General features: G+C 45.2%; 5 protein-coding genes across 13 annotated transcripts in view; 2 read left to right on the top strand and 3 right to left on the bottom strand.

Moving 5' to 3' along the window:
* Positions 1-376, bottom strand: part of LOC133099355 (olfactory receptor 5P4-like) — a 939-nt gene extending 563 nt beyond the window's left edge. Inside the window, exon 1 of the mRNA XM_061202947.1 lies at positions 1-376. This exon is cut by the window's left edge and continues 563 nt beyond it. Within this exon, the coding sequence (XP_061058930.1) occupies positions 1-376 (376 nt within the window).
* A 25,625-nt stretch (positions 377-26,001) lies between these two features.
* Positions 26,002-43,335, top strand: OVCH2 (ovochymase 2). Of its 2 annotated transcripts, XM_061202945.1 has the most exons (16): positions 26,002-26,089; positions 28,219-28,328; positions 29,978-30,069; positions 31,537-31,709; positions 32,062-32,157; positions 32,384-32,535; positions 33,175-33,364; positions 34,492-34,515; positions 36,223-36,313; positions 36,440-36,564; positions 37,332-37,472; positions 37,850-37,980; positions 40,884-40,977; positions 41,509-41,640; positions 42,817-42,897; positions 43,118-43,335. In XM_061202945.1, exons 1-16 carry the CDS (start codon positions 26,002-26,004, stop codon positions 43,168-43,170), a joined length of 1,773 nt encoding a protein of 590 aa, XP_061058928.1. In that variant the 3' UTR covers positions 43,171-43,335. The 2 variants fall into 2 exon arrangements, with proteins under 2 accessions (XP_061058928.1, XP_061058929.1); XM_061202946.1 differs by lacking the exon at positions 34,492-34,515.
* Positions 43,336-69,915: 26,580 nt separating this feature from the next.
* Positions 69,916-94,486, top strand: LOC133099883 (NADH-cytochrome b5 reductase 2). The gene is given in 10 exon segments (XM_061203732.1): positions 69,916-70,038; positions 86,915-87,058; positions 87,311-87,383; positions 89,905-90,011; positions 90,286-90,587; positions 90,797-90,804; positions 91,009-91,110; positions 91,829-91,914; positions 93,014-93,113; positions 94,045-94,486. Coding segments are annotated over 10 exon segments (1,116 nt in total). The 5' UTR covers positions 69,916-70,017; the 3' UTR covers positions 94,218-94,486.
* A 12,353-nt stretch (positions 94,487-106,839) lies between these two features.
* PPFIBP2 (PPFIA binding protein 2) lies at positions 106,840-258,739 on the bottom strand. 8 transcript variants are annotated; one of them, XM_061201396.1, is made up of 26 exons: positions 258,592-258,739; positions 225,421-225,520; positions 207,458-207,672; positions 170,847-170,939; positions 166,742-166,855; positions 155,404-155,535; positions 143,229-143,321; positions 138,163-138,274; positions 135,664-135,725; positions 134,494-134,569; positions 133,326-133,429; positions 131,362-131,429; positions 129,746-129,803; positions 128,772-128,813; positions 124,680-124,818; positions 122,891-123,032; positions 122,058-122,186; positions 115,067-115,217; positions 114,670-114,781; positions 114,367-114,455; positions 113,931-114,053; positions 112,595-112,720; positions 111,740-111,928; positions 110,579-110,755; positions 108,333-108,398; positions 106,840-107,164 (listed from the first exon to the last, which is right to left on the bottom strand). In XM_061201396.1, exons 2-26 carry the CDS (start codon positions 225,482-225,484, stop codon positions 107,096-107,098), a joined length of 2,745 nt encoding a protein of 914 aa, XP_061057379.1. In that variant the 5' UTR covers positions 225,485-225,520; positions 258,592-258,739; the 3' UTR covers positions 106,840-107,095. The 8 variants fall into 8 exon arrangements, with proteins under 8 accessions (XP_061057379.1, XP_061057380.1, XP_061057382.1 ...); XM_061201397.1 differs by lacking the exon at positions 258,592-258,739 and adding an exon at positions 248,788-248,820; XM_061201399.1 differs by lacking the exon at positions 170,847-170,939.
* Positions 258,740-260,501: 1,762 nt separating this feature from the next.
* On the bottom strand, positions 260,502-287,815 carry OLFML1 (olfactomedin like 1). Its single transcript, XM_061202943.1, has 3 exons — positions 287,217-287,815; positions 284,714-285,002; positions 260,502-263,569 (listed from the first exon to the last, which is right to left on the bottom strand). Exons 1-3 carry the CDS (start codon positions 287,340-287,342, stop codon positions 262,779-262,781), a joined length of 1,206 nt encoding a protein of 401 aa, XP_061058926.1. The 5' UTR covers positions 287,343-287,815; the 3' UTR covers positions 260,502-262,778.
* Positions 287,816-288,358: the final 543 nt, after the last annotated feature.

Raw genomic sequence — 288,358 nt, 5'->3', positions numbered from 1 at the left:
TGGCCACATAACGATCATAGGCCATGGCAGCCAACAGGAAGCACTCAGCTGTTCCAAAGATAACATCAGAGCCAAGCTGAGCTATGCAGCCAGTGACAGGGATAGTAGTTCTTTCTTTTAGGAAACTCACAATCATAATAGGTGCGACTGATGAGGAGTACCCAAGGTCTACAGAGACCAAATGGCTGAGGAAAAGATACATTGGGGTGTGAAGCTGAGGGCTTCTTTGGATTAACATGATTATGCTGATATTGCCCAACATGGTAGCAACATAGATTCCTAGAAAAACCACAAAGAAGATGGAACAAAGTATAGGATTCTCTGTTAACCCCAAAATAATGAATTCTGTCACCATTGTGTGGTTTCCAAGCTCCATCTTATTTGGAATGATGCCTGTTGAAATAAAAACCAGTGGATATTAAAATGAATTGAATGATCTCATAATTAATATATTTACTTTACCAGCCAACCTATCAGAAAATCAAAACATCGACCTCACTTTTGTCTAATGCTTTCACTTTACAAAATGTTTCCAAATGTATTTACATTATGCTTGATTTGAGAATATTAATGTCCATTACCTTAAGGCCAAAGATACTCACAAAGGGACCAATGACTCAGATCAGAACACAGCACTCACGTTTGTATCATTTGATCAATTCAGGTTGTTGAATGAACACTTACAGCAATTGTATTATTAATTGTACTTTAGGTACTGTATAGACCTAACAAAAGAATACATTTCATAGTCATCCATGAGTAAGGTATATATTAGAATATGTTGACAAAATGCCTACATGTGTATATTATACCAGCCACATCAGAGCAAAAGAGTAATACACAAATGTAAAAAATATCAAGAAGTCTTTTCACCTAACAAAAAATTAATGAGTAGGTTTAATCATAAAAATACAAAAATTAAAATTAAATCAGATTTTCATTTTAAGCCATACTGTGTACATGAAATATCTGAAAATGTTTTCAACAGAATACTTGGGTAAACTGTTAAATAAAATTTTTAAATGTTCAGAATACAAAAGTGAGCTTTCATGTGATAAAGGAAATCTCCACTAATGAAAAATGATGTGAGAGTTGATAATCAGCAAAATAAGCTGAACCAGAAATGCAGCTGTCTAGACACATTTGCCAATTTCCACAAGTAAGGACCTGGTGCTTTAATAGCTGTGCAGGCATTGGAAATAAGGGTTTGGTGGGACTGTGCAAGTTGGAGAGTTTAAACTGAGACCTTCATGCCCTTCCCCACATTTCTACTCATAATTCAAGAGTCCTTTCCTTCAGCCTCAGTGTTATGATAGTCTTTGAAATATCCTCTTACTAGTCAAGGGAGATGAGGAGAATTTTCTGTCTCTGCTTAGTCCCTTGGAGAAATAAAACTACAACAACAACAATCTTGTATCTTCAGAAGTAATTGTAATTGGTTTATCCTGATACAGGTTTGGGATTTGACTTTACATTCTTTGTTTAGTGTAAAACCCCAAACTGAATTATCATAAAGTAGTCATACATGGGCAGTAATGTACAACAGATTACTGTAATTCATTAAAGATGTGTTATATCAAAGGTGTATCTGTGGTAGATAAAAGATGAATGCAAATTTTGTTCTACTACTCCCATTGAGGAAGGAGTCTAATTCTCTATCAATTAAATTTAATCAGGAATTAGTAACTTGTTTGACAGGTTGAAGTTCTGGGACTTCTGAAGCTAGGTCACAAGAAGCCTCGCAGTTTCCTTTTAGGATTCTTGGAATGTTCATCCTTGGAACCATCCCTCGGGGAACCCAGCTGCCATGTTGTGAGAAGCCTAAGTCACCCACGTGGAGTAACAATGTGTAGTTGTTCCAGTTGACAGTTACAGCTGCCCTTCCAGCAGATGGCTAACATCAACAACTAGCCAGTCCAGTCCAGGCATGTGAATGAAGACCCCATCTGGGAATTGGATCTTGTAGCCTCAGCTGTCCCAAGTGATGCCACATGAATCATAGCTAAACCACCTAGATGAACCCTTCCCAATACCTGACCCATAAAATGGTGAGGAAAAATAAAATGGTTCCTGTAAACCATCTTTTGGTGTAGTTTATCAGCAATAGATAACCAAACATTGCCTAAAAGAGCAAAATGCCAATACTATCTGAAGAGACATATCTTCATCCAAGTCCCAAAGGATCCCACACTGATAAAGCTGCACCAGAGATAAATGAATAATTCAAAATTACCCCACACAAGAAGAAATGAGCCACCATGAATAAGAGTTAGCACAAATAAATAAAAAATTATACCCTAAGATTTCAGATAATAGAATTATCTAAAACAGAATACAAAATAATGACCTTAAATGTTTAAAGAAATAAAATACATTATTAAAAATCAGAGAAAGATTCAAGATACTATATGAGAAAGCAAATTTTATAAAAGAATAAAAAAGAACTACTAGAAATGAAAAATATTGTCATTTAATTAAAACTCAGTAAATAGTTTAAATAGATTAGACACAGCTTAAAAGAAGATATGTAACCTAGAAATAGATGTTAAGGTATTGTTGAGAAACAGAGAGACCAAAAATAAAATTGAATAAATAAAAGAGAAATTACTTGAGAAGATAGAATGAGAGGGCTCATTTTTACATTCAGTGGGAGTTCCAGAAGAAAAACTTTGAAGGAATAAGAGAGAGGTAGTTTTTTATATAGACAATGACTGAAAATCATTTTTGATGATGATGAAAAATACGAATTCTCATATTTAGCAAGCACAACTACTGACAAGTAGAATAAATAAAAAGAAATGCTCACATAGTAAAACTAAAAAATAACAATGAAAAAATATTTAAATTAGCCAATGATAATAGATAGTAACCTATGAAATCATGAACATTGAGACTAACAGCAGACTCTTCATCAGTAACAATAGAAACCAGAAGACATTGACGTAATAACTTCAAAAGCATGAGAGAAAATAATGACCAGAACGATTAGCTAAAGCAGAACTACAATTGTCTGCAGACATTTTTTTTCCATCTGAAATTCAGTAACTAGAGGTAGCATGAAGAGAATAAATAGAAAGAAAAAATTGCAATATTTATCACAAACAGAACATCAATAAAAGAATTTTTGGGCTTCCCTGGTGGCGCAGTGGTTAAGAATCCGCCTGCCAATGCAGGGGACACGGGTTCGAGCCCTGGTCCCGGAAGATCCCACATGCCGCGGAGCAGCTGGGCCCGTGAGCCACAATTACTGAGCCTGCGCGTCTGGAGCCTGTGCTCCGCAACAAGACAGGCCGCGATAGTGAGAGGCCCGCGCGCTGCGATGAAGAGTGGCCCCCACTTGCCACAACTGGAGAAAGCCCTCGCACAGAAACGAAGACCCAACACAGCCATAAATAAATAAATAAATAAAATTAAAAAAAAAAAAAAAAAAAAAAGAATTTTCAAGTCAGTGAAGAAAGAAGGAAAATGAACCAGAAGGAAGGTCTTAATACACAGGAAGGAATGTGTAAATATACTGGCAAATATGTGAATAAGTATAATAAACATTGAGTACATAAAACAGTGATAATAATGATTAATTTGGATGTAATAATAATAATAAAACTAGACTTCTGGATTGCAGGACAGTATATAGGTGTTTAGAAATGATAAGTCCTTCCTAACAAGAATATAAAGCTGAATAAACTGAAAAACCAACAATTCTTCTTAATCCATAAGAGAAGTGACATCACAGGGCAAGCCACTGCCCCCAAAATTGGAGAGACAGACAGGCAGCTACAGAAGATCACAGCTTAGTGGAAAGGAATCCATGAGCAGGAATCTCCTCAGGAACCAGTACTGGGTTAGGAAACCCTCAAATGTAGTTGATTAATTGCTGGAGGCTCAACGTGGACAAGCTTGAGAAATAAAAACTCCAAGGGGGCTCAGTCATGTGGGGTACCTCACTTATGAGTTTTACCTCCAGGAGCTCTTACCATGTCCTCAGAGTGAATATCAGAGAAAAATCCCCTCAGACTTCCAACAGGGGAAAGGAGGAAAGGAACCATTTTGATATATGCCAGAGAGTTCTGTTCTTCTTAACAGGGTCTGTCCTCAGGAGAAACTATTTGACCAGAGCCTAACCTACCTGTGGTAAGGAAAATACATAACTCTAGTCTCTTCCACTAGGAGAAAGGAAATACACAGCTCCAGCCCCTTCTAGCCATTCTGTCCCATCTAAGGAGAAAAAAACTGAGAAGCATTGGTGAAATTCATGGTCCAGGGGCATAGGCTCACCAAAAACTGAGACCCAATCATAAGACTATGGAACACTTCCTCACCCCCCCACACGTTACTACAACATTACTAAAGGCCTATTTACTGAAGTTTCTTTTACCCAGTACATCATGTCTGCCATTTAAAAAAAATTCAAAGCCTGCTAAAAGGCAAAAAATACAATTTGAAGAGACTAATCAAGCCATCAGGCCCAGAGTCAGATATGGCAGGAATGTTGACATTAGCAGACCAGAAATTTAATTATCAGACTACGGACATCACTACAGATCCCATATACATCAAAAGGATAATAAAGAAATACTATGAACAATTTTATGTCCATAAATTTGATAACCCAGATGAAATGAACAAATCCCTTGAACACAATCTGCTAAAACTCACTCAAGAAAAAACAGGTGATCTGAATAGGCTTATATCTGTTAAAGATATGGAATCAATAATTAATAACCTTCCAAAACAGAAAGCACCGTATCCAGATGGGTTCACTGGTGAATTCTATCAAACACTTAAGGAAGAAATCATACCAATTCTCTACAATCTCTTCCAGAAGATAAAATCAGAGGGAATGCTTCTTAATTCATTCTATGAGGCCAGCATTACCCTAATACCAAAACTAGACAAATACAGTACAAGAAAACTATAGAACCGTATTTCTCAAGAATATAGATGCAAAAATCCTCAACAAAACAGTAAATTGAATCCCACAATATATAAGGCACAAAACTACATATTCCAGAAGTGTTTGAGCAAACATGACATGGGGAGAAAAAAAAACTCTCATAATACATAGATGATATCATAGTCTGATCTATATAGAAAATTTAAAAGAGTGTATAAATTAATTACTATGATTAAAAAGTTTGGCAATGTTTTTGGATATAAGATCACAATTTTTTAAAAAATGACAAAATTCCACTTCCAGAAAGATGGAGTAGTACATTTCCCTATTCCTACTGTTAAGAATAATTTTAAACCCTGGATATCATATATGAAATAAGCATAAGGAGACCCTAAAAGGTGGAGAATGGAATATAGACTGGCTAGGAACCCCGGGACCAAAAGAATGACATAGAAGTGAGTTGCCAGGCTTTTCTTTTTGTCTCTTATATCCCAGACTTGGGACTGACAAAGGTAGCAACTTAAAAACACCAACAAGTGAAGACCTAAAAATAGCCCCAACAAAGTTTAGCTCTTTCTAGCCAAAGAACTGGAGAGGAGGCAGCCTGGTAAGAAAACTTTTGGACAATAAGTGTTCTACTCCAGCTAAATATCACATGCACACAAAAATCCAAGTCTCACTCCCGCCAGAAAAGGATGAATGGGGAGCCTAGACTTCCATATTCACCAGGATATAATGAGGTATCTCAACCGTCTGCTAGGATGGTGTCAGAAAAGACTGAGTAGGAAGCTAAAACTTTCATCTCTGCCTGTGCCCCTCAGACCACACTGTCAGTGGAGACCACATGGGGAACCTAAACTTCTATCCCCATCTGACAATAATAAGGTAGCACCCTCACTCTCCACCTTTCCCCAGCAGAGCAGTGTTGGAGGAGGCCAGCTGCACAGAAGATTTAAAGGGGAAAAAGAAAAGAAGTTTTAAGGAATATACAGAGTCTCATAATGTAATACCCAAAAGTCAAGGGCTCAGCCGAAAATCACTCATTATAACAAGAACCAGAAGAATATCAACTTGAATGAGAAAAAACAATCAACAGTCATTAACACCAAGATGACAGAGATGTTGGAATTATCTGACAAGGATTTTAGTCACCATAAAAATGCTTCAACAAGCAATCAAAAACATAATTGAACTATTTTTTTAAATAGAAAGTCTCAGCAGAGAAATAGATATAAATAAGATGCAAATGAAAATCTTGGAACTGAAAAATATACCTCAAATTAAAAACTCAATGAATGAACTCAACAGCAGAATGGAGGGGATCTAGGAAAGAATCACTAACATAGTGGCTAGAACAAAAGAAAGAACCCATTCTAACACTGAGAGAAAATAGACTAAAAAAAATGAAGAGAGACTCAGGGAACTGTGGAACTATAAAAAAAGATCTAACATTTGTGTCATCAGAGTCTTAGAAACAGAGGAGAAAAAAGGTGGTGTTGAAAAAATATTTCAAGGAATAATGGCTTAAACTTTTTCAGATTTGGCATTCCAGAACGTTTGAGCAAACCACAAAAGTATAAACCCAAAGACATCTACACCAAGATACATCATAATCAAATTTCTGAAAACTAAGGACAAAGAAAAAATTTGGAAACTAGTGAGAGAGAAATGGCACACGTTACCTATAGCAGAAAACCAATTCAAATTATAGCCAAGTTCTTATCAGAAGCTATAGAGGTCAGAAGGAGAATTTGTAGGTGCTAATGAAAGAAACTGTCAACCACAAATTCTATATCCAGCAAAAATATCTTTCAGGAATGAAGAGAAAATTGAGACATTCTCAGATGAAGGGAAACTAAGAGAACTGATTACCAACAGACAGAAGCTAAATTAATGGCTAGAGGAAGTTCTTTAAATATAAAATAACTAATAAAAGAAAGAATATTGAAACATCAGGAAGGAAGAAAGTAAAACAGAAGTTAAAATATGGATAAACAAGATATTCTCCTTCTTCTCCTTAAGTTTTCTAAATGATGTTTGATGATCATAGCAAAAACTATAAGACTGTCTGATGTGGTTCTTAACATATGTAGAAGAAATACTTAAAACAACTGTAGTGTAATAAACAGGGGAGAGTAAAGAGACAGAGACGTAAAGGGAGAAAAGGCTTCTACTCTTCACATCCATTCATATGATTATGGCATAGATTTTGTCATTATCAATAACTTTATCAATTCCAAAATAACAATTTCAGACACTCCACTCTCTCAGTGTCAACTCTAGGTCCATTGTTCAAAATTTCTTTGATCCCACTGGAAGCACCAATCATTGATGCAACCATATTTTCAAACTCTGCCCTCTGTTATGTCTCCACATCCCTTCTTACCTAGTTAGGATTCCACAAATCATCATTGTAATCATTCCTATGGTTACATCTCAATTTCCTTGCTGCTCTTCTCTTTTATTCTCATAAAAGTGATTGAAAGCACTTTTCTGCTTACTCTACACCTATACTCTAATATCAAACTGTGTCTTGAGAAAAACACACAAATATGTTGACTGGTATCACTTTAAGTTATGACCACAATCTTCAAGTTTGCCTACATAGATGTCCAGTTATACTATATTTTCCTAGTAAATTCATTTTTTTATCCTTCCATTCCAACCTCATGTCTCATAAAGAGTGACTAAACTGTGGCCTACAGAGATTAGAAAAGTTTGTCATTATCATACGTATTATTGTTAACTAAGCTGAAAACTAGAAACTATATTCCATTCCCTAATTGATGACTACAGCTGAAGAGCACATAGCTTCCATGCAATTGTCCAAAGAAGAAAATCATATATCAGAATGCATACTGGATTCATTATATCTAGGAAAATATCTAAAAGGCACAAATTATTTTTCATTTAAAAATATTTATTGAGTGCTTTCTGTTTCTCAGACATTCATCTAGGTATTTGTGAGTTTCTGCTAAAAGAGACAAGAACACCACCCTCTTATGTTGTACGTTCTATTGTGGAGGGCAGACAATGCAAAAAGAAGGGAAAAAAAGTAAATAAGCAAGAAATTTTAGACAATGATAAGTGCTATGCAGAGAACTAAAATAAGGTGATTTGATAGTGAGTTTGTGGCTAATTTTAAATTGGTCAGGAGAAATCTCTATGTAGAGGGGGCATTTAAAATAAAGCATAGGGCTTCCCTGGTGGCGCAGTGGTTGAGAATCTGCCTGCCAATGCAGGGGACACGGGTTCGAGCCCTGGTCTGGGAAGTTCCCACATGCCGCGGAGCAACTAGGCCCGTGAGCCACAACTACTGAGCCTGCGCGTCTGGAGCCTGTGCTCCACAACAAGAGAGGCCGCGACAGTGAGAGGCCCGCGCACCGCGATGAAGAGTGGCCCCTGCTTGCCGCAACTAGAGAAAGCCCACGCACAGAAACGAAGACCCAACACAGCCAAAAATAAATAAATAAATAAATAAAAATTTTTTAAAAAGACAGAGGAGAGATTTGTCACCAGCAAAGCTCATTAACAATTCCTGGGGAACAAAAATAGAATCTGGGTAGTAAAATAAAGTCTAACCTTTAAAAAAACAATAAAATAAAATAAAGCATAAATGACACAAAACAACCACATGAAGATGAGTTTAAACATTATTCTAAGTCAATGGGAACAATGCAAAGTCTTAATCAGAATGTCGTACTCTAATTTACATAATAATAACTCCAGCAAATCTAGGGGGACTAAATTGTAGAGAAGTAAGAGAATTAACAGAAAGCCCTGCTAGAATGTTGTAGTAGTCCAGGTGCAATATGGTGCTGGCTTGGGGGCAGTAATAAGGAATGAGGGTAGTGGACATATTAGGGAAATATTTGATGTGTTAAAGAGGAATATGTAGTTGAGTCAGGGGAAATGTGAAGAGAATGCCAATACAAGATTTTTTAAAAAGAGAAGAAGCTCAACTAAACTGCAGCTACCTATAGTTTTGAGGTCATTCCAGCATCCCAGTAAGAAATAAGCCAGACCACTGAAAAAGCAAGTACAAAACAATGAAAAAAATCAGTAAGTACTATCAAATATCAAATAGTACTTCAGAAGTACTGCTATCAAATATCAAAAGCCTTGAGGGAGAAGAAATATCATTGATTTTGAAAGGAACAGAGTTGACTGTGTGTAGACTCCTGAATTGTCAATTGGAATATTTGCTACTTTTTAAAAGACCTCAACATTGAAAATTTTTTTACTAAATATACAGGTAAATGACTATCTGTACCTTATTTTTAACCCAATTCTTAGTCAACTATGAAAACCTTATACTCTATGAAGTGATGATTAAAACTAATGCATTTAATCAATTGTTCATATAAATTAACTTCATAATAATAATGTAAGAATGCTAAATCTCTGACTTCATTAATTAGTCCCAGGATTGTGTCAGAGGTTCAAAAGACACAAATCTGGAATAAATCTTATATTTTTATAAGAAAATATATACATGAAAGACTCAGATGAATTCAAAATATGTTATGAATCCCAGTATGATATGGAAAGCATGACATACAGTGCTACAATGAAAATTAAAGATTTCAGAGCCAAATGCTCTAGGGATAAAATCCAGGTCTGCCACTTACTAACTAGGTGATCTTGGAAAAGTTACAAAACCCTTTTGAGATGGAATTTCCTTATTTTAAAAATTGAGATAACAATAATATTTACCTCACAAGGTCACTGTGTTAAATGGTATATGTTAATACACCTAGCAATGGATGGCAATGAATGAATAATCCGTAAATGAGGATCACTTCAAATAAGGAAATATAAGCTTCCACTACAAGTGCAAAGACATTTATAAATCAGTAACAATGTATGAACGTTACCTGCTTAATATTATGATGGGGACAAACTCCAGGAATCACCTCTGTACAACAGGGCTTATTTTTGCAGGATTTAGGACCATTTGGAGTACAAGAAAGACCATAAGTGCCCCAGCATCAGACATGCACAGGTTTGTTAATATCCTATTGAAAATCCAATGGGAGAAAATCCAATGAGATTGAGAAAATCAGATGTGTTTATATGTTCCTACATGATTATGCTTGCTGGGATATTTATTAAGGTCTCAAGGGCTTCATTTATTCTCTTCATTATTTTTATACAGTTATTATAACTACAAAGATTTAATTAGGTTTGAAACTTGATTTGGACCAACATAATTAATGTGGGCTATGCTGTGATCATCTGTGACATTTCTGAGAAGCAACCATGACAAGGTACCTGGAACTATTTTCTTGAGCACGGTCCTGTGGTTCCTGTTTAGCTGCACCTGTGGAAACTGCAGGAAGAGCCAGATGCTTTTCTCTGTGTCAGAGTGATCCATGATTTAATTCAGCCTTGGCATTTCCCACTTATCATAGTGTTTTCCTCAAACCCTGGACTCTTGAGATAGATAGATAGCCAGTTATCAAAGATACTTCTTCCTTATAACAAAAAAGAAGCACACTCATAGATATAGAGAACAAATTAGTGGTTACTAGTGGAGAGAGGGAAGGGGGAGGGGCAGTGTAGGGATAGGGGAGTAAAAGGTACAAACGATTAGGTATAAAATAAGCTACAAGGGTATATTGTACAGTGTGGGGGATATAGCCAATATTTTATAATAACTATAAATGGAGTATAGTCTTTAAAAATTGTGAATTACTATATTGTACATCTGTAACTTATATAATATTGTACAACTGTACTTCAATTTTTAAAAAAAGATACTTCTTCCTTTCCCTGCTGCATATTTATCTCCATCCCAACCCTCCCTTTCTGATAAGCTGAGAATATCTTCCTTGTTCCTTATTTCCATGTGATTTTTCATAAGTGATGTTATTGTTTGTACTGCTCTGAAATTGGTTTTCTTTACTAAAAAATATTTTTAGACAATTTCATGTGAGTATGTATTAATTGCCTTCATTCTTTGTAATGATTCACAGTATTCCAGAGTATTTAATGAGTATTTAACTATACCCCTGTTAGTGCTTCACTGTGCTTGTATACCAGTAGTTCTCTTAGATGTACTCTAAGAAGTGGAATTACTAGGTCAAAAGGTTTGCACAGTTTAAATTCCAGCAGATACTGCCAAATCACACTTAAAGGAAACTACATTATTTTTAAATGATGTTTATATTAATAATCTATTAGATCAAACTAACTTTTTAGTTGTTTATTTGACCTACCAACTTCTGAAAGTCTTGCATTATGATTGCAGAGTTTTCAGTTTCTCATATTCCTATTAGATTTTGCTTTAAATATTTAGGCACTGTATTACTGGGTTTATAAATGTTTAACACTGCTATGACTTCCATGTAAATTATACCTTTTATTTTTATAAACCCTTTAAAAATATCTGTGTTGATTTGCTCTCTACTGGCAGTATCTGAGGGTACACATTCCCTCACTCCTTAGTTAACCATTGATATTATCAAACTTGTTCATTTGCAATGAACAATGTGATCTAATGTGAATTATCAAATTTCCTCTTTACTATGTTCTCTTTGTTGTTGTTTTGTGGTTGTTTTCCTATCATTATTTACTCTAGATTGAATCAGTTTCCTTTGAACTATTTTTTAATCTAATAATATAGAATTTATGCATCCTATTTCTATTCTTTCACAACTCTTAAAGTTTCAACACTTTGTTTACATTTTCTACCAATGTCTGGAATTAGTTTCTCTAAATTAATTTTGTTTGTTCCTTTGCTTATTCCTGCTTATTGTGTTTTATGTGTCTCCTTAGTTTCTCTCTCTCTTCATCCAGAAAAATATGTCAGGTGAGTAGTAATAATTTCTGAGTCCTTCCATTATATGAAAATGTCTTTAGATTCCCTCTTGCTTGAATCATATACTTTTAAAGTATAGAATTCTGTATACATAAGAATTCCCCACCTCCCAGCTTAGAGTTCCTTCCTTATCTTCTTGCCTCCTACCTTGCTGATGAAAAGTCTGATGTCCTTCTATAGATAGTTATTGCTATTTATAGAAACTTTTAGGGTGTTTTCTATATTTCATCACACAATTTTGAAGATAGCACTTTCTCACCATTCTTCATACTTGGTACTGAAGGAGATCTTCCTCTCTGCAGACTCTTTTCTGTTCAGCACTGAAATGTTTTCTTCAATTATGTCATTAGGTATTAATTCTCTTCTCCCACTCCTCCATTCTCACTCTGTCTTCTGTGACTCCCACTAGATACATGTTGGAACTTCTTGATCTAGCCTCCACAGCTCTTAACTTTCCTTTTCTTTACCTCTTTGATCTTTTTTGCTACGTGTTGGGCACATTCTTCAGCTTTGTTTTCCATCTCACTAATAGAGTCCTCCCTATGTCCATTTTGATGTTCAACCCATCTCTTGATGGTTTGTTTTTTTATTTCAACAATAAACTTATTTCCAGCATCTCAAGTTGATTTTTATGTATGCAATATATTCTTATTTTCCTCTGAGTATATTATGCTTATTCCAAAGTCTTTATTCTAATTACTTTATTAACTCATTTCCTTAGGCGTTGGATCTTTTGATGATTACATTTAGCATTCTCTTTCATGGTATTGGGTTGTTGTTTTTTTTTTCTCAATGATTAGCTCTTTCTTGTTGTTTGGTCAACTTTGTACTTCCAGTTGTCCATTAGCCTTTATATGAATGCCATAAACATTTACCAAAGCCACCTCAGTGCCTCTGAGACAAGATGTACTGTCAGATAGGAAGTCCCAGGGGCTGGACTTCTGGACTTGTTCATTTCTTATTCTTTCTGGATGCTGCCAGCCACCTGGAATGCTGCCTTTGTTTCTTGGACCCAAATAATCCCTTGCATCTCCCTTCCAGGGGAAAACACTGAAACAGATTCCTGCTTGAAGTAAGTTAGTGTGGAACAGATTAAAATGCCTAATTCTACTGGGATACCTCAAAAAATGGTCCTATTTATTATCCAGGAAATTTCTTCTCACCTTTGCTAGTGCCTCCAAAGTTCTATTAATCTTGAACTTTTTCAGCAGTTTTCTCCTAACAGGCATCTTTCCTTTGGTTGGATTTTATCTGCTTTTTATCTTTCTAGGAATACTAATAATTTGGGCCCATTAAATACCCTTCCCCTTTCTGGTTTTTCAGAACTGCCATTAGTTCATTTATTCAATATGCATTTCTTATCATGAATCTGGATCAGGAACAAGAAGTTACAGTATGTTCTCAGACTTCCACTTTAATCCAATCTCTAGGTGGGAGTCACTGACTCTGTCTTTATAGATGCCTTGTTTATTCCCTGTTGGACAGGAGAAAATACACTTGACACTGAAGGCAAGTGAAAGGTGGAGATTGTGAGGTGAACTATAAAATAACTAAGGGCAAGCAGAGAATGCCATGAAAACAATCAAAAACTATGAGGGTATTATTTTAAAACATCCAGTGTAAAAAGGGAGAGATGATTTGGAAATGAGAAGTGTAACAGTGGGAAATTGTAAAAAGAAAGAAGTACTCCTCTCCTCACATTATGAGTCTTAGAATATGAATGGGAGGATTCCAGAGAAGAGAAGAGGTTTAATTATGCCCAGGAATTTCAGGGATATTGGGGAAAGGAAGAGTGGGAAGAGTGTTTCCAGAAGTAGTAAACACAGGGGATAGATAGCAGAGAAACAAACTTGGGCAAAAGTGAGCAAGTCAGGAATAAGAGAAGAAAAAGGGAAATGGCATATGGATTTGCTGAGGCAAGACTTTGCAAAGGCAAAAAAATTTCATACACTGGAATGAAGAAGGTAGAGGAAAGGAAGTTGAACAGGGGTTGTGTTTGCAAGTGGAAGAGACATAACCAACGCCAAAACTTGAGACAAAAACTTTACGTGTTATACATCAAACTCTGAAGGATTTCTCCTAGAAACTAGTGTTATGAACACCAAACTTTGGTGGTACAACAGAGGAAGAGGGTCAAGAGAGTTGTAGGATTCAATTTGTTATACAGCAGAAACTAACACAGCATTGTAAAGCAATTTTACTCCAATAAAGATGTTAAAAAAAAAAAAAAAAGAAAGTTGTAGGTTAGTGAGAAAGCCGGAGAAAGAGTAGTTCAGAAAATAAAAAACCTCTCACAAACATAAAATGAAAAAGGAGGTTGTATTTTTTCCATAGAAGTCTGGTTGAGGAAAGAAATTGTGCAAATGCATCTTCCTTTTGTGCAAATTTGGAGACTAATGATTAATGAAAGTGAAAAAAAAAAGAAAAAGGAAGGAAGGGAGGGAGGGAAAGAAGAAGGGAGGGAGGAAGGAAGGAAGGAAGAACAATAGAGAGAAAGAAAGGAGATCAAATCCTCCTGGTCTGCCAGATAAAAACAGAAAAGGCACACTGGAAAACTTACAAGGACTTAGTTGACATAATAGTGTTATAGAAACAGTGTGAGGACCAGGAATCAAAAAAACGTGAAATGAAGGGCATTGAGGAGAGACCTTCAAGACGGCGGAGGAGTAAGATGTGGAGATCACCTTCCTCCCCAAAAATACATCAGAAATACATCTGCATGTGGAACAACTCCTACAGAACACCTACTGAACGCTGGCAGAAGACCTCAGACTTCCCAAAAGGCAAGAAATCCCCACGTACCTGGGTAGGGCAAAAGAAAAAAGAAAAAACAGAGACAAAAGAATAGGTATGAGACCTGCACCTCTGGGAGGGAGCTGTGAAGGAGGAAAAGTTTTGACACATTAGGAAACCCCTTCACTGGCGGAGATGGGGGGTCGCAGGGGGGAAGCTTCAGAGCCACAGAGGAGAGCGGAGCAATAGGGGTGCAGAGAGCAAAGTGGAGAGATTCCCACACAGAGGATTGGTGCCGACCAGCACTCACCAGCCTGAGAGGCTTGTCTGCTCACCTGCCGGGATGGGTGGGGGCTGGGAACTGAGGCTCGGGCTTCGGTCGGATCCCAGGGAGAGGACTGGGGTTGGCTGTGTGAACACAGCCTGAAGGGGACTAGTGCACCACAGCTAGCCGGGAGGGAGTCCGGGAGAAAGTCTGGAACTGCCTAAGAGGCAAGAGACCATTGTTTCAGGGTGTGCGAGGAGAGGGGATTCAGAGCCACCACCTAAACGAGCTCTAGAGAAGGGCGCAAGCCGCAGCTATCAGTGTGGACACCAGAGATGTCATGAAACGCTAGGGCTACTGCTGCAGCCACCAAGAAGCCTGTGTGCAAGCACAGGTCGCTATCCACACCTCCCCTCCCGGGAGCCTGTGCAGCCCGCCACTGCCAGGGTCCCGTGATACAGGGACAACTTCCCCGGGAGAACGCACAGTGCGCCTCCGGCTGGTGCAACATCACGCCGGCCTCTGCCACCGCAGGCTCACCCTGCATCCGTACCCCTCCCTCCCCCCGGCCTGAGTGAGCCAGAGCCCCCAAATCACCTGCTCCTTTAACCCCGTCCTGTCTGAGCGAAGAACAGATGCCCTCAGGCCACCTACACGCAGAGGCAGGTCCAAATCCAAAGCTGAACCCCGGGAGCTGTGCGAACAAAAAAGAGAAAGGGAAATTTCTCCCAGCAGCCTCAGGAGCAGCGGATTAAGTCTCCACAGTCAACTTGATGTACCCTGCATCTGTGGAATACCTGAATAGACAACGAATCATCCCAAATTGAGGAGGTGGAATTTGGGAGCAACGATATATATATTTTCCCCCCTTTTTGTGAGTGTGTATGTGTATGCTTCTGTGTGTGATTTTGTCTGTATAGCTTTGCTTTTAGCATTTGTCCTAAGGTTCTGTCTGTCCGGTTTTTCTTGCTTTTTTTTTTTTACTTAAAAAAACTTTTTTTTCTTAATAATTATTTTTTATTTTAACAACTTTATTTTACTTTATTTTATTTTATCTTCTTCTTTCTTTCTTTCTTTTTTTTCTCCCTTTTATTCTGAGCCATGTGGAGGACAGGCTCTTGGTCCTCCAGCCAGGCGTCAGAGCTGTGCCACTGAGGTGGGAGAGCCAAGTTCAGGACACTGGTCCACAAGAGACCTCCCAGCTCCACGTAATATCAAACGGTGAAAATCTCCCAGAGATCTCCATCTCAACACCAAGACCCAGCTCCACTCAACGACCAGCAAGCTACAGTGCAGGACACCGTATACCAAACAACTAGCAAGACAGGAACACAAACCCACCCATTAGCAGAGAGGCTGCCTAAAATCATAATAAGGTCACAGACACCCCAAAACACACCACTGGACGTGGACCTGCTCACCAGAAAGACAAGATCCAGCCTCATCCACCAGAACACAGGCACTAGTCCCCTCCACCGGGAAGCCTACACAACCCACTGAAACAACCTTAGCCACTGGGGACAGACACCAAAAACAACGGAAACTACGAACCTGCAGCCTGCAAAAAGGAGACCCCAAACACAGTAAGTTAAGCAAAATGAGAAGACAGAGAAACATACAGCACATGTAGGAGCAAGGCAAAAACCCACCAGACCTAACAAAGGAAGAGGAAATAGGCAGTCTACCTGAAAGAGAATTCAGAACAATGATAGTAAAGATGATCCAAAATCTTGGAAATAGAATAGAGAAAATACAAGAAAGGTTTAACAAGGACCTAGAAGAACTAAAGAGCAAACAAACAGAGATGAACAACACAATAAATGAAATTAAAAATTTTCTAGAAGGGATCAATAGCAGAATAACTGAGGCAGAAGATCGGATAAGTGACTGGAAGATAAAATAATGGAAATAACTACTGCAGAGCTAAATAAAGAAAAAAGAATGAAAAGAAGTGAGGACAGTCTCAGAGACCTCTGGGACAACATTAAATGCACCAATATTCAAATTATAGGGGTCCTAGAAGAAGAAGATAAAAAGAAAGGGACTGAGAAAATATTTGAAGAGATTATAGTTGAAAACTTCCCTAATATGGGAAAGGAAATAGTTAATCAAGTCCAAGAAGCACAGAGAGTCCCATACAGGATAAATCTAAGGAGAAACACGCCAAGACACATATTAATCAAACTATCAAAAATTAAATACAAAGAAAAAATATTAAAAGCAGCAAGGGAAAAACAGCAAGTAGCACATAAGGGAATCTCCATAAGGTTAACAGCTGATCTTTCAGCAGAAACTCTGCAAGCCAGAAGGGAGTGGCAGGACATATTTAAAGTGATGAAAGAGAAAAACCTACAACCAAGATTACTCTACCCAGCAAGGATCTCATTCAGATTTCACGGAGAAATTAGAAGCTTTAGAGACAGACAAAAGCTAAGAGAATTCAGCACCACCAAACCAGCTTTACAACAAATGCTAAAGGAACTTCTCTAGGAAGGAAACAGAAGAGAAAGAAAAGACCTAAAATAATAAACCCAAAACAATTAAGAAAATGGTAATAGGAACATACATATCAATAATTACCTTAAATGTAAATGGATTAAATGCTCCAACCAAAAGACATAGACTGGCTGAATGGATAGAGAAACAAGACCCGTATATATGCTGTCTACAAGAGACCCATTTCAGACCTAGGGACACATACAGACTGAAAGTGAGGGGATGGAAAAAGACATTCCATGCAAATGGAAATCAGAAGAAAGCTGGAGTAGCAATTCTCATATCAGAAAAAATAAACTTTAAAACAAAGACTATTACAAGAGACAAAGAAGGACACTACATAATGATAAAGGGATCAATCGAAGAAGAAGATATAACAATTGTAAATATTTATGCACCCAACATAGGAGCACCTCAATACATAAGGCAAATACTAACAGCCATAAAAGGGGAAATTGACAGTAACACAATCATAGTAGGGGACTTTAACACCCCACTTTCACCAACGGACAGATCATCCAAAATGAAAATATATAAGGAAAAACAAGCTTTAAATGATACATTAAACAAGATGGACTTATTTGATATTTATAGGACATTCTATCCAAAAACAACAGAATACACATTCTTCTCAAGTGCTCATGGAACATTCTCCAGGAGAGATCATATCTTGGGTCACAAATCAAGCCTTGGTAAATTTAAGAAAATTGAAATCATATCAAGTGTCTTTTCTGACCACAACGCTATGAGACTACATATCAATTACAGGAAAAAATCTGTAAGAAATACAAACACATGGAGGCTAAACAACACACTACTTAATAACCAAGAGATCATTGAAGAAATCAAAGAGGAAATCAAAAAATACCTAGAAACAAATGACGTTGAAAACACAATGACCCAAAACCTATGGGATGCAGCAAAAGCATTTCTAACACGGAAGTTTATAGCTATACAAGCCTACCTTAAGAAACAAGAAACATCTCAAATAAACAATCTAACCTTACACCTAAATCCATTAGAGAAAGAAGAACAAAAAACCCCCAAAGTTAGCAGAAGGAAAGAAATCATAAAGATCAGATCAGAAATAAATGAAAAGGAAATGAAGGAAACGATAGCAAAGATCAATAAAACTAAAAGCTGGTTCTTTGAGAAGATAAACAAAATTGGTAAACCATTAGCCAGATTTATCAAGAAAAAAAGGGAGAAGACTCAAATCAATAGAAATAGAAATGAAAAAGTGGAAGTAACAACTGACACTGCAGAAATACAAAGGATCATGAGAGATTACTACAAGCAACTCTATGCCAATATAATGGACAACCTGGAAGAAATGGACAAATTCTTAGAAATCCACAACCTTCTGAGACTGAAACAGGAAGAAATAGAAAATATGAACAGACCAATCACAAGCACTGAAATTGAAACTGTGATTAAAAATCTTCCAACAAACAAAAGCCTAGGACCAGATGGCTTCACAGGCGAATTCTATCAAACATTTAGAGAAGAGCTAACACGTATCCTTCTCAAACTCTTCCAAAATATAGCAGAGGGAGGAACACTCCCAAACACATTCTACGAGGCCACCATCACTCTGATACCAAAACCAGACAAAGATGTCACAAAGAAAGAAAACTACAGGCCAATATCACTGATGAACATAGATGCAAAATCCTCAACAAAATACTAGCAAACAGAATCCAACAGCACATTAAAAGGATCATACACCATGATCAAGTGGGGTTTATCCCAGGAATGCAAGGATTCTTCAATATATGTAAATCAATCAATGTGATACACTATATTAACAAATTGAAGGAGAAAAAACATATGATCATCTCAATAGATGCAGTAAAAGCTTTGGACAAAATTCATCACCCATTTATAATAAAAACCCTCCAGAAAGTAGGCATAGAGGGAACTTACCTCAACATAATAAATGCCATACCTGACAAACCTACAGCCGACATTGTTCTCAATGGTGAAAAACTGAAACCATTTCCTCTAAGATCAGGAACAAGTCAAGGTTGTCCACTCTCACCACTACTATTCAACATAGTTTTGGAAGTTTTAGCCACAGCAGTCAGAGAAGAAAAAGAAATAAAAGGAATCCAAATCGGAAAAGAAGAAGTAAAGCTGTCACTGTTTGCAGATGACATGATACTATACATAGAGAATCCTAAAGATGCTACCAGAAAACTACTAGAGCTAATCAATGAATTTGGTAAAGTAGCAGGATACAAAATTAATGCACAGAAATCTCTTGCATTCCTATACACTGATGATGAAAAATATTAAAGGGAAATTAAGGAAACACTCCCATTTATGATTGCAACAAAAGGAATAAAATCCCAGGAATAAACCTACCTAAGGAGACAAAAGACCTGTATGCAGAAAACTATAAGACACTGATGAAAGAAATTAAAGATGATACAAACAGATGGAGAGATATACCATGTTCTTGGATTGGAAGAATCAACATTGTGAAAATGATTCTACTACCCAAAGCAATCTACAGATTCAATGCAATCCCTTTCAAACTACCAGTGGCATTTTTCACAGAACTAGTACCAAAAAATTCACAATTTGTATGGAAACACAAAAGACCCAGAATAGCCAAACCAATCTTGAGAAAGAAAAACGGAGCTGGAGGAATCAGGCTCCCGGACTTCAGACTATATTACAAAGCTACAGTAATCAAGACAGTATGGTACTGGCACAAAAACAGAAATATAGATCAACAGAACAGGATAGAAAGCCCAGAGATAAACCCACACACATATGGTCACCTTATTTTTGAGAAAGGAGGCAAGAATATACAATGGAGAAAAGACAGCCTCTTCAATAAGTGGTGCTGGGAAAACTGGACGACTACATGTAAAAGAATGAAATTAGAACACTTCCTAACACGATACACAAAAATAAACTCAAAATACATTAAAGACCTAAATGTAAGGCCAGACACTATAAAACTCTTAGAGGAAAACATAGGAAGAACACTCTATGACATATATCACAGCAAGATCCTTTTTGACCCAACTCCTAGAGAAATGGAAACAAAAACAGAAATAAACAAATGGGACCTAATGAAACTTAGAAGCTTTTGCACAGCAAAGGAAAACAAAAACAAGATGAAAAGACAGCCCTCAGAACAGGAGAAAATATCTGCAAATGAAACAACTGACAAAGGATTAATCTCCAAAATTTACAAGCAGCTCATGCAACTCAATATCAAAAAAACAAACAACCCAATCCAAAAATGGGAGGAAGGCCTAAACAGACATTTCTCCAAAGAAGACATACATATTTCCAACAAACACATGAAAGGATGCTCAACATCACTAATCATTAGAGAAATGCAAATCAAAACTACAATGAGGTATCACCTCACACCTGTCAGAATAGCCATCATCAAAAAATCTACAAACAATAAATGCTGGAGAGGGTGTGGAGAAAAAGGTACCCTCTAGCACTGTTAGTGGGAATGTAAATTTATACAGCCACTATGGAGAACAGTATGGAGGTTCCTTAAAAAGCTAAAAATAGAACTATCATATGACCCAGCAATCCCACTACTGGGCATATACCCTGAGAAAACCATAATTCAAAAAGAGTCATGTACCACAATGTTCATTGCAGCTCTGTTTACAATAGCCAGGACATGGAAGCAACCTAAGTGTCCATCGACAGATGAATGGATAAAGAAGTTATGGCTCATATATACAATGGAATATTACTCAGCCATAAAAAGAAACGAAATTGAGTTATTTATAGTGAGGGGGATGGACATAGAGTCTGTCATACAGAGTGAAGTAAGTCAGAAAGAGAAAGACAAATACCATATGCTAATACATATATATGGAATCTAAGAAAAAAAAATATATGGTTCTAAAGAACCTAGGGGCAGGACAGAAATAAAGATGCAGACCTAGAGAATGGACTTGAGAACACGGGGCGGGGGAAGGGTAAGGTGAGACTAAGTGAGAGAGTGGCATGTACATATATACACTACCAAATGTTAAGTTGATAGCTAGTGGGAAGCAGCCACGTAGCACAGGGAGATCAGCTCGGTACTTTGTGAGCACCTAGAGGGGTGGGATAGGGAGGGAGATGCAAGAGGGAGGAGATGTGGTGGTATATTTATATGTATAGCTGATTCTCTTTGTTATAAAGCAGAAACTAACACACCATTGTAAAGCAATTATACTCCAATAAAGATGTTAAAAAAAAAAAAAAGTGAATTGAAATCAGCACTCCAGCATTTACTAGTTGTGTAGCCTCGGGAAAGTCCATGAAAGTCTATTTGAGTCTTATATTCCACAATTGAAAATATGGATAAAAGCGTATTTATCCAAACATAAACAAAGATTGGGATTTTCTTGAATATCTAGTGGAATGATATTCTATGGGATTATTTAGATTGTAATATGTACATTACTTCACAATGATGCTAGAAATATTAGTTGATCATCTTTGGAGGATGCCAGGAAATGAACTCATTATTCTTCAAAATGATTCATAGAGAAAAAAAAAACAAGAATTTGTTTTCAAATATCAAATATACTCTAAGGTACCTATATAATTGATGAAAGGAAAATCTTTATAAAATAGTTCTAGCTGATAAACACAGAAGGAATGATAAAATTACAATATCATCATTTTTTAACCACTAATGAAATAATGGATCTAGGCAATGATTTTCAAGGGCTGTTTAAAGTCATTAAATGAAAAAAATATGAAGGACTTTATACTGAATTAATCTGAACCTACTTACTAATTTTAAAATCATAGAAAAGACAGCCAGATATTATGTACCTCATGATATGATGCAATAGGAAATATACAACTCTACTACAAAATTTCTTGCCAAAAGTCTAACCTCAATCTGATTAAGACTCTATCTAGATGTACCTATCAGTTCACAGTTCACACAGAGGTCATAAAGGCAATAGTTATGCAATCTGTGAAGCACATAATGTAGAAAATTCTATAGGACTAAATAACCAATTTCTTCAACAAAAATAATTGCAAAAACAAGAGAGAAGGAAGCTATAGCTTAACAACTAGATACAACAACTGAATGAAATGGGTAGACCTTTAGATTTTAACTCACTGCAATTGTAAAAAAGAAATATTGTAAGACAATTGGAAAAATTCAAACACCAAGTATTTGATATTAAAGAATTATCATTTTTTGGATTTACTAATGCTGTTGTGGTTATGTTTTTAATGAGTCCTTATATATAAGAGATATATACTGAATTGTTTATAGATGAAATAAAATAATGCCTGGGATTTGTTTCAAAAGAAGATTGTAGATAGAAAATGCTAAAGGCACAACCAAAATACTACTATATCTCATCAATGAATTTGGTAAAGTTGCCGGACACAAAATCAATATACAGAAATCTGTTTCATTTCTATATGCTAACAATGAACTATTAGAAAGAGAAATTAAGAGAACATTCCCATTTACCATTGCATCAAAAAGAATAAAATAAAACTAGGAAGAAATCTAACTAAGGAGTTAAAAGACCTGTACTCTAAAAACTATAATACACTGACCAAGAAACTGAAGATGATACAGATGGAAGATACAACTTGTTCATGGACTGGAATAATTATTATTTTTAAAATGATCATACTACCAAGGTAATATACAGATTGAATGCAATCCCTATAAAAATGTCAGTGGCATTTTTCACAGAACTATTTAGGAAAAAATAGTTCTAAAATTTGTATGGAAATACAAAACCCCCAAATAGCCAAAACAATGTTGAGAAAGAACAACAAAGCTGGAGGTATCAATGCTCCTTGATTTCAAACTGTACTACAAAGCTACAGTCATCAAAACAGTATGGTGCTGGCACCAAAACAGACACATAGATCAATGGAACAGAATAGAGAGCCCAGAAATATGACCACTTATGGTCAATTAATCTACAACAAAGGAGGCAATACTATATGCAGGGAAGAGACAGTCTCTTCAATAAATGATGCTGGAAAAACTGGACAGTTGCATGTAAAAGAATGAAATTAGAACATTTTCTCACACTATATACAAAAATAAACTCAAATGGAATAAAGACCTAAATGTTACACTGAAAAAACATAAAACTACTAGAAGAAAACATAGGCAGAAAACTCTTTGACATATATTGTAGTAATATTTTTTGGATCTGTCTCCTAAGACAAAGGAGACAAAGCAAAAATAAACAAAGGGGGCCTAAGTAAACCAAAAAGCTTTTGAACTGCAAAGGAAACCATCGAAGATGTGGTATATATATATACAATGGAATATTACTCAGCCATAAAAAGAATGAAATATTGCCATTTGCAACAGCATGAATGGACTTGGAGGATACTATGCTTAGTGAAATAAGTCAGACAGAGAAAGACAAATACTGTGTGTTATCACCTATATGTGGAACCTAAAAAATAAGATGAATGAATATAACAAAACAGAAACAGACTCACAGATATGGAGAATAAACTAGTGGTTACGAGTGAGGAGATGGAAAAGGGTAGAGGCAGGATAAGATTAGGGGATTAAGGGGTACAAACTACTATGTATAAAATAAATGAGCTAGAAGGATATATTGTACAGCACAAAGAATATAGCCAATATTTTATAACAACTTTAAATGGAGTATAATCTATAAAAACTTTGAATCACTATGTTGTACATCTGAAACTAATGTAACATTGTAAGTTAACTATACTTCAAAAATATGTATAAGATTATAGAGTTGTGAGAAAGTTGTAAAAGAAATAAAATGGGCCAAATGTGGGTTGTTGTTGAAGCAGAGTGATAGGTACATGGAGGTTAATTATACTATTCTCTCTACTTTTATAGAGATTTTAAGTTTTCGATCACAAAAAGGTGAAAGGATAACCAACCAAGTAGAAATATGAGCAAAGGATACAAAACTGCAATACATGGAAAAATAAATACTAATTACTATTAAATACATTTGATGTCACCGATAATTAGGCAAACTAAAAATTAACAACTGTGGCTTATTTGTGCACATAATGAGAAATTTGATACAGCAGCTCCACAAAATATTAGGTACCTAGACTTCTATCTTTCCTCTCAGCCATCTTTACCTTGTGCTTCTTGCTTTGGGGCTACAGAATGGTTGCTCCAGCTTTAACCATTTTGTTCATTTTTCAGAAAGGAGAAAGGGAAAAAGTCCAGAGCAAAAATGTTTATGTCAGCTGAGTCCATCTAACCTTTTTATAGAATATTCCATGAACCCTAAATCAACAACAAGAACTGAGTAACAAGGCCTCATCATATGCAGGGGAAGCTGGAAAATGTTTTGTTTTGTTTTTAAATTGGGCACTTTGAAGAACCCAACAAAATCAGGGTTCTGTTTCCAAGAAAAAAAAGGGAGACTATACATTGGATAGACAACTAGATACCTTCACCATATAATCTCAAATTAGTCATTACTATTGTTACTTTATGCTTGATTAGATTTACATACAGTTTACGCATTTTTTCTTTATTCATCATTTCCTCATATCCCTCTCCTTCCTCCTGGACTTAATTTCTGTCTTCTGATGTACTTTCTGCATTAGTGGCTCTCTTAGCAATGGTATGCTGTTAGTAAATCCTTTCAAGTGTTTTTTTTTCCTAAAAATATCTTTATTTCACTCTTATTCTTAGATGATCACTTAGCTGGGCATAAAATTCTAAGTTCATAGTTATTTTTGCTCAGCACTTTGAAGATATTATTTTCTTACTGAATATTTGTGGATAAATCCTCAATTGGTGTTTGCGTGTCCTTCTTTTCATAAGGTTGTAGTCTTGACTGTTCCCTAAATTTGCAGTTCTCACCAAATTTTAGGTTTTAAAACTTATTTGTTTTGCATGTATATTAGTTGTATGTGTTATGTTTTTATAGATTTATTTTGTAGAAGGGCAAAATTTGCCACAAGAAAGAGATTTCTGGTTTGACAATGGCTGTTTTGGGCAGGTAATTTGTAAAAGGTGACAGAAAAAAATTCACATTCTGGTGTGCTCATACATGGCAATGGCCAATCCACAAGTGTTTCTTACACACTGACCACGTCCCCAAAACTCAGCCAAGGAAAAGGAGGATGAATATAATCAGAGCCACCTCCCCCATGCCCCATCATCTACCAGGTTTAGAAGCAAAAGTGATTTAGTTTTTGCCTTCCATAAATACCAAAAAAATGGTGAAAGACTGTAGATTCACAAATGCCTCAATGGACAGTATCCTAAATTGACTTCCCGAGTGTGCTACCAAATTATCTTTCCTCTAACACCTGGCTATAACCATCCATTTACATTTGGAAAACAAGAGAAAGATAAATGTTTTGGCATATTCTGATGGGATGTTTGCAAGCATGTAGGAAAGCCTATCCTTGCCAACAAGGACAACTTTGATATTCAATCCTCTTGTAGAAAGTGGAAACCTGTCACAAGAAGCAAGTAATGTTTGCAAATGGAAGCCTTAGGCACCAACCACTTGGCTAGCCAGATAGACTCTGGGGGAAGCAACGAATGGATGTGGGTGTAATGGGACATGTACTGTTGCTTGAGCAAGACTATGCTTCTGTGGTTGACTCCCCACATCTTGCAAAGATCTTTGCAAGAAACCACATTCAGAAACATCATATGGACATGGTTGAATGCCTCGTGTCTTGGTTAATGAGTAACTTTCTTTTAAGTTGGTATATTGCTGCTCTCACAAGGCTTTCTATTTTGGTTCTCTTTAGTCTCTCTAAAATTCCAGGGGAAAAACTCTGAGTTTCAAAATGCATATGAGCAAGAATAAGCTCATTTTACTGCTTGGAATGATCTGTTTGGAACAGAGTAAATCTGCAACTCTCTCTCTCCCCAAAGGTAAGTTCCAAATGAACTCTATAACTACCTTTATCTGAAGAAATAAACTTTGCTGGCAATGGCTGTCACAGTTCCACTCCATATTCCTTTGGGAGAACAGGAGAGACAAATATATTTTGGAGATCTAATTAGTTTTCATGTAATTAATTTGGATTTCTCTCCTGCAATCATCATATTAAACTGAATAGAACATTAATGGAATACAACTTGGACAAGTTGCACTGATCTGGAGAAAACTGGAATTGTTCACTTATTTGGACACATTCCACAATCCCATCTCCTTTCATGGAGCAAATTCTGGAAATCAGCATAAATTTGGAAGCATTTGTCATCTTTTAAAAAATTATATTGCTGGGAAATACGAAGCATGTTTCCTGTAGTCTATTATTTATATATATATAAATGGTCTTTTTTTCCTCAAGTAACATAATCTGAGAACAGTTCTTGGCAGGCTTCTTCACAGTCAGATTTGTACCAGCCTCAAGAATTATCATGTTTTCTATCTTTGCTTCAATTAGTTCAGGAAATAACTAAATTTTGTGTCTAAGGTATTTATGATTCAGTCAACAGAAACAGCTAGAAAATAAGCTTTGATTCAATATTATGCCTGTATTGGGTTCAGAATCAAAAGACAATGTTACATCCATGCTTTGTCATTAATTAGCTGTGTATCTCTTTGAGTCTTCATTTTCCCATCAGTAATGTGGGGGTAATAGTGCTTGATTCACAGGCAGAGAATGGGGCTTAAATGAGAAGTTATTTGAAAGAGTTTTGTATATTTTAACATATTAATCTAAATAGCTATGCTTTCAAGGATATATTTTCAAGAAAAATCATTTGTTCTTCCTTCCAACTTTTATAAGTGTCTACTGTATGCTAGGAATGTGCTAAACCTTGGAAATACAGAGATGAATAAAACATAGTTTTTTTTTTTTTTTCCTCAAGTACTTCATAGTACAGTGAAGGAGACAAACAATTCACTATCATAATACTGCATGGCAGAAACTATAAGAGGGGAGAGGAACTACAGGGGAGAAACACTTAACACAGTTTGAGGAAATCAAGGAAGAGTTCTCAGTTGAAGTGATCTCCAAGCTGAAGAATAGGGATTAGAGAATTCAACTATGTAAAGAAGTGGGGTGATTATGAGACAGGGCATGCTAGGCCCTCCTAGAGAACATGTAGAAAAGAACGACCTGCAGTAGGGACAGAACATGGACCATCCTTAAATTACCAGGCAGTCTTCAGCATCTTAATCGAGCCCATCTCTTAGCTGAAGAGTCAAAAACAAACAAACAAAACAAAACAAACAAAAAAAAGCAGAACAAATATTGAGAATAAATAAGTAAATGCAACTTTTTCAAGGATAAGATCTTTTCCACAAAAAGGAAAGAGTTCTTTCTCCCATTACCTAGCAACCCTTCTACCCTAACGCCATTCCGGTGTGTGAATCAGGACACTGTCTTCCCTCTACTCCACTATCATTGAACAACCTGATACTTTCCACTCTTATAGCAAATTAAATCCAATATTTGACTGTGTGCCAGGCACCACTGACCATGATCTCAGACTTAGTCTCTTGGGTCAAGCAGAGGAAAAGAGGCAAACACAATTACAATCTAAGGCAGACTATAGTATTACCCATTCAACCAATTAATTGAGCAACTTCTATGAATTGGGAACTGCACTAGATACTGTAGATACAGATATTTCAAGATTAAGTTCCTATTTCTGAGGAGCTCACAGTCTAGTGGGGTTGAAAGATAACCATAACAGCATGTGATAAATGTCACAGAAGCACAGAGTGCTGTGAGGAGCCTCTAAGGGGTCAGATGGCTCAGTATCAAAAGGGGACTGTATTCGTGCTAACCCAGTGGAGATCTACCTCTGAGGCCCTAAATCTTCATGTCAGAAAAGTAGATCTCTTCATGATATGCAGCTCCTATGTGAAAAAGTGGAACAATCCCTTGTACCGCAAATCACAGCAAATTCCACAAATAACTTAAAGCCATTTTATAGTAGTGCCACATGCTCCATGTCTAATAGTATTTCTTGCTCAGAAGAGTTTCCTGTACCCCTCAGTCCTAAGAGATATCTAATCACTAAATTATTGTCTTTTTTCCCCCTAGTTCCCACTTGTGGGCAGAGTCTGGGTAAGTCACGGCCTTTGAATTACCTTAACATTTTCAGTCGCATTGTTGGGGGAAGACAAGTGGAAAAGGGTTCCTACCCTTGGCAGGTGAGTCTCAGGGAACATTCTCCTGTGGTTGAATTATGAGCTGTCTCAGGATTAGATCTCTCAGAACCCATGCTGCTCATCAGTATGCTCTATTCTGCTTAGTTCATCACCAGAGATCTCATGAGTTAGTACAAGGATCCAAGACACTCCTGATGTCGATCAGTTGACTTCTAGAAAAGGTGTGTTCAGAATAGTTACAAGCACTATTGGCTTGCTCCAAAATTTGGAAATGCCATCCCAAACTTTCAGTCCCTAATATAAAAATCCCACTTCAAATTTATAATTTAAAAAATAATTTTCTGATTCAATAAATATATTTAAAACCTACTTATCTTGTTATAGTTAAAGATGATGAGGGAAGGTGTAGCCATAGGTCTACTTTATGTTTGGGATGTAAGATTCATACCTATCCCATAGGACCCTTCAGGGAATAATCAGGAGTACTGCCTCCTTAGTAGTTAGTGTCCTAAGAATTCTGTCTCAATCTAATTTCCTGTTCCTCCTATGCCATAGAAATGCCTTTGTGCTTCTGCCCTTAGCCTATGGCATTTATTGTCTTTGAAAGTCTCCCAATTTTCTTTACCCTGGGAGCCATGCTATATTCTTGCCTCTTCATTTTGTAGGTAGAACAATAGCTCTTTATTTTTACTTCTCTTGAGTCAGTCAGTCATATTAACTTTTAGATCAGTGGATATTTGGTAACGATTGGTTGATTGAGTCTGTGTTCAGTGAGTTGATGGAATGGCTGAATCATTGTCATTTGATTAACTGATGAATTAATTACCTGGTTTGAAGAGTTGATTGATCAAATTCTTACTTGGTCAGTTGGTTGGCTAGTCAATTCAGAAGTCCATATTCAAATCATAGTCAGGGATGACTCATTGACTTTTACTTACTTGTGCTTTATTCTGTTCTTAGCCTTTTTTCTGTATTAATTTTTTTTCAATTGCTCATTGAATAATTTTTGGTCAAAAAGGAGACAATTCTAATAAATTGCTTGTTTTCTAATTTAAACAGTGGAATTAAAAGTATTTGCTTGTACCCTATAAGTCATGTTGGAGTCAAGCCAAATATCATGAACAGGACAAGCCAAAGATAGAAAATCTATTGTAGAGATAGATTAAAAAATAAGCTTGAAGCAGTTGTAGAGGTCAAATAGTTAAAAACTGTAAGAAAGTTGTAAATCCAGACTCTTTCTCTAAGAGGCTTAGAAGAATTGGAACAGACTTTGGAAGACTCCCTTAGCCCTCACCTTGTCTTTATCCCAAACTTCTTCATCTGGTCTATTCTGAATCTTAATGCTTCTTTTTCTTTCTCTTCATTCACAGATATTATTCATATTGTTAGAGTAACAGACGATAAACATTATCATATAAATAAATAAATACCCACAATTTTTATTACCAACTTACTAAAACCTTATAGCCAATCATCTCAAGTTAACTACCTCTCCTGTGGGCCAGGGGTAGGAATATTCTGGTTCCAGCATTGCTCTTCTTTCTGGTGATTGGTTTACCACTTCACAGTCCATGATTTCTGATATTTATGAGTAAGATATCTGGGTCTCTTTTTCAGAATATGCTCAGTCTCCAGGTTTGGGGGGATCCCAGGGCATTAACTTGCTCCTATTTGAGGTCTTTGCAATTCAGGTGTCTTTGAAACGAAGGCAGAAGCATGTCTGTGGTGGGACCATCATCTCTCCAGAGTGGGTGATCACAGCTGCTCACTGTGTTGCAAACAGGTAGGGAAAGCCCAGCCCATTGATGAAGGTCAGATTACCCTTCTTCTCCCTGGGAATCAGCAGCAATAACTCTATTAAAATATGGAATGGTGTGATGTATGCTTTAGGGGAGAACATGTTAATTGTGTAATACAAATAGGGCTCAAGGTCATTGTCAGAGGGTACACAACTTGGTAGAAAACATTCATTCCTTATTTAAAATGGACTGGAAGTTAATAAAGAATAATATCCAAGTGAGAAAAAAAGCATCACAAAGATAGAGTTCTGAAAGTTCTCTCCTAGTTTTCTTAAATTTCAGTGAAAAAAAATCATCCAGTTCATTATGCATCTTAATAAATGGATAAAAGAAAACAAAGGGAGGACAGTAAAACACGAAGAAGGCTCCTGGGTCTTCTTTTCTATTGATCCTGCCTCTCTGAACTTCACTCTAACAATTTCCATCTTTTATCCATTTTCCTTTGTGCTCCAAATGTTCTATGTTGCTAGTGCTCTTGATATTCATAAAGCTGCAATCAAGATTATGTCCCCCTATTTGCCCTCTTTCTCCACAAACATCTCCTGGATATTTACTTAGTACTGGACACTAGTGGGTATCAAAGATACAAAGATGACTAAGATATGATTCCTGCCCCCAGAGAGTTGATAGTCTAAAAAAGAGTCAACTGATAATTTCACTGCAATGTGGCAGGTGGTTAGGCTAGAGAGTTGCTATGTATTAGGTTTGGTATTTAATATAGCCAAGAGCCAGGGAAATATACCAAGAGAAAATGATGTCTTTTCCAATTTTGTATAAAATCATCTCTTCTAGATCCCCAGAGATGGCAAGCCCAAAGCTCTTAATCCACCTCAATGCATCCTATCAAGTTCGTTTCAGATAACTTTGCTGCAGGTAGAAGGGGAATAGAATGGTGTTTCCCATGTCATGCTAGACCTCTAAATTACAAACATAAAGGAAGTAGGGGAAGATCCCCACTTCCCATTGCTGTAATCAGTCCCAAAGCCCTGAGTGTGCATACCCTCTGGAACATCAGAGTTACGGTGCTATAACGTCTTTCATGGTGTGCTTTATGCATTAGATCTCTGACATTAAAGCAGCATACTTCATGGGAATCACCAGAAACTCCCAAAGGATCTCACTGATATTGAGGCCAGGCCAACCATCTGGGGTAGCTGAATATAGCTTTAGACCCCTGAATTACACTGTATATACACCCTTAGGCATTTAACAAATAACATTGCAAGGTATTCAATTTATCATATTATTGGCTCCATATGAGGCCACTTTTCACTAGTCCCTCACTCACATTGGGAACCTCTACATTTGGAATCATTCTCACTTTCTCTGTTCAGCAGCTTCACACCTACATTATCTATCCATGTCATTTTGAAGAGGTCATTTTGTCAACCACTGCAATTGTACTGAGAGGTTCAATGAAATCCATCCGTTTTACTCTTTCCTCCTCATAGAAATATTGCATCAGCTTTCAACGTTACTGCTGGAGAATATGACTTGAGCTATATAGAGCCAGGAGAGCAAACCCTCACCATTGAAACCATCATCATACACCCATATTTCTCTACCAAGAAACCAATGGATTATGATATTGCTCTTTTGAAGATGGCTGGAGCTTTCCATTTTGGTAAACATTTGAAGCTCACTCTGAATTGTCTACCCCATGTGCTCCAGAACTTCTGTTCCATAGCACATTTCCTACAGTATAAGTTATGCAGCATATGCCCAAGAATTCTGGATCATGGACTTTGAGATAGGAATTTGAGCTGGAGGTTCCCCTACCTGAAACCCTCTTTGCTTGTGGCTTTAGATACAGGATTATGTGGAGTCAGTTACTTTGTTTCACAAGTAACCCCTGGAGGTGCCAAACAGAGATATCACAAGGTCTTTGGGAAACCACCTAGATGCCAATTGGTGAGTGGCTTATGGTATCCTCTCCTCCATGAATGAAACAAGCCCTGCCTTGCTCTTTTCTTCAGACCAGTCTGTGGGGCCCGTGTGTCTTCCAGAGCCAGGGGAACAATTTGAGCCTGGATTTATTTGTACAACCACAGGCTGGGGCCGCTTGAATGAAGGTAAGAACTCCTACGCTCATATCAGAACTTTCTGGTTAGTAGTCAGAAAAGAGAATTTTTAATCTATTTTAAAAAGACAGTTGTGTAGACATTTTTAAAATAGAGACTATCACATTGTACTTCGAAATTCAAATCTTTCCAAAAGACACAAGCCTGAATGGGGCATCTTCAACGCAGAAAGGGTGCAAGAGTGCCTTGCTGGGGTTCTCATTTCCGTGTTTTCTAGATGGCGTCGTCCCACAAGTCTTGCAGGAAGTGAACCTGCCCATTTTGACCCAGGATGAGTGTATTACAGCTCTGTTGACCTTACAGAAACCCATTAGTGGGCAGACCTTTCTCTGCACAGGCTTCCCAGATGGAGGAAGAGATGCATGTCAGGTAGGCAGGAATGGTTGGGCTGACAGGTCCCAGGCAGGGCTTCCCTCAGCTTTGTCATCAGATGAGGGGCTGAAAGAAGGCTGTAGGCAGGCCTGGACTCGGGAAAGAAGGATCAGGACTGAAAAGGGAGGTTAAGTCAAAATAGAGGACAGTTTAAACAACCTGTTTTTAGCAGAGACTGTGCTTTCAGAGGAAGTCTTCTGCTCTTTCCAAAAGACCAAATAACGGAGATGATGCCAACAGTGAACTAGGGTACTCTGGCACTGAAGGATAGGTGCTTCTTTCCTACTTAGAGATTTCCAGTTCGTGTATAATGGGAGCTTTCTCTTTCCCTCCATCCTTCCTGCTGACCAAACTTGAGGTTGATTTGACTACTGGACAAGACTTTTCTAAGTCTGTAGGATGAGACAGGAGAAGGAAACAATCTGATATTTGATGAAAGCTTAGGATGGGGAAGAAGGAGGTGGACTTGGTAGGCTCCAATGGTATTTGAGAATTGACTGTGAATTGTGCTTGCCTATTCTCCCAGGCCCCTGAGTCCAAAGTATAGAAGTGAAGAAATTCATTAATCCTCATCTAGCACCTTTGTGGGGCACAGACACTGACAATGACAGTAACAGAGATCTTTTCTTCCTACAGGGAGACTCAGGAGGTTCCCTCATGTGCCGGAATAAGAAAGGGACTTGGACTCTGGCTGGTGTGACTTCCTGGGGTTTGGGCTGTGGTCGAGGATGGAGAAATAATCTGCAGAAAGATGATCAAGGATCCCCTGGGATCTTCACAGATCTTACTAAAGTGCTTCCCTGGATCCACAAACACATCCAAATTGGTAATCAAGCCAGAACATAAGGTCAAGAAGCTAGGGAAAGAGAGAGCATCAGCAGAGTCTAGACAAGTCAGGACCACTGAGCAGACAACCTCTGCTTCTGTTCTTAGTGTCTCACATAAGGACTGTGGTATTTACTGAGTCTAAAACAAGGGTAAACTATGATGTGTGGTACAGTGTACAAATATTCAATGAAACGTGAATACATCCCTCCTAGACTTTGTCAAATTTACCTTTAATTGAAACTGTCTCAGCTGGTGATATGTTTCACCACTTACTTCTCAACTGTGCTAGCAAGATTCAGCAAGCTATAGCATGGATCAGTGGTTATCGACGAGGGGAAATTTTGTCCCCCAGGGGACAATGTCTGGAGACATCTTTGGTTGTCACAACAGGGGACAGGGGTGCCACTGGCATCTAGGGGGTAGGGGCTATGGATGCTGCTAAGCATCCTACAGTGCACGGGACAGCCCCCCCTCCCACAGCAAAGAATGATTTAGTCCCATATGTTAGTAATGTTGTGGTTGAGAAGGCCTGGCATAGAGCCAGGTACCATAAGTCTGAAAAGGCCAGGGTCTATATACATCCTTCTACTAGATTCACCAATGAGTTAATTGAAACTTCATTTTTGCCTCCAAATCCAACTTAATTGTTTTCTTAACTGGTGGCTTCCAGCCTAAAATAGGACTTCTATTCTTTCCCAAAGGGGTTAATTCAAATTAGTTCAGGAAGAACTTGGGTTTGTGTTCAAGTATATGGTACACTAGGAGATTTCGGAGTCCTCAGTTCAACTTGTAGCTATCCAGCAGTTGTGGGTGTGTTATTTCCATCTCCAGCGTCCCTTTTCATGAAAAATTAGAGGGGTAGACCAGATGACCTCTTCTTGCTTTGTGTAATCCCCAAGCTAAGCAGCCCACTTAATAAAGAGAGTGAAATCATCTTCTTAAAGCACAAAGGCCACTTTGCTGCTTTGTCAATTTATCCCTTCTGTTCTTTCCACAGATTATATTTTCATTAGTTGCAAATTGACTTAAAAACCTCTGCACTTTTGAGCCAGGGAAATGCTAACTTCTTGAAATATTGTTCAGGATATCACAACCTTGAATTGCATCTTTCTTTTTCTTTCCCAGGGAAGCTGAGAAAGCACTCCAGAGGTGGGTATTTCTTGTAGCCTGTTCTTCCAGGAGCATGAATTAATCTCTAGGATTTCTGAATATCGGTTCCTTTATAATCAAAAGTCTTCCTCTGCAAGGGCTCTCCATAATCACTAGGTATAAAACCATCACTAGGAGCACCCACAGCCATTCATCCCCAGCCAGGGAGGGTGAATTCATCCCTTCACCCAGCAGGAGCGCCACATTCCCTCCGAGTTCACTTCTTGTCAATCCAGAGCTCCAGTTCAATTCAGCAAACAGTTGGCAAATCCTAGATTTGGATCCAAGACACAAGGGAGGAGGTGGGGCATGGCAGATGTGGTCCAGAAGCTACACACCTTGTCCTGAAAGAATAGGGGACTCACCCCCAGGGTTACATTGCAGGTCTGAAATGAATTCACTCTGTGACTTTGGGCAGGCTCCTTCCTACCTCTGAACCTGAGTTTCCTCATCCAAAAAGGAAAGAGTTTGGACCAGGTGGTCTCAAAGGCATCTTTAGCTCAAATCTTCAGTGGTTCTGTGAGTCTGTGGAACTATCTCCAAAGAGCAAAGTGGAAAAAGAGTACCCTGAGAGCTCAGAGGAGTGAGTGGCTGCATCTAGCTGGGGAAAAAGAAAAGACAAGGGAGGCTTTGGAGCACAGACATCTTTTAAACTTAACCTTAAAGAACAAAGGATGAGTAGGATTTTGTCAGGTGGAAATGGGATATAGGTAAAAATATTCCAGCTCAAGGAATCATCCTTATCAGAAGATGGATACTAAAATATGGAGATATGAAAATTTAGGATGTAATAGAGACCCAGTAAGTCAATCAAAGCAGTTGAAGTGTAGGCTATGTGATGAGTTTTTATGAGGGAGAAGATTAAACAGGTAACCTGAGAACAAAATATGGAAACTTTGGACACCAGTCAAGAAAATTTAGACTTTATTGAGTAATAGGAAGCTGACTAATTAGATAAACAGATTACAGCTATACTTTAGTGCTATAAGAACTGCACATAGGGGATAAATTGGAGAGGAAAATATCAATAATTCAAGGTGGACTTATGAGATTATGCATTAGTTCAAGAGACAAGAATATAATGCTTGAACGAGGGCAATGGCCAGAGAATGAAAAGGCGGGCATAGAAACAGGATGAATTAGGCCAGGATAGTCACTAAGGTTAAGAGTGGTGAGGGAGGGAAGGAATGAAGGATGACACCAAAGTTCTGAGCATGGAAAGCTAAGAAAAGGGCACATAAGTTAATCAAATCAGAAGTGGAAGCAGTTTTGCAGACTGAGAGGAAGTCCTTTTGTAGCATGTTAAGTTTCAGGGGAGATATCTAGGAGGTGGTTGAAAAATCAGAAGTTCAGATAGAGATAATAGTTGAAACTGACAGTGTGAATGAAATGGATCAGAGGGCTCGTGTAGAGAGAAATGAAAACTAATAGAACCTAGGAAATACCTGCATCTATAGAGTGGAATTATGGGGTCAAAGAAAGAAGAGTAAAGAAGAAGAAATCATAGAATCTCAAGGTTAGGCAGGATCTACAAGAAACAAAAAATAAGGCATCATAGAAGCCAAGATAGGAAAAGATTTCGTGGAGAAAGGAAGCGTGTGTGAAGAAGAATCAGGAGGTCCCAGTGTCTGTACACGTTCTGGAGGGAAAGGGCTCTTGTGGCTAGCCATCACTGTTAGCGCTGATTCTCGTGGCTTTCCCTCCCAGCCTCATGCAGTGAGCAGGATCGTGTGATCAGAGCATCAGAAGGGGAGCTGCACTTCCCAGAAAGCCCCTTCCTGTATTATGACAGCAAGCAGTGAGTAGCCCCTGCTGCCTCCCCTGCCCTTGTCTCCCACCTCCAGTTTGACTCTGCCCCACTCATTGGACTGTGACAGTCGCTTTCCATCGAGAAATAATACCCTCTCAATGTATCTACCTTCAGAATGTGTGTCTGGACCCTGTTTGTACCAGAGGGAATGCACGTGCTCCTCAATTTTTCCCACTTCGATGCAGAGTCTTGTCACCACAATTACCTGTCAATATATTCTTTAGAAGACACACTTATTGGTGAGTGGATTTTCACATTGTCAAATGGACACTAGTGCTAGGAGGACATAATGGGGCCTGGTTACAATATGTCTGGCCCTGAGGCATCTATAAGTACCGCACTTCCTGTCTTCAATTTTGAGACTTAGAATTGACAGTGGAAAGGAACAAAATCTGAGTCTGTGTGAGGGCTGTAAGGGCCACAGTGCAATTCACTTACAGCATCTGCTGCCCATGGAAACAGGCTTCCTAGACTCATTTGCCAGACCTGGAGCCCATCAGGAGTAAAATGTAGACATATAGCAGTGCCTCTTGGGGCCTCCCGGGCAGAATGCTGCTCTCCTAAGCGTGAAAATGACCTTTACCTGCCTCGTCCAGTTCAGAAGGAAGATACCAACAGATAACCACAGTAGGAGATAAAGGTTACTTATATAAGAAACAAATGGAGGAGTGTTTCTATGGTTCTAAATGGCAGATGATTTTGCCCACCCCCTCCCTCCCCCAGGAGACACTTAGCAATGTCTTAGAAGCATTTTTGGTTATCACAACGAGAGGGAATGTTACTGGCATCCAGTGGGTAGAGGCCAGGATTGCTGCAAAATATCCTACAATGTGCAGAACAGCCTGAACACCAAGAACGTTCCAGTTCAAAATGTCAGTAGTGCTGAGGTTGAGAAACCCTGATTTAGACAAGCCTGCACTATCATGAAAGTTCAGTTCCCCATAAGTCTTTTAGTGGGTGCTGTTTTCTAGGCTCTGAACCAAAACTCTTCATTCTTATGTTGCAGGGAAATTCTGTGGAGACAGCCTGGCTTCATCGGTTCTTGTTGGCTCCAACGCTATAAGGCTGAGGTTCATCTCTGATGCCACAGATTATGCTGTTGGGTTTAATCTCACGTATAAAGCTCTTAAACCAAACTACCTTCCTGGTAAAACCGTTTACTCTTATCACACACTATGCATTCCTTTTGCAGAAATTGAGGACCCATAGGAATTAGATGAGGGGTAGGGAGTCCCCCACCCAAGGCCCACTGAGCTCCATAGCGGAGAGGAGCTCAAGGCAAGTGAGATGCAGGGTGCAGGGGCTCCTTCTGCAGTCCTGCTAAAGCGTGTTTGTTGCATACCCAAGTGAGCTGAGAGGGCCTGATGAGCTCTCGAGAACCAGTGCGCAGACCTCCCCCTTCTTGATGGCTCTGCCTTAAGAGTCAGTTCAAGCATCACTTATGGGAGACACAAGGGGGAAAACAAAGAAGATCCCTCTGTGTGTGGCAATGCCATTGTTTGGACATTCTCCCTTGTGTTGCAGATTCAGGCTGCAGCTCCTTAACTATCCTTTTTGAAGAAGGCCTCATACAGAGTCTTCACTATCCCGAAGACTACGGCAACATGGCCAGCTGCAACTGGGTTTTTCAAGCCCCCAAACATCACCTAGTTAAGGTACTGACCCTGGTTACCCTTACTTTGCTGAGGATCTCCAGAGAATCGTTCACATAAACACCATGAGGGCAGAGGTTTTATCTGATGTATCTGCTGCTGTATCCCTAGTACCTAGAACCTAGCACCTGGCACACAAGGTTCTTGATAAATATTGATACTTGTTGACTAACAGACTAGCCTATTCTCTACTGTAACTACCCACACTTACCACTAGGTGGCAACTGTGTGCTTTACATTTTGTTGAAATGTGGCCTTAATCTTTGTACCAGGTAACTTGTTTCATCAGTGTCTAGTGCTTTCTAGAAACAAGCATTTCTTCCTTATTAATTAAACTGCTAACAAAACAATTTGTGGGGAGTGGATAGCAAAAGTGCAGTGCAGAACAGTTTCAGGGACTGGCATAAGGTATAGCAGGAGGAGTGGTGGAAGGCGAGGCTGAGATAGATCAAAGTATGGAGGGCTTTGAATGTCAGGATACAGAGTGTATTCAGCCTTTGATTCGCGGTGTTTGTGGCCATTTGTGTGTTTGTTCAGTTAACACTAGTGGGCCATCTGCAGAAATGCCTTCAGGTAGATGACACTGCAGTCAGGGTGAGGTTGGAATTAGGCATTATTTAGAAGTCTTTCTCTTAAAATAATAATTGAAAGCAAGAGAGTATATGAAGGAGACAAAGTAAACTATAAAATAATGGGTAAGGAGTAAGGGTGAACAAGACCTCAAAGTTCTTGTATATTTAAGAGGCCAAACGAGATCTGAGACCCAGGAATAGAACCAAATTGGTGCAGTGTTATGACAGTCCAGAGAATGAAGCCTTTAATTCAAAACACAAAACAAAACAAACAAACAAAAAGGTATGGCTGATAGGTTGGATTTCCCACACCAAGTTAGAGTTTAAAGAGAAGGAGGACTCCTTCCCTCCTTCCCTCCCTCTCTCCCTCCCTCTCTCCCTCCCTCTCTTCCTCCCTTCCTCCCTTCCTTCCTTCCTTCCTTCCTTCCATTCTCTCTCTCTTTCTTGATAGATCTTGATTCCTTCCTTCTTTTCTCTCTTCCTTCCACAGAGAAACCATTGTACAGCTCTGAAACCTTTTGTTCTATTCAAATGTGCTTTTAAATGTTAACAAAGTAAAAAGACAAAACTTTTTAAAAAAATAAAATAAAGAGAAGGAGGACTAAGCACCCGTTATACAGTCCCCACCTCATCCCCCAATAAAAAGGTAGAATAGTTGGGATGGACAATTGAACAGTAGAGAGGAGGTGGGGGAGGTGTCATCTGAAAGGTCAAGTGAAGTCAGATGTTAGGAGCAGAAACAAGATCACACAGGAGAAGGAGACACGGAGTAAGTAAGACAAGTGTAGCTGTTGTCTTTCTAAAAGTTTCTGAAACCCAAACAGAGTCAAGGCAGACAGTTCAGGACGAAGCAGGATTAAGGGAAACTATGTTACTGACAGAGGAGAAAATCTTAAGTATGAGCGTACGCCTGGAAGGAGGAAGAAGACAAAATTTAGTTGAAAATCTGAACATATCAGAGCTAGAAGTGATTCAAAAACATCTATGCAATAAAATACACTGAGTGCTGTGCATCTGTGAAAAGATGCACTCACACCCGGCCAGTGACAGCAGCATCCTGCAGGACCCATCCGGGACGGTCATTTGTAAGTTGGTAGGTATGACAAGTTGTAACTATGTGCACACCATTTGACTCGAAGTGAAAAGGGTCTTTTTAAAATTATTATTATTCATAAATTTTATTGCTCTACAAGTTCTGTTTACCAACTTCAAACATTTTAAATTCTAAATTTTTTTTTTTAAAGTCCATTTGGATTTTTTTTTTTTTTTTTTTTAATTTTACTTATTTATTTATTTATCTCTGGCTGTGTTGGGTCTTCGTTTCTGTGCGAGGGCTTTCTCCAGTTGCGGCAAGTGCGGGCCACTCTGCATCGCGGTGCACGGGCCTCTCACCATCGTGGCCTCTCTTGTTGCGGAGCACAGGCTCCAGACGCACAGGCTCAGTAGTCGTGGCTCATGGGCCTAGTTGCTCCGCGGCATGTGGGATCCTCCCAGACCAGGGCTCGAACCCGTGTCCCCTGCATTGGCAGGCAGATTCTCAACCACTGTGCCACCAGGGAAGCCCCCTAAATTTTAAATATTATTGATATTAAAGGAACAGGTATATCTGACTTTTAGGAATATTTTAAGTTTTCTTGTAAGTTATTTATTATAGGCATTCTAGATCCCCTGTGGTGGAAATTTCTGGTTTAAAAAAAATTATGTAATTTTCCTCCTTTTCTTAAAACCCTTTCCATAAGACACAATGGTCAGAGTAACTAAAAGGGTCTATTTCCAGAAAGTATCCCAGTAAGGGTTTAAGAAGTGTTTGAACGGATCCTGTTTCTGACACGTCTCCTTCTCCCCATGTCTCATTCACCATGAATCATCCTTTCCCTCCAGTTTTGTCCTAGCCGCGCAGGCCTGTGTCTTTTGCCGAGTGCTTGGGCTCCATTGAATCCCCATCATTTGTGTGTAAAAAATCTAAGCTGCTACCTCATCATTTCTATCTCCCACTGCTCCTCTCAATTAGTCAGGGCTATCAGATTGCTCAAATGTTGTTCTTTGCTGTTTCTTTGCTCCTCCAAGGAGGGAACTGGGGAGCTCAAATATTTGCACTTTTCCCCACCCTTCTATTCAGCCTGTAAATGGGTGCTTAGATGTTTCAGAGGGTTTGGGAGCCTGTGGTTGAACATCTTTTCCTAAGTCATATAACCCACTCATGAATGCCCCGTTACATTTCTCATCTAAGGTCACGCTGTAGAGCAAGTTGAACAATCCAAATTCCTCTCCTTGATCAAAATGAGGTAATGCATTCATATTGTTTACTCTGGATGTAACATGGAGTCTTCTCAGCTTTCCTTTCAGAACCTGGAAATAGAAGAAAGTGGAGATTGCACTTCCGACTATGTGAGCATGCACAGGGATGTAGAAAGGAAGAAAGAAATAGGTTTGTGTTCCCTGGGAGCCTCGGCTTCCCTGGTTTGCATTTGGACCCGGTCCTTCTTGGGAATCCTTTTAGGGAATAAAAAGGATGTGGCTCAATGTTCCTTCATTCCCCTGCACCATCTCCATCACTTCCTAGGCTCTCACCACCTCTCCTCCTTCTCCTCCATCAGGGGCGGGAAGAGCTTCAGGGAGAATCAAAGAACCATTTGATCAGAAAATGTGGAAGGCTCACAATGAACTAGGGGTCAGAGGGGAAAGTGACATTGAAATCAGCCCTGTGGCTGGAACAAGTTCCCTTAGTGGCATTCCCAGTGGGAGTGTTTGGGAGATAAACAGAATTGAAATGTTGACAGGGTTAATTACACAGTACAAAGGAGCACTCCGCCTTTCTATTTTGGAAATGAATTGTGACATACACTGGAAAGGTTTATTTCTTAACAGTTACCTGAAGGACAATTGTTTTCTTCTATCCAATGCCATGTCTGTTTGCTGGGCCCTTGACCATGTCATGCCTGGGCTGGGCTTGAACCAGCTCGACTGTGTGGCTTTGTTGTCCCCGCCCCTGTGGTGAGCATCTCCAGGGTCATGTCCATCAGCTTCCATTCCGATGAAAACATGACCTTCAGAGGCTTCCAGGCTACAGTCTCCTTCATTCCTAAAACAGGTAAGAAGCTTGAGGCATCAACTCCTCAGGTCCCAAGTCTCATCCTCCTGCCGTGGTAAAAAAGGCAGCGTTTAGAGACCAACATGGATAAAGTCAACTCATTATTCACTGAATCTGTGAATCCTGAACCACTGCTCCTGGGGAAATAGAGTTAGGTTCCTATCAGCCTCTGCTTTTATGTGGGTTTCTGTTTCAAGTGACCTTATTTAATATACATTGCTGATTCATTAACACTGAACTCATGGTCAATACCACTATAACTCATGCCTGAACAAAGCTTATCCATCACGTGTATTTTCTCTGTAAGGCACAACGCAGACCCTTTGCACTTAGGAACACTAGATGGCACTTCAGCACTATGTTTAGGGCCATTGCAAACAGCAAAATCACCAACAAAAAGCCCAAAAATGTAAAAAGCAAAACAAAAAGTGGCACTAACAGACCGCAGGAAGGACGCTTGTTTATAGTATGAGAGCTGAAACAAGACGGCAGAGTGTGGCCTCACTAGACCTCAGCCAGGACACGTGATCAGGTGACTCAAATTTTCCACTGCTCTGCATATGTCCACGAATGACTGTGAAAGCACCATGAGTATTGGTTTTGAGTTAACAAATGTTAGCAAGTAGGTGAATTCAAAAATACAGAATCCGTGAAGAATGAAGATCAGCTGTATGTCTGAATCTTGGCCTGTCCTTACTAGAAGTGTGATCTAAGTGTCATTTAGGATTCATCCTCCTCAATCTTACAACGGGAGAATAATACATGCCTGGTAAAAATGTAGTGAGGATTAAATCAGATGATGTACTTGGCCACAAGCAAGTGTGTGTGTGTGACACGTAAGAGAGGCTCAGAAATGTGAAATGTCTTCACCAACCCCCAGTCCCTAGACACTTGAAGACACAGCTTCCTTCCAAGCTCTCACACCCCATGAGCACTCTGTCCAAATCCTACAAAGCCAGTTATTGGCTTCTCAAGTTGTTCATTCTTATTGGGCGGTAAACAGCTGCTTATGGGAAAGCCAGGTTATAGTTAAAATACTGCACTTTCCAGTTCAAATACCCATAGAGTCTAACTGACGGAGAAGTCCCAGAATTCTAACAATAATAATTTTCTGATAAATCCCAAACATTGGCCTTGTTTGTGTGAACTGAGCAATTGTATTATGCTTATACCCAGATTTTAACATCTCCGGATTAGAGAATGAATCAGTGTTTCTGGAGACATGGAATGTACTACCTGAAGAATCCAGTGCTTCTGGTAAGTTGTTTTGGAGAATGTGACTACCAGAAGTACACAGATTTTATTATTCTCAGTTCAACCAAGAACCCCAAAAAGATATATTGGAGTTTTAACCTCCAGTACCTAAGGTCACATTCTGTGACCTTTTTTGGAGATAGAGTGTTTACAAAGGCAAGCAAGTTAAAATGCTGTCATTAGTGTGGGCCCTAATCCAGTATGACTGGTGTCCTTATAAAAGGGGAAATTTGGAGAGAGAGACACGCACACACGGAGAACATCATACGGACATGAAGGCAGAGATGGGAGTGATACATGATTTATGAACCAAAGAATGCTAAAGATTGCCAGCAAACCACCAGAAGCTAGAGGAGAGGCATGGAATGGATTCTCCATCACCACCCTCAGAAAGGATCGACCTGCCCAACACCTTGATCCTGGACCTCGAGGCTCCAGAACTGTGACACAATAAATTTTTGTCTTCTAAGCCACCCTGTTTGTGATATTTTGTTACAGCCTGCCTAGCAAGCTAATACACCAGGAATTGGCTTACACGATTGTGAGAGCTGACTAAGCAAGTCAGTCCATAAGGCAGGCAGGCAGAAAGGGAAGGTCACAGGACACTGGAATTCCACAGGCATGGGCTGAGGCCATTCTCCACAAGCAGAATTTCTTCTCTCTTTGGGGGAATCTTCCGCACTGCTTTCAAGGCCTTTCCAACTAATGACGTCAGGCCCACCCAGATGATCCAGAATGGTCTTCCTTACCTAAAGTCAGTGATGAGGGACTTTCATTACATCTGTAAAATCCCTTCATAGCAACATCTAGACTAATGTTTGATTGAATAACGGGGGGCTGTAACCTGGCCAAGTTGCCGCATCACAAAAGCCATCACATAGAGCTGGATGGGATGTGGTCACTGTCCCTTTTGCTCAAAGCAACCCTGAAATATTTTCAGTCACAGAATCAAAATTTCCATCTTGAGTGATTCATTCAGTAGGGATGGCTAAATAGTGCGCCAGATTGTGGTCTGACTCACAAGAGCCATCCGCTGGAAAAGAAGTGAGTGAACCGCTATGTCTTCACATTGGTGAGCATTGAGGAGCGCTGGGCTTTCTCTTTTCCTTGTTTCCTCCGTGACATCCACTGACATCCACATGTGACATCCCAGTCCCTGTGGAAAATGTGGTGAGGGGGGCAGGCAGAGGCTGGGGGTAAGGAAGCTTTCAGAGTTTGCCATTTTGATAGTTTGTCAAGAGAAAGATCAAGCACCTAATTTTTAATTATTTAAAAAATTTTTTAGTTTTATAAATTATCTGACACTTAGAACACAAAGTAATAGAGAATGTAGAAGAGGAGTATTCCTTTTAATGAGGAGGGATAGAAGCCGTCTGAGTCTTTTTTGTTCTGGCTTCTTGGACCTCACGATGCACGTATATCCTGGGTAGAAACTCTTTGTAAAGTGTGTCTGCGGTGATTCCTGCTCTTGGCCACCAGGGGGCGATATATTCAGCAGAGCCATTTCTCTCAGTATCTGCCAAGGAGTCTCATTACAACACTCGGCTAGATTTATTGGTCATTTTATCCCACAGTACCTACCATAGTGCCCAGAACACAGGAGATGCCACATAAATATTTGATGAATAAAACTAAATAATCCACAAATAGCTCCTGGTGTAAAAGCTCAATAAGAGGAATTTTCCTGATTCCCTCTCCCTGAACTCACACCTACTTTAGGGCCTTCTTCCCTTATACAAATACACATAAAAACTTAAGGACAAGAACAGGAATTTACATGTGTCCTGTATTAAATAGCACACCTAACCTGGATTCCTTAAATCATTCAGTAAGTAATTTTGTCCTTCGCTTTTTATTTTGAAATTTTGCAAATCTACAGAACAGATGGAAGAATAATACAATGAACACCTGTTTATCCTTCACCTATATTCCTCAGTTGTTGACAACCCATCACACTGGCTTGATACTGATTTGATGTCCTCTCTGGACAAATCTCTGTACCAGAGACCAGGGAGTGGGGGAGGCAGGATACAAAGAGGAACAGGATAGGTACTAACCTATATTCAAGGAATTTATATCCTAATAATGAAGGTTATACGTACAGATAGAGAGTAGATTTATGTAAAACTAAGAGCCTTCAAGACTAATATATGGTGTTAGATGTCAGGATAGCAGTTAGGCTTTGCAGGAGCAGTGACCGGACTGGGCTCCTGAAGTGTCTTCTGAGATTCTGCTAGTCTGTTTCTTGATCTGCGTTCTGGTTGTACTTCTTGGAAAAACATTCAGAGTATTTTATTGCTTGAGTATTTTTCTGTATGTATGTTATACTTCAGTAAAATTGACAACAAAAGGGGAAATGTGCACAGAAAACCACAATACAAGAAAATACTGAAAAACTTCTGAGATGATTAGGACACTGGTGTTTGACTGGGGCCCACAAAGATAAATAGGACGTCAACATTATTCCCAACACTGTGAGGAACCCTTGGATGGTTTTGACTAGGGGAGTGACATGATCAAAACAAGCCCTCTTTGGTGGTTAATTTGGGAGTGAGAGGAGGGCGGGGAAAACTTAACCCCAGGGAGAGTAGTCCAGGTGAGCAATATTGAAGACCCAAGCCCAAAGGTAGGAGATGGATGAAAGATATTTTGTGAATGTAGGATCTAAAGTGTTTGGTGACTAGATAATTGAGGCAAAAAAGAGGGGGAAGTCAAGGGTGAGCTTGATATTTTACTCTTGGGTGAAACATCCATTTCTATATATATATATATATATATATATATATATATATATGTATATATAAGATCTCTCTAGAATACAATAAGCATTTCTCATTATTCCCAGGTGTCTATTAGAGTTTCCAGCACAAGGGAGATGCTCAGACCTGGACTTGACAGTGAGGAGGACCCAAGGGTAACGAAGATGTGCCTTCTTGGCCCCCTTCCAGGTGGGCTCTGTGGAGCCGCTTCCCCTCCCACTTCCAGATCCCTTTCCAGCCAGACTGTGGGAGGCAGGAGGCCACAGTCAGCTCTTGGTCATAGCAGGTCAGTGTGCAGATTGCCACCAGGCATCTCTGGGAAACCTGGGTAGTCACCCCTGCTCATTGCTTCACCAATATGTAAGTACACCCAGGGAATGGAACATGGTGAGAGCTCGTGGTTTAAGTTGGCTGATCATTAATTCCTCATCTACCACCTCTGACATCCATCAGGGTCTGCTGCTGCTTCCCCATTCAACCACCATCACGGGCAATCCGTCTCCCCAGCGAGAACTTGAGTTCCTTGAGTGCTCAGGAAATTTCTACCCCCTCACCTTGTGTTTCTAGTATATTTTAATTAAACATGAGACTGGTTGTTGGATAGAGATACACTTATTTTATCATATCTTCGTTCCTAGGATTTTTAAATCAGAAATGAATGTTGAATTTTGTGAAATACTTTGAGCATCTGTTGAAATGACTAAGTGATTCTCTCCTTTGACTTATTAGTATATTAAATCTGTATTAATAGATTTCCTAACATTCCTACATCCCTGAATCCCACTTAGACATGGTACATTCGTCTTTCAATGTACTGCTGGGCTCTGTTACTAATATTTCACTTAGATTTTTGCATCAACATTCATGACTGAAATTGACTTATAGCAGAAGTTCTCAAAATGTGATCTGGAGACTGCTGGGGATCTCCAAGATCCTTTTAGGGGAGACCCCCTAAAAGGTCAAAATGATTTTCATAGTAATACTAAGACATTATTATCCTCTTTTACTCGCATTCACTCATGAGTATGCAATAGAGTTTTCCAGAGACTACATAACATATGATATCTCAACAGATTGCGTGTAAAAAGCATATAGGAAATCCCATCTGTCTTCTGTTTAGCCAGAAATTAAACGGTTTTGAAAAAATGTGAAACAATGCCAGTCTTATTTAAAGTTTTTATTTTCGAAGATGTAGTTACTTGAATACATGTCATTTATGTATTAACTTAATGGTTTTATTATGGTTATCTTAAATAAATTAATAAATACATAATCTAAAAAACTTTTACTTTAAGTTCTAGTATGTTAACTATTGGTAAATTGTTAACAAATCTACAGAACAGATGGAAGAATAATACAAAACAAAAGCTTTGTTTCACATAAACAAAAGCTCTTTAGGGTTTTCAGTGATTCTTTTCAAAGTGTAAAGATGTCCTGAGACCCAAAATTTGAGAACCGCTGGCTATAGTTTTCTTTCTGTCGTCTGCCTTTGTCAGACTTTGGTATCAGTGCTCTTCATGAAAAGAACTTGAGAGCTCTCCTTTTTTTTTTTTAATTGAGGTATAATTGACATGTAACATATTAGTTTCAGGTGTACAATAAAATGATTTGATATTTGTATTTTTGCTAAATGATCGCTGCAATAAGCGTAGTCATCTTCCACCACCACGCACAGTTACAACTGGTTTTCCTTGTGATGAGAATTTTTAAGATCTACTCTCAGCAACTTTCTCTTAGAGCTTTCCTTCTTGCTGTATGCTTTGCATAAATTTATAACGGGAATAATAACTAATGATGTCATGTGATTACATATACTAAACATCTACTCATTGAAGACTTAACGGAAACTTTCACAATTTCCTTCCTTGTTACTGGTTTTTAGGTTTAAAATTTTCACCTTCACTCAATTTTGATAATTTATAATCTCCTAGTAATAGCTATAACACTCAGATTTTCCTACTAATTGCTTTGTGCTGTGCAAAACATTTCCTTATATACTTTTGTGATATTTTCTACTTTCCCAATTTTGTATATTTTTAAAATCTTAAAAAATAATTAGACTAGCTAGTATCATCATTTTATAGAAATTTTATTTTTATTTTAGAAAACAGTTAATTTTTGTAATGACCCTATTTTTCTGGCTGCACCCTATTGAGTCACTTCAGCTGACCCAGACAGGCAGGCTGACCAGGGACTGGGGACCGTGACTCTGAGATATTTCCTGCAGATGATGGACAGACACAGCTATAACTCATGCTGACACTAGAATGCAGCTGCGAGACTTGTTTATGTTCCCCTTAGAGCTCTTTTTTTGTTTGTTTGTTTTGTTATTTACTTTTCCCTATTTTTTTTTAACATCTTTATTGGAGTATAATTTCTTTACAATGGTGTGTTAGTTTCTGCCTTATAACAAAGTGAATCAGCTATACATATACATATATCCCCATATCTCCTCCCTCTTGCGTCTCTCTCCCACCCTCCCTATCCTACCCCTCTAGGTGGTCACAAAGCACCGAGCTGATCTCCCTGTGCTATGTGGCTGCTTCCCATTAGCTATCGATTTTACATTTGGTAGTGTATATATGTCCATGCCACTCTCTCACTTCGTCCCAGCTTACCTTTCCCCCTCCCCGTGTCCTCGAGTCCATTCTCTACGTCTGCGTCTTTATTCCTGTCCTGCCCCTATGTTCTTCAGAACCTTTTTTTTTTTTTTAAGATTACATATATATGTGTTAGCATACTGTATTTCTTTTTCTCTTTCTGACTTACTTCACTCTGTATGACAGACTCTAGGTCCATCCACCTCACTACAAATAACTCAATTTTGTTTCTTTTGATGGCTGAGTAATATTCCATTGTATATATGTGCCACACCTTCTTTATCCATTCACCCAATGATGGACATTTAGGTTGATTCCGTGTCCTGGCTATTGTAAATAGAGCTGCAATGAACATTTTGGTACATGACTCTTTTTGAATTATGGTTTTCTCAGGGTATATGCCCAGTAGTGGGATTGCTGGGTCGTATGGTAGTTCTATTTTTAGTTTTTTAAGGAACCTCCATGCTGTTCTCCATAGTGGCTGTATCAATTTACATTACCACCAACAGTGCAAGAGGGTTCCCTTTTGTCCACACCCTCTCCAGCATTTATTGTTTCTAGATTTTTTGATGATGGCCATTCTGACCGGTGTGAGATGATATCTCATTGTAGTTTTGATTTGCATTTCTCTAATGATTAATGATGTTGAGCATTCTTTCATGTGTCTGTTGGCAATCTGTATATCTTCTTTGGAGAAATGTCTATTTAGGTCTTCTGCCCATTTTTGGATTGGGTTGTTTGTTTTTTTGTTATTGAGCTGCATGAGCTGCTTGTAAACCTTGGAGATTAATCCTTTGTCCGTTGCTTCATTTGCAAATATTTTCTCCCATTCTGAGGGTTGTCTTTTGGTCTTGTTTATGGTTTCCTTTGCTGTGCAAAAGCTTTTAAGTTTCATTAGGTCCCATTTGTTTATTTTTGTTTTTATTTCCATTTCTCTAGGAGGTGGATCAAAAAGGATCTTGCTGTGATTTATGTCATAGAGTGTTCTGCCTATGTTTTCCTCTAAGAGTTTTATAGTGTCTGGCCTTACATTTAGGTCTTTAATCCATTTTGAGTTTATTTTTGTGTATGGTGTTAGGGAGTGTTCTAATTTCATACTTCTACATGTACCTGTCCAGTTTTCCCAGCACCACTTATTGAAGAGGCTGTCTTTTCTCCATTGTATATGCTTGCCTCCTTTATCAAAGATAAGGTGACCATATGTGCATGAGTTTATCTCTGGGCTTTCTATCCTGTTCCGTTGATCTATGTTTCTGTTTTTGTGCCAGTACCAAACTGTCTTGATTACTGTAGCTTTGTAGTATAGTCTGAAGTCAGGGAGCCTGATTCCTCCAGTTCCATTTTTCGTTCTCAAGATTGCTTTGGCTATTCAGGGTCTTTTGTGTTTCCATACAAATTGTGAAATTTTTTGTTCTAGTTCTGTGAAAAATGCCAGTGGTAGTTTGATAGGGATTGCATTGAATCTGTAGATTGCTTTGGGTAGTAGAGTCATTTTCACAATGTTGATTCTTCCAATCCAAGAACATGGTATATCTCTCCATCTATTTGTATCACCTTTGATTTCTTTCATCAGTGTCTTATAATTTTCTGCATACAGGTCTTTTGTCTCCTTAGGTAGTTTTATTCCTAGATATTTTATTTCTTTTTGTTGCAATGGTAAACGGGAGTGTTTTCTTAATTTCTCTTTCAGATTTTTCATCACTAGTGTATAGGAATGCAAGAGATTTCTGTGCATTAATTTTGTATCCTGCTACTTTACCAAATTCATTGATTAGCTCTAGTAGTTTTCTGGTAGCATCTTTAGGATTCTCTATGTATAGTATCATGTCATCTGCAAACAGTGACAGCTTTACTTCTTCTTTTCCGATTTGGATTCCTTTTATTTCTTTTTCTTCTCTGATTGCTGTGGCTAACACTTCCAAAACTATGTTGAATAATAGTGGTGAGAGTGGGCAACCTTGTCTTGTTCCTGATCTTAGTGGAAATGGTTTCAGTTTTTCACCATTGAGGACGATGTTGGCTGTGGGTTTGTCATATATAGCCTTTATTATGTTGAGGAAAGTTCCCTCTATGCCTATTTTCTGCAGGGCTTTTATCATAAATGGGTGTTGAATTTTGTCAAAAGCTTTCTCTGCATCTATTGAGATGATCATATGGTTTTTCTCCTTCAGTTTGTTAATATGGTGTATCATGTTGATTGATTTCGTATATTGAAGAATCCTTGCATTCCTGGAATAAACCCCACTTGATCATGGTGTATGATCCTTTTAATGTGCTGTTGGATTCTGTTTGCTAGTATTTTGTTGAGAATTTTTGCATCTATGTTCATCAGTGATATTGGCCTGTAGTTTTCTTTCTTTGTGACATCTTTGTCTGGTTTTGGTATCAGAGTGATGGTGGCCTCGTAGAATGAGTTGGGGACTGTTCCTCCCTCTGCAATATTTTGGAAGAGTTTGAGAAGGATAGGTGTTAGCTCTTCTCTAAATGTTTGATGGAATTCGCCTGTGAAGCCATCTGGTCCTGGGCTTTTGTTTGTTGGAAGATTTTTAATCACAGTTTCAATTTCAGTGCTTGTGATTGGTCTGTTCATATTTTCTATTTCTTCCTGGTTCAGTCTCGGCAGGTTGTGCATTTCTAAGCATTTGTCCATTTCTTCCAGGTTGTCCATTTTATTGGCATAGAGTTGCTTGTAGTAATCTCTCATGATCGTTTGTATTTCTGCAGTGTCAGTTGTTACTTCTCCTTTTTCATTTCTAATTCTATTGATTTGAGTCTTCTCCCTTTTTTTCTTGGTGAGTCTGGCTAATGGTTTATCAATTTTGTTTATCTTCTCAAAGAACGAGCTTTTAGTTTTATTGATCTTTGCTATTGTTTCCTTCATTTCTTTTTCATTTATTTCTGCTCTGATCTTTATGATTTCTTTCCTTCTGCTAACTTTGAGGTTTTTTTGTTCTTCTTTCTCTAATTGCTTTAGGTGTAAGTTTAGGTTGTTTATTTGAGATGTTTCTTGTTTCTTGAGGTAGACTTGTATTGCTATAAACTTCCCTCTTAGAACTGCTTTTGCTGCATCCCTTAGGTTTTGGGTGATCATGTTTTCATTGTCACTTTTTTCTAGTTAATTTTTGATTTCCTCTTTGATTTCTTCAGTGATCTCTTGGTTATTTAGTAGTGTATTGTTTAGCCTCCATGTGTTTGTATTTTTTACAGATTTTTTCCTGTAATTGATATCTAGTCTCAGAGCGTTGTGGTCAGAAAAGATACTTGATACGATTTCAGTTTTCTGAAATTTACCAAGGCTTGATTTGTGACCCAAGATACGATCTATCCTGGAGAATGTTCCATGAGCTCTTGAGAAGAATGTGTATTCTGTTGTTTTTGGATGGACTGTCCTATAAGTATCAATAAAGTCCATCTTGTTTAATGTGTCATTTAAAGCTTGTGTTTCCTTCTTTATTTTCATTTTGGATGATCTGTCCATTGGTGAAAGTGTGGTGTTAAAGTCCCCTACTATGATTGTGTTACTGTCAACTTCCCCTTTTATGACTGTTAGCATTTGCCTTATGTATTGAGGTGCTTCTATGTTGGGTGCATAAATATTTACAATTGTTACATCTTCTTCTTGGATTGATCCCTTTATCATTATGTAGTGTCCTTCTTTGTCTCTTGTAATAGTCTTTGTTTTAAAGTCTATTTTTTCTGATATGAGAATTGCTACTCCAGCTTTCTTTTGATTTCCATTTGCATGGAATATCTTTTTCCATCCCCTCACTTCAGTCTGTATGTGTCCCTAGGTCTGAAGTAGGTCTCGTGTAGACGGTATATATATGGGTCTTGTTTTTGTATCCATTCAGCCAGTCTATGTCTTTTGGTTGGAGAATTTAATCCATTTACATTTAAGGTAGTTATTGATATGTATGTTCCTATTACCATTTTCATAATTGTTTGGGTTTGTTATTGTAGGTCTTTTTCTTCTCTTGTGTTTCCTGCCTAGAGAAGTTCCTTTAGCATTTGTTGTAAAGCTGGTTTGGTGGTGAGGAATTCTCTTAGCTTTTGCTTGTCTGTAAAGCTTCTAATTTCTCCGTGAAATCTGAATGAGATCCTTGCTGGGTAGAGTAATCTTGGTTGTAGGTTTTTTCCCTTTCATCACTTTAAATATATCCTGACACTCCCTTCTGGCTTGCAGAGTTTCTGCTGTAAGATCAGCTGTTAACCTTATGGGGATTCCTTTGTATGTTATTTTTTGTTTTTCCCTTGCTGCTTTTAATATTTTTTCTTTGTATTTAATTTTTGATAGTTTGATTAATATGTGTCTTGGCATGTTTCTCCTTGTATTTATCCTGTATGGGACTGTCTGCGCTTGCTAGACTTGATTGACTATTTCCTTTGCCCTATTAGGGAAGGTTTCAACTATAATGTCTTAAATTTTTTCTCAGTCCCTTTCTTTTTCTCTTCTTCTTCTGGGACCCCTATAATTCAAATGTTGGTGCATTTAATGTTCCGGAAGTCTCTCAGACTGTCCCCAATTCTTTTCATTCTTTTTTCCCTGTTCTGCTCTGTGGTAGTTATTTCCACTATTTTATCTTCCAGGTCACTTATCCGTTCTTCTGCCTCATTTATTCTGCTGTTGATTCCTCCTAGAGAATTTTTAATTTCATTTATTGTGTTGTTCATCATTGTTTGTTTGCTCTTTAGTTCTTCTAGGTCCGTGTTAAACGTTTCTTGTATTTCCTCCATTCTATTTCCAAGATTTTGGTTCATCTTTACTATCATTATTCTGAATTCTTTTTCCGGTAGACTGCCTATTTCCTCTTCATTTGTTTGGTCTGGTGGGTTTTTACCTTGTTCCTTCATTTGCTGTGTGTTTCTCTCTCTTCTCATTTTGCTGAACTTACTGTGTTTGGAGTCTCCTTTTCACAGGCTGCAGTTCATAGTTCCCGTTGCTTTTGGTGTCTGCCCCCAGTGGCTAAGGTTGGTTCAGTGGGTTTTGGAGGCTTCCTGGTGAAGGGGACTGGTGCCTGTGTTCTGGTGGATGAGGCTGGATCTTGTCTGTCTGGTGGGCAGGACCGCATCCGGTGGTGTGTTTTGGGGTGTCTGTGAACTTATTATGATTTTAGGCAGCCTCTTTGCTAATGGGTGGGGTTGTGTTCCTGTCTTGCTAGTTGTTTGGTATGGGGTGTCCAGCACGGGAGCTTGCTGGCCATTGAGTGGAGCTGGGTCCTAGCGTTGAGATGGAGATCTCTGGGAGAGCTTTTGCCATTTGATATTACGTGGAGCCAGGAGGTCTCTGGTGGACCAATGTCCTGAACTCGGCTCTCCCACCTCAGAAGCAGAGGTCTGACATGCAGCCAGAGCACCAAGACCCTGTCAGCCATACAGCTCAGAAGAAAAGGGAGAAAGAAAGAAAAGAAAGAAAGAAAAGAAAGAAGGAAAGAGAGAGAGAGAGAGAGAGAGAAAGAAAGAATAAAATTAAATTAGAAAGTTATTAAAAGAAAAATAATTTTTAATTGTTAAAAATAGAAAAATTAAAATGTAGTAAAAAGAAAGAAAGAAAGAAGAGAGCAACCAAACCGAAAAACAAAGCCACCAATGATAAAAAGCGCTAAAAACTATACTAAAATACAAAAACAAAAAAGGACAGACAGAACCCTAGGACAAATGGTAAAAGCAAAGTTATACAGACAAAATCACACAAAGAAGCATACACATACACACTCACCAAAAGAGAAAAAGGAAAAAAATGTATGTATCTATATATAAAAAAAAAGAGAGCAATGAAATCAATAACAAATCTACCAATGATATTAAGCTCTAAACAGTAAACTAAGATAAACATAAAACAAGACAAATCAGATGCAGAAAGTAAACCCCAAGTCTACAGTTGCTCCCAAAGTCCACCGCCTCAGTTTTGGGATGATTTGTTGTCTATTCAGGTATTCCACAGATGCAGGGTACATCAAGTTGATTGTGGAGATTTAATCCGCTGCTCCTGAGGCTGCTGGGAGAGATTTCCCTTTCTCTTCTTTGTTTGCACATCTCCTGGGGTTCAGCTTTGGATTCGGCCCCGCCTCTACTTGTAGGTCGCCTGAGGGCGTCTGTTCTTTGCTTAGAGAGGACGGGGTTAAAGGAGCAGTTGATTAGGGGGCTCTGGCTCACTCAGGCTGCGGGGAGGGAGGGGTATGGGTGCGGGTTGAGCCTGCAGCGGCAGAGGCTGGCGTGACGTTGCACCAGCTGAGGCACGCCGTGCCTTCTCCCGGGGAAGTTGTCCCTGGATCACAGGACCCTGGCAGTGGCGGGCTGCACAGGCTCCCGGGAGGGGAGGTGTGGATAGTGACCTGTGCTTGCACACAGGCTTCTTGGTGGCAGTAGCAGCAGCCTTAGCGTCTCATGCCCATCTCTGAGGTCTGCGCTGATAGCCGCGGCTCGCGCCTTTCTCTGGAGCTCGTTTAGGCGGTGCTCTGAATCCCCTCTCCTCGCGCACCCCGAAACAGTGGTCTCTTGCCTCTTAGGCAGGTCCAGACTTTTTCCCGGACTCCCTCCCGGCTAGCTGTGGCGCACTAGCCCCCTTCAGGCTGTGTTCACGCAGCCAACCCCAGTCCTCTCTCTGGGATCCGACCTCCGAAGCCTGAGCCTCAGCTCCCAACCCCAACCTGTCCCGGCGGGTGAACAGACAAGCCTCTCTGGCTGGTGAGTGCTGGTCGGCACTGATCCTCTGTGCAGGAATCTCTCCGCTTTGCCCTCTGCACCCCTGTGGCTGCGCTCTCCTCCGTGGCTCTGAAGCTCCCCCCCCCACCCCCCATCTCCTCCAGTGAAGGGGCTTCCTAGTGTATGGAAACTCTTCCTCCTTCACAGCTCCCTCCCAGAGGTGCGGGTCCCGTCCCTATTCTTTTGTCTCTGTTTTTTCTTTTTTCTTTTGCCCTACCCAGGTACGTGGGGATTTTCTTGCCTTTTGGGAGGTCTGAGGTCTTCTGCCAGCGTTCAGTAGGTGTTCTGTAGGAGTTGTTCCACATGTAGATGTATTTCTGATGTATTTGTGGGGAGGAAGGTGATCTCCATGTCTTACTCCTCCGCCATCTTGAAGGTCTCCCTCCTTAGAGCTCTTAACTCATCATGTGATGTCAGACAGACTGCGTCATGTTTCTGAGCAGTAGGATCATCTACACACATAGAAGAGACAGCATTCTCTAGAGCCTCACTGGGCTGCTGGAAGGGCTGGCTGTTGCCTTCACTGTGATGGTAAAGATGGCGGCCTTGCTTTCCCTCTGATTCCAGGGGTCCTTGGAGAGCCACTTTCCAACCCCATATTTTTTAATGAGGCCATACCTTCAATTTCTTTTCTTCTTACTTTCTAGTTGCCTGGGTGGTGAATGCAGACATCTATGATTTGGCCAAAGGCTCCCCTCAGGTAAGAGACCTCAGAGCTTCCCTTCTCTCCAGGCAGCCTGGCCACCAGCATTTGCTGTGACTGCCACAGTCTCACTAGATCATGTGGTTCCCACGGTGCTGTCCTGGGTTTGGTCATAGATGTTTCTGGTGTAGAATACAGGATTTGGACTGAATTTTCTTTCCCTTTATAAAGAGAGAAATAGGGAGGATTGAAGAGCCGATTCCAAGTCTGTCAATTGTGTCTAGCTTCACCATGGAGGTCCTCTTCTTCTCCTGGGAACCTTCTGTTGCCCATAGGTCAGCTTTTCCTTGTTTCTAGCCCTACAGGACTGTAGAATGAGCAACAGTCATTTAGGAAACCCTCTCTCACACCCTCGTCCACCTGGAGCCATGTGGGCACTTACAACACAAGGGGGAGTCCCACACCATCCCACATGGTGACCAGGTACCCACACTTCAAGTTGTTTCCTTTCTGGGGAGAATTCAAGCACCCAAGCTCCATGAGCCTCCCTTCTTCAGTGGGTCTATTTTACGCTCCTTTTGTCTTATCAGAAAAGGTCCGTCACGCACCTCGTAAGCCACCCTAGCTCCTGCAGCACCACTATGGACTATGACTTGGCAACACCGCAACTGGTGGACCCACTTCACCTGAATTGGCACCTTCGTGGTCACAGCCACAGGATGGGCGCCCTCATCCAGGTCTGCGATCAGCCCTCACACTAGGGTCCTGGGAAACTTCCATCCCTGCAGCCCCTCACAGACTCCTTACTTACACACCTCTCTCAGTGGTTCTCACACTGCCCCTGTGGTGTGAACAGGTGAGGACACTTACCCCATGTTCACAAAAAGAAAAGAAACTGAGGCTTGTAAAGTCGAAGTGGCAGAGTCACACAACCGCTGAGACAGAGCCTGTGCTTGACTCAGCTTAAGCACAGTCATCTTTGCCCTGCCCCCACTTTGGGACTAATTCCACACCACTCTGGTGCTATGCCACCCTTCCTGCCCCGAGACTGATCCCTTGTGTCATTCATTCTTTCACATGGTCACGTGCAAGTCTTCATTGAGCGCCATCTTCTTGCCACACTCTCAGTTAGGCTCTGGGGATGCAAAAGCAAATAAAACCCAATCTGTGATTTCTAGCATAGAATTTATGAACTGTGTGCAACCGTCCCCAGAACAAGGTGATAAACGCTGTAACAGATGTGAGCGCTACGTTCAGAGGGAACACAGAGAAGGGAGTGACTTCCTAGGACTATGAGGGAAGGCTTAACTAAGGATTAGACACTTATGCTGGGCCTTAAAAGAATCAGAAGTTTTTCAGGGAGACAGAGAAGGGAAGGCATTCCATTCAGAGGGATTGGCGTGAACTAAGGATCAGAAAGGCTAAGCAGAGGGATAGTCAGGGCAAAGGTGGCAGTTCTATGTGGCTGGTGCTTTGACAGGGGGAATTGAGGGGAGTTTATTTAAAATTACAGCCTGAGTCCCAGTTGTGAAGGGTCTTATTTTGGTGCTAATGAAACAGAGCAGGACCCTGTGGTCCTTGCCTCCCCCGCTATGTCCTCAACCTGCCCTTTGTTTGTGGGAAAACTTTAGACAAAGAATAAGTTTAATCAGAGAAGTGAGAAAATGCAGAAACAAAGGAAAACAGTCAAAGGAGACCAAATAATAATAGTTTAATCATTAAGCATAGTCAAGGACCTTTAGTTCCTCCTTGAGGGCTAGAGATAATATTCTGAGCCCTATCCTGTTAACTGTTTTGCAGACACTGAAGACCCCACCAGGTGGAGGAAGATGACTACGTGATGACCAAATTGAAGCCATGACATAAGCTACTTCGCTTCACACAATTCCGAGAACTGACCTCAAAGAAATGGGAACAAACCCTGGAACTAAAGGTTAACGTACTTAAAACAACCAAGATGACGCTGATCAGACCACCACATTACTGATTTCAAGATGACTGTCAGAGCTGACTGTGCTGTTCTGCTCCCTCCCTCCACCTACAACCCTGAAACTCCCCTTTAAAAGCCCCTGTCCCCGGAGCAGCAACTGGGAGTTGGTTCTCGGACAGGAGTCTACCCTCTCCCGCTGTTGCCAGCCTCTGAAATAAAGCAACCTTTCCTTTCCTACCAACACTTGTCCGTCGAGAACTGGCTTTCAAGCGGTGAGCAGCCAGACCTGGGTTTGGTAACACTAAGAAGGTTAGAGTCTATCTTATAGTCCAGTGATGGGAACTATTGCCCTTCGAGTGCAGAGGAGGCAAAAAAGAAAACCTGTACTAAAGAAAAATTAATCTGGAAGTTGAGGAGATGCATAGATATAAGAGCCCAAATAAAATATGATGAGGACTACAAGAGTGACAAGGAGGAAAAAGTAATTTCAAAAAACATTGTTTCTACAGACTCACTAAGATTTGATGACCAATAAAAAAAAAGAAAGAAAAAAAAAAGATTTGATGACCAATAATGCTTAAAATGGAGGAAAGAAAAGAAAATGTCACACACACACACACACACACACACACACACACACACACACACATGCACACACACAACTTCCAGGTACTGAACTCAAGTGATTGCATAGATAAAAGCTAACCATGATAATAGTTGGCATTTATTATTTACTCTGGGCCAAACCCTTTATGTGCATTATTTCATAGAATCCTCTCAGTAAACCTGAGAAATTGGTACTATTATTAACCCACATTTTACAGATGAAGAAATTGAAGCTCAGTGATCAATTTCTTTGCCCAAATACGTGGCCTAACTGGAATTCAAACCCAGGACTGTCTGAAGTTAGAAGAATTTGGTGCTCCTAACCAACACACTATACTGCCTCTACATTTACTCTTGACCCAAAGAGGGAATATCATAGCAGTAGCAGATATAGGGAGGGTGTGAGGGGTGAAGATGAATTAAGTTTGTATTTGGTAATTTTGGAGGTACCTGTGGGATGTCTAGCTACAGTTGTCCAGGGATTAAGAACGCAGCCAAGGATGATGTGATTTGAGAGGTAGCAAGTATGGGTGAGGGTTGCGGCCTTGAGAAAGGCTATTTTAAGAAGAAAAGGAGTAAAGGGAGAGAGGAGAACCTGAGGAAAGAAGCTGAAAGGAATGAGCAGAAGGGCAGGGGGAGAAGCAGGACAGAGCATGGAAGCTGGGGAGAGAGCTTAGGTTTCAAGAAGAAGGGTAGTCAATAATGTAAAATGCTGCACAAAATCTAGTCCTATAAGAATGGGAAAAGAGGCCTTTTGCTTTGGCCATTGGCATGTTGTGGGTAACCTCAGTAAGTCAGGATTCCATGGTCTGATGGCTAAAGAAGGAGAATAAACAGGAGGTGACAAAGAGGCAACAACAGAGATAGATTTCCTTTTCAGAAGAATGGTCCCCAAGTACAGTGGCTAGTCTGGGCTGCTGATGCTTCTGGCTTCAGGAGTCAAGGACGTAGATACTAATACACTAGCATGATCCTAATAACCATTTATTTCTCAGCCTTAGTCTTCAAGGGGACTGTTTTTTCTCACAGCCATCACTTCTTATAAATGTTTTGGGTAATATAATTTTCTTTGACAGCTTGCCGAGAAACATCACATACCTTTTAATCCACAGAGTAGAATCCTCTTTCCTTTTGTCTTTATGGATAAAATGCCCAAATATTCCCTGAAAATATATTCTGCTTTTTTTCCTAGACCTTAATTGACTTTAACGAAAGCGATTCCTTGCCTTCAAGGTGGAGAGATGTCCAACAAGTTTCTGCAGCTTAACATCTCCATCCTTGCCTCTGAAGCCTGCCAGGTGTGTTGTGTGTCCCTCGCTTCATGGATGCTCTGGAGAGCACTGGTGCTGGCTTCCCTTCTGGGGGAGGCAAGGATTCCTTCTGGGTAAGTTCTCCACCCACCATCTCTCTCCTCTCTGGCAGCGCTCCTGGGGGACTGGGCAGCTGGCAGCCTGTGGGAAAGATTCTGGTTGTCACCTGGTGGCTTGACAAGAGGGCCCCTGGTGGAGCTGCTGTGACCATGGGAGGTTAGAATCTTCAGGATCCTCAGAGACCCCCTGTAGATAATTTCAAGAACCATCTTTTGAGAATTGAATAGTCCTTTCTAAAAAAGCTTCCTCTGGATTTTCAGAAATGTTCTACTCCAGATAAGGAAAAGGATCCTCCCTTTATATTTTCAGGGGTTTGGTTTCCTTTTTCCTTGCTTCTGGAATTGAATCACTACTGGTCGCAGTATGGGGTAGGGCAGGCAATTCTATGGCTTCAAAAGATTTATTTCATCCTATTTGGGGAAGAATCATACATTCTTTATTGCTCCTCAATTCTCACCAGACTTATTATTAACATACATTAAAGTTAAATTAGCAGACAAAATATCACAAGATTAATCTACAGCTTGCATATCAAGATTGATGACCCACAAACCCTTAAGTCTCATCAGGGGTCCTTATCAGTTTGCAGAGAGCAGGCTCTGGCATAATCAGCTATTACAAGTGCCCAACCCTCCTGGACCCCAGCAGAAATATCCTCCTATCCTTTCCTTTTCTGGATCATCACAAGTCTGCTCCCATCAGGCAGTGTGGTTCTTCCACCTCCCAACCTAGATCTACCAGGAACTGCATTTCCCTGCTCAGTTACCAGCCCTCAGGGCCACTGCCACCACACTCCTCTGTGTCCCCACTCTTCTCCACTGAGTTACTGGAACCCCAGTGGTGTCATTTCCTTGGTGAAATGAGGGAGAACATCTCTCTGCTTTGTGCTACCCTCCATGAGTACTGCTTGGATCCTACTGTTTAATAGGGACTTCAGTGAAATTCTTCTTTCAGTTCTGGTTTAAGGACTTCACCCTTGCTTTCTTTGGGATGAGTCTAGCAGAGTCAATAATGGGAGACAATGAAGGGACAGTTGTACAACCACATGCATAGCAGCATTATTCATAATAGCTAAAACATGAAAGCAACCCAAGTGTCCATTGATGGATGAATGGTTAGGTAAAATGTGGTATATGCATACAATGGAATATTATTCATCCTTTAAAAGGAAGGAAACTCTAGCATATGCTACAACATAGATGAAACTATAGGACATTATACTAAGTGAAATAAGCCAGTCAAAAAAGGCAAAACTGTTTGACTCTACTTATAATAGATATTTAGAATAGTCAAAATCATAAAGACAGAAAGTAGAAAGGTGCTTGCTGGGGCTGGGGAGAGGAAGGAATGGGGAGTTAGAGTTTCAGTTTTGCAAGATGAAAGAAAGTTATGGAGATGGATGGTGGTGATGGTTGCACAATAATAAAAATGTATCTAACACCGCTGAACTGTACGCCTGAAATGGTTAAGATGGTAAGTTTTATGTTATGTGTATTTTACTACATTTTTTTTAATTGGAAAAAAAAAGAATGGAAGACACCACGATGTTCTCAGAATAGCCCCCTTAAGATGATTAAGGTTTCTTCATCTCCTCAGACTTTTTATACCTGGATCATTCTTCCCCCAGTATAAATTCTTCCTCAGGAGTCTCTTCAGCCCTAAGCAAATTGACTTTTGCTAATTCCATCCCACCAGTTCAAACATCCCTGGAAAAGTCTGAAACTCAGACTCAAGCTGAAACCCACTCATACATAAGGACATTAACTATGTCTTATAGATAGTCCATACACCATAATTGTTGGGGTTAATTTCTATGTTACACTTAAGATTCTGGGCACAGGATCAAAAAATAATAAGCAAGAAATAAGCTCTTAATGCCTCTTGAAGCTTGATTTAAGAGCCAATGAAAAAACTTTCTGTTTCAGGGAGGGGGTCTGGCTCCTCAAGCAGAGTCCTGGAGGTGCCCTAAGAGTCCAGGTCCTCAGCCCTGTCGGCCCAGAAACTCAACTGTGTCAAGATGCTCGCCGTGAGGAGGCTCACAGGAAATGAGTCCCAGACTCAATGGGAGGATATATAAACACAAAGGTGGGTGTATTAATGTGGGACCGGGGCAATTCACTTCTAGTGAATGTAATATGTGATATGGGATATGTACATCCACCCCTCCCAACTTCTGCTGCCAAACTTTTCTGATGGACCACGAAGGTCAGGCATCATCCTCAGGGGCATCTCATCCAGGTATGGGAAAGACCTACGGAAGCATTCCCCCATCACCGTTCCAGTAAGCAGAATGCTCATGACGCTGGGCAGGGTAGCAAACACCTGCTCTCTGATCTCCCTTCTTTCAGGCTCCATGAATACCCATCTCATGTTAACACTGTCTGTCTTCAGGATAGACTATAATACAATGGCTCAGACCATAGGTTTCTTAACCACAGACACGCAATGGTGCTATGCATAGTGCACTACACCCTAAACAATGTGATCAGATTCAGGTGTTCCCTATTATCCTCAATCATCTGTTTATAAAGAATGTCCTGGCTTGTAATGAGGCTAGCCCAGTGCCTGCACATAGTAGACATTCAAGGATGGTTAATGAAGCTCCACCTATTACAGAAAGCTAGTCTCACTCATTATGCTTCAATTCTAGGTCATCCTCAAGAGTTCTAGGGCCACGTGAGTTTGCCCCTATATACAGTCAACACACATAGTAGGCATTCTAGTTTTCTCAGAATAATAATCATTTGGAACAATATACATTAACAAAAGTGGAATAGGGAAAATTTAAACTATTGATATATGACTGTATTAATCTCAGGTGTTTGCATCCTGAAACCCATTCCAACAAGATTGTGGTTTCAAATTGCTTTGAGTGAAATCAAATTGACTTGGAACAAGATTGTGAACATGAAAATGTAGTTGAAATGATAAGTATGGTCAAAAATGAGTATTTCCAGCCGTTGCTATTTATCGATAACTTTAATACACTCTGGAGCATTTTATTTATTTATTTGGTTGTGCCAGGTCTTAGTTGTGGCAGGCGGGCTCCTTAGTTGTGGCATTCGAACTCTTAGTTGCGGCATTCGAACTCTTAGTTGCGGCATGCATGTGGGATCTTGTTCCCTGACCAGGGATAGAACCCGGGCCCCCTGCATTGGAAGCGTGGAGTCTTAACCACTGCACCACCAGGGAAGTCCCTCTGGAGCATTTTATATCTCTTTTTGCATCTTGAAAAAGTTTTGGTCTATTTTTCCTAATTTAAGAGGTGGGAGAGGCTGACTTGCTTTTACGCCACTAATTTCTGTCCAACTCAGAATATAAATATCCAGAATAAGAACTCTAAAAGGATGTATTCCAAGGGGCTAGTAGGGATTTTCTTCGGGTTGATGGGGTATGAGTGTTCTTTAGGTTCTTCTTAGGCTTATCTCTTCATTTAATCAACAGGCATTTGTAAGGGGCTCTATCTGCACCAGGTATCTAGGCACAAGGGATACTTCAGTGAGCAAAATGGACAAAAATCTAATGGGGATGGGGAGGCAGATAATAAGCAAAGAAGTAAAAAATATAGCAGTTGATAATAAATGATATCGAGTAAAATAAATCAGGGATGAGGGATAGTGAATGCTAAATAGAAGGATATTTGCAATTTAAAAAAATCTATTGTCAGGGAAGAACTGATAGAGACATCTGAGGAAAGACCTGAAGGTGGTAAGGGTGAAGTCTAGGCAGATATCTGGGGGTTAGAGCATTCTAGGCACAGAGAATGGCAAGTGCTAAAGACCTGAGGTGGGAGCATGTCTGAGATGTATAAAAACCCACTGGAAGGTCAGTATGCTAGGAGAGGCATAACCACAGGGAGATCAGAGAAGTTAGGTGGGAAAGGCAGCTTCTGTGGGACCTTATGGGCTAGTGTAAAGACATTGGCTCTTACTCCAAGTGGAATGAGAGGACATCAAGTGGAGTAGCAGTTAAACCCATTTTAACAAGTTCACTCTTGCTCCTATGTTGAAACTAGAATGTTGGGAGAGGGCACGGGACAAAGCAAGATCAGTCGGGAGGTTATTGCAATAATCAGGGCAAGAAACTGACATCTAAGTGGTAGCAGTGGACTTGGTGAGAAGTAGAGTCTGGATATACATTAAAGTAAACGCCAACAGGATTTCCAGAGAGACTGAATGTGAGGTAGGAAAAGGAGAAGTAAAAAATGACCCCAGTGGTTTTGGCCTGAGCAACTGGAAGTATGATGTCACCATTTCCTGAAATGAAAAATTCTGAACAATGTACATTAACCAATGTGGCATAGGAAGGATTTGAGCTATTTATATATGACTATATTGATCTCAGGTGTTCTCCTCCTGAGACGACTTCTTTAGATGACTATAAGGTACAAGAATTCTGGGGGAAGATTGGAAGTTTGTATTTGATCACGTTAAGTTTGAATTGCCTATGTTCATTCAAGAGGAGATGTCAAGTATGGATGTCAAGATGGATACACGAACATGGAGTTCAGGGGAAAGATCCAGCCTGCATATGTAAACCATCAGCATATTGTTGTTATTTAAACTCATGACATAGGACAAGATCACCAAGGAAACTGAAATTTGAGTTCTGGAGCACTTCAACATTTACGGGGTTGGGGGGAAATGAGAAGGAATTGACAGAGAACTGACCATTACATTTAGTAATGTGGGTTTATTGAAATCTCAACAAGGGCAGTTTTAAAGGAGTGGTGAGAGTGAAAGCTTTTTTTGGAGTAAACTCAAGAGAGAATTTGATGGGCAGAATTGAAGATGGCAAGTATAGGTAACTCTTTCAAGAAATTATATTGTAACTGGGAACACAGAAATGGAGTAGCACCTAAAAGTGGATATGGAAGTCAAGAGAAGGTTTTATGCCTTTTTTAATATGAGAAAAATTACAGAACACATGTACTCTGCCAGGAATTATCAAGTAGAGAGAAGGAACTGATAATGAGAGGAAAAGATGGAAGAATTGCTGGGGCAATGTTCCTTAACAGATAAGAGGGGAAGAGAACTTAGAGGGGAACACAGCAGGTGATACACAGTAACAGGAGGAAAGGCAGAGAAAAGAGGTGCCTTTCTACATTTCTATACTTTCTGAGTTCTCTCCCACCATGGAAGAAAGTTATACTTGCTCTTAAACTGCAGGCTGCGAAAGACTGAAGTCTCAATACAAATGAGTCCTTTCTCCAAGAGCATCATTTGACATCTCTGGGCCTCAGCTTTGGCACCTGAAAAATGGAAGCCTTCTTTAAATTTGAAGTCAGGAATTCAGTTTAAGTTTGCGTGGCATCACGAAGAAAATGTTTTTATGCATTGACTGTATCACAGGTTGCCGTGGTGTAGGGGAAAGACCTACATTCAGAAACATGGGCTTGTGTCCTAGCTTTGTGACCTTGGACAAGGCATGGAATCCCTCGGAGGTTCTTTCTCCAAACTAAAGTGGTTGTAAAAGGATCACAGCAATTTCAGAGGGATATCTCCCACTATGGGAAATGCTTTGCAAACCCTACAGTTCCATGAAAAACAATGTTTTATAATGATTCTCAGAATGGAGGCTTTAGCCCAGTTTGTTCCATCTTCACTCGTTATTGCTTTAAAAAACAAACAAGCAACCAACCAACAGAAATTGCCCCCACAAACACTGGCTGTGTTCAACTAGGAGGCAGGCATGTTTTCTTTCATTTCTTTCTTTGGGACATTTTCTGGAGGCCAGCCTTTCTCCTAATATAGGTCTGAGGCTCCCAGCCCCAGGCAGGCAGCCACACCCAATCTGTGCAGGTGGCACTCTCCCCCGGAAGCTGCCTCAGCTCTCCTAGTTACTCCCTGTTGTCTCCACCACCCAAGCTGTGAACTCACAATCACATACTACCTTCTGGAGGCTCTGCCCCAGCCCTGCCACAACAGATGCCGTTTGGGAAGAGTTGAAGCAACTGCTGTAAACATTGGGGGGAACTCGACTAGCAGGGTTGGCGTAGCTCTGCAGACAGAGCTGCTCAGGGAGGATTCCTCTGGGTGTGGGAGGGATGACAGGAATAGGACTCCTCGAGCTATTTTTTTTTTCTTGAAATGTTTTTATTTTTCATTTTTTATCTCTCTATATTTTTTAATTGGAGTATAGTTGATTTACAATGTGTTAATTTCTGCTGTACAGCAAAGTGATTCAGTTATACATATATATACATTCTTTTTTTTAATATTCTTTTCCATTATGGTTTATCATAGGATATTGAATATAGTTCCCTGTGCTGTACAGTAGGACCTTGTTTATCCATTCTGTATATAAAAGCTTAATCTGCTACACCCAACCTTCCATTCCACCCCTCCCCCAACCCCCTCCCCCTTGGCAACCACCAGTCTTCTCTGTTTGTGATTCTGTTTCTGTTTCATGAACCTGTCTCAAGCTATTCTTTTGGCTCCTCCCAAACATACTGTTTCTGGCAAATTCTGGTCACTCCCAGCGTCTCAAGCCTCTTGTCTTTATACAGTCTTATCCCATCAGGACTGTGTCAGCACCAGATTGCCAGGAGCATGCCAAGTTTTCCATGCCACATTTCCATTCTACAAGCCAAGGCTGAAACATTCCAGAAAGCAAAGTGTTACCATTGCTTTATGTGCAATGCTTTATTTGCAGTGCTCAGTGGGGAATTCTGATCAGGTAGCATCAATATACTTTAGTTTAAAATCCTTGAAGAGGAAAACCAAGGAAACTCCAATTCAAGTAATATTCTGCCTAGGTCATGGTTGATTGCTTGGAGTGGGTTAGGTACTCCATCTGTGTTCTCTTATAAAGTTTACCCCGGTCAACTAGATTTGTCTGCCGAGGTCCTTTGTTCAGGATGACATTTTTGCACAATGCACAGGCCAGAGCCCGGTGCAGAGGAAGGGATGGAGTGGGTGGGCTGCCCATGTGGCCTGGCAGAGACAACAAGCTGAAGATGTGGCCAGGCAGCAGGAGGCTGTTCAAAGAAAAGAAACCCATAATTAGAGCCACAAGAGCATCAGGACCAGAGGGGAGGGCCACCTCCTGCCTTCTCTTATCCAAATTAAAGGAAATATATTTTTGGAATAAATCTAAGTATAAGTAAGCCCTAAGAGACAAAAACAATAGTTCATTTAGTATATTAGTTTCTCACTGCTGCTGTAACACATTATCACAAATCTACTGGCTTTAAACAGCACAAATTTATTCTCTTACAGTTCTGGAAGCTAGAATTATAAAATCAGTTTCTCTGGGCTAAAGTCAAGATATCAGCAGGGCTGGTTCCTTCCAAAGGCTCTGAGGGAAAAATCCTTTTCCTTGCCCTTTTCAGCTTCTAGTGGTGCCTGCATTCTTTGGTTTGTGTCCCCTTCCTCCATCTTCAAAGTCTGTCACTCCAATTGCTGCTCTGGCATCACATCACCTTCTTCTCTGCCCCTCCTGTGTCCTTCTTATAAAGAATATTGTGACCACATTGGGCCCACGAGGCAATCCAGGATAGTCTCAACTCAAGATCTTTAACTTCACTGCAGCTATAAGGCAGTATTCACAGATTCTAGGATTTAGGATGTGGTATATTTGGGGGCCTGTTACTGAGCCTACCACAATTTAAGCTTAAAATGTCCATAGGTGCTCATTTGTTCAAAGGATAAAATAGAAATAAATCATTTTCAAAGTTAAAAGCTAATGACAAGCCCACAACAGCCTGGAAATTTAAGAAGCAAATACTCTAAGCACCAGCTTGGTCAGGGCACCGGTTTCCCCAGGGGAATCTCAGCAGTGAGAGGGGTTCAGTACTGTCATATATGCTCAAACAGTGACAATAGAGGTTCATTCTTTCTTTTTTCAGCAAACACTTGCTGAGGGCCTGCTCTTTGCTGGGCCCTCTTACCAAGCTGAGGATGTGGGGAGTGAGACATGTGCTCCTGGTCTATTTCAGGAGAAGAGTAGAAGATGAACCAAAATGCAGGCAGCACACGAACATATGAGGGCCACATATGAAGTGTGCAGGAGTGCTGAGGAGAGAAAAGAATTATTGCTCTCTTGAAATTACCAGGAACCCAGATAAATGCCTGCCTTCATTCCACTCCAAGATTAACAAAGCAGGATGTGCCATCTGTCCCTCTAGTAACATGGAGGGACCGTGCAGGGAACATGAGAAGGGAGAATGGAGGGTAGAGGCAAAGTACTAAGAAATCCACAGTACAAAGTGAAGCATCTTTAGATTCCAAAGCCAAAAACAGACTTTTGATTGAATCAAAGGAAGAAGATTCATTCATTCATTCATTCATGCAATAAATATTTATTGAGCATCTACCAATTGCTAGGCACTGTTCTAGGCCTAGGATACAGCAGAAGTTAAAACAGACAAAGCAATTCCTGTCCTCATGGATCTTATCTCCTGGCAGGAAGAGAAAGACAGTAAGCAAGTTGGTAAGATATTGTAGTATGTCATCTGGTGATATGTCTTACAGAGACAAATTAAGCAAGCAAGGCACATAGAGTACTGATGGAAAGGATTGGTCCTTTCTTTAGTATTTATGGAGCACCTACTAAACATAGTATTTATGAGCATCTACTCTGTGCTGGACAGTGTGATAAATGCTGCAGAGCAGAGATGAATTTATTCACTCATTTGTTAAATATTTATTAAATGTTATCTATGTGACAGTCACAGTAATAAGCCCTGGGGACAGAGTCTCTGCCCTAGTGGAATGTCCAGACTAATGTGAGCCAGCCATTTAACAATTAAATATTCAGAAGTAACAGCTATGAATAGAATGTAATATGTACATCTCCTTTAATTGGGGGGATTGGAGCAGGTATCTCTAAGGAAGTGATATTTGAACTCAGACCCAAATAAGAGTGAAAGATATAAACAGTTGTTATAAACTATTGTAATTAGAGAAGTATGGCATTGTCACGAGAGCTGGGCAACTAGATCAATGTAAGAAAACAGGGAGGCCAGAACCAGACTCATAAATATGTGAAAACTGATATATGACAGGGGTGGCATTGCAGGTTAGTGACCATGTATGAGCAATTCAATAAATGTTACTAAGACAACGCATTATCCATATAGAAAAAATTAAACTGGATCCCTTCTTCACATCATACACAGAAATCAATTCCAGGTGGCTGAGAGACTTAAAAATAAAAGGGAAAACCTTTGTCTTGTCAGAGAAAATACAGAATATCTTGAACTTAGGTAAGAATAGATGAGTCACAAAAAGCACTAACCATAAAGGGAAAAGATTGAAGATTGATACATATGATTATATCACAATTTCAAACTTTTATTCATCCAAAGACAGAGGGAGAAGGAGAGAGAGAAGCAAGGAAGACAGGAAGGAAGAATAAGTTGCCTATTGGGAGAAAACATTTGTAACATTTGATATAATTGGCAAAGAAGTGGTCTCTAAAATATATAAAAGACTCCTAAAATTCAGTAAGAAAAAGACAACTCAATACAAAAATGGGCAGAAGTCATGAGGAGCCTTTTTTTTTTCAAAGAAAGAATCTCCATGAGAAGAAAAACCTATGGAAGATGTTCAACCTCCTTAGCAATTAGGTAATGAAATTAGTTAATAAGCCATCAATTGTGAAATTGATTAATAGATTAATCAATTCATTTCACAATTAATAGATTGCCAAAAATTAAGGTATCTGACAAAAATACCCTGGCATCTGGAGGTGTTGGTGGGGGAGGTCCATTATTTATGTGCCTGTAGTGGTGTGTGTTTGGGGGCTGGGGGTGGGAGTCCATTTCCTGGCTCCTCTGTCTTACTCAGGCCCGGGAAGCGGGGATTTACCTTTGCCACTGGCAGTGGGAGAATTGATGGGGGAGGGGGTTACCAAGGTTCTGAAATGTGCTGTAAAGAACCCCCATAGCCGTCTATGCCTGCAATTCTGCATCCTCTTTGGTCTTGTGTTGGGTACCTATCACCTCTCTCTCCCAACAGAGAATGAATGAATGAATGAATGAATGAATGCTTTGTCTTCTTTAACTCGATCACACCCCCCCCCCCAAACACCTGGCCCCGGGACCAGGCTCAGAGTAGGAGCTCATTATGGATGTCTACTGAATGTATTTCGGTGCTCTTTGAATTGGCGTGAATTCCCATTTCTTTGACCAGCATACACTTACTTGCTCCAGGCTTGCTACAGTTTAAACAAGCGGAGGAGAGGGAGTTCTCCGTCAGGGATGCTCAGAGTGTGAGCCGAGAGGACCAAGATGCAGAGGGAGCCGCGTAATAAACAAGGGACCTTAAACTAGGAGCGAGGTAGCCCACAGCTCCCCGCGGGGCCTCGGTCCCGCCCTGGAAGGCTCTGGATTGGGACCCTGGGGGCAGGGCAGGAGTCCCGCGAGAAAGAACCTTCTGACCCCCGGCCCCGGCCCTCGGGGTAGGGTCGGAGGAGGTGCCGCGCGCCGCCGGTCCTGGGCGCGGGCTTCCCGGCCTAGGCCCCGTCCTCGGCGTCATCGTGGCCTCCCAAACAGCGCCACTTCGACGACATGTTCGGCGTCTGGGTCCGGGTGAGTTCCCGGCGGCGGCTAGACGGCCCGGCGGGAAGAGGCCGGAGACGAGGGGCCGGGCAGGAGCCGGGCGGAGTCCGCCGGGGCCCGGGGACCTGGACAGGCCGGGGGAGAGGGCCGGGAGCCGGTGTTTGCCCGGGGCGGGACCGCGAAGGGCGGGGGGCGGGGCGGGCGCGGGGCCGGACGGAGCCGGACGGGGGCCTGGCGCGGGCCGGGGGCTGGCGCCTGGCGTGAGAAGAGGGCGGGGCGGACCTTCCCCAAATCTGCTCCCGGCTGGCGGGCGTGGGGAGTTGAGCAGGCCCGCCTTGCAGGCGGGGTGGCGGGCTGGGGGGCGGATGCGGGAGCCCTGCGGAGCCGCTGGCCGGTGAGTGTCCAGGCCTCATTGCCCTGTCTCCCAGGGTGTTGGTGTGTCCTGAGGCGCCAAGGTAATGGAGTACTCAGAGGTGCTACCGAATTAAGTCGTTTGGACCCTACCCGGGCCCTAGCCGGGTGGCAGGAGAGCTCTTTTTCCATTTGGGTTCGAGCAAGCGAGTATAAGGCGCAAGCTTTATTCAGGGGCCAAAGAATGGGGACGTGGGAACTAAGTTCACAGATCAACTCCTCGCCCACCTGGCGGGAGGGACTTAATTTTAAAGAGTAAAGACAAAGCGAGGAGGAGTGAGGCTTACTATGTGGAGGCACATGCAGTAGCTTACCGGGAAGGGGCAGGGCTTTTTCTGAGGGACTGGGCTGCCACCCCCTTTTTATCCTTTTTTGGTCTTTGATGTCTGGTCTTGGCCTCCGGTAGGTGTGTCATTTAGTATGTTAATGTAATGAAATCAGTGTATAATGAGACTCAGGGTCTGTTGGAGGTCAGATTCATCACCATCTTGGTTCCAGCTGGTTTTATTTGGGTTTTTCCTTTTTTGTGTGTAGTTTTCTTTCTTATCTCTGCACCCTTTACCTTAAAGATTTATGTTCACTCCTGCTAAAGGTGGGGGGTTGGAGGGTTGTGAGCAAAGACCTCGAGCAGCTCTGGCAACAAAATCGCCCCTTTCCTTGTTCCTGCTCCTCATTCTTTTTTTTTTTTTTTTTAATTTTTATTTATTTATTTATTTATTCATGGCTGTGTTGGGTCTTCGTTTCTGTGCGAGGGCTTTCTCTAGTTGTGGCAAGCGGGGGCCACTCTTCATCGCGGTGTGCGGGCCTCTCACTATCGCGGCCTCTCTTGTTGTGGAGCACAGGCTCCAGACGCGCAGGCTCAGTAGTTGTGGCTCACGGGCCCAGCTGCTCCGCGGCATGTGGGATCTTCCCAGACCAGGGCACGAACCCGTGTCCCCTGCATTGGCAGGCAGATTCTCAACCACTGCGCCACCAGGGAAGCCCTGCTCCTCATTCTTGAAGGGGGAAGGTCTGACTTCTGAAGCTGTTTCCTGCTTAACCTGGGCGTAGTTTTTCCCTGGATTAGAGGAGCAGAACTGTTCCCTGACTAGCCTAAAATAAGTCTGATTGTGGCCAGGCTGCAGGCCCAGTGGCAAGTACCCTTGTGTTAGTATCATGAGAAGTTTGATGGCTTCAAGCTGTTTACTAACAAAGTTGACAAGGCAGCTAAGGAGGCAAGGCCTGAAGATAAGCAGGAGGATAATAGCAATTAGTGGGCCAAGAAATGGAAGAAATCAAGTTCAGCTGGGGAGGCTCTGTTTGACCATATTCCAGATGGAACTGGGCTCTGGACCTTGTGTGTTATATCTATATAACCGTTGAGCTTGTTCATATATCTTTTTTATGTTTACCTCAATCTCGCCAGAGTTACTGACATACATGCAGCAGGTTTTGTTAATAACTGTGCATATGCCTCCTTGCTCAGCCAGGAGATAGTCAAGAGCTAGCCTGTTATCGAGAACAACATGTACTAGTGAGTCCAGAGAAGTACGGAGTCCTTGTAAGGCATTCCCCGGATTTTTAGACAAGTACTCAAGGGCCCACATGAGATTTTTGTAAAGTAATTTCATGGTATGTGACACTCTCCCCCCAGTCTGAGAGCAATCCCTCCTCCTACCAGAATGAGTCCTATTGCCCTTTTATCTCAGGGCTAGGTGACGTTATGAATGGTTATGCCTAGGTTCTGAGAACTTAGCTGGCCTAGCGTGCTTTGTCCCAAAAACTGGGCATAATCTGAACACTCATAGGCTAGAGCCCATCTCAGAGAAGGAAAGGAGGAGTTGGGGTTGTTCTGATGGGGCAATTGGTTTATTCTCAGGCCACCAAGGAACAGATACCCAGGGGGAGCCCATGCCTTACGCACTTCTGAGTTAAACCACCTCTGTAAGTGGATAGCCCAAGAGGGGGTGCCTTTGCAGTGTGGGGAGAGAGGCCCACCTGCATAGAGGGGGTTACTGGGGGATTCTTGGCTAGTGGCTTTTCCCCTGGCCTTAGGAGGGCCATATACTAAATGCCAGACAACTGGCATTTTTCCTCCCCAATAAATAACATCTCTCACCTGGTCCTTGTGTGTATCCACCAAATCAGTCCAGAGGGCACCAATGGGTGAGATTTCTGTAGGAGTCAGTCCTGGGGCACTTAAACTGTGGGGTAATGGAAGAAGAATTGATCGGAGTCCAGAGCAGCCCCTGGGTGTTATTGTAAGTTCCTGCCTTTGGTAGGGGCATTTGATAGGAGCAGTGGCAGCAAGATGGCTTTTCAGAGTGAGTGCTTTGTGTTCATTAGAAATGTTAATGTAAGGGGTGAGATCCAAGCAGGAAAGCAGAGTTAGGGATGGGATATGAACTTCAAGAGGGATAGGTTTAGCAGAACAGTTAGCCAAGGTGAGAGTGAGGTTGTCATCCTTAGAGATAAAATGTAATACAGTAAGTCCCCTACATATGAATGAATTCAGTTCCGAGAGTGCGTTTGTAAGTACAATTTGTTCGTAAGTCCAACAAAGTTAGCCTAGGTACCCAACTAACACAATCGGCTATATAGTACTGTACTGTAATAGGTTTATAATACTTTTCACACAAATAATACATAAAAAACAAACACAAAAAATAAAGAAAACATTTTTAATCTTATAGTACCTTGAAAAGTACAGTAGTACAGTACAACAGCTGGCATACAGGGGCTGGCATCAAGTGAACAGGCAAGAAGAGTTACTGACTGGAGGAGGGAGAAGAGATGGGATATGGTAGAGCTGAAGGGTCATCAGCAATAGGAGACAGAGGGCAAGCTGCAGTTTCACTCACGCCTGACGTTGATGGCACAGGTTCTGGTTCCTTGCTGGAACCAGATGCACGTTCACATCTTTGAAAGTTTACAACTTGAAGGTTCGTATGTAGGGGACTTACTGTACCTTTAATCCATAGGTGTCACTTTGAAGGTGGGGGTGGGGATAGATTTTGTCCAAGGGCTATAATTCTTGAGAGATTTACTATTGCATCGAATTCCCATTCTGCGTGGACAGTTGTAAGAGATAGGACAGAGAGAGTTGAGAAGAATAAACAACAATAGCCATTCGTCCTGCTTCCAATATTAATATGCCTATATCCAGAATGGACAGAGGAGATGTTTGCCAGAGGGAGGGTTTTGGCAAAACAGCAGAAGCCAAGTAAGGCAATAGCAATGAAAAGGCCAGCTACTGAGCCTATCCATCACATTACTTATTTATTGGTAAGTTTGTCCTTTTGAAAAGTAACTTAAGGTCTTTGACATGTTCACAGGTGTATTGAGTGTGTGGCTCAGTAACTTCTTCCTCAGGCTGTCTTCACTCTGATATGGTGGGCCCATGGAGTATCACCCTGTAATTTTAAGGCAGATAGAGTAGTCAAGATTACTAGATAAGGTCCTATCCGCTTGGGGTCTAACTGATCTTGTGGATTCCTAGCCATCCAGGTTTTCAAATAAACCCAACCCCCAGGGAACAAAGGATGTAAAATCACGTCAGAAGGGGAAGGCAATTCCTGATTCCCGTCAGCGTGTAAGCCTTGATTATTTTCCCTGTCTGTACGGCATATTTCAGTCAGTCCATATCCCTAAGGTTGGCCTTGTAGCTGGCTCCTTCAGGAATGGGCCTCCCATACATTATCTCATGTGGACCTAATCTGAGCTTTCCTTTAGAGGCTGTTCGCATTCTTAGAAGTGCTATGGGGAGAAGGGAGATCCAGGGTTGATGAGTCTCTTGACATAATTTGGCAAAATTTCTTTTGAGGGTTTGATTTCTTCTTTCTGCTTTCCCTGAGGATTGTGGTCTCCAAAGCAGAGTGCAAACTCTATTTAATTCCTAGGGCCATTCCTAGAGACTCCTTTAGTAGTTTGAGAAATAAAGGTGGGCTCATTGTCATTTTGAGTGAATTTAGGGAGCCCAAACTGAGGGATCGTTTCCTTGAGCAGGGCCTTAGAGACCTCCAAGGTGGTCTGTGTTGGGGTGGAAAATGCCTCCATCCAGCTGGAGAAAGTGTCAGTCAGACCCAACAAATACCTAAAATTTCCTTGTGCCCAGGGCTTACTGTAAATCCACTTTGCCAGTTCTGACCTGGATATGTGCATCTATACTAGGTGGGGGTCACTCCCTTGACCTTGTGGGGGTGAGTGTTGGGGTTATTCTGGAGGCAGATAGGGCAAGCTTCAACCACCTGTTTCAGGAGTAGTCATGGATTTGATGAGCCATGGATATAGGGTCTCCTGCCCGTAATGTGTGCTCTGGTAAGCTTCCCAGATGGCTTGGAGTACAATAGCTGACAGGAAGAACAGCTGCCCATGATCATTAACTGTCCATCCTAGTTATTCTGGGCTTTAAAAATAGCTCCATCTCAAAGCCTTTTCTCTTTCTTCTGGAGTGGATATGGGAGTGTAGGAGTTAGGGTCTGGGGAGCTGATAGCAGTGGCATTGGAGGTCTGTCCCCACCCTCTGTTGCTTGTTTAGCTGCCATATCTGCCCTGTTATTTCCTCTTATTATTTCTGCTTCTCCTTTTTGATGGTCTTTACAGTGAATAACTGCTGTAGGAGTATAGCCTTCAGCATCTGTATAATCCTCCCCCCCCCCTTTTATCTGTTTATTTCCTGAGGTCAGGATTCCCTTCTCCTTCCAGGTGGCCCCATGGGTGTCATGGCCCCATGGGTGCGTAGGATTGAATAGGCATATTTAGAGTCAGTGTTGATATTGACAACTTTCCCTTTCCCCAGTTCTAGTGCTCTGATTAGGGCAATTAATTCAGCCCTCTGAACAGAGCAGCCAGAGGGTAAGGCTTTAGCTTCTACCACTTCAGTCATGGAAACCACAGCATATCCTGCCTTTCATTTTCCATCTTTCATAAAGCTGCTCCCAGCAGTGAACCATTCCAGTTCTGCATTCTCTCTAGGGGAGCTCTTTAAGTCAGGCTTGCTGCATTAAACCTGTTCCCAAACTTCCTCACAATGATGAGTTAATTCTGGACCTGTCTGAGGTAGCAAGGAGGCAAGGTTAAGGACATTACAGAGCCTCAGAGTCACAGATGGGTTGTCTAGAAGCATGGCTTGGACTTGGAGGGTTTGATGGGTGTTGGGGAGTGGGGGGTGTGGAGTGCGGTGGCTTGAAGTGGGATCTTAGTTCCCCAACTGGGGATTGAACCTGGGTTGCAACAGTGAAAGCTCCAAATCTTAGCCACTCACTAGACCACAAGGGCCATCAGGCCTGAAATGGGACCTCGGTCCTTGTCTTCTTTGAAAAAAGAATTTAGCAGAGATGTAATCAAGACAGTATGGTACTGGCACAAAAACAGAAATATAGATCAATGGAACAGGATAGAAAGCCCAGAGATAAGCCCACGCACATATGGTCACCTTATCTTTGATAAAGGAGGCAAGCATATACAGTGGAGAAATGACAGCCTCTTCAATAAGTGGTGCTGGGAAAATTGGACAGGTACATGTAAAAGTATGAAATTAGAACACTCCCTGACACCATACACAAAAATAAACTCAAAATGGATTAAAGACCTAAGTGTAAGGCCAGACACTATCAAACTCTTAGAGGAAAACATAGGCAGAACACTCTATGACATAAATCACAGCAAGATCCTTTTTGACCCAGCTCCTACAGAAATGGAAATAAAAACACAAATAAACAAATGGGACCTAATGAAACTTCAAAGCTTTTGCACAGCAAAGGAAACCATAAACAAGACGAAAAGACAACCCTCAGAATGGGAGAAAATATTTGCAAATGAATCAACGGACAAAGGATTAATCTCCAAAATATATAAACAGCTCATGCAGCTCAATATTAAAAAAACAAACAACCCAATCCAAAAATGGGCAGAAGACCTAAATAGACATTTCTCCAAAGAAGACATACAGATGGCCAAGAAGCACATGAAAAGCTGCTCAACATCACTAATTATTAGAGAAATGCAAATCAAAACTACAATGAGGTATCACCTCACACCAGTTAGAATGGGCTTCATCAGAAAATCTACAAACAACAATTGCTGGAGAGGGTGTGGAGAAAAGGGAACCCTCTTGCACTGTTGGTGGGAATGTAAACTGATACAGCCACTAGGGAGAACAGTATGGAGGTTCCTTAAAAAACTAAAAATAAAATTATCATATGACCCAGCAATCCCACTACTGGGCATATACCCAGAGAAAACCACAATTCAAAAAGACACATGCACCCCTATGTTCATTGCAGCACTATTTACAATAGCCAGGTCATGGAAGCAACCTAAATGCCCATCGACAGACAAATGGATAAAGAAGTTGTGGTACATATATACAATGGAATATTACTCAGCCATAAAAAGGAACGAAACTGGGTCATTTGTAGAGACGTGGATGCATCTAGAGACTGTCATACAGAGTGAAGTAAGTCAGAAAGAGAAAAACAAATACTGTATATTAACGCATATATGTGGAACCTAGAAAATGGTACAGATGAACCGGTTTGCAGAGCAGAAACTGAGACACAGAAGTAGAGAACACACGTATGGACACCAAGGGGGAAAGTGGCAGGGGGATGGGGGTTGTGGTGTGATGAATTGGGAGATTGGGATTGACATGTATACACTGATGTGTATAAAATGGATGACTAATAAGATAATAAATAAACATTAAAAAATAAATAAAAAAAGAATTTAGCAGAGAGACAGAAGGTAGTGAAGTGGGTAAAGCATTTATTAGAAGCAGAGTACATGTGAAAAGGACACATGGGTGGGTTCAGAGAGAGAGTCGCACTTTGGGGGTGTCTTAAATTGCTTATATAGCGTCAGTTTTACAGGTCTTTGTTTTCCTGTGGCCAGTCATCTTGCTTCCTTCCCATATCTGATCTGACTCAGGCTCTCCCCCATGCATGCTCACATCTTTTAGCCAAGATGGATTGCATTGTGAGGGTTTCTGGGAGGTTGGCAGGACATATTATGGGTTAGCATCCCTTCCCTTCCCTGACCCCTGAGGATCATTTCTGCTCATGTGTAGTTTGGGAGGTCTTCTTGACCTCAAGAATGAGAAGTATTTAACCTCCTTATCTGTTTACCCAAGCAGGGCTTAGCTCCTCTCTGCTCCTGCTATTGTCTTTATCTTGAAGTGTCTGTCCTCAGGAGACAAATTTCAGCTGCTCAGCCTGGGGCCCATCTATCCCCTGCCTCAGAACTAGGGGATACCTGCCCCCGCTTTCCTTAATGAGGGCTTGGAGGTAATGGGAGGTCTAGATCAGGGGTCCCCAACCCCCAGGCCATGGACCGGAATCGGGCCACACGGCAGGAGGTGAGCAACAGGTGCGTGAGCAACAGGTGCACGAGCAAAGCTTCATCTGTATTTACAGCCGCTCCCCATCGCTCGCATTACCGCCTGAGCTCCACCTCCTGTCAGATCAGGGGCAGCATTAGATTCTCATAGGAGTGCAAACCCTACTGTGAACTGCGCATGCGAGGGATCTAGGTTGCACGCTCCTTACGAGAATCTAATGCCTGATGATATGAGGTGGAGCTGAGGCGGTGATGCTAGTGCTGGGGAGCGGCTGCAAATACAGATTATCATTAGCAGAGAGGTTTGACTGCACAGAGACCATAATAAATTATTTGCTTGCAGACTCATATCAAAACCCTATCAGTGAGTGTCAAGTGACAATTAAGCTGCATCTGGTGGCAGGCTTTAAGTCAGAATCCGACACTTAATTTAGTCTGCACGTGGCCTGCCCATTATTTTATTTACCACTTCTGTCTGCGCCTTTTTCCTGCACTGTGCACTTGTCTCAGTCACAGTTTTGGTAAGCCCACAAGCTAACAGTAGCCAAAATGAGTGAAAAACAAATGTCGCTGGAGAGCTTCTTTGAAAAGGGGGAAAGACCCAGTAATGAGATAGCAGAAGACTCTAAGACTGCCAACAAAAAGACAGCTGCATTTAAAAGAAAATACCAAGAGTTCTACTTAAATTACGGGTTCATTGCAACAGGTGATTCACGTTCTCCAAGACCGCTTTGTATAATATGTGGCGACTGGCCATCCAACGAAGCCATGAAACCTCAAAAACTGCTTCACCACCTGGAGACCAAGCACCCTGCATGAAAAGACAAGCCTTTGGAGTTTTTCAAAAGAAAAAAATGTGAACAGAAGCAATTATTGAAGGCTACCACTTCATCAAATGTGTCTGCACTGAGAGCATCATTCTTAGTGGCTAACCACATTGATACACCTAAGAAGCCCTTTACTATTGGTGAAGAGTTGATCCTGCCTGCTGCTAAGGACATTTGTTGTGAACTTTCAGGAGAGGCTGCAGTTCAAATGGTGGCACGTGTTCCTCTTTCGCTAGCACCATAACTAGATGAATTGATGAAATAGAGGATATTGAGGCACAGTTGTTAGAGAGGATTAATGAGTCACCGTGTACGTAATCCAGGTTGACAAATCTACCGATGTTGACAGCAAGGCAACAATGCTTGTTTTTGTGCGATATATTTTTCAGGAGGATGTGCATGAGGATATGTTGTGTGCACTTTTGTTGCCAACCAATACCACAGCTGCAGAACTATTCACGTCTTTGAATGAGTACATATCAGGAAAACTGAATTGGTCATTTTGTGTCAGTATATGCATGGATGGAGCAGCTGCCATGACTGGACGGCTTTCTGGTTTCACTACTCGGGTCAAAGTAGTCACTTCTGAATGTAAGTCTACACACTGTGTCATCCATAGAGAAATGCTGACTAGCTGAAAAATGTCACCTGAACTTAACAACGTTTTGCAGGATGTGATTAAAATTATCACCCACATTAAAGTACATGCCCTTAACTCACGTCTGATTGCACAGCTCTGTGAGGAGATGGACGCAGAGCACACACGTCTTCTCTTATACACAGAAGTGACATGGCTTTCTAAAGGTAGATCACTGGCCAGAGTTTTTGAGTTAAGAGAGCCACTCCAGAGGTTTCTTTTAGAAAAACAGTCACCACTGGCAGCACATTTCAGTGCCACAGAATGGGTCACAAAACTTGGTTACTTGTGTGACATATTCAACCTGCTCAGCGAACTCAATCTGTCACTTCAGGGGAGAATGACAACTGTGTTCAAGTTGGCAGATAAAGTGGCTGCATTCAAAGTCAAACTGGAATTACGGGGGTGACGAGTGAACATTGGGATTTTTGACATGTTTCAAACATTAACAGAGATTTTGAAAGAGACTAAGCCAGGGCCTTCTTTCTCTCAGCTGGTGCATGATCACCTATCTCAGCTTTCAAAAGAGTTTGAGCATTACTTCCCAACCACAAAAGACCCCCGAACTGGGAAGGAATGGATCCGCAACCCATCTGTAAATAAGCCAGGTGAATCGACTTTGTCCAAGCTAGAAGAGGATCAACTGCTTGAGATCGCAAATGACGGTGGCCTTAAAAGTATGTTTGAGACAACTTCAAATCTCCATACGTTCTGGATGAAAGTCAAGGCGGAATATTCTGAGATTGCCACAAAAGCACTGAAAAGCCTGCTTGCATTTCCAACATCCTATCTTTGTGAAGCAGGGTTTTCTGCAGTGACAGCAACCAAAACGAGATTACCGAGTAGACTGGACATAAGCAACATGCTGCGGATGGCACTGTCTCCCATCACCCCAGGTGGGACCATCTAGTTGCAGGAAAACAGGCTCAGGGCTCCCACTGATTCTGCATTATGGTGAGTTGTATAATTATTTCATTATATATTACAATGTAATAATAATAGAAATAAAGTGCACAATAAATATAATGCACTTGAATCATCCTGAAACCATCCCCGCCCCCACCCCCCGGTCTGTGGAAAAATTGTCTTCCATGAAACCCGTCCCTGGTGCCAAAAAGGTTGGGGACCACTGGTCTAGATAGTCAGGGGCTGTCCAAAAGTTAAGTTGTTAGCTTCTTTGAGAAGCTGAGAAGTAGCAGCTACAGCCTGTAAGCATAGGTGCCATCCTTTAGGGGTTTGGTCCAATTGTTTAGAAAAATAGGTTACAACCTGAGTCAGAGGTCCCAGTTTTTGTGTAAACACCCCCAGGGCAGTTTCTCCTCTCTCGTGTATATATAGATGGAGGGGACAACTCAGGTTGGGTAAGGCTAATGCGGGGGCTCTTATGAGGTGGTTTTTCAGTTCCAGGAATGCCCGGTCACAATTGGGGGTCCACTCAAAAGGGTCAGGGTCCTTCTCTTTAATTGTTCATACAAAGGCTTAGCACCTAAGCCAAAGTTGGCGATCCATATACAGCAGAACCCGGCCATCCCTAGGAACCCCCAGAGCTGTTTTCTCATACTAGAGGGTGCCATCTGGCAAGCCAATTCCTTCTTCTCCTTAGATAGTGCCCTGTGTGTTGCCGAAATTTCAGCTTTCCTGTGCACCGATTCCGAACAGAAATACGGAGGCAGAGATTTTGGAGGAAGAGAGAGATGGCTTTATTTTTCTGCCAGGAAGAAGGGAAGACACAGTAGGTTAGCACCTCAAGAACTGTGCCGCCCTGTCTTGGGGAATTGCAAGGGGTCTTATAGGTGGAACTTGCAGTCCAGGATAAGTGATAAGGAACAAAGTGGTTAAGGTCTTGCATTCTTCTTCTTCTTGCAATATTTTAAAACAGTCACTGCTGCTGTCAGGCAGCCTGGTAATTGGGTCCATTCATCTCTGGGTTATCGGCCTGCGACCTTCTTTCTGTAATGTAAACAGCTACAAGGGGTGATTTGCTACAAGAGAATGTAGAGAGTAAATGCCAGGTGCAGGGTACAATTCATATGGAATCAGAGTAATTAGCTTTGTTTAGCTTTGTGAAGGACAAGTCTAGCTACAAGTGTTTGTTTGTAGTAACAACTAAAGAATAACCAAGATTGCTTAACTCTTTCAGGCCTGTTTATGCTGTTTCCCCAGACTGTTCATTGTTGCTTATTTTCCTTGTTTATCAGAAAAATCTCATTTCTATTTTTGCTGCAACATGTGCCCCTTTTCTATTATAAATCCTAAGTATTCTACCCGCTGGAGGGAGATCTGGGCTTTTTGCTTTGAAACTTTATATCCTCTCTCAGCCAGATGATATAAGGTGCTAACTGTGTTATGGTCTGAAAGCTCTTTGGTGGGGCTGGCGATTAGAATGTCATCCACATATTGAAGTATAGTTCACTGTTCTAACTCAAGATCACTAAGATCTTTAGCTAAAACCTTTAAGAAAAGGGTGGGGCAGTTTTTAAATCCCTGGGGCAGAACCTTCCAGCATAATGATTGTTTTCTAGAGCTGTAGGGATCCTGCCATTCAAATACAAAAATCTATTGAGATTCTGGGGCTAAGGACACACAAAAGAAGGCATCTTTTAAGTCTAACACTGAATACCAGATCCTCTCAGGGTTTGGGGTAGAGAGTAATGTGTACGGGTTGGGCACCAGCAGTGAATTTCCTCTGTAGCTTCATTTACTGCTTGGAGGTCCTGAACTAGCTGGTATTTCCCATTTGGTTTTTTTTACCGGAAGAATAGGAGTGTTGCAAGGGGACTGACAGGATCTAAGAAGCCCTTGTTTGAGTAGCTTTCTATCATAGGCTTAATGCCCACTAGGGCTTCTTTGGTTTAAGGGGTATTGCTTTTTACTTGGGTGATTGTAGTTGGGTCACAGCTTGACTATGACTGGTGGTGCCCTCCTGGCTCTGCCAACAGTATGGGCTCTGTTGTGGGCCCATACTGAGGGGTTAATCCCCTCAAGGTTAATTGGGCCATTATTATTGGCAGAGGGCGGTAGCGCTAGGGCTACAGAATGGAAGGTGGTCTTGGGTATTTCAATGATAAGGTTTTTGTCTCTGAGATAAATTGTAGCTCCCAATTTATATAGTAAGTCTCTTTCTATTAGAGGAATTGGGCATTCCGGGATATATAAGAAAGAGTGAGATAACATTTTTCCTTCCAAAGCGCACTCAAGGGGTTCTATAAAATTGCACTCCTGTGGCTTCCCTTCCACTCCCATGATCTTACATTTATCTTTGGTCATTTTGCCTTGTCGAGTGTTCAAGACCAAGAAGTTGGCCCCTGTGTCAACTAAAAAGTCAACCTTTTTACCCCCTATGGTCAGGGTCAGCTGAGGCTCCTCAGGGGTAATTTCCAGGGTGCTCTGAGGAGCACCTAGGCCCCTTCAGTTCTCTTCTTCTTTATGTGTGCAACCAGTGAGGTTGGGCCAGGACACAATGGTCCACCTAGTTTCCTTCCGAGACATTTGGGGCATTCTCCCTTCCAATGACCCTCCTCCATGCAGTTTGCACACTGATTGGTTTTAAGCCCTTCTCTCCACGGTGGGCATGGTCTTCGAAATGCAGGGCGACTCATCAATGTCACAGGGTCCCTTGGGGGGCCGTCATTCCTGGGAGGTTTATCTTCCTTTGCATTCGCCTCCAGATCCCGGTTGTTGAACACCCGAAGTGCTGATTCCACCAGCCGGGAAGTGGGCATGGTGGGCCCTCTCCCCAACTTCCGTAATTTTCTCACAATGTCTGGGGTGCTCTGGGACTTAAGAGTGGCCTGCCCTTCCAAAGGCTTCAGATTATATTTGCGTACACTGGGAGACACTCCCTTAGGCACTCAAGGAAGGCTGAGGGATTTTCCTCCGGTCCCTGGATGACTCCCTGTACCCTACTTCAATTTATGGGTTTCTTCCCCGCTGACTAAGCCCTTAAGAATCAAATCCCTGGGGCTTCCCTGGTGGCGCAGTGGTTAGAAGTCCGCCTGCCAGTGCAGGGGACACGGGTTCGTGCCCCGGTCCGGGAGGATCCCACATGCCGCGGAGCGGCTAGGCCCGTGAGCCACAACTACTGAGCCTGCGCGTCTGGAGCCTGTGCTCCGCAACGGGAGAGGCCGCGACAGTGAGAGGCCCGCGCACCGCGATGAAGAGTGGCCCCCACTCGCCGCAACTGGAGAAAGCCCTCGCACAGAAACGAAGACCCAACACAGCCAAAAATAAATAAATAAATAAATAAATTTATAAAAAAAAAAAAAAAAAAAAAAAGAATCAAATCCCTGAAATGTGTGAGGTTCTGCCAACTGTTTTCCTCTTGATGATCCCACCCAGGGTCCGTGTCGGGAATGGCTGGGGCTCCAAGCTGTTATACAGTGTGCCCTGCATAATTTTGATTGGTCTTATCCACTTTCTCCCTTGCATTAGTAATAATCAGTGCCTTTTCTTCCCCAGAGAATAAGATATTTTAGGAGGGTTTGGACATCCACCCAAGTGGGGAAATGAGAGTGGAATATTCCCCAGACTAAATTAAGGACTCCCTCGGGGGTCTTCCCATAAACCCTGGGATCAATCCTTCTAGTTGTATAGATCTGAGAAAGAGAGGGGTACATACATGGTGGTCAGCGCCCCCCTCTCCATTGGGGACCTCCCAAAGGGGGAATAGCTTATTGATTCAGAGTTCTGGTACTGAACTCTGTGGGCGTGCATTGGACTAGTTCCCGAGGGAGGAAAACCGAGAGAGAATGCGATTTGAACTAGCCTTGCATTTTTTATGGAGGCCCTTGTTTTGGCTAAGTGCCATGAAACATTGTACTTGGGGATCTCATCTCATTTTTTTAAATGCTGGCAATAGAGATCCAATTGAAAAATAGTATTATAATTTAGCGAGCCATTAGTCGGCCAACTTTCTCCATCTGCCAGTTTATATTGGGGCTACATGGTGTTGCAAAAGAAAATAAGCTGTCTCTTTGGTAGTGGCCAGTACTCGAAGAATTTCCAGTTGTGGAGAATGCACCCTAGCAGCAATTTCACCAGGACAGAGGCTTGGTTACCCATAGTAGGGAGTCCTTATTTCTGGTCTGTTTCCAGCTTCCCAGTGGCCTCTTCCTAGGGTTGGTAGCAGCACAGATCCCACAGGATCTGGCCCACGCCAAGTTGTCTAGGAACTGTAACTGAAATCTGAACCAGCCTTCACAGGGGCTGGAAGGGGAGATGCTGTCTCAGAGGGCCCTAGTTATAAAGTCCCCTCTAAGTTAGCAAGTAGACGTTTCCAGGCCTACTGTGGGACTGTAGGAGATACCCAACGTACGTGAGTGCTTTCAGCGAGCAGTCCTTGGAGATAGGGTAAAGGAGGAATGGGAAATAAGCGTTCTCTAATCAGATAAATTGCTCGGAGAGCCTCTTTGGCAGTCAAGGAGGCTTGTTCAAAAAGGGCTTGACCCTGCTTGGTTACAGGCAATCAAGCAAGGAGGCCGAATGCCCATTTGGAATGTGTCCAGTTCTCTATACTCTCAGCTACAAGAACCCAAGGACTTTGGATGATTTGGGTGTCCTCTTCTTCCTTCTCTGGCCAGACGGTGATTTTCCGGAAATCTGGCAAAAATAAGATTTTTAAAGGGTTTGTGTCTCAGAGGAAGGATCCCTAGGGATCTGTGATGGAGGGTAACGGGGAGAGACCTACCCAACAGAGCCATATACCCTGCCCCGGGATGGCAAGTTAGGGCAAGACGAACCAATACAGAAGATGTGCTCTTGGATTTTTGACTATATCCTAGAGTCGGGAGTGCTGCAGGGGTCAGGGCTGTGAGTGTTTTACAGTGTGCCAACTTACATGGACATTTGCTTCCAGCCGGCAGGATACCTAGTGCTTATCTACCCTGGTCCATGACCGACTTATCCTTTCACGGGAGTCTTCCAGTGGAGAGCGCCCTAGTGGCCTTTAAGTGCTTGACCCATGCCCACAGTTGTGGCAAGTATTTCCAAGAACATCAGGGCAAACAAGACCACATAGAACAGAGATTGAAGTTTCACTATCAAGAACAGAGACTAGGGCTTACGTCACACACACAAAACAAAGATGTTCTTACCATGTGGTGGCCTGGAGGGCTTCCCATCCAGTCCATTCAGGCAACCAATTGTCCAGTCTCGCCTCCCCCGTTATCAGAGCTTTGGCTCAATTCAGACAACCAGCCATCCAGTCCAGTCTTCTCGGCAGAGGTCTGGCTCCAACCAGGTGGCCAGGATCCTTTCCCTTAATTAGCCAACCCCTACAACCACCATTGGCCTTATCGACCGAAGTGGGGTCAGCACCCCCTGTGTTGGGCATCGCCTGGACACTACACCAATCTGTAGCAAGTATCCTTGGAGACGTGCCGGGGTTGGGGGGGTCTTAACCTGGGGAGCACCCCACTTGATTCTTGGCTGCTTTTTGTTAGTCAGGCTTAATTTAGTAGCCTTCACTGGCCCAGGGATCCAGAAATGGGGCAAACCGCCCAGTTATTTAACTTGCCTTGTTGGCGAGTAAGCCCTGAGTTACCAGACGGAATGGGCCCCCCATTGGACGCCAAAATTTGTTACTACTGTGTTGGCTGGGAATTAAGTCGAAGGACCCTGCTCCAGCCCTAGCCCAGTGGAGGCTCTCTGCCTTGTCGAGGGAGGGTTTTTTTTCTGTTTGGGTTCAAGTAGGCGAATAATAAAACCCAAGCTGAGATTGACCCAGCACAGTCTTTTTTCAGTGGCCAAAGAATGGAGAAGTGGGAACTAAGTTCACAGATCAAATTCTCACCCAGCTGGTGAGAGGGGTTTAACTTTAAAGAGTAAAGACAAAGCGAGGAGGAGTGAGGCGAACTATGTGGAGGCATATGCAATAGTCTACGGGGAAGGGGCAGGGCTTTTTCTGAGGGACTGGGGTGCCACCCCCTTTTTATCCTTTTTTGGTCCTTAATGTCAAGTCCTGGCCACCAATAGGTGTGTCATTTAATATGCTAATGTAGTAAGATGAGACTCAGGGTCTGTTGGAGGTCAGATTCATTGCCCTATTGTCCCAGCTGGTTCCATCTGTTTTTTTTTTCTTTTGTGTGTGTGTATAGCTTCCTTTTCTTATCTCTGAACCCTTCAAGTTAAAAATTTATGTTCACTCCTGCTAATGGTGGGCGTTGGTGGGTTTTGAGCAAAGACCTGGAGCAGCTCTGGCAACAGACGTACTCACCCCACCCCTACCCCTGCCCTAGCCAGACCTGGAAGAGGGGAGTGGAGGAGGCAAGCCCCATCCCTCTTAGCTCAGCAGCTAATCCCCCCTCCCTAGCTCTGTCCCTGGGGGTTGGGGCTTTCATTCCAAATTGTGTACTAGAAGCAGCATTCTCACCCCTTCCACCTCAAGGAGGGGACTGCCAGGGCTTGCACCCTTGGCTGTAGCCAGGATAGAGGCAGATGGGCAGGAAAGGCCTGGTGACATTAGCACTCCTGAGCCATCGGACTGGGAGTTTAAAGCATCCCGCCTTGTCTGATCTGTAGCTGGCCCCTCCTAGCCTCCAGGTCCACCGTAGGCTGAGCCTGCCTTCTAGTTTAGTACCTTTACCTCTGCCTAGTTTCTTTTAGGCACAGTCCAGCTTCATACATGCCTCTGGTGTGGAGCAGGTGCTGCTGTGCCTGAGAGCTGTCTTGCCCAGGGCAGGCAGGACCTGGGGTGCCCTGCTCACATTTTGTTTGGTAGGACACGTCCCTATTCCTCGCCATCACTGTTATTGGGATCACTGTGCTCCTGTTGGCCCTGAAGAACAAGAACGTAAAGAAGAGACATCGTATCACCTTACAGCACCCTGAAGCCAAGTTCCTGCTGCCCTTGACTGAGAAAGAGGTGATGGGTCAGCCCTCCCCCTCTGCTGTCAGGGGCAGGATGGGGGGGTGATGGGAGAGGAAGACAAAGCGGTGGGGAATGTGTTGGCTGGGGAGGCCAGGGCAGTGGGATGGGCATTCCATGGCCTCTAGTTTGCTCCCCACTGCCACTGTCTGTGTACGTGTGCTGGGAGCTCCTTTCCCAGGCATCTGAGCTGCCCAGCAAAGTTTCCAGAAAGCTGACAGAGCCTGCCTCTGTTTTCTGTTTTATTAGCAAATCAGCTACAACACTCGGAGGTTCCGCTTTGGACTGCCCTCGCCGGACCATGCCTTCGGGCTTCCTGTAGGTGAGTGGAGTTTGGTGTCATCAGCAGGACCTGGGCCTTGCGGGCACTCTGCTCCTATCAGAAACTCGGCTGAGGTGTAGAGGTTGCCCTGCTACCTTTCCTGAGCCACATAAGCTCAAAGAGGTAGGGAGATAGGCTTAGGGAGAGTCCATTCCCTTTCTCATCATTCCATTGGGGCTGACACAAAAGCGATATCTTAATGAGCATTGAAAAGAACTGAGTCTAGAGTCAGAAGGTCTAAGATCCCATTGCCAGCTCCTTGCTGGGCAATCTTAAGCAAATCCCTCAACCTCTCTGAGACTCTGTCTATGAAATGGGGTTTCCCAGTCCTGTCTGCTACTTGCATTGTTGTGAGAATTAAGTGACTGATGGATGTGAAAATTCAGAAACTGTAAAGTGCTGTGCACTTAGGACAGATGGGAGGAATTGATGTTCCCCTACTGTCAAGAGAAAGGCCCAGAAGGTTTGGAGAGGCAGGAGGGGGTTGGTGCCCTTCCCCTCCAGTACGTGGATCCTCAGCAGGGGCCTCAGACTCATGCACGAAAGGAGGGACCCGTTGTGGATATGAGCCCTAGCAGTCCTAGAGTTCCGAGTCGTCCCATTTCTAACCTGTACCACCACCAGATGGCTGAGTCAGTCTTAGCGCTCTGCTAGGCCCACAGCCTGAAACTCTGTGCTGCTAGTGCTACTTGCCTTCCTGGTGGAGGTCCTCATCCATAGCCTACTTGGCCTGGGTGCATGGGACAGAAGCTTGACGTCACATCTTCAGGTGATGAAATTACCCACTAGGCAGCCAGCCTGGCCCCTGAGCCTCCTTGCTGCTTCCTCTCTCCCTCTTCATCCGTGAGAGCTGGGTGTCAGCCTGCCTTCCAGCCCAATGCCTGGCTTGTGAGACCAGCCCTATTGGCAAGAAGGCTAAAGAATAAAACCTCTGAGAAATAGAATTTCTTAGAAACTGTCATGATCCACTCTCTCCTCAGCCCTGGTGTGGGCAGTGCACAGTTAGTGCACAAGGTAATTTAGAGGCTTCTGGGAGAGTCTGCTGTGAAGGCTCGGAGATCGCTCATGCTTGCCAGCTCTGCTGAAATGAAGCTGGTTAGAGATGCGGTCTGCGGGACCAGCCGGGCAGCCCCGTTTTCTCTGAGGTTGCTGCCAGGCCAGGCCCAGGTTGGCTGCATCTGAAAGAGTCTTTCTAAGGTTTCCAGTATCAGATGAGTTCTCAGCAGGAAGCTGCCACAGGTGTTTATTCCTGGGTATCCCTGGTTCCCAGCCAGGGCATAGCCAGAGTCATTGAGCCTGTCCTTTCTTTTTTTTAATTTTATGGAAGTACAGTTGATTTACAATGTTGTGTTAATTTATGCTGTACAGCAAAGTGACACAGTTATACATATATATATTCTTTTTCATTCTTTCCCATTATGGTTTATCACAGGATATTCAATATAGTTCCCTGTGCTATACAGTAGGACCTTGTTGTTTATCCATCCTAAGCCTGTGCTTTCTTAACCCAGAGCGTTTGCACCTCAGGCTTCAGGGCCCCTCCTAGACTGGTTTTTGCCCCTGCAGTGCCCCCTCCTCCTTTTCCTCCTTCCCTTCCTCCTACCCTTCTCCTCCTCCTTCTCCCTGGGTCTCTGCTTCTGTCTGCATATGCTCTCTCTCTGTCCTGTGCACAAACAGCTTCTACCCCCTCAGATACTCTGGCTCAGAACTTCCTCTTGCCTTTGTCTCTTGGCATCTCTTGATTGCAGCTTCTGCCCTCACCACTAATTGCCTTAGTCACTGAAGTCTCCCATGTTGGATCCAACAGAAATCTGAGTGGCCTAGCCCATCATATGACGCTGGATCATGTAGTCATGGCCACCCTGGTCTGTTCATGTCTACCCTGGGGGGGCAGAATTAACATGGTTCAGAGCTTCACTGCCGCCCTTCAGCAGAGCCATGGGCCAGGGAGACACAGTGCTCCTGCTGGAACTCATGGTCCATGGATGTCTAAATCCTGGAGCCCTGCACACCTGTGAGCCCAGGCCTGATCCATGCCAGGCAACAGGATACAGATGAGGGAGCTGTCATTCATTCATAGACCCCAGTGATACATACAGTTTAGGAAGAAATGACTTTATGAAGGCAACATATTTTGCTTTAAAAAGGAAGCACATTTCTGTAATTTTTAACACTCAACCTCCAACTTTAATTAGCTCTTCCTGCTCCACAGAGTACTTTGACACAGTAAGCATGCACCGACAGTAGGTTTCCTGTGTGTGAAGCTCACAGCTACACTGTGCTGTAGTCAGGGCAGGTATATGGGGTGAAGTGACTTGTCCAGGGTTGCACATGGAGTGATAAGGGCAGGCCTAGGATCTAAGCATCCTGGACTTGGGCTCCTTCCCTGCTTGGCCCTCCTCCCATGCACCCTGTCGCGCTATGCGCCCCCTCCACCACCAAAGCTCAGTCCTTTAGAGAAATTCTTGGTCCTGTTTAGGCTGGCCCTGCTCAGTCTTAACATTTGGTGCCTTTTCTGTAGGTAACTATGTTAATCTCTTGGCCAAAATTGATGGTGTTTTGGTGGTCAGGGCTTACACGCCTGTGTCCAGTGATGAGGATCTAGGCTTTGTGGACTTAATTATGAAGGTAAATGATGCCCGCCATGTCCAGCTGCCTCACCGTCACAAGCTTGTTCAGGGTGGTGGGCGGAGAAGGGGCACGTGCCCTGCACAGGGCTTCCCAGCGGTGTCATTTAACAGTGAAGCTGTTGACCTAGTGAAGTCTTCAGGTGTTGCTTAGAGCAACCGTGAGTGCAGAGGATTTTCTCCTCATGGTTTCTGGTAGCAAATGTATTCTTGAGTTGTGTGTGGCTGTGGCCTCGGGGCTGAAGGTGTGAAAACCATGCTGCCTTATTTTTCAGATCTACTTCTAAAATGTACACCCTAATCATCCAGAAGCGGGGAAGATGACTCAGTACTTGGAGAACATGAAAATTGGGGACACCATCCTTTTTCAAGGGCCATCCGGGCGCCTGTTCTATCATGGGTCAGGTACTGGGGGGTTCACACTGGGCCTCCAGCTAGGAGGAAGAAGATGCCTATGGTTGTTCCATTGTTCTAGAAAGTTCCTCAGATTTGAGTCACATGGACTTGTCCTTGAAGTCTTCATACATGCATTCACACACCCACTTTATGAGATTATAAGCTTCATGAAGGTAAGGGAGTGATTTGGTGTTTCCTCATCACTGTATCTCCAGCACAATGCCTGATGCACGAAAGGCACTTGCTGTTGCTGAAAAATGGAGGATGGGTGGATGGATGGATGGAAGGCACACTCATCCGTTTGCTCACACACTCACTCATTCGCTGTTGTGGGTGAGAGTGCTGTGTGACACTCCATGTTAACTTCAGCCTGCCTTCCTCCTTCCTCAGAAGAAAAGGTGCAGTTATTCCCCCAAGGATGCCCAGGCTCTACTCCCACTTTGGGCCCCGGTGGACCAGGGCTGGCTAAGGAGGCCACCCTGGCTTGCTCCTCTGGTTTAAAATGGCATAGCTACTCTCTTAGGTGGACTTGCTTCCTGGGAGGCCCAAGGAACTCAGTGATGTTTTGCGGGCTCTCAGTCAAGAGCTGTAGACATCAGAAGTATCCTCTGTGTTTTCACGGAAGTTTGCGTTCAAACCGTACAAAACAAGTGAGCTTGAAAATAAACTGGTCCATCACCTGGGAATGATTGCTGGGGGCACAGGTAAGAGGCTGCTGGGGGCTTCATCCACAGGGTGAGCCCTGAGACCTTTCTGACTTCAGAGTCATTTGGTCCTAGAAGGGGTGATGTGAGAGATTCCTTCCCTGGCTCTTTGAGATGGGGTGCAGGGTCAATGACAGGTCTTGACACTGACCCTGGACGCCCTGCTCCCCTTAACCAATATGGTGGCTGCCTCACGAGCCCCTGGAGCCTCTAAGGTGAGGCTGCATGCCAGGCTGGGCAGGCCCACACAGGCCCCCAAGGGCTCCTGGATCCTGTTCAAGCCTGGTGCTCCCCACCCCTTGAAAATGAATGCCTGAAAGGTGAGAACAAACGTGTAAGGAGAACTGCAACGTGCCAGGCACCATAACGGGCATTTTTTAAACTGTCACATTTACTTGTCATTAAATCTGTTTTACAGATGGGGACACTGAAGAGCTCAGACAGGTGCCTGACTCACCTTAGTCAGACAGTTAGGGAGCTAGACGTGAAATGCAGTCGTTTCAAAGCCAGTGCTGCCATGTGAAAATGAGAAGTGCTTTTGATGGATGGTTGCATTAGAAGGGAAAACCAAAATGAAGGGTGGTTCTGCACTTTGAGTTCTGGGGACAGAAGTGAGAAAAGTAATTGGGGCCAAGGAAACTTGTGAAGCTGCTGCAGACCAGCGACTGTGAGCATCAGAGGGGAGGGAAACCCGGCCTGCCTGCCAGCTGTGTTCCAGGGATTACGCCCATGCTGCAGCTCATCTGCTGCATCACCAGGAAGCCCAGTGACAAGACCAGGAGGTCCCTCGTCTGTGCCAACCAGGTCAGTTCTGCTGAGTCAGCCTTGAGCGAGGAAGGAATGTTCCACTGTTTGCTCTGCATTCTTTTCCTCCGCACTCACTACAGTCCTGTTGCTCGGGCGCCTGCAGCTATGGGAGGGCTCACTGGGCTCAAGTAGGGCTGCTGGCAGCCATAGAAGCTGAGTCCAGGCCTGTTTTTCTGTTTGTTTTTGTTTTTTAACTCTGTCTCCCCAAACAACCATAAGCACTAAGCTTTCCTTCTTTCTTTAATATATAATTCTATGCTTTTCCCAATGTAAAATCATAGATGCCTTGCCCTTAGTGGAAATTTCAGAAAATACAGAAGCATATAAATAATTTACTTCTTTTTTTGTTTGCTCTATACATGCTATATAGTCACAATTATATATATATTGTTTTTCATTTTTAGTTTTTTTTACTCAACATTACCACACAGGCATTTTCTTCTCATTAAAACTCTTGATAAATATTTTCATCAGTCTATATCAAGTCGCACCATCATTACTAAATCCTCTCCTCCATTCAGGTTGTTTTCAGTTTTCACAGTTATAAATGATACAGTGATGAATAATTGTGCCTAGGCTTAGATTGTTTTGTTAAACAGAATCCCAGAAATGGAATTGTTGGGACAAGGATCGTGATGAGTTTTAAGGTCCAGGTCTTGTGTGCAGCATCTCTGAGCCTGCAACAGATCTTTTGGCTTTGTGCACTTTCCCCAGCGGAGGCTACAGCCTCTATCTTCCTCTGCTGTAGCTCTCCAGTGCCGTAGATTATATATATCGTGTCATATATCATTCCCTGCAGGAGATCCTGGGCCAGTCCGGTTTGCCTTGCCTGGCACTCAGAGTGGATGCAGGAGCTGGGCTGGGACCCCCAGTGTTCACACACAGCCTTCCAGCTGGAGAGCAGTCACCCAACGCCTCCCTCCACAAGAGGGCATTTGTTGTGTCGGAGCCTCAGCAGAAGTCTGGCCCAGAGGCTGCAGGGAGCCCTCAAGCTAGAGTGGGGTGGCTGGGGCAGGAACGTCCTGACCTGTGTGCTGAGTCCGGGGAACAAGCAGGACGCCCTGGAGGGGTGAGGCTCACGTTGCTTCTTTTCTAGACAGAGGAGGAGATCTTGGTGAGCAAGGAGCTTGAAGAAGTTGCCAGAACTCACCCAAAGCAGTTCAACCTGTGGTACACCCTGGACAGGCCTCCTGTTGGTACGGTCCCCGTTGTCCCCACCGTGGATCAGCTCCAACCCTTGACCCAGTCAGGGGCCAGTCCCTGGGTTGGTTGGTTGGTGGGTTGGTTCTGGGCTGGGTGGCTGAGGCCTTGGACTATGTCTCTACTTGGGAAATGCAGGAATTTGAGGGAGAGAGGATTTGGGATGACCTGCTTGTAAGGGCAGTAGAGGGTAGGTGTCTGATATCTCAGCAGCACTCCACGCACTACTCTGAACGTCAGGGGGGACCCTGAGGCCCCGGGCCACCCTGAACACCCACTCCACACGGCATCCCACACGGCATCCCACAGAGCCATCACTCACACTGCCTCCCGTACAGCCACTGCCCCTTCCACCCCGCACCACGCACCTCACCTAGGACAACAGTCCTCATAAGCTGAGCCCCAGCCGGCCCCGGCCACCAGGCCGCCACCGCGCACGCCGCACCCCACAGGGCCCTCACGCCGCAGGCTGCCTCTCCCACCCAGCGCTGAGCTGTGCCTGCCTCGTCATACAGCTCACTGCCCAGCAGAGGGCGCCACCCAAACGAGCCAGTCCCCAAACAACCACAGCACCCTCTGCCCGGTACAGCTCCTGCTCCCTGCCTCGATTCACGCTGCACCCGGGTGCATCTGTCTCACAGTGGCGTTCACCGGCGCCGGTGTTTACAGCAGGCAGACACCAGCCAGGGACTCAGAGCCCTAGCAGTGAGCCTGGGGTCTGGGATGAATACTGAAAAGGGCTCCCTGGGCCCCCCACGTCCTCTACTCCCAGCTTTCTGCGGAGAGCAGTAGTGCAGACGTCTAAGCCTTGGCGAGTAGCCTTGTGTCCCTCTCCCTGGCGTGAGGGAGGGCGGGCGGGCGGGCAGGGGGCCTGGGGTCAGGGACGCAACCTGGCCCCCGCAACAGCTTTTTTCTGCTTAATCTCAGGCTGGAAGTACAGCTCAGGCTTCATTACTGAGGACACGATCAAGGAACATCTCCCTCCTCCTGGGAGGTTCTTGTTCATCCTGGCGTGTGGCCCACCACCCCTGATCCAGAGAGCCGCGCACCCTAACTTGGAGAAACTGGGTTACACCAAGGACATGATTTTCACCTACTAATGCCTCCCTTGCTCTTAGCAAATTTGCCTGGTCCCGTTCATGTTTCACAGTGAGCTCAGCTTCACCGTGTTATACTGGGAAGTGTTCAAAGTCCCTCGTAATGCATCCTTGCGTACGCTGGCACTCCTTCCTCTCTTTTGGTGTGGGGCTAAGAAAAAGGCTCAGGAGACTGAAGATAAAGTAGCTTCTGAGGCCTCCTTGCTTGAAGAGGCTTGAAGGAATTCCATTTCAGTATCTTTTTCCATAGTTTAGTGAAATAAAATTCAGTGCAAAGCAGATAGCCATTGAGTGTGGCTCTGTGGGGGACCCGCTAGACAGGTAGAAGGCCTTGGCCTGCCCCATGTGTGAATTGGTATCTTGTGTCCTTGGGGGGGTCACAATGGTAAAAAATACTGGGGCAGAACTCCAGGAGAATCCAAGGGGGCTCGTGTCAACTCCCAATTTCTCTTGAACCCCTCTTTCTAGAGTGTTGTTTTTAAGGTCACACCTATCAGAGGGCTCAGGCACCCTCCATGTGCACTCTTTCTTCTCTTGTAGGAGACCATTGAAATGGAAATGGTGTTAAAAATACATATCAGGGCAATAGTCAAGGTGGGCTCCAAGAATCCTGGACTCCCTGCACTTTACACCACAAATGGAGGTAAGGGGTGCTTCTTTGTTAAGGATCCTCTAAATGCCAGGCCCAATTCTGGTGTGGTCAGGTAGGGGTGGTTAGTACAGAAGCTTCTGAACTTGCAAACAAAATTAGGTTCCTGAGGCTATTCCTTAAATCCTTCATATTTATTGCAAAGGGTATAAGTGTTCACTATCACCATCTGTTGTTTGTGGTCAAGATGACATGCTGTTGCTTTGTTATCTGTGAGTGGATAAAACCACTTCTGCTCTTGATTTTTTTTATTACTTCTGCTCTTGAAGTATAGTTGATTTAATTTACAATGTTTCAGGTGTACAGCAAAGTGATTCAGTTGTGTGTGTGTGTGTGTGTGTGTGTGTGTGTGTGTATATATATATTCTTTGTCAGATTCTATTCTTTGTCAGATTCTTTTCCATTATAGGTTTTTACAGGATATCGCATATAGCTCCCTATGCTATACGGTAGATCTTTGCTATTTTATATATAGTGGTGTGTATCTGTTAATCCCAAATTGCAAATTTATCCCTTCCCTCCCTTTCCCCTTTGGTAACCATAAGTTTGCTTTCTATGTCTGTGAGTCTATTTCTGTTTTGTGAATAAGTTCATTTATATCATTTTTCTAGAATGCACATATAAGTGATATCATATGATATTTCTCTTTCTCTTCATTTAGTATGTTGCTGCAAATGGCATTATTTCATCATTTTTTATGGCTGAGTAATATTCCATTCATCTGTTGATGGACATTTAGATTGCTTCCATGTTTGCCTTGTATAAATAGTGCTATGAACACTGGGGTGCATGTATCCTTTTGAATTAGAGTTTTCTCCAATATATGACCAGGAGTGGGATTGTGGGAACATATGGCAACCCTATTTTTAGTTTTTTGAGGAACCTCCATACACTTCTCCATAGTGGCTGCAGCAATTTACATTCTGAGCAACAGTGTAGGAGGGTTCCCTTTTCTCTACACCCTCTCCAGCATTTATTATTTGTAGATTTTTTGATGATGGCCATTCTGACCAGTGTGAGGTGGTACCTCATTGTAGTTTTGATTTGCATTTCTCTAATAATTAGTGATGTCGAGCATCTTTTCATGGGCCTGTTGGCCTTTTGTATGTCTTCTTTGGAGAAATGTCTAGTTAGGTCTTCTGCCCATTTTTTTGATTTTTTTTTTTTTTGATATTGAGCTGTATGAGCTGCTTGTATATTTTGGAAATTAAGTCCTGTCAGTTGCATCATTTGCAAATATTTTCTCCCATTCTGTAGGTTGTCTTTTTATTTTGTTTATGGTTTCCTTTGCTGTGCAAAAGCTTTCAGGTTTAATTAGATCCCATTTGTTTATTTTTTCTTTTGTTTCCATTACTCTAGGAGATGGATCCAAAAAAATATTGTTGTGATCTATGTCAAAGATTGTCCTGCCTATGTTTTCCTCTAGGAGTTTTATAGTATCTGGTCTTACATTTAGATCTTTAATCCGTTTTGAGTTTACTTTTGTATATAGTGTTAGAGAATATTCTAATTTCATTCTTTTACATGTCAGTGTCCAGTTTTCCCAGCACCATTTATTGAAAAGACTGTCTTTTCTTCATTGTCTATTCTTGCCTCCTTTGTCGTAGATTAATTGACCATAAGCGTGTGGGTTTATTTATGGGCTTTCTATCCTGTTCCATTGATCTATGTATCATTTTTTTTGCCAGTATCAAACTGTTTTGATTACTGTAGCTTTGTAGTATGGTCTGAAGTCAAGGAGCCTGATTCCTCCAGCTGCATTCTTCTTTTTCAAGATTGTTTTGGCTATTCAGGTTCTTTTGTGTTTCCGTATGAATTTAAAGATTTTTGTTCTAGTTCTATGAAAAATGCCATCAGTAATCTGATAGGGATTGCACTGGATCTGTAGATTGCCTTAGGTAGTATGGTCATTTAAATACTGATTCTTCCAGTCCAAAAACACGGTATGTCTTTCCATCTGTGTCATCCTCAATTTCTCTCATCAGCCTCCTATCAGTTTTCACAGTACAGGTCTTTTGCTTCCTTAGCTGGGCTTACTCCTGGTTATTTTATTCATTTTGTTGCAATGGTGAATGGGATTATTTCCTTAATTTCTCTTTCTGATATTTCATTGTTAATGTATAGAAATGCAACAGATTTCTGTGTATTAATTTCGTATCCTGCAACTTTACTGAATTCATTGATGACTTCTAGTAGTTTTCTGGTGGCGCCTTTAGTATTTTCTATGTATAGTATCATGTCATCTGCAAACAGTGATGGTTTTACTTCTTCCTTTCCAATTTGGATTCCTTTTATTTCCTTATCTTCTCTGATTGCTGTGGCTGGGACTTCCAAAACTATGTTGAGTAAAAGAGGTGAGAGTGGACAGCCTGGTCTTGTTCCTGATCTTAGAGGGAATGCTTTTAGCTTTTCACTGTTGAGTGTGATGTTAGCTGTGAGTTTGTCATATACGGCCTTTATTATGTTGAGGAATGTACCCTCTATGCTCACTTTCTGGAGAATTTTTATCATAAATGGATGTTGAATTTTATCAAAAGCTTTTTCTATATCTGTTGAGATGATTATACGGTTTTTATTCTTCAATTTGTGAATGTGGTGTATCACAATGATTGATTTGTGGATATTGAAAAATCCTTGCAGCCCTCAGATAAATCCCCTTGATTATGGTATACAATCCTTTTAATGTATTGTTGGAGTAGGTTTGCTAGTATTTTGTTGAGGATTTTTGCAGCTATGTTCATCAGCAATATTGGTTTGTAATTTTTTTTGTGATATTTTTGTCTGGTTTTTGTATCAGGGTGATGGTGGCCTCATAGAATGAGTTCAGAAGTGTTCCTTTTTCTCCAATTTCTTGGAGAATAGTTTCAGAAGGATCGGTGTTATCTCTTCTCTAAATGTTTGATAGAATTCACCTGTGAAGCCATCTGGTCCTGGACTTTTGTTTCTTGGGAGTTTTAAAATTACTGATTCTATTTCAGTACTGGTAATTGGCCTGTTCATATTTTCTGTTTCTTCCTGGTTCAGTCTTGGGAGATTGTACCTTTCTTCTAGCTTGTCCATTTTATTGGCACATAATTGCTCAGAGTAATCTCTTATGATCCTTTGTATTTCTGTGGTACCAGTTGTAACTTCTCCTTTTTCATATCTAATTTTATGGATTTGAGTCCTCTCCCTTTTTTTCTTGATGAGTCTGGCTAAAGGTTTATCAATTTTGTTTATCTTCTCAAAGAACAAGCTTTTAACTTCATTGATCTTTGCTATTGTTTTCTTTGTCTCTATTTCATTTATTTCTGCTCTGATCTTTATGATTTCTTTCCTTCTACTAACTTTGGATTTTGTTTCTTCTTCTTTCTCTGATTGCTTTAGGTGTAATGTTAGGTTGTTTATCTGAGATTTTTCTTGTTTCCTGAGGTAAGCTTTTATCACTATAAACTTCCCTCTTAGCACTGCTTTTGCTGCATCCCACAGGTTTTGGAATGTTGTTTTCATTTTCATTTGTCTCCAGGTATTCTGATTTCTTCATTGATCCATTGGTTGTTTAGTAACAACCTCCATGTGTTTTTTAGTTTTTTTTTTCTTGTAGTTGATTTGTAGTCTCATAGCCTTGTGGTTGGAAAAGATGCTTGATATGATTTTAATTTTCTTAGATTTACTGAGACTTGTTTTGTGGCCCAGCATGTGATCTATCCTGGAGAATGTTCCATATGCATTTGAAAAGAATGTGTATTCTGCTGCTTTCGGGTGGAATGCTCTATAAATATAAATTAAGCCCATTTGGTCTAACGTGTTATTTAAGGCCTGTGTTTCCTGATTTTCTGTCTGGATGACCTGTCCATTGATGTAAGTGGGGTGTTGAAGTCCACTATTATTATTGTTACTATCAATTTCTCCTTTTATGTTTGTTAGCATTTGCTTTATATATTGAGGTGCTCCTATGTTGGGTGCATATATACTTACAATTGTTATATCTGCTTCTTGGATCTCTTGATCATTACGTAGTGTCGTTCTTCTTTGTCTCTTTTAACAGTCTTTAAAGTCTATTTTGGCTGATCTAAATACTGCTACTCCAGGCTTCTTTTGATTTCCATTTGCATGGAATACCTTTTTCCCTCCACTCCCTTTCAGCCTGTATGTGTCTCTAGATCTGAAATGAGCCTCTTGTAGGCAGCAAATGTGTGGATCTTGTTTTTGTGTCCATTCAGTCACTCTGTGTCTTTTGGTTGGAGCATTTAATCTATTTACATTTAAGGTAATTATTGATATGAATGTTCTTATTGCCATTTTGTTAATTGTTTTGGACTTATTTTTGTAGGTCTTTTTTCCCCTTCTTCTTTTGCTCTCTTGTGACTTGATGACTATCTTTAGTGTTATGATTGGATTCCTTTTTCTATTTTGTATTTCTGTTATAGATTGTTGGTTTGCAGTTACCTTGAGGTTTTTGTATAGCAGTCTATATGTATACATAATTGTTTTAAGTTGCTGATCTCTTACTTTCAACTGCATTTTAAATATGCTGCAATTGTACTCTCCCCACCCTCACAATTACTTTTTCTTTATATTTAATTTTTGATAGTTTGATTAATATGTGTCTTGGTGTGTTTCTCCTTGGATTTATCCTGTATGGGACTCTCTGTGCTTCCAGGACTTGATTAACTATTTCCTTTCCCATATTAGGGAAGTTTTCAACTATAATCTCTTCAAATATTTTCTCAGTCCCTTTTTCTCTTCTTCTTCTGGGACCCCTATAATTCGAATGTTGGTGCGTTTAATGTTGTCCCAGAGGTCTCTGAGACTGTCCTCAGTTCTTTTCATTCTTTTTTCTTTATTCTGCTCTGCAGTAGTTATTTCCACCATTTTATCTTCCAGGTCACTTATCCGTTCTTCTGCCTCAGTTATTCTGCTATTGATCCCATCTAGAGTATTTTTAATTTCATTTATTGTGTTTTTCATCGTTGCTTGGTTCCTCTTTAGTTCTTCTACGTCCTTGTTAAATGTTTCTTGCATTTTGTCTATTCTATTTCCAAGATTTTGGATCATCCTTACTATCATTATTCTGAATTCTTTTTCAGGTAGACTGCCTAGTTCCTCTTCATTTGTTAGGTCTGGTGTGTTTTGACCCTGCTCCTTCATCTGCTGTGTGTTTTTCTGTCTTCTCATTTTGCTTATCTTACTGTGTTTGGGGTCTCCTTTTCACAGGCTGCAGGTTCGTAGTTCCCGTTGTTTTTGGTATCTGTCCCCAGTGGCTAAGGTTGGTTCAGTGGGTTGTGTAGGTTTCCTGGTGGAGGGAACTAGTGCCTGTGTTCTGGTGGATGAGGCTGGATGTTGTCTTTCTGGTGGGCTCGTCCATGTCTGGTGGTGTGTTTTGGGGTGTCTGTGGCCTTATTATGATTTTAGGCAGCCTCTCTGTTAATGGATGGGGCTGTGTTCCTGTCTTGCTAGTTGTTTGGCATAGGGTGTCCAGCACTGTAGCTTGCTGGTCGTTGAGTGAAGCTGGGTCTTGATGTTGAGATGGAGATCTCTGAGAGATTTTCGCCGTTTGGTATTACGTGGAGCTGGGAGGTCTCTTGTGGACCAGTGTCCTGAAGTTGGCTCTCCCACCTCAGAGGCACAGCCCTGATGCCTGGCTGGAGCACCAAGAGCCTTTCATCCACATGGCTCAGAATAAAAGGGAGAAAAACTGGAAAGAAAGAAAGAAAGAGGATAAAATAAAATAAAATAAAGCAATTATAATAAAAAAATAAAAAAAAAATTATTAAGAATAAATTTATTAAGAAAAAAATTTTTTTAATTTTTTAAAAATAGATTTATTAATTTTTTATACTAAAAATAAGAAAAAAATTAAGAAAAAATTTAAGAAAGTTTAATTTTTTAAAATAAAAAATATGAAAAAACTTATTAAAAAAATTTTAATTTTTTAAAAATAGAAAATAAGGAAAAAATTATTAAGAAAACATTTATTAGGGAAAAAAAATTTTTTTAAGTAAAAAAAAAAAAACAAAAATAAAACGGACGGACCTAACCCTAGGACTAATGGTGAGAGCAAAGCTATACAGACAAAATCTCACCCAGAAGCATACACATATACACTCACAAAAAAAGGAAAAGGGGAAAAGTTAATATATCCTGCTCCCAAAGTCCACCTCCTAAATTTGGGATGATTCGTCGTCTATTCAGGTATTCAACAGATGCAGGCACATCAAGTTGTTTGTGGAGCTTTAATCCGCTGCTTCTGAGGCTGCTGGGAGAGATTTCCCTTTCTCTTCTTTGTTCGTACAGCTCCCGGGGTTCAGCTTTGGATTTGGACCCGCCTCTGCATGTAGGTCCCCTGAGGTCGTCTGTTCCCCGCCCAGACAAAACGGGGTTAAAGGAGCAGCTGATTGGGGGCTCTGGCTCAGTCAGGCTGGGGGGAGGGAGCGGTACGGAGGAGGCGGGGCGAGCCTGCAGCGGCAGAAGCCAGCGTGACGTTGCAGCAGCCTGAGGTGCGCCGTGCGCTCTCCCGGGGAAGTTGTCCCCAGATTACGGGAGCCTGGCCGTGGCGGGCTGCACAGGCTCCCGGGAGGGGCAGTGTGGAGAATGACCTGTGCTCGCCCACAGGCTTTTTGGTGGCGGCAGCAGCAGCCTTAGTGTCTCATGCCCGTCTCTGGGGTCCGCGCTGATAGCCGCGGCTTGCGCCTGTCTCTGGAGTTCGTTTAAGTGGCGCTCTGAATCCCCTCTCCTTGCACGCCGCGAAACAAAGAGGCAAGAAAAAGTCTCTTGCTTCTTCGGCAGCTGCAGTCTTTTTCCCGGACTCCCTCCCGGCTAGCACCGAAGCCCGAGCCTCAGCTCCCAGCCCCTGCCCGCTCCGGCGGCTGAGCAGACAAGCCTCTCGGGCTGGTGAGTGCTGGTCGGCACCGCTCCTCTGTGCGGGAATCTCTCCGCTTTGCCCTCCGCACCACTGTGGCTGTGCTCTCCTCCGTGGCTCTGAAGCTTCCCCCCTCTGCCACCCGCAGTCTCTGCCCATGAAGGGGCTTCCTAGTGTGTGGAAACCTTTCCTCCTTCACAGCTCCCTCCCACTGGTGCAGGTCCTGTCCCTATTCTTTTGTCTCATTTCTTTTTTCTTTTGCCCTACCCAAGTACGTGGGGATTTTCTTGCCTTTTGGGAGGTCTGACGTCTTCTGCCAGCATTCAGTGGGTGTTCTGTAGGAGCAGTTCCACGTGTAGATGTATTTCTCATGTATCTGTGGGGAGGAAGGTGATCTCTGCGTCTTACTCTTCTGCCATCTTGTCCCAGACTCCCACAATTACTCTTTTTGATATATTTTACATCTAATTGTTTTGTTTATCCCTTAATTGCTTATTGTGGATACAGATGGTTTTTACCACTTTTCTTTCTTAACCTCCCTGCTAGCTTTGTGTGTGACTGATTTCCTACCTTTACTGTATGTTTGCCTTTACCGGTGAGCTGTTTCATTCCATGATTTTCATGTTTCCTGTAGTGGCCTTTTTTCCCTAGAGAAGTTCCTTTAACATTTGTTGTAAAGCTAGTTTGGTGGTGCTGAATTCTTTTAGTTTTTGCTTGGCTATAAAGTTTTCGATTTCTCCTTCAAATCTGAATGAGAGCCTTGGTGGGTAGAGTATTCTTGGTTGTGTTTTTCCTTTTCAACACTTTATCTTGCCACTCCCTTCTGACCTGCAGAGTTTCTGCTGAAAATTAGCTGATAGTTTTATGGGCATTCCTTCATGTGTTAGTTGTTGCTTTTCCCTTGCTGCTTTTAGTATTCTCTCTTTAGCTTTAATTTTTGTCATTTTGCTTCGTGTCTTGGTGTGTTTCTCTTTGGGTTAATCCTGTATGGGACTCTGCACTTCCTGGACTTGGGTGACTGTTTCCTTTCCCAGGTTAGGGAGGTTTTCAGCTATTATCTCTTCAAATATTTTCTCGAACCCTTTCTCTCTTCTCCTTTTGGGACCCCTATAATGCGAATATTAGTGCACTTGATGTTGTCCCAGAGGTCTCTTAAACTATCCTCATTTCATTCTTTTTCCTTTTTTCTGTTCAGCAGTGGTGATTTCCTCTACTGCCTCATTTTGTCTATGTTGCTATTTGCATTTTTATGTATGTGGTAGGTTAGTTATGTTTCTCGACCTTGGAGAAGTGGCCCTCTGTAGGAGGCATCCTATGCGTCCCAGCAGTGCACATCCCTCTTGTCACCCAAGCCATATGCTCTAGGGTTCCCCCTAAGAGAGCTGTGTGGGTCCCTCTGTTGTGGCAGACTGACCATGTAGGCAGTCTGGGAGGCTTGGTTGAGCCCTAGTCTGGTTGGTTGTGAAACCCTAGGGGCCCCTGGGGCTAGCAGTGGCTCACTGGTGGGTGGAGTCAGAGTCCCAAAGACTCTGGGGCTGCTGCCCACCACTGGCAGGTGAAGCCAGATCCTGGGGTTAGTGCCAGATACTGGCAAGCAGAGCTGTTTCCTGGGGTCTAGCTGCAGCACCCAGGGACCCCAGAGCTCATTTGTGGAAGGGGCACCAGTTCCTGACACAGTTGAATATGGGGTCCTGTGTGTCCTCAAGGTTGGTCTGCTAGTGGGCAGGGCCCAGCTGGTCCCAGGGTAGGGTCTGGCCTGTGTTGGGGAATCAGTTTTCTTGCTTCAGGTGTCTGCTGCCTGGTGGTTGAGGCTGGTCTAGAGGTTTGTGCAGGCTTCCTGGTAGGAGGGGTCAGTGCCTGTCCACTGGTCAGTGGAGCTGGGTCTTGGCCCTCTGGTGGGCAGGACTATGTCTAGCAGTGAGCCCAGAGGCAGCTGTGGGCTCTTTAGTCTGTAGGCAGCCTGTCTGCTGATGGGTGAGGCTGTGTCCCCACCTAGTTAGTTGTTTGGCCTGAGTCGTCCCAGGCATTGTCACCTGTAGGCTGTTGGGCAGGGCTTGTCTTGGAGCTAATGAGCCAAGATGTCAGCTGCCAACATCAACCATGTTCACTCTCCTGAACTCTCATGCTCCCCAGTATGACTGCCACCAGTGTCTCTGTCCCCAGGGTGAACTGCCCCTGCCCCGTCTCCCAGGAGACCCTTCTAGACCACCAGGTAGGTCTGGCCCAAGCTCTTATCAAATTACTTTTGCTGTGTGTCCCTGTGCATGTGAGATTTGGCATGTGCCCTTTGAGTGGAGTCTCTGTTTCCCCTGGTCCTATGGGGCTCCTGCAGTTAAGCCCCACTGGCCTTCAAAAACAATTGCTCTGGTGGGGCTCATCTTCCTAGTGCTGGACCCCCAGGCTTGGTAGCCTGATGTGGGGCTCAGAGCTCTTGCTCCTGTGGGAGAATCTCTGTAATACAAAATTATTCTCCAGTTTGTGGGTTGCCCACCCTGGCAGGGGTGGGGGGGTGTAAATGGGAGTTGATTATGTTGCAAGCCCACCCTTCCTACCTGTTTTGTTGTGGTTCCTTCTTTATGTCTTTAGCTGTAGAAGAGCCTTTCTGGTAGGTTCCAGTCTTTTTCATTGATGGTTTTTCTGCAGATAGTTGTGATTTTGGTGTGCTCCCAAGAGGAGATGAGCTCTGGGTCTTTTTACTCTGCCATCTTGGCTGCTCTTCCCCCTGCTCTTGATTTTGTATAATTCTGATAACAAACCAGAAATTCTGTGGGGATTTTGTTCTCCAAGTTACAGATGTAGAAACTGAGGCTTAGAGATGAAATTATTGTCCCCAGGTCATTCAGCCAGTAGGTGGCAGGGCTGGGCTTCAAACCTGAGCTTAACTCCAAGTTGTTCCCTTTTTGCAAAAACTGGCATAGCAGCAGCATTGCTTGAACTTGGTGTCACTGGGTTTCTTACACATGTGTATGTGCGTTGGAGGGTGGGGCAAAGGGATACAGGAGAGAGGGGAACATGGCTTGAGAGAATTCTGTGAAGTACAGCTGTGTAGTGCCCATGGGGTGGCCTAACACAGGACGTCTCTCAGATGGCCAGTGGGGGTTGGGGGAGGCAGCAGCAGCTTAGCCTTCGTCTGTCCACCTGTTGAGCTCATCCTTAGTGAGTTCCCTACTCAGAGAAAGACACAATGCTGGGCACTGCGCATCTAAGGTCCTACCCTCAGATGTTTTTCTTAAACACAAATCACAACCGTGCTTGTCCCCTGCTTTAAACCTCTCACTACTTTCACTAGTCCGTATCCGGACACCCTGTGTCTCCAAGATAAATTCCAGGAGCCTGGCTTACAAAGCCTTTCTTGATCTGGCTCCAGCTGACCTCACCAGATTCTTCCTTCCTTGGGCCTCCCACTCTGACCCCATTCTCTGGCCCACTGCTTCTCAGCTAGAGGTGATTTTGTCCCTCAGCGGAAGTCGGGAGACATTTTTGGTTGTCCCAACTAGAGGGGTGCTGTTGGCATCTAGAGGGAGAGGCCAAGGATGCTGCTAAACATCCAAGAGCACACAGGACAGCCCCCAGCACAATGACTTACCCAACCCCAAATGACAGCAGTGCAGAGGTCAAGAAATTCTGCTCTCATCATACTGACTTCGGGTACTTCCTTGGATGTGCTGGGTTGTTTCAGGTCCATCTGCCTGGAGTGCCTTTCTCCTCTGGCATACTTGAGGAACCTGATTCATCTTTCAAAATTCAAGTAGCACCTCTCCTTGGAGGCTTTTCAGTCCCTGTCCCCAGCCCTCCATTAAAAATGACAATTTGCTCTTTGGGGCTGTAGGCACTTCTATTGGAGCATCTGTAACGTTCAGCACACTCTTGTCTGAAACAGATCTGTACTCCCACACTGGACCATCCACACCCTCAGGCAAGGACCTTGACATTCACGCCCGTAGCCCCAGTGCTCCTTAGCCCAGAATGGAAGGTACTCAACCTGCACATACGAGGGAATGAGCGGATGGAGACCTTAGCATCATGGATCTCCTGGGCCATCAGAGGGCTAGGACTGGGTCTTACTCCTGTCTGTACGGGAACCCATCCATAGCAGGTGCCCAGTGAGTTTGTGTTGAGGATAGGTGTGGAAGGGGAGAAAGATGACACATTACTTCAAGGTGAGCCAGGAAGTGCTCGGGCTCAAGGTCAGCACCGTGGGACAGAGACCTCCAACCCTAACAAACACCAGTGAAGGCTTCCTGAAAGAGGCTGGGGCTGTTCTGGACGTCAGCAGGCAGGATTCAGCTTTGTGACAGGGACTAGGAGAAAAATACATTCCACGGTGAGGGAAAGGCAGGAGCACAGGCTAGAGCGTGGAATGCTGAAGATTCAAAAGGGTCTTGGGTGCTCAGGCTTTTGAACGCTGATCTGTGGTAGTTGTGGAACTGAGTTCTTAGCAGGTAACAGGATGAAACAGTGCTTTGGGAAGGTCCCTCTGGGGATGGGGTGGAGAACACCTGGAGGGCACTAACTGGAAAGGAAGGGTGAGGGACCAAGTAGGAGACCCACCATGGAAATTAGACGAGAGATGAGGCCAGAGCTAGAGCCGCTGCAGGGAGGACGAAGGGCCATAGCTAAGGGGGAAGGCTGGTGGGGAGGGAATTGTGTGGCCAGTACCTCTCCCTGAGGTAGGGCATACCTGAGATGTGTTGCGGTGGAAATGTTGATTTGGGTGCCTGAGGGCCTTCCTTGGGGTGGCGGGGAGAGCGAGGTGCTGTTTGATCAGACAGTTGCCTCTGAGGCTGAGAAGGGAAAGGCTTCGAAGACGCCTGTGCTCAGATGCTGGGAGGCCCCGCAGCCCTGAGAACCTGAGACACCATTGCAGACAAGGGTAGCTTGAGGGCAGCGGGAAGGGAGTCTGTTACTCCTTCCCTGCTGTCACTCCAGCCAGATTCCTGGGAAAGGAAATACGTGTTTCTGTATGGAAGCAGGCCAGGAGGGGGCTTCCTACCACTTCGCTCAGAACATTCAGAATTATTTTTCCAGCAAAGCTTTTATGGCTCACAGCCCTTCGCCTTTGGTTTAAGAACCCCCAGCTGTCACCGGGGATGGCGTGAGTCATTGAGTCTGTGCTGGCATCTCATCGCCCTCCCCACAAAAGTGGTCTACAGTCCACGTATAAAAGTACAAAAGGTATAAAAGCACAATGAAGAGCACAGCACAGTTGAAAACATGTGGGCCACCTCCTGGACATCTGTTCCACAGCCCCGCTTTGTCCCGTCAGCACCCATGTTGGAGATGTCCTGTAGCCCAGCCTGGGCTCCGCGGGTGGCCATGGGCCAGCTCCCCATCGAAGCAGACTCAGGCCCTCACACGTGCCTCTCCGGGCTGCCAGCGATAAGACAGTCATCACCAGTCCTCAGAGTTGGGAGCGGCCAGGCGGGAGTCAGTCAGCAGCTGGTCCTGGCTGAGCATAGTCTGAAAGGACACGGCCGAAGGCACTGTTCAACAGCGTTTTGGTCAAGGCTGCCCTGTGGCCACTATGTGGGAAGCAGCAGGGCACTGGGTGTGGCCCTGACTCCAGCACCCTGTAAGTTCATGGTGTCCCAGGGACCCCACGTGTTGGGTCAGAGTAGACAACACTATCAACAATAAATTGCTCCTACCTTTAGAAGTAAAGTTGCTATTTCAAGGCCACCAAAGGCCTATAGAAGTGATAAGGGCAAGGCTGGGTGGATTCATTTCAGTGTGTGAGCCAAGAAAAAAACAAATTGAAAACAGTGATTTTGTTTGGATTCGGGGAGACCCCCCCCCATGCCCCCACCTCCTTGACCGTCTTGCCCTTGGATACAGCCTTCATTACCTGCCTCAGTAAATCAGCAAAGGCCTCAACGGGCTGGATGCTCTGGCTGCTGGGCTCAGTGCTGGGGCCCTCTAGGAACTGTGAGGCCCTGCAAGGCACAGGGCCTCAACAATGTAAATCTTTTTTGTGACTGGCCTTTTACTGCCAGCTCCGGGCTGCCTAGCAGCCTTGCAAGGAGGATATTAGCCCTGCTTGACAGATAGGGAAGCCAGGGACCGGAGAGACAGTGACTTGCCCGAGGTCCCAGATAGGGACCAGGTCAGCCTCCCTCCAGAGTGGCTCCTCTGCCCTGGTCCAAGCTGCTTCATATGGTATGGCTTGTCCCCACTGGACATGCCAGGATGTGCTCACGTGCCTGTGGCATCCATGAAGCCAGAGGCGTGATAGGAAATATGTGTCTCATGGATGCAGAGGGCAGAGCAGTGGCCACCAAGCCAGGGGCGAGGCCTGGGCTTTGGGCTGACGAGGCAGGTGACCCAGAGCTGCTGAGCATCTTGCTTTCCTCACCAGCCTTGGGCCTGGGAAGAGGGCCTGAGACCTAGCACACCTTAGCTGGTTTCAGCTCAAGGCTGGCAGCAGGCCAACAGAGAAGGCCTCTGGGCTGCTTTCCATCTTGGCTGGTTCAGGCCCCAGCCCCAGCCCCCAGCCCCATCTGCTCTCTGCCAGCAGAGGCCCTGATGCCACAGTCTCCGGAGTAGGCACGGGGGCTGCCCCAGCACCACCCCAAACTCCCGGGGCCTCCCCAGCGCCTGTCCTACTGTGGAGAGAGGGTCAGAGTCCTACCGTGAGGCGGTGAATGTCTTGGGAGAGGAGCCCTATCTGCGTCAGGGTGCCTTCCGAAGGTGCCATCTGTAAAATGGGCAGCAGCCTGGTCAGCACATGTGGACTGAGCTCGTGATTCGCAGCAGTGGCATGCAAGTCCTAGCCTGCTCAGGCGTGCTCCCCAGGCGAGCGGGCAAGGAGTGGGCCAGGCCCTGAGGAGTGACGGGTGGAGCATATGCTGCTTCTGTCCCTGGGGAAAGGCAGAGCCTCCAGTGTCCCACACCATCACACACTCTCCTTCGTCCCCACCCCGGCGCCAGCACTAAGGGGACACAGGAGCAGGGCACAGACGGGCCCTGTCAGAGCAGCCCTTTAGCACAGGTTCAGTGCTCCAGCTATTTCCAGGAGCAGAGAGTGGCAGGGATGAAGGCCTTCAGGATGCTGAACACACTGAAAATTTCCGGCACTAGCAGGACCCCAGACACTGATGCCCCAGTATAGGCATAGCTAGGCATCCTCAGGGAGCTGCCAGGGCATCCTCACTCCTAGGAGCCTCCCTCCTCTCCTTCTCAGGCAAATGCTGGCCCGCTCCTTCTTCCCTAAACCTCTTTGGACATTGTAGATTTGCCCTTTGAGGGCATCGAGTATAATCATTTTATAGGTGGGAAAACTGGGGCCCACAAAGTGATACAGGCCTTGCTTGAGGCTGCACAGAGAACTAGTGACATAACAATTCCATGCAGGGTTTGAAAGCAGGCACATGCGGAGATTCTCCCACCAGGACACGATAAGAAACAAGGGACAAAGCCCGCCCTGACTGTGGCTTGAAACTGCAGTGCCCGGGTATCAGCCCCGGGGAGCACCTGTCATTCAGTGGTCCTGGCCCTGGGATCAAACAGCAGCCTTGCCAGCTGGCAAGCCTGTGCCCTTATCTCTTGCTGGCTGGACTTCAGGGGAGGCTGGGAGGCCATGGCCTGAGACTGCTGGTAGTTTAAGCAGCAAATCTTCACATCGCCTCCATCTGGGACAGAATCAATCAGAGTGTTCAGACTGGGGTCATGAGGCCCTGCCCCCTCCACCAGACAGTTATGATGCTGCCGTCGTGCTTCTGCAGACGAGGCCCGGGGACCCAGCAGAGCCAAAAGCTGCGCTGGGACTAACTGGGATCTCACGAGCAGGAGCCCAGACTGGCAGGTGTGTCCCTCCCCCTGTCCTTGGCCAGGCCAGGCCCGTCTGGAAGACCCATTACCAGTTAGTCAGCCTCTAAATCAGGAGGACAGGTCTGTTCCAGCTCCGCCAACACAGAGCAGCCCCCACGGGGTTACAGGCCCAGCACGGTCAGCCACAGCAGAGCTGGCACAACACATGAAAGAACAGAGGGCCTTTCCAGCAAGGCCGCCTGGTCTCCCCACGCCCCCTTCACTAGGTGGCCCATCCCGCTGGAATGGAAACCAACTTCGGGGTCTGCACGACACATGTGACCTCCAGTCAGGATGTGAGACACAAAGTGCCTCTCAGCTTCACACCGGGCAGTGGAGCCTGAAGCGAGGCCACAGACCTCCAAAGGATGGGGGTCCCACCTTGCTCCAGCCCCCTCACCCAATCCTGACCCAGCTCAGCGGCGAGCGGCATTGGCTCTCGAACTGCACGATGAGCAGCACTCCATCTCTAGATGCGCCCAACTCACTTCCCTGGACAAGATTAAAGATATGCTGTGCAGTTTGCTTTCTACATAAATACGGGTTTTATTACCAGAAAGAAGCGACCGCCTCTGAAGGAAGGCACAACAGCTCCATTGTCACTGGGGCAGAAGTTCCTGCTGCTGTCCCTTCAGCCTCAGCCAAAACTGTGGTCACAGGCCTAAGGCACTTGGGATTGCCCTCAACGGGGGCACAGCCGAGGGGCCTGAGAGCTGAGCCTCTCGGGATTGTCCGTGGTCTCTGGACCTGTGTCCAAGCTCAGGTATTGCCACTGGTGCTGAAGGTGGACATTCAGACTTACTGAAAACGTACAAGCATCTTTAAGTGTCTTTCCTCCTGAGTCCCCAAGGCTGGCCCCTTAGCAAAGATGCAGCTCCATACCTGGCCACCCTCAGGATTTGGAGAAAGACTGGCCCACGGGTACACAATGGCTGGAATGTTCTCTGCAAGTCATGCACATACACAGGGGGTGAGGTGCAGTTACATGGTGACACACACGGAGTTACTGTGAGCTCTCAGGACGCACAGACAGTACAGGTGACAAAGGCATCAGCTAATCTGTCCCACCTGGTCCAGCCCATCCAGTTCAGGGGCATCGAGGGGGCTGAGGCCCTGGTAGCCAATACAGACCCTGTGACTGTCACCGACACTGTTGCTGGGCTCCATTGGGCAAACGTAGTCTGTCGATTCATCGAACTTCTTTTTTCTTATGTTTCCAAAATGTGAAAATCCCAGTTTCCTTGGCTAAAACACAGCAGATGCAAGATTATGAGAAAGAGATTATCAAGCTAGTGTGCAGCTACTACTGACAATACATTTTAGAACAGGCCGACGAGGAAAGGAATAAGGCAAACTGCTTCTAGAAAAACTCTTAACAAAATAGAGCCCCGGTAAGCAATTGCCCTTCTGGGGAAAAGTCAACAGATAAATCATCGTGAGCAAGCAGAGCTGTTCCTCTAAGACTCTGTGCCTGAAACTCTTGCCCTGCTGTCCCACTAGTGACGTTCACATTCCCCGGGGGGACTGGGGATTCCCAGAGGATGCCGCAGTCTGTACAGAGGCTGAGCTCAGAGGACTTGGCATCACACGTGGAGCACTCCCTGCCTTCTGTTCACAGCACCTTGGGAAGCCACACGGACAGCCCTAGGTGGCCCTTCCTCCCTGCTCCAGCTTTGTCCTGAGTTGGCAGGACAGCTCAGGCAGGTGGAACGGGCTTTGTGGGATTCAGAGCCCCAGTGAGTGGCGCTGGTGCTTGGATGACCTCGGGACCTCTGGATGGCTGTGTGCTGGCCGCCTCCACAGCACAAGGTGACCACGGCTGGCTACCCACAGGGACACTCCTTACGTTGGCAAGACAGCTTAGACCAGGACCCCACATGGCATGTGGAATGCAGATGGGTCTGACCAAAGGGAACCCACATTCGGGAACTTGTCTGCTTTGCACAGCGAGTCAAGACAGCATTGGGAGAGAGGACCCGATGCTGCCTGTATGTCATTTCTGTGTAAAGAAACCTGCACACCCTTGGACTCAAGAGTGGCCGGGAACTGGGCTAACAAAGAGTAACAGAAAATCAAACCGAAGGTAGAAACCAAGGCAGAAGCCAAGAGAGCCTCCTTGTCCAGGCAGCCCACTTCGGTTTGGCTCCAGGCACTGGGTCAGCTGCTACACAACTCAAGGGCCAGAAGGCAGGCCCCTGTGGCCACCCCAGAAAGGGCCTGGCAACTCACCCGGACTTTGGCTGTGGTGGTCAGTGGCGTATAAGCAGGTGAAGTCATTTTCTCTCGCTTCTCCTGCTCAGCCTCAGGGCCAATCAAGGCATTGAATTTGGTGGTCAGATGGCGTCTGAGGAGTGTCTTTTGTGGTGGGATATTGAGAAGCATGGCCAGGGTGTCCCCAGTGAAGCGTGGCTCCAGGATCTAAGAAGAAACCACAGACAAGCCACCCAGTGGCGACCACCGGTGGCTCTAGGTGATGACACTGAGAAACAGGCCCCCAGGAGCCCGGGCGGCCCCAGGGCAGGGGCTGACGCTCATCCACTTGTCCTGTGTCCCCCTCCCCTCTGTCTCCCTGGCACAGGGCCCGGCTCTGTGACCGACCAGCAGAGAGCTGTGCCCTCTTAGATAAGGCTGTCTCCCAGGGTCTACTCTGGAGGACATCTGAGCCACCCCTTCCTCCTTTCCCTGCTGGCTTTGCCACTTGACAGATGAGTGCTGATGCAGATCGTATCATGACAAGCAGGAGGGTACATTTTGGTGGTCTCCCCCTCCCTCCCAAGCCCTGTGTCCCTCCAGCAGCAGGTGGAGCTTCCTGGTTAACAGGCAGTTCTCACGCAGCCCCTTTTTCCTGGACTCCTCTGGGTCTGTGGCTCAGGAAGTCTTTCCAGAAGCCATCTTGTTTGGATGAAATCTAGTAATTCTCAGCCACAAATGATCAAATTCTACTTTGAGACTTCAGTTTATGCAAGGGGTTCAGATGAAGTATCAACATTTCTTACTTGGATGCCTGTCTAGCCCTTAAGACATCAGTGTCAGAATACCCCAGGTGTCACCGAGGCAGGTGGACCAGCCCAAAGAGCCACTCACAATGAGACCTCCATGTACGCCACTCCCACGAAGGTTGGGCGCATATTCCGCCAGGTCCACGGACCGCAACCATTCCATCACCCTGTGGTTGGACCACTGCACAACTTCTGAAGGAGAAAGGTTACTCTGTAAGAGGGAGAAGGAGAGTGGAGAAGTTAGGCCTATAGGTCCTACCAGGGTCCTCTGTGGAGCCAGTCCCTGGTAAGTAAGCCGGCCCCGAATGCCTTGCCGAAGACAATCCTTAACGCCTACAGACCAAGGCCTCCAGGCCAGCTGCCTGAGAGCCCTCCCAGTTTCCAAGAAATAAAGCTCTCACTGAACTTGCATGATCTTCTACACTGAGATATCTGATTCCAGAATCCCGTTACTCCCTGACTCTGGTTACTTTGTGACTAACACATGAAAGCATGGAGTTATTCATTCAGTGATTCAACAGAACTTTAAAGAGGACTATCAGTTACGCGCTGAGTGTTTTATAGAATCAAGATCTCACTGGTGTGGCCGAATGTTTTGGGAGAACACACGTTAAGATACTTATACCTAAGTACCCTCAAGTGGCACCTGGGTCTTCAAAATGCCCAGCACTGTGCCTAACATATAGAAGGTTCAAAACGTGTTTGTGCAACAGGGAGGAGAGAGGGAACGGAGAGTAGAGATACGAATTTTTAATCCCCCGGAAAGCTGAGTTACTCTTACAGCAGGGTTAGTCTTAGCTCCCATGAACATGGGAGACGGGGTGTGACTGACAATTCTGTAGCTTTGGGGCCCACCCAGAACTCCGAGGTTCCTGGAACATTATCAGGGAATTCTCCAGGATTTGGGTTGCTGTGTTTACCTCCACGATTTCTTCTCTAGCAAAACCTGATCGTGGATTCCCTGTGCGCCTGGGGCTGGGGGTCAGTTAAGTTTCTACCAACGAGTAGGGAGATCTATTCTGAAATGTCTGGTTCCTTATGGGATCCTCTTCTTCTCTCCTCTGCCTGCTTTGACACCGTCTTTCCATTTGGTCTTGCCCTTCCCTCTCCTTTGCTCCATTTCCTCATCTCCTTTAATCATTATGATGGCTTTGAAAGACTTGCTGCTACTGCCCTCCAGCCCATAGCATATGTCTCCCAAAAGGAGGGGGGAGTTGGAGGGCTAGTGGCTGCTGTGGGATGCAGAGCTCAGGCCACAGGCGTGTTGGGGCACCATGAAGCCCTAGTAAAGGGAAGAATCCGCAGCACCGTGGTCCAAAATGCAGCCACTTTATGACTATGTCATTCTGGTTTTCTCACACCCGATATTACAGGTGTCCCAGCTCAGGGCTACCTGGACAGGTATAGTGTCCTGCCCTCACCTCATTAGCTGGCCGCCGGTGCAGGCAGTGAGGGTTGAACTTGTTGACATGCAGCACGTGAATGGCACATTTGATGCTGAGATGATGTAGTTGGCTGGTGACTTTTAGGAAGAGTAGATCATTCTGGAAAAGTAAAGTTTTGGTTGATGAACCAGAGCTTCCAAAGTGACAAACACCCCCCGAGGCTCCTTCCCAGACCATACACAGACAAGTGGTCTACTACACGTCAGGAATGCATGTGGACACGGCAACAGCTTTCCTTGGCACAATGGTTCATACTCTGCTAATTGGGACCTCTTATGTGACAAACGACACTGTTTTAGACCTGAAGGATATGAGGGAGGTGTGGAATCAAGTTTAAATACCGCCATGGGGACACCTGAATTGAGTTGGGTGTTCACAGGGACAACTGAAACACTGGAGGAAGGATCCTCACCACAGTTAGGTACTGCAGCATTCGCCCGTCGACTCTGGATTCATGAAACTGGTCTTTGTACTGGGGTAAGCCAATATCATCAAGCCAACCTACAGAAACAGGGAAGTGAAATTTGTGAAAATGGGAGACTGTGGATGCCAAAAAAAAAAAAAAACAAAAGGCAGCAAATTATCATTTTGAATTCCAGTTTTATTTCCCCTAAAGTTTAGTAATCCGTCTGCCTGTCCCAAGGACACAGCTGTCTTTGAAGCACACATTCCCAGGGAGCTGCCAGAAACATAACACACGTATGCCTGTCCTTACGTGTCACCCAAATGTGGTCTAGTAGTGCAGACTTCTCCTCCTGCTTGGTGTTGATGGCTTTCACTGCTAAAACCAGCTTTTTCCTATGAAGAGGGTGCTTAATTCCCAGCTCCTGAAAGTGAAAGATGAAGACAGATGTGAAATCTCGGCGGGCAGCCTGGCTCTCAGAGGATGCTGTGTCTCGGTGGAGATACTCCACCTGGGTGGAGCATGGAAGCGGACCTCTGCCCAGCGCCCTGGGATCAACCTGAAGTGACAGAGAGAATCTCGCCCTCCTTTGTCCACTCTCCTGTGTGTGGGCGTGGGTGGGCAGTGGAGGAATGGGGGGGGGCCTCACTTCCCCATGCGCTGGTTTGGGGAGAAATGGGAGCCTCCTAGCCCAGGGCTCAGCCCTTACCTTTTCCATGTCCTGAGGGGTAGCTGTCAGTAAAGTGTGGCCAGAAGTCACCCACTGCCTGGCAAAGATCACGTACTGAGCCAGGCCAAAGTCCTCCAGCCATGCACACACACGCTCTGTGCTCCACTGGGCGAAGGGGGCGTTGGCATCACTGGGAAGCAGGAAACAGCATGACCCAGTTATCAGGAGAGCCTGGGCTCCAACTGAACATAATAGCGCCTCACAAAAAGGGACTAGGTTTAAACAGAAACCCCCATCATGGGATCCAGTTGAACAAAATCCCACTACAATGCACTCATTGGAGGTAGACTCTAGAGTTTCCCAGGATAACCCCTGGTCTGAATCTCAAGTCTGCAGCTCCTGAGAGCTTGGGGCAGTGATATGCTCCTCAGGAAGCTGTGCTCACATGTGCTATCAGTCCACATACACATGCACGCGAGCCAAAGCCCAGAGTTGCAGCCCCGTTTGGATAAAGATCCACACCTGAATCATGTTTTACACAGGGCTTAATATCGTTTTCAGGAAAATGCTTAGAAAACTAGGAAAAGGGTATCTAACATTAAAAAAAAAAACACAAAAAACCTTTCTCCAATCAACAGCAGTTAATGCCTTATTTACTAATGAAACACTAGGGGCATTCACAGTAAAGTTAATAAAAGACAGTATTTTTTTTATCACATTAGTAACACTAGTCTGAGAGTTGCAGCAAATATAAGAAGAGACAAAAATAAAAAATATAGCTATTAGAAAGGTAGAAATAAAAGAAAGCCATTCTTTTCAAATGATATGATTGCCCACCTAGAAAACCCAAGAGAACTCAGTAAGGTGGCTAGTTATAAAATACACACTCCTAATATTTATGACATACACAAATCAATAATTTTCTATATACCATCAATGCACAGATACTAACATTTTTGTTCAAATAATGCACTCACAGCAACCAAAATTATAAAATGTCTAGGAGCTGTCTTTATAAGGAATGTGTGGGTCCTGTGTAACTGTGTGTGGGGATGGGGGGAGGTGGTAACTATGACACGCAACTGAGCAGCATAAGAAAAGACATGAATAAATGAAGAGCTAGATCATGTTCCTAGACAGGAAGCCTGGGTATTACAAAGCCATCAGTTCTTAAAGACATCAATTTTTCATTTAAAGTGTAAAGGTAATGGTACACTCAAAATCCCAGTTGAGTCTTGGGGGCGGGGGGGGCATGGAGGTTGACAAAGCAACTTTATATTCATTTTTTAAAGGAGGATTCATGGACTATAGAAGACTACCTATTCTAAAAGATTCCTTCCAAGAAAGTATTCCTAAAATGCTGGTTAAAAAGAATGTTTTTTTAATGCCTAGATGAGGCATCAAAAATTTTCTTAAAAGTGAGGGTGTTCCTTAAAGGGCCAGGATGACCATAAAGCACCATTCTAGAACAAGTGCTGGAGACAATGTGTACCTTAGAGCAGGTGCTGGTCACTCAGCCTGGAGCCTGGGTTTTAATGAATCATGAATAGGTGCAGATCCAGGTTTCGTGAGAACTGGAACTTATAAATTTTGGGGGACCCGCTAAGAAAAGTACACAGTTTGAATATGGAATTAGGAACAAAATGAGTATTTAGAATAAGAAAATCACAAAAAATTATAAATCTAATCAAACTGAAAAAGATCTTGAAATCCAGAAAAATAATATTTTTATTAATTAGATATACCTCTATAGTACTTTACCTTCATGTTTGGGGTGCATATTCTTTGCTTCATCATATGTCAACAACTCTATAACATAGCTGTCCCTCTGTATCTGCCAAGGGATTAGTTCCAGGATCCCCGTAGACACCAAAATCCAGGGATGCTCAAGTCCCTTATATAAAATGGCATAGTTTACTCAGCCCTCTGTATTTGCGGGTTCCGCATCCACGGATTCAACCAGTGGAAATCCGATCTGCAGTTGTTTGAATCAGTGGATGGGGTGGGGCTGTATTTTCTGTGAGAAGCTTTCCATCTTTCTTCTAGCATGACTGACCAATATTGTTATTTTGATAGTTTTTTTAAGTTTTAGCTTCACAATTTATAAATGGTATTGTCAAATACATTTTTAGAATCATCAAATTTAGGAAAACCTCTATCAAGTGTCTTTTAGATGCGAGCTGTAAAATTCCATAGCGTTCAAGTTTTTTAGTGCTAATCTTAAATATTCTTTGAATTGATAACATTTACTTAATGTCTTCGTGGCTGTTGCATATTAGGCAACATCATCTTGGTCAATGTCAGTATATCATGTAAAATCAGCAAGAAATTTTCATCTTTTGCCAATGTGTTCACATAATTCACTTTATATGAACAACACTCTAGGAACCTATTTACTATTTTTGTTTGGAATTTATCTGTTCCTCTTAGTGAATTATTGCTTTTGGTTTGATCTGGGATTTTTTTTTTTTTCTTATTATCAGAATAGTTTCTCAATTTCAATGCTCATTTTATCACTTATTTCATATTCTATTAGTTTTCTATTTCATTTATTTTCTGGTTTCTGGGAATTGGGAAGAAACAAATATTCTATGTATCAGAGGGCTATTTCAGTTCTGAGGGGAAATAAGTGTTTTTGAGACTGTAATTTGAAAGCCTCTGTCCTGTAGACCTTTTCAAAACACCCTAGAGCTCTGATGCTCCTCTACCCTCGATCGTCTTCCCATTTCCCCCTCTGTGAGCAGTCTCTGCCCTCCTAAGCCTGTGCTGCTCCCACAGTAGCAGACCCAGCTTCCCTACCCTCCTGGGGTTCTGTCAGTGCCAGGGTCTCCCATACTCTTGTCCAGGGCCACAGCTGAACATGCTATTAAGTAATTTAGAGATGACAGAGAAAGTACCTTTCATACACAGCCAAACCACTTGTTTTATTGACATGTTCCAAAACATCCTTCCAAATTGCAGTTAAAATGATGTGAGATTTATCAAATAGGCCATTCCCATGGTAGATGGAGAACACAGGGTACACTTATAATTGTATGTATATATTTCATTAGTAAGTGCACTTCTGAAAAGAGAGGACTTCTGTTTTGACTAAGCATCTGAGAGAACCAAATCTCCTGCTGAGGATTTGGCAAATCTGATGATTGGAAAGAATTTCCACAGACTGGCTTCTGGTTTTGCATATTTCAAATGTTCTTTCTTTTTCCACTACCCCATACTTCTGAAACCAAATGCCAGAGGACAAGTTCATTTTGGTACAAGATCTCTGACTTTGCATCTTTGTATCAGAATGCTGGGCACACTGGCACATTGGAAGCCATTTTTATAGTAGGACAGCTAATTAACTAAACCTAAGTAAACCAAACATGAAGTGACTGCAAACCACATAAACATAATCCCACTAAACCCAAACTAAATGGATACCCAACTCAACTTCCCCATAGCCAGATCCCAAAAATGCCCATGGGTATTCCAGCATCATCTGATATTAGGCAAAGTATAGACCAAGGGAAAGTTGGAGTAAAGAGTCAGCAGTCTTAAAACTGTTTGTTTAAAATATCTTACTTATGAAAAAATTTCAAAACACACAGCCTTGTCAATACATTGGTTGGACCCTCTCTGGACCGTGGAAGGGGTCTAGGCAAGTAACTGACCTTGAAGCTTAAGCATCCTTACATTAATGATAAACCTGACACTGACAGAGAATATGGGAGAAAGGCAGTAAAATGGGGCCTGAAGCAGGGAAGCAGTCTGATCAGAGACCCCTCATAAGCTAGAGTCCCTAAGGGCAATACACTCTGTAGACCAACTCAGAAAACCTCTCCACAAGGATGGGATCCAGCCATGTGGCTTTAAAGACTTAAACATTACACTCTGCTTTTTCTTGGGGGAAAAAAACTTCTCTCACCACACACCAAAATAAATCCCCAAATAGATAACTTTTAAAGTTTTTAAAAATCACTTTTTTAAACTCATAGTTTAAAACCAGTTTTTTAAACAATCAGCAAAAAATTTTAAAATAAAGTAATGAAAGAAATCACAAAGGAAAAGTTGATGAACTTCATTATACACAAACCTAAAAATTTCATATATCAAAGTAAAATTTTGCAACAAACCTAAATAATTTGTTACAACTTTTAGATGTAGCTTAGTGTCTTAATATATAGAGAACAGATAGAAATCTATAAGAAAGACATTAAATAACTAACTAAAAGATATTAATAACTAAATAAAAATGGGCAAAAATGCACACAGTTCACAAAAGAAGAAATAAGATAACACATGTAAACTAAATTAACAATAAAAATGTAATTTTTGGAGGTCTATAAAACTAGAACTTTAAACAAAGAAAAGCTGCAATAACTTAATGCTGACAAGGTTGTAGGTGCAACAAGCACTCACTGTACAGCAGTGCCGACTGGAATGTAAATCAGCAAAATGGGAAAAAAATAAAAAAATTTATTCTTCTGATTACCTGAGAGAGTTCCTATGAAATGTCATTATCAAATGTTATATTAAAAAACAACTGTTTCGGGACTTCCCTGGTGGTCCAGTGGTAAAGAGTCCGCCTTACAATGCAGGGGACGTGGGTTCCATCCCTGGTCAGGGAACTAAGATCCCACGTGCTGCGGGGCAACTGGGCCTGAGCGCCACAACTACTGAGCTCGTGTGCCTCAAACTGGAGAGCCTGCGTGCCGCAAACTACAGAGCCCACGTGCTGTGGAACCCGCACGCCACACGCCACAACTAGAGAGAAGCCCGCGTGCCGCAATAAAAAAAAAACAAAAAAAAACATAAAAAAACACAACTGTTTCACTGGAAAAAAAAGGATTGGGGCTGGAGACTTTCAGTAACAATGAACTTTTCCTATAGGAATGTTGGTGACAAAAGTTTTTTAAGGCTATACCTAAATATCTACAAACTATAAATACCAGAGGACATAAGCATATAATTATATCACATTTCTGTTTAAGAGTAATAAAAGCCTTTCTTTCCCACCAGCAAACTCATTTTTGTTACCATAAGCAGAGTGGTGATAAACATACAATCTCATTAGGCCTTCATTCTCATTCTCCTTGTCATCCATTGCTACCGTTTACAAAGCGCAAAGACATCCAAACAAAGCAACCCTGTGGCTGAACTGCAGTTTTGCCTTTGGCAGAGAAGGTTCCCTACGCTGGTTGCCCCATACCAAAGGGACTTGTAAGACGGTGGATGGGCCCTAAGGAAAAATACCTGCGGGTCTTAGAGAAGTTTTACACCCTGACCAGTGATTCCCCCTTCAAGAATCATTCCTAAAGAAAAGCCAGAAGTGGAACAAAAATTCATCATTCAAGCTCTGGTGGCTTTATTTTTTCATCTCAGAACCATCAGAAACACTCACGTCTAAGGTCAGAAGATTGCCAAGTAGATGAGAATTCTCTTCATGGACTCTATGGATATGCTTCCTTTGGCTCATTTTCTAATGTCTCTGAATTGGTCTCTGCCTTCTCAGACCATATGCTTAGATTCTCTAGCCTCTAAAAGCTAACGTTTACTGAGCATTTTTTGTGACTAGAAGCGCGAACACCACTCCACGATCCTGGGGGAGCAGAACCAGGAGGCTACACATCCTCAGGTGTCTCTGTAAGGCACCTGGAGGATGGATCTGGGGATGCTCACCAAAGGTCCGGGGTGTGTACAGGGGAGCGCCTGGCCAAGCCTAGGAAGCTGAGGGGGGCTGAGTGGGGAAGCAGGGTGCATCCGTGTGTGCTCCCTTCTTTGGCGGGGGTCAGGTCTGTGAACAATCTGCTGCACCAGGGAAACATTCTTCCCCCTTCATTGGGATCTAGACTGTATGGTTTCTAGAATGAACATGTGAGTTGTGCACATCTTACTCAGTAATTACCTGCACTTGGCACTGGTATATGGCAATCTTAGGGGGATGAAATTTAAAGAGGGTTAAATCTTACTTTTTGGTTAGATTTAAAATGTCACAGTCCAATCCTGAGGAAGGCCCCCAGAAGCCTGACCTTGGCTGAGTAACTCAGACTTTAGGAGATATTCCGCTGGAGACAATGTATTGTGGGGATCATCTGATGGGAGCAGAGGGTGCAGAAAAGGGTTTCCCTAAGACACAGGAGTAAAGATTCACTTGGGCAAGTCGGAAGGGAGGCACTCTTCTCAGAGCAGGGAGATCTGAGGAAGGGGGGTAAAGCTGGTGACTAGAGGGGGTCCACCAGGGCGATCTCTGGGAAAGTTTCATTACTTATGCTTTTTCTTTAGGGCGTGATGGGAACAGTCATGCAAAACTTCCCATTTTGATCCCTTTACAACTCCCTCCAGTTAACCCTTCAGGAAGGTGTGGTACAGTGTGTCATGAGGGATAAGAGCAGACTGGCGCCCCAGCACCCTTCTGTAGAGGTCTGTGTGGAAGGAGGGGACCGCCCCAGAGGCAGGTGCTGCTCTCTCCCCAGTCTCCCGGGGGAAGGTGACCCTTGAATGGCAGACAGCTGATACCAGGGTTAGATGTGCAGGAGCTCACATAACCTCATAAGAACTTTCACAAACACTTGTTTTTGACACCCACCCCCGCCACTTCAGAGATCAGGAAACTGAGGTGTAGAGAAGTTACAGAACCTGGTTTAGGGCTCACTGCTAGGAAGTGGTTAAGCAGAGATTCCAAGCCAGGTCTCTGACTCCAGCATCTGTGCTCTGAATGGCTGCAGCGGAGCCTCTCAACTTATCACGCCAAGGCCCTGCCCAGAGTGGACTGCAGATGTGCAGAGCTGCTGGGGTCCTCAGGGGGGCCAGAGCGCCACCTCCTGCCCCAGCACCTCTGGCTATAGGCAGCCTCTGCCTTTACCTCGGTGCACCTATAAATAAGCGTAAGCAATGTCCACACATGTCAAAGGGGAAAGGTCGAGAAGCTCTGCACTAGGGGCTCCTGCCTTCCATCTCTGGAGGCTCTGGGGCATCCAGCCCCCGTTCCCACTCCAGCCTAGCCAGGATTTTACACAGTTCCTTGTAGATGTAGTGGAGGGAGCCTTACCTTTTCTGACCCTTGGGGTCTCTGGTCCTAGAGAGTCTTGGCCCTGCAGTTGCCCGGAGTCCACCTCGTCGAAACTCGGCCACCCCCGGGGCATCAGTGTTGAAATTTCCTGACTGAGTCCTTCGGATTCTGTGTGGAGAGGAATCCGTGGAGACGTCAGAGGGCAGGCTGAAAGCCTGTAGTCAGTGCACGCCTCCCACACAGGGCCTCACGAGCCATACGTGGGGCTCTGGATGTGCCCCGGGGCTTCGGGGCACTGGGATAGAACCCCTGCCTCCCAGTGCTTCCCCAGAGGTCCAGCATCAAGACCTGTGACAGCTCCTTGGCCAGACCCAGCCTCAATTCTAACCCTGCCTCTGGGATTGGGCCCCTCTCCCCGGGGGTCAAAGTGCAGGTTGCTGCCTGAGAGGAGGCCCCAGTTTCCGCCTCATTTCGCAGACTCGGTCAGCAGGGCCAGAAAGGACTCATCTTTCTGTCCTCAAAGATTTCTTAAGACACAGACTGAGTCCTGCAGAGGAAGAAACTGGTCTCATCCATGTATCTCTCCAAAGCACACGTGGCGTAAGCTGCAGAGGATGTGCTCAGGGTCTGTGGGATGGATCGATGCCTAAAATGAATGACACGTAAGGCAACCGGCTATATTTAATGGGCTCCTTTCATAGTTCTCCTTCTCTGGGCCCTACAAAGTGATTCAAAGTCTTCTCTCTACACATAACCACTCTGTACTTACTGCTGTTCCAGCATCTAATTATACAGGGGGTTATGGAGACGTTTTGCCCACTCAGGAACAATATTAATTCCAAGCAATATAATTACGATCATCACCAACTTACTTTCCCCAGAATTTCTTGATGCCTTTGGGGCTCCGTTTACCATCTGGTGTCAGGGGAGACTGGGGGCTGGACTCGGTGCCCGATGACATGGATGAGAGGTCATTGACCACAGCAGTGTCGTCCCAACCACTTTCTGTGTCTCCTGAGATTGAAAGAATGGAATGATATGTGAATGACAAGAAAGAACATGACCTCTGCAAACCTTCTCCCTGAGCCTGGGCCATCCCTTCAGTGGGAGTCAGGAAGTCTGCCCAGCTCTGCCTTCAGGACAGAACTTTACAGCAAGATCTCAGAGACCAGCAGGGGCTCAGGCACACTCCAGGTTTTCTCTCTGGGGAGTTAGTGAGCTTAAGGTTTCAAATATGGGTGAGCGAATGTCTTCAAATTCTAAGAGTTTTGGGGTCCCAAAACTTGCAGGGTAATTCCAGCAAGGAGCGTCCTCTCTTTTCCCCCAGGGAGATGCGGGAATACAAGCAGGAGGGGGACCCATCTGAATGTTCGGGAAAGGGAGGGTGTCACCGGAGGGAAATAAGGGAATCTCACTCCCCACCTCACCTGGAAGGGTACAGTACCTAGCACGGGGGCACTGACACTCCGGCCACGATCTCCAGCCAACCAAGAAGCAGAGAAGCCACACGAAGAAGCAAGAGAGGCCAAAGTCCAGCCCAACAGAGTTATAGGGAAGCAAAGAAATAAACAAGAGTCATCAAGCAAGAGGGAAAAACTCAAACAGAAAGAAAACTAATCCCACGAGGAAGGATGGGGGTGAATGGTGACTGAGCCTGACCTACAGGGTCACGGTGGCGAGAGGCAGCCCTATGTGAGGGGACCAAATGTTCCCGGTGTCGCTTCCTGGCCGGTGAGGCATCCACATGCAGGGAGGGGCGAGGGGCAGCGGGGACTGAATACACCGGGCCACCCACCGCTCTTGTGTGGGTGCCAGAGCTCACTTAGATCAGATGAGAATGGTCCGAAGCTGCAGGAAGTCCACAGTCTGAGTGTCGCTAGGACATACTCATTCAAGGGCTTATCTGGAGCTCCTGCAGCCAAAGGCAGGACTGGCCAAGGGCAGAAGCCAACCCGTGGGCTGGGCTCTGGGAACAGCCAGGGATGAGAAGTCAAGGGTAGGGACAGCTCTGTCGGGACCAGAATGTTCCAGTCTGGGCCCCACTGATCTGGGGCTGCTATTGGGGAAATACAGACTACTGTGCAAAGACCTCCATTTCAGATCCTAAGCATCAAAAGGATACCTGCGGACTGACATCCTTGCCCAGTGGCCACTGATTCCATTTCTCTAAGGAAATGCTCTCCCTTGGAAGAGCACATAATATCATCCTATTGCTAATAGGGAGGCTGCAGAGAGGACGGCAGAGACAGGAAAGAGAAGATCAGGAGGACAAAGGAGGAGGGGGGAGGGCCAGGGAGGGTGGGGTGAGGTGTCTAAGAGGGAGGGAAAGAGGAATGACAGGAAGGCCAGGAGCAGGTGGAGAGAGGAGGAGGAGAGGAGGCGGGGCAATGGGGGTAGAGTAATTGCAGGTGGAAAGAAGGTGGGTACACACCCTGGTTCTCTGGGGCTCTGAAGTGTTTCTGGAAGGAAACCTTGTGCCCAGACAGACAGCAATCACCTCTGGACGTGGGACCACCCTGAGGTAGGACTTGTCCCATCCACCCATGCCCACCCCCGTTCTCCAATTGTGGGCTATGGTGGGGGGCGCAGGGACCTCGTGCAACAGTGGAAATGCCGAGGCCGAGGCTCCAGAGGCTGCCAGCCTGGGGCCTGGACACTCACTCAGCCTCAGCAGGCCGCTCCCTGCAGGGTCATGCGGGGAGGCAGTGGGAGAAGATCTGGCAGCCTCTCCGTTGGGCGTGGCTCCTGAAAGCTTCCCAGGTAACGTGGGGTACTTGTGCTCCACCAGGAAAGGGCCGTCCTATTGGAAGGAGAGGGAGAGAGAGCCTCAAACCCAGTTAGGAAATCTTTGGATGCAGAAACAACTCCCCGTTCTCTGAGAGCCATTTTTAAACTTAGGCCGACTCAAAGACCCCTCAGAAAGATTATTTATTCCAGGCCAGGAAATGGGATCAGAGCTCTGAGAAAGAAAGAAACTTGCCCAAAGCCACACAGTGAGATGGGGACAGAGTCGAGCCCAAATCCAGGGCTGACTGCAACCGAGTCCAAGCAGAAAGGGAAGCCTTTGCCATTTGGCCTCGCGCTCAGAGGCTCAAGGAATCAACAGCTGTGAACTACCCTTCAAGCTCTTTGAATACACAGACCAGAATTCCAATAAAAGCTATACCTATTGGGCTTCCCTGGTGGCACAGTGGTTAAGAATCCGCCTGCCAATGCAGGGGACATGGGTTGGAGCCCTGGTTCAGGAAGATCCCACATGCTGCGGAGTAACTAAGCCCGTGCACCACAACTACTGAGCCTATGCTCCAGAGCCCACAAGCCACAACTCCTGAAGCCCGGGAGCCTAGAGCCCATGCTCTGCAACGAGAGAAGCCACCGCAATGAGAAGCCCGCGCACCGCAATGAAGAGTAGCCCTCGCTGCTAGCCACCACAACTAGAGAAAGCCCGTGCGCAGCAACAAAGACCCAACGCAGCCAATAAATTAATTAAAAAACCTTTAAAAGCTATACCTATTGCTTTATTGTATGTTTAGAATATATAATATTATCTATTACTTATATATTACGATAATAGTTATTTTGAAAAATATCAGGTTAAGGTGAAGCAAGACGGTAAGCACACACTCGGGGGGAGGTGTGAGCAGAAGCGGGCCAGAGGGCTACATGCCAGCACGGAGTTCCCCAGGAACTTAGGACCACAGTCTGCATGAGGTTCAGCCCCAGGGCAGTGGGCCCCATGCTCGGACCACAGCCATAGAAAGGGTCCCAAAGAAACAAGTTGATTTAAAGGGGAAGAAGAATGGCACTTGTTTGGTCAAGAAGGATTTAAGGATTTAATCCACAAACCTGAGGGAAACACAGTGGAATGCATTTGAGTGAAAAGAAAAGAGAAATTAAAGCAACGTTACCAAGGTAATCAACTGTGGATCACTTAACTGGACCCAGAAGAAAAGTAGAAAAGAAGAAAGACAAAACCGATTTCAAAACTGACAAGTCAGAAAAGTAATGGGAGACTTCAGTGACGGTAACACCTTTTGTTTTGTTTTTATAAATTTATTTATTTAATTTTTTGGCTGTGTTGGGTCTTCGTTGCTGTGCGCAGGCTTTCTCTAGTTGCCGCGAGCGAGGGCTACTCTGTTGCGGTGCACGGGCTTCTCATTGCGGTGGCCTCTCTTTGTTGCAGAGCACAGGCTCAGGCACGCGGGCTGTAGTAGCTGTGGCACATGGGCTTAGTTGCTCCGCGCCATGTGGGATCTTCCCGGACCAGGGCTCTAACCCGTGTCCCCTGCATTGGCAGGCAGATTCTTAACCACTGAGCCACCAGGGAAGTCCCCAGTGGCGACATCTTTTGAAGTTTCATTTAGTTAAAAGCCAAGTGCCCAATAAATTTCTGAATTCAGTTTGCTTATAAAGGCATGTCCTAGAAATTGTTTGAAATCCAATTCAGTCATTGAACATTGAACACTAATCCTCTATAAATCAGCTCAGAAAGGAGAGATATGAGAATAGTGGGCTAAATTTTCAAGGGATTCTGAAGGAACTGGCTGGTGAAGTGGAAATAATTGGAACCTTAAGAGATGGAGGCCACACAATTTTTAAATTCATGATGACCCATGAGGTACAGGCTGAACCTGATCAGACCTGTGGTCAAGACCAACAGTTTCCAAATACTAGCCCATGCAAGGGCTGCTTCATAATCACCTGGGACACTTGTAAATATAAATTCCCAGGTCCCAACTGCACCCATGAATCAGCCCCTCTGCGAGGGCACCCCGGGAGTCTGTGTTTTTAAAATGAATCTCAGATTACTCTGATGCACAGTCAGACCCGGGAACCACTGACGGTGGGGAAGGCAGCATTCAAAAAGTTTCGAGAACTGAAGGGCACGCCTCCCAGCTCCATATTATACAGGAGATGTGGGAGTGGGGAGGGCTCAGAAACAGATCTCCTGTTGCACCATCACACATGCCTCCCTAAGACAGGACAGAGACAACCAAGGCCTCCCATGTGGGCTGCCTTGGGAGCTCGCTGAGGAGCTGAGATATAAAGAGGGCAGAGCCTCCTGTAAGACGGGCTTCAAAGGCGGCCCAGACCTGTGAGAAAGACGACGAAAGGAACCAAGGGCAATGGAAAGGGCTCTCTCTCAGCTCTGTTCAGCCAAGAAGAGAAGCTAGGAAGGAAGGACTCACTGCTGGAGAAAGGGATGCAACATCAGAACACGACACAGAGGAAACAGAAATGCTTGAAGTCGGTTCTGCGCCTGCAGTCTCTGAGAATAACAACCCCGGTTACAGGGGTGGGGGATGGAAATCTCAGGCAAGGAGCAGCAGATGGCTGGTGACCCAGCTGCCCTAAAGCAGCACAGAGGTAGCACACCTGAGCGGGAAGACCCCGGGCTGTGAGTCAGACCGACTCGGGCCAAACCCTCTCTCTTTAGGCCCTCAGAACCTCAGTTTTATTGTTTCTAAATAAAGAATAAGAATTCCTGCCTCTGGCCTAGCACACGAGGACAGAACTAAACAGAGGCACAGAGAATTATCCCTTGCCCAGGGGCTGGAGTGACAGCAGTAACCACAACATCAGTCCCTGGAGCGAGGTATGCACGGGGCAGACCCCATCTACAATATCAGGCTCAAGTGTGGTCCAGGGCACGGCATAGAGCACACACTGAGGACCAAGTGCTCATCCTAAGGTGACAGAATAGGAACTTTAAGGGCTTGTGACCTGTGCACGTGAGAAGATGATAACTCAGAGAGGGACTGAGGGACTCCAATTCTAGAGCTGTCAGGAGCAGGGGAGACTGGCTCATTCCACGGACTCCACAGGGAGAGCCGATCAGCGGATGCTCATTCTAGGGAAGTCCAGAGATGGATCTAACAGACAGAGCTGGAAAAGAACACAGGGGGTGTCTTACAATGTCATGAGCTCTCAGTCACAGAAAGCAAGGGCCAGACACCCATGTGAGGGGACGCTACAGAAGGATCCTTGCACCTGAGGCTGCGTGTGCTCCTGGGTTTTTTGTTTGTTTGTTTTAATTATTTATTTATTTATTTATGGCTGTGTTGGGTCTTCATTGCTGTGTGTGGGCTTTCTCTAGTTGCGGCGAGCGGGGGCTACTCTTCGTTGCAGTGCATGGGCTTCTCATTGCAGTGGCTTTTCTTGTGGAGCATGGGCTCTAGGCGCGTGAGCCTCAGCAGTCGTGGCACGTGGGCTCAGCAGTTGAGGCTCCCGGGCTCTAGAGCGCAGGCTCAGTAGTTGTGGCGCACGGACTTAGCTGCTCCGCGGCATGTGGGATCTTCCCAGACCAGGGCTCGAACCCGTGTCCCCTCCATTGGCAGGCGGATTCTTAACCACTGTGCCACCAGGGAAGTGCTCCTGGGTTTTTTTAATCATGACTTATCACCGCAGAAAGGACGAGAGCTGTCATATTCCTCTACTTGTGTGCTGTGATCATAATATCCCCCTTCCCAGAGATCAGATCTACTTTGCCTTGTCAAAGAGGAGTTATCAGAGCCTATAAGATGGAGGAGATAATAAGAAATTCTATCCCACAGATAATAGAGATGAAAGCACAGGATCCAGCTGGGTGCACATAAAAAGAAAACAGGAGAGGAAGTTTCGTCTTTCCTGTCACCCTCCTACCCCTTACAGTTAACATATCTTAAGGTTACCAAAGCTGTAACTTGCTAAGTGAAAAGACTCTGGCAAACAGCACAACCTCATACAGACGAAAGGGACATGCGGTTAACGTACCTTGGGTTCTACCACTGGGGAGAGCTGGTTCCCACCGACGCACTATGGGATGGCAAGGAGGATTTCAGTTATGTGGAGAAAAAGAGAACTGCGTTAGTCACAACAGCAACTCAGGGCCACCTGCCTGCCTGAACCTGCAAGGCTCACCCCTCCCTCCCCATCTTTATGTCAGATCATCACCATCTGTGGAGGAAACACAGGTCACTGTCCGACCTCGTGGACAGATGTCCCGGGCAGCTGCTAGCAATCTGATCAGGGGAGCGAGAGGCACGTGATCGTGGGAGCAAAGCCACTGCCAGCTCCATCCTTCCTGGTTTTCTACTGTATCACCAGGGAGTCTGGCATACTGCTGGATATCAAGGGATCTATGCGGCAAGGTCACTGAAGCTTCTCTATAGGGCAGGACCCCTGCATCTTCAATGACCTTGCTGCTCAAGAGCCTGCGACCCTCCCCTTCAGCATGGGGGTCACCCACCTGGTCAGGGGCCACAAAGCCCTCCTCATGCCTTTCTAGACTCTTTACAAAGCTTCCTCTCCAATCTACTTTATCCCATAACCCACCCCCGGGGTCTCCTTTATCCACATTATGTCCTCATTCAAAATCTGTGCAACACTCCCAAGTGGCCTGGAGAAATAGGGCCAGGATTCGAGATCTCCTCCGGCTCCATCTGACTCGTGGCTCTGACCTTACCTCCTCCTACTCCCCACCATTTCCCCAAACCTTCCCGTGCCCACCTCAGCATCTTCTCTCACCAACTCTAGGTAGCGTGTCCTGACTTGCCCTGCCTCTAGGATGCCTTGGGCCACACCACACCTGAACCTTTCCTCAAAATGTTCCTGTAATTCCTGCCTGCCCAGCAAACTTGATAAAAGCTTCACTGAGGTAGAGACAGCACCCAGCCTGTGTATCCCAGCACTGTGGTGGGCACAAAGAAGTAACTCAGTCATCTTTATGGATGGACTGATGGGCTGACCTTATCCACGGATTCACTTCTCAAGTCTTCGAGACTACAGGAGAGTTTTTTCTGAGCCCTGGAAAAACACAAAAGAAAGTCAATAAGGAAACAGTAACTGGAGAAGGAGGTACGTGGTATCATTTGTGCAGAGGACACTTCAAATGTTTAACTGGTAGTCTATCTTGGGCTTAGGGTCAAGGGCAGGAAAAAAACAAAACACCCTCTCATCATAACCATTACACACAAGATGAGACTGGCCCACTTTGGGGATGGCCTGGTCTGACAATGTCTTGGTGAGGGCATGAGAGCATCACTGAAATCCAAATCAAAAGTCCTTGGCATTCCTCAAAAAACCCGAATACACTCAATTCAATGGCATCAGTGGGAGTTGGCTGTTGTGTGGTCATAAAAGAAGGCCAATGTCTGTGGAGTCAAAAGCCAATACTGCCTTGTCTGGGAGTCTGACAGTAATCCAGTGAGGGAGGTGGTGCCACCTTGGAGTGGAGATGAGCACATCAGCCACAGCTCCAAAGCATCACCTGCTAGGATCCTTCAACCCTCTGCTCTGTCTCTGTATGCCCTGAGCAGTCTGCTCAGAGGAATTTGCTTTCTCCGGGGCTATTTTGCAGAGAAGGGCACCAATTGGACAGAGAAGAGGCAACAGGGTTATCTTGTGTCAATTCTCCTTGGTGGTGATATTTCTCAGTTCATATGAATAAATCAGCATCTGTTAGTACATTAGTCTCTTGTGAGTCTGGTCAGTGTGAGTCACTCAGTGCCGACTTCCGAGTGAACTCATCAACCAAATTTCTTCTTCTGCAAAACTAAGGACTGGCCAGTTGCCCTCCTTGACACTGCCATTTTCCTCTGAGGCTAAAGGCTCAGGGAACAATGGCTTTCTGGAAAATGGGGTTCGGAGTGCATAGGCTTCAGACCTCTGAAGACTCAGTGCCCTTCTGGGGAAGCTCCCACCACGCTTGTGGCTGTCTTCCCCAGATACCTTGGCTGAAAGGCAGCCTGCTCTCGGCAGTAAAGCTCCAGATCCCCATAACTTGGAAATGTGTTCGAAAGAGCTGATGTAGGGAACTAGAAATAGGTTCATTTTCGAGGGAATCAGTCAGGTGGCAGCGAAGTGACCCCACAGGCCAGCCCATGATAAGCTCATTGCTATGTGAAGCTTCCCCAAGGCAACTGGACCAATTTCACTGTGAGGAGAAATGGTCCTCCCTGGAGAATGTGGATTGTCACAGGGCTAGATTCCCTGAGAGTAGGAGGGACGTACCAGAGGAGCTGATGGGAATGACGGGCACACCTCACAAGATGCTCTGAAGAACCACCAGGGGGCACAGATGAGGTGCAGCCACCTCTTCTCTGAGGCCCCAACCCCTGGCCAAGTCTTTTCTCAGTGACAACGACCTGGACCTTCAGCCTGTGGGAAGGGAAGGCCCTCTGTGGCCAGGGCAGGTAGGCATGGTTCATGACTGTGCCACCATTTTGGCCCTTGTGACCACTGCTGGGGCCAAAAGGGAGGGCAGGTGTGCTCAGGATATGGTGGCTGTGCTCACTGCCACGTCTGGAGCCCCGAGAGGGGCCTGAGAGCACAGTGGCTCCACGGAGATGCTTGGGCCTCCTACCTGGTTTCCAGTGATTTCTGCGGTAGTGGGGGTGGTCCCACCGTGGGAGAGCTACCTCTTGGAGATACCTGCACCGGAAACGGAAGAGTCACTGGACAGATACTGTTTGGAGATTACCCACCATCCTTTCCCCGTTTTTGGACAATTCCTCTTGGGGAGTTACAGCTCCACCCCTGGGTACAGCCATGGTGGCTACATCAATTCCAATGCCTTGCTTTTTTAAGATGTCAAAAAGGAAGACATATTGGACAAGATCAGGTGCATTCAGGGTGGTATGGCTGTAGACAAGGAGGAAGATATACTGAACAACCTTGGCCAACTTGCCTCTCCTTCCAGGGCCTAAGTTCACATTCTAGCAGTAGAGTCCTGACAAGTCAGTCCTGAGACCTGAATCCCTGCTGCCCCTGCCTTTTCTGAGCTTGGTTCTTCAGCTTTTCCTTTCATTCAGTGAGCCACTGCACACCCTCTTAAAAACATTCCTTGTTGGCAAAGGTCAGCCGGAGTCGATTTCTGCTGGCAATGAGCAACTCTGTAATTCATATAGTCAGTCAACAAACATGAGCAACATCTACTGCCTGCCAGGCCCTGTGCTGGGTGTGGGGCAAGCACTGCCCACATCAGGGAGTCAGGTAAGTTAATTAGGATGAAAGAGCAATGCAACATGTCCCTCTGATACCAATACCTATAATGTAATATGGGGACAGAGGGGAGGGAGGGGATCCTTCTTGTTGGTGGGAAGGTTAGGAAGGCTTCAGAGGGGAGAACACTTGAGCTGAATCTTGAGAAATGAGAATTAGCTTAGCAAGGAGGCCAGAAAGGCAAGAGTATCAAGGGTGGAATGAACATGAGCTAATCTGGTGGTAGATAAGGATGCAATTTGATGTCTTTCCTGTCTGCAAGGGCTGCCTCTTCTCTCTAGAGCCCAGTATCTTTTTGGTCTACCATAGAAAGAACCCTGGCATCATAGTACGTAAGTTGTTAAAAGCCTGGGCTTTTGTGTTCAAGTCCAAGTTCTGCCATCTACTTGCTGGGTGACCTAGAGCAGATTACTCACCCTCTCTGAGCCTCAGCTGCAACACAATAAAAGAAGAATCCCAATGGGGTCATGAGGAGTAAATGGGGTGAGTCATGTGCAGTGCTCATCACAGGGACCACCCAGAGGTACTGGGTATCAGTTACTGCTATTATTGCCAGCAATCTGGGATGCTTGCTCTGACTACATAACTGGGCCACCAGGTGACACTTTTGCTTCTCCCTTAATTAAAAGGGTTGAGTTGGACTGCTAAGATCCTCTTCACTGTGACTGTTCTGGAGTTTCAAGAACCTTTTGGATCCTGGGCTGAAACCCCTTCTTCATCTGAGATCTGTATCTATGAGTTAATTTGCCTACGTGTATCTAGACTAAGTCCAGAGAGGTTCATAGAACTGGATCAACTTTTAAACAAGAAAAAAGGAAATCTGTATGCTGGTTATAGGGGCGGGACGTTGTCTGTGAAATAGGAATGTATCACTTAAAAAGTTCAGCTATCCCTCCAAATGAGCAAGATGCATTCATTCATTCATTAAACAAATATTTGTTGAATCCTACTGGGTATCAGGCATCACTGCAGATCCTGGAGAGACAGTGGTAAATAAAACAAAGAACACCTTAGGTCTAGGCTTATAGTCCAGAGAGGAAAGGCAAAAATAAACAAGGAAACCAGTTAAAAAAGAAAATTCCTATCCTGGGAAGTCCAGTATCCACTATGCTGTCCCTCCCAACCGGAACACAGGCCCTGATGCCTCCCCACCCTCAGTGCTCTTCCCAAGGCCTCGGGGGCTAACTCCATTGATTTAAGTTTTTCTACCTGTCAAGATTTACACCTGAGAGGTACCTGACTGGTACCTGACTAGATCCTCCCCCAGGCCCAGCGTAAGCACCTGGGGCCTGCTGAAACCCCACATCATGACTGGAAACACAGTACCTCTGGTTTAAAAAGTTCTTCAGGGCCTTTATTTGCAGTGTTCCAGTTTCTGAAACCTCCCTCCAGTTCTTCCTCATTGATTGAGAGAGTTCTTTCTGAAGGCCCTGGAAGCATTAATGCAGAAGAGATAATTACTACCACGTGACTTGTTTAGAAACCTACAATTGTACCACAAAATCCTAACGTTGTTTCTCCTTCATTAAGAAGGACAAAGAGAAAAAAAAAAAAAAAAAAAGAAGGACAAAGAGGGACTTCCCTGGTGGTGCAGTGGTTAAGAATCCGCCTGCCAATGCAGGGGACACAGGTTCGAGCCCGGCTCCGGGAAGATCCCACATGCTACAGAGCAACTAAGCCTGTGCGCCACAACTACTGAGCCTGTGCGCCACAACTACTGAGCCTGCACTCTAGAGCCCGCGAGCCACAACTACTGAAGCCCGTGCGCCTAGAGCCCGTGCTCCGCAACAAGAGAAGCCACCGCAATGAGAAGCCCGCGCACCGCAATGAAGAGTAGCCCCCGCTCGCCGCAACTAGAGAAAGCCCATGTGCAGCAACGAAGACCCAACGCAGCCAAAAATAAATAAATAAATTTATAAAAAAAAAAAAAAGGACAAAGAAACACATAAAGGAACATTAAAAGTATGATTCAGAAGATTCTTCAGGGCAACACAAACAGCTCTCACTGCCCTGTGACTTCCTGTGGGAACCCAGGTACCCAGCAACTCAAAGAAGGCTCCCCCAAGTGTCCTGGTGTCTGCTGGGGGAAGCTTTTAGATTCTCCAGGAGGTGGGCAAGCTCTGATCCCCAACGAGGGTACTAAGCTGCCTTTGGATCCAGGTTTGACTGCACTCATTGCCTCTAAGAGGTGTCCTGGGCAGATGCATAGATCTTCCAAGGGTAGGGATTGCCAATGGCTCGAATTGAAGGCTGTCTTTCCTTGGCGATCTGGATAGTCCCTGGAAGTTCTGAACTGACTGCCATTTGACACAACTTCTGGAAAGCAACAGCTGCCAGTTTCCCACCACCCAGGGCAGTCTAACCAGCTCCGTTCTCCAGCAGAGCATTTTTCCAAATGAAGATGAGGACTCTTCTGGCAGGTCTGCCCCTGGATTTAACACAGAAGAGATGGAATATCTGGGGGAGAAAATGGCAAGCTCCCCCTTGCTCTTACCTTGAGTTGCCATCACGATCTCCTTCACCCTTCGGTACTGGTTTAACAGCCCAGTAAGCTCCTCTATCCGACGGTCCTGTCACAGGACAAGACAGATTTCTATGTAAACAACACCATTAGCACCTGGTGATTTCATCTGGGGGCCCTGGCTATGTTCTGGGCACACTAAGAAGAAATGCTATGTGGAACCCACAGAATATTCCAAAGGGAAACACAGTGTCCAGGCCCTGGGTTCTCAGTGGTCTACCTCCTGAGCAGCTGCAAGCACTCTTGCCTCTACCTGAAGGATATGAGTCCAATCTCTAGTCATAAAACAATCCCTGTTTGATACAGCCTTCGAGGGGCTCAAACATTTCCCAAAGCAGGAAACTCACTGTCTCCCTACCCTCCTGACATAGCCATTGAAGTCTGCCTCCTGGTCCGAGTATTGTCCTCTGGAGCTACGTGAAAAAAAAAAAAAAAAGACTAAAATAAAGCTGTCGTATTTCTCTCAAAACTCTCACTTGCTCCGTAGGAGGCTGAGATTCCTTACAGAACAGAGGAAATTCCCAGAAGGATCATTTCTTTCAGCAAAGGCTGGGGTCTTGGGAGGCCACACAGATTTCAGAGGTAGATAAACTTGGGTATGACCCTGGCTCTGCTATCTACCGTTACCTGACCTTGGGCAAACCTACATTAGCACTTTGAGTCTGTTTCCTCGTCTGTAAAATGCAGGCTTGTGATCCTTAGAGCTGATCTTTTTGCCAGATAGGTACTCTCTAGTTATGGAGGTGGCTATTTTATGATTATGCATCACCAGTTACGATGGGTCTATCACCAGATCATGAACGTGGGAGATTGGTGAACCGTTCTTGAGTTTTACTAGTAGTCTGAGCAGCAGCTATGATATTGGCAGTAACCTCAGTGGTATTTTTTTCCCTACACCTGCATGAGCAGGCATGGCTTTATTCTGCCTTTGGGAGATGGCATTTAGGCAAAGCTCCCGGGCATCAAAGCCAAAAACAGGTGGCTGAGCCACGTGTCTAGGAGGCAGAGGCCATTCTCCTGACACTTCCCTGAGTCAGTGGTCTGATGGGCACAGCCCTGTCCAAAATATCAGAGACTAATAGGACCAAACAGAACCAGGAATGTCAGCAGGGAAAGGGCAGGGCCGCTCCATGGCCATCTTACCTTATCTTCATTGGCAACAAGCAAAGTTTCCATCCCCATTTTCAGACGTTGGATTTCTTGGTCTAAAAGAATTTAGGTATAGGAAGAATTATTTACGTAAATGCAGACAACTATTCCCACCTGCTAAGATACTATAACTTTCCTTATGAATAAATTACACGTGGCTCCCTACTTCTTTAAAGAGCCCATGATGGTGTCTGGCATAGAGTCAGTCTCATTACATATTTGTTGGACTATTAAACGAATGAACCTACTATTTTGTCTTCTCTTTATAGACATTTGTGGGGAAAAACCAAAATGCCATTTATTCAAGGGTGACACAGAGGAACCCCCAAACCTTTCACAACTGACATCCCACAAGGAAACAGACATTTATCCTTTATAACTTGAGTAGGCATGTACCTGGGCTGCTAACTAGTTTCAGAGAGAATCATACTGTCCCATGGATTGTAGCAGAGGAGAATTTAAAATGAGAAAAAAAAGAAAGTCTATAGCTGAACAGAGACAGGGAAAGAATGATTATGCAAAAAAGAGTCAGGTACTTGGCTCAGTTTAGAAGGTCACAGTTGGAATTGACTAACAGTGTTTAGCTGGATCTATAAATATATTAAAACAAACTACTGTTAAGGAAAACAATCTTAGTTCATCATAAGCCTACAGAATTTCTCTATGGGCCAAGGGATCTTTTTGTCAGTCTGTGGTGGACAACACATTGCCTTCTCTCACTTTGGACCCAAGAGACTCTCTCGAACTCTTCCCAAACTAGTCTGGAGAGCCAGGTCAAAGGCCAAAGCCTAAAGGAGCTGGGGGTCTTTCTGCCAAATATGTGGAGGTCTAAGAATTAACACACAGCTAGTTTTTCCAAACAAAGCCCTATACCCATCCCCAAATTGGGTACTACAGAGAATAGGGATGTCTATGTAAGAAAAATACAGGAGACAAGGGGACAAAAATATGTATAGTCACCCCATCTCCTTTTGGGATGCTTGCTACATCCGACAAGAATAGGAAGAATGGATTTATGGACTTTGTGTAAATAGTTGTAGGGATTCATTTTCAGAGGAAGGTGCGGAGTGCTGCTCATTATCTTAGGCTCTGGGCGGCTAAAGATCAACTTGGCAACCCAGTTTGTGGAGGGGAGGGCAGTAAACTCCAGATGAAGACTGGCAAACCTTGATGCCTTGGGCAGGCCCCAACCTGAGCAAGGCCCCAAGGATCAGCTCCAGGAGGTGCCCGATGATGGAATGGGGTAGGGCCTGGAAGGCAAGGCCTGTGGGGAAGCATGGAGTGCAGGGGGCAGCCTGCCTGGCCCAGAAGTCAGGGCCTGGGGAGCTCTCTATGCAAGTTTAGCATCACAGACAGTCTAGAGTATCTCAGGGGTCTCCAGCCTCCACATTAGGCCGTGGCAAGTAGGTGACATACTCAATGGCTTGAGAAGACAATGAGAAAGGCTGGCGGAGGGATGAGCATATGGGTCACTAATTTCCTCCTCCCGCCTAAGCCATTGTTTCAGGGCTGCACAGCTTCCCCACCCCAGCCAGGGATCCAAGCTAAGCGGTGTGGTGTGCCGAGGCCCAGCTGCGACTCTGTAGTGGGGCTAATTCACAGGGCTACGTGACCTCCTCCAGCACTGCTCTGCAGCCCCGGGGCCAGAGGAGAAGCTGGAGGGTGTGTGATCATTCTGTATATAAGGCAAATAGCTGTAAATGTCAAATACGCGTTAAGAATATTTGAGGATTTAGCCTCTATTTTTAATCAGCAAGACTTGAACTCCTCAGGGACCATTCACCATCCTTTCACTTATTCAATAAATATTTCTTAGCAGCCATGGGCTGAATGCCGTGTGAAGCTCTGTGGATATGGTCTCAAATAAGAGAGACACAGTCACTGCCCCAGAAGGAGGATGACAGTCTATACAAGAAGACCTCACGAAATACAACACTGATCAATTACAATAAGTACTATGAAAGAAAAAAAGAATGCTGAGTTTGAGAAAAATGGGGGCACCTAGTTGAGGTAGGGTGGCCAGGAAAGGTCTTCCTGAGAGGTAACATTTAAGTTGAGGTCCAAAGGATGAGAAATAACGCATTTGTTTCTGTAACCTCAGGCTCTTATGTGAGTATCAGGCAGGGATCCATCCAATGACTGAATGAATTGCTAAAGCCTCTTTGGCGATGACACAAAGACAAGTCCTTTCAATTAAGGGAAAGAGTAAAAGCTCCAGAGGTAGCTGCACAGAGAGCTTCAATGGCCAGAGTGCATCTGAGAAAAGCCTTCAGAGCTGAGTCCTCCGAACAGGGGAGGGGTTCATGGTAATGATTCCACAATAGAGCTGGGCTTTATAGGCCCACGCATGCACACACGAACACACACACACACGTACGTGCACATTGCATGCCTCCTCACACAGCAGTACACACACCCAGAGACACACATGCCCACTTATAAGAGAGGGCCCAGGGCCAAAGGGCAAACTGCATTCTGTCACAGGCCAGTTACCTTTCTCTGCATGGTCACTGTGCAGAGCTGCGGTCCGGGAGAGCTGGCTGTGCAGACGCTCAATTTCTGCATCCTTCAGGGCTACCTGCTCTTGCAGCTGGGCTACCTCAGCCTGAAAGAGAAAAAGCCATCCTACCAGCTCAGAGGGACTACCAGACCATGACAAAGTACCTCAAGTCAGAGCCCAGGGCCAGTGGGTCCTAAGACACATTAAGAAGTTAGGAGCAAAGCTGCCAGAGGTGAGCAGTTAGAGGTGTTCTCTGCCCTCCCCACAAGGTGGAGCTCTGCGGAGTGAACGCAGTCTTTCTGGCCACTGTGGACATGCCCATGGCCCTGGCCATCCACCTGCTCTTTCTCCTGCATCCTCCTGCCTGACCAGGCTCTTTCCTTCCCATGCCTTCTGCAGCCGAAATAAGACAGAGGCCTGAGGAGGTGGGAACGTGCTCAATGGGAGGGCTGCCCTTGGTCCAAAGATGGATATTCTCTTTCTGGACATGGTCTTCCTTCTCCCAAGATATTCTGCAGTAGCATGTATGTAAACCATTGTAACAAGTACATTCATCTTTCGTTTTTCCACCCCATACAGGAAATACAGTGGAAATCAAATCACTACTAGTAGACAATGAGTGAGCCAAGAGTTCCCTCCCTCAAACTCTCCCACCTTGAATGCATAGCCACTGCCTCTGCCCAACCTCAGACATCTATGCACCTTTACCCAAATGAAATTACATACAAGCATTACATACAGCATTCAGGTGTGCTGAGTGGACGTACTTTTGTAAATCAAGCATATAAGTACAACACAGGCGCATACACACATTCATATGGGCAGCAGCACTGGTGGTTCCCAAGTCTCTACTAGGTATAGCAGATTAAATTTCATACATAACAGCAAGTCAGGTGGTCCCTGTGTTCCCATACTGATTAGAAGATCAGAACTGGGTAGGTCCCATCCTGAGAGGCACACTGGCTTTGGAGTTAAACTTGGATTCTCTCATTTCCTGGTTGGGTAAGTGGTTTAACATTTCTGAGTCTTGGTTCATCTATAAAACCAGGAAAATAGCATTTAGCACATGGGGCTGAAGTAAGGAGTAAATATGGTAAGGGTTATGAACAACTTAGTCTCATGCTCAGTAGACAGTAAGTCCTCAATAAATGCCACTTCTGTTGCTGCTTTCATCCTATTCCTTCCCTTATGGATAGCTAGCTAGTTCTCTGAGCATCAAACCAGACTAAGAGGGGCTTCCCTGGTGGCACAGTGGTTAAGAGTCCGCCTGCCAATGTAGGGGACACGGGTTTGATCTCTGGTCCAGGAGGATCCCACATGCCGCGGAGCAACTAAGCCCATGCGCCACAACTACTGAGCCTGTGTGCCACAACTACTGAAGCCCGTGTGCCACAACTACTGAAGCCCGTCTGCCTACAGCCCGTGCTCTGCAACAAGAGAAGCCACCACAGTGAGAAGCCTGCGCACCACAATGAAGAGTGGCCCCCATTGCTGCAACTAGAGAAAGCCCGCGTGCAGCAACGAAGACCCAACTCAGCCAAAAATAAATAAATATATAAATAAATAAAATAAAATCTATAAAAAAGAAAAAAAAACAAAACAGACTAAGAAAGGGGGTGAGAACTAACTCCCAGCCAGTCAATGGCACACACAGCAAAAGCTTCTACTCTGGGTACCCTCTCCCCATGTGGTAGCCCAATCGGGCCCCACCTTTATTCTGCAAGGTTATGGTATGGGCTTGTCCTATCTTGAGGTCATTTTTGAACAAGTCAAGTAATCAAATGAGCACTGGTCCTACTGGTGGCCCTTCCACCAAACAGGCCTGTGTTCAGCTTCAGGACACACGGACTGAGAGCCTACTCTCCATCGGCCCCATGCTCACTGCATTCTTTTTTTTTATTTTATTTTATTTTTTTTTTAACATTTTTATTGGAGTATAATTGCTTTACAATGGTGTGTTTCTGCTTTATAACAAAGTGAATCAGTTATACATATACATATGTTCCCATATCTCTTCCCTCTTGCGTCTCCCTCCCTCCCACCCTCCCTATCCCACCCCTCTAGGTGGTCACAAAGCACCGAGCTGATCTCCCTGTGCTATGCGGCTGCTTCCCACTAGCTATCTATTTTACGTTTGGTAGCTCACTGCATTCTTACATCAACCCTCACTCAATCCTCACAGTAAACCATGGGATGAAGCAGTACCCCTGCATGTCACCAGGGAGAAAACAGGAGTAGGGAAGGATTCGACTCCCAAGTCACAGAACTATTCAGTGACCAGACCAGGACGTGAACCCTGCCTGCTCCAAAGCCAGGGCTCCACCCAGCCTGGGCTGTCTGCTGCTGAGTTAATAGCACAAATGAGGACTCCTCTTATGGGGAGAGGGCTCCCTGAGCCCACCTCAAGGGGTTCTGGACAAACCTTCCCTAACATCCCCAAAATGGGCCCATGTAAAAACAAAGAGGTGGCAAAGGGATGCGTTTCCTTACCCAAAGTCCCTACAGAGCACTGTCCCTTTGCTTGGTTTCCACCCACAGAGGACAGAGAGCTGAGTCCAGCTGTACCAAACGGCTTGCGGAGACTCGCGGCCATGGGCAGCTTTGCACAGCTAACCCAGGGCCTTGGAGCCCATGGGCTTACGACTGATGGCGACAGTGGCTTTTGAAAATATTAGCCTTGGGACTCAATCCAAATGCCTCTCATTTCTACAAGGGCCAGAATATTCTTGGAAGATATTCTCTTAACTTTTCTTGTACCTTCCACACCCATTTCTTCCCTTCCTTGTAGACAGGGTGACAGCTGGTCTCTGTTAGGAATCCGGATGCCTGATTCTTGTCTGCGGGCCCCATAGTGGACACCAGTGATGAGATCCTGTCAAGGCAGAGCCCAGGCTCTTCTTCTCTGAGGCCTGCCTCTGGGTGAGGTCATTTATTTACAACTCTACAGACCAAGTGGCTGGGCCCAACCTCCCATGTGCCACTTTTCACAAAACAGGCCAGAAATGACAGGTGCTCTCTTATGCTTAGAAAGGTAGCTGGGAAGTCTACAACAGCCCAGAGGCCGTGCACCTGACCATGGGGAAAAGTACGCTACTGCCATGGCCACTGAGGCTGGAGCCGTGTGGCGAGAGGTCTGGGACAAAGCCAGGCAGACTGGTGCCAGGCAGAGATGGGGGCTCTGCCTCCCTGCAGGTGCTGGGCCTTATTAAACCCAGGGACCCTGCCCTACTGCCGCTGCACTGAAAGACGAATCACACTGACGGACTGAGAAGCTTTACACAGAAAATGGAAGAACTTTCAAAAACAAGGTAGGTTTCAACTGCAGGGAATTAGGATGACAGAGGGAAAGGAGCATGAGTTTTGGAACGACACAGACCCAGATCAGAACCTCACCTTGGCCACACTGAATCTCAGTTTCCTTACCAGGAAAACGAGGATAATAAATCAATAGACCTCGCTGGGTTATTTTATGGACCAAATGAGAAAATGTGTACAAAGGGCTTGACACATTCTGGCACACAGGAGGGTCTCCAGATGTGGCGGTTATTAAATAACCCATAGTATCTCAAAGGTCTTCATGCCAGGGCAAAGCGCTTAGGTGATTTAAACGAGTTGTTTGGTTTTATAAGAGAAGGTGGAGTGTACAGCTTCAAAGGTTTCACCAAGACAGGACTCGCTTGAGGGGATCATGGGGATGGAAGGTTCTGAGCTTTTAGAGAAACAGTGCTCCTCGAACTGGGGGTTGTGAAGCACAGTGCACACAAGGGGACATGTAGATAAGAACAAAGCAGTAGATGATCAAGCAGATTGTCTAGAGCTGGAGCTGACTAGCTGTGAGATCTTGGGAAAGTTGCCTAACTACTCTGTGCCTCAGTTTCCTCAGCTGTAAAATAGTTAAGAAAATTACTTACGTTTATGCAATAGAATATTATATAGACATCAACATCATGTTCGGAGTTTTCTTTTAATAGCATGGTATAAAACTGTGTATAAATTATCAACATCAAAAATTAAGAGAGAGAGAGAGACCCCAAAAAGAGAAATGCCTGGAAGGAAATATTAAAAGTGGTAGCTCCTGGGCAGTATACGAATGATTTTTATTCCTTTAAATTTTTGTGGTTTAAAATTATCTATAATGGTTATTATTGTTTTTAGAATCATTTAAAGTTATAGGAAAAATAAAACTGAAAGTACAAACTAGATGTTAAGAAAACTGTAAGAAGTAAAGATGAAAATGCCTACAGGACCATCTGGTAACACCTGTGGGTGGCGCTGCAGCGCTCTCAGTGGAAAGGCAGGCGTGCACCCACCCACCAGAGGGAGCCTGGCCAGCTCCTCAGGCAGGAAAACTGCTTCAGGGTTTTAAAGCTTCCCGCCCCCAGCCCCTCCTCTGCCTGCATGGAAGTCTAACTGTATATGTGAAATTTCCTAATGCTTAAGTGACAGCTAATTCGACGTTTTAAAATACAACGTTCTGGCCAAAACAATAAATGTGTGGGCTGAATCCATTCCAACTATTAGAGGAAACTATTAGAGAAAACAAAGGATGGAGGGATAAAATTTATTTCACGAAAGAATGTATCGTGGGTGTCCTTTAAATAGCAAGCTCCCCAGTTCAATAGAAACATGATTTGGTTAAAAAAATATTACAAGTATATATTTTTAGGAATTGCTAAAAATAAAGCATGCCTCTTTTTAGAAACTGATTATTAGAGGGACTGCTAAATTTAAAATGATGCAGCCAAGACAATGTTGGCATTCATCTACCCTAGGACTCATCACTCGTAGAGGCCCTGCTTGGCCCAATGTCAGCCTGGGGGTGCCATGGGACACAGAGAGAGGAAGGAGACTTGGCGACCTCAGCAGCTCATAATCTCATGGGCTTTCCCCAGGAGAAGAGCCCTCCTGGATGAAATCTGCCTGCTCGCACAAGCTGGGCACTGTCGCCTGTACACACAGTGGGATCAATTCCCATTCCTCAGCCTTAGGCTACGGCACACCCCAGACCCTCCCCACTGGGCCTCAAAGCCTCTCCGTAAACATCAGAACCGCCTTGTACCTTGGTGGCCTTCAGTTTCCATTCATACTGGTTCCGTTCATTTTCCAACTCTTCCACCTTGATTTTGAGGTGCCGGAGCTCCTGCAGTAACTCCTAGGGGGGTGAGGAAGAAAGACAGAGTGCTGCTGGTTAAAGAGCAGGATGTTCCTGGGATCTACAACCCTGGGTAAAGCACATGCACAGTGGATACCACGGCAGGAGCGAGCGCATCAGGCTGCACGCTGCAGCTGGCTCCAATCTTTAAACATGGTCCTCATTTCAGGAAAAAGCTATGTGCCCATCACAAAACAAAGGCCAGGGAGTTCCAGACAAAAGGAAGAGAAAACTTCCTTCTTCTTTCCAGAACTTGTTCTCCCCGCCGCTTTCTGACATGTGTGTTCCCCACAGGGTGTGCCCAAATCATGCACGTATGTGTAGGGGGAAGGACAGGTAGGATTTGGGAGCAAGAGAAACAGAGATGCAGAAATGAGGCAGCTTGTTGCAGACAAAGCAGCAGGAAGCAGGCTAATAGGGAGCATCTCTCTGTGCTGGGGGTCGAGGAACCCAGGGGAGGAGGTCAGCTTTCCTGCAAGGCTTCACAGATGAAGTGACAGCCAGGAGGATAGAAACAAAACGCTAAAAGGACAGATGCTAAGTGTGAAATGCAGAGGCCGGCCGGTCTGGGTGTTCCAGTTCAGAGGAGGGGTTGGCTTGAAGAAAGGAGGGAGGGAGGAGGCATCCAGGGAGAGGGCAGACAGCCTGCTGGGCTGGAGCAGAGGATGGGCAGCATTCAGTGGGAAACTAGACCGGGAAGATAAGGTGGGGCCTTACTGTAAAGGCTTTTGGATGAGAATATAAGGAGTTCTGATGCCATTCTTTAGACAGTAGGGAGCCTCTGAAGGTTGCTGAGTGGGGAAGTGACACTTAAACAACTTGCCGATGGTGGAGCTGGAAATCAGGGCTGTATCTTCTGACCCCAGGGCCCCTGCTTTCTAAAGTACCCCTTTTGTAAAGACACTGCTGAGCACCCTTATCCCAAACCTAGGCTCCTTTAATGGACAAATGGTCCTGCTGACTGGTTTCTATCAGAAAAATTAGCATAAAAGTGATTACTTCCATAGACTTTCTAAACTCCAGATTCACACAACAAACTTCCCACAACATCTCCACATGGATGGCACAGAGGCATCTTACGACTGTCATGACCCAAGTGTAACTCTTAATTCCCCCTCGTAGACATCCCTGTCTCACTAAATGGCGTCTCCATCCTGTGCCAGAAACCTGGGCTCCATCCTTGGCACCTCCTTCTGTTTCCCCCCTACATACGTAACTCATCCCCAAGCCTTCTAAATTCTATCTTCAAGGAAATCACCGGAATCTCTCTTTTATTTCAACTCTACCATCACTAGCAGTTAGTGCTGAGAGCCTGGACAGCCTCTCCACTGGTTGGTCTTCTGTCATCTTGCCCTTCTTGAAGCCATCGACCCCCATGGCATCCAGGGGAACAATACAATTAAAGCACAAATCTGATCCTGGCCCTTCCCTGCTCCTCAAACCTCACGAACTTTAACCCAGGACCAGTACAGCCTAGCCGAACCCAGCACCCTGCCTGCCTCTTGTACTACTGTCTCTCCCCAGTTATGCTCCAGCCATGCTGGATACTTTTTAGTTCCTCTTTCTGACTTAGGCCCTCACACATGCCTCTCCCTCTGTCTGGAACTTTCTGCCAGGTTAACCCCTGCCCATCCTTCAGGCCGCCATGAGCAAAGCTATTCCAACCTCTACACTTCATCAGGTCCCTCTGCTATACTCTCTTGTGGCACCTGTATAATCTCTTACATCATTTGCAATTAAACAGTTACTGGTGTGATTGCTGATGGCTAGCTCTCCTCCTATACTGTGAACTCCGTGAGCTTTGCTAACCTCTGGCACATAGTTAGGTATGCATTATTGCTTGATGAACGAACACTTGCGATTCAAGCCATCATTTATCTGGCCTTTGCATCCTGAGACAATCCACCAGAAAGTTACATTGCTTACACTTGCATTTTGCAGGGATATTCACTAAGATTTTCTTATAACTGAGGTGAACATTTGTTGATGCCCTTTTAGAAACGTTATCTTCCAAGCTAAGATTATTGCCTCTGTGATCTGCAACATTAGACTTTAAGGCCTGTTGTGACTTGTAGCAGATCCAAGATCATTTTCTGAGAACATTTCTGGCCCTGCCTGAGGGGGCGCCAGGCCTGCTGATGGCAGAACTGAAAGTGTGCAGGTTACTGCTGAGGGGCTGCCACTGTGGGGACACAGAGCATGATGACCTCCAGGCTCTGTGACCTCTCTGGCGCATCCTCTTCCTTCTAAGCTATTTGTTGCCCATCGTGGGCTATAAACACTGGTGCACAGTGTAACTTCTTTTACAAGTCTTTCTGGGGTAACCCACTCACCATGGGGCATGCCCAGCACCCCTCTCAGAGCTTCCCTTTCCAAATATACACCTACATCTTGACTCTCAATATTTTCCCCACCGAGGCCCCCTCCCCTCATGCCCAAGTCTGGGTAGAGATTTTCAACATGTCCCATAGTTGAGTATGGATCATGGCAACTTCCTACAGACATGGCTACTATGCCCTTGACTTTCCCTTGGGCTTCCAAGTCCTCTTCGATAGCGGGCTGTGGAGGCACAGGCTCGTTTCTGTGCAGCTGCCACCACAAAGGACCTGGTGACACCAGTGCAAGGGGCCAAGTCCAGAATCCCAGTCAGATACACCCCATAGAGCCCACAGGTCATGAAATCCCTCGAATGTGATTACACGGGAGAAGTTTTCCTGGAAATTCAGATGATGACAGTTGTCACAGCATATGGACACTTGTGTTCTATTTTCTCACTGGGGATAAACCTCTTTAAAAATAAACTTGAGAGGATTATTTTATGATGCTATTTTTTTCTTAAATTAAAAAAAAAAAATCATGTGAGATGAAACTTCATTTAATCTCCCAGCCCAGGAGGGAGACTCAGTGTCTGAGTCGTACCTGGGAAGGGGACCCGAAGCTTGCTTTTACACCAATGCCCCGTCACTCAGGGCACCTGACACACCTCATTCCCAGCCCTGAGGGAGATGAGTACCGCCACCGGTCAGAGGGTTGGCCTCGCCGGGTCAGACCCTGCTCGGTGAGGGTCACGGAGCTCAGCTCACATCCCGAGGGAAGCGAGTCCCAAGCTCTGCCCAGAGGTGACCACAGATCCATGTTAAGCCAGCGCACGCTGTTCTGGGTAGGAGAAGCCCCAGCCCCTCCGCCAGTGAGATGCCCCACACACGCATGCTCCGATATACTTAAGTGTGGTTCCTACAGGTGACCCCTCCCAACGGGCACACTCCTGGCCGCAGGGCTGGGGCCGGGCCGCACCGTCGCCGGCTGCCACCTCCTCAGGGTGGTCCCTACTGAGTGAGAGGCGCTCTTGAATCTGCCTGTGGATGTCCAGCTGCAGCCTACACATCTGCTCCTGCAGCTCACTGATCACATTCAGAACCGACTGTAGGAAGGGAGAGAGAGGAGAAGAAAAGCACTCAGGGTCAGTCAGCGCTCAGACATGGAACTCCTCAGGAGAGCAGAACAGAAGGATGGAAGGCGGCACACGGCGGTCGCTGTCCGTGACCATACGCTCTCTTCACAGGAACCAAAAGACGTGGCATTTCCCTGACCTGCCCCATCCGTGGGCCTGTCTGCAGTATGGCCTTCGTGCCATACTGGGGCCGTCCCTGCATGTCAGCGTCTGAGGCGCAGAGTCTAGCAAGAGCGGAGATGGGATCACATACAGACGCATCCCTTCTACACTCGCCAACGCCCTCCCCAAACATGCCAACACCCGAGCACAGGGGACATACGGCGCACAACACGCTCACGCACGCTACTATGTCCCCAACCCTAAACGCTCCCTCACACCCGACGCCAGACCTGACTCCTCTGTAGCCTCAGGAACATTTTGGCCTTTTATGGCAACTTTGGAAAATAACTGCAACCCTTGGAATTCATACCTACTCAGTTCTGAATGCCTTGCACTAGCAGCTCTGCTGGGCTTTCCTTTATCTACTCCACAGACATCTAGCGTCACTCCGCAGAGACCCAAGGCCACAGTAAGCAATGGCGCTCGCAGGTGAGTGAGGAGAAACACACAAATAACAATCACAACAGGCTGTAAGTGCTACACCAATAAGACTACGGGGCTTCCAGGGAGTGGTGAGTGACTAATTCTGCCTGGGTCGAGACAAAGAGATGGGACGAGTCTAAGTGATGTCAAGTAGGCGCATTCTAGATCCCTTGCCTGTGTGGGGGAGTAGAGGAGACGAGGAGTCATGGGCCTGGCTGGCAGGGTGGAGGATGGTGCCACTCACGACAACAAGAAACCCAAGAGCCTGGGGAAGACTGCGGGCAGCTGATGGGGCCGCAGCAGGGGCATGGAGTTAAGCAGACAGTTGGCAATAGATCCCAACAGAGCCTAGGGTGGGTGGGGTGGCAGCCAATTAAAGTGTTTAGCCCCTCTCTGCCCACCTTTACTGACATTCTGAGCACTGGCACCTGGTACTGAGAGGTCTGCCCCCTGGCACCATGAGAACTGTCCAGGCATGCTAGAAAGAGGTTTTCCATCCCCAATAGAAACAGTGTTTTCTAAAAGAAGAAAAGCTCCTCCCCCGTTACCTTGTTTCATAACCCCCTTTTTCCAATGTAGAAGGAAAACTGAGGGTCCGGATGGCAGCTTGGGTCTGAGGGGGCACTGCTAGGGCCCTTATGCCAGCCTGCTCTCCCTCCAGAGATGCCACTTGAACTGGGAGAGCTGCAAATGCAGGCATCGCTGTCATAAGCGGGCTCCTGGCCTCCCAGCCACTCTCTCCTTGAGCTAGCTCACCTGAGTTAGCCCAGAGACAGCCCCACGTTGTGTTCCCCCAGAGTCAGTCGTCAGAGGGTGGGCCTCACCTGCTCATCTGACTTTGGTAAACACCTCACATGGTGCCTGGCACACGGAGGCCTTCGATAAATGTGAGTTCACTTTCCCCACTGCTTCTCCTTGTGCCACCAAGTGTTTGATCCATAAGAAATGAAGGAGAGAAACTGGGAGAGCAACAGAAAACACCTCAAGGTCATGCAACACGGTTAAGGCCCATGCGCCATTGATCACTGACAACAAAAGCCCAGTGGCTCTGCACCCTCCAGCATGCTTCCCTTACTGGCCGCTCTTCCAGAACCTTTAGTCTCTCCTGGTCACTGGCCCTGCCGGTCTCCACACCTGCTCTTCTCTCTCATGTAAGTTTCAAGAACGTCACGGCCCTCACTCTTCTCTTGTTCCCTTCATTGTTGTCTCTCTCAAGTGAGGGGTCTAGACCCACTGACCCTGATTTTCATCACTTCATCCCCACCCCCACTCTCCAAGCAGATGAGCTCGAGCTCTGTCTCCACCACACAAGGGGTCAGCACCCTCCTCGCGGTCAGATCCACACACGCATCCTCTGTCCTCAAGCTGCGTGGCTCCCTCGTTTTACTCCTTACCTTCTGTAGCTCTGCACTATTCAGGTTCTTCTGGCCTCTCTTTTACTCTTTTCCTGCCAACTTATGGATCACTCCAGTCTGTGTAGGTCTTCATGAATCCCAATGTCAACTGATCCATTTAGTTTTTCTTTGGCTTTCTGTCATCACAACTTGAAGGCCTTCTATATCAGCAGCCAAATTATGGACTAAAAATGCACACCAGGCAGGAGGACTAAGGGCAGATGACATGACCCTCTACAAAAAAAAAAATCTTCCTAGAGGTAGTCTTAAGGTATCATTATCACTTGGGTACCAATACGCCTATTTTAGCATTCATCCTATATTCCTCTATCTTATCTACAAGACCATCCCAAGCAATGTTTTCGCAGTGCCTCACTGAAGTGAGGATTTACCCAGCCTACCACTACAAGATGCACTCCTGGCCAAACCAATGAGGCCAATCAGATGTAACTTACTCTTAATGGACACAGATCCCTACTTTGTCTTCTGGCTTCTCACAAACCATCATAGGGTTGACCTCAAACGCAACAGACTGAATTTTATAGAACCCTCCTAACTTTCTTTGCCGTTTTGAAAAAAGAGGAGGAGGAGGAGGAGAAGGATAAGAAGAAAATGGTTACTTCCAGTTTTTCAGCAACTCACTTGATTTCTCCGATTCCTTAAAATTCACTTATAAACAAGCAGCCTGGGGACTGCTGTCCTAAGTTCTGTGCATCTGTCAGAGGCATCAGTGGAACCAAGCCCATTCTTTCTTTGATCTTCTTATTGAGAACATAACTTTAAAGGAAAACCTTCCTATTGTCCTCAGAACTGTCCCTTTCAGTGGGGTTTGATCTTCCTGATACTGTTCGTGCAGGTGCACTTTTATCTGTCCTTTCTACCTTTTGTACAAGCCCCTTTGAAAACTGGTTCCTCTCACTCAGCCATAAAAAGGAACAAAATTGAGTTATTTGTAGAGACGTGGATGGATCTAGAAACTGTCATACAGAGCGAAGTAAGTCAGAAAGAGAAAAACAAATATCGTATATTAACGCATGTATGTGGAACATAGAAAAATGGTACAGATGAGCCGGTTTGCAAGGCAGAAGTTGAGACACAGATGTAGAGAACAGACATATGGACACCAAGGGGGGAAAACTGCGGTGGGGTGGGGATGGTGGTGTGCTGAATTGGGCGATTGGGATTGACATGTATACACTGATGTGTATAAAATTGATGACTAATAAGAACCTGCAGTATAAACAAACAAACAAAACTAATACTAAACTTTCATTGGGTTATTTGTATGGAAATATGTTAATATAAATGTTTCAGACATTACATGAAATTTCTAAAAATCTTAAAAAAAAAAAAAAAGAAAACTGGTTCCTCTCAAGGTACCTCTACCTTTTCCTTTTTATTGGTATATTATTTGTGAGGTTACACAGTCAGAAATAAGTATATTTTTATGTAGTTCAATATCCTTGAGTCATCTCTTCTATTTCTGAACTTTCAAAGGTATGATTTCCAAGGTCCACAGTGCATGTTTGTCTATGCCGCGTTCTCCCCTCCCTCACTATCATGAACTCTCAAAATAACAATGGCCACTCTCTCAAGATACCCATCACTTTCACTTCATGAACTAGTTTCTAGGTTTGCTTCAGCATTAGAGCCAGAGTGGCAGTTTTCCTGGTTTACTTTATCTACATTCAGGGCAGAAACTATAAATGCGGGGGTGGAAGGCAAAAACAAAAACCAACCTTTCGATACCTAGGTGTTGAGCTGGAGCTTTTTTAAGAGCTATCCAATTGCTGCTCGCTCTCATTACTGCCCTCTGTCTGCCTCCATCGGTCTGGGGATCTGTATCAGGAGTGCACCTATTTTCCTCCTCTGCTCCACGTGACCATTTATCCACACCCCAGCTCTTCCGGAACACTCTCTTCTAAACTCCCTATCCACGTGGAGGTGCTGTTTTCCAGTATGTCCATCCTCAGGCTTGGCATTTCCAACATATTTCCATACAAATAACCCAATGAAAGTTTAGTATTAGTTTTGTTTGTTTGTTTATACTGCAGGTTCTTATTAGTCATCAATTTTATACTTACTTACTTTTAAAATCCTTTATTTCCAGGGCTAGCCCCTCTCCTCTCTTAGTAGGTCTTTTCTCTCCCATAGGGCAGAGCCTTTTGTAGCGGTGTTTTCAATCTTGGGTCCCACATCATGAAGTCCAGGTGACATATATGAGGTTCTAATCCCTGTTCTGTAATCTCAACTCACTTTGTTTATTACTCTTGCTTTGCCAACCGTCAAAGTTTTTGTTTGTTTGTTTGTTTGATAGTTCTTTTCTATGTGAAACTAACTACTGGGCACTTCCCATAATCATAGTCTTTCCCACCCCATCCTACCTGTTAAACTTATTCACAATTTTACTTAGTTGTTTCTCTCCCGCTTCCTTCATGCTCAGTTTAATACTGTCCTGGCACTCTGACACATAGCAGGTGGGAATACCACCTCCACATCTGTCAAAATGTCAAGTGTGTTATACCCTTTGATCCTTCAATTCCACTTCAATATCCTCACACATTTACAAATTTATTCACAATAGCATTATTTGTAAGGGCAAACACTTGGAAACAACTTAAATGTCCACCCGAGAGAGAACTGGTTAAATAAATGAGGGCATAGTCGGAACGTAAAATAATATGTAAACATAAACATGAATGGGAAATTTTTTTTAATGTATTTGATATGAAACAAGCTCTATGACTGCTCAATTAAAAAAAGAAAGGCCTAGAATAATGTGTATCTGTGCAAATATGAGGGAAAGAATTTATCCATATAAATTTGCTTGTCCATGCATAAGATAACTCTGAAGGATACAAAACAAACTGACAACACTGGTGTCTGACTGCTGGCTGGGAAAGGAGAGGTTTTGCTGCATATACCTTTTTGAACTCTTAATTTCTGAATTGTTGGAGTATATTTCCTATACAAACAAAAATAAGTAAATAAAATAAAATGAATAATAAAACTCTCCTAAGTCAGGCCAGCTCTTCTCTGAGCAAACACAATCTTCCCAGCCTTTGCTCTGTACTCCAAGTTCATCATTCCAATTGCAACAGTTCAGAAATCAGAATCCCTCCCTTCCAAGGTCCCACCCATAGGAAGAAAGGAAGCAGGACACCTGCGCTGTAAGACATTCCATTTTCTGCCAGGAAATCCTAGAGATCATGCCGGTTCTCTTCAGGCTTGTGTATATCCCTGATCAATTGGGCTGACTTCATTTCCCAGCACATGCTGGATCCCTGTTCCCCTCTAGAAAGGCTGCTCTGCTACTATGCGCAGAACCCTTTGGATCTCACAAAGGGATCCAGCTGCAGGCCTCCCTGCATCCCCAGTGCTTAGGGAAGCCAGATGCCCTTCTCCAAGGAAGATCTCTCCAAGGGACATGCCTTTGATAGGTGGGCCACCCCGAGGTTTTCCTTTGCCTCTGGATCTCTTTCTTTCATGTGCCATCCTCCTAACTGTGGTATTTACTTTCCATGTTGGTCACTTTTCCTGCAGTCCTGCTTTTCAGGAGTAAACCTAATTGGTCCAATCTTGGGTCTCCTGAAATGACCCAGAACCACTGCAAAAGGCTCAGGAGAAAAGGTACAGTAAACAGGAAATCCAGTATTCACCCACGTCTCATAAGGGTCACCACTGACTCCTGAGCGAGGCTGGCTATCAGGATTGTCTCCATTTAACAAGAAACCTACACCTCAAAGTCCTTGGGTTTACAGACAAACATTTGTAATCACTTCCACAGCTGACTACAGGGCAGCAGGATACCTGCTTGGGATAAAGCCTGAGCTACACAGAGAAAGTTTATTTCAGATCTGGCTACCTCAAAAAAGTCCTGCCTCTTTTAAACCACAAGCAATCAGGCTTTAGGCTAAGCACATTCACTGGAAAAACAGCAGCAGTGTAGGATGGGAAGCAACATTCCCTTTATTCATACAACTACAACCTTGATGACCCCAGCTAGCCAAACGTCTCCCTCAGTATAAACAGCTCCACCACGCACACGACAATAGTGCAGCTTAAGCAGCCCTCTCCATGGTGCTAAGCCTCGGTGTTCCAGATAGTTACAAACAGTGGTAGAGAGTCTGAGCACACCAGTAAAGATTATGTTTAATGACAAGAATGAGAATGTGGCTTCAGGTCATATGGCTGTTGTTCCCTGATTATCACAAGTTTGAACAGCCTGAAAAACTCCTCCACGTGGAAACCTAATGTTTGTACTAGCAACTGGGAAGGGCTGTTATCGGGTAGGACTGAGGCCAGCGGCTCAGGGTCTATGCTGCCTCATGCACGAATAGTCTGATGGAAAACAAAGAAAACAAAAACAAAAATTCGGATTGAAAAATAATCCTTCAGAAAAGAAAAAATAAACAGTAAAATGACTGCCTTAGCTGTGCTTGGCCCAGAAGTGGGAGCTCCCCTTCCTTCCCTAGAAAGGAACTGAGCTGCTCCAGCTCGGTACTAACTCAGCATCCTGCCACCATGGACTGACCCTCATGCTCACACACACCCATGAGTGGGCCCATGTCCCCTACAGTGACTGGTTCAGAACCAGGCACGTGACCCAAATTGGCCCACTGATATGCAATCCTGGGGTTTTGCTGGAATCTTTGAGAGAGAGAGAATCTCTCTCTCTGCAGAGGTTGCCAGGCTAGTAGGATCTAAAGCTGCTGATGGCCATCTTTGTCGCCACATATGGAGAGCCTTCCTGAGAATAAGGCTGAGACAGAACCAAATGAGACACTAAGCCTGATTTCTAATGACATGGTAAAGCCAGCTGGATCTAGTGATATCAGCTTTTTAAACCCTAGACTATTCCAGTTGTGTGACCTAATAACCCTCCCACTCTTTCCTTTCTTTCTTTTCCTTGTTTCCTTCCCTCCCTCCCTCGCTCTCCCTCCCTCCCTTTCTTCCTTCCTTGGTTTTGAGTTGTCTCTACCACTCTAAGCCTTCTTACACAGTTTATTCAATTCTGGTCCCCAAGCCTGAACGTATATCCCCATGTGATTACACATTTTGAAACATCGGTAAAATAATTCTAAACCCGTAGAAAATCTAATTGCTTCTCCCTGAACATTTATGAAGCACAGTCTATTTAACTAACACTTCACACAGATAAGCTTTGAGTGTGCGTAAGCTCAGTAGTAAGTCAATAATGTAGCTAGGTCTACATTTCCATTTCTGGCATGCTTAAAAACACAATCAGTAAGTAATTGATAAAAGCTAGTTATCCAGCACTATGCTAAGGACTACACATATACATTATCTCATTCCTTCCTCAGAACAACTGAGCAAATAGGAAGTATTACAATCTCCATTTTACAGAAGAAGAAACAGAGGTTTGGGAGGTTAAATTACTTGCCTAAGATCACAAACCTACTGACTAGCTGAGTTTGGATTCCAGCCAAGAGGTCTGATTCAAGAGCCTGCATTCTTAATCACTAGAAGATAGTGTCCTCAGCTTAATGGAGATAAATTTTCTTTCGGCAACTATACTTCTTACTAATGAGCATGTTCTCAAAAGCAATGCAAGGAATATGCCCCACATATTAGAAGTGTCTCAATCACCAGTGTTTACCCAGTAAACACAGAAATGTGCCAGGTTTCCGGGCATGATGGTGTTGGCGCTTAATTGAAAGGAACAATATCCACCTTTAGATTTTAGAGATGCCTAAATGGAAGAGAGGATGCCAGATCCTATGATAGAGACTTAGCTTTTGTGATTTTTTTTTTTTCGACTTCATCACACAGTTACCCATTTTACAGATAAAGAAATTGAAGTTCAGAGAGATTAAGTAGTTAACTTGCTGAAGTTCAAAGAGCTATTAAGCAGTTAGGTCAGTAATTGAGCCAAGGTGTTTCTAAACCTAAAGGTTATTCTTCTTTCCACAGCTCACAATGCACAGTGTACAAATATAGGGACTTGTAGGTAGAGGCACACGGAAGGTGGTTATCTAAGGTTAAAACAGACTGTTCTGAGCTCTGAGCCTAAAATTTATCCAAAACATTTATCCAAAAAAAGAGTCTGGCATGCTCTACAATGGCATATGGAGCCTGAGAAAACAAAAACAGAAACGAGATACAGGAAAACATTCTCTAAGAGAAAGCCTGTGCATGGGCTCACCCATAGGAGCCATCAGGAGGAAAGAAACACATAATCTAAGGGTTGCATCTGGGTCTGTGAAATGCACATCAAAGAATGTCTCTAGACTCCATGGACAATGATGCTGGCTTATTGAGCAGCTGACTTCATCCCAATACGTGGTCATTACCTTGGCTCTCACAGAAGACATCTTGGTCTCTCCAAGTCTTGTCTGATCCTTCCCCCACTACTGCTTCCCCTTTCCATCCTTGTCAGCAGCTTGAGGGAGGATACAGCCTTAGAGCCAAAACTGGGTGGTTTGGGCATTGCTGAAATCTGCAGCCACAGCAAAACCTGATAACTTGGTATTAACAGATCATTGTGTCTCTGGTACATAGATGTTTCTGGCACCCAGTGGCTGCCAGGCTTGGGGTTGACCAGATGGCCCGAAGCCACATTAGGCTAGCTTCCCCTGATCTGAGCTTTGGACAGTATGGGTACCCCGAGAAGGTGATGTATCACACTCACCTCTGCTTTTTTCTGCTTCTCTTCCTGCTCTCTCTGCTCCTTCTCCATGCCCACCAGCTTGAGCTTCAGCTCAGACACTTCAGTCATCAGATCAAGCTTCTGAGTCTCAAGAGATGTACGACTTAGCAGCTCCTGCAGGCAAAAACAGATCTCAAAATCATAAACCTCCATGGCAATAAGAACAACTCTACCTCCATCCATAGGACATAAGGCAGTCTCTACATTGTACGATGAAACCGCTACATCTGAGCCACAGTCCTATAGGGGTCAGGCCTGGGCTGATGTTGGGTCACTCAAGGATAGCACAGCCTGATGTTACCCACTGTGCTCTGAGAGTCAATGTGAGCTACATTTCTCAAAAAGCACATTTGTCCATAGAAACCATTATTCATTCTTTCCAGGTAGAGAAAAACGGATAGGTCTGCTCCACGAATGAAATTTCTCCATGTCTATTTTTAAGGCAAAGCAGCAGATCCTCTCCACCAAAACAAACAAAAAACCAGCTTAGGTTAACATTATATTTTTCAAAACCAAAGTTTCCTTATCACCTCCTGGGCTCAGTCAATATTCAGCCCAGTCTTCCACACATGTCATTGGAAGACCTTACTCCAACGAACCTAGAAGGGAGCTAGGACATAAAGTAGATATTCGATGAGTATTTATTGAATGGTTACAGTAGAATCTTATTTATGTGATATGTATCTTTCCTAGAATGTAAATAAGAAAATTATTCTTTGCTTATTTTGAGGACAGACCGGGGAGGTTATCAGTAGTCCTGCCAAGCCTAAAACAGTAGCAGACAACAACCTGCCATTAATATATACACTTAATAAGCATAAATAAGACAAAACAAAGGTGATAGGTGAAACACCTGTTCAGCACTACTAGGAATTATGAAGGACCTCAAAAGCCAGGAGCACTTCCCAAAGTCCAGGGTTAACATTTCTCCATTGGCAAAAGGCGATGTTGTGTGAGATCCCAAATCTTGGCACATGGAGACACTAGACACACAGGTCCTGGCAAGGAGACCATGATATGATGCTAGGAGGGTAACCGGCCAAATGAGCTGATGGAAAGGACACAGCATCCTGCCATGGTCTGAAATTTCTGTATCATCTTAGGCAACCCAACCCTAGTACAAGACCAGTGATCTCAACAATCTGACCCTACAGCCATGATTTCACGTTCTGAACTGTCCTCAACTCATAAAACCAAACCACATAAGTCAGAGATTTTAACTTGGAAAACATGACTCCCTAGGCAAAAGGCCATCAGTACCTCAGAAAGGTGGGCTACAAACTGTCCATCTGCTAACCTGAGGGAGAGTATCCAGAAGCCAAAGAATTCAGCAAAATGAGCTTAGTACTGGGCTGAGGAGCCCAGCTCTTCCTGGGCCAGCCAGACTTGAAGCTGGCTTACAGGGCAAAGGCAGCAGCAGTGCCATGCCAGAACTGCGCGCTGCTTGGTCATGAGGAGTTAGCCAGCTAAGTATGTCCAGTGTTGGGACTGGGGGTGGGTGGACATAGATGCACTGAGTGCCTCCTCTGTGCTAGACACTGTTGGGTACTTTACATACATCCTCTCAATAAACCCTCCCAGGGATTTGGCAGTCAACATTACTATCCCTATTTTACAGATGAAGAAACGGGCCCAGAGACTGGCCTGTCTTGGCCAAGGGCACACGCCAATCAACAGCAGAGTTAGTTTTAAAACCAAAGTCTGTTTGGCTTCAAAACTCATTTCTGTTTAATGTATCACATTGTTTCCCAAACAGAGAAAGAAGTCCAAGAATTTCAAGGGAAATAAAAAAAATACATGCTGAAAAAAGCCAATCAACAAATATTCACTGAGCCCAGGCAAGAGCTGCTCAAACTGTTAAGATTTTGTTGAGCACATACTATCTACTAGGGCCTGGTGCTAAGGCTATGCAGGCCATAAAAGGCCCTAAAATGTTCTTCCCTGGGTGAGGAAGATGGGATTTCTGGGTCTTGAGTATCTTAAGATATAATCCTTCCTAACGTCACCTGCTCGTTACTGACATCCTTCTCCCACTTCCCCACCTTCCCCTTTACCTCCACCTCCTCATTCTGTGTCTTTCTCTCCATCCTTTCATCTAGCTGCTTTGTTCCAGAAATGATTTGAGGCAGTTTTCAAAATAGACAACTCAAGTGAAAAAATAAACCGTAAAAATTAAAGCAGGTAAGGAAAGATGTTGAAGCCAGAGTGACTGTCGGCATAAAACTCATACCCTAAAGTTCTATTCACAGCTAGAGATGGAGTACAATGTGTATGTGAGCTTCCCAGCCACCAGTGCAAAGGGAAAAAGGGACGATTCTAGAACTCAAGGTCCATGGGATAATAACAATTGCTTTGGAGTGCTAAGAACTCAGAAAATCTTCTTCCGTGAGACTTCCATCATTTGTTCAACTACCAGATGCCAAGGCCTAGGGATAGGAGAGTTAAAAGTACAGCCCCTGTTGAGCACTTGAGTCTCTTAAAATGGTATTTATGCAGTTGTCTATTGACCAGCATTCAAGATACTGCCTTGGTGGGATTTAAAAAAGCCTCAGAAGGCATCTCTCTTGAAAGCTAAGAATCTCCTCTGCTTTCATTATTTCCAGAATCCCTCTGGCTGTTTTAACTGCCAGGTTGTAATTGGTCATACCAATGTTCCAGTTAATGAGGATAATATTCTAATTGGTTGCATTAAAATTCCAATGGCCATTCCAATTGGTCATGCCAGGGTTCTGATTGGTCACACTAACATTCCAAGTGGACATTTCAATTAGACACACCAAAGTTTTAATGAGAAGCCTGGGGCTGCTTAATTTCACATAGTCCACTGATAACAAAACTTCTCCTTACTGCCTCCTAGATTCTATTAGCATGTGCTTCCCCCTTTCATTATCATCACCCCTGGTCCTTGTCATCAATAAGTACTGTCCTACTCCCTGAACTCAAAATCAGCCTTAGACAGCCTTATCCCAGCCCAGCTCCACTTCCCCATCTCCAGGCCCGGCATGGCCTCCAGCCACTGTTATATACTGTGACCTCTATCCTAGTTGTCTTAATAGGATTTAAATACCCTACATTCTAAACTGCTCTTTCTACTTCCAGCAGAAACCGAACCCTGACGTTTGCATGACATGACATGTCCTTCCCAGTCCTCTCAAGTAGAGACCGTTCTGCTCCAGCAACCCAACGTACAGAACACCTTTCTCCCTGTTAAACACCTTTCTCCCTGTTAAACACTGCTTCTTCCAGATCTCCTACCTCTGCCCTCCTCCTCCTCCTCTAAGGCAGCACCATTCAGTTAAGTCACATTCTCCCCAAATATCCAGACCCCAAGATAGTCTCCCATTTCCATTGATTATCCTTGTTAATCAATCTTCCACTCAGTGTCCACCCTGGTTTCACATTTCTTGACCTTGACACCGACAGGCTTTGCTTCCACCTCATTTCAGCTTCTCAGTAGTATGGCCACAGCTTGACCCTCGTCTTGATCCAGAACATGTGTCCTTCACTTCTAAAATCTTCAACTCTGAAATTCTCTCCTCTGGCCACAATCCTCTGACTTTTCAACTGGCCCATTTAGTCACTCAAATCATCTTTAATTTCTTCTTCTGTGGCTACTAGTTACTTAATAACTCCCTATTTTCCTAGTTTATCAACTTCCTTTAAGCAATATTTGCCTCCTTATCCACCCTGTACCTTAAGGCTTATCATTTCAGTTGTATCATTTCTGCACCAGAAAATTCTTCCTCTGACTCATCCTTGCCCCTAGATCTGAAGTGTATTTGCTTCACCAGCGCCCACTCCATGCCAAACCTCAAAGACTTTTGTCTATGTTTCCACTCCCCCTGGCCTGAGAATTGCTGGTAAAAGTCACTTAACGATGCCAATTGGTTTCCACACAAATTTACGCTATCTGATTACAGCTGATCTTCCGACACTGCCTAGCAAAACTTGTATTCATCTCTGGCTGGTTCCTTTCAGAGTTTGTTCCACATCTTTTCCATTCTCCTCGAGCCCTAAACCCCACCCTATCCCCTTCTTCTCCTTAAATAACCTCTCCTCATATTTACTGAAAAGACTTTTAAAGATCATCTGATCAGTCACTGAACTTACATCCTTCCTATTTCAAAGTTTCCCAGAATCATCTCTCAGTCCTCTCTCCTGAATCCGTGTCTTAGAGAAAGCAAGCCCGCACCTCCTTTCCAAAGTTAGTCTGACATAACTGCACACAGCCGACTTCTCTGTCAGGTTCTTCTATCTTTAAAAACTGTTCCCAGCCCAGTAAGTTTCCAGGTTGCACATTAAAAGCATATGTTAAAGGACACAAAGATTCCAGAGTTTGCTCCTGAATTGCCCCACCTGACCCACCTTCCTGTTGCTGACCAGTCCTCCATGCCATCCTCACGCAGCTTGAATGAAGATTCAGGTAACTCCCTGGTTAACCAGTAGCGTTTGGCTTTGTCCTCTGAGTCCTGGTCCTGTTTCTCCCTCTAGCCGGTAGTGCAGAATGACGCCTGCTCACAGGGACCTGGGCCCTCCCTCACCTCTGTACTGCCTTTGAGGAAGTTCTCACCAAGTCTACGCTACTCTAGGGTAGGCCCATTAATCATCCGCTCTGACAGGCATTTAATCTCTCCCTCACCATCAGCTTCCATCCCTCAGGCTATAAACATGATCAAATTTCTGACATTGGAAAGAACCTTCCCTCTTGACCTTCCTTCCCTGCAGGGACCACCATCGGCTCCCTAGCGCTCAGGCTAAGCAAACACACTGTGTGTGTGGTGTGAGTGTGAACGCCAGCTTTTTCTCTTCCCTCCCCTCTCCCCCTCACAGCCAAGCTCTGAAAAGAATAATCCACTCTTTGCTGCCTCTTCTTCCTCACCCTCCTGTCACTTCTCAGGAAAACGTCTGCATGCCTGCAACCCAGCTTCTGCCTTCAGCAGAACACAGAAACAGCCCTGGCTCTGGGACCAGCGTCCCAACTTTCCGAGGCAACTTTCACCTCTCAGCTCTCAACCCAATGACTCACCCTGCATCCCCTCATTACTGTGAGCCCACCCTCCCTTTCCATTTTCCTGACCTTTCTTTCTTTCTAATATTTATTTATTAATTTTGGCTGCACAGGGTCTTAGTTGCAGTGTGCGGGATCTTTAGTTGCAGCATGCGGGATCTAGCTCCCCGACCAGGGATCGAACCCGGCCCCACTGCATTGGGAGCACGGAGTCTTAACCGCTGGACCACCTGGGAAGTCCCATTTTCCTGACCTTTCTTTTTTCTCCTTTGTCTTCTCTGCTGGCATCTTTCATTCTGTCTACCCCTTAAGAGTAACATTCTTGGATCTTTAGCTCCCATCCCCAAGACTGCAGTTGATCTCTGATCCAGCCTGTTTGTCCAGAGCACGAAGGCAACGCTTGGCACCTACTGAGACCCGCAGGGTGGGATCCTGCTGGGATCTCTTGGAATCATAGAGCTACTGTGATGGGGTGGGGGGAATGGGGAGGCAGGGGGCTGGAGATAAGGGGCAGAGGTTCATAAGCAGCAGTAGTGTCTGCTCTCCTGATTGGTTCAAGGCTGCCTGTGTAAATGAGAGAGGGCAAGGGATGAGGAGGGGGTGGTATGGGAGGACGGTGGTTTGTGTTTCTTACTAGGCAGGACCATGAAACTGGGTAATGAAGAAAACCAATGAACAAAATTATCACTCACCCCCTCACTTCACCACTACCAGTAATCTCTTCCAGAAGGATAAATACATCTCCTTTCTGGGAGATGAAAAAAAGCCTCCATCTCAGAGCAAACCATCATTTCCTTTTCCCAAAGCTCAGTGTCTGACTGGAGCTGATAAAGAGAATTTGCCTTTCAACTTTGCTCTCCTTAAAGGGCCACATCTTGAAGCGATTACTTCCAACTTTAAGTGTGGAACCTGACCCAGGGAGTTTCTGACCAATGACGGAGGACTGGAGCCAGACTGGCAACCTGAAACCAGAATGAAAGAACGGGCCATGGAACGGCTTGAAAGGAAAAATGTGTCCCTCTGCCCTTTGAAGTAAGAGGCCTAGGCCTTGCCGGGAAGCCTCTTCCAGGGAGAGGGGCTCGCAGTCAACCTGGGTTTGAGTCCAGACTCAGTCACCACTAACTAAGTCATCTCTCTGAACCTCAGTCCCCTTATCTGTAAAAAGGGGTAAAGCACCTACCTCACACTGCGGTCTGGAGCTCCAACATCAAATGAGATAAACTTGAGGAAAGCAGTTATCTCTGCCTCAAAATCTCCCAGGGGGAGTTTTAGGGAAGAACTGGCAAATCCCCTTTTTCTTCACTCAAGTGTCCTGTCTCCTCAGACAGATTTGTGCTCCCACAGGGTCAGGTGCATAGCTCTGTTTAATATCCTTTCTGAGGTAGAAATACCTCCCCTAAAGGTGCTCTCCGGGAATTTATGAGCTGGGTGCCGATGACGCTTTGCTGAGTTCATACACCTGGGCACACTGTTCCCTCACTCGACTCAAGGGCAGGAACTGGGCCTGTGTCCTGGGTCCTGTAACCCCCTGGCCATTGTGTGATAGTCCAGTTTTAACAAAACTGGAACAACTGTACTACAGCTCGAGGAGGTGGGCAGTGCAGAGTCCACACTGTCATCTCCGTTCTCTATAAATAAGAACCCAGGTTCACTGACTTTCCCAGATCAACCACAAGTGGTGAATCTGCAGAAAGTCACGTCCATGGACTCCAAATCCCCTAAATTTGTCACTCTCCACACCTCACCTAAAAGGCAGCCAACACAATGAGGTTGCCTGACACCTGGGGCGCTGGGTCAGGTTGGAGGACTGAGATAGAGCCTGGTGTCCTTCCAGGTTTCCCAAAAGCTGTGCTGTGTCCTCACAAGGAGCTTTGCATCCTTTCTTCCTCCCCGCTTGGGTTCCCTATCCTGTCTTCTTTTTGGCACTAAACATGGCTGCTGCTCTTGGCGTTGATTACACCTGTCAATGGCCAGCCTCTGGAAAGTGTTCCATTTGGCTGCCAGCTCTGTGTAAGACCTCTTCTCCACTGAACAGCATCAGCTTCCTCCCTGAAATCATTACCCGCTGGAGAAGGGTCAGTGATCAGAGGCAGAGGAGCTTGTCGTGCAGGAATTGACAGGACCCCAGAGAACCCATGGAGGCCACTTTAGAAAAAGTCACCAGGGACTTCAAATACATCACAGAGCATAAGGAACTCTCTGTGAGAGATTTTGTTGCCAACATGGTCTAGGCCAATCACAATGGGGAGGGCGCTGGTCCACACCTGTATTCCTGGGGTGTTATTCTGGGCTCTGGGCTCGGATAGTTCAGTGTGCAGCCCTCAAAGATGCAGCTGGGCAACGCCTTGACCTGCTTAAAACGGAGGTGAAAATGGACTCAGGCTGTGGGCCTTTGAAGACCCACTTGTACATTTCCTGGGAGATGTCTCTTCCTAATGGGGAAGGTTCCCTGGGGAATCTAGACACACTCAGTGAGTCAGAGACCATATCAGAGTAGGTGTTTCCACAGGCAGCTCTAAGAGACGCTTGTAGCTGCCCCATTCCCACCCTGTGTCCTGCAACAGGCTGCAGACAAGAAATATTTTGCCCTCAAATGTGTCTATAATCTATGCGTGGCTCATGTGGCCCTGCCTCTGTGCCGATTCTGTTTGGTCCTGGTTTGCCTGTCTAACCCCATGGGTCTTCATGCTCTCCCTTTCTGGAGACCAGATGGGTTAACGTGTAGAAGAAAACAGATGAGAGCTAAGAGATCAGCACTTAGCAGGGGACCAGGCCAAGCCAGGCTGAGGGGTCCGTGGCTCGTGAGTTGGGTGGGGAACACTGGTCAGGAGAACAGCTGTAGGGAGAGACAGCGCAGTGGGGTTTGGAACCCATGGACGCACAGGGTTTGGACGATGCTGGTTGGGTCTGGGTTTCCTTAAGTCCCCCCAGAGGTCTTCTAGCCAGCCAAGGGGGCAAAGTCTGGAATAGAGGTTGCAGACTGGAGATCTGTGGGCCAGGCTTGGCCTAAAGGTACAATAAATATTGTGTGGTTCACACAATACTTCTTTTTCATTTAAATTAGTTGCCAATGTTTTTAAAATAGAAAGACTGATCTTTAAATTTTTACATCTGGATTTCCAGCTTCTTGTGAAAAGCAGTAATGGGCCTCCATGGGCGGTCAGCTAGAATTGAGTAGCGGCTGGCTCCTTTAGAAAGGATGTATTCAGTGTGTAAGGGCTAGCAGGAGCTGCCTCCCCAAGGGAAGCAGTGTCAATAGGCAGTCAGAAGGCCCCACGCTGTGACAGTGAAAGGGTCTCCTTCAGAGCTCCTCAGGCCTTTAACAGGAGGCCAGGCTTGGCTCAGGGCTGGCAGAAAGAGGTAATTGTGGACTTCCCCGGTGGCGCAGTGGTTGGGAGTCCTCCTGCCAGTGCAGGGGACACGGGTTCGAGCCCTGGTCCAGGAAGATCCCACATGCCCTGGAGCAGCTAAGCCCGTGTCCCACAACTACTGAGCCTGCGCTCTAGGGCCCGCGAGCCACAACTACTGAGCCCGCGAGCCACAACTACTGAAGGTCGTGTGCCCAGAGCCCGTGCTCTGCAACAAGAGAACCCTCCGTAATGAGAAGCCCGTGCACTGCAACAAAGAGTAGTCCCTGGCTTGCCGCAACTAGAGAAAGCCCGCGCACAGCAACGAAGACCCAACGGAGCCAAAATAAAATTAATTAATTAATTAAATAAAAATTAAAAAAAAAAAGAAAGAGGCAATTGTTTGCCTCCATTCTCTGCCTCAAGGATGTGAGTCATGCTTGCCCTACCATGAGCCCTGGGGCCCAGGATATCATAGTCAAACCAGGCAAGTCTCTGCCTATCCCCAGTTCAGAGGACACTTACGTATGTATTCCATGCTATAGATGGCATCACATCAGCATTGTGATGCAAGAATTAAGTGTCTTTTCAAACAGTATCAAGCAGATTTCAGGAAAGCATTAGCATGTGCAGAACATTCAATGTGTCATTTAGAGCTGGCAACCCAATGATCTCCAGTTCAGGCACCACCAAGCCCAGAGAACACATGAGTGGGAGCGGAGCCTCAAATGCCTATGACATGAACTCAGAATTCTCCAGGAAAGGAGTACTGCACACTCCTTTCATTTTACCCTTGAAAGGCTGAGAGAAGACGGTCAAAGACATGGGCATAAAAATAACTTGGTTAATTTCAGGAAAATCTTTCAACCCCAGAGGTAGCAAATAAGAGCTACTGCACTCCAAGATATACCAAGCCAAGACATCCACCTCTATGGTACATGCAAACCACATGACTGCTACCCCAGCCACAGCACACAAGAAAGAAGATTTAGAATAAACAGGATATAAGGGGCAGTTGAGCTTAAGACTTTTTTAAAAGTAAAAAATCCAGTCTATGGGATAATGCTTAGAAGGATAAGACAACCTCAGAGAGCTCAGGCACCACGATGGGCCATTTTCTGACCTCCGCTCATGTGGTTACTCACCAGGCACTGCCTTCCTGAAACATCAGCCTTCTGCCATTTTTCTGACATGTTCCCTTCCACATGCAAATTTTCTTGGTCTCTGTCTAGGTTTTTTTTTTTTTTTTTTTTTTTTTTTTTTTTAAACAGCCCCTCCCATCATCTTCCTCCCTGGTCCCCACCCCAGAACCGCATCTTTTGCTGTCTTGAAAATATAATCTAGTGGGTTGTCCCATGCACTCTTGTGAAAATGCTTTTCTGCCATTTGAGATTTTTCCACCAGGCTATTTTCTTTCCTGGGTCTTCAAAAGAAAGATTCAACTTTTAAGAGTAAATAAAAAGAAAGATTCACTCCCGTTGCTACTCGGATTTCCAGGGAATATGATAAGCAAGAGAAATGGCATACGATTTAAACAGAAAATCAAATGGAGCCAAGAATGTGGTAACTTATTAATCAGCAATGAAGGGATAAACTAATAACAGCTTCCAAGCTGTCGGAACTAGTTTCTACAAAGACGTTTGCATAAAAATATTGATTTTTAAAAAAGTTTTTCAAATGCACTCAAAGCTAAGAAACACCTAGAAACTAAGATATTTACCCTAAGACCAAAGGTCATATTCAAAGCCTCTGTTCATTACTATGCTGTGGAGAAACAATTTGAATTTTATGCTGACCAAAGCAATTAAAAAAAAAAAAAAAAAGGTTAGAGCTTGGGGGGTGGGGGAGGGAGATTATAAGCAGTCTTCTAACTAAACTCGCTCATCTTAAGAGATGGACTTTCATTCTTTAAATAATTAGTGAGCACCTTTTATGTGCCAAGTACTATACCAGGAGCTACAAAGCATACACACATAAACTTCAGTCATGGTTTATTTTTCAAAATAACTGAAATGCAAAAATGATGCAAGTTAAGGAAATTAATTAGATATATTACTAGAGTTCATAAAATAAAATTGCTGATTAGCATCTCAACAAATTGTGAAAAGACTTTTGATAAAAATTCAACATCTCTTCCTAAAAACTGCAGCTCATTATTTACAATGGGGTCAGACTGTTCAAGAAGAGTCAATTCAATTGTAATACTTTTACCAAAAAAAAAAGAAAAAAGGTGGAAAAAAACTCACTCTATGATGTGAAGCATAGAAAGGCTGAGGACTAAATCGTATCTCTGGTGCAAATAGTGTTTTGTACATTATATGTACATATAACACAAAAAGGCCCAAAGAGAAACAAGAAGACATTTAAGAGATGTTCCTGAATGGTAAAAGAGCAGCTAATTTTTTTCATTTTAATATGTATTAAATTATATTAAAATATTATTTATGGAATATGTGATCGGTTTTATCAAAGAAAGCCACACACAGTGAGAGGGGAAAGAGTGAGGGTAGGAAAGAGGCACAAAATAAGTTAATCGACTTTCGAAAACCCCAGATGCCACTTACAGGGCAAAGGCGACAACAGTGCCATGCCCGAACTGTGGGTTACTTGGTCATAAGGAGTTAGCCAGTTAAGCGTGTCCAGTGTGGTTGGTGTGATAAGATGAGGGGGACATGGCCAGCAGAGAGCTCTGCACTGAACCAGGCCAGGAGAAAGTGCCCTGGGAATCTGTCAAACCAGCCCAACAAGTTATTCCTCCAGGCCAGCCCTTCCCTGCCCTCCCCCTCCGGTTTCACCTGCTGTGTAAACACCACAGGCTAAGCAGCCAACCCTCCCTCCAGCAGCCAACCCTCCCTCCAGGCAGGACGGGAAAGGAAGCAGCGAGCTCTGTAACTTGGACCCAGAAAGGGGCTTGCCCACGTGAGCGGCTGCAGGACCCAAGGCCCTGGGCCCCACCCACCCTTACCTGTTGAAGCATCTCTTCAGCAGCATTGAGTTTCACCTGGTGCCCTTCCAGACACACTTCCAGGTCCCGAATCTTCTCTCCTTGGGCTTCCACTTGGTCTGTGAGGACACTCACCTGTCCCAGGAAATAAAGCAAGGGTGCAGGATTGGGACCGGCTCCCCGCCGGAGGGGAGCTGAGAAGCCACACCACTGATTCTTGATGTGAGAAGAATGGCTGTTATTTTTGATGGGTGGCAGGTGGGGGAAGTGTCCTGCATGAAGGGAACCCCGGTTGCTTTCTCACCTGGCCAGGAAGTCCCAGCCACCACCTGGACCAGGTTGGTCACATTTCCAGCTCTTGACAGACTCAGGAGAAAAACACCCAGCAGCCACGAGAGCGGCCTCTGGCCTGGACTCTGGCTCCTTATGCCTCTCACAGAGTTCCCTTGGGCAGCCCGACCTCAAGGAATACCTCAGCTGGCTCGCCAGGGCTTCTGCCACCTCACGTGGAAGCGCAATCCAAACTTCTATGCAGAGCAGCCAATGACCTTACCGCTCTCATCAGGGTGTGAGGACAGCTCACCTATCAGGCAAGGGCTCTGAAGCAATTAAGGAATGTGGGACGTAAAGGGCATGTATTAGCACCGACAAAACTTGGCTGCAGGAAGGTTTTTGTGCTTCACAGGCCAAAACATGACTTTAAGTCATAAATATACACAAGCCACACTGCATATACAGTGGCAGGAAAACAGTCGTCTTTCTGAAGAACATCGAGACTATCTATTGGAATTGTTAGTAAATAAAAATCCATTTACAATAAATCATTTAAATTACACCCTAAATACAGACTGAGAGGATTTTCAAAGCCTCCTCTATCAGCCAACAGCCCTTTTCCTTATTATTAATTTTCCTTATTTTTAAATCCTTTTCCTTATTATTATTAAATAATCCTTTTCCGTATTACTATTAAATAATTATTATTAAAAGGTGCCTCAGAGCAGGAAGAGGAAGAAAGCATATGAGTGACCTCTCCCAAAATAAAGAAATCAAGGACTGGTAAATTGAGATCCTTTATAGCCTTTTGGTTTTTAACCAATGGTTGACTCATCACCATTTACATATAGATGATCATAAATTATTTCTCAGTCTGTAAAGGAATGATAGCTGGAGCATGAGAGTTAATGTGAATTCACTCATGCATGCTTAAATAAAGTTATGAATTATAAAGCTCCCTTTTACAGAGGCACTGATCTTAATGAATATGGCTGCTTTAAGCTTTCCATTTTTATGTTCCTAAGTGATTAATGAATTATTGAAACATACTCCTGGAGCTGATGCATGGTGTGCTAACATTTCAATTATAATCCAAAAATGGGCGCCTTATCCTCGCTGCCTAACATGATCAGCCGTCCTGGTCTTTTCAACTACTAACTCTAATTTCAAAAGAGTAGGATGCCAGGGGTGGCCTTTGCTCCCTGGGTTCCAGAGTTTCTGTTGGGGATGTGTTATGGTTAATCTTATTGGGATAATTAACACTTAGAGAGTCTGCACCACACCTGGGGGCCATGCGCTGGCATCACCCAGCGGAATAGGTACCCAGATGAATAACGTGTGGTCTCAGGTACCAAGAGGAATAACATGTGGTCTCTGGCATTCTATAGCTTATAGCCCAGCTGCTCATAAGACTCGAGATACACCGGGTTGTGGGGGCCTTATGAACATGAATACTCAGTCTAGGTTATGAATGTAGAGGTGTAGAAAATTAGGAGAAAATGTATAAAGGTTCTAAATGTGACCTTTATTCAAGAAAAACAAATATTTTCTGAGCCCCTACCACATGCTAGGCATAATTTTAGAAACCGAAGGGATACAGAAGTGGGGGAAAGAGAAAAAGATGAAAATCCTTGCATTAAGAAGTCACATTCTAATGAAGAAATACAAGATTTTGGTTTTATTTGTTGTTTAATCCTGAAAACAAAGTATTTTGCCCTGTGTGATTTCCCTTGTTCTTCCACAAGTAAACCCAGGAGAACATTCCGGGCCAAGGGCGCCAATGAATTTGGTCTGGCTGAGCTGCCTTGTGAACTAATCAAGCAAGCGGTGCTCCCATGCTGAGGATCTGTCTAACCTGCTCCATGGAGCCTCTAGAGACAGCAGTGAGCACGTAAGAGCAACTCCGAGAGTCTGTCCACAAGCTCCTGGAGGGATAGAAACCACTAGGACCCAACTTCTGACTTTTCTGATGAGCAGCTCCCCAATTGTGCTAGAATTATTTCATTAAGGATTATTCAAGAATTCGGAATTTTTAAAATATCAGAGAGATTATCACACAGGAATTCTTTATTAAATTGTAACCCTCTAAATAGAAATGTCTCATTTCAGCCATGAAGGTTCCGGGTTCATTAGTTTGTAGCTTGATACTATTTGTGGCAAAATTCTAAACTGGACGCTCTTCCATCAGTTGTGTCATTGGGATGGAGGTTCAAATTACACATCCCTCAAAACGTCTGCACTCTAACGTGCTATATAATCTGGCCCCTGCTACCTCTCAGGAGGCAGTTCCCAGGCTTCTCAGGGTCACCAGCTCCAACCACACGGCCCCTTCCTGTTCTTCCCACACACCAAGCACACGCCTACCTCAGGGTGCTCGCTGGACCAACCACCTCCTCTGCCTGGCACGTGCTTCTCCCAGCCTCTGTGGGGCTCCCTCCCCAGCTCCTTAAGTCTCCTCCTATCGGGGAGGTCTTCCCTGACCACACAGTCCTATCCTGCTTTATTTTTTTCCATAGCATTTATCATCACTGGAAACATTTTGTGAATTGGTTTATCATACATGTACGCACACGCGCGCACACACACACACACACACACACACACACACACACACACACACACGAATGGAAGCTTGAGAACAGGGACTTTGTCTATTTTATTCACTGCTATAACCCCAGCACCTAAAACCAGTATCCACTGAGTTGTGGGCATGCAAATAGTTTTTAATGAACAAATCAATGAAGTGAAGAAAAAAAAAAAAAAACCTAGGATGCAAAATTGTGTAATTGTATATTTGGTCTGAGCTTAATTTTTTAAAATAGGGGCAGGACAGGAAAAAAAAAAAAGACTGGAAGAAAGGGCCAACATGTTAAATTCTTTTTGACTTTCCAAAGTTTCTAAAATAATCAGATATTATACCTACATTCATAAAATGAAGTGAAATGAATAAAAGAAATAAGGTAAAACGGAAGGAAAAAAGCCAAACATACTGCAGCCTCTTAACTCTAGTGCTAACTCTAATGCTCTAAGCTAAGGCCCATAGTCTAGGGAGGGTCCCAGAACCCTACCTGCCCCCCTCGCTTCCGTCACACTTACCAGTCTTAATCACCACCTTTCAAGCTTTTTAAGGAGCTGGGATTAGGATATTAGTCTTATTTATTCTCTAAATTGTCAATCACAGTGTCTGAGGCATACCAGACCTTGAGGCTTGATTCGTGCGTTTGAGAACTGACACAGCAAAGAGCTCCTACCTCAGCAAAAAGCATCCCATGAGAAAGATCAACTTTTCAGAATGCAATGCAAGTTTTCAGACCTGAAACAACGTCTTTGACTCTTTGTCCCTGAAAAGTTTTGGAGTTCCTTTCTTCAAAGTAAGAGAGTCATCAAAGGCTTATTAACCCATGTTAACAGCTTCAGGGGGTTTGGCCTCAAAGTGATCAGTCTAGATCCAACTCCAGATGGATTGGGCCTGATCCTGTTAGCATCCACCCTGGGGCTTTTTAAGAGGCTTTGCTTTATTAGTGACATGAGGACACATCTCCTTTGCAAGACTCCTGGAAGACAGGGCCCCATTAATCAGCCTGGCCACAGAGCTTCCAGTGTATAGATGCAGGTACTCTTGTAGTCCATGATAAATAAATGAATCCGTTCACAGCCCCCAAAAGCCAAGGCCAGAGTTAAATTGTGCCCCCAGTTACTTTCTCCTTTGTTTCAGGAAAAGTCTTTTGAAAAACTTACACTTTGGGAGCAGGAGACATCCAACAGAGAAAACCCTTTGGACTTCCCTCCTACTTAAGCCAGTTACAGAGTTGGAGGTAACAGAATAAGCTGGTTCCCACCAAAAAGGACCCACCTGTAATATGAGGGACTCCTTATCTCCTTCTAGACGTGCTAAGCGTTCCTGGTACGTTTCATTACTAGCAGCACTGTGGTGATTTACCTGGGACTAAAGGGAAGAGGAAAAAAACACACACTTAAAAGGCTGGAAAAACATCTTACCAACTTCCAAATGAAGTATGCAATTGGTGAGGACAGTTTCGCTCATTATCTATGCAAAACCACCCACCTAAACAGGAAACCACAGGATTTCAAAACTACTACAAGGAGGACCAGATCAGATGCCACTGATAGGCGTGCCCCGAAAGTTGGCAAAAACCACCCCCTGGATGACCTCACCTTTGGCTAGAAAGGCCTCGGTGGAACTCCAGACCCGGCGGCGCTTGACGTGACTGGGCGTGTTGGGTCTGGTTTAGCTGGAGGCACAGCTGGCCAGCAGCACCAATAGCAATAAGGGTCTCCTCTTTGAGACCAGGGAGCTGGTACCATTCACCGAGGAACTATATGGGAACAACTCCTGCACAGATCTTGTCTCCTGACTCTCACGTCAGAGTTCTCCAGAGCCGAGGCACACCTCACGGTGTGGAGGCCCATCCTGAACATCGCCGAGAGCCTGGAGGATGAGGGATGCCAAACGGAAGGCCCTTCATCTACTCACACATCCCTTTCAGAAGTGGCCAATCCCACCCCTCAATAAGGGCTCTGGCAACCAGGGTGGCACGTGGAGTTGCCGCAGTGTTAGAGCTGAGAGGAATAAGCTAAGACGAAACGTCTCGAGAAGAACCCAAATGACAGCCAGAGGGATCTCAAGGGCCAAGCAGAGGGAAAACACAGGAAATACCAAGTAGCCAGAAACCATGGAAAACAGAGGAAAGGGAGATTTGAGATGTCAGTTGAGAGGCAAAGCTTGTAAGATGCCCTGAGCTAGAGACAGGAGCTGCAGTCACTTCCTGGGTGTGTCTGCCCTGGTTGTAGGCAGGGAGGAGGGAGGTAGCTGCTAATGGAACTGAACTGGCCCAGTGCTACGACTACGCCCTTCTTCCAAGAGGAATTTAAGGGCCCAAACCAGAAGCGCACAGTAGGCCATCCAGGGGCTCAGCAGTCTGAAAATCCAGATCTTATTGCTAAACGGGAAATGACACTCATTGACACCTGGGCTGGTCCAGAGGAATCAATGCTCCAATGTTCGTAAGGCGGGTAATCCTATATCCCAAAGGAAAGTCACGATTGTACAAAGGAGAATGTCAGAGAGGAGACCAGGCACAGGGGCCCAGAGGTGGTCCCCTTCTCCTGAGCCCATTTCGCCACATTCCAACCTTCAGAATGGGCTTTCCAACCACACCCCATCCCACCCGCCCCATTAAGAAAACATACCTCCTGCCTTCCCTTGTCCCATCCCTTCCCCAGTGCACTGCCTAGGTGAGGGCAGGTGGCAGAGCCAGGCCTGGTTCTAAAAAGAAACAGGGACCAAGAAATCTGCATTCAAGCCCTGGAGTGTCACTTGTGAGAGAAGCACTGGCTGTTTGTCGAAGGTGCAGCGGGAGGGTGAGCCCAGGGTCCATTTCCCAGGGCAGCTGTGCCAGGCACAGGCCAGACGGACAGGGCACCCCTGCCATTCCACTGCCTTTTCCTCTAGCCCCTCTCCAGTCTGCATCTTGTTCAGTGTTATGGAAGCTCTTTCATACCATAAACAAAGGGCCTTAGCAATCACTAACGGCTTCTTTGTGCTGATGGCAGTTTATTATTGTTCCATTAATTAATATTCCCGTCATCACATGGTCAAACACTGACTAGTATCCAAAGATATAATTATAACCTACATTTCTCAGAACCTAACAAGAAAAGAAAGGAAAATAGTTCTTAAGCAGCAGGTCAATTGCTTCTCTGTCCAAGAACTCACATGATGGTGACTTTCAGAGGAGAGAGACTGAGAACAGAAAGGACCCAGGCACCCAAGTGAAGCTGTGTATATCCAGCACCAGTGCCAAAGTCAGCACATGCACAGGGCCACCCACCACTGGCAGCTGGCACTTCTCCAGCAGGAGATGAAGGGAAGGCTCCTTCCACAAGACTCCAGCCAGCTACCACGCCACCTGGGCTTCAGTCAAATGGAGTGCAGTGTGTTCGTACGATAAAAGACCTACCCACACAATCACCCAGAGAGGCAGCTAGTTGACAAAAAAAAAAAAGAAGAGGAAGGAAGGAAGTTGATATCGTACGTTCAGTTAATACACAAAATGCGTGCCATAGAGTCTATAACACATGCTAGAAGTAGATTAAAAAAAAACAAAACTGAATCTACTCTAGCAGCCAGTGGAAAAAGGGAAGCACAACTGAGTTAAAAGATGCACAGATCAGTATGTTCAAGTCAAGTTGATCTGCCTAGGAGAAGCACAGCTCTTCCTAAGGAAGGGAGAACCATCCCTTGTTTCCACAGAGAGACTTTGTATAGTGGGATAAACAACATTCATGATAATATCCTCACAGTAAATAGAGCCCAGCAGAACTCACTGCTTTCCTGTGATGTTCTCAAAATAGGTCAAAGGTTAGTGGATAACGTGGGCCAAAAACCAAAGCAATTCTATGGAGACCAATACAATGTGGTCCAAGTACCGTGCTCTAGACACATAGCGGGCACTTAGGCAGCGCTCACCGTGTGTCAAGCGCTGTTGAGAGCACTTTACGTATATTAATTCATTTAATCCTTCCCACAACTCTGCTAGATGGGTACTATTTTTATTCTAATTTTACATTTAAAGGAACTGAGACACAAAGTATATGAACAAGGCACAAATGGATGATTTGCCCAAGTTCCCATGTACGAAACCGGTAAGCACTCTGTTATAGCTTAATTGAGGAACAGATCAGTATAAATTTTGTTTTATACATTGAGATTGTATGAAAGTTCACTTAAAATAAGGTGTAAAAATGCTGTCTGAACCTAAATATCCATTAATAGAGGAGTGGATAAATAAACTATGGTTCACCCATATTATGGACAACTTGTAGCATTTTAACACGAGGCAGATTTTTATGAGCCATCATAGAAATACAAGACATATTGGATAGTGAAAGCAGCAAGATCCAAAGAATCATGTGGTGCGATACTAGAAAACAATACTATCCAGCTCCGCAAGTATTGATATATGTATGAAAGTAAATAGATCCAGTGTCTGGAAGGTTACAGAACAACCCTTAACAGTGCTCTCTTTTGGTGAAGTTTCTGGGCTTTGAAAAGTTGGGAGTGGGAGGTTTGGTCAAGAGGGGCTTTAACTATGATATTTGAGCTTCTTATAAAAATATGTATATTTACTTGAGTAATTAAAATATATTTTAAAATCTAGAAGCACTGTTTGAGTAGCTAGAACAGTTCTTGGTGCTTTTTTCCTCCCCTAACAGACTTGAGGGGCACATCCTTTCCCAGCAATCACATTGGCCCACGTAGCAGTGCTGCTTGTGGCGAAAAAGTCCCTCCCTCGACCCAAATCACCATCCTAGAAGGGCAGGGCATCTTCCTCTCATACAGTTGACCAAAATCACTGCTGTTCTCTAGCAAGCTTTTGAATGGTATTAAACAACAGTGAGATGGAGACAATGTCCCAGACAGAAGTCTGCCACATCATTATCCCTTGCTTTTGGTGAAGTTCAGAGTCCTGTGTTTTCACATTCTACAGAAGATGGACAGCTCTCAAGAAAACTGCACTCAAGCCTTAGCTGGGCACAGACCAGGATAAAACACCACCTCTGCCTGAAGAACCTGGAAAGCAACTGAGAACAGGGCCAAGAAGATTACTTTAAAATCATCTTGTTGAATGTCAACATTTATCAGCCAAAGGTGAGGATTTGAGTTTTGAGTGAATAAATGCATACTCCTTATTCCAGTAATTGGGCAACAGGTTCAGTCACTTTTTGGCATCATTCTTGGATTATAAAATGGCTGTATCATCAGGGTATAAAAGGCCAGATGATTATGAAAATTATTGAGAAACATGTTTAAAAAGACAGAGTCGGGACACAGCTCTGTTTTGCCTGACTTTCAGAAGAGCTTGCTTTCTCAGAGGGTACACCTGCTTCCTTAATTCTAACAGTGGAATTGTAGTAGAAGGCTTGGATCAATACTGAGATCATCAACTGGGTCCCTGAGTGATTCCAGGTTTGGGAGTCTCTGAAAAGTCTTGTTCGTATTCTCTATTCGGTAACTTGGTGATAGAGCAGTTGCCCAGCTCTCCATGCATAAAGTCAGATGGAGAGAACCATGCCAGCATTCCACCGAGGAGGAGAAAGTCATAACGAATTCCGAAGGATGCTACATGCTAAGTTTCTATTCCTCCCCACTCTGGGATGGCAAGTGATCTAAAGGAGAGTTCTATACTGTTCTACCCTGTTAAGGATGCTCATCCCATTGATAAATATAAATTAAAAAGAGGTCATTTTTACTCAACTAATGATGTTAGCCCCTAGGCTAGACCTGTACAATGGACTTCTGATGTACTAAGGTGTGATATACATATATTTGATCAAATTTTTCTCTTCTGTCTTGATGGTTATTTTCTACAAATGTGACAGAGGGAAAAATGAATCTTCTTATCCAAACTTTCCATCGTCAAAGCTATTCCTGAAACTATAATTCATGTTAGTTACTTGATATAATATTGCATGGGACCAAGAGATATTGTGAAGGCCAGGGATCTGCGTACGCTATGGAGGTGAAATGCAACTACAGAGTGACATTTCCATGTCCTCTTGCGTCACTTATTGAAGAACGCCACAGTGAAACGTACTCCCTCTCTCTTATATCACAGAACTGAATCAGCACCGGGAGTTCTTTTTGTGTGTATATTGTCAATAACTCAGAAACTTTAGCCAAGACTATTGAAGTTAAACCACCCTTGCTTCTATCAAAATTTTACCCTCAAGAGGCTGGGCAAAGTCTTGAATAAAGGAATTCATCCTCTAAAACCCAGATCTCTTGGAGGCAAATATAAATTTGCACAGCTCAGAAATGTCACATCAAGGTCTTCCCCAGATGCTCAACATAACTAACTATTAGAGAAATGCAAATCAAAACTACAATGAGGTACCACCTCACACTGGTCAGAATGACCATCTCCAAAAAGTCCACAAATAATAAATGCTGGAGAGGCTGTGGAGAAAAAGGAACCCACCTACACTGTTGTTGGGAATATAAATTGCTGCAGCCACTACGGAAAACAGTATGGAGGTTCCTTAAAAAACTAAAAATAGAGTTACCACATGATCCAGCAATCCCACTCCTGGGCATATATCCAGAGAAAACTCTGATTTGAAAATATACATACACACCAATGTTCATAGAAGCACTATTTACAATAGCCAAGACATGGAAACAACCTAAATGTCCATGGATAAAGAAGATGTGGTATATATATACAATGGTATATTACTCGGCCATTAAAAAAAAAGAATGAAATAATGCCATTTGCAGCAACATGGATGGACCTAGAGATTATCATACTAAGTGAAGTCAGACAGAGAAAGACAAATATCATATGATGTCACTTACATGTATATGTAAAATATGATACAAATGAACTTATTTACAAAACAGAAACAGACTCACAGACATAGAAAACAAACTTATGGTTACCGAAGGGGAAAGGAGGTGTGGGGGAGGGATAAATTAGAAGTTGGGGGACTTCCTTGGTGGTGCAGTGGTTAAGAATCCACCTGCCAATGCAGGGGACATGGGTTCGAGCCCTGGTTCGGGAAGATCCCACATGCTGTGGAGCAACTAAGCCCATGCGCCACAACTACTGAGCCTGTGCTCTAGAGCCTGTGAGCCACAACTACTGAGCCCACGTGCCACAACTAACGAAGCCCGCGCACCTAGAGCCTGTGCTCCGCAACAAGAGAAGCCACCGCAATGAGAAGCCCGCGCACCGCGACAAAGAGTAGCCCCTGCTTGCTGCAACTAGAGAAAGCCGGCATGCAGCAACGAAGACCCAACGCAGCGAAAAATAATAAATTAAAAAAAAAAAAGTTGGGTATTAACATATACACAGTACTGTATATAAAATAGATAAACAAGGTCCTACTGTATAGCACAGGAAACTATGTTCAACATCTTGTAATAACCTATAATGGAAAAGAATCTGAAAAAGAATATCTGTGTCTATATCTATATAACCGAATCACTTTGCTGTACAGCAGAAACTAACACAACATTATAAATCAACTATACTTCAATTAAAAAAAAAAAAAAAAAAAAAAAGTTCTTCCCCAGGCCTTGACAGTGATGTTGCTGAGAGTCCTCTGGAACAGAGACAACACAGCACCTTGACTCTTACAGACTGTGGCCCTCTTTCTAGAAGACCCAAAATACTATTGATGCTGGGACTGGGCAGGCCTAATATACAGCTCCAGCAATCAACAGCCTACAGTGGGGCTATCTTCTAAGCCATCTCTAAATGGAAGAGAGAGGCTTCAGGATGATGTAGCAGCCGTGCAGGCTGATCTATGGTTGGGGGTCATGGAGTTGACCATGATAGTTAATCAGACTCAGTGATTAGGAGAGAAGTGGGAGGATGGAGAGAGGGCTGTGTGGGTCCAGGAAGCACAGGACTGACCACCAAGATTCCAGTATGGACAGAGTCTCTATATAAAGGGTACTTGGGGCTACACAAAGACACTAGACTAATCTGAGTCCTGCCTCCACCTCTTCCACGGGTCAGTGAATAAGGAGTTTACTCTTGGTTAAGTTCCTCATGCACCAAGAGCTGAATGCTAGCAGACTCAAGAAATAAAGTAGGTTTTCCATATCTTGGGGGACATTGCATTTTTATCAGGGATGTGATTATCAGAGGATATTTAAGGTCCCCCTCCCCCCCAAAACCCTTATCATTAGTTGCAAAAAAAAAAAAAAAAACACAACAGACTAGTCAATTTCCCTCTTGCTCTCTTGCTAAGAGAAAGGAACAGGCTGGGGTCATTACCTTTGCTGTAACTATGTGGCACAAGTGAGGGCTGCCATCTTCTTAGAGATATTCTCACCCCTCCCAACCTCCTGATGCAAAGCTTAGATGGTTGGAATCTTTCCTCTGCATTTTTAAACTTGGGAACAGAAAATGGTAGTAGTTGTGCTACAAGGTTCAAAGGTTGTCAGTGGACGTGTCTTCTTCCAGGTGGAGGAAGTTGGTTTGCAGCAGGAGTAAGCTATGAAGCCAACACACATGGAAACACAAATGAAAGCCAAGAAAGAGAGACTGGTGGCATTCTCACCCCTGGTTCATGCTATCCAAAGGCAATGATACATCCCTGCCCTTCCTATTGGTCCCCTCTTGGCCTACACTGGTTCAAACCAAGTTTCTGTTACTTGCAACCAAAAGTCCTGGCTAATGCATTTGTCTCAAATGGTGATCAGTCAATTGACTGAAATTTACTCCTCTGGAAACAGACTTACAAGAAAGCATTCCTGCTATTTGGATATAGTACTGAATTACAAAGGGATTCTACCTACCATTGCTTGATTTGCTTGAACTGGTAAATTTTAAGACAGAATTGTCAGTTCTGAGCCAACTATAGTTAAAACCAAGATTATCATCAAGGGCTAATAGGGATCTACTTTGTGGCACAGGGTGTGTCTGTGTGGGATGCATGCGGATAAAAAAGGAACCCATTCTCCTTTGTGTGTGAAATGGATGACTTTCTATCCACCACCTGTTGGCCTCCATTCTTATTTCCCAAGCAGAACAAGAAGGTTAATTCAGGGAATGATACAAGATGCAACAGGCCCATGGCATCAACTGGGTGTGTGTGTGGGGGAAGAGATGAAATAAACAAAAATAGGTTAAAACACAACAAGAAATAAACAGGAAGCTAAAGTAGGGCTAAAAGATATAAGGGTGGATGGGAAATGAATAAATGAAAGGCAATAAGAACATAAAAACACCTAACAACTGTTTAAGAAGTTATGTTGAAAGAATTAACATGTCCTGGATAGCTGTACAAATGCCAGGTCTGAGAGGGGCAGCTTCCCTGTTCCCACCCTTTGCTCAGCTGGATTTCAAGGCAGGGGATCCCTGGGGACTTTGCTGGGGGCTTCCATATTCATGTACAGAATTCCTACAGCCTCCTCCTCTACAAGGCAGGACCTTCTGTGCAGAATGACAGCCGGGAACGATTAGGAGGTGAGGCTGCACTAACCATGCACAAGCTCAAGTAGGTCACCTCATCTCAAGCTTCCCATCCTTTAAATAGAGGAGATCATACCTCACAGAGTGACACAGAGGATCAGTTAGGTCATTAAAAACAAAGACGTGTGGGAATAAAAGTGCAGAAAGCTCTTTAGAGCAGGATGCTCTAATATTTCCTCTGTATAATATAAACAGTTTTTGAATGATCGTGGAAACACGGAACTCATTTAAATGGCTTTGTTTAAACTAAAAGACCAAAATGCAGTTAAGACACAGCTCTTCCCTTGCACTGACAGCTTTAATGAACTCATTCTTTTTGTGCAAGAGAACAAAAAAAGGCAACATTTCTGATTAGGACACTTATGATGTATCTAAAGATCTGAACAAACAACCTAAGGGAACAATAACCAAAATACTTTCGGGCTGGAAAGAAAAAAAGTGCCTAAGGGACAACACAGGACCCATTGTTAGCTAAGAGCCCTGGAATCATGCCTGCGGTGCAGACAGCTTCGAACCTGTTCACTTTCCATCGTCTCTGAAAAGATGCCCACGTTTGGAGTTGTATCTACATGACCACAGTTTTTTCCTTCTTATGAGCATTCTACTACCATACTGTAAGTACTCCGTGCTACATACACGTTTATAATGAGCACAGTGAAAATTTCAATAGCTAATAATGACTAATCATAAACACTTGAATTTTTATTTCTCTTCCAATCTGAAAGTCGGGTCAAATTTAGGTTAAACATGAGCTTTCCAGCTGAGCTGTACCCCCCACGAACCACCCCCCGCCCCTGGCAGCCTCCTCAGAGCCATCACCCTCTGACTCTAGTGGCTGGTCAGATTCCACGATGCTTGCTCACTCTTGGCCTGGTCCTTCCATTGTAGCTTGGCCAAGGGATGGCCATATTAGGTCTCTGCAGAGTTCTGGAGGGGGTGCTTGGTGGCACGGATGGGGGCCGTGCAGAATCCCCAGGAGTCTGACTCCTTCACAGCCTGGCTGGCCTCTGCTGGAAGGGCATGCCGTCCACGTGTGCTCTGGTACACTCTCAGGGATGCTGGGTGAAGGCAATATCCCACGGGACCTCCTGTCAGCATGGCACTTCACTGAACATGGGGAAAGAACTGGTTCCAGAACAAACAAGTGGTGTGGAGGAGAGGTCGCATGGGGGTGTCATTTGGTATGTGAGCACGGAGTGTGGGAAAAGCCTAAGGCAGTCAGCTCCCCAGTGAGACAGCTCTGGCCATAGTATTTCCAGGCTGCCTAGTCAAGGGGATCTTATCAAATCCAGAAAACCCACCTCAAGAGAGCCATGGCTGCCAGGCACAGGGGAGATGTCAAAGTCACTAAGGCTATACTTCAAGCTCAGGACCACCACTCTCATACCAAGCTTTTGAGAAACTTGGAAAATGTAGACCTTAAAAAATAAGGACCGGGGGGTCTGGGCAAGATGGCGGAAGAGTAAGACGTGGAGATCACCTTCCTTCCCACAGATACATTAGAAACACATCTACACGGGGAACTGCTCCTACAGAACACCCACTGAATGCTGGCAGAAGACGTCAGACCTCCCAAAAGCCATGTGGATGAAGGCTCTTGGTGCTCCAGCCAGGCATCAGGGCTGTGCCTCTGAGGTGGGAGAGCCAACTTCAGGACACTGGTCCACAAAAGACCTCCCAGCTCCACATAATACCAAACGGCGAAAATCTCTCAGAGAGCTCCATCTCAACATCAAGACCCAGCTTCACTCAATGACCAGCAAGCTACAGTGCTGGACACCCTATGCCAAACAACTAGCAAGACAGGAACACAGCCCCATCCATTAGCAGAGAGGCTGCCTAAAATCATAATAAGGCCACAGACACCCCAAAACACACCACCAGATGTGGATGTGCCCACCAGAAAGACAAGACCCAGCCTCATCCACCAGAACTCAGGCACTAGTCCCCTCCACCAGGAAGCCTACACAACCCATTGAACCAACCTTAGCAACTGGGGACAGATACCAAAAACAATGGGAACTATGAACCTGCAGCCTGTGAAAAGGAGACCCCAAACACAGTAAGATAAGCAAAATGAGAAGACAGAAAAACACACAGCAGATGAAGGAGCAGGGTCAAAACACACCAGACCCAACAAATGAAGAGGAAATAGGCAGTCTACCTGAAAAAGAATTCAGAATAATGATGGTAAAGATGATCCAAAATCTTGGAAATAGAATAGACAAAATGCAAGAAACATTTAACAAGGACGTAGAAGAACTAAAGAGGAACCAAGCAATGATGAAAAACACAATAAATGAAATTAAAAATACTCTAGAAGGGATCAATAGCAGAATAACTGAGGCAGAAGCACGAGTAAGTGACCTGGAAGATAAAATAGTGGAAATAACTGCTGCAGAGCAGAATAAAGAAAAAAGAATGAAAAGAACTGAGGACAGTCTCAGAGATCTCTGGGACAACATTAAACGCACCAACATTCGAATTATAGGGGTCCCAGAAGAAGAAGAGAAAAAGAAAGGGACTGAGAAAATATTTGAAGAGATTATAGTTGAAAACTTCCCTAATATGGGAAAGGAAATAGTTAATCAAGTCCTGGAAGCACAGAGAGTCCCATACAGGATAAATCCAAGGAGAAACATGCCAAGACACATATTAATCAAACTATCAAAAATTAAATATAAAGAAAACATATTAAAAGCAGCAAGGGAAAAACAACAAATAACACACAAGGGAATCCCCATAAGGTTAACAGCTGATCTTTCAGCAGAAACTCTGCAAGCCAGAAGGGAGTGGCAGGATATACTTAAAGTGATGAAGGAGAAAAACCTACAACCAAGATTACTCTACCCAGCAAGGATCTCATTCAGATTTGATGGAGAAATTAAAACCTTTACAGACAAGCAAAAGCTGAGAGAGTTCAGCACCACCAAACCAGCTTTACAACAAATGCTAAAGGAACTTCCCTAGGCAAGAAACACAAGAGAAGGAAAACACCTACAATAACAAACCCAAAACATTTAAGAAAATGGGAATAGAAACATACATATCAATAATTACCTTAGATGTAAATGGATTAAATGCTCCCACCAAAAGACACAGACTGGCTGAATGGAAACAAAAACAAGACCCGTATATATGCTGTCTACAAGAGACCCACTTCAGACCTAGGGACACATACAGACTGAAAGTGAGGGGATGGAAAAAGATATTCCATGCAAATGGAAATCAAAAGAAAGCTGGAGTAGCAATTCTCATATCAGACAAAATAGACTTTAAAATAAAGACTATTACAAGAGACAAAGAAGGACACCATATAATGATCAAGGGATCGATCCAAGAAGAAGATATAACAATTGTAAATATTTATGCACCCAACATAGGAGCACCTCAATACATGAGGCAAATACTAACAGGCATAAAAGGGGAAATCGACAGTAACGCAATCATAGTAGGGGACTTTAACAACCCACTTTCACCAATGGACAGATCATCCAAAATGCAAATAAAGAAGGAAACACAAGCTTTAAATGACACATTAAACAAGATGGATTTTATTGATATTTATAGGACATTCTATCCAAAAACAACAGAATACACATTTTTCTCAAGTGCTCATGGAACATTCTCCAGGATAGATCATATCTTGGGTCACAAATCAAGCCTTGGTAAATTTAAGAAAATTGAAATCGTATCAAGTATCTTTTCTGACCACAATGCTATGAGACTAGATATCAATTACAGGAAAAAATATGTAAAAAATACAAACACATGGAGGCTACACAATACACTACTTAATAACAAAGTGATCACTGAAGAAATCAAAGGGGAAATCAAAAAATACCTAGAAACAAATGACAATGGAGACACAACAACCCAAAACCTATGGGATGCAGTAAAAGCAGTTCTAAGAGGGAAGTTTATAGCAATACAAGCCTACATCAAGAAACAGGAAACATCTCGAATAAACAACCTAACCTTGCACCTAAAGCAATTAGAGAAAGAAGAACAAAAAAAACCCAAAGCTAGCAGAAGGAAAGAAATCATAAAGATCAGATCAGAAATAAATGAAAAAGAAATGAAGGAGACAATAGCAAAGATCAATAAAACTAAAAGCTAGTTCTTTGAGAAGATAAACAAAATTGATAAACCATTAGCCAGACTCATCAAGAGAAAAAGGGAGAAGACTCAAATCAATAGAATTAGAAACGAAAAAGGAGAAGTAACAACTGACACTGCAGAAATACAAACGATCATGAGAGATTACTACAAGCAACTCTATGCCAATAAAATGGACAACCTGGAAGAAATGGATAAATTCTTAGAAATGCACAACCTGCCGAGACTGAACCAGGAAGAAATACAAAATATGAACAGACCAATCACAAGCACTGAAATTGAAACTGTGATTAAAGTCTTCCAACAAACAAAAGTCCAGGACCAGATGGCTTCACAGGCGAATTCTATCAAACATTTAGAGAAGAGCTAACACCTATTCTTCTCAAACTCTTCCAAAATATTGCAGAAGAAGGAACACTCTCCAACTCATTCTACGAGGCCACCATCACCCTGTTACCAAAACCAGACAAAGATGTCAAAAAGAAAGAAAACTACAGGCCAATATCACTGATGAACATAGATGCAAAAATCCTCAACAAAATACTAGCAAACAGAATCCAACAGCACATTAAAAGGATCATACACCATGATCAAGTGGGGTTTATTCCAGGAATGCAAGGATTCTTCAATATATCAAATCAATCAACGTGATACATCATATTAACAAATTGAAGGAGAAAAACCATATGATCATCTCAATAGATGCAGAGAAAGCTTTCGACAAAATTCAACACCCATTTATGATAAAAGCCCTGCAGAAAGTAGGCATAGAGGGAACTTTCCTCAACATAATAAAGGCCATATATGACAAACCCACAGCCAACATTGTCCTCAATGGTGAAAAACTGAAACCATTTCCACTAAGATCAGGAACAAGACAAGGTTGCCCACTCTCACCACTATTATTCAACATAGTTTTGGAAGTGTTAGCCACAGCAATCAGAGAAGAAAAAGAAATAAAAGGAATCCAAATCAGAAAAGAAGAAGTAAAGCTGTCACTGTTTGCAGATGACATGATACTATACATAGAGAATCCTAAAGATGCTACCAGAAAACTACTAGAGCTAATCAATGAATTTGGTAAAGTAGCAGGATACAAAATTAATGCACAGAAATCTCTTGCATTCCTATACACTAATGATGAAAAATCTGAAAGTGAAATTAAGAAAATACTCCCGTTTACCATTGCAACAAAAAGAATAAAATATCTAGGAATAAACCTACCTAAGGAGACAAAAGACCTGTATGCAGAAAATTATAAGACACTGATGAAAGAAATTAAAGATGATACAAATAGATGGAGAGATATACCATGTTCTTGGATTGGAAGAATCAACATAGTGAAAATGACTCTACTACCCAAAGCAATCTACAGATTCAATGCAATCCCTATCAAACTACCACTGGCATTTTTCACAGAACTAGAACAAAAAATTTCACCATTTGTATGGAAACACAAAAGACCCCGAATAGCCAAAGCAATCTTGAGAAAGCAAAACGGAGCTGGAGGAATCAGGCTCCTGGACTTCAGACTATACTATAAAGCTACAGTAATCAAGACAGTTTGGTACTGGCACAAAAACAGAAACATAGATCAATGGAACAGGATAGAAAGCCCAGAGATAAACCCACACACATATGGTCACCTTATCTTTGATAAAGGAGGCAAGCATATACAGTGGAGAAAAGACAGCCTCTTCAATAAGTGGTGCTGGGAAAACTGGACAGGTACATGTAAAAGTATGAAATTAGAACACTCCCTAACACCATACACAAAAATAAACTCAAAATGGATGAAAGACCTAAATGTAAGGCCAGACACTATCAAACTCTTAGAGGAAAATATAGGCAGAACACTCTATGACATAAATCACAGCAAGATCCTTTTTGACCCAGGTCCTAGAGAAATGGAAATAAAAACACAAATAAACAAATGGGACCTAATGAAACTTAAAACCTTTTGCACAGCAAAGGAAACCATAAACAAGACCAAAAGACAACCCTCAGAATGGGAGAAAATATTTGCAAATGAAGCAACTGACAAAGGATTAATCTCCAAAATTTACAAGCAGCTCATGCAGCTCAATATCAAAGAAACAAACAACCCAATCTAAAAATGGGCAGAAGACCTAAATAGACATTTCTCCAAAGAAGATATACAGATTGCCAACAGACACGTGAAAGAATGCTCAACATCATTAATCATTAGAGAAATGCAAATCAAAACTACAATGAGATATCATCTCACACCGGTCAGAATGGCCATCATCAAAAAATCTACAAACAATAAATGCTGGAGAGGGTGTGGAGAAAAGGGAACACTCTTGCACTGTTGGTGGGAACATAAATTGATACAGCCACTATGGAGAACAGTATGGAGGTTCCTTAAAAAACTAAAAATAGAACTACCATACGACCCAGCAATCCCACTACTGGGCATGTACCCTGAGAAAACCATAATTCAAAAAGAGTCATGTACCAAAATGTTCATTGCAGCTCTGTTTACAATAGCCAGGACATGGAAGCAACCTAAGTGTCCATCATCAGATGAATGGATAAAGAAGATGTGGCACATATATACAATGGAATATTACTCAGCCATAAAAAGAAACGAAATGGAGGTATTTGTAATGAGGTGGATGGAGTTAGAGTCTGTCATACAGACTGAAGTAAGCCAGAAAGAGAAAAACAATTACAGTATGCTAACACATATATATGGAATCTAAGAAAAAAAAAAAAAAAGGTCATGAGGAACCTAGTGGCAAGACGGGAATAAAGATGCAGACCTACTAGAGAATGGACTTGAGGATATGGGGAGAGGGAGGGGTAAGATGTGACAGGGTGAGAGAGTGGCATGGACACATATACACTACCAAATGTAAAACAGATAGCTAGTGGGAAGCAGCCACATAGCACAGGGAGATCAGCTCGGTGCTTTGTGACCACCTAGAGGAGTGGGATAGGGAGGGTGGGAGGGAGGGAGACGCAAGAGGGAAGAGATATGGGAACATATGTATATGTATAACTGATTCACTTTGTTATAAAGCAGAAACTAACACACCATTGTAAAGCAATTATACTCCAATAAAGATGTTAAAAAAAAAAAAAAAAAGGACCAAAAAAATTAAAAAGAAGTAGATCATGGAAGCTACAATTCTTATTACATGGCTCAGGTTACCCATCACCAAAGGAAACAAGCAGAATGAATGCAAGCAGGTGCTTGTAAAAAGGAAAACTTCTCCTAGATTTTTTGGTTAAGGAATTTAAGGCCTTTCTGGCAGTTATTACAAAACCACTTTTTCCCAACAAGGAATAGCCAAGCCAATCCACTATCTTTGGCGCAGAGTTAAAGAAGTTTCTTCGAAATGCAGTGTGAGTAGAGTACAGTCAGGTCCTTAGCTACCAGGAGCCCAACAAGAGAGATCCTATCCTGACCTTGACCTTCTTATGCCCTCCACCTCTCTTAGTTGCAATTATATATAAGGGGAGGCTAAGTGTCGCTGGTGGGGTTGTCACTATCAAATGATCCACCCTCAGTGACAAGCAAAGCAAAGTTCATGAACAGCAAATTAAATAGCTTGGTCAACCAATGTTCACATAATTATGTTTCAATCAGTTATTTATTCAATGACTAAATATTCCTGAACACCTACTAGGTGCCAGTCCCTGCCTTGAAAGAGCTCTGTAGTCTTACAGTGAGATGGGATAAGTACTGTCATAGAGTTAGTTGTATGTAAGCCAGCAGCAGTGGCATAGGGGAGGGACAAATCGATTATGCCTTCAAGGGAGAGGAGAGGCTTCACAGTGGAGTCCCCACTTGAAAGACTGAGTCTTGAAAGCTATGAAGGAATTCCCCCAGAAGAATAGAGAACAGCATCTTTGGAAAGAGTCTTCCTGATACAGATAGGCTACCCATGAAGCCACAATCGCCACCCTTCAGATATTCTGGTTTCCCAGAACTAACACAGAAAACAAAGAATATCTTGACAGTCTATCTATAAGCTTTCCAACCAAGGGGCTGGTGTGATGCACATGAAGGCTCCTAACTGATCATCCTGGGAAGCAGGATTTGGAGGCGAGAGAAATGCATTTGATTCACCAAGATCTTGTTCCAAGATTATAGCTTTGCATAAGCTTAGTCCTTGCTAAATTCTCTTGATCAGCTGGCTGGATGCTTAAGGAACCTTCACAGCACTTGACTGTAGGAGAAGTGGTATTTACAAGTGTGCTGGTATCTTGTGAAGGGAGTATACTAAAGCCAGGAGCAGAGTAAAAACAGGAGGCTCTTTGAGTGGTGCTCTTTCCTCATCTTGACAACTGCAAGAGACACACTGACTCATGATTCTTAAAAATACCTGTCGGAGACAGAGGGGCAGCATCAGGTGCCAGAGTTGGGGATGGAGGAGCAACTGTGACTGTTTCAGCTCACCTGGAGGCATTAGAAGTAAACTGCCTGACGCATCTTGGCTTCTCAGATAGAAGGTCCAGGCATTTCATCAATCAAATAGCATAAGAGAAAGATCCATAGGTGGAAAATGTGGGATTAGGTAAGGGCCAAAGAGAGGAGCTGGTCCTTTGGTCACAAGAATTTCATTAAACCTACAAGACGCCCAAATGGGAATGAATTCCAAGGAAAATGGATGGGAAACGTTGCTTGGGAACTAGAGGCAATAAGAACATTATAGAAGGACTTTGAAAGCTTTCTCAGGAACAAAGCCAATGTGAAGTGGGTTTGGGAGTGACCAGGAAGGAGTAGAGATGTTGAGTTTTCAGCCTGCTCTTGATTTCAAGATTCCTGATGGTGAAAGGAGGGTAAGTTCTATAAGGCAGCATGGAGAGACAAGTACATGGTCAGAGACAGTTTTGTTTTTCTCTAAGAATCAAGGAGAAGCATTTTCTGCCAAGGACAGGGGACAAGGAGGCAGGGCAGAGTAAAGAGAAGAAACCATCGGAGAACAACAGGACGTAGAATAGCATTGGATCAGGAGGACAGGATACTGGGATAGCCTTGGTGGAGAGAAGGGACTCTTGACCCATGAAACCAAAGGAAGTTGAAAAATGATGGCTGTGGGGACTTCCCTGGGGGCGCAGTGGATAAGAATCCGCCTGCCAATGCAGGGGACATGGGTTCGAGCCCTGGTCCAGGAAGATCCCACATGCCGCAGAGCAACTAAGCCCGTGCACCACAACTACTGATCCTGCGCTCTAGAGCCCATGAGCCACAACTACTGAGCCCGCGTGCCACAGCTACTGAAGCCCACGCGCCTAGAGCCTGTGCCCCGCAACAAAAGAAGCCACCGCAATGAGAAACCCATGCACCACAGCAAAGAGTAGCCCCCCCCTCGCAGCAACGAGAAAGCCCGCGCACAGCAACGAAGACCCAAAGCAGCCAAAAATAAATAAATTTATAAGAAAAAAAAATAGGTTTTTCATATTCCTTTTTTAAAAAAAAGAAAAATGATGGCTGTGAACACTGTTACCTTTTGTGGTGGTGGGGAGGGAAGATGAGTTCATCTACGTGTGGTTAATTTTTTTCAATGAAGTAGGTGGTGACATCAGTTGAGAGGGGAGTATAAGGTTGGGGACGAATGGAAAAGTGTGAAAGAGCTGATACAGGGATGGGGGAGGGAAGAATGCAGGGATGAGTCAAGGGACACCCCCCTCCACCCCAAGTGCTGATGCCAGTTCACAGAACTACCAACGGCTGTGCTGCTCTGGAGTACCCACCCCAAGCTATTCAGCAAATGACCCTGGTGTGATGCCCCTTTGCTAAACCCTGCTGGGAAAGAGGCATGAGGGCCTCTCCAAATAGCTGGCAGACAGGAGTCACAGATGGCAAAATTCTAGCTCCTAAATTATGCTGGGGAATATGATGGGTGGACATTTTGGGTGCACTGGCTAAAAATGGGATGTACCCTTAGGAAACTGGGGACAGCTAGAACCCTTGAGTAACCATACCCACTGTCATCCTCCTCCTGGTCTTGAAAAACCTCTCTGCCCAGAATCAAGTTTGGGCACATGGCTCTAGAGTAACCAGAGGCTGTCAGTTGTGGCCGAGGTCATCGTCACCATGACATCTATGAAGCATTTTCTAAGCACTTTACATATATTGAATTATTTATCCATATTTTACAATCAAGAAAATTGAGGCCCAGGGAGAGTAAATCAATTGTCCAAGGCCACACAGAGCTGAGATATGAACCCAAGGAGTTGGATACAGGATCCGCGTTCTTAGCCAGTAGGAGCAGCTTTCACAGAAGGTACTGCCTACTTCAACCTTAACTGCGCTCTGACTTGAGTGCAAGGCAAGTCAATGTCTGGGGCCAGGATGTCTTTGCAGCTCTCCTGGCCCAAGTGGCCAGGCTACTGGATCAACCGTTTGAGCACCAGATGACACAGAATAAAGTCTCACGTTAGCAGTTTGAGTTCATCCCACACTGTCCTACAGAACCCCAAGCCAATTGCATGGGGGAGCCATGATGATTCCGTTTTTGTTTTTTTCTTAGGGGGTGGGGGTGGGGTGGACGGGGCTGTGACTGGCTTGGAATTTGGCTCCAACACAGAGCCCCAGAAGCCAGCAGCAGTGTGAAGATGCTGACAGTGCTGGGATTTCTGTTCCTGGGAAAATAAACTCCTGCTCAGAGGGCAGCGGGTGGACTCCACAGACCCTGCTTGTTGCTATTTTAAGAGGCTCTTTCAGGACTATGTGGGTTGGAGCCACTGATCTCAAAGCAGGGCAGGTGTGAGCTGTTTGCAAGTCAGTCAGGAACTGAAGAGCTGAGGGGCGGAGACCCTCTGGATGCTTGTGGTAGGAGATTACCTTGTCCCAGGGATCTGTCTGTTGGGGAAGGCACTGGAGGACCAGCCCTGGTCAGCCTTCTCTCAGCAGCCACTGGGGCCTCTGGCTACTCATGGTGGGCCAGGTCCCAGCTGTCTCCTGTACGTCTTTGCTTTGAGACCTTGACCTGGAATGTGGAAAGGGGCCTAAGCTGAAGGAATGATGGCCTGAGACGCACTCCTAAGAGAGAAGCAAACTGGTCCCATCTGTTTCTCTTTCAATATCCCCCTTCCTGGTAATGGCCAATAGCAGTTAACTTTTATTGAATGTTCCCTATGTGCATGGTACTCTGCTAAGCATTTAACATACATTATCTTACTTGATCCTCATAAAACCTGTATGTGGCTGGCACGATTACCTTCCTTATTTTATAGATGAAGAAATCCGGGATTTGAGGTAATATGCCTAAGATCACATAGCTAGTAAGTGTGGCAAAGCCAAGAGCCCAACCCAGGCTTTACTTCAAACTGCATGTTCTTAGCTAAAACAGTACGCAGTATCCCATCCCCCAAAGGCCACGAGACAGTGTCTCTTTTCTCACCAAATGCTTCCCCTCTAGCTTTGGGCCTTCTTAGCCATAGGCATCTCCCTTACTGTCCCAAAATTCAAAGACTGTCTTGCTCCGAGGCCTTGACCTCTTGGACTGGTCCAAGGGCTCCCAGCCTCCTACAAGGTCACACCTCATCCAGGCCCCTCTTCTGCTGGAACCACCCCCTGTGTGTGGGAACATGAAAGAAACAGCATGTTTCCACCTTCAAAAACCTGGGCTAAGAGAAACCTGCTCTCCAAGCCACCCCAGCTTGAGGAAGCACGTGGGAAGGGGGTGGGTGAGCCAGGCAGATGGAAAGTACTGGGCACCCAGGCTGGAGTCCACTGCATGCAATACAGCGATGAGGTCAGCAAAGGACTGATGGAAAAGGAGAGCCTAGATGGAGTCAGATGAAGTGGGTGGGAATTAGGAGGAGGACATGGAGGTAGAAGCTCAGAAAAGGCAGGGACTACATGTGGGAGCTCATCAGATACAAATAGATGAAATTAAAATAAATATAAATAGATATAAATGATGAAACTAAAAAGGTAAGTTGAGGCCAGGTTAAAAAAATGTCTTAAAAGCCAAGCAGGCAGAAAAGCCTCGGCTTTCTCGTCCAGACTAAGGGCAAGTCCTGGGGCTTACGATCAAGGTCAAAGGATGAAAAGGGATTTTTTTTTTTTAAAGGGGATTTTAAAAACAATCTGGCAGTTGTGTTTCAGGTAGAGAATAGGAAAGATACTGATTATACTGCCTATGACATATCCAATACTTTGTGGTTTTTTTTTTTTTTTTTTTTTTTAAATGCTCCTTAAAAGTAGAAGAAAAATATGTTTTGCTATGAGTCTTTCCCAGGGGGTCTGAAGTCTCCTCACTTAGCGCTTCTCTCAGCAGACTTCCAACCATCCAAAAGGGTCAGAGCTCACAGCCTGGGTCTCAGGACTGAAAGGACCTTCTTACATTGCCTCGCATGCAGAATTAATTCCTCCACAGACAGAACTTCTGCACAAGGTGCAAAGGTACAACATCTGTCCCAGCGGCTGGGACATGGCACCTACAATCCCAGGCACATCGCGGCTGTAAGACCTCCTGGTTAAAAAGCTTCAGTTGGATACAAGAAAATAAAGAATAAGGGATGGGAAGCGCACTTCTCACCTATTTCCTCCAAAACCTTTTCAATGAGGCTTTTTCAATTCTTAAGACAATGGGTGTGAACCTTTACCAAAATGTCTGGTCACCTCAGCATGCCTCTGGTGACTGCAATGCCCCCCATTCCAAAGCTGGGATGGGGCTGAGCACAAACAGGATTTCTGCTGGGTTCTAAACCCATAATTTTCTACCTATTTGGCCGTAGGAATGAGGAAAGAGAACTGGACTGGGAGACAGAGAGCAGGGTTCAAGATCAGGCTGCACCACTTATAGCCAAAACACTGATAGCTATGAGGTTCCTAGCCTTTCTTGGGCTTTTTTAAATGAGGGGTTTGTACTAGTTGATCCCAACAAGCCCTCGAGCTCTCTAATTTGGTTCATTTGCCTCACTTTTCGTGACACAGCTTACCATACACCATATCACAGCTAGAGTAATTTTCATAAAATACAAATTAGATCCCCCAATGTATCTCATGCCACTTCCCTGCTACAAGTCTCCCATTATACAAACGATGTCGCCCACAACCCTTATGGTGGCCTTCTCGGTCCTGTGTGATCCGGAACCCACCCACAGCTCCCGACCATCACCAAGCTCAGACGTGTTCTTCACCCCATTTTCCACCTGACTCACTCCTACTTCTCCTTCAGTTTTCAATGAAGTGTTACTTCGTCAAAGAGGGCCCCTGACCACTCCTTCTCAATCAGTAACAGCCCTTGATGATGGCAATCAAGAGTTCCTCTTCTTGGCTGTATTTATCAACTTGTAAATTTCAGGCTTACTTCCTGGGACTGTTTAACTGCCATCTCCCAAGCAGTAGATGGGAGATCCACAAGAGCAGAGACTGGTTCTACTTTGTGCTCACCACTGGACACCCAGTACCCAGAACTCGATAAATATTTGCTGAGCGAGAGGTGCAGAGGGCGCACACAAAAGCAGGCCCAGGTTTGGGGCGCTGGGGTCGGGGACCTTCCGAGCTGGACACTTCCTGGCCCTCCTGTTCTTCTACAGTTACAATGTCAGATCTCTTATCTGTCAGCTGCTTTTGCCCTTCCTGCCTCTGAAAACATTCAGCCTCAGTGTGAAAACAGATGGATACCCATCTTTGCAGCTCAAAGACGGTGACAAAAGAGCGAGCCTGGGAGGTTCTGTGAGTGTGGCTGCTACTCCAGCCCCCAGCACGCACCCACTGCTGCTCACCCCACACTCTCACGCTCACCCCCTACAGAGTCGGCAGGAACGACTTGCAATGCCAGCCCTCGGCCTCTGAGAAACATGCAGAAGAGGACTTCCGAGAGCCTCCCCCCCCCCCGACCCCCGCAAACACAGCAGCTCCTTCGGCTGACAGCAGACTGACTAATCTCCACACCAGATAACTTCCGAGCAGAGGAGAAGCCCAACAACTTCTGAATCCAGTGCGTTTGAAAGGCAGCGGCTTCTCCTCCGCATCCTCACACCAAAAAGTGGTGGGCACCTTCTTCTGGTCACGGTGTTTGGAGCCTCCAACTGTTCACGTGCCAAAGTTAAAATAACGAACTTTCCTCACTTCATTCTTGCCTTTCTGCACAGAGGCTCATTCACTAGAATGTCAGAGGAGAAACAAAGACAGCTGACTGTTTTCTCCCCTAGTGTCTATAATTAGATTCTCATGGAGAACTTGGCCACCACGGGGCTTCGCCGGACAAATACCTCCCCCCTCCACACACACACACACACACACACACACACACACACACACACACAGTCTCTCTCCTCACTCATCTCCACGCAGACCCAGACAAAGCAGCCAGTCACTTACCCTCTTCAGCCACGCGAAATGCTTGTAAACATCAATGTCCCCATCCATGCTGGGCACCCATGTCAGCAGTTAGATTCCTTGGTTGAAAAAGCCCTTTTTCTGGCCAGAGACCAAATTCTCTCCTCTTCCTTGCTTCTGCCCCCTCCCCCTCAGGAACGTCAAGCTGTGTTCAAATTTCCCCACGTCCCTGGCCTGTGTCCGGCAGCCTTTCCCTAAACAGTTTCAGAGACACAGTGGCTCAGACCAGACCGTGCTGCTCCTGTATCCACCTCCCACGCCCCACCCCCCACCCCCCGGACACACACAGGCATTAGCTCTGGGACACAGAGCCTGCAGAGCAGGGGAACCTAGCAGAAGGGGGGGAAAAAGACAGACTTGGACAGGAATTGTAAACACACACACACACACACACACAGACACACACACACAGGGGAACATTCTTTTCAGTGATAATACCAGAGCCTGCCAGAGGGAAACAATCCTGAAGAAAATTCCTCGTCTGGCTTCCCCCTTCTGGAGTGGCTGGAACTCATTAGGGAGAGACCCCGGTTTCCTGTCTCAGCTCCACTCTGCATTTACCCACAGGCTCCCAGCTGCTCTCAGTTTATTTGGGACTGGGGAGAAGACTAAAAATAAGCGCTGCTCTTGGAGGAATTGCTGGTTCCCACACACAGCCTGACTCCCACCCAGCAGCCCACGCCTACCCCTTTTCCTCCAGGCTGTTGTCGGGCTGTGCCCTGAGGGAAGCCAGTCGTTTCCAAATAAGAACAAATTCAGAACCAGCTCCAGTCTGGGTTCTTGGCCCTGCTGGGGGTTTGCCGTCCTGGGCACTGGGGGCACCGCCCGGTGCTGCAGCCTTGGAGACCTCTGCTGCCAGCCATCACCACAGGGCTCCCCGGGGCCGCATTCTGCACGGGAACAGACGGGGCAGAGCTTCTGTCAAGTGCCTGCCTCGCTGGCTGTCCCCCAGCCCAGACTAGCTGCTTCACAAGCCAGGTGAGGCCACCTCACGTGTGTCCGTGAGATCTAGGGAGCACACTGGTGGGAGCCTTGGGAAGGCAGCAGGCTGAGAAGACAGGGAGCTGCATCTGCCTTCTTACTGGCAGGTCACATGCTGGCTTGCCAGGGTGGTCTGTCCAGCATTCCCCACAGGCTGCTCCCCACTTCCTCACATTCCCACCTCCTCTGAGAGCTCCCCCTAAAAACAGCTTTTCTCCCTTGCCCAGCCCTCAACGTGTGGCCCTCAGCTATGACTGGTTATGAAAGCAGTCTTTGATGTGGGTGCAATGGGAACTGTGGTTACATGCAAGGCCTCTGAGCTCTGCTGCCCGAAATGACTTGCAGACACACATCCTGTGACTGCGTGGGCCTTCCCGGCGCCCTTGGGGGTCACCAGGGGGTTTCCTGGCGCTCCCACCTGAAGAGAGGGCTCTGCCGGCTGTTGGCATGCTGCTGAGCACGGCATCTACGCTGTCCACAGCCCAGAAGCAGGGCCCGAGGACAAGGCAGAAAACACACACAGTCCCCGGCAGGCTGGCCCAGTCCACACAGAACGCAGAGGCGGCAGGAAGAGGGCTGTGGCCAGCAGCTGGCAGGAGGGGAGGGGTAAATTCCTGGAGGCACACCCAGATCAGAGGCCAGAAAGGAAAAGCAGGCTCAGCTGCCCATGCCCTGAGCTCTAGAGCCTTCTTCTGGCCTCTGGCCCAGTTCCAGAGTGCAGCCCGGGCCTCACTCACCAAGGTTCCCTGCCCAGAACTAGGATAGGATGTGTTAGTCAAGGTCTCTAAGGCTGCAGGGGTGGGTAGGCCGTTTTACCTTTTTCTGTCTAAAAACCTGGGAAAGTCAAGTGAAGAATTCATTTGGTCAACACACGTTTGCCCAGCATCCAAGGCAACTGAAACCAACTTCTTGCCCTGGGCAAAGAACTTCCACACAGTACATGATAAAGGTGTTCCTGGGGCTCCGGGGAGGAAGAGGCAAGACAGCTGACTTGGGGGCTGTATGGGGAGAGGCCTGCCCACCCTTGGAGGGGGGATCAGTGTCCTCTGGTAGGTTCTGGTGTGAGAGGAGGAAAGAGGGGACCAGGCGGCAACATGGCTGCCTCCCAGCCTCGCTGACTCCGACCTGCCTCTGGGGAAGCTGGCTCCCCGGCACCCACCCCCCTCCCCGTGTTACCACCTGCCCTGCGGCACTGAACCACACCTGTTTACACGTCTGTCCGCTTCACCAGATGGGAGCACATGTGTGAGCCCTGATGCACGGCTCTGATTTCTACGCCTAGCACGATTCCTAGCACACAGTAAGAACCTGAACGTTCTCCGCGTGAAAGAGTGAGGCTCAAATGGTGAGACTGGAAAGATAAGCCTGAAACTCTATGTGGAGAAAACGAGTTTCCCCAGGGTAAAGATGCTCGACTCAGAGAGGAAAAGACAGAGCCAGCTTCATCTATTAGCTCAACTCATGTGTGATGAATGGGGGTGGGAAGTGAGAAGGGGAGAAAGGGAAAGGAGAGGAAGGAAGGAGGGAGGGAGGGAGGGAATCCAGACAAGCTGCAGCTAAATTCTTGACATATTTTTACAGTATCCTCAAGTAGCAATTCTTACCTCAGTCTTTTTTTTTTTTTTGAAACCCCAAAGTATACTGCACTTCAACTCAGAATCCACAAAATAGCACTCCAAAGGCCTAGAAGCAAACCCATGGCTGCAGCCCCTCACTCAGAAGGCCATCCCAGCCAGGGGCTCCTCACCGTAGGCCACAGAGGGGCTTCGGAGGATCAGACAGGCCCTTGCGTACGTTCATAAAATGTATATAAAGCACTATTTGGTAGGAATAAATCACTATTTCTCTGAAATAGTTTTCATCAGGTCATCAAAATGATCCATGACTCCCAAAAGATTGAAAGCCTGGGTTTTATCTGGTCTAAGTAGTTACTCAGAAAGATTTAGGCTGCCCTTATTAAGGCAGGATGGGGGTGGTCCTACTTCTATAGTACTGCCCTGTGAGGTAGAGTCTCAGGGACTCCCTGGATCCATCACTAAAGAGAGACGTTTTCAGGAGCCACATAGGGTACATCAATAGGAGTCATTACAGTGACCCTATGGCCCTCGGAGCCTTCCCAAAAGCAACTCACATCGACCAGACTCAACTCACTACTGTCTGGAACAGGAGGCAGCCAGCTGAGGGCAAAGGGCAGGCAACTGAGCATTTGGGGAGCAAAAGCACAGCTAAGAGACCACAGTGGTCAGGGGAACTCATATAGACTGCCCTCCTCCTCATCCCTGGGTCCAGGAGGGGAACCCAAGAAAGTCACTTATCTGGCCGGAATCCCATGTATGCGTGGGAATGACTGGGGATGGAGTTCCTGAGATTTTGCTCCTCCTGCCAGCTACCAGGAGTCAGCAGCATCTAACTGGGCACAACTGTGGACTGAGAAGGGGTCACGTGCTATTCCGCTGACCTCTCACCTGCATCCTGAGCTCCAGCTCAGCCCTGAGCCTTGGCCTCTGGGCCACGGTGCCAGGTGCCAGGACGGACCTAGTAAGTCAGACAGGCTTGTGCCCTTCAACAGGTGCGTTGCACTGTGGGCCTGCCTCTTGGGAGAGGGAGGGGAGGAGAGGGAAGAGCTAGCCTGAGGACACGGCTCCTCGGGGCTGGCAAGCAAGTCCTGCTTGTGAAACAGGCATCCTGGCCACCACAGCCCAGGTCCCCAGGGTGTCCAAGCATAAAGACCCACCTCCAAAACGAGTTAGCAGAAGGGGCGGCACACTGCCTGTAAAGGGCCAGATGGCAAATGATTTAGGTTTTGTGGGCCATATGGTTTGTGACAGTCGACTCCCATTTGTAGCGCAAAAGCAGCCACAGCCAATGTGGAAAGCAATGAGGGTAGCTGTGTTCCAGCAACACTTTTTTTTGTGAACGCTAAGTTTTATATCATGTTCACATCACAAAATCGTCTTCTTGTGATTTCTCAATCACTGAAAAACATAAAAGTTATGCTTAGCTCACAGGGAATAAGAAATAGGCAGCAGGCCAAATACAGGTCATAGATTGCTGACCCTGGGGTGAGGATGATGCTTCTCTATCTTTAGTGAATCACCAGGGCTAGAGGGCTTTCCTGTGAAAATGCAGACTCGGACCCAGCAGGTTGGGAATGGGGCCCGAGATTGTGCATCACGAACGAGCTTCCAAGTGATGCTCATCCTGCTGGTCTCAGGACCATATCTGAGGAGTAAGAGGTTAGGAGACTACTTTCGGAGGGTAGTGTACTGAGCAGTCTGCCTGGAAGTATGACTCCTCTGGAGCCTCCCTACCTGCTAGCGGGTGCCTGAAAGGGAAGGAGGCCCGGTGGCGTGCTGGCAAGCCCTCTTTGCGGGCGGAGGGTTGGGGGGCGTCCACATGCTCAGATCTCAGGTCATGCTAACCAGGCAACATTGCCCACCATGTCCCCTGGGCCTGAAGCAGGAAATTTAGTGGGGAAGGATTTATTTGCTCTTTCACCAGTGTTTGCACATTCTTGATCATTTATAAACATTGGTTCTGAGGGACTGAAACAGTCTCAAGTCAAGTCTGAAAGAAGCCAGATCTCTGGAATTTAGTAAGGTACAATTTACTTGGACGGCAGGGAGAAACCCAAAATCCAGGAAAATTAAAACTGCTAAGTTTGCAGTGGCTGAAGGCCCCCAATCTGGGGTGCTGTGACAGGAAAAAAACGTATACAAAATTCCCCAAGGTACAAGAGACTTCTCTAGGGCAGGGCCTGACAGACGCAGGGTCAGGAAATGGAGAGGCCACCCTAATTAATAGCGCACCAGCAAAAGGCACTGGAATTAAAGGTGTTTGGAGAGATCTTCTCGCCTTTGACAATGGAAGGTCAAGTCTACGCTCCCAGGACCGGCCCTCATCCCTCTGGTCTCCTTCCCCCGCCACAAACAGTGGAGGCCTCCCATGCCTACCCTTTGTCCACTGGGTTCCAAGGAAAATAATTCTTTTTGCCAGCTGACTCAGGTACCCTGTCCAGCGGCTTCGTTAATGAGAGGAACTTATGTCCTCTAAGCGTTGGGAGGGGGTTGGGGGGAGGCAGCTATTTTCTCATGTAAAGCCCATACCTTCTTCCTTGGACTTTTAGACTTTCCAGCATTTGTCCCTGACTCCCACCTAGTGGCTTCTTCCAGTATTGCACAGGGACAAAGAGCCTCCCCACAACCAGCATACCAGCCTAGCAGGAGTCCCTTGGGAGAGAAGCACAGGAAAGAAACGCTGACACCTACAACTCTCAAGTTCACACCTATAGTGGGGAGGGCAAGAAACACGCACTGGAAATTGGCTCACATAGGCTTCACTTATTTTTTTTTTTTTTTGAAAAACAATCACCAAATTTCCCCTCTTCTAACATCCAGAAAGCCAAGATTTCCCTATAAAACTCCTGTAACTTTTCAAAATGATGTTTCCACACAAATACCCCACCCATCTCTTGCTCCTGGCCCCGAGCGGAGAACAGAGCTACAGAGACGAATCGCAGGGCACGAGAAACTCAAGCTCACGGTTTATAATTCGTAAAACAGCTTCTCCCCACCTTTTTTTTTTGTAACTCCTCTGGCTTTTCAATACGGTGAGCAGATTTGCTTCTCTGGCCGGAATGAAAGACTGCAGGCTGAATCTGGCGGGAACGTCGGGGCTTTGTTTGAGGGGCCGGGAGCTGAAGGAGCCGCCATCTGTGACACGGTGGCTGGGCTGACGACGGGGGTGGCCGTGCACCCTCCTGGGCTGGTCTTTTTGTTTCTGGGGAGACTGCTTAAGAAGGTAGCTGAGGGCACGCGAACATCTGACGGACAGACTGACACAGGGCAGCACACACCCCAGAGGGGCCTTACTTCCCCAGACCAGCCAGGCCCAGAGGAAGCTGCCGATTCAGGGCCTCCCATTTCACGGCTCCAGGGATGACCAGAGATGACGGCCTCGGCCGAGCCCCGACATGGGGCAGCTGTGCCTAGAGGGGCTCCCTAACCTGTCTCCACTTTGCAAACCTAAACATCTAGAGTGAGGAAGGCAGGGGCTGGTGGCTACCAGGGGGCCGCTCTGTAGCCTTTAAACCGCAGGACTGGAATGCGTGGCCGGATCCTGCAGACAGGCTGTCAGACCAGCTCTCATTTCCAGCAGGGAAACTGAGTCCCAGAGGAGGGAAAAGAGGTCCACCCGTGGCCACATGCGAGTGGCAGAGAGCCGGCCTTTTGCCTCATCCCATACCGCCTCACCCTGGTTTGCTCCCCTCCACCTGCCCAAGCATGCTGACCAGGACACCTGCACCCTGGCTGAGGAGAGCATGGGCCCTCTGGGAGGCCACACCGACTCCACGAACGCTGCTTCCAGAGGGCGGCACAGAGAACAGCCCCTCTGGAGGGTCTCTGCCAAGCCCCCCCCGCCCTGGAGCCCGGGCTCTGCCCTGACTTGCCCGCACTCCGCTGCTGCTGGGCTTACCTGCCTTTCTTCAGACTTCACCTTCAGCCCCCGAGGCCTCAGGTCTTCACCAAAAATCTCCCTGACCCACATCCGAAGTAATGAAACAGTGGAACAGACTGATGCCTTGCAGATGACGAATGCGTGTGCCCGACTATTAGAGAAGGTCCCAGAGCTGCTCCATCTGGAGACCCAGCCGGCTCTGGTATCACTCGGGCATCTCCCAGGAACCTGGGTCACCTGCCCACTCCACCCCCCCCCCACTAGCTGGCTATTTCCCCAGCCCTGCAGGGCCCACTGGAAGCTGGCTGACTAGCCCTTTACGGGTGCCACTCTCCCTGAGGGCTTCATCCCCCAGGTCACCACAGGCCTAGGGGGCAGCTGCAGGGAGAGGAACGAGGTGGCCCCTTTCTGGAACTCAGCTCCATTCCCATCACAGCAGAGATGCTGCAGCCTTCCAGCCTGGGCCTCAGCTTCATCCTCTACGAGTCCTGACCCTGAGCTCGGCCCCATCTGCCAACCATGAAAGAGGCTCACACTCTTCTGCTATCACAGGACAGCCTCACTGATGCTTCTCTGCTGGCCAGGCTCCGTGATCCCTGCTCGCCTTGGTCTCCAGGAACCTTTCCTATACAAGAGCCCCATCCGAAGCGCCTTGGCACTCCACCAACTTTCTGAGGCTAAGCCCAGAGTTCAGATACTGAAACTGTGCCCCATAGAGTTAACAGAAGCTGATAATAGAAATGACTGAACTTGTCTTATAGAACAACAGATAAGGGAACAGCTTGCTAAAACCCCTTTGCTTGTAAATTGCCTTCATTAAGTTCACTTGTTTTTTTCTTTCTGTTTTCCTCCCTTTAATTGCATACCATCCCAGCTTCACGCAGCCCAGCTGTTTTACAGGAATTTGGAGTCAGCTCCTGCCCAGTGTGAGCCGGCCAGGGACCGGTTGGCACCACCCTAAAACTGGGCCTGCGCAGATGTCTAATGAATGGCCTTCTGACATCAAAGGACTGGAAAACTCCACCCTCAGATGATGCTAAGGGCCTCCATCTGGAATACGCAGAAGCATTAACCCAGATGCACCTGCGCAGAACACCGATTTCCTCACTTTTTCCCTACTTCCAATCACCTCTGCCCTAAGACCACCCTCTTATCCCATAAACACTCCAACCCCCTCGCCTTCAGCGAGGCAGATCTGAGACATATTCTCCTGTCTTCTCACTTGGCTGCCTTGTGAATAAACTCTTGGCTGTAAACCACAGCATCTCAGCATTTGGCCTGCTGTGCATCAGGCAAACAGACCTGGATGGGTAACAGTTCTGCTCCTAGAACAGGGGGATCCAGGCCCTTTGTTCCTTTCTTCATTGAAGTCCCAGAGGGACCCCAGCTTAGAGAGCCCCGCACATACCCTTCTAGGCCTGAAGCCCACCTTTCCTCATTCTGTTAGGGGCCAAGGAAGGGAGGGCCCTGTTTTAGGCCCCAAAGCTCTGGGAACTTGCCCACCACCGAGCACCACTGAATCCTGGGCAGTTCTGTCCCATTGACACTTGTGTCCTTAGGATGAGCCTGGCTTGTTTATAACTATTCCCAGGCCGAGAATCCCTGCTGCTGCCAGCCAGTCTGTGTCCAGCCCTGCCAGCACCCAGCAAGGAGGAACCAGCCCCACTGTAAAGAAACAGCTGCCCACACACGGGCTTTCTGACCACGATGCACTAGGGACCACAGCTCCCTCACCGTTTAAGACATAAGGGCGGGGGCCCAGGACTAGTCCGCTATGTGTTCGACCCGCCAACCGCTTCCCCACATCCACTGCGGCCTCTTCAGCAGCCCCTATTTCTGTGTGCTACAGCTGCCAGTATCTGTGACTGAAGATCCCAGGTACAGTTACTGTTGAACGGTAACAGGAGACCACGATTCCTACCCTCTCACCCCAGCTAATTATTGGCCCTTGGGTGGAGACCTGACCCAAGGGCAGCTAATCCAATGCAACAACTTCTAGAAAAATCTCTCCAAGGCAAGCATTCCCCCTACCATTGTAAACGGACCCCGAAACAGATCTGCAAATCTGAATGCAAGCTGTTTTCTGCAATGCATCTTGCAAAACCAACCACAGCTGAGCATAAACGACAATCTTTAATTTCTATTTCTTTTGCAATTAACATTTCTTCATAGACCCGGAGCGCTTGGCTCAAAAATTATGAGTTAAGCCAATGAGATTCTTTCCTTCAGGGGTTAACACACACACACACACACACACAGAAAATATGAAAAGAACTTGTCAGTCAACAAGAATAAAAGGCCATTTATTTCCCCCCCTCCATCATGGTTCCTTCCCAACAGACACCCCCCTCCCATTATGATCAGTGAAAACACCAACACTGGTTCCCCAGCCTCCCTGGCAGCTAGGGTATGCACATGCAAACAAATCCTGACCATTGGGACCATATGAGAAGCTGGGGGGTTTCAGAGAAATCTTCTTCCCCAGTTTTATAAAAAGAGGACATATCTACCTCTGGACACAGCTGTGTGTGTGTGAGGACAGGCTGACCGGAGCTGCAGTAGCCTTCTTGCAACTGTTAGGGGACACACCTGAGGAAGAACCAACACCCTGAGGATGGTGGGAGAAAGATAAGAAAAGCTGGAGCCCTTGAGGTCATCCCAGAGCCACTGATTTAACCCTGGGACTGCCCATCCTCTGTACATCTTGTTAGTGACATTTAAAACTCCTTACTGTTTATGCCACTTTCTGAGAAAGAATCCCAACTGACAGGTGTCATAAGGCAGGGTTGGATCACGCCAGGCCAGCATATGACAAAGCAGTAACTGAGGTTTACGACGAAGGAGAACAGCACAAACACCCAAGGGACGTGCAGATACCATGAATGAGGAACGAGAAGGCACAAGGATTGCCTGCCTGAGCCCTCGAGCTACCCTGTCAGCTCCAATTTTAAGTCACATGGGATTTTTTTTTTTTTTTTTTGGTAATAATTCAAGCGAGTCTCTGGTTTAAAGCAGTGCTTCAAACTTTAATGTGAATACGAATCACCTGGAAATGGTTCAGTGGATGGGGCAAATTCTAACTTTTTTTCTTGAAGACAAGCTATCAAGTGATGCCAAAACTGCTGGTCCATAGACCACAATTTGTACAGCAACATCTTCTAACTAAAAGTACCAACCTAAGGCAATCTAAAACCAATCTAAAGAGGAGCAGTGGGTTTCTTCACGGCCTTGGATTCTATCTCCATACAGATAAGACCTGCTATGGAATGTGTGTGCCTTGTAAAATGACTTGAGGTCTGTGAGACCTAAAATACACACAGGTGGTCTCTGTCTAGAATCAAAACCTTAAACATCCAGCCCTGGTATCTTGGAACGTTTATATGAACTTTTGACCTCCCTAAAAGTACAACATTCATAGGTTGCTGATGGCCATAACTACTCCAAAAGTTTTATGAATGCAACAACTTTTAGAAAAATCTCTCCAAGGCAAGCATTCCCCCAACCATTGTAAATAGCCCCCCAAACAGATCTGCAAATCTGAATGCAAGCTGTTTTCTGCAATGCATCTTGCAAAAACCAACCACCACATTGACTAGTTTGGGATCAAAAATATTTTTTAAGAATCTCTTTTGGTAAATTATAGAAGTTAGATCCATACTTCATGCCACACACTAAAAAGATTGAAGATGAATTCGAGTAAACCATGAGATACAAATCAAACTATAAACCTACTGGAGAGAGAATACAGGTGAATATTATTTGATCTGAGGTCAGGCAGGGCCTTTCTAGAAAGAAAATAAGAAATTCAAACAGGAAAGACTAATAAAATCAGTTACAATCCTTTTAAAGTCTTTGCCTCAAAAAACCACCATAAATAAACATTTTAAAGCAAAGTGAGGAAAAGAAATGCCACAAAGCAAAGGGCTACTAAAAAGTCATTTAAATATAAGAAACACACTAAAATCCTAATAGGGGTGGGGGTGAGACAACACAAAATATTAACAGACCAGACTAGGGCAGGCACACCCAAGGGACTCAAGGTGATCGCTGGGGGGGTTGTTGTGAAGAAAATATTAGAGTTATTTTCTTTTTTAAAGTTTTTTTTTTTTTTTTTAAAGTATTTGTTTATTTATTTATTTATGGCTGTGTTGGGTCTTCGGTTCTGTGCGAGGGCTTTCTCTAGTTGCGGCAAACGGGGGCCACTCTTCATCACGGTGCGCGGGCCTCTCACTATCGCGGGCTCTCTTGTTGCGGAGCACGGGCTCCAGCCGCGCAGGCTCAGTAATTGTGGCTCACGGGCCCAGCTGCTCCGCGGCACGTGGGATCTTCCCAGACCAGGGCTCGAACCCGTGTCCCCTGCATTGGCAGGCAGACTCTCAACCACTGCGCCACCAGGGAAGCCCAAGATTTTTTTTTTTTTTGATGTGGACCATTTTTAAAGTCTTCATTGAATTCGTTACAATATTGCTTCTGTTTTTATGTTTTGTTTTTTTGGCTGCCAGGCAAGTGGGATCTTAGCTTCCAGACCAGGGACTGAACCTGCACCCCCTGCACTGGAAGGTGAAGTCTTAACCACTGGACCGCCAGGGAAGTCTCTAGAGCTATTTCCTTAACCCATCCTTTAAAAAGGATTTTCTATCTGGGACTATGTTTTGTAAGTTACATACATTAGGACAATTCTCCATATACAAATATGTATATTTGGAGAATGAATTTTTTTCATATTGGGGTAAGAGATCAAAAGTTTGGAGACCATACAGAATATTAATAAGCTAATAAAAAAATTTAGCCTTCTTACTAAACAAAGAAATGCAAAGATAAAATGAAGCCATTTTTCCTATGAAATTAGTAAAGCTATTTTTTCAATCTTAGTGCTTGTTGTTGATCAGGATATATCTCAAACCCTGCCAATGAAAATATAAATGAGTAAAATCTTTCTGAAAAGTGGTTTGGAAGAATGTGTCACAAGGCTTAAAGATATTAATACCTTTGATCAGAGTTGCCAGACTTAGCAAACTGTATGAAACATACTTACTAAAAAATTCATTGTTTATCTAAAATTCCAACTTAACTGAGCATTCTGTATTTTGTCTGTTTTAACTATTCTACTTTCACGATTCTATCTGAAAATATTTCGATATAACGACAAATATTTCTAGACAAAGTCTGTGCAATGCCATATCATTAGTGAAAGATTAAAAATAATTTCAATTCAATATTAGAGAGATGGTTTCATAAATTCAGGCACATCTATACAAGGTAAAAATAGTGACTGTAAATTATGTATTTGTAGTCTTTCTTTATCCCACTTCATGCAGATATTCACAAGTTTTGCTGAAGAAATGTTCACCTGTTTCCTGCCCTGTATCTGCTAGAGATGGTACATACTGTACAGTACACATGCACTGTCTCACCTTTCTAAAGTTTAATAAGCTCTGAGTTCTAAAATGCATGTGGACCCAAGGGTTTCAGACTGAGGAATTAAGGACCTATCATTTTCTTGAAGCTTCATAAAATTTTCTGTAAACACTACAGCCTGAGTCAGTAGTACTTAGCAAGACTGGAGGGAGGGATCGGCGCCCATGCCAGGTGTAAAGTGAGCCGGAAAGCCGCAGCTGCAAAGAGCGGTGGGCAGAAGATGGTGAGACATGACAGGGGAGAAGCCAGGATCAACATCATAAAGCTGCAAGTACAGTAACAGCCAGAGAGTTCCTCTCTAGCGAAGCAAAGGGCGGATCCTTCTGCTGCGGGAAAGAGAACTAGACTACCGAAGCCATCCCCCAGCAACTCCCAATCTGGTTAAAAGAGTGAGCAGAGAAGCAGGTGGGGACTTCTGTCCGTTATCAGCACAAGTCTGAGAGGACCACCAAGAACCGCCTTCATGTGGGGGAGGGACGAGGAGGCAGCTTGCAAACCTGACCTGTAACAGGCCTACCCGAGACCCATCCAGCAACCTTCACCGTCCTCTCTGGGCATTATCGGTTGCTACTGTAACAAATTACTGCAAACTTAGTGACTTACAAAGACACAAATTCATTACCTTATAGTTCTGGAGGTCAGAAGTCTGAAATGAGTCTCACTGAGCTAAAATCAAGCTGTTGGCAGGGCTGCTTTCCCTTCTGGAGGCTCCAGAGGAGAGTCCAGTTTTCCAGCTCCTGGCAGCTGCCTGCATTCTTCAGTTCTTGGCCCTTCCACCTTCAAAGCCAGCAGCAGTGGCGAGCGACTCCTTCTCCCACCACATCCATCAGACGCTGACTCTTCTGCCGCCCCCTTCCACTTATAAGGACGCCAGTGATTACACTGGGCTCACCTGGATAATCCAGGCTGCTCTCCCTATTTTAAACTCAACTGATTAGCAACCTTAATTCCACCTGCTTCCTTCCCCTTTGCCACATACAGTAACTTATTCACAGGTTCTGGCCATTAGGATGTAGACATCTTTGGAAGGCTGTTATTCTCCCTACCTGTGGGTATGCTACAGAACTCCAGGCAGACAACCTATGTAATGAAAATGTTGAACAACACATATAATGAATATAATAAAGAATTCTTCGGTGTTCAGAGGAAGGCACGGGGATAAGACTGTATTGACAGACTCCTGAACAGGAGCAGCTAGGACATCTGGAATATAACCTGTCTAATCACAAATGACTTGGCCTCCAGAAAAGAGGATCTCAACCTCCTTCCTCTGTGGTTTTCAACATCGACCTGCCCCTCCCAATTTAGCGGTCCTGTTCCTGTCATCCTATCTCTGTGCATACTTTCCAATTTTGAATCAGATCCACAGGACTCTAGCTTTAGGAGACTGCATCCCAGCTTTCATCCTCAGACTCAGCTTAGGTAATAATCACATGCTCCCTCTGGCTTCCCAGCCCCGGACTGGGTGCAATCCAGATCATTTCCAAAATGGACTAGTTCTTTGCCTTACCCATTCCCAGATATTACTAGTCTTTTAAAGCTGACTGGCTGGTCTCCACAGGGAAGGAGATGGGTAACAAAAGCCATAAATTTACAGCTTTGGTTACTCATCTGCTTCCCTTAGAGGCTAGCAGGTGTGCAGGATTGATCTAGAGAGGGCAGAAGGAGAGTCAGGAAACCTGCATTCCACTCTAGGGGCAGGAAGGACTTCTAGGGCAAGGTGGTCTGAAGAGTAGGGGCAGCAATAAAGGGATGGATGAGGCAACAAGGTTCTAGTTTGTTGTAAGAAATGAGGGGCATGGTGGGTTCAGCTGAAAATAGAGACCCCAGCTAGGGATTATAACACAGCAAATTGTGCATGTACTATCTGGGGGGGAAACACCTTCCATGTTCGCTCTTCTCTGGCCCTGGATTTCCCCTTCTCAGGAGAACAACGGGAGGGCACAGACAGGCTGACGGTGGAGCTTAAGCTGCTTGACCAGGCCCTACCCTGCTGCTGGGAAGGACCACCACCCACTGGGGGTTGGCCAAATCTGGAGAGGAAGCAAGAAAAGACTAGACAGTGCACAGATGCAGTAACAGCCCCAGGTGGTGGTGGCATGCCAGGGGCTCCGTGACCGTGTTCCCCACCCAGGCCATGGGCCTACTCACCAAGCTCTCCTCGAACCACTCCTTTATGTAGGCAGCTGTGGGGCCTGGGATCTGGCTCAGGAGGGCTGCTCTCTCCTGAGAATGCTCCAGCATCTCCAGGGCCAGCCTCAAGTCCTCGACGAGATGCAGCACCGGGAAGGGGTTCATGTAGGAAGCCGCGGAGGCCAGTCCAGGCTCACAGGTACCATCGCTAATATCTACCCCTGTGTTAGTGCCTGGAACAAGAGAGAGGCGGGAACCTTGGTAAGAAGGGTGGACGCCAATGGCAAGGAACTGATAAACAGCAAAGTTAGTGAAAGGGGAGAGGAAAGGGATGGATAAGAAGCCTAGAGGAACCACTTCTGCCTCAGCAGAATCACTCACAAAGTGAACTTTGCAGACATCACCCTTCATCCTGGGTTGGGCATGAGAGACGCAGATGACTGCGCCCATTGGGACTGGCCTAGGGAAGCTCACACCTTCAGACAACTGGGAAAGCACAGCTAGACCTCACCCACGACCAAGGACATGTGCGCTAAAATGGTGAGATGCCAGTCTTCAGCTCTGAGATGAATAAATTTGTCCTCTTTTAAGTTAATGTGGTAGACTGCACAGATGGCCACCAAAAATCCATCCCATCCTTGTGTGGGCATTCCACTCCCCTCGTACTGAGGCGGATGCTGACTCTGGGCTGGTCTAGTGACTTGCTCTGACCAACAGGATGCAGAGGAAGGGATGCTGTGTGGGGTCTGGTGAGGTTGAGTGAATCGAAATCTTTCTAGATCTTCCCAGTTGGGAGATTCTATACCCTCTGACATACTCACACTTTTGACTTGTATTTATTGCTGTGTGTATCCATATCTCATCTCCCTTTATGGGCTGTGAAGTCTCTGAGGGCAGAGCCCCTGTCATAGTTAGCTAACATAGTTATCATGCCCCCTGACCAGCAGATGGTGAGGGGGAATTGGACTGAATGTCTGTACATATGCTTGGATGAATAGCTAAGAGGAAGAGCACCTGGATTTCTCCAGAGATCTGGGATACTGGGTCATCTTTTTCTAAATTGGTATGTCCCGAATAGGACTGTTTTTGCCTTTCTAAACCCCACCATTTAAAAAAAAAAAAAAAGTTTTCTTTGCATAACCTGTACAGTGATATATTTTTCAAACCAAAGCTGGGGCAACAGAGTCTAACAAAGGATTCCTGTGCTTCTTTCATCAGTAAGAAACACTTTAGAAAATATGGTTCATAGTGGAATTTCTAGGGCATTTGGATTGTTTATAAAACCAACAGAATAAAATATTTGAAATCAGGACTCTTGCTGGAAAATGTGGGCTGTAGGGCTACCACATTCACGGTTACACTGCAGGCCTGATGTCTAATTCCAGGTTCCTCTACTCTTTTAAAAGCCAACTTCCTACTTGCCATGGCAGTCTTTGGAATGAGAAATCCACACAGAAGGAAACAATTACTATTTGATTGCCGGTTTGCTTTCTGAAAGGGCAGGACAGAGGGAATCGTGGATCACAATCCACAAACAAGTCCATGGCTCTGGGGAGCTAGGAAACGGCCCTGTTACCCACACTCTGATGTGTGCTCAGCACTTTCTGGCTCCTGCAAATACAATTTAGAGTTGACTAGGAGAGGCCACAGCCAACAACTTCAGGAAAGAAAATGAACAGAAGCAGGGCAAGACCTCCCAATCTCCAAACAAATGCTAAGTAATCCCTCTCCATCCCAGACACACTTCAACACACACACACACACATTTATAAATGTAGGATAAGTCAGGCCAGGAGTAGGTGGGAAGACTGAGATTTTTATTCACTTTATATCACTCTGTGGCCTTGGACAAGTTCCTTCCATTCTCTGGGCCCCTCCCTGCCCTAAATCCTTGGGATTCTTCCTTACTATTCAAATATTGCGTATGTGTGTAAATGTGTATGAGTACATGTGTATCTGTGTCTATTTTTCCATATGTATACACACGTAAAAGACTTTAATTTCTATTTCTTTGCAATTTCATCAACACACAGGCTCAGAAAATGGTCCAGAACGGTGAAACTCCTAAGGCCCAGCATTAGCAAAGGTAACAATCACCCAGGGAATTCCCTGGCGGTCCAGTGGTTAGGACTCAGAGCTTTCACTGCTGTGACCCGGGTTCGATGCCAGGTCGGGGAACTAAGATCCCACAAGCCTCATGGCGCGACCGAAATAACAACAAAAAAACAATCACCAAGAAGACTCAGTTCCATACTCCACACACATTCCCTACAGATGATCAGTTCCTATGGAAAAACTACAATCACAGAGGAAAATACATCAAAATAGGACTATCAGATGCAACAAATAAGAAAATGCATGCCTTGATACCTGGGTTTAACAAAACAATACAAAAGAGACAATAACATAAGGCAAGGTGTTGACCCTTAAATTAGGTCTCAGAAAACAGCAGCTCACCTCATGTTCAAGCCCGAATAAAGTTTCTCTTTGGGGGCAATCTCTCAATTACTTTATCTTGAACAACAAAGCACTCTTTAGGGAAGATAGATTAGCACAAGGGACTTCAATTTTACGTACAGACTGAAATCACTTGGGGAGTTTTACAAACTACAGATGCCAGGGTCCCAACCTCCAGAGGTTCTAATTTGATTGGTCTGAGGCTGACCTGGGATAACAAAAAGCTCCCCAGGTGATTCCAATGTGCGGCCTAAGTGGAAATCATTGACTAGCAAATCAACATTGATCAATGTCAAATTTTGATGTTTAGAGAGGACAACCTGAGAATTTTTATTTTAAGCACCTAAAACCAAAATTTAATACAGATTCAGTAATTGTTAGGGGAAGGTAAGACAACATAAAATGCAAATATAGGATTTCACTGAAAGCCTTTTAATGATCGCTTTCAAAAGCAACTAAGTATGTGTGTAGTAGTAATTAAGGTTATTCAGAAATGTTTTGGTTCTCCTCTACTTAAGCTCATAGTAGGATAACACTTCTGCCCCTTGAAGTTACTCACAGCCACATGACTTCCTCTGGGCAATAAACATGAAAAGTGGTATGTGTCACTTCTGGGAGAAAGTCTTTAGGAACCAGAGCACAATTCCTCATATCTCTTTCACTTGCTCTGGTCTCTGGCAACGGTGGGGACTGAATCAGCCCGTGTCCCAAAGGGACGATGACGTGGACCAGAGCCCTAAGCAGACCCAGGGGGAACCTGTATGAGCTGCTTCAAGCTGCTGACATTTTGGGACTGTTTGTTACTGCAGCATAACTTAGCCTGTCTTCACTTACACAAAGTATATATGTTGAACAATTCAGAAATATATACATGTAAGATAAACTTCTAAAAAATGATCTTTCACTGCATGGACCACTCCACCTGCCCCAAGCCAGAGCAAGGGTAACAGGGAACCAGCATCCTCAGTGCTCTGAGCCCAATGTGCAGTCTGGTCCCACGAGGGGGTCTGAGCCGGAGAAGGGACCCCCCCACCTCTCAGCCACACTCACTCAGGGTTTAGCCCCAAACACAGATCTCTGGGGGGCAGGATGAGAAACTCTGACATGCTGCCCTCCCGGGAAGGCAGCCCAGCAGCTGGATGCCAGGAGCGGGGGTCCCTGTGTGCGTGGCTCCCCCAGCCTGGGGTGGGCTTCTGCCCTGCTGAGCCAGAGCGGGGAGGGAGGGCACACACCTTGGTTCAAAGACCACAGACGCTCATAGTTCTTACCAAGTTCTGGTAGATTCTATGGAATAAATGTTTCTTCAGTGAAATGGCTCAGGATCATTTCCAGAGAATGGCTATTTGCATTTTTTAAAAACTCATTTTCTCCAGCTTCACATTTGAGTGGATCTGCAGAGCTCCCTTGGCTGTCATGCTGAGAGCAGGATGTCCCTGTCGCTTTATTATGCAATGAAATTTGAATTAATATTATCATGAGCCCCCCAAAGGCTAATAAACACTTGATGAAAAATGGCACAAGAAAAAAAAAAAAGTCCCTTCCAAAGGGACCCTCCACTTGCTTCTCCTCCACCGACCACTACCCACTGTGAAGCTTTCCCTTCTTCCTTGGCAAGCACAACAGGATTTTATTACCTTACCCTGCACATCCAAACTGTAATAAATTCGTTATTGTTTACCTCTAATATACACTTGTTTGTATTACTCAAGGTCACAGAGACTTTCTCCTATGCTTTATTCTAAATGTTTTGTAGCTTCATATTTTGCATTTTGATTTATGATTGATCCAGAGTTAATTTTGTACAAAGTATGAGGATTAGGTCAAGGTTCTTCTTTCTTTTTTTTTAACTATGGCTATTCAATTGTTCCAACACCATTTGTTGAAAAATAAATAAAATATTTTATTTGTGGGTGTTTAAAAAAAAAAAAGATCCTTTATCATGCAGATGGGGGTTCTCTGGCATAAGATGAAATATCTATTGAGAGCATCCTATGTGAATTTTTAAAGTGCTGTATTTACAACAACTGAAAAGTGAAGATGATGGGCCTGAAAATGGGGGTCCCGAATCCCCAGGCCGCAGACCAGTACCGGTCCGCGGCCTGTTGGGAACCGGCTGCACAGCAGGAGGTGAGCGGCGGGTGAGCGAGCGAAGCTTCTTCTGCCGCTCGCCATCGCTCCCCATCGCTCCCCATCGCTCCCCATCACTCGCATTACCGCCTGAACCAGCCCACCCCCACCCCCACGCCCCGGGTCTGTGGAAAAACTGTCTTCCACGAAACCGGTCCCTGGTGCCAAAAAGGTTGGGGACCGCTGCTCTAGAACTCTGCACATCAAAAGTGCTGTGCATGTCAGCTGCACTAGCATTACTTGGGAGCTTGGTGGAAATGCAGACTCTCAGGCCCCACCTCTACATTTTATCAACATCCCCACATGCTCTTCAACTGTTCTGGGATGCTAAAATTATTCAACAAGCAGCTCTCATAATGATAAACACAGTATGTTGGAGATAAATGTAAAACGCTTGAATAAAATTATTATTAAAAATGTGCCAGTGAGATAAGAAATCCATAATTATTTTACGTAATGCTTATAAATATACAAGTAACTTAATCAATAAATTAATATTATGAGTACTTGTCTATTTGGGAATCTATTTGGACATATATGATATGTTTTACATAATTGAAGGAAAAAAATGAGAGAAATAGAAACTTTAATGAAAGAATAAGAAGGAGCGAGAAAAGAACAGGACAATTTGAAAAAGAACCACGTGGAAACCAAAACGAAGAATGAAATTATTCAAGTGAGAAATTAAGTGCACAGGTTAAATAACAGATAAGAAAATTACTGGAATGGAAAGTGGAAGGAAGTATAGAGAGTGAAGCAGAAGCAACAAAGAGAAAATGGCTATGGATTTGTCACAAATAAAATCTTGAGTCTTCTCAGTTTAAAAGACACACACTGAGTCCCCAAAACGATACATCAAAACAAACCCATCCTAGAAACAACACAGTGAAACTGAAGAACACCAAGGATAGAGGAAATTTAAAAGCAACCAGAGATAAAAGACAGACTGTCAACAGACTTCTCATCAGCAGTAAGTCCCAATGACCACAAAATAATATCTACAGGTAGCTACCAACCTATAACCTGTACAAGATAAACTACCACTCAAGATTAAGACTAAAATAAGGACATTTTTCACATAATGACTCGTGCAATTTATTACTGGCAGGTTATTCCTGAAGGGATTTTAAAGGATCTACTTCATGAAGCAGGAAAAACTGCACCAACCAAAAAGGAGTGGGATGAAAAACACATACAGGGGGGCGGGGGGAGTGCCCAAGAGTGGCTGCAGCCAGGGTCTGTTTCCCCAGGGTCATTTGCAGCCACCTCCTGCCTCTCTGCAAGACTCTTCCAAAACCAGCAGAAGAAAGGCCATGTGAGAACACAGTGAGAAGAAGATAGCCCACAAGCTGGGAAGAGAGGTCGCACCAGAAATCAACCCTGTTGGCACCTTGATCTCGGACTTTCTGGCCTCCAGGACTATTTTCTATTTCTTCTTGAAGCTCTTCAGGGGTACACAATATGACAAAATGCATGAGACAAGAATATTTATAGCAAATTGTTACCCAGGCAGAGCCTCTGAATCCCAGAGGAGCTGTAGCTTCACCCTCAAGACACAGATCTGCAGCCTCCTGGGCACCATCAGACACCTCCACTGAAGACCCAGAATGGAGACCATTGGACCATATGTCCTGTACATTCTCTAACAACTACTTAGACCTAAGGTCTTTGTTTCAACACCTTCCTTTGAGAGCTAAGACTAGTTTATGTAATATCAGATGATGAAAGAACTTAGATTTTGAGATCTGATGGATCTTGTATTTTTTCCTAATTATGCTTTCTAGTTAAGCTCTCTATGCCTCAATTTCCTGTCTGTAAAAAGGGGGTGGCGGGGCTTCCCTGGTGGCGCAGTGGTTAAGAATCCGCCTGCCACTGTAGGGGACATTGGTTCAATCCCTGGTCCGGGAAGATCCCACATGCCGCGGAGCAGCTAAGCCTGTGCACCACAACTACTGAGCCTGTGCTCTAGAGCCCGCGAGCCACAACTACTGAAACCCGCACGCCTAGAGCCTGTGCTCCGCAACAAGAGAAGCCACTGCAATGAGAAGCCCGAAGCCCGTGCACCACAATGAAGGGTAGCCCCTGCTGGCCACAACTAGAGAAAGCTGGCACGCAGCAACAAAGACCCAATGCAGGCAAAAATAAACAAACAAATAGATAAATAAATAAATTTATTTAAAAAAAGGGGGGGTGGCAATACTGTTCATCTTTCACAAGTTTCACAAGGATTAGGTAAAATAATGCATTATGATATCTGATAAAAATAAATGTTCAATGAATAATAAATAAATAAATGAATAAATAAATAAATAGCACAATATTTTGGGGTCTATAAATCAAGATGACACCAGAACACAAAACTAAAATAATGTGGAAGATGGGGCAGTGATGGGAATTAAAGCATTCTAAGAGTCATGTATTACTGAAGAGGAAGACAGAATTATTATTCTATAAAGATACTTATCTTTAGCCTTTGTGTAAGGGAGGCATGTTAAAAACGTGCATTTTTTTGAGCATTAAAAAAATGCAAGGATGAGCATTAAAAATGTAGAAATAGATGTTTAACTTCCTAAAAGAGACTGAAAAACAACTTGATCAATATAACAGAAGCCAGCAAGGCAAAACCAAAAACGAGTAAAAAAAAGTTAAAAAGAAACAACAGCATAAAACAGAGAAATAAGTACACGCATACCTATATACCAGTAACTATAATAATTATAAATGCACTAAACACCTATTTATTTACTTATTTATGTTCATTTTTTATTTATTTTTCTTATTAGTCATCCATTTTGCACTAAACGCCTATTTAAACGCAAAAATATGAATAATGGAAAAAAAGAAATCCAGTTCTTTGATGTTATTAAGAGAGACATACAAAAAATTATGACACTGAATGAGTGAAATTTAACGTGTTCAAAAAATAAAACTCAGGACTTCATGCATTGGAGTAGGTATTTTTGATCAAAATATTAAAACCAGTCACACACACACACACACAGTCACCGGATAAAATGATAAAAATCAAATAAAAAATCATCTGAATAGACCTATAAATAATTGAGCCATAATTTAATATTTTTCCACAGAGAAAATACCAGGCCAAATGCTTTTACAAGTTAGCTCTAGCCAACGTTCACGAAGTGAATAATTCTAATCTAACTGGTGTTCAGTAGAGAAAAGGAGGGACTGCTCCCAGCTGTCTCGATAAGGAGAGCCTGCCAGTACAGTGTGAAAGGTGCTCCCGGAACTGAACAATTTAGAAGTTCTGAGTACTACAAAGGCAAATTACAAGTCTTCTCACTGATGAACTTACATATCAAATCCTAAACACAAATTTACAAAACCAAATCCCACAGTGTGTAAAAAAGACCCTCTCCTTTGGGAAATGACAGGTCAAGCAGACCCAAAAAGAAAATTAAAAAATAAAGTGGTGATTATCAAAACAGCAAAAGGCACATAAAGAACTATACCCCAAACAACTAGAGATGGCACATTGTATTGAAGCACATATAAAGCATTTTTTCAAAACTGACTATAGACTAGGCCATACACAAAGTCTCGACAAAAATCAAGAATCACTATTATGGGTACTATTCCAGTCTCCATATTTCTGTGGGAGGGGAGAGTGGTTTCTACCTGCCTCCCCTCACTCAATTTTTCCTCAATGGGGGAAGGCCTCTTCTGATGACAGAACTAAAAGATGGAATTCTCTCTGGAGCTGCCCGTCCCCGTATGCAAGCATTAGCTTCTGAGGAAACTTTTTCTGAGACAAGCTCTGCCCCAGAAGGTGGAAGTCTGTAGCCTGGGATTGAGTTCAATTTGGGGTATGTGTGTAGGATGAGTGGATTCAAGGTCCTTCCTGACTGTGGCTTCAGGTCAAGCTAACTTCCCTAATCAGTAAAACTAATGATAAAGCTGATATTTTGATCTCTTTCTGTCTGACTCCTTTGTCTGTTCCTTGACTGGAACCAAACTAGGAGGGGAATAATGGGCTGTTATTCTTTTTAAAATTTTATTGAAGTATAGTTGATTTACAATGTTGTAAGGGATGTTATTTATTGATCTTTGTGGTAGACAGAATAATGACCCTCCCATAGATGTCCACATCCTAATCCCTGGAAACTATGAATGTTTGTTACCTAATATGGCAAAAGGGACTTTACAGATGTGATTAAGAATCATGAGATGGAGATATTATCCTGGAGTTTTAATCACATGAGCTCTTAAATCATAAAAGGGAGGCAGAAGAATGGGTCCGAGAGATATGACATGAGGACTTGCCCTGACATTGCTGGCTTTGAAGATGGAGGAAGGGGCCATGAGCCAAGGAAGGTAACTGCATTATAGCTGCAACAGGGCAGGTGGTAACAGACTAGTTGTGCTCAGAAAAATCCCAAAGGACACCCAAAATTAAAAAACACACATACATACACTTTTTAAAGCAACTGAACTGAAGGAAATTTTCAGAGCTCAGTAGCTCAGGAGAAAGAGTGCATGTGAGCTGGTGTTTGCCCTGCAGGCCAATTCCCTGGTGGCTTAACACCTCAGCTTGAATGGGCCACTTGAGGACAGGAGACAAAGCTTAGGGCCTGAGCAAAGGGAGAGGTCAGATGGAAGACCTCTGCATAAAGCCAGGATGCAAAAGGGCAATATCCTCAGTCTACCAACTAGAAAAAAATCATCCCACAGAAGGAAACTTGGCCTTGATTCTGGAATAAGAACACACATAAACAATTTGATGTTTTCAAACATTAAAAAGGGGTAAGGGAGGTACAGAAAGAGTGGGACAAGTAGAAATCAAAAAATAAAATAGTTGATAGACAAATGGGACCTAATCAAACTTATAAGCTTTTCACACAGCAAAGGAAACCATAAACAAAATGAAAAGACAACCTATGGAATGGGAGAAAATATTTGCAAATGATGCTATCGACAATGGATTAATTTCCAAAATATACAAACAGCTCACACAACTCAATAACAAAAAAACAAACAACCCAATTTAAAAAAGGCGAAAGACCTAGACATTTCTCCAAGGAAGACATACAGATGGCAAACAGGCACATGAAAAGATGCTCAATATCACCACTAATTATTAGAGAAATGCAAATCAAAATTACATGAGATATCATCTCACAACAGTCAGAATGGCCATCACCAAAAAGCCAACAAATAATAAATGCTGGAGAGGGTATGGAGAAAAGAGAACCCTCCTACACTGTTGGTGGGAATGTAAATTGGTGCAGCCACTATTGAGAGCAGTATGGAGGTTCCCTAAGAAACTAAAAATAGAGTTACTGTATGATCGAGCAATCCCACAACTGGGCATATATCTGGAAAAGATGAAAACTGTAACTCAAAAAGATACAGGCACCCCAATATTCACAGCAGCACTGTTTACAATAACCAAGACATGGAAGCAACCTAAGTATCCATCAATAGATGAATGGATAAAGAAGATATGATATATATACACATACACACACAATGGAATATTAGCCATTAAAAAGAATGAAGTAGGGGACTTCCCTGGTGGCGCAGTGGTTGAGAATCTGCCTACCAATGCAGGGGACACGGGTTCGAGCCCTGGTCTGGGAAGATCCCACATGCTGCAGAGAACTAGGCCCGTGAGCCACAACTACTGAGCCTGCGCGTCTGGAGCCTGTGCTCCGCAACAAGAGAGGCCGCGATAGTAAGAGGCCCGCGCACCGCGATGAAGAGTGGCCCCCACTTGCCGCAACTAGAGAAAGCCCTTGCACAGAAACGAAGACCCAACACAGCCAAAAATAAATAAATAAATAAATAAAATTAAAGAATGAAGTAATGCCATTTGCAGCAACATGGATGGACCTGGAAATTATCATACTAAGTGAAGCAAGTTGGAAAGAGAAAGACAAATACCATATGATATCACTTATATGTGGAATCTAAAATAATGATACAAATAAACTTATTTACAAAACAGAAACAGACTCACAGACAACAAAAACAAATTTATGGTTACCAAAGGGGAAAGCTGTGGGGAGGGATAAATTAGGAGTTTGGGATTAACAGATACACACCACTATATATAAAATAGATAAACAACAAGGACCTACTGTATAGCACAGGGAACTATATTCAATATCTTGTAATAGCCTATAATGGAAAAGAATATATATATATATCTGAATCACTTTGCTGTACACCAGAAACTAACACATTGTAAATTGTAACACTGTAATGTTACAATTGTAAATCAATTTACAATTGTAAATTGTAACATTGTAAATCAACTATACTTCAATTTTTAAAAATAAATAAATAAAAAATTTTAAAACACCTTCAAAATAGAAGGCAAAATATCCACAAGTATAGGGGACAAAATACACCATCTAGTGGAGTAATTTTAATATGTATTTCTCAGAAACTGGTAAGATCAAGCAGACCAAAAAAAAAAAAACACAACAGTATTGGTAGAGAAGATTCAAATAAGTTGGCTGTAATGGACAATTATAGAACATGGCACATAATAACTGGAAAATGCACACACCTTGCAAGCACACATAGAACATTAATGAAAACTGGCAATGTTCTTGTCAAGGCTACAAAGCAAGTATCAATAAATTCCAAAGAGTAAGTATCAGAAACCACTTTAACCACAACACAATTAAGTTAGCAATCAATTGTAAATACATATTGTTATATATTATTGGTTGATTTGTTAAGTTGAACAGATACATTCAAGTAAGTAGAGCAGAAAATGATAAACGATAAAGAACAGATATTCAAAGAAGTTAAATATGTATATATATTAAGCATAGATACATAATGCCTATATATCTATATATACTGTGATGGTTAATTGTATGTGTCAACTTGGCTAGGCCGTGGTACTCAGATATTTAGTCAAACATTATTCTACATGTTTCTGTGAAGGTATTTTTTTGATGAGATTAACATTTAAATCAGTACAGTTTGACCAAAGCAGACTGCCCTCCATAGTGTGGGTGGACCTCACCCAATCAGTGGAAGATCTTAATAGAAAAAGACTGACCTCTCTAGAACAGTGGTCCCCAACCTTTGTGGCATCAGGGGTCGATTTTGTGGAAGACAATTTTTCTACAGACCAGTGGTGGCAGGAGTGGGGCGGGTGTTCAGGCAGTAATGCGAGCCATGGGGAGCGGCAGATGGAGCTTTGCTCGCTCCCTGCTTACCTCCTGCTTTGCGGCCTGGTTCCTAACAGGGGTTTCTGGGGGTTGGGGATCCCTGCTCTAGAAGAAGTGGGGATCTTCCAGCAGATGGCTTTCGGATTTGAACTGCAACACTGGCTCTTTGCTGGCACTCCAGGCTGCTGGCTTATCCTGCAGATTTTCGTACTTGCCAGCTCCCACATTCATGCGAGCCAATTCCTTAAAATAAATCTCTCTCTCTCTCTCTCTATCTATCTCTTGCTCTGTCTATGTCTCTCTCTATACACACACACACACACACACACACACACACACACTATTGGTTCTGTTTCTCTGAAGAACCTGGGCTGATACATACACACATTTAACTATTTACAGAATAAATAATATACACACCTACTATGGTGACTGATCAGCAAAAACAAGTCAATTCTTTGAAAAAAGTAGTAAAAAAAAAAAGTCTCTGGCAAGATTGATCAAAAAATAAAGAGAAGGCACAAATAAGCAATACTAGGATTAAAAAACAGATATAACAAGCAGCAGATCTTAAAAAGATAAAATACAATAAGCAAGCATATGCTAACAAAATGGAAAACATTGGTAAAATACACAAATATCTAGAAAAATATAATGTGCCAAAACTCAATAGAGAAAAATTAAAACCTGGCTGTCCCTAACTATTACAAAAAGACAGTCTTCCAATGAGAAAACACAAGGTCCAGATGGTTTTGCAGGTCAGTTCCTATAAATTACAACTTTAAGCAAGTATTTAAGGAACAAATGATAATTCCAACTTTACTCGCACTCTTTCAGAGACTAGAAAATGAGGCTACAGAGCCATAAAGGAGTGAGAGGTGGGCTCTGCCAGCAAGGGAAGAAAACAGAATGATGGCTTTTGAATAGGGCTCGCAGCCCCACTGTGGGCCGTTTCGACCTCTTTACACAAAGGGCAGTCTTTGACATCTCAGCCCACTAGACACCTCTAAAATTCCACCCTGACTCTCCTCAGGTCAATTTCATAGCAGAGGACTCTCAACCTGAGTCCTGACTGGGAAGCAGGTGGCTTTGTTACCAATGACCACTCTATGCTGATCGGCCTCGGAGAGGGTACAACAAGACCAACTAAATGTTCAGAGCTTGGACTCAATCATCAGCCTTTAACACCACAGCTGAAATCATTCACGGGCCAAAGTGAATAATCACAGTCTTGATCAGAACTTTCTCTGCCCTCACACAGTCTTTAAAAAAAAAAAAAAAAGCAGACACTAATCAGAGTTGGCAGAAAGGCCAGGACAGAGCAACCTCTTTAACTGTTATAAAACACATTCCTTCTAACTATTCCTCATCAATGCGTATAGCTCGTACCGCACAAGTAACCTCCTGCCCCAGCGAAGAGGAGTAAGCGGTCCCCTGGGTCCTGACCAGGGGTTCTCTGGTCCTATTTCAGACGCAGCCGCTGACCCCGTTAGCCCACAGATGAAGCCCTATGCAAAATTAGCGTATGTGGCAGTTGCTCTGGGCTATCCAGAGGGATGTAATTAAGCAGTATAGTGTCCAATTTCGATCATCAACGGTGTAATTCAATTATGGTGTTATTTGTAGGCTGAATCACAGGGACTAATCAGGAAGAAGACCAGATCAAAGGTTAACATCATACTGGAACTTAAAACAATGGTCTTTTGTATTAGAAACAAACCATTTTGACAAGAGTCCTGGGTTTTTTAACAGTCACCTCTCCCAACTTTCTGCTATAAAATTCTTGGGTTCTAATTAAGTACAGTCACACCCGGGATACACCTATTCAGGTTTCAAGAATCCATCTTAGCAAGGAGTTTCACTTCACATTTCTGCTTCATTTCCTACTTCTGCTTAGAAGGCATTTCCTTTTCTCACACCTCCAGAGCGGATGAATGCCTTGAGATGATGAGGGTCACCATGTGTGGCCCGGCAGGGGTGTACTTGGCACTTGTGTATCAGGATGTCCTCCAAGTGTTCTTGGCCTGGTTGCTTCTACGAGTGATAATCTCTTGCACTATTTGCACTGTTTACATTCATTGGAGGAAGGGGGCACCTTTTTTGCATTAAAGGCTTAATTACATCAACAGCGGTATCACATGTCCTAAGTATACTCTTTTGGAAACTCTTTTGGAAAGAGTTTTGGAAAGTGAAGAGTAGCCTATCATACTATAGAGTAATTAATAAAGGGAAAGTCCTTGTTATATAGTGTTATGTTATGATTATTAATAATCATTATTCAAGGAATTGTGTCTATTTTAGTAGGAATCCCTGTTGTTTCTGCATAAGTGCTTGCTATTTCGGGCATGCAGGAAGCCCATAAAAATTTCTTCCACTGAAATAAGTGTAATTGTGTTTCCATAAAGTGAGAGAATACAGTCCTTGGGCACTTGTTTGAGTACTTTAACAGATGCAAAAGCAATTGAGTGTTGAAAGTGGTGGTGGTGCTACTTGACATCCTTCGCCTTCAAATGAATGAGAGAACAGAAATTTAAAAAGGACGATTTTAATGTTAACACAAAAACGTCACTTCTGCAGGATCTGTGTATCATGATTTGGTGCCACAATCTTCAAACTTTCTTTCAGCTGCTCCACCCTTAAGCAAAGGAGCCCTCACTTTGAAGTCGAATGTGTAAGAGAAGAGAGCAAGCCATTGTGGCCAAGAGACGGGGCGGGGGCGGGGGTGGGTGTGGGGATGGGCAAGAACAGGACTGGATCCTCCTCCCAGTTAACTCTCTTCTCCTGTAGATGGCCCCACAGAACCCCAGGGCTTGGCTACACTTCACCATAAAACCAACCCGGGAATGAATGGAGCCCAGAAGAGGTTCAGATGGCCCTGGACTCAAATCTTAGTTCTGCCATTTACCAGCATTACAGCTTGGGCGGCAAAAATAATGTCAGTACTAATATCAACAAAACCAAGAGTAACCTAGACCAGTTGAGAACTTGCTAAGTGCCAGGCATTGTTCTAAGTGCCTTCTTTGCCTTAATTTAATCCTCCCAATAATATGAGATGGGTACTGTTATTGCCACTGTTTTATATATGAGGAAACTGAGGCTCAGAGGGATTAAGCGATTCGCCCAAAGATTCCACAGCTAGTAGTAAGTGGCTGAGCTGGGATTCAAATCCCCACAGTCTATCTAACTCTGCAGTCTACATTAATTAATCACAAAAATCCCTAAGCTCTTTGGCCCAATTTGGCCCAGCCAACTTGAAAATGAGGATGGTTTTTAATAATCTTGAGGAAAAGTATTCCACACAAAAGCATTCAATAATTATCATTCTTTTCATTGCAAACGGCATAGAACATATGCCCTCCAGACACTCGCTAATAACCTCAGTGTTGAATTATCTGTCAAATAGCTCCTGTCAAACGTCTGTGTGAGCCAATTACTACATAAGGGATGGCTCACAGGAGGTACCAACCACCGACTCTTCAGGAAAATCAGTGATTTATTATTCCAAAAGAATCAGCCAAACAAAGGTACAAGTAGAGAAAATAATCAACGAAGTTCAGCATGCAGCCAGATAAAGTATAGGCACAGAAAGCAATAACTGCCTCCTAATCAACGAAAAGGGGAGCTTATTCACAAAAGTAAATAAAATACACGTGACAAATATCTATTAAACCCCTATTCTGTGTTGCACTGAAGATGCAGCAACAAAGCCTCTGTCATCATAGAGCTTACATTCTGATGCAGGAGGCAGATAATAAAAAAAGAGACGAATATGAACGTAATGGGTCAGATGGTGATATGTGCTATAAAGAAATAAAAAAAGGATAAAAGGACGGGGCTGATGTGGGGATGCTATATTAGAGAGTGTCAGGGAAGGCCTCAGACATGGTGATATTTCAGTACAGATCTGACCTGAGTGTACTTGGAGGAGAATATTCCAGCAGAGGGGACAGCAAGTACAAAGGCCCTGAGACAGCCAGTACTAAAGTGAGACAAGCCAGATGGGAGGTGTAGGAGGTGCAGCCACAAAGGCAGCCAAAGGCCAAATCATATACAGTGTTGCTCGTTATGACGGGGACTTCAGATTTTTATCCTGAGATGGGAAGCCACTGAAGAGTTGTGGGGAGAGTGATGTGATTTGATTATTCTGCTGCTCTGTGGAAGACAGGCTACAAGGGGGCAAGAGCAGAGCAGAGACTGCTCAGAGACCATGCATTAATCTTGAAGAGCCCAGGCAAGTCTAGGAGGCATGCACAAGCCTTAGTTAGACGATGAAAACTACAAAACACAAATGGGTGAAATAAGGGCCTGAATAAATGAGAACTCCACTGTATCCCTAGAGAAGACTCAGCATGGTAAAGATTTTTTGTCCCTCATTAATTTATCAAGAGCTAATATTTTATAGTGCTTACTATATGCCAAGCTCTGTTTTAAGCACCTTACACGTATAAGCACAGCAAGCTTCTTAGGTGGGTTCTATTATTATTCCTATTTTAATATGAGGAGACGGAGGCATGGTTCATGCAGGTAACTTGATGCAGAGCTAGGATTTGAACCAAGCAGTCTGGCTACAGATGCTCCCCCGACTAACCCACAAAGAATGCCTTGGAACATCTTAGACCACCCCTCTGCAAAACTCTCATGTCTGTTCCAGAGAAGTCCAGGGAACCCTTCCAGAAGAAGCCTGCCAGGGTGGAGGCCTAAGGAAATGGGAGAAGGAGGGAGCATGTAGTACTGGAAGGGAAGAAGGATGGGTGTCCCGGGTTCCACACGACCCACACCAGGGCCCGCCCTCCACACCCACTGCAGAGCCCCAACCAAGGCAAGGCCCCAAGGATCCAGACATGTAGTCCTCTCCCACAGACAGAGCGGATTTTGCCAGAGACTTTGTCATTTCAGGAATGCCTGTGTGGGGAAATTAGGAGGCAGGAGGAGGAACTGACCTCACACAAGGCTGCCTTCTTTAGGCGGTGTCCCATTTATCTGTCCTAGCCATCCAAGAGCTCTGCTCACTCCGGGGGCTCTCAGAGTCTCTTCCTTGCCCCTTGGCTGGGGGCTCAGCAGTGCTGACAGCCTGAGATGGTCTGAGAGTCTGACCCTGTGGCTCTGATCTCAATGCACAGGAGGCCCCGGAAGCTTCCAGATGCGACTCTCTGAAAGGACTGCTAGGAAACCCATGCTCTTGGCCATTTCCTCTCAGTAGGGCTTCAGGGACCCTGATCTAGAGCAGGACATCCCAATCTCTGGAGCCTCTGAAAAGTGGGATGTTAGTCACGGCCTCCCAAAGACCCTTCTGTCCACTGAGAAATTAAGAGCCTGACAGATGACAGCTAGAACACGTCCTCTGTCCCAGGTGCAAACACCCAGAGCCCTCAGTGCGTCAGGTGTATCTGCAGGACGGAAGGAAAGGCAAGGGGGCAATGCCCGGTGCTCTGTGCATGCCCTGGGCTCTAGCCACACTCAGCCCAAACCTTCTTCCCACAGCCCTAGCTCCATGCAATGAGGAGCAAAGTCCCAAAGAAACACGCCCAGTCAACAAATAAGGCCAGTGACCTGTATCAGGTAAGGACAGAAAGAAGGCCTGGGGCCTGCGGGGAAAGATTTCCAACAATGACAGGCTTATTCTAACCAATATGGGCTTCACTTGCCCCCATCAAGGAGTTAATCAGCCCAAACAGCCCACTGGCAGTCCTTTCCAATTAACCAGTTTTGCTGGATCTCTTCTAGAGAATAATCCTAACTGGCTAAGGCAAACGTGAAGCCAAACAGTTACAATGGATAAAAAACATATAGAACATTCTTCAGGTGATTAGGTGAATCAATACAGAACTGCTTCCTGACTCTCAAACATACTGGAGACCAGCCGGGAAAGGGAGCTGACACCAGTGCTGGGGGCAAAGTCTGTGAGATTGCAAGTTTCAGCTTGACCGTAATAAGCCATGATGATGTGCTCTGAAAACTTTACAATAAAATCAATCTCACTGCACCTGTTGCAGCCAGGATCCAAACTGCGATACAGTTATACACATGCTAATAGATGGCGCATCTGTACTCTCAACAGAGCCCTAGACTCACACCAGATAGCAAAGAGTCCAAGTTTGCACTGTTAAAAAAGAGACGGCACACACAGTAAAATAAAAGGAATCCAACAGGGGCCTTCTCTCTGCACCCAAAAGAAAAGTCCAATGAGAGGAAACGGTTTCACAGTGTGGAGGATGAGCTGTGGGTCGCCAGGACCCCTGACCGTACCTGCAATGATCCCGTCCATCTGCTCCAGGGCAGCTTCCAGCACGTGACTCGCATCAGAAGCCATGAGTCCTTCTCCCTGCTTAGTCTCCTCTTTCTCCTACTGAAAAATTCAAATACAGAACAAAGGAAAAATTACAGAGAGTTCCACATTACGTACCCAAGACCGCCAAGCCCTCTCAATTCCACCATCACAACCACACTCTCATAGGAATCTTGGTAGCCCACGTGTGGTTTCTGCCATCTCCATGGCTTCGCCCTCCAGGCACGAGTGTTCTTAATCCATGAATCTTCAGCACATGATGCCATGTGCTTGTGTCATGAAAAGCCACTAGGGCTCTCCAGAGTGACCTGCAGCAGCGAGACAGCGATTGCCACTCCTACCATCATTACAGTCACGGCTCCAGAAGCTCCAGCCACCCCTGGGGAAGGCTCAAGGCTCCCCTAGGGTTGGGGAAAGCCGGGATGTGCCCTGCAGCCGTGGGTCGCAGCAGGCATTGGCGGTCTTATATCTGTATTTGTCTCACACCTGCAATGCTCTCCTTGGGCAGGTGTGACCCAGGCTGAGAGGGCTCAACTGCCACTTTCACTTCTCAAGTGGGCCAATGGGCCCCATCTAGGAAGGCTGCAGGTGCACTGCTGTGGGCAGAGTACTGTCCCTGGAACCAGAAACACTGTCTCTTACCATTTTAGTTCTACTCCACCCAGCACCATTCAAGGTACATAATCCCATCTTCTCAGGGCTGGAGAATTTCTCCAAAAATACACAGTCTAGCCATTCCCCTAATGCTGAGTCTCCCTTCTAATGGTAGAGGTGGCAATTGGTTCCATCTCCAGACAGCTCTGCCTCTTAGAAAGGTCTTTAAGTTAAACTGTCTTCTTACAGCCTCTTCTCATTTTTCTTGCTTCCCGCCCCCTTCCTGGGTGGCAGGGAGAGACTTACACGACAGCATTTGTAATCCTAAGAAGAGACTTAGCTCACGTCTGTGAACGGGAGGCAGGTGTGCCCAATAGGCCTAAGTGCTACGGAGGACAGAGTCAGGGCTCCTGGACCCAAGGGTAGCACAGGTCAGGGAACAGGGGGCTCTGCTGCTCATTTTCCCCATGAAGTTAGACCTTTGGAGTGAAGAGAGGAAAGTGAGCAACCACCGGAAAGTGGCTTTGGAGATGGTGTGGATAAGAACGTCAGGACCACAAAGAACCGCACTGGACGGCACCAGGCAGGAACAGCTAAATACCCTCGGTGCAAAGCCAGCTCTGCCATCTACTGTGTGATCTCTGACCCTCAGTACCCTCACCTGTAAAATACGGATGATGACAGCACCTAACTCACAGGGTTGATTTCATGGTTAAATGAGTAATTAATATTTCAATGAAAATGCATGTCTTGCATGTAGTAAGGGCTCAATAAACTTCAGCCTTTTTTTTTTTTTTTTTTTTAAAGTGAGGATGTATTTGTGCCAGGATAGCTCACCGGATGAGGGACTTTAAACTAAAATGGGGTAGGTTCAGGGAGGGAGAACCCAAATAAGTCCAAGAGGCTGGTCCTTTGGAGGAGATAAGCACGGCAAAGAAAGATAAGCAACTATGCGTGTGAAAGGGGAGGGCCGTGACTCACAGGTGCAAAGGCCAAGAACTGGTCAGAAATGGGCACTGAGCCTCAGCAGTGCAAGAACCATCCGCTATCAGCTCAGGGGAGTGAGAAGAGGGGCTTCAGAGGGGGTGGAACCTCACTGGCACCTCAGGGCTGTGGCAGGAACCAGGCAGGGCTGCAAAAAGGAGCGGCCCAGACAGCTACGGAGCAAGTGCGGGTGCAGATCTCAGGGTCTGAATAGAAGCAAGCTGGGGAGGGGGGTGTGGGTGGAGAAGAGGCAGCAGGAAAAGGGGAGGTAGCAGAAGCGGGGCAAGATTCAGCACATTCACATCTGCTCGGCCATATGGGGTATTAAAAGTCTGAAACATGTCCTGCCCTCTGAGGACTTCCCAACCGCTCCCAGCAAAAAAGATCCAAAGTCCATACTGTGACCTAACGGAAGCAGCTCGGCAGGATCCGGCCAGGCCAACCCCACACGGCCCTCACCCTCGATCCCCATGCTTCGGCAGCCTCCGGCCCTGTCCGCTCCCCCAGGACTCCAAGCCCCCTTTCCTCCTCTGCAAGTGTGCACCTGCTGTCCCTCTGTCCTGAGCTCCCTTCCCCAGCTCTCTGGACGGCTGATCAGCCCTCAGCCTTCAGGCCTCCACTCTGAAGTCTCTTCTCAGAGACGCCTTCCTTGCACGCCTGCATCTAAAGCAGCCCCTTGACAGCACGGCAGTTCCAAAGAATCTCGTCCATCTACATTTCCTTGCTAACTGGCCTTGCTAACCCTCTCCATGAAAGCAGGAGGACCCTGTCTGCCTTGCTCACCCCAACGTGCCCAGTGCGTAGCAGAGTGACAGGCACAAGGGAGTTTATGCGTAAATACTTGTGAATAAAAGATGGATCCATGTGGCCAACACGGCCTGAACCCTGTCGTGCTGGGCACTGGAGGGAATATTGATAAATCAGGCCTAATCCCTGCTCCCATGGACCATGCAGTCTAGTGGAGAAGACAGAAGTATGAACAAATAATTATGACACAGCGTGAGGTATGCTGATAGAGGCGGGTACACAGTTTCCCTGGGCCTTAAAGGATGGGTAGGAACTTTCTCAGTAGATGAGGGCGATTCCAGGCAGAGGGGGCAGTGCACGAAAGGCAGGAAAACATGTAAAGACAGGATGTAGTTGGCAAATGTCAGAATGGTTGACGAAATTATACAGGAACATCCAGCTGCTCACCATGAGTCAAAACCCTCCACGGAATTCACTTAAGCGTGATAAGGGCAATTAATGAGAGGAGCTTGGGAATTACACCCACGGCTTCAGGGATCTGGACGCCCGTGCTTGGCAACTCAAGTGGCCTCAGATGTAAACTTGATAGAGATTTTTAAAAAGAAAGATCTCATATTTCAGCAGACTGGCTCCATTGGGGGCCTTAGTACCTGGGTGAAAGGTAAGAGGGCAGTCAGAAGGTGCTGAGCCCAGAGGGCCCAGCTAGGTCCCCCTGCAACAGAAGGGCCATAAAGGATGACCCATGGGCCCTCTGCCCAAGGATGAGTTTGTACTTGGCAGACAGCAAGTTGGGTGGATCCGTGGGAGCTGGCGAGAAGTGAAACATGAGTCAAAGGTGTATCATCTTTATGGCCCAGGACCTGGGCCAGTAAGACTGGGAGCGCTCGGGAGGCAGAACCTGCTTTGGGTGGCTGATGAGCTCAGTTCTGGGTCTGAGATGATGGCAGGATGCAGGGAGAACGGGCTCTGCCAGCCTCTGATGCAGAGCGGCTATGAGGGGTCAGTGGTGCAGGGTACAAGGGGGACCGCTGAAAGGCCAAATATGCCATAGGAGCTGGGCCTCCAGGCCCATCTGTGAACACGGACACTCTGGAATAGGGAAGCCACGATTCCATTCACCAACCATTCCCATTCTGGCAGCTACAGCCATTTTCTTCCCTCACAAGGTTAGAGCTCCCCATCAGTAACGCACCCCGGGACAATCAATCCCTGCTTTCAAGGAACTGGGGGTCCCAGAGGCAAATGTGTCATCCGGCTGCCCTCAGTGTATCTGTTCATCCCCACAGAGACACAGCACCTCCCTTGGGAGCCTAGGTTCATCGGGGATGTGAGGCTTAAGCGCACAAAGCACCAGAAGCCGCGTGCGAGGAGGTCCCCCGCAGAGAAGTCAGGTGAAGAGGCTGGAGGACACATCTGGAAGAGGCAGTAACCCAAGGGCTGGGGAAGAGAGCAGGATCCAGGGCAAACTGCAAAGGGGCGCGTGAAAGGCAGGGCAGCCTCTAAGCAGGTGGTGGGGAATGGAGGTGAAAGCAAGTTCTTCACCCGTGAGAGGGGAGCTGCGGCAGCCACCCAGGCTGGACAGCGGAGGAGCTGAGAGTGGGCCCTGGGGACTCGAAGGAGGGGCGCCCCACCAGCCCAGGAAGGAGAGGAGCAGGCAGGGGAGGACGCGGTGCTCTCAACATGCTCAGTTCAGTGACAGTTGTTGTCTTGGCCGAAAGCGGTTTTCATTCCCTGTGGACACTTGGACTATTAACACAGCCCTGCATTTGACCCTGACGAGCAGGTAGCCTTCTCATACCAAGAAACTGGCTCACCCGGAGCTGCAAAGATGAGGTAGGGAATGTTGTTTAAGGAAAGAAAAGGTGTGGTCCATTCCTCATGCATCCCTCCCCTCCCCCACAGGCCTCTCTAGAGGCTGTCATCTGCCCACCTGTGATGGTGCCTGACGCTGGGCCCCCCTAATACAGGGCTTGACCCTCCTCTTTGCTACCAGCCAGGGAGGAAACAACTCTGCAGCTGTGAGACCAGCCAGTGAGGAAGGAACAGCCACGTTTTAGAAGGACAGTGTCTGTGAGAGGTGTCAGAGTCACATGATCTGCGCCATACAGAGGCTGGTTTGGCACTTTGAACTTGAATAGGAGGCACGGTTAGGTGAAGTTTAGAAAGTGAGCCACAATTAGCCACCCATCACCTGGTGGACTCTAAGGCAGTAACTTAGATACGGTATTAACTACCCCCATGCTCAGCAACGGAGAATCAGAAGGAGGCAGGAATGGCTGACTAAGATAAGTCTTGGGCAAGTAAATCTTAACTTGTCCCACCCATGCTGAAGTGCAAGCTTCCATTCCATTTTATAAACCACTTTTCTCTCACTAAAAGTGGTTAGGGATGCAAGTGTTCTGGGCAGGCTCGGACTGTCCTGGATGGAGGAAGGAATCAGGAACAGATCTAGAGTCCCTGGTACCCTCCAGGGTCTCCTGCTGGGGCTGCACCCCAACTCCTCACAGCTGCAGCCAGACAGGCGCCCGCATCCCTGCGTAGAAAGCAAGACCCGGGGAAGGAGCCCTCAGCCAAGAACCCACCACCACCAAACTCAGACTCATCTCAGACCTCTCCTGGCCCCAAATGGTCAACAGGTGGTAAAGAAGTATCACCGCATCACAACAAACCGAAGACTTTTCCCCACAATTTACTGGTCACCCATAAACCACAGGGGCTCGTTCTTCAAATGGTTATTTAAAGGAATACCTGTTTTTATCCCTAAGCTGAGGAGACGGCCTCTTAAAAGGATATAGGAAACTTACCTCTTTGGGATAGTAGCAAGAAGCCATTTTCAGCATTAAAAAAAACAATAATAGGGCTTCCCTGGTGGCGCAGCGGTTGAGAATCTGCCTGCCAATGCAGGGGACACGGGTTCGAGCCCTGGTCTGGGAAGATCCCACATGCCGCGGAGCGGCTGGGCCTGTGAGCCACAGCTGCTGAGCCTGTGCGTCTGGAGCCTGTGCTCCGCAACAAGAGAGGCCACGATAGTGAGAGGCCCGCGCACCGCGATGAAGAGTGGCCCCCGCTTGCCGCAACTAGAGAAAGCCCTCAAGGAAACGAAGACCCAACATAGCCAAAAATAAATAAATTAATTAAAAAAAAAAAAAAACAATAATAAAGATGAGGAAGACATACAAAGAAAATTGATGGCAGTGCCTACATTCTCAATCACATCCCATATCGACCAATATTAACTTTCTTTTTAAAGGACAAGTAAGAACATAGGGTTTATAGCCAGACTGTCTTGAGTTAAAACCTGGTCTCTGCTGCACAATGGCTGTGGGTCTTTAAAGAGATTACTTAATCTCCCTGAGCCTCAACTATCTCATCTGTAAAATCAGTATAAAACCAATCTCATTATGGGCAAAAGTAAACAAGAGATAGAGCTCAGATAAATACAGGAGATTGAAGTCAAACATCTACTTTAGCTACCCACTGAAACAAGAGTAGAGGAATTTATTTTGAAAGACATAAACCCACAAGGACATGGAGAATGTGGTAAGAGACATAAGAGTGATGCTGGGGCGACAGCTATGCAGCAAGCAGAAAAGGGCAGTTGGTCCATGTTGGAGGGCTTCCAAACACTCTGGGAGAGATTTCTTTAGTAACATGAAATTAACAGAACACCTGATGCCTCTGAACATCTTAAGAGATTTATACAGTTGGTGAAGAATTTAATTCCATGATAAGAAAACAGCAAACCGAGCAAATGACAAAAGAACTCTGAGGAAACCAAAAAGTAAAAATAATCTTAGTCCTTACAATAAAACACCACAAACGTGTGGGTTTAACAGAAATTGCATTGGCAGGATGGGGAGATGGAAAAGTCCTCGTGAGTGGTGGGAACAAGATTGGAGAGAGAGCTGATTCCTCATCTTCTAGGGTGGGAACTCAGAAGTCACTAGATGACAACTGAAAAAAAGTAATAAAGTAGCAGAACAAGCATTTTCCCAGTCCTATGGATAAAAATACTAAAAGGGTTTGAAGTGGCTGCACCTGAGGAAGAGCAATGGGGGTGGGTAGATGGGGAGATGACTACTTTAACAAATCATATACAATTATTTGAGCCTTTAAATTGTGCAGATATATAGTAGTGATAAAAATAAAAACAATCAAAAAGATTAAGAGATAAAATGTGTGGTGTGCCTGGCACAGAGTCGAGATTTGATTAACGTGTGCTCCTTTCTCCTGGCAGCTACCGTATTATCCGGCAGGTGTCTGTTAGCTACCTGCTAAGAGTTTATCCAACATTATCTCACTTAATCCCCTCATGCCACTTAGGAATTATTCTCCGCGTTTACAGACGAGCAAACAGATTAAGCAACGTGCCTGAGGATGGGCACTGTTCTTCCTCCCTTCCAAATTTCTTCTGAGACAGGAACCCAGTGGAGGGTTTTGAGCACAGGAGGGTCTAACTTACCTTTTAAAAGGATCATTTTGGCTGCTGCTTGGACTGGGGGTGGGGAAGGTGGGGTGGTGCAGCAGTGAACACAAGAAAACCAGGCAAGAGATAAAGGCAGCTTGGACCACAATGATTATGGTAGATGTTCTAATCCTCAGTATATGTTGAGGGCAAAGCCAGTAAGCTCTACTGATAGATTGGGCGTGGGCATGAGAGAGACGGGTGAAACATGATTACAAGGCTTTTGCCCTGAGCCCCTGGGAGAGCAGGGAGAACTGCAGGAGCAACAGTCGGGGAGGGGGGTGGGGGTAGGGTAAGGTGGGGAAGGGAGGGATGGATGGATAAAATCAGGAGGTTGGTTTTGGAAATATTCAGTTTAAGATGCCCGTGGACACCTAGAGAGATATGCTGAGTAGGCATTTGGAAATTCAAGTCTGATATTCAGAGAGAAATCTGGGCTGGAGATAATCTGGGAGCCGTTTGCATAAAGGTGGTATTTAAAACAACTGCATGAAGTAAGTTAAGTAGTATAAGACCAAAAAAAAAAAAAAAAAAAGAGGCCCCAGGACTCTTTGAAACACTCCAACGTGCAGTCAGGGAGGAGAACCAACGAAAGAGGCTGAGGAGAAACAGCCAGGAGAACTGAGACAGGGGTGCCCTAGAAACCAAATGAAGGGTTCAGGGTAGAGGACAAAATCAGGAGTGCCGAGTGCTACCGAGTCAGACCAGAGGCCATCTTCTCTCCAAAGGCTCACTGGAGGCAATCTCACATGCTTCATAGCCTCACCTGCCCCTGCCTTACCTCCCCCTCGACTGCAAGAGCCTGACTGGTTGCCCCGCCTCAGGCAGCCTCTTCACTCACCTGCACGAAGGGCTCACCTACTCAGTGCTCCTCGAGTCTTGGAGTTTGTCAGAATCACCTGGAGAGCCAATGGAGCAAGAGGCCCAGGCTCATCTAAGGAGAAGAGCGCCAGGTGATTCTGAGACTGACCGAAGTTGAACCACTGACGGAATGCAAACGCAGCTCCCAATCAGGCACTCTTCTGCTTGGTCCTGAGTCTCGGGGGCTCACCACCAGCAGGGGCAGAATTATGCTTCTTACCACGCCGACTCAACCTTCTCAGCTGCAACTCTAACTCTCATCATATCCCTTGGCAAACCTCTGCCCCATCCCAACCAAATGTCTTACCATCAGGGGACAGATTCTAGGTGTTAATTGCCTGAACCAGTGGCTTTCCTGCTTTTATGCCCATGCCAGAGGCTTTCCCTGCTAACTTCCCACCTTCTCTTCGAGCCAATTCTTCCAGAAAACCATGTGTATGGTTAGGCCGCTCAAGATGGCTGTTCTCTTGTTCTCTGTACATCCCCTGCCCAACCAGTGCCTGCTCTACCCATATCTTATGCACATAACTGACCTTCCTACATACTTGCCCCAGGCCCCAGCTAATGACAGCTTGCCAAAGGGGGTGGTGAGGGGCGTGCCCCTCTACTGGTTTCCCTGGTAACTGATGAGCCCATCTGATGTCAATTTCCCCCATAACTGGCAATCTCCCCTTCCCCAAGGAGCGAAGACTGCCACCACGTCCTGTCAGCCGTCTGCTGCACATGGTGGGGTGTTGCTCCAGGACCTCGCTTCAGACATGTGAGCTCCCCCATCCATTAAACCACCAATGTCTCTGCTGTTGACTCTGGGCTATTTCTTTGGTCTTGAAGCTGGGCAAGCACAGGCCTTGTAGGCCTGCAGGATGCAGCCCAACACCATGCTTGACCCTGCTCACTTAAATGTGATCTCCCCTTCTCTTTGACCTTGCAGGAAAAGGATGAGAGCAGCTGTGCACAGCCATCTTCTCTGCAAGCCTTCCATGGGTCTGGGCCCCCGAGAGCATCCCCCCTTCTGTAAGCCCCAAAGAAACTTTTAATTACTGATAAAACAGTGGGAAACTAAAGCCTGGGAGATAGTGGGGGTTTGGAGGAGGAGTAGCGGCAGGTGGCCCATCCCCCTTCCTACAACCCGACACCCCCTCCCTCTCCATGCCCTCACATTCAGTGGGCCCCGATACATGGTCTTGCCCAAACTGCTCCCCACCCCACCTCAGTGATGTCACCAGTCGCCAAGTCAGGAACCTGGGGGTCATCCCTGGCCTTCTCTTCTCTCACCCACATCCAGTTGGTCACCATGTCCAGTAAAGTTTCCTTCCTCACCCCCTCTCAGATCTGTCCCCTCATCTTCACCTGCCCAGCTTCAGGCCACATCATCTCCCATCGGAACGGCTGCAACGGCTTCCTGGCTGCTTTTCCTGCCTGCAGCCTCGCCCCCACCTCCTCACCCCCATCCTCTGCACTGCTGCCAGGAGCATGGGTCTATTTCACAAACCTAGCCATAGCACCCCAGTGCTTGTACAAGTTTTCACCTGCTTCCTATCACCCCGGAAACCACCAGAGAGGAAGTTAAGGACCTGAGAGACAGTCAAGAGACAGACAGTCAAGAGCGTGCGCTCTGTAGCCAGGCTTCCGTTTGGACCCATGTTCTTCCCATCACGGGCTATACCCTTGGACAAGTTCCTTAACATCACTGAGCTTCATTTCCCTAGTTATAAAATGCGGGTGAAAATATACATGTTGTGCGGTTGTGGACATTCCATGAGATAATGCATGTGGAAGTCCTTTGCACATAACTGGGTGCAAGTTCACAACCACGGCAGTTATAATTCCATACCTGGCCCTGCCCTGAGCACCAACCACTAGACACAACAGCCAAGCTATTTTTACCGCACTACTTTTACTCTAAGGCTCCCTTAGGATGCAATGTTTTAGGCCACGACCCCCATCCCACCTGCTCCATTCCCTCTCCTCTTTCAAGGCCCAATTCCAACATCATGATTCCAGGGATCCTCTCCTTCCCCCAGATAGAAGTGACTGCCCGGACTCGGTCCCCTTCTCCACGCTCATGACAGACTCCCTCACAGAACTCTCTAGAGCACGGGCCACTACAAGTTGTGCGATCCTTTATCTGAGTGGTAGTTCCTCGTGGGCAGGGCCGTGTCTCCGAGCCCAGAGCTGCGCCCAGGACCTGGCACAGAGCAAGTCGTCAGCTCACGTTTGTTGGATGGGGGAGACAGCTGGAGGCTGACCAGGGGCAAAATTCCTCTCCGTCTGTGGACCAGTGAAACAAGTTATCTGCTTCCAAAGTACATCAGGACAGGGACAGGATAGACATTCCCATTCCAGAAGGGAGAAAATGGAAGAAATAAAGGCCACTGGTCTTAACTGGAAGCTGAGAGGCTCCTAGGGGTGGCAGGCAAGTCTGCAAGTCTGCACGGACCCCGAGGCCTGAATGAGGTCCTGTCCAGCCCTGAGGTCTTTGATCCCACAGGGATGGGCCTGACAATGCAGAAAAGCAGCACACCTGGCCTCAGGGCCACGGCAGGGACTATAGACACCAACACTGTATCAGGACCGAAGGACAAGGCCACGGGCATTAACTTCCCATCAGGACAGAGGAGCCAGACACAGAGACACCCTGTCACTACGAAGGGGAGGCAGAGCAGAGCAGAGGGGCCAGGTTGCTGAGAAAGCAGCTGTCAGAGCTGGTGACCGCCTTTCATGAATATCTGAGTCTAATAAAAGTGAAGAGGTGGAGACGATTTCTTTTGTCAATGAATAGAAGCTTAAATAGCCTAAGAAAAACTGCACAGGAGAAAATAAAAGGATGCTACTTAAGGTGAACAAGCACACTTAACTTGTCCCCGTCTAATCGTGGTATCAGTAACTCCTAATAACAAGCATTCGTTTAAAGCTTTTGGCTTCAGAAATGTTTTTCACACATAAGGCTTCTCATTCCCACCTAAACATCCCAGATCAAGCTGTTCTGATTAGTGAGCCAGTTAAGCTGAGCCCAGTGGGTGCCAAGATAAGTCAGAATCACTGAAGGGCCCTAAGCCTAGGTGCAGGCTGGCGGTGCTGGCTGGCGACAGGGGACAAATGCAATATTTCTTGCTTAGTGTCTTTTTCCCGCTGTACCAGATTAGTGAGCTGCGTGCACTGGGCATTCCCAGCCACTCCCTGTTGGGCGAGTTCCAAAAGATCCCTAAGAATACTTGTGCTGGAGCCCAGCTCTGCCGAACCCACAGGAAGGAGTCCTTTGGCTTTCTGACCCTTCCATTTAAAGCCCAGCCCAGCTCCTGTCACACGTCACCGCTCCTGCAGCAGCCTTCTCTGGCATGCCTGAACCCAGATGCTTCCATTTAAGCACTTACCCAAAAAGCACTCACCCTTCTCAGCAAACCACAGCCCTTTAAACAGGGCTCCATGATCCCACACAGCTCTTCCACCAACACGTAATAGGGGACTCAGTCCCAAAGCTGAACATTGTTCTGTAAAGCATTCAGTGAGCAGGAGGTGCTGAATGTCGCCTCTAGGCGCCGTGAGCTGGACCCCTCCTGCCTTAGCTGTTCCCCCAGACACAGGAGTGGCATCCTCTTCTTCCTTGAAACGGCAGGCTTCTTCAGAGAAACACCACCCCAAAGACATGAGCATGAGACACCTCGAGCCCAGCCCACAAGGAGGAACACGGGCTCTGGCCGGGAAACCGGTGTGAGAGAGTGTGAGGTCGTCACACCCACACCCAGACAGCACAGCTGACCCTCTAGGCTGAAGGAACCAGGAGAGCTGATGTCGAGTTTCTCTCAACGCCTTTGCTTAAGATTTTTAAACATCTGCTTCACCTTCCTGACTGTGCTCACCTCCCATTTTCTGCTCTTGACATTCTGTCCCCAAGCTGGTCTTTTTCCCCAATTCAAGGATTTATCACTGTGGTAAAGAGGTCACAACAATCTCAGTGACCAAGGCCATGGGCCTTAAAATAGACCTGCCTGCCAAGGAATAGTTTGGGCAGATCTCAAAAGACAAAGGATACAGATGCTCCAACAAGGAGAGGGATTGGGGGCGGGGAGTGGCTCCAGGCAGGGACCTGTGCATTTGGGAAGAGTGAGATGGGGAGCCAGGCAGCGTCCGGGGGCACAGCAGCACCAGGCCTCCCACCAGTTTGCCCCTCAAAACTGTGCTGAACACAAGTACATCCATGTCTTCACTGCGGTGGGACTCCCTGTAGGCGCCCAGAGAACCTGGGATGGGAGGTTCTTTTCCTTCCTTCTGAAAGTCTCAGAACGAGTTGGTCTGAGGAGCAAACAGAAACGAGAGAGTCCCCTTTGAGGCTGGGATGTGAAGGACCAGGCCGGACGACAAACACCTCGCCCGCTGGAAGATCTAGCTGAGATCTGGTGGCCTGCCCCAGCCCCACAGCTGGCCGGCCACAGTCCATCGAATGACAGAAGCTCCCTCCAGGCCCACGCAGTCTCCACCTGTCTGTGAAAGCCGCCTGCCTGCAAGTTCACAGAGGGTGAACAGACGCGGCAGCCCCTGTAAGAAGCCTTTGCCTTCATTATCTCATTTAATCTTCCTGGTGACACAGTGCCCTGTGAGGGATATAGTACAATTATCAGTCCCATGTACAAAAGAGGCAGCTGAGATACAAAGATATTAAGACAGTGCCGAGGTCCCACGGCCTCTGAAGTGTTCCCAGAGTCCCGCCTGTCTGTCACCTAAGTCTCCGCCTGCTCTCCCTGCCACACTGCCCTGTCCCGCAGATTTGCTCGATGCGGTAAAGAGCTGGGAGACGACGAAGCTGGTTTCCATGTCCAAACCAAAGGAGCTCAAACACCTGGGGCCATGAGACTCTCTGCTAATTGCTGCCCTGCGTATCTTCATGGGGACTCTGCCCGCTGCTCCGCTTCAACTCTGTTAACAAGACAGTATCTTATCTGAAAAAAGATACACAGAATGGAGAACAATTCTCATAAAGATGTATAACCCACAAAAATCAATATATTATTTTTTTTAGATTGGTTTATCTATTTAACAAATACTATTTGCCCCTCTATCATCTGTGAAACCCTGTGGTAGATGCTATGAGGGGGGAAAAAATGAATTTAAGACTATGTTATTTACCTACCAAGGACCAAAAATCTTTCATCTCTCATCCATGTCGATTAGACTGTGAAGGTTGCATGTAGAATTGGGCCTCTATCTGGGATCCATGAGCCAAAGCCAACAAACTTTGGCTTTTGCCAATAGACTTCAGAAATTCATAAATTAATGGTCTAATTTTAAAGCAGCCATGGTATTCTTTTGTGAGAAGAAAAACATCATTTCCCTGAAATTCCCATCCTCTCTAAAATTCAGTTCGGATGGCAATTAACTGCGAATGTCAGTTCTCCGACGTGACCAGCTCAACAGGCAAGTAACTTGGAAAACATCACATGGAAGTTAGTTTCAAAGACAGGCTGAGTTTCAAAAATCAACCATTTCCTGAGCATCTTATGGACAACGAGGTTCACCTTGTCATCCACTTGTTCAAGTTGCTGAACATCCAAGGGGAAGCTCTCGGGTGCCTGGCACCATGGAGGCCCTGGCACCATGGAGGCCCTGGGGATTCCCAGGGAGAAAGACACACACAGGGCAACAACAAACCAGGAGGTGTGCTCCCAGGAGAGGGAAGCTCGGCAGGCTCAGGGCACTGCAGCAGCAGGAGGAACGAGAGACCAGTGCAGTGTGGGCAATCCTAGAAGGCTTCACAGAGGAAGTGAGATTTCTCCAGGTGGGCCGCAGGCACTAATGCAAATGCATTGCAAGAGGAGGAAAGAGCGTACCCCAAGGTATGGGGAGGGGTGGGGTATGCATGTAGCTCTGTGTGGCCAGAGAACAGCAGGGGAAGAGCGGCAGCAAATGAGGCCAGGATCAGCTTGGGAAGGTCCTCTCACAGCATTTCACCCTCTAGAGCTTGGCCTTTATCCGTTAGGCAAGGGGAACCACAGAAGGGGGCTGCCCATTCTTCTCCAGCAATAGTGTAGAAGCAGGCAAGGACCTGAGGGAAGGATCCTTCTCAGAGGAACCTGCAGGGCTCTCTGGGTGCCCCTCCCCAAGTACAACCAGGCTATGGCAGCCTGTCCCCTCTCCCTCCCCACCTCAGGAGCTCTCCAACACCCTCTCCCACTCCTCTGACTCAGTATCCCCTTTCACCACCCCAACATTCTGGACAGTGAAGATGGAGGTCTTTCTACTCCAGGCAGCAGGCAGGACCATCCCCTGAAACTCCGCCTACCTCTCTCCTACCACTTCCCCAGCTCGCACCGAACCTGCTCCCCAGCTCACTCTGCCTCCCTGACCGACCGAGGGAGGGGCAGGGCAAGTCAGGACCAGAGAGGCAGAGTCAGCTGGGGAGCAGTGTTTCTTCTGCCTTCTGCGCTCGCGGACGCTGAGCAATGCATACAGCTCCATCAGACACTGTGCACACGGATCTGTAGCCTCGTACTTCCTTCCTCTCAGACTCCTCGGCAAATGGCCGTGCATCTTTCTTTGATGAGAAATGGAATCCCTCAGTTCCCTTTCTCTCCACCTCAAACCCCCCCTCCGCCCTTTGATCCCCTAACCTATCATCACTGAGGCCGAACCTCTCCATTACTCCCTCTCTAGGCTGAATCCACAACTCTCCCCCTCTTCTGCTCCTTCCTCTCAGCCCCCACGGACATCAGAGCCTCTGCTACCTTAGAACACGTCCTCTGGCCAGCATCCCCCAGCTACCATTTCATGCTCTTCCTCTGCTTCACTGCCAAAGGGCTCACCTCCCATTCTCTCCGACATCCACCTCCATGAGATTTCCACTTATGTGCCTGATGTGCTCTCTCATCCATCGAGCTACTTCAGTTATTTCCTTGAGAGGCGGCACGTGCAGGGTGAGGTTAAAGCACAAGCTGGAGAACCGGACTGCCTGGGTCAGAATCCCTGCTTCAGACTCTCACCCGCCGTGCACATGTCCAAAGGCAGGACGCTCACCCTCAGTGCCTCCGCTCCCTCATCCATAAGATGAGAATAATAAAAGTACTTCCTCAAGAGTGGCTGTGAAGGTAACATGAGACAGCAATCAGTCAGTGTCAGCTGGGATCGCTTTCCTTGGCAAACCCCTGAGACTCTCCTCTTCTGGCATTTGGGACAAGGTGCTCTCTGGGTCCTTCCTTCACTAAATGTCCTATATCTCAGTTCCACTCACTGCCCTGGGGCTGATTCTGGTTTCCTTCTACAGTCTCTCCCTGGATAATCCATACTTCATTTCCATGTTTATGACTCATAACACTAGATTGCTCCTGTAAGCTCCAGACCCAAACACCCAAATACTCATCAGCTTTCTGGCTACGTCTTAGCAGCCCCTGAGATTCAGCATGATCAGAAACTCTCAGCGTGGTCCTGCCCCCTCTTGGAAGCTCCTAGCCTCCTGGAACTGTACACCCTGCACTGCCCTGGGACTATTCCCTGCCCCCTCCCTCTCCTTCAAACAGCAGCCACATCCCTGTGCATCACTCTGTGCGGGGGCGTCCTTCTCCATCTCAACCTTCCCACTCCAACTGGCCCAGCCTGGGTTCAGGTGTCCAGAACTAGGTATTGGAGGGCCTCCTCTCACCTGAACAGTACCCGGCCTCTCCCACAGCAGTCCAAACTCAGGAGTCTGGCATCCAAGCCTAATCACAAATTATCCTGGACATGTGACAGTATTAATAACGGCTGTCATTTATTAAGCACTCACTCTGCTTTGAGCTAAGCATTTGTACGTATCTCATATCTCAATAGTCATAACCATTATTGTCCTCATTTTACAGACAAGGAAACTGAAGCTTCGAGACGTTAAGCTGGTCAAACCACACATCCAGGAAGCAGTAGAGGTGGGATCTGAACACAGGCAGTCTGACTCCAAGGTCACGTTCTTAACCACTCGGCTGCACTACCTCACCAAGCCTGGTCCCTTCCAACCACATCCTTCTGAGTTCCTGATACTCCAGCCACAGGAGAGCATTCTCATTTTGCCGTGCCCTTTCCATGCTGTCCCCTCAAGCTGAAGGTCCCTTCTCCAGTCTCTGGCCATCAGAACTAACTTTTCAAGGCCCAGATGATTCTCCTTCCTCTGTGACAGCATTCCCACCCCTACCCATGCAAGAGAACTTCTGCTGAGACCCACAACACATGCTCAAGCCTTCATTTAGTTTCTGTTTCGTGTTGCCACGGGGAGGACACTGGCGGTCTCTCTTTCCTGGACCTCCTCACGGTGTGGCTGCGGGGGGAAGCTGAGTATCTGATTGGTGGGAATGAGAGAGGGAACTGAGCTGAGGGGCCCAGCCCCATCCTTCCCTCTGTTTCCAGGGCCGCCTCGCCAGAGGGAAGAGGCCTGCCCCGTGAGGAAGCCTACAACCAGCTGGGTCCCAGACAGAAGTGGGTCTGTGGACCCAGCAAAGGGATCCACTGGGAATCCTATTAGCCACATTCTCTAAACACCTTTATTAGCCCTGGAGCTGATATCTTGGTCTCCACTTGTCTGACTCCTGGTCTTATTTTTCAGTTGATGCCAAACTCAGAGGGCATTTAAGTGGTACACTTACCACACACACCCCCGCCCTGCCTACCTGGGTCACCCTCAGTGAAGGATGACTGGTCAGAGTTGGTCTATGTGGCACACTGGTGACTGATACTACATCTCTGGGGGGATGAGTAGTGACCACTAACAAGGATGCCCCAGAGCAGCCTGGGGTGACCCCCCACCATCCACATGGTGCTCTCTGTCTGGGAGCCTGGCTCCCCAGCCACCTGCAGATGACCCTGTAATTCACTTTCCCAGGTAGGGTCATGCCAGGAAGGCAGTCTGGAAGGGCAGGCATTTGTTGTAGCCACTGGATGACACCTGCCAAAGCAAATGAGTCCATTGGTGTCTGGTTTATAGCCCAGCCTTGTCAGTCTGGTCAGCATGGGTCAGACCCCAGGCCACAAGCAGCCTCCGATGAATGGATGATGAGGGTGTCTGACCCAGCAGACTGGCCTCCCACGCCATCCTCACCTCTATCCTCTCCCCTATCCACACCCACCTGCCCCTGTGGCAGACAGAACCCTACCCCACTGACAGGAGCCTCTGGCAGTGTGTTTCCTCAGCCCCAGAACACACCCTTCAAAGACAGCTACCCTCACTGTCTCTGTCACAGCAGAGAACAGGCACTCATGTGCACACAAATTTAGCCCCAGGGAGGAACAAATGGACATCAAGTCATTTTACCACCTCGACCTGATGGTAGACAGATTCAGAGAAATGCTTGCAATGCAACCTCAGCTTGAATACTTCCCAAGCTTCATCTCAAAAACCACCTCCTAGGGGGCTTCCCTGGTGGCGCAGTGGATGAGAATCTGCCTGCCAATGCAGGGGACACGGGTTTGAGCCCTGGTCTGGGAAGATCCCACATGCCGCGGAGCAGCTAAGCCCGTGAGCCACAACTACTGAGCCTGCGCGTCTGGAGCCTGTGCCCCGCAAACAAGAGAGGCCGCGACAGTGAGAGGCCCGCCCACCGCGATGAAGAGTGGCCCCCGCTTGCCGCAACTAGAGAAAGCCCTCGCACAGAAACGAAGACCCAACACAGCCAAAAATAAATAAATAAATAAATAAAAGAAAAAAAAAAAAAAAAAAACCACCTCCTAAAAAAACAGAACCAGCGAGGGGTTATTGTCGAAGCTGGGTGATGGATAAGGAGATTCATTAAACTATTCCTTCTACTTTTTTGTATGTTTTAATTTTTTTTTAACAACAAAGGTTTTTTTTTTTTTTTTAATCCACCACTTAGGGATCTGGGCTTTTCCAGAGGGCAATACCAGATTCTACTTTCCCTTGCTGAGGACCACCAGAACTGAGATTTGAACCTAAGTTCCTGACGACTCAGACTGTGCTCTTTCTGCAGTGCCATTCGGACTCCCTGAAGGTCCTAACATCTGACCAAACTCTCATCCCACCACCGTCCAGACCCTCACCATCTCTCACCTGGATTTCCAAAGCTGCCTCTCCTAGACTTCCTACTTCTAGCTGACTCTTCTTCAACCCTTCTTTCGCAGAGAAGGCAGGGTATGTTTCATGAAGCTCCTGACATTACTCCTCTGCTCTCAAACCCTCCGTGGTTCCTCACTGTTTTGGGAACGAAGCTGCATTCTGTAGCTCAGCCATCCAAGTCCTCCAAAAAGATTCACTTCCCAGTTGCACTTCTCACCGTGCTCTCGGTCAAGCCACTTCCTACTCTCTAAATACAGAAAACTTTTCCTGTTTTCTCTGTTTGGGATGCTTTTCTCCATCTATACTTTCAAATCTCACCCATTCTAAGAACTTATCCAAATGCACCAACCCAAGGAAGCCTTTCCTGACACCACTACCCCCAGGGCCCGAAGGTGCTGGATGCCTCCACTCTGCTCCTGCCACACTTGCACTCACGTTTATCATCTCCTTTCCAGCTCTGTTTATATGATTCCTCAATACATCTGTCTCCCCTTCCAAATTAAGATGCTTGAGAGCAAGGAGGATGTGCTATTCACTTGTCCATACTCAGAGAATGGCAACCAGTATCCACTTTCTTACTTTCTCCATACCTGAGGCCCCCTCTCTTTGTGGTCTTATACTCACAGGTGAAGGCAGCTCTGCCATAAGGGGAACTTGACCGTGCTTGGGCCTGGCACGAGCTAACTGATGAATGCAATTATATTCCCAAAGCATCAATGGGAGAAGATGTAACTTCCCCTAATGGATGATAAAACCAGGCATTTCTCCTCATTCTATTATTTTAGAATGCTAAGCAACAAGGAAAAAAAACAGATCTGAATTGGCAAGTTTTCTCTATCATCTAGAGTGTTCGGGGGCCTCAGGCATAACTTTAGCCTGCAGCCAGCTACCTCCTACGAGCCTCCCAAGCTGCCTGGGGAGGAGCACAGGCCCCAGCACTTTGGCAGTCCCCTGGTAAATACTAATTGAATTAATCAACATTTATTCTGTATTTTGAACCTTCATTTCAACAAGTGTTAAACAGTTTAATTTTGAGTCAATGCAATAGCTTTCCTTCTGCACTAAAAAAAAAAAAAAAAAAAAAAAAGTTTAAATTATTAGGAGACCAAAGAATTTCCTTAAAGATGGGCTGTGTGCACGGGCAACAGCCCGGCTCCTGCCTCTGTCAGAGGAGAAGGGGGCTCCCTCTGCAGGCCTGGCTGGAGGGTATTAGTGGAAGATTAGCAGCTCTGTCTTCACTGGAGGGCTGAGGGCCACATGGAAGCCAGGTGAAGACACCAGGCAGAACCCACTGCTGCCAGGGAGCCCAGACTACAGGGAATAGGGCTTTCTGGGCTGAGCCTTTGGACAAAGCCAATCAAACTTCCTCCATTGGCTGGGCTGAGTCTACCTGCCTCTCCTGGTTCCCTTGGCAGGACCAGCAGTGAATGCCTCTCCATCCCTCATCATGACACCAAGCCTTGTTCACTGAGGCTTTTGGAAACATCCTGTTATGGGCTGAATTGTATCCCCCTCTCCCAAATTCAGATGTTGAAGTCCTAACCCCCAGTACCTCAGAATGTGACTATATTTAGAAATAAGATCTTTAAAGACGTAATTAAGTTAAAAATGACATCATTAGGGTGAGCCTTAATCCAATATGACTGGTATCCTTCTAAAGACACAGACAGGTACAAAGGGAAGACCTCGTGAAGACACAGGGAGGAGATGACCGTCCACAGTCAAAGAGAGGGGCCTCCAAAGAAACCAACCTTGCCGACTCCTTGATCTTGGACTTCTAGCCTCCAGAATCGTGAGAAGATAAATTTCTCTTGCTTAATCCCCCTAGTCTGTGGTATTTTCGTTATGGCAGCCCTAGCAAACTGACACATGCCCCCATCTGATCTTGGATACACGCTGGACAAACCTACGGGAAGAAGGCAGCCTCCTCTCCAGAGATGTGGGTCTCTGTTCTCATCCACTGGTGTTCCTCTTCCCTCTCAGTCTCAAGGGAGATGGCTTTGCATCTCCAGACCTTAAACAACATCCAGGTAAGGACAGTTCCTAACAGTCCTTTATCTATCTCTTTTGTAAGTCAGCTCCGAGTCAAGTCATGCCTGGGGACCATGACCATTTAGTGAGACCAGATGTTGGTATGTTGTAAGGAGGAAACCTGAAGACCCCTCAGCCTGACCAGCTGTCAAGCTGCATTCAAGGAGCCCTGGGCCCAGCCCTCTTCTCTTCAAGGCAATTCAGCAATCCAGCAGATGATGGGGGGAGAGAGGGGCAAAGCCGGTCCCCTAACCTCAGCTCACCAGTCACAAGACACTTGCCACTCAGATCACTTCCCTCCCCAAAGAGTACTTAGGCCAGAGAGTGGCCCAGGGACTTTCCTAAGAAAAGTGATCCAGGAATCCCCCATCTGCACACATACTCACAGACCACAGACAAGCCGGCTGGGGACTGCACTGCAAGAGGTCTCCCCTCCCTGGGGATCCATGAGGTCTGGCTCCCGGAAGCCTGTCAGTCTGACCCCAGGGGAGTGAGAGCAACTGCAACAGCTCCTGGAGGCCTCTCTCGCATCTTTCTCACCTGTCTTTTCCACAAAGCAGGGCCATTATTTTCCCATGGGAGACACCCGAACAGTTCCTTAGTCTCAAAGTGAAAGGTGTAGAAGCCTGTGTGATGCGAAAGGGCCCCAGAAGGGGAAGGCAGTACCTACACCAGAAGCCCACAGCCCAGCCCAATCTGGACCCCTGAGTCTTTGCAGCTCCTTCCTCATTCCCCTGAAGAAGGAGACGAGCAAGATACAACAGAGAGAGTCCAGGCTTGGGAGTCAGACTGACTTGGGTTTAAATCCTGACTACTGCTTAGAGCTGGGTTAGTTTCTGACCTTGGGTAACACAGATTAACCTCTCAGGTTACTGTGTAATGAAGATATTACCACCTGCCTCACACAGGGCTGGTCAGAGGGTTAGGGGGGCAGAGTCAACCACCCAGCTCAGTGCCTGGCCCTTCTCAGAGACCGTGTCCCCACTGCACTATTCCAGAAGATGGAGTTAGCCAAGACCTCTTAGCAGGGACTAAATGTTGGGATCAGGAAAAAAATATGCAACACTGACTCCCTTTGAGAAATTGCCAAATCTCTTGAGGCCAGCCTGCAATTAGGGGAACCCTAGGGTACAACGCAGCGCAGTTGCTCTGTGCTTTCTGTGTCTCTCTAGCAGGGCCTTCCAGAATGGTAAGGTAATTGATGACATGCGTGCTCTTACAGCCCCTTGGTGCCTTGCTCAGTCATTCTGCCAGTGCCACCAGGCACCCAGCTTAAGGACAGTAAGCAGGCAGGGTTTATGATGTTCACGGCCATCTGAAGGCAGGAACCTCGCAGAGAAGTCACAGCTGGGGAGATGGATTTGGGGACCCCAAACATGGAGGCTAAAGCTGCAGCTGGGCTCCAGGGCTTGGGAGGACGAAGGGCCAAATTCTGACCACATCTGTGGAGCAGGAGGGCCCAGGCCCTAGGCACTGGCGTCGGGAGAACCCTTAGTAACTCAGAGGTGGCCTTGAGAGAAGACGGCCGAGTGGTACTGGTGTCCCAGAGAGGCCAACAATTGCTCCCAGTGGACATCTCACGCTCAGACACCTAGAACCAAACAGGCAAGCACCCCCAAGTCACTCAGGAATGGGTTCCACACAGGGTGCGTGACAGTGACGCAACAAGATGCGTGTCTCACGCACCCTGCAGGATCCCTCTCACAACTGCCATCCCTCACTCGACTGTCAACAGGTTTATTTAAAATTCTCTTTCAGGAGTTCCCTGGTGGCCTAGTGGTTAGGATTCCGGGCTCTCACTGACGTGGCCCGGGTTCAAACCCTGGTCAGGGAACTGAGATCCTGCAAGCTGCACGGTGGGGCAAAAAAAATAAAAAATAAAAATTTCTGTCAAATGTAAGTAATCATGACATGTGAAGACCGGATTTGTGACCCTGGAGTAGTCCTTTACGTTTTCAAAGCTGGGACACGGGGGTACAGCTCTGTCCCCCAAGCGCCCTGTAACACGAGATCCCAAGACACTAAAGCCCAGATACGCCCTCCTCAGCACCCCGGCCTCCCTAGGTGGTCTTCTCAGGGCTTCCTCCTTAGCCTGAGGGAGACCTTCCCATCAGGAAGCCTGAAAGACCCTAGGTCCACCCTGAGGACAAAAGCCAGGTGTGGCTGGCAGAGCTGGGTCTGGGTTCCGAGCTCCAGGACGCAGGCCGAGCTGGACAGAGGGAGCGGCCCTGTGCAGACCTGATCAGCAATGAGGACCGGCTGGCTCCACGGGACACAGGATAAGAAAGTACCCCAGCTTTGGCAGGCAGCCACCAGCAGCACCCACCTGCTCAGACCCTGAACATGAAACCATGGAAACAATGCTCTCCCTTCACGCAGGCTCTCAGCGCCCACTCCACACCCCTGCACAGACAGGCTCCCAGCAAACACTTCCAGAAAGCTCGGCCCCTCCTCTCCACCCCGACAGCTCCACCGGGGTTACGGCCCAGGTTTCTCTCTCATCCTCACCCCCACCTTCCCAACCCACCATCTTGCTTAACATCCCTCGACGGCTGACACCCTGGGGGCCCCAACAGGTGGGATGTAAGGAACTTGTTACTAATGATAAAGTAGCTAAAGTCAGGAATCTTTTGGGACTTCCCTGGTGGCGCAGTGGTTAAGAATCCGCCTGCCAATGCAGGGGACACGGGTTCGAGCTCTGGTCCGGGAAGATCCCACATGCCGCGGAGCAACTAAGCCCGTGCATCACAGCTACTGCGTCCGTGTGCCACAATTACTGGAGCCCGCGCACCTAGAGCCCATGCTCCGCAATGAGAAGCCCGCGCACCGCAACGAAGAGTAGCCCCCGCTCGCCGCAACTAGAGAAAGCCCGCGCGCAGCAACGAAGACCCAACGCAGCCAAAAATAAATAAATAAAACTTTTTTTAAAAAGGAATTTTTTTGTATAAATTAGAGAAGATTCTGAGTTATCTTGCCCCATTCTAATATACTTTGAGTGGGAGAGAAAATAGAGGAATTCAGCCAGGAAATCAGCAATTGCCTATAGCGCTCAGGAAACATCAGTTTCTGTGACACCATGAACAACTGTGCAACTTCCTACTATTTTTTAGAGATTTACTTTATAAATACGTGTGTATGCACGCGTGTATATATTGCATTGGGGCCAGGTGTGCATCATGGCAACCTGGCCACGACCACCAAGTGCTTCTCACAGCCTAATGTCGTCTGACCATCTTCTTGCCTCAACACGAAGAGCTGATCTTCATGGTAAACTTAAGACCGAATCATCTGGACTCTCAAGGTGGCGGCAAGATAGAGTGGAAGGAACATGGGTTTGGGGATCAGATAGATGGGGCATCAATTTTATTTCAACCACTCGCCAGCTAGGGAACCTTGGGAAAGTCACTTATCCTGAGTCAGTTTCCTCCTCCGCTAAAGCCCTGAAAGGCTCCTGTGAGATGTAAGTGAGCACCGATGAGTCTGTGCTCAGTGCCTGACGCATGGTGCGCGCTTAATAAATGATGATTTCCAGTCCCTGGTTCCCTGTCTAGCCTCCCTCCCTCCTCCAGCTCTAGCCAAACCAAACCACTGGCTGTTTGCCACCCGTGCCCCTTAACTTACCGTCCCATGCCTTTCTTTGTACATTGCTGTTCCCTCTGCTAGAAGTGCCCTCCTTCACCCCCATAGAACGGGGTGTCTCTGGTCCATCTTTCCTTCAAGACACATCTCAAATGCCCCCTCCTCGGCAAGCTAGGTGCCCCAACCTCTCCTTTCTCTGAACGTTCACTGTGTTTTCTCTGCAGTTATTACTGCCTATTTTGAATGAGGGGTACATTCCTTAAATTCCATCCAGGCAGGGGACATGTCTTACTCATCTTGTGTTCCCACCATAACGGTTCTTGGCACGGAGGATGGTAAAAAAAAAAAAATTAAAAAAATAATGGCGACTGAAATAATAAATGAGGTCACAAGTCTATTGACTCCAGAATACTTAGGAATTATGCCCCACCTCTGCTGCTAAAAGAGTTTCCTAGATCCAGTGGGCCAATTCTCATTTGGGGGCTTCCCTGGCCTCCCTCCTACCAGCCTTGGCGGGCTCCCCTCCCTGCCAACCCAGCCAGGATTGTGTGCCCGTCAGGCATCCACGTTGCTTAACCGCAGCACTCTCCATCCTCCCACCACTAACCCCACCCCAAACCTCAGCTTACTTGAATAAGGCCCTGCTGCCCACAGCCCTTCCCTGTCCCCTCTCGGGGCTGGAAGCTTGTTCTGTGACCCAGGCTGCAGACAGTCGGTCAGAATTCCCAGTGTCGTGCCCACCGCCCTCCTGGATCGCTCCCTCCTACTCCCGCTATTACCTCTTGGATGTTGTGAGCTCATTGTCTCAGACCGCATGGCCCTGGTCCTGCAGGTACCAGGACTCTGTGCTCTCGAAATCTTCAAGGAAGGGCCCAAGAGTCCATAAGACCCTTCATGCCCCCGTCAGGTGGTCAGGCCAAGGTAGGCATCAGCAGAGAATACACACAGTACAATCACTTTGGGATCATGACCTCAAAATTTCAGCCCACAAAGGCACTTCCTCAGAGTCTTTCCTCTCTCCCAACACCTGCGCTGGGTGGGACTTTGGCCTAGGACCTGAGATAGAGAAGCTTCTGCACAGCTTCATGGCCGCCCTTCCCCAGCTTTCCACCTTCATTCCCCTCTACATTTGCTGCAAGTCACCTCTCTGCTGAGAAGCCAACAATCATCCCCTCAAATCCTACAGTACTTTTAGTGAGACCCACACCCTTTTGGCAAAGTCTGCTTCCTCAGTTATTTCACAAATTCCTCTCTAGTCAGTACTGCCTGGACAATGCCCTCTTCAGGTAGACTCCAGTAACACGCTCTAACACAGCCACCCGGCCCTAGAGGGAAGCTTGAGTTATTTGGAATTTCTTACATCATGCCAAACTGAAATCTGCCTCTTCTTTAATCCTCTGTACCGTTCCCACCAAGGGCCCTCAACCCTGCCCTCTGAGCAAGGCACAACATGGCAGCTCCCTTGCCCACCTAAAAACCACAGTTCCAACCCTGTGTCTTCCTGTCTGTCCCAGGACCTTCCGGAGCTTACAGGACAGGGACTCCAGCTTTGATGCAGTAACGGGCCCTCCTCCACCTGCTCCCAAAGTGTGGTGCCCAGGGTACCACGTCCAGGTGTGGCCAGTCTTGGCCACTGCAGGGAAAAGTGGGATGACCCCTCTCCCCAGCAAGGTCTAAAGTCAGGACTTCTATTAATGCAGCCAGGCTAAGCCAAGTTCTGTGGGCTTTTCCACATGGCCGGGTAGAAAACTCATGAATTGATTTCTGGAGCCTAAGGGCAGGACTTTGACCTTACCCCACCATGTCCCACGGAGCTGGTGTGGGCTCGGAGCTCTCTGTTTGTTGTCCTTGCCCTGTACATTGGTGACGGGCCATCTGAAATCAGCCTGTTCCCTCACCCTGCCGTGGACTTCTGCCTCCTGGACCTCCTGCTCACCTCCACCACGGGGGTCACACCTGGAGCCCCAGACAATACTACTTCCCCCCTGAAATTTCAGAATAAGTCCTCTGGTTGGTGTAAATCCCTCCTCTTGACAAACTATATTTGCCAGGCTTTCTGAGAAGAGGATGATAATAATACCACTTACTACTTACGACGCCCAAGCACTGCAGCCAACATTTTATACGCATCATCATCTCATTTAATCTTTACAACAAGCAGGTGAGATCGGCCTAGTACTGTTCGCATTCAACAGACGAGGAACTTCAAGCTCAGAGAAGGAGAGACTTGCTCAAAGGAGAAACAGCAAGTCTGAGGAGAGCCAGGATTTAAATGAAAGAGTGAGCTGGCAGGGCCCTCGGAGATGAGGGACTCCCAGTCCCCACGGTAGAGGACACCCACCGCCTGCCATGCTGGAGTCAGGGGGTGAGTGAGGAGTCAGTGCCCTTTTCTCCAGCAGGACAACACCCCTGCCAGAGGCTTCGTGCAGCTCCAGTGAGCCGCGCAGCAAAAACCTAGCCGGACACGCAGGGCAGGGCGGTGGTGCTTGTTGTTACCGGGACAGCAGCGTTGCATCGAAGAACCAGATGTCTTGGCTGCTTGCAGGAAGAGCTTATGTAATAAAACTTTCTCATGACAAGCAGTCGAGGGCAGGTGTCAGAGCCAAGAACTATTCCTTTGCTTTGGTAAAATGTCGAATTAGAAGAATCCTCCTTTCTCACCCAAATTCCAGTTCTAACTTCTCCCCTCGCCCTACTCTAATCCCCTCTCCCCCATCGCCTCCTCCCCCCTCCCCCCCGTTGCTTACTGAATTTAGAGTTTGATGCCACACATCCCAGTATGCCCGAGGCAGTCCTGTCTCCCAGGGTCCCATCCAGCTCAGCATCTGCCTCCTCCTCTCACTCTCAGAAGTGGCCCAGTTAGGACAAGAAATTAAAGTGAATACTCTGGAACCTTAAAAAAAATCACTTTCCTTCTCTGGTACCTGTTTGCCTCCCATAAATGGGAATAACACTACCTGCCTCATGAGACAAGCCCTTTGTAAAACCCACCAAAGCCAGAAGTTCCTCTCCATCTTTCCTCTGGAGGCAGCTTTCTGGGGCCAGTCAACATACACCTCTGTTTCATCCATAAAGCAGTCCAGGGTCAAGCCAGCCGTACATGTGAAAACCTCTTTGATTCAGGGGAACAGAGCCTTGTGTTGTGGGAAGGAAACAGTCACCCCTAAACAGAGGAATTATGTGTGCATGCAAGGAACAAAAGTAACCCATATTTGGTCTTCCTAACCTGAACTGTGGCTCTGCCCTTCTCTGTTCCTTTAGTCCCTATAGCACATCCCTTGGCCTCTACACAACTCTCTCACACACACACTCACACACGCACACACACACACACACATGCACAAACACACATATTGTCAACCCAAGGAGTTCCTTCTGGTGGGCTCTCTGGGCCTTTTGGCCAGAAGCAGGTTGTAAAAGTTTGCTAAGAAGACCTCTCGGGACACCCCAGTGCAGTCACGGGAGTGGCCCTCTCGGTCAGAGTGGTCCCTGCCCAGCCGAGAGGCCCAGCCACATCTGAGCGGGCCATTCCAACCATGCACACAAGTCACTGTGGGTTTATCTCTTTACCTGGGACTCAGGGCAGGGGTCTGACTATGCCCACCAAACACGCCCAGCAACCAGCAGGCGCTGGCTGTCCCTGAGCAGGCAGGGCAACCCTGGGATTTGCGTCACCTCCTTCCCTATGCCTGCCCTCATTCCAGGGAGAAACAGGTGTACCCAGAGCACAGCTCCCGGGAACACCACAGCACTTGTAGGTAGGGGAGCGACCGTGATAGGATCAGTTCCCCACAGCCTCTTCCTGGAGGTTTGTTAGTAGGCCCACCACCCACTTACTTCTGCATAAGTCATTCCTGACACACGTACAACTCAAATATCCTGTCTGCAACCTACAGCTATCCGTGATATTTTACCATGGGTAAGCAGGCTCGCGCACACACTTTGGTCTTAGTAAAGCGCACATGTGCACACACACACACACACACACACACTCAAAACAAGATGAGGTAGAAATTTGCCAGACCCAGCTACATAACTCAAAAAGAACCAAGAGGCTCGGGAATTCCCTGGCGGTCCAGTGGTTAGGACTCCATGCTTCCACTGCAGGGGGCATGGGTTTGATCCCTGGTCGGGGAACTAAGATCCCGCAAACCGCTGCGCGGTGAGGCCAAAAAAAAAGAAGCAAGAGGCTTAACAAGTTTGACTGAAAGTTGAATCCCAGCATTTCTTGTGTCTGTTTTTATTTGGCAATTATCATATGCCAGGCAATAATCTAAAGGTTTCACATGCATTAACCCAGCTCTGCCTTAGCAAAACGAGGTAATCACTGTGCCATGGCAAAGGCAGGACTCATCCTGGGAGGCTGGGGAGCCTGGCCAGGCAGAGAGGTGTGGAAGGGAAAGGTAAGGAGGGGAGGAAACCCAGCCTCAGGGCCACTGAGTCTCTTGGCAGCAGTGCAGACTCTAGACAAGGTCCTCTCTCCTTATCAGACAGCTGTGGTCCTCACTCAACCATCTAAATCCCTGACACTGGCCTTACACACAGGCCCTGGCTTGGAAAAAGTTCTCACGGCTGATTGCCTTCCCCAGATAGGCACACCCCACTGCCCCCACTCCAGCACTACACTGGCAACTTCTCATAGCTGATTGGAGGCATCCCTAAAGTTTGTTGACGATGGGGAGTGGGGTGGTGGGAGTTTGGGTCCCTGGAATACATCTTTCCATGGAACTGATAGATTGGTGCTTGCATTCCCAGACGAACAATTTAATACGCATGTACTCACACTAAGCACTAACAAGTATAAGAGTGCAGATACCATAAAAGCACTCCCTACTTCCCGTCAGCCCACATCCCCATAGGTCACAGGACAGAAAGAAGGTCTCATGAGCCTTCACACCCCCAGTGGCTTTGGCTGCCACAGACACTTCCTCCTGAGTCTTTGACCTACAAGACTCCAGCCTTAGCTGTACTGCAGAATGAATTCACCCCAAACCTGGTCTCTTTCTCGTTCTTCATTGCCTAATGGAGTCTCCATCTGCACCTTCCGGCAGCTCTCGTCTGGCCAAATCCACTGTGCTACAAACGACAGAATTCAAGGCCAGAAGGCCTGAGTTTTGCCACCAGCAGCTGGGTGACCCTGGGTAGCTTTCTTTGGGCCTCACCATCCTCATGGGTAAAAACATAAAGGGCATGCAAGAAACTACCCAAGGCTCCCTCCTGATTTCAAAAGGAATCGACTAGCCTCATCTCCCTTCCCCTTTCCAAGAAACTCCTCCATGCTCTCATGCTGCTAACAATTGCTTCATTCTTCTCCCAGCAAACTAGCACAAAATGTCAATGTCCAATGTGACTCTTTTCTCTCTCCCTCAAATCTAATCAGTCACCAAATCCTGCAGGATTTCTTGGCAAGCTCATTCACCTCCTCAACATCCCTATTGCCATTGCCTTGATTTAGGTCCTAATCTACCTCAGTGGGTTATTCCAACAGCTCATTCTCATAAGAAGTTCCTTCCCGTCCCTCCAACCTGCCCTTCTCAGCCTTGAATCCTCCTGAAAGCACAGGCTTCACCTTGTCTCTTCCATACTCAAAGACCTTCAAGGTCATCAGCATTACATTTTAATTCTTTAACTTCAACTTTCAAGACCTTCCAGGATCTCTCCCCAGCCTGAGACTCCAGCATCATTTCTCCCAGTTTCCCCTCCCCACCCCACCCTATGACTCTAGCCCTGTGGACCACTCAACAGGCTTGTCCTAGTCTTTCAGGTTCTGCTCTAGTTCCTTCCCTCATCTCCAACACAAAACAACCTGCCCTTTTCACCCTTTTACTGAAGCCAACACTGCAAAGCAGATTCAGGGGCTCAAGGCCCTCGTCTGCCACAAACTCTTTCTCAACATCTGCTGAGTGTAGGGCCGAACACAAGGGCTGATGCAGCCCCAGGGCAGCTCAGAGTTTGGAGGGGGTGTGGACAGAGACATGCAAATGAAGTGTGTTAAGAACCATAGAAGACATCTGTACTGGATGCTATACTAGTACAATTTAGAGAGAAGAGTAAAAATAACTTGGGGGTGGGGGGAGGAGAGGTGTTTCAAGACTTTGATCTGCATTTTGAAGGATTAGTAAGAGTTCATTCATCTTGCAGAGCAGAGACAAAAGGGCTTCCCAGGAAGAGAAAACAGCGTATGCAAAGGCAGAGAGGCACAAAGGATAGAAATTGTTAAGCTACTCAGTTTGGGGAACAGTGGAGATGCAGCTGGTAAGTCAAATTATTGCCAGCTTCTGCGGAGGAGCCTTGAATGCCAAACAAGGATATTATACTTTATCCCTTTGAGAGGCGATCCTATCCCACCTTGCCTATATCTTCCATCCACAGCTGTGTTACAGAGGCCAAGATTATTACACAACATGGAACACGATGATTAAAAGCATTGTGCACAGTGAAAGCTGGGTTCTCAGTGTGCATAAATGTGTGTGTGACAGAGATAGGAAATGAAAGTAAGAATTACCAAGGAGCACCAAAGTAAGGATTACCTAGGAGCACTAAATAGAAATCATAAATTTCCCAAAGACAAAGCTGAGAGTTGGCAGCCCCCTGGGAACTCACAAGGCCTTAAGGAAATCTGGTCTAAAGGTAAACAGACGCTCTAAGACGGCATCTCCTAGAAGATTATTTACTGAGTGTGAGAGAGATAAGAATGGCCCTCATGAAAATCCCCATGACCTGGCTTTCAGAGTCTACAAAGGATACAGCCCACCTTTCTGAGACCAGCTGTGGATTCTGCAAAAACTGAGACACACAGGTGTCAGCAAGTGTTGAAACCAAAGAAGGATGCCATGAAAACATCAAGTGGAACTGCTCTGAGGAAGGAGGAAGCAGGAAAAATAGTGACTCAGGAAAACACAAGGCTGCCAAGAGTTTCAGCCTAGTTGTGCCCACACCAAGTGATGACAGTGTCACATCTTCCCCCTGTCCCCCCGAGTGTCACCTCTTGAATGAGGGTGCACTGTCTGGGATCTTAATAAATGTTTAAATGCCTCAACAGTTCATAATAGCTCTCCCTTCTCATGTTTTGCAAAAGGGGATCCACCAGAGGCTTTTAAGCAAGAGTGTCATGAACAAATCTGTATATCAGGAAGGAAATGTTTTTGACGGTCAAATAAAAAACAACTTCCAAATATTATCACAAATGTGATAGTCTAAAGGCCATGCCATTCCTTGTCCAAAGCTCAATTCTTGTTCCTCCCTCCTCACCTCTCGGCCTGGCCCCCTAGCCCATAGATTCTATCTCTCTAGTCTCTCCTACCTGTCCCCTCTCTGAGGTCCAACACAGGTCCTCCTCACTTCTATCTTAATTGATCTTCCACATCCTAACTGGCCTCTCCACCTCCAGGGTCTTTTCCCACCGGTCACTGCTTCCCACAGCCCGGCCAGAGTCCACCCCAGCAGTTCCCACCTGGCCTTCAACAGAATCACAGAGGAACTTGGTAAAAACAGGCCAGACCTACTTAATCTGAGTAATTTAAAAGCTCCCCAGGCAATTCTGAGGCACAGCCAGGTTTGCAAACTACTGTTCTCAATCCTGGCTATCCATAGTGAAGGGGCTGCAGCCACTGAGGACTTGTAAGAAATGTAGAATGTCAGGTCCCACCTCTAAGCTAGGAATCACAATTTGCATTTGAAAAAGATCCCCAGGTGACTCTTAAGCTTGTTAAAGGTTGAAAAGCACTGCTACAAAGTGTTGCTTGACCATTCATTTCACAAATATTTACTGGATTTTCTGTGGGCTGGAGGTTGGGAGGTTGGGAGGTTGGGAGGTTGGGAGGTTGAGAGGGTCAAGGGCCAAGGTCCCTGACTTTAAATGCACAAAACCATCAGCCAATCTCCTGCTTAAAACCCGTTATTGGTTCTCGTGCTTTCAAAGCCCAAACTTCTCCACCTGGCCTTCATGGCCCGCTGGGAATAGGTTTCTTCCTTGTCACCAGCTTTATTGTTTATCACTCGCCATAGGAGCCAAGCTGGGACACTTGCCACTTCTCATGGCTACAAAGTGCTTGCCTGCCTACACAGCTCTCGCAGCCCAGGTCACGCTCTACTCACCTCTGCCTGGAGAAACCCACGAGAAATTCTTCGAGGTCCATCACACACATGTCACCCCTTTCGTGAAATTATTCCAGATTTTCCACACTCAGATGAAAGACAAATTCCCACAACTCTTTGCTCTTACCTCCTTCATAGCATTTATCTCATTCTACTTAGTCTTAAAGTCAGGGCAACTGCCATAGCTACCCCAGTAAAGAGACTATGATGCTGGGGACTTCCCTGGTGGTGCAGTGGTTAAGAATCCACCTGCCAATGCAGGGGACACGGGTTCAAACCCTGGTCTGGGAAGATCTCACATGCCACGGAGCAACTAAGACCGTGTGCCACAACTACTGAGCCTGTGCTCTAGAGCCCACGAGCCACAACTACTGAGCCCACATGCCATAACTACTGAAGCCTGAGCGCCTAGGGCCCATGCTCTGCAACAAGAGAAGCCACCGCAATGAGAAGCCCGCGCGCTGCAAAGAAGAGTAGACCCTGCTCACCGCAACTAGAGAAAGCCAGCATGCAGCAACGAAGACCCAATGCAGCCAAAAATTAATTAATTCATTCATTATTTTAAAGAAAGGAGACTATGATGCTCAGTTTGTCTCCACAGTAGCAATAAACTAATAACTGGCACATCACCGAATCTCAAAGTAATAATAACAATAATGTATTAAATAACATTATGGATGAATGCAGTAAGTGAAAAGTTCACTAGTCTCCCTGCTCTCCCACATCAAAGTCGTTTATATATGAATTTAAGCAGATTACAAACAGGCTGCCTCTCAAGCCCCAAGGAGAAATAATCTCTAAATCAAATATTTTGTGTTTTTCATATGACACAAATAATAATCAAAGACTGAACATGCTGAAGATGAATTTTGTGTACAGCCAACTACCTTTGTTGGGCATTCAACTTCACAAAATGCAACATAAAATTTGTATTATAAAAGATTAAGGAACTGGGAGAGGAAGGAGAGAGATGAGACAGGAAGTAAACCAAAATATGGAAAGGGAGACGGATCTATACCAAATATCCAGCTGCTCTAAAAGTAAAAATATAATACTCTGGATCTGTTTTGTAAGCGGATTAAATGCTGGCCAGAACGCCCGTTTTGATCTTAAGCAAACTTCGGAAGTTCTGGTCTTTAAATATATAATCTTATTTTCATCTGAGGAACAACTGCAGGTCTGGAGTCAGGATGTCATGAGGGAGAGGAGCCCACTTTCAGACAGAACTATCCCCATCTTGCCGTCTACTGGGACGCTGTGGCTTGAGATTTGGAAAAGCATGTTGCATTTTTGCAATTACAGTATATAGTTGGTTTCAGCTAAGGCGTTGCAGCTGAACACACGCTCTGCGGATCACCCATTTGCTCGGGCAAATAGACCGTAAGCTTCCCGACCACCTTGGGCTCTCTCTCCAGACTACGCCGCTGCTCCAGTTGACTTAGCAGAGCTCTGACATACTACATAGAACTGAGGTGACCTGCCACCCTGCGCATCTCCAGGGCCATCCGGGCACCTGTAGGGGCGCGGACTGTCCGTAGACCCCGGACAGGACTGGGTGGAGATTCGGAGCAAATCCACAGGAGTTATACCCTCCTCCCAGTCTTCTGGCCAGAGAAGGGGTCAGGAGGGTCCCCGCCCTCGCGCCTGGGACACACTCCAGGGCTCTCAGTTCCTCAGGCAATGCCCCTACGCGGGCTCGCAGTCCCGACCGCGCAGCGGGCCTGGGGGCGTGGGGGAGAACCCACTGACCTGGGTGCGGGGATCCTCTCCGGGCAGCTCAGGTGTGCGGGCCTTTCCCGTGTCCCTCCCACCTCCGAACATGAGAGCCGAGAAGCAAGCTCTAGGCCACCGACCCACCGACCAACTAACCGACCAACCAGCGGACCGACCGGCAGCGGCCGGGTCTGGAGCCCACGTGACGGGGGCGGGGACCCGCGGGAGGCTCGTCCCGCAGCGCCCGCTTCCCCCCCGCCCCACCTTCCCCCGGGACCGCCCCTCTGCCACGCCCCCTCCCTCTCGGCTCCTTGGCTGCCCGCAGGGACCCATCCGCCAAGTGTTCTAGCTCCGCCGGGACCCGCCTCATCAAGCTCGCCCCTTCGAACCTGCTTAGCCCCCGCCCATGCAGCCCCAGCTCCGGCGCCGCCCACTAGGCCGAGCTTACCGTTCCCCCCCCCAAGCCCCGCCTCTCTCAGGAGGCCACGTCCCTCCCTGGAGCCCTGCTCCGCTCTTGGTCACCTCCCCCTCCAGCACCCTTCCGGCCCCGGGGAGTCGCCCGGCGGTTCTCAGCTCCCTGTCCCCGGGCTTGTCCAGCCCTTCAGCACCGCTCCTTGGCCGTAGGGAATGAAAGAGAAAAGCAGAAAGGGAACTTGTGTCGAGAATTGCAAAGAGACAGAAGCCATAGAAAAAACGTTTTAGAGGCACTCCCAGCGCAGCAACCTTTTGGGTGTGCGGACTTCTGGGCCCCTGGGATCCCGTTCAAATTGAGGTTGGCCTGACAGCAGCCTCATTTCTTGCCTCTGAGCGCCCCCAGTTCGGAAGACGGAGTTATCCTAGGGTCTGGCCGCACTTGAACCCCGCAGCCTGGGGTGGAGGTCCCTCTACTGGTTGGCGCCAGTCACTGACACCCATTCTTGTGAACAGCTGGGGACAAGCAGCGCTGCCCTGTGCCCAGCGCTTAGGCGACGTTCCACAGGCGCAAGAAAAGCTTTGGCGATGTCTGACCACAGGAATGGATTGTAGAATCGGGGCAGCACTGGACCCTGGGGACCTAGTCCAGTGCCTTCCCCCAGTGTAGGGCCTGAATCCCCTTTGGTTGTACTGCTAGGTTGTTGCCCTGCCTGGATCTCCAAGAATTGGTTGCTCAGTTCTGCTGATGAAAATCCCTGTGGGCCTCAGATGGCATCACACCAGGGACTCTGGCATAGTCCCCAGCTCAGGCAGGAGTCACTACTGCCCTAACCTCAGTTTTTATCCACATTTCTACAGGCTGGAGTGTTGACAAACTCCTCAAGACACTTATTTTTTCATACTATCCTGGTGGTCTGAAATTACCAGTGTGCCCAGAAGACTTGTACATGGGAACAAAACGTAAGCCACCCTGGCAAATATGAGACTCTGGTCACTGCAGGAACCTGGCCAGATGCAGGCCAAGGGCAAAGCCAGCAGAGGAGGGCTGGGGCCCACAAGAGTTGTATTACAACAGGACACTCTTTAGTTCCCTTTCACTTCCTTAAAATAGCAGCGCAGAGGCTTTTGTAGAGAAGGCTGCCACAGTTCACACGAGTTCATGGGTGTTTCCAAATCCCACATGTTATTGCCCTCATGGACCCACAGTCCCCAGAAAATGCTAGTCTGTTCTTTAGAACTGTACAATTACTTTTTAAAAATCACTTTTAAAAAATGGCGTAAGTCACAGACATTGAAAACAAACTTATGGTTACTGAAAGGGAAAGGGGGGTGAGGGATAAAGTAGGAGTTTGGGATTAGCAGATACACACTACTATATATAAAACAGATAAACAACAAGGATCTACTGTATAGCACAGGGAACTATATTCAATACCTTGTAATAACGTATAATTTTAAAAAATCTGAAAAAGAATATATTTACGCATATATAAATGCATTACTTTGCTGTACACCTGAAACTAATACAACATTGTAAATCAACTATACTTCAATTTTTTAAAAATGGTGTAAGTCACTGGCTTTCCAGCTTATTCATACTTCGGAACCACTTTAGGGAAGGGGGCTTGAAAATTATAGTACTGTCTGGTCCCACCTCCAGAGGCTCTGACTGAATGGTCTGGGGGTATGGCCTGGCATCAGGATTTTTAAAAGCTACTCAGGTGATTCTTAGGTGCAGTCAAGTTTAAGAACCACTGGTCTAGGTTTTAGGAACTTCAGTCCTCACTAAAATCCAACAAGAGAGCCAGAGCTGAAAAGTTCATCTGAAAGAAGCCCAAGAAGTATTTGAGGGCCTGCATGTCCAGCCCTGGCTCCCAGGAAACAAAGTGGCCCGTTAACAGGGGCTTCCTGGAGAAAATGTCTTGACCTGAAGAAGTGATTCTAGCTGCAGGAATTTAAGGCACCAGAGTGGGTTGGTTGGTTGTTAGTGGCAGGTGTGCCCTGCAGAACTGTCAAAGCAAAGCATATCACAGATGAAAGGCAGATAGCAAGCACATTACAGGCAGCCTCTGTGTGCCTCCAGAGGAACTGTGTATGCATGACTTACACATAATTCCACTCCAAGATAATTCCCCTGCTACCCTCCCTTGTGAGGCAGCCCGCATTCCTTTTCCCTGTGAAATAGGTAATGTTATTTTACACATGGGGCAACTAATGTCCCCAAACCCATGGAGTTGGTAATATCACCATGTTTAATTATTCATACCTGCCTCATTCCACAACAGATTTGGGCTCTCTGTATCACTCTGTTAGAACTGTGGGTAATTGCACTGTGTCCATGGAGTGAGTAATTCCATTCTGCCAAAGATTTACTCAAATGCTACAGGGGAAAAAAAACAAAAAACCTCTCTTCACTGCCTATGGTCTCAGCCTGGGCTTGGCAGAGGTGGGGAAACAGCTGCAAACACACAGAGCAAACCCTCTCATGTGACCAGCCTGGAAAGATAGAGGCCTCAGCACATGACACAGACTGGCACCGCAGCCTGCACTTGTGACCCAAACCAGGCTGCAGTGGACAAACGCGTGGGAAAGAGCTTGAAGAAGCCCCTCTGGACGGGCACAGCTGCCCTCTGTCCCCTGTGCCACAAGGCACGCCTGCTGTGGCAGGGAGTCCCTTGCCTGCTATCTGGCTTCCATCCAGATTCCAGAATATTTACCGAGGGCCTCAGTGTGTTGGGGATTGTTCACAGTAAACCCAAGCACAGGCAGCACTCCCAGAAACTTTTATGCGGAGGGCATGTAGGCAAATAGAGCCTGATGAGGTTTATTTGCTTAGTGTCAGTTTTATTGTATTTTAAGCAAGATGAGAAAAGCAAGGGAAGGTAAGGCAAGATGAGAACAGAAGTGGGGTCCTCACCCTTAGGCTGGTTTTCTAGAGGAAGTAGCTTTTGAAAGGCCTATAGGAGGGTCTTGTGTGGACATGCAACTAGCTAAAGGGGCAGACCATTATTTTTAGGCTGAGATGATTAACGTATTGCTTAGAGAAGGTTAAGCGAACAAACATATATATTTGATGCTTCCTTGGACAATGGAAAGATTATGGGGTTTGCAGTATTTTCTAGCTCTTTCATTTTGTAGCTTTGGTACTTTGAATGGCTCACCTGAACCCTCCTCATGTATAAAGACTTGTCCTGCCTATCTCATTAGGGTGAGATGACTTGTAACATAGGTGCAGACACTTTGTAACTGGCAACTGGTATTCAAATGGTAATGTTTTCACTTTATTATTACATCCGCCTGGCTTGGTGGAGGGGCAGAACCAGGGGAAACCGAGATTAAACATCAATAAGAAATAGTACTTTATTTGGGCAGTGAATAATGGAAGAATATCAGTAGGCATTTGTGAAATAGGAAAGAGCTTTGAGCAAAGGCCAGAGGGGAGAGAAGCCACGAGTATTAAGGGGTGGCTTACATTTCTAATGGCTCGGAGGGGGGGTGGTGGGGAGAGTTAGAGTAAATGCTAGTAAAAGAAAAGGCTGGAAGTAAGCTGGATCGGAATGTGGAAGGCCTTGAGCTCCAGGAGGTTTGGATGGGTAATGGAAGTTGTTGAAAATTCCTGAATGACAGACTCTCATCTATGCTCTTGGAAGATACTGAAGGCAGTACCATCTGGAAAAGGATGCGTGTGCATTCCCACTTCCAGCCCCATCCCTGTGTGCGATTAGAGGGATACTATATTGCAAAGGGGCTGTGGCTTCCGTCTCCTGGAGAGCAGTATCCCCGGCGCTCTCCCTCGTGGCTGCAATGCATCACTGCAGAGGCTGCTTTCTCTTTGTCTGGAGTTTGTAAATGATCTGGTTTCCATCATTCCAGGCATAGAGCTGCTTATCTCTAGGGTTGTAATGAATCATGGAGTGACTTCTTGACCGCCTGGGGAAGAACACGTTGGGCAGATTCTCCTCAATGACAGTGCCCAGCGGATCATAGACACAAGTGATGCGATGCGGGCCGAGGCCACCAGAACTGTAGACCACGTAGAGGACACCACACAAGAGGAATGAGGCTTCAGCATCCTGACTTCTGCATGGAGTGTCCCATGAGTGTTCCACTCCCAGTGTGTCAGGCTCAATTTTCGTGAGAACCAAATGGCCGTGGATGCTTGGCCCTGAGTGGATGGCCCAGAGCCCGTGCTCATCCACAGCCAGGTCAATGTAAGTCGAGGGGGAGTGTGGGTAGGCCAGGGCTCTGCCTGCCCCTCCCAAGAGCAGCATCCGATCTTCCACGGTCCTCTTCTGCAGGTTATATTTGATGATCTCATTGGGAGTCCCTTGGCTGTGAAAAAATAGGAAACCTTTGTAGATCACTTGGCCTGTCCCCTGCCAGGAATGTGTTAGGATCAGCTTCCGGGGGCCTGGCTTGGTGCTATCTTCCATGAATGCCCGTATGCTGGCAAATTCCCAGACAGTGTTGTTTCTGGATCCAATTAAGAGATAAACTTTTGGAGAGTCTCTGACAGCATCTTTCATCCAAGAGCCATCTGTGTCCATTGTCTTCTTCACTATTTTCAGAGACTTTATGCCCATCAGCATGTTGTCACAGCCTGGCCAAACAGGAGAAAAGGGGAAGGTTACTTTATAAACATGAGATGTCTGCTTTTCTCACAGATTGCTTTTTTTTTTCCTTCAGTGTCTAGAATAAAATTATCACACAGAGATCAATCATAACTGATTGTAGGATTCAATGAATCAAAGACTTTAATGAATAATTGGGTTTCTGTTAAGTGAGTTGCCGTCCAGTTATAAGAGCATTAGTCATGTTAATGAAATCAGGATATAAACAACTATTTGCTGTGTCAGAGGCCCTGTTCACTCTCTAGAGCACTTGAGGTTGACACACTGAGAATGACTAGGGTATGGAACCACCTAATTCCATTCTGTTTGCCAAGATTTTACTGGGTATCTGCCGTATACTTAGCTTACAGTACTCTCCCAGAACAGTGCTAAGTACTAAAGATAAAAATTATAATATCAACCCTACACCTTGAGGAGATGACCTTCTAGTGAAGGATTCTGGTTCTTAACCCTACTAGACCATTATAAGGGTTCTACTCATGCCTTTACTCATTTATTCATGAATGCATGCATGCCTTTAGTCAGCTGACTTTGGATACCTACAAAAAGCAAGATACTGAGCTAGGTGTTATGAGCTGGGGCTACAATGGACTGGGGTGCAATGATAAATTAGGCACGGTTCTGGCTTAATAGGTACATGACTATCTAGAATATAAAGCTTAAAATGAATTTTTTTCAAAAAGGAGGACAAAGAAGAGACATATCGTGTGACACAGGAGAGAATCTGCATTTGAATTAGCCCTTGAAAGACACCTTGAAGGACATTCTGAGATGGGTGGGAAAAACTTTCCCAACAGTTAACAAAACCACATTTGGGAAAGTCCTCCAAGATTAGTGTTAGTAAAGTAGTATAGAGTTTCACCCAATACCAGCCAAATACGTTGTGTATAAAACTAGATGCATAAAACAAAGCAGTGAATTGAAACCAGCTCTGTGCCTGGAACCTTGAGGGTGGAGCTAAGGAATATGAATTTAATTCTGTAGGGAGGTAGGGAGCTACTGAAATTTTTGAGCAAGAGTGAAACATGGTCAAGGTTGTTCTATAAGATTAATTAAGCTGGCAGTCATGTGTACGATGGATACAGGGGGAAGAGACTAAAATCAGGGAAACCAATTCGGAGGGTATTTCTATAATCCAAACAGGATGATAAGGGTCATCCTTATCATGGTGGAAGAAGATGAAGTAAAAAGAAGGGGCCTACATTTTTCTAGCTCCTCACTGCTACTTAGACTATTACTCTCTCACCTTCATGCAAAAACCCTTCCTTGGGACTTCCCTGGTGGTCCAGTGGTTAAGAATCCGCCTTCCAATGCAGGGGATGCAGGGTCGATCCCTAGTCGGGGAACTAAGATCCCACACGACGCGGGGCAACTAAGCCCGTGTGCCACACCCAGAGAGCCCGCGCGCTCTCTGCCACAACTAGAGAGAAGCCGGCGCGCCGCAACAAAGAGCTCTCGTGCCGCAAGCAATGCCACAACAAAGATCCCGCATGCTGCAACTAAGACCCAACACAGCCTAATTAATTAATTAATTAATTTTAAAAACCCTTCCTTCTTTGACCCTGATCCTGGATCAGTTCAAAGTTCTGCCTGCCCTTGAGAGTTGTGTGTTGGTGGAGAAAACCTCACAATGGTGCATATTGGTGTCATTACACCAAGGGATCTCCAACCTCAGCTGAGCCCTAACTACTGTACTACTCTCTGTGCTCAGCCCATCTTCCACACGGCCTCCTGCCTCCTCTTCCCGCCTCCTGCCCCAAAACTAGCCCATCAGTGCCTCATAATAACTCCTTTGCAAAAATAAATACCATTAGATGTGAACTCCCTCCACTTCCTGTTCCTCACTTACAGACTTTTCTTCAACTCCTGCCCTTTCTACCCTCCCATACATCTTTTTTTTTTTTTAATTAATTAATTTATTTTTGGCTGCCTTGGGTCTTTGTTGCTGCGTGCAGGCTTTCTCTAGTTGCGATGAGCGGGGGCTACTCTTTCGTTGTGGTGCGCGGGCTTCTCATTGCGGTGGCTTCTCTTGTTGCGGAGCACGGGCTCTAGGCGCGTGGGCTTCAGTAGTTGTGGCTCGCGGGCTCAGTAGTTGTGGCTCACGGGCTTAGTTGCTCCATGGCATGTGGGATCTTCCCAAACCAGGGCTTGACCCTGTGTCCCCTGCATTGGCAGGCGGATTCTTAACCACTGCACCACCAGGGAAGCCCCCCTCCCACACATCTTAAAAGAAGCCATGTCATTCCTCCTGTGCAAGACTAATACTTTCATCTGCACCCATCTCATCCTTTCCTGGCTTCTTTTAGATTTCCTCCATGAATGATCCCCTTTCTATTATCTCAGATTTCTCCTTCACTACTATTTTATTAGCTTGGAAACATCAATTCTCCCACAGTTAGGCACTCTTTTCTACTTACTTCACTCTTTCTATAATTTTATAGAACTAGAATCTCCTACAGAACAGCTTATACTCTCTGCATCCATTTCTTCACCTCCCATTCTTTCACTTCACAATAACTTCACAGAAACAACCCTTTAAAATGTTACCAGGGACTTCCTAACTGAAAACTCAGAACTTTTATGTCCGTATCTTACCTGACCTTTCTGTAGCATGGCAGTATTGATCAGTAAAGATCAAGGGAGAAAATGTCTTCCCCCTTGATCTTTGTGTCACCACAGAGACAATGTCTGTGTTCATCAAATGCCGTTTCATTTTCCTCTTCCTTAGTCACACGTTCGCAGTCTCCTTTGTATGTAAGCTGCACCCATTGACCTATATCCTGTCTAATGGGATGTAGACAGAAGTGGTATAAGCCATTTCCACATGGCCCTTACATATGCTATCTTCAAGAAGACCTTAGAGTCTTGGAATTGTCATGGTGACCAAGTTAAAGAGGGATGTGGGTCAAGATGAGATGAGAGCTACTCATCATTATAGGAAAAGTGGGTCATCAGTTCTAATTATGAGCTGCTTGTTGGGACTGCCCTGTTAGTCTATCATGAGGTGAGCAGTGTCCCAGAGGCAGGGAGTGGTGGCCTTACTAGAAGCATGAAGAACCTTGTGTTTCTCCCTCAAATCTGGCCGAGGTCTGTATCGCAGGTAGGAGAGCAGAGTCTTAATAAAAACATGGGAACTCTCTGGGCCTCCCTCACTGACTGCTGTAGGGTAAGGTGGTGGAGTGATAGTCGGGTGTATAACAGTCTCTCAAGGAGAACTGAGCACGCTGAAAGTCTCCCTCAAATCCTTCTAAAAGCTTTGATATGAGAAGCTAGAAGGGCCAGTGGGTTGTCATTTTGTTCTTAACAAATGCGTGGGTTCTCCAGGCCAACTGGAGGCCAACTAGAGTCAGAGGACAAGAAGCAGGGTGATGGGAGAGAAAGCGGACACAAGGAAGAAGGACGCACAGCCATAGCACAGGGAACTATATCCAATCTCCTGGGATAAACCATAATGGAAAAGAATATTAAATCAAGAATGTATATATGTGTAAAACTGAGTCACTTTGCTGTACAGCAGAGACTGGCACAACATTGTAAATCAATTATACTTCGATTAAAACAAACAAACAAACAAAACATGCACAGCCAGAGAAGTCCCAGAGGTTGAGGTCAGTAAGCATTTGGCAAACTGCTTGTGACTGCCAGCTGTTTGGGTAGCAATCCTACCACAGTTCCTTAATCAATTCACCACCCACAATGATCACAGCTTCTCTTCTCTCCTCAAGGGTCTATCATACCCTCCTCACTCGCCTAGGGAGATCTTGCCTCTGATTTCACTGAGAAAACAGAAGCAATCAGAGAACAACATCATCTCTGGTGTGGATTACTGCAATAGACTTCTACGTGGTGGCCACACTTCTATCCTTGACCCCAGAGGCCATTCCCCACAGCAGCCGAAGCACCTTTGAAAAATTAAGTCAGATCATGTTACATGTCTGCTCAAAACTCACCAGTGACTTCCCATCTGACTCAGAGTAAAGCTCACATCTCTACCTTCCAGGCCATCTGGGACTGTCTGCCCACTGCTCCCCTGCCTTGTCTCCTGCAACTCCCCTACTTTGATCATTTTGTTCAGCTACACCGGCCTCCCTGCGGTTCCTCAAATTATGCCAAGCACACTGCTGCCTCAGGAATTTGGCACATTTTGTTCCCTTTGCTTGGAACCATCTTCCTGAAGATATCTACATGACTTCCTCCCTCGCTCCCTTTAGGTCTGCTCTCAAATGTTCCCTGATCATTAAGGTCTTCTCTGACCACCCTATTAAAAATGGTGGTCCCCTCCTCCAGCTCTCCATATCCCCCTTACCCTAGCTCACTGTTCTCCATAGTGCTTACCTTCTATCTGACATATTATAAATTCATCTGTTAACATATTTATTGCTCAACTCCTCTCAATAGAGTATAAACTCCACGAGGGCATGAGCTTTGTCTTATCTGTTTCATTCACTGCTGTATGTCTTGCCCCTAAGATAGCATCTGGCACACAGCAGGCCAGTGTTTGCTGAATGAATGAGTTTTCCAACCACCCAATCTATTAACCAATTGCACCTGATCCCATATTCTCTGCGTCCCTCCTGCTCTCTTTACTTTTGCAGTGGATCTCATCCCTCTCACCGACTCAAGGACTTAGCACCTGAAATTATCTCCCCTCTCCTGCTCAATAGTCTCTTCCTCCCAGCTGGGTTGTTCCCCTCTGTAAACAAGCAGGCTGTAAGATCATGCTAGAATCCAGTGTGGCCCCATTTTTCTATTCCACTTTATAATAAAACTCCTTGAGAGAGGAGGTTTCTCACCTCCAATTATCCCTTAAGCCACTCTAATCAGCTCCAGTTCTCCACAAGTCTAAGTTCCCCTGCCCCACTCCACTGGATCAGTTTTTGTCCAGGTCACCAACAACCTCCATGTTGTAAAATCTAAGGGTCAATTCTCAGTCTTCATCCTAATCAACTTCTGAGCAAGCTTTGATTACTTGATTGCTACCTCTCCCTGAAACTCTTTCTCCTTGTGATTCTGGAACACCCCCGCTTTTGTTTGTCCTCCTATTGTTCTGGATTTTTTTTTCTTGAAATTCATGGCTGGTTCCTTATCACCATCCATCTTTAAGTGTTCTATCCTCAGACCTTTTCATTTCTCTATCTATGATCACTTTCCAACTCACTTCATTCTTTTCCATGGCTCTGAATAGCATGTAAGTTCTGAATAATGATGAAATCCAAACTTGTACCTGGAATGACATCCTATCTGGATGTCTACTTAGCCCCAAACTCATTCATCTAGTCAGCGTTCCTCATTGGCTATCTTCAAACTTCACCTGTCCAAAGCAGAACTCTTGCTTTTATCCCCCAAACTTCCTCCCTCTTCTTCCCATTTCAAGCAAGAACCATCAATCAAATTTCTTCTCTAGAAGTCATTCTTGATTCATTTCCTTCCATCTCCCCACACTAGCAAGTTCTGGTAGTAAACTTACCTTTAACTTATGATGTTATACTTAAATTAGAATGCTTAGTACATTTATATATCCTCCTCTTCCCACTCCCTCCTCCTCCTCTTCCCCTGCATGCCGTGAATCCTCACCTTTTGCCTGGACTACTTACTACAATAGTCCCTAATTTGTCTCTCTGATTTTACTCTTGCTTAGCTATAGAATGTTCTCCACAAAGCAGTAGGAGTGATCTGTTTAAAAACATGAATAATGTGACTGACCTGCTAACCCTTTTTTCCCACCACTCTTGGAATAAAATCCTCATTTGGCTTAAAGCACCTACCTCGTTTGGCCCCTCCCTGTCTCTGGGACTTGGTCCTCCAGTTTTTCCCCAACCCTCCCCCACAATCTTGCCTCACTGTGTACTGATTACATTGGCTTTCTTGCTGTTCTGGGAGCTGTCAAGTTTGCTTCTGCCTCAGGACTCTTGCACTTGCAATTCTTTCTGCCTGGCGTGTTCTTTTCCTTGATCCTCCCATGGTCTGCTCCTACTCATCCTTCAAAGCTCAGTTTCAATCTTATCTCCTTAAGAGACTACCTGCGACCACTGTATCTAAATTTAAAATGATCTACTGCAGCATCTCTCTTATTTTCTTTATATCACTTACCATGTTCTGTAATTATGTTATCTGTTTTACTTACTAGTGTAGTGTCTTTCTCCCCCATTAGACTATAAGCTCCACAAAAGCAGGGCCTTTGTTTTCATGTTTACTGTTGTACTCTACTGCCTTACTGAGAGCCCTGTGGTTCAATAAATATCTATTGAATTAATAAGGAAAATAGGTTCATTCAAGCATTTGTTTTTCTAGGGTTTAAATAGTGCTGCACATCCAGAATTCTGATCACAGGTCTGTCTTAAGTAATAATAATTTGTAAAGTATCTTAAAGCTTTTATGATACTTTCAAATGCATTATTTCATTTAAAGATGTGACACAACATTGTTACCAAGGAAACATAGGGCAGGAGTGGGGTTGGGGAGAGCCAAGTCCCAGGAAATCAGTCCTTTCAGCAGTCATGTCATCAGTGGCTGCTCCCAGAGGCCTTGCCTGGCCCACACCATGGCCAGGGCCAGACTCTGGGGCAAGCTATTGAAATGAGCAGGACCCTGTGGGGCTCCTGGGCACGGAAGTCTTTCTGTGTCCCTCGTTTCTTGTTTGTAGGGAATAGACTCCCTGACCTTCCCTGACCTTCCCTGAGTTCCAAAGGGCAGATTCAAACAGTTGCTAATCAGGGAAGGGAGGGGACTCAGAGACAAGGGAGGAGCAGTCAAGGAACAATAGTGCAGCCTTGGGGCAGGGTTCTGGTTCCACCTCAAGGGATACACATAACAGTATCTTTGAGCTCTTCTGCAGAACTAAAACCTCCAACAAATGGAAGATGTTACATTCTTCATTCAAGAGAAGGTCACAGTTTGATAACCTTGAGAAGCTCATCAGGAGACCACCTGAGGCCAGATTAAAGGAGTGCAGGCCCTGCACACACCCTGATCCTTATCAGCAACCCCACCCTTGAACCACTGCTATAAAACTCCTCACGTTAAGACACACAGTTTTTCAGGGCATGAGTCCACCATGTCCCCTTTGCCTGGCAAAGCAATAAACCTATTCTTTTCTACTTCACCCAGAACTCTGTCCCCAAGATTTGATTCGGCACCGGTGTACAGTGGCCGAGTTTTTGGCATCATTATGGAAATCTCTCGGCCATCATTTGCCACCATGTTCCCCTACTGACCTGCTTTGCCAGACTGGGGGATTGCTTCCCTGTGGCCTCTTGGTCAACTTCATTCTGGTTGGCCTGGGTTATAGAAGCCAAACCCCTAGGAAAGGCAGAGAAGCCTGGGCCAGCTGGGAACCTTAGAATAAATTTCAAATATCTCGGCATGGCACTCAAGGTCCTTCATCTGCATTTCAGGAGCAGCTAACAGAAGGATCCCCCTCCACACTGATCTTTGGGGGCTATGGGCTGTGGTGCAGAAAAGAGAAGAGTGGACTGCCCTGCTTACCAAGATCCATCTCTGCTAGGGCTAGGTATGCCTTTTCTCAGTCTCACCAGCCGAATCTGTCTCATGTGAATGCTCTGCTCTTCCCACATACTCTGGTGATCACAGAGGATGAATGAACAAGGATTTAAGCTTGTACGTGATCACAGATACATTTAATAGGAAAGAGTGGGGGTCCCATGGGCCACGAGAGAAGCTCAGAAGCTGTTCCCTATTGAGGAACAAGCCCAAAATCTCAAGTAATGAATAAATATCTACAAATACATATAATATGCTTGGTACTGTGATAGGTACTTATTTGCATTAATTTATCTACGTCTTATAATAAGCCTAAGTGGTAGATATTTTAATCTCCATTTTCCAAGTTAAAAAAAAAAAAAAAGTTTGGATAAGTTACCTGGATAGATCATCCAGCTAAGGGGGCCTCTGAGCTCATCTGAGCTGGAAGGCAGGGCCAGCCAGGACCAGGAACATGGTGGATGGGTGTGTGCACATGGTGGGAAAGGGTGAGCCTGGGTGTGCCTAGAGAGGGAGAGATGAGGATAATGGACTCCCTGGGGCCTGTTCACAGGGTGCTAAGATATCTGTCCTGACTGGGAAGCTCTCAGGCTGCCCATCCCCCTGGGAGGAAAGTCAGCAGGCTTGCAGCCCAGCTACAAGAAAATATGGCTAAGAACAAGGCATTCAATGTCTCATCAGTGAGAAAATGTTCATTTAAAATACAGGAGAAATTAATAACATTCTTCTTTCTCCTTCTACTCCTCTTTTCTAATGCAGAATCCTTGAAGAAATAGCAAAACAAGAGTGTTAGATGGTTTTGATCAGGGAACCACAGTCCGGGGGGGAACACAGAATTTCCACCCCCATGTGCTCCTTTTGGCTTCTCCTATCCCTTTGTAGCCGGAACCTGGGACTGGGAGTCAGAGACCTGAGCGGTCTGAGCTCCATCTCCGCTTCCCTCTGTGACTCCCTAAAAGTTCCTTGTCAATCGAGCCTTAGCTTTTCCAGCTGTAGAACGAGGGGTTTAGCCTGGATGTTGTATAGTTTATTCAGGTGGATATTCTGTAATTTTTATAAATTCCTCCTCTTTTGGAATTTGGGGAGAATATACTTACAGTGTCTGAGTAAAAGGGTAAGTTAAAACTCCCTGCTGTGCTTCTCTTGAGAAGAGATAATTAGCAGTAGTAAAAGGTTGAGGAAGGATAGGAAACAAATTAAAAACTTTTGAGTCCAGCCAAGATGCAAATTATTCAACAGAGACACTGACATTGTGCAAACCAGAGAATGAAAATCTGTGGTTTAGCCCTTAGGCAGACTTGCAGACAAGCAATTAGGATAGAATTTGGCCCAAGGCCTCAGAGTGAATTCATATATAAATATCACTTATTTGAATCTTTTTAATATTTTTCCCCTTATTTAATAGGAATACTCTCCAGACTTGGTGAGACTTGTCCCTCCATAGGGGAGTGACTCAATCAGAGTTATGTTTTAAAAACAGTGGACTGAATATTAGTAGAGAATGAACTGGGGGGTAGAGGTGGGGGAGAGGGGATGCAGGGAGACAGGTGGAGAGTCTGTAAGTACAATCCAGATGAGAAAAACCTAAATAGTGATGGGAATGAAAAAATGGGCATAGACTCAAGAAATAGAAAAAGAGAGGCCAGGTAACTGATTCGGTTGTGGGAGTGGAGTGATAAACCAGACTCAAGGCTGTGAGACAGAAGGGAAGGGGGGAGGGCACAACCTTTAAAAGAATGACATTGAGGATACAACAAAAACTGGTTAGACCCAACTAGGCCCAAGATGGCAGAAGATTCAACGTCCAGTAAGCCTTGAGCCCCATTATACGCTCATTGTACTACATTAGCATATGTTAAATGACAGGCACCACAGGCACCGTGACAGTTCTGAGGCCAACCATAAAAGACCAAAAAGTGGGTGATGGCCCAATTCCTGGAAATCTCCATCCATTCCCCAAAATAATTAGAAAAATCCTCCCATTCATTAGCCTATGAAATTACTCAGCCTATAAAAACTAACTACCCCATATTTCTGGGCTGCACTCACCTTCTGAGACAGACCACATTCTATCTATGGAATGTGTATCTCTCAATAAACCTGCTTTCACTTTACTATGGCTCTCTCTTGAATTCTTCCCTGTGTGAAGCCAAGGAACCTCACTTGGTGGCCTATCTCATGGACTTGCCCAAGACCTCGGACGTGACCATCATCTCACGCCCCATTTTCCTACAACAGTTGGGGGTGATAGAATGCATGAGACAGCAACAGGGAAGGAAGGTCAGATTTAACTGGGAAGAAAAGTGATGAATTCATTGAAAAGAAGAGAATTTCTGTAAAGCCATGCATATTTTGACTGCTTCTTGAAATTCTCTGTTATAAATCTTGATTTCTTCAACCACCTGAATTGTATTCATGTTAATAAACATTTGTCAATACCTCTGAAGTGACAGGTACATGGGGATGTCAAAGATGACAGCTCTCAGACGAGTAGCCAGTTATGAAGCTTCAAGCTATTACAATAAAATTGTCAATGTGGACTTAAGTGTTCTGGAAACTAGGGGCATTTATGCTTTTTGCCCACAGGATATATTTCTTTTTTTTTTATTTAATAAATTTATTTATTTTATTTATTTATTTTTGGCTGTGTTGGGTCTTCGTTGCTGCGCGCGGGCTTTCTCTAGTTGCGGTGAGCGGGGGCTACTTTTCGTTGCAGTGCACAGGCTTCTCATTGCGGTGGCTTCTCTCGTTGTGGAGCATGCGCTCTAGGCGCGCGGGCTTCAGTAGTTGCGGCATGCGGGCTCAGTAGTTGTGGTTCACGGGCTCTAGAGCACAGGCTCAGTAGTTGTGGCGCACGGGCTTAGTTGCTCCGCGGCATGTGGGATCTTCCCGGACCAGGGATCGAACCCGTGCTCCCTGCATTGGCAGGTGGATTCTCAACCACTGCGCCACCAGGGAAGCCCCTCACAGAATATATTTCTGATATGTCAGCATGGTACCCAAGGTCCTTCATCTGACCTCTTTTGTCATTTCCCCACCACACTGGACTAGTTACTAGTCACTGAACTTGCCATGGCCTCTCACAAGTTTTAAACTTTGCCCCTACTTTTCCTTAGCTCATCTTCACTAACTTAGGATACATCTTCTTGTCCTTCAAAACAAAAGTCTCTGACTCTTGCATGGCACCTAGTTGCTCCTACCCGTGTACCTAAAGCATTCTGTGCAGCCCTCTTCTGTGGCAGTTTTTGGGCTGAATTGCAATCGCCTATTCACTTGGCTTCCTTGCAAGCATTTTAGACAGAAGCTGTGCCTTATTTGTCTTTTTATCCACAGTGCCTGAGACACAGTACACATCTCCCTCACTATTCAAACTCTTACTGCTTACTGTTCAAACTCAGGAATCAATTAGATTCAGATAATGCAGTATTAGTCAGTTGCTACCCCAACTCACGCTAGGCCAACTTAGAAATCAAATAGATTCAAATAACAAGAAGTATGTGTGGACATTAGCAGGTGCCATTTCACTGTCTGAATGCCGGGTGGTTGGATAGCAGGAAGACAGGAAGACCAGCTTATATGAAATGGTACTCAGTGAGCCATGGGAGGATTTGGCTTTGCAGACGGGCTGAGAATCCAGGGTGAGTGCTTAAACAGGGCCTGGCATACAATACGTGCTCTACATGTTTTGGTGAGTTGCACAGAACTCTTTAGTAAATCCACCTCAAAGGTTTTTCTAGGTTCCCAACACTACAAGTATTTCATGGCACCCAGTACAGAGCCCTGCCAGCTTCCCTTTATTGGTGATTAGCAATAGAGTGTGAGAAAGAAAACATGGCTGTTGACTTGCGTGGCTGGGTGCTGCTCAACAGCCTGGAGCGCGTGGAAGCTGGGAAGACCTGTGAGTAGGAGCGAGTCCACTGCTTCCACTGGAATTACCTATAGTTGGAGTTCATGGCCAGGATGTGTCCTTTCAGAAGAGGACAGCTTTCCATAACCTCATCTTACTTGTTTTTCTTCCACAGTATTTATCTTCTTTCTGACATATTATAAACTTCCTTGCTAACATATTTATTGTTTGACTCCCCTCAATAGAATGTAAGCCCTATGATGGCAGGGCTTTGTCCAATGTGTTATATTCACGGCTGGACATCCTGTGCTAGAATAGCCTCTGGCACATATTACTATTTATCTATTTTAATTATGAATATGCTAAGAGATATACATCAACAAAAACTCTTTGGGGTCCTGAATAATTTTTTAAAAGTAAAGGGTTCCTGAGATAAAAGTTTGAGAGCTGTGGTCCTAGAGGATCCGGGCTGGTACTCATGTAAAGCGAAGTAGGGAACTGGGCAGTCCTCCAGGGAACTTCTGATCAAACAGCCTCTGTTTTGCATTAGTTATCTAACTGTTGCAACATCTTAAGCATTCCAAGTTTATAATTATGAACTTCTTGCTTTTATTTAACTTTTATTTAAAGACTAAGCTGGGTTTTGTTTTTTGCATATTGGGTTAATTTTTTCCTGTCATGTTCTTACCCAAACTAAAAAGGATGGAAATGTTCTCAATGTCTAGGTGTGGTACTACCATTCTCCCATGTGCCTGGTTAGAAAACAGAATCATTTTGCATGTTGCCATGGATTCTTCCTGTGCAATCAATCCCGCTGTTCTCTTTATCCTTTCTCAAAGTGTGTGGGTATAGCAGCTGCTCACCTCATCCTGAACTTTGCAGCAGCCCTCTCACTGGTTCTTCGGTCTCCCCTCAAAACCATCAATCACACTAATGCCCCATCCACTGCTTTCCTATAGAGACTAGCATATTTAAAAACCCATCTTTTTTTTTTTTTTTTTCTTTGCCACACCACACGGCATGTGGGATCTTAGTTCCCTGAACAGGGATCAAGCCCGCGCCCCCTGCATTGGAAGGCAGAGTCTTAACCCCTGGACCGCCAGGGAAGTCCCTAAAAACCCATCTTGATTGCTGCCTCTTTCCAGGAGTGGCAAGACCAAAAGCCTCATATGGATGCTATTAGAGGTTCTATGGAAGGATGAGCTCCAGACCCAGACTTGAACTTGCTTTGGCCAAAAGAACGTGGTGAAAGTGACCAGACCTTGGTGCGCTTGTGCCCTCTCCCTCAGACATCTGCCTCCACCACAAGAACAAGCCCAGGTTTGCCTCCTGCAAGATCAGATGCCATGTGGAGAAGAACCAAGCCACTGCAGCTGAGGCCATCCTCAACCAGCCATCCCCTGGGCAACGTGTCACTAATTGTAGATGCACTAGGGAGCCCTGTCGAGAATAGCTAAGCCTGGCCCAGGCCAACAGAACTGCCCAGCTGCCCTGTGGACTCCTGAGAAATAGTCAATGATTGTTTTAACCCACTAACTTTCAAAGTGGCTTGTCATGCAGCATTATTGTGGCAGATACCTGGTGTGGGGTCGTGGTAAGGGAACTATGGGCAGATAGGGAGACTGAGATGAATCCAGTGTGTCTAGGGGGTGGTGCTTACTCTTCAACGTAGCAGGAAAGTGGGAGGAAGATCGGGTTACATGAAGCTTTGAGACACAGTTTCATCATCTGAAAAGAAGTCATAATACTATCTACCTAGCAGGGTTGTCATGGGCATTGGATAACATACCAGATACAAGAGGCTTAATGGAATTCCTGGCAAACAGTTGCTTCCACTTTCCACTAAACTACTCCCGAAGGTCAGAAAATACTGACCCCTACTCTGTTCCAGGCACTGTGTTAGACTTGGGGAACACAGCATGAATAGTGCAGAGATGCATGGAGTATATTTTATGTTTTCAGAATAGCAGATTCAACACAGCATAGAGCATTAGGTGAATGGGAACTGGCAATAGTGGCACAAGATGAAGCTGAGAAATGTTAAAAGTTGCTGTGTTCAAAACTTATGGTTACCAAAGGGGAAAGAGGGGAGGAATAAATTAGGAATTTGGGATTAACAGATACACACCACTATATATAAAACAGATAAACAACAAGGACCTACTGTATAGCACAGGGAACTATATTCAATATCTCATAATAACCTATAATGGAAAAGAATCTGAAAAAGAATATATATATATATATTTTCAGATATATATCTGAATCACTTTGCTGTACACCTGAAACACTGTAAATCAACTATACTTCAATAAAAAAATAAAGAACTTAAAGAAAACTTTAAAAAAAGTTGTTCAATTGGCTTGTTATCTACTTTTACAATAAGAGTAAATACAATAGATATAGTATGTGCAGTATTCATGGTTTTTATTTAATCAGCAGGTATTACTTTCAGAGAGAAAAACAAAACAAATTACTTGAAGAAAGCTAGGTTGGGGTCAGTTGTAAAGGGCTTTCTTTATGTTATTTTATGGGGTTTGCTTTACCCTGTAGGTTGTGGCTGCCATCAAAGATGATAAGCACTGATGCAGTAATTTTATCAAGATAACCCTGGTGGCAACACAGGATGAAACCCTGGAAAAGGAAGATCAGTTAGGAGTCTTCTGCAGTAATCGAGACTGGAGATGATGAGAGAGCAGTGTAGATGGAAAGAATAAACTTGAGAGATATTCAGAAGGAAGAATCTATTGAGCGACTCATCAGATGAGGGCCAAAGGGATGCTCCTGAGATTTCTAGCACAGGGGAGTGTGTGTGGGACTCTTCTGTTAACTGAGAGAATAGTGGGGGAAAGCAGAGGAATTTCATTATTTAAAAATAAATGAAGAAAAGGCAGGGAATTAAAAACCAAGGGTTGGAGAGAGGGGGAAACTGACACTTCTTGGACAGGATTTGAAAGAATGATTTAAAGCAATCTGTTTGTGAGTAGGAATCATCATCAAATAACAACTAAGAGGGCCTGACATGGTCTTCATGCATGTCCCACAATAATAATGCCTCTGGGCGCAGGTATTTAGTCTCAGAGCCGAGGGCTGCTACCTGAGGGCCTCTGTGACAGCCCTGCAGATGGCCGGCCTGGCTCCAGGCTCTCCCTGCTATGAGCACTCTAACTCCCCCACTGCCGGTCCATTCTGAACACTGGAGCCAGAATGATCTTCCTCAAAACCTCCATCTGAGCCCGGACACTCCCCTGCTTACCACTATTAGGCAAAACAGCATGATGGGAAAGGTTAGTATATGTAGGAGTCAGCTTGCCTTGGTTTGAATCCTCCTCTGGCGTCAGTTAGCTGTGAGACCTTGGACAAATGACTTATTCACTCAGTGCCCTGATTTCCACATCTATAAAATGGGGGTTAATTATAATACCTGTCACATAGGTTTGTTGTGAGAATTAGCTGATATAATCCAACAAGACACAGAAAATACTTAAAGATTACCTGGTACATAATAAGCGCTCAATAACTATTAGCTACTGTTATTCATATTACTTTCATTCCCCACAGCTAGAAAGTCAAGAGGCTCAGCACAAAGGAGCTTAGGTCTTGTCTGGTTCTTTCATCTCCTCTCCACTTCTCCCTACACCTGAGGTCTACTGAACCCTAAGCCCGATTAGGCCTTTGTACATCCACATGCTGGTCATTTGCTTGAAGTGCCCTTTACTCTGTTCTCCATGTAATTAAACATTAAAACTTTTCCAACATTAAAACTTGGCTTGAGGGTCACATTCCAGATTCCATGGTCTCCCCCATCCCCATCTCCATGGCAACCTTGACCTTACTTAATTACTGAATGCCTGCCCCTGTGCTTCTGTGACACCCTCCATCAGAACAGGCATCACCCCACCTGTTATTCTGTGTTTGTTTGGATGGTTTCCCCACTTGGCTGTAAGCTTTTTGAGGACAAGAATGTTACCCTATTCAATGTCCCGTCTCTAATGTCTGGCACAATGCCAATGTATATATGGAATTCAGTTAGACATTTGTTGAATGAATGAACAAATGAATAGGTCAGAGAGAGAATGAATGGGGAGGTTCACTACACCTGGAGCCAAAAGCCATCAGCTAAAACAACTTTGGGATCTTCTATTAATACCTGTAGTGATGGTCCTGGAGGTATCCTTATAGACCACGGGCCTTCTGGCCGGATACACAGAAGAGTACTATGTCCGTTGGCCTTTCTGAACCCAGCACAGTGCCCTATGGGACTGTCCCGGAGGCAGCATAGGATAAGCTGTACATACACCTTTGGCATTGCTGCTCCGCGAATGCAGTAACTTCTGTGTGTGTGTGTGTGTGTGCGCACACAAGTACTCTCATACTCTCCTGCGCTTACACCTGTGTGTACCCTCAATGCCCTCCTTTGTGGCAGATACCTCTGTTGCAATTTAGAGTTATACATCTCTTAATGTTTTGTTCCACTCATCGCAAACTAATGGACCTTGGGAGTTGGCTCATAAATATGTTTTATTTGGCTTCTAGTGGGTTTTATGCTCGTTTGTTTTTATTTTTTATTTTGTTTGCTTTTTAATGGCTTTCAGTATGAGGCACACATATTTATACCTGAATGGACCCCAGAGGCATTTGAATTTGCAGCAATAGACTTTCTCCTCTAAAACATGATCTAACAAAAGATATGAGTTATTTACTTCAGCAGGGAGAGGGTTACTGGAGGTAATTTGCATGCACCCTTGCAAATAAAGGAGCAGGACTAAAACAGGAAGTAAAATAATGCTATCACGGCTTATTCTGACTGCCTTGAGAATTTTTCTTTACAAGCTATTTACAAGTTAAGAAGAGGTTAATACTCTTCTGATCCACCCACGAATACAGCCTGTGGAATCTGCCAAAGACTGTTAGTTGGATAAATTCTCAATCTGGGTATCTGAGCCAGTGGTGCTTTGCCATAAGTTGCCAAGTGCAATGCAAAATTTCTTTTTGCTTATAACAGTTATAGTACCAAAAACTTGGAATGAGTTTAAAATATAAGTTAGATTGTATTCAAATATCTTTCAGTCACTGCATTCTAAATTGTGTGTGTGAGAGACAGAGAAAGAGAGAGAGAGAGAGAGAGAGAGAGAGAGAGAAAGGAGGAGAGAGAGTCTGTATGTGTTAGAGTTAAGATTCTAAGAATTTTACCTTAGCCCCAACATCCCTGGCATTGTGGTCCTCACGTGAACATCATTTGTGGATCATCTCTCAATAAAGGCTGAAGACTTGAGAACAGCTCTATAGGAAATGGCTTAATTACAGAGCAACTCTACCTTATTTATTATCCCCAGTATCTGGCCCTTTGTAGTTGCCCAATAAATATTCCTAGAATAAACTAGAACCATTTAGACTGATGTTAGAATTTTCTGGAAATCCCCTAAGACACAATGTTGAATTTTCCAAGGAAGTTATGTTATCTTCTCTCTCTAGGTTTTCTGAAAACACTTTCTAAGCTGGCATGTATGTATGAATGAAACTCTTGATGTGACCTCTGGTGACCCTCCCTAGCCCATAATCCCATATTTGCCCACACAAAGATGCTGACTTGAGTCCTAAGGATTCTAGTGAAAGTTTCACAGCCGGCACAGTCCCAGCGGCCAAGGTTAGAAGATAGGAAGATGGGAGCCTTGTGGGAAGAAGGTGGGTACAGGTAACAGCACCAGCTGCGATGGGCAGAATTCTAAGGTTCCCACCCCCATGGTCATGCCCTACATACTCCCCTCCCCTTGAGTGAGGGCTGCACCTGTGAATATGATTGTCCTCCTTGACTAGGTTACATTATGAGACAACGCTAAAGAGATTTTGTAGATATAATTAAGGTCCAAAATCAGTTGATTTTGAGTTAATCAAAAGGAAGATGATTATGGGTGGGCTTGACCTAAATCAGATAAAAACTCTTAAAAGAGAGACTGAGCACTTCCCAAAGAGAGGCGCTCTCCTCCTGGCCCTGAGGGAGCAATAGCCACATTGTGAGTTGCCTGTGAAGAGGGGCGGCTTCTCGAAGCTGAGGCCTCCGCCCTACAACCACAGGAGGGTGAATTCTACCAACGTCAATGAACTTGGAAGAGGACCCTGAGCTCCAGGTGAGAATGGAGCCCAGCCCACACCTTGATTGTACCCTCGTGAGAATGTTGAACGAAGCATCCAGCTAAGCTGTGCCTGGATGCCTGAACCCAAAGAAACTCTAAGATAATACATGTATATTATTTTAAACTGCTAGAGCTGCGGTGATTTGTTACACGGCATTAGAATAACTAATACAGGCATAGTTACTAAGATACATGGCCGAAACCATGGGGGAGGGGCACAGTATGTAAAATACAAAACAGTGTATGGAAGGGGGATACGCTGGCATTCCAAAGTCCATCCTTGGGCACAGAACTTCTGGAAATAATAGGTCAGAGAGCACTAATCACGCGGTTGTGATTGTTTACAGGTCTGTCTTTCCCTAACCAAGTTCTGAGGGGTCTCTGCCATCAGTGTCTCTCCTATAGATGATTTTGCCCTGACCCCGGCTCTCTGAGTACAGGAATGAAGACGTCAGTATATTCATGGTCTGGCTGAGGAGTCAAACACACACAGATATGCGTGGTTGGGAGTTAGTGCTGCCTTGGAAGATTGAATGAGGTGCTCCAGGAGCACTAGGGGCCAATCTGTCTGGTGGGGCGGGGAGGGGGAGCTGGGGAGGTGGGCAGAAGTGTTTACAGAGAATCCACAGAATTTTTGAGACATAAAAGATGGGTAGAAAAATATATATGCATATATATATTTGTTTGTTTGTTTTAATTGCTACTGCATGTGGGTAAATTATGGGAGAAGAAGATGGAGATCAGCTCAGGCCACTTCCTGAAGGGTCTTCCTCATATAAAAGGCTGAGATTTGAAGGGGTTTTTTGTGGCTGTTGATAATTGATGGCAAACAGCAAAAACATTCTACATCCCTGTGTGTTGTGGGAAGGTCTATGAGACAGCAGACAGCAGTAGGAGGCAAAACCAGAGGCAAGAGAAGCTGTAAGAAAGCCAGTGCAGGATGCAGACATGTTCCACTCCTTCCTCTGTCCCTGCCGTGAGCACAGAGCCCATCCAAGAGTCGGAGGCAAAAAGTGCTTGTTGAATCATAAACTGACAAATCATCAAAAGAGGGCTCCCGAGGCAACAGGCATGGAAGCAGCCATCACTGAAAAGTCGAAAGACTTTTCACTCACCACGGAGCTGGGAGAGGGAATATTTTAGGCCTCCAGGGTCTGAGGGACGAGGCAGAGGACAAGGGTTGAAAAAGCTGAAAGTCCAGACTCAGGACCTCTGCTGAGCTCTAGCTGGAGTGGAAAGGGGCAACCTCAAGGCCTGAGGGGCTTAGAGTGTCTCAGAGATCCAATCCAGCACCATCGTTCAGGCTTGGGGTCCTCCCTCACCCATGGGGAGAGCACATTCTAGCTCAGGCTACATTTAATATCCAATCCTCCCCAGCAGCTTTTTAGGGAGCTGTTCCTCTTCCACTGGCTCATCCTTGCCCTTTCCCCCAGTCCCTTGTCTCATGCTTACCCCCAGCTGCTCCCTCTCAGAAGGAAGTTCATCTCAAGACAGGGTCAGAAAGGACCACTCACTTGACCGACTTGACCAAGTGCTTCATAATATAGATAAGGGACCCTCTTCTCTGTCTTCTGACTCAGAGATAAGACTTTCTCTTTTCTACCAAAACCTAATAACCCCTCTGTCTGTGCTAACAATCCCTCTGTCCATTCATTCATTCGTCCCCTTAGTTATTCACCAACAAGTATTTATTGAACATAAACACTATTCTAGGCACTTGGACGCAGCATCGAACATGAAAGGCAGGATCCAGGCTCTCATAGAGCTGACATTCGAGATGGGGAGGCAGAAAATGAGCATCGAGCAAATACATGAACTAGAAGATCTCATAGTAATAAGTGCTCTGAAAAAAAAACAAAAACAAAAAAACAGTAAAGTAGTAAGTGCTCCACAACGCCTCTTGGGTTACCTTTCTCAGCGTACTTCAGACCAACCACCCAATGGCCGAGGCCAAAAACCCAGGAAGCATCCTGGACTCATCCCTCTCACTCATTTTTCACATTCAATTACCTGTCACAAAGTCACGTGTATTCCAATTCTCAGTGACTCTGAAATCCATCTGTCCTTCTCCATCTCCCTGACACTTCATGCAGACACCATCACTTATCGCCCAATTTATTGCAGTATTTCCCTGATTAGTGTTCTCTCTCTAGTCTTGCCCTCTTCCTGCATGTCATGCCCCTGCTTAAAATTGTTCAATGGTTCTCAACAGTTTCTTCAGTCAAGTTCAACCCCCTTAGCTTAGCATGCAAGGTCTTTCATTATCTGGGTGCTACTGAACCCTTCAGCCTTGCTTCCCTGCACTCACTTGCCCCACACAGCTTCCACTCAGCCATCACTGCAGATCTACGTGTGGAAGTGTTACTTGCCTTTGATCTGCTGCACCCTCACTTAACGCGCCCTCTGCTCATCCTTCTCTAACTTCTTTGTTCAAAAGTCAGATCAAATGTCACCTCATTTTGGAAGACCCATGGAGTTTTTACAAGGATTACATTGAAAAGATACATGAGGGGCCTCCCTGGTGGCACAGTTGTTGGGAATCCACCTGCCAATGCAGGGGACACAGGTTCGATCCCTGGTCCGGGAAGGTCCCACATGTCGTGGAGCAACTGGGCCTGTGCGCCACAACTACTGAGCCTGCGCTCTGGAGCCCGCGAGCCACGACTACTGGGGCCCACACGCCTAGAGCCCGTGCTCCGCAACGGGAGAGGCCACTACAATGAGAAGCCCGTGCACCACAACGAGGGGTGCCCCCCACCCGCTTGCTGCAATTAGAGAAAGCCTGCGCAGCAACGAGGACCCAATGAAGCCAAAGAGAAATAAATTTAAAAAAAAAAAAAAAAGAAAGAAAAAAGAAAAGATACGTGAAACCCTTAGCCCAATACGGCATTCAGCTTATGTCTTATTTACCTGATGAAATTTCTTACATTTGGGGCAGGTATAATTAGCATATAAAGTTTTCCTATTTGCAATGAAACCATCTCAGAATACAGCCTCTGAGGTGGGGGACTTGTCTCCTTCATTGTTTCAATGAAATGGAAATTTTCCTTCTCATTTATGTTGTTGTTGCTTGATACTTGCTATTATCATTTGAGCTCCTAACCATTACTCTTAATGGCCTGGAAGTGATTCTGATGGATCCCAAGATTGGAGACAAATACCTTGAATATATCATCATCCCAACAGAATACACAATAATAATTCACTGTAGTTCCTGGCCCTGAGGGTTGGCTGTTGCCATGTCCAATTTCACAATGTTTCTGGGCACATTTGAAGCCTCTCCCTACTCCCAGGGCACTGGGAGAATCCACCAACCTGCCACTCTTCGTGGCAGAGGACCACACACCTCTACCAACCCAAGGTCTATCTCGAGATGCCCTTCTTGGGCTGACTTCTAACACCGTAGCCCTGATCTTCTACGGGGGCTTTAGGAACTCTCTGGGAAAGGGAAAGCGGCTTTCGGAGAATGGATTTTCCTTTGGACACCTGTGCCCCGATAAAGTTTCTCTCCCAGCACATGCCCACAAGAGCACATATCCAGTTCTTACTGGGTCAGACCCCCTACCTGTGTGGGAGCTGTCTCCGAGGGTGAAAGTCCCCAGAAGGGGTAATAAAAGACGCAGTTCTCTTACTTGCATTCAGCAGTGTCCGGATCCTTTTCTGCTCCTCAGCTTCTTGGACTTGCTTTTCTGCCAGCATCTCGTCCTCTGACTCTGTGCACACCTCAGCCTCCCGCAGGTACTCCAGGTAGTCGATCTCCCGCTGGGCACGTTCGACTCTCAGTGCCAGGTTACGGACCGCACTCTTGTACTCACTTGTGTACGTCTGACATCGTCCCAGCATAACGGATATGTTTTTCGAGAACTCTCGGAAATCTTCAATGTATTCTCTTGCTGCTTGGGTACATTTCTGCAGTCCTTGCTTCAGTCAGAAAATAAATTCCCAAATTATTGCCAGTTATTTAACTTGCCCAAGTAATATCAACAGCTCTCGTTCACAGAAAAAGACTTTTAAAATACAAATAGTCAAAAGGGGGGGGGGAAATAAAAATCACCCACAGTTCCTTAATTCAAAGGACTATTGACACTTTAGTGTACAAATCTTTAAAAGTTTTCCCATGCATGTAGTCATACATATATAAACATTTTTAATGTGATTTCGCTACATGTATGTTTTATAACATTTTTAGCTTGCTGATATATTGTGAACATATTTCAATACCAATTAATATATATCTATACCATAACTTTAATGACACAATTCCATTGAATTGACATCCCATTATTTATTCCATTAGACTCTTTTTAATGGACATTTATGTAGTTTTCAATGTTCTGCCATTCAAACAATGCTGAAGAAAATCTTTGTCTTTACATATTTGTGTATTTCTCTGGTTATTTTCTGAGGATACATTTCCAGATGTGAGCTCCATCCCCAGCACCTGCACAGGGCCTGGCACACAGTCGTACTCAATAAATACTTGCTGAATGAAAGATAAGTAAATGAAGGATGGAAATGGGAGGGGTTGCTGGGTCAAACAGCATGTATACTTAAAAGACCATTTGGCGGTTTACCAAAATGCTCTCCACAAAAGTCGTAAAAATATTAAGATATACTCCAAACAGCAGGATATAAGACTGTTCATTGATGAATGAAAGAGAGAGAGAAAGGTGGGGGGAGAGAGAGTGTGTGAGAGGAAGGGAGGGAAGGAAGGAGGGAGAGAGAGACAGAAATAGGGAGAGAGAAACAGAAAGGATGAGAGGGAAAGGGAGGGAGGAGAGAGAAATTGTCTAAATCTATCCTCTTTTTCCTTACCCCTCTGACACAAATCTCTCAGTGTGCAGATGGCATCACTTGGTTGCTACGTGTCTGCCTTGGCCTGGTGGAGCACCTGGGGACTCAACTTCGCGCCCAGGTTACCACGATCGGGGTGGGAAGACCTATATAAATCATAGCCCTATCTTTTTAAATCCACATTCATAGCTATGAAAGTATCAGTCTATACTCGATACCCTTGTCTGCAGACAGATTCGAGTATTGGGGAAAGCTTGCAGGGATGTGACTGGCGCTGACCCCCAAGGCAGGTCGGTGGTAAATGAAGAGGGACCACGGTTGAGAGTAATTCTGGCACATTTAAGGAAGTGAGACTGGGCAGGAGGTGTCTGAGGAGAGAGCAAATGAGGCAGCAGCAAGAGGCCACTGGCCTGGGAACATTTCATCCATGGCTTCCTGGCCTCAGTCCGCCGGACATTAGGAAACGTGTGCAGCCTGCTCTGAGGAACTGTTTTACCCTGACTGTAACCAAATAGTTTGGACTTGAAGAGTTTTCAGGAAAATACGGAAAATTGGAGATAAGCATGTCTTTGAGAGAAGATAAATAATTTATCAAAATTTAACTTGTACAAAAGCAAGGCATGAAGTATGAGACAGCCAATGTCATCGCCAGGGTGTGTCAGAGGTTACGGTGGAGGGTTACATTTGGCCCTGGGAGTCTGTCCCTGCTGCAAAAATGTTGGGTTTTGCAAATTTTAATGAAGTGGCAGCTGCAACACTTGGAGAAAAAGGCCCAACACTTTCTCTCTGTTTAACATTGCTGAAATCTGCTCATTTCTAAAGCCAAGTCCAGTTCAGCAAAAGAAGCTAAGAGCTTCTCAGGACACCAATATCATGACTTTTTGCAGTGACCTAATGGCTCATCATAAAAAGACATAAAGAAAACTAAAATCTGCTATCATCCTGATATAGTAAAACATGAAGAAAACGTGACCAAATGTTTAATTTTCCTATTTTAAAAATTGAGCAACTGAATAATATTTTAGACATTTACCACCATGCCAGGCAATGTTCTAAGTAGGAATTAATTTATTAAATCTTCAGAATAGCCGTAAGAGGTAAATTCTATTATCGTCCCCATTTTACAGATGAGAAAAACTGCCAGATCAGAGGACAGAGGAAAGCCCTGCTCAAGGTCTGGGAGAAACCACTAGACTATGAAAAATATTAAGTGTACCTTTAGCAATCTATTTATCATTCACTATCTGGAAAAATGCATCCCAGTAGGTAGGGAAGCGTGGGTAAGATAAAGTGACTTCCGGGAGGCAGGTTCCCCAGATCAGGGGCACAGATGCCACCTACCTCCAAGACTTGAAAGCGCTGATAGATGTAGTGCACCATGGCCGGGTCCTGGGCGAACTGCGGCAGGGGCAGAAAGGCCGTGAGGATCAGAACGCTGAAAGCAGAAGCTCGCCTAAGAGCCAGCATGGTCCTGCAAACCACCCAGGGTGGGAATCTCTTCTGCTGTTGCTTCTCGAAGAAGGCTCAAGGGTCCAGGTGGTGGTCTCCTGCTTTCTAGCCGCTGCTGAGAAAAATTTTCCAAAAACAGCCGGACAGCAAAGTCTGCTAGTTACTCCCTCAGATGCATGATCTCACTTAGCAAGCCGGTGATCAAGTCCAGCTGTTGGCAAGTCAGTCGCCGGAGGCCCTGCAGGCCGACTTGGGGTGGAGGTCTCCCTGGGTCCAGCATCTGTCGCTATCACCTTTGACACACACGGACCCTCTGCAGGCTAGTGGCTGTCCCCTCTTCCAGGCCTGGGTGAGTGTGCATAGGGGTGGGATGGGGGGCGGGGTGGGCCTCTCCCCTCTCCCCAGCTCTTTCCTTTTTACTTTTGTTTTCCTCCTCCCTAGAGGAGTCTGCAGTCCAATCACAGGCCTGACTCCACACACACCACCCCCAGCTTCTCAGAGTTGGACTCTCAGTTTAGTTTCTGGCCCAAATTCCCGGATCCTTTTCCCCAGAAATCCCTTTGGGAGACCCCACCCCTCCTCCAGACTCTTTGCATTCCTGCAGCTCTTAAAGGCACAGCAAGGAAAAAATGAAAGCTCTGGTATACCCGGTCTCTGAGCAGCCTGGGCACTGGGCCCATTGCCTCTTGGGGAGAGAGGTCCAATGGGCCACAGGCCTAGCCACCCAGGGAGATAGCTGAAAAATCTGAGATTCACGCTCAGAAGAGTTTCATTAAGAGGAAAACAATTACCGATACAGGGACATTTCCAGAGCCAAACCATCAGAAAATGGAACTCCTTAGTGGGGAGGTCCTTGAGTTTTCTCAGTCTCCAGTAGCAGAATTCCCTTCACTTGCAGCTGTAGGCCAGCAACACATAGGACTCAACTCCTGCAGGCCCCAGTCCAGCTGAAGATAAATCACATCCTTAGGACACAATAGTAAAATCTTCCAGTTTTTTGCCTTTGCTGTCCAGGTCTACTTATCTCAACCTCT

This window comes from Eubalaena glacialis, chromosome 10 (assembly GCF_028564815.1).
Source record: "Eubalaena glacialis isolate mEubGla1 chromosome 10, mEubGla1.1.hap2.+ XY, whole genome shotgun sequence".
NCBI classification, from domain to species: domain Eukaryota; kingdom Metazoa; phylum Chordata; class Mammalia; order Artiodactyla; family Balaenidae; genus Eubalaena; species Eubalaena glacialis.
Note: the sequence above shows the minus strand (reverse complement) of the source record. Positions and strands in the feature narration are given on the sequence as shown.

Excerpts from the sequence above, each read along its gene's own strand:
- OVCH2 (XM_061202945.1), top strand. The coding sequence starts at position 26,002 with ATGCATATGAGCAAGAATAAGCTCATTTTACTGCTTGGAATGATCTGT. Across the intron at positions 26,090-28,218 it reads AACTCTCTCTCTCCCCAAAG|TTCCCACTTGTGGGCAGAGT; the intron begins GTAAGTTCCAAA and ends TTTTCCCCCTAG. Across the intron at positions 37,981-40,883 it reads CCAAACATCACCTAGTTAAG|CTTTCCTTTCAGAACCTGGA; the intron begins GTACTGACCCTG and ends GAGTCTTCTCAG.
- PPFIBP2 (XM_061201396.1), bottom strand. The coding sequence starts at position 225,484 with ATGGCTTCTGATGCGAGTCACGTGCTGGAAGCTGCCCTGGAGCAGATG. Across the intron at positions 129,804-131,361 it reads CAGAAATCACTGGAAACCAG|GGCTCAGAAAAAACTCTCCT; the intron begins GTAGGAGGCCCA and ends GTGTTTTTCCAG. Across the intron at positions 112,721-113,930 it reads ACCGGCGGCCAGCTAATGAG|AGTAACCTTTCTCCTTCAGA; the intron begins GTGAGGGCAGGA and ends TCCCTCTTACAG.
- OLFML1 (XM_061202943.1), bottom strand. The coding sequence starts at position 287,342 with ATGCTGGCTCTTAGGCGAGCTTCTGCTTTCAGCGTTCTGATCCTCACG. Across the intron at positions 285,003-287,216 it reads AGCGCTTTCAAGTCTTGGAG|CAAGGACTGCAGAAATGTAC; the intron begins GTAGGTGGCATC and ends TTCTGACTGAAG. Across the intron at positions 263,570-284,713 it reads CCGGACACTGCTGAATGCAA|GCTGTGACAACATGCTGATG; the intron begins GTAAGAGAACTG and ends CTGTTTGGCCAG.